The sequence below is a fragment of the Phacochoerus africanus genome, chromosome 2 (genome assembly GCF_016906955.1).
Source record: "Phacochoerus africanus isolate WHEZ1 chromosome 2, ROS_Pafr_v1, whole genome shotgun sequence".
Lineage (NCBI taxonomy): Eukaryota > Metazoa > Chordata > Mammalia > Artiodactyla > Suidae > Phacochoerus > Phacochoerus africanus.
Window position 1 is genome coordinate 196,694,330 of NC_062545.1, and position 271,749 is coordinate 196,966,078.

Genomic DNA, 271,749 nt, shown 5'->3' on the forward strand with positions numbered 1-271,749 from the left:
GCCTCAAAAACAATAATCCTTATAAATAGTGGCTTGGTTTAAAGAGAAAAGGAAGAATATTTATGAAAGTTCATGTAAAACTATATCTAGTACCTTCAATGATTAATAAACTCAGTTTCTTTTAGAGTAAGTCGAATTGAAATTTCTGACTACCACCCTAAATTTATCCAGATTTTCATTTTACCTTCTGCTATACAAACTTTCCTTATAATCTCAAATTTGAAATACTTTACTTCAAAGACCATTCTATTGCAGGAGAAAAAAAAATCCATAAATTAGTTCCATAATAATTATAAAAGTATAAAACAGCTGGAAAGAAAAAACAGCTCTTTTTTGCTATTAGAGCTTCAGACTCCAATAAAGAATGCCATCTGTTAAGGATTAAATAGAGGTGAGGAACGTTTTTCCAGGTCTAAAACATATCACTAACAAGAGGATAAACACTCCCCAACTGTTAACAATTAACTACCAGTTCAAACTATAAAAGGCTAATATGTATTATTATCAGACTGGAAATTAATCTTCGTTGCCAGAATTACACAGATCTTCGTCTCTACCATGTTCAAAAGAGAGCAAGAAGGTAATTTCTAATTTTTTTTTTTGTCTTTTTGCCTTTTCTTGGGCCACTCTTGCGGCATATGGAGGTTCCCAGGCCAGGGGTTGAATCGGAGCTGCAGCCACTGGCCTACACCAGAGCCACAGCAACACAGCATCCGAGCCTTGTCTGTGACCTACACCACAGGTCATGGCAACACCGGATCCTTAACCCAATGAGCAAGGCCAGGGATCAAACCCGCAACCTCATGGTTCCTTGTCGGATTCGTTAACCACATGCACCACAACAGGAACTCCGGTAATTTCTAATATTATATACCTACTAATGGAGCATTAGTAATATTGATCTTAACCTACATATTCCTTTTCAAGATTCTCAATATATTAATGTTTCAAATAAGGATTTGATACAAATTCTGGTGATATAGATTGGCATTTCTTAAAAGATTCTATTTCTGGGAGTTCCCATCGTGGCTCAGTTATTAACAAACCAGACTAGTATCCATGAGGACTCATGTTTGATCCCTGGCCTTGCTCAGTGGATTAAGGATCCCACGTTGCTGTAAGCTGTGGTGTAGGTTGCAGATGCGGCTCAGATCTGGTGTTGCTGTGTCTGTGATGTAGGCCGGCAGCTATAGGTCCGATTCAACACCTAGCCTGGGAACCTCCATACGCTGCGGGGTGTGGCCCTAAAAAGACAAAAGACAAAAAAAAAAAGATTCTATGTCTGTATGTAGTATTCCAAGAATAGTGTTTTCAACATTTTTATCTTATGAAGTGTGCCCCCCAGAATCAAAATTACATTTATATTTCAAAATTCAGTAATATGTATAACTGCAGAAGAACAGAACAGTAGTTTTTTGTTTTGTTTTTTCAGAAAAGGAACTTCTCTATTTCTTGTAGCTATTCAGAACAATCCACTGGAGTTTTGCAAAATCAGGAAGTAACATTAGCAACTTACTTTCGCTGTCTTTGATACAGAATTCCTAAAACTAATCAGCAGAAAGCTGTAAATTTTAATATTATCTATACTTTAAAGTGTATTTTTTTATAGCTAAATGTCAGCTAAACCAAAACTGACTCAAATGCTTTGAGATGAACTATTTAACTTTTTCAAAATTAGTTGGGTGTTAAAAAGAAAGCTCTTTTTGATGAAAATCTTTTAAAATTTACAAATAATTTCCATGACTTTGTGACTACAATTTAACTTTCTTTAAACAATGGAAAGCCTAATTCCACTTATGTAAACCTCTGGAAGAGCAAATTTTCATGTGCTATTGCAGTCTGTACAGAGATACTGTTCTTGGCGCTTAAAGGCTGCTTTTTTCTGAAAGGGAATTGCAGCAAAGATTTCTGATAGGTACATAACATTTTAGTGTAGCCATTTTATGTGGCCATTTTGGTATATTGATATTTTTAAAAGTTTATCACAAATGAATAAAACTTGTTCTTGTTACATAAACAATTAAAATACAACTGAGATATATAGGGAAAAATAAGTCTTCCTCCTAGTCGAATAATTTCATTCCTCAAAAGTAATCACTGTCGACCAGTTCTTCTGTAGACTTTTTAAAAATGTATACACAAGCATAAAAATCCCTTTAAAAAGTTTTTTTTTTTTTTGCTTTTTAGGGTCACACCCATGGCATATGGAAGTTCCCAAGCAAGGGGTTGAATCAGAGCTCCAGCTGCAATTGCAATGCATGATCCTTAACCCACTGAGTGAGGCCAGGGATCAGACCTTCATCCTCATGGATACTAGTCAGGTTCGTTTCTGCTGAGCTGCAATGGGATCTCCTAAAAGTTACTTTAAATAAAAAATCAGGAGTTCCCACTGTGGCTGTGGTGTAGGTCATGGATGCCACTCAGATCCTTTGTTGCTGTGGCTGTGGCATAGGCCAGCAGCTGTAGCTCTGATTTGACCCCTAGCCTGGGAACTTCTATATGCCTTGGGGCAGCCCTAAAAGGCAATAAATAAATAAATAAATAATTAAAATTAAAATGACATATATATGGTTCTGTACAGTTTCTTCATTTAAAAATATGTATTGGAGTTCCCATGTGGCTTAGTGGGTTAAATATCTGCAACGGCTTGGGTCACTGCTCTGGTGCAGGTTGGATTCCTGGCCTGGGAACATCCTCATGCTCTGTGCGTGGCCAAAAAAAATGTGTATAAGGGATATACCTTATTTTAATGGTTGCACATTATTGTATTCTTGTAGCATAGTTTAACAAGTGTTCTATCTATAAATTTAAGATATTTCTAGGTTTAACAAAATTACTGATATAGTGACTATCCTTGTATATAAATTTTAATGCATTTATGCAAAGTGTAATTTATGAGTCAAAATTTTTGTGGATTTTTTTATTGATATGTAATAAATTGCCCTCCAGATAGGTTATATCAATTTATAGCACCCTAATGGTATATTAAAATATCTGCTTCCCTACTCACTTTTTAATGTATATACTTTTGTGCTGTTTCAAGGTTTTAGAAATTCTAATTCAAGAAATAGAAATTGTTAAAAAATGAGACTTGTAAAATAATTTTTACTTATTAATGATTCTCAAATATTTTGCTGTCAGCAATAATAATTATTGTAGTTTCATTATTTTTGAAAATCTTGGTGTGACTTTTGGATATAAAGTTATTTGAAAGTCTGACTATAATTTAATTAATTTTACTCCTTTGTTTTAATTTCTATAACGGATGGAAAACATACCTCAAAAAAGTACCAAGATTCATTCCTGGGCCATAATAGACTAGGAAAATAGGTGGTCCAGAGACTTTTTGGCTACTGTTAATAAGGCCTAGTTCAGTAATAGCCATTGAGTTGCCTATAAGCGAAATCTTCGCCAGATCTAGGAATATTCATTCCTAGCGCCATGGGACAAATTGGTTAAGAAAGGCCTCTAAAAACTATGGTTGAATTTATGACCATGAGGAAACACTGTGAACTGAAGTTTGGCACTTGCCATCAGCCTCTATATGAAGTAAAACATGAGCCACTGCCACTGCTGACCTGCAGTGCGCCCTGAGCAGAGCTCAGCATGGAGACCAGGAGTGAGGCATTCTGCTCTGGGAAAACTGAAAGAACAGGCCTTTATAGTTAGATTTCAGGTAAGGACTTTTATACACCCAAATTCTTGCATCTTCTCATATCTAGAAAAACTGAAATCATTAACAGTGGCATCTGCATTGGCCAGTAGAGAAAAAGGGCAGAATAGAGTAGCTGTGGTTCAGACATCCAAGGTAATAATAGGAAATATTATGTGAGTAATTTTAGACAAGTCTTTGTATTGCTAAGAACTTTAAGGTTTATGTGCCTTGTCAAAATAGCTGGCAGCTGCAACCTTACATTTTCAAGGCATGCTCTTAAAAAAAAAAAAAAAGGTACCAAGATTCAAAGGGAAGTGGTGCAAAATCAGGATAGTCATTTTTTATCTACATCCTAACTATGGAAAGATTTTTGTCAAAATTCCACCATAAATATTCATCTCCCCTAATGTTAATCAAAGATGTGGCATATTTATATCTAACACATGGATTAAAAGTCTATTTTAACTGTTGGAGTTCCCTGCTGTGCAGTGGGTTAAGAATCTGACTGCAGGGGCTCAGGTTGCTGTGAAGGCGCAAATTGGATCCCCAACCTGGCACAGTGGGTTAAAGGATCTGATGTTGCTGCAGCTGTGGGAGAGGTCACAGCTGTGGTTTGGATTCAGTCCCTGGCCTGGGAACTTCCCTATGTCATGGGTGCAGCCATAAAAACAAACAAACAAAAAACTATTGTAATTCTTCATCTGGAAAATTTTCAGACAAATTTGACAAATCCATTTCCCAATTTCAGCATACTTAAATTTTCATAGGTGGAGTTCCCGCCGTGGCGCAGTAGTTCACGAACCCGACTGGGAACCATGAGGTTGCGGGTTCGGTCCCTGCCCTTGCTCAGTGGGTTAAAGATCCGGCGTTGCCGTGAGCTGTGGTGTAGGTCACAGACGCGGCTCGGATCCCGCGTTGCTGTGGCTCTGGCGTAGGCTGGTGGCTACAGCTCCGATTTGACCCCTAGCCTGGGAACCTCCATATGCCGTGAGAGCAGCCCAAGAAAATGGCAAAAAGACCAAAAAAAAAAAAAAATTTTTTTCATAGGTGACAAACATGGCATTCTCAGCAATAAAATCACAGAATGATAGAAACATTTCCAAACATATTTTCAAATTATACTTGTCTTTGATAAGCAGTTAATTTTCCATTCATTGTTTAAAGGTCCTGTTACCTTGAGGGAACAGATAAAGTGTTCCTTTTTTCTGTTCCCCCAAATATCTGCCAACATTGCATTTTACAGAGAGCCACTTGTCAGCAAAGGAAAGCACAGGAAATTTGAAACACTTTCCTTTTTTAAAAGGAAACTTTAAAAAAAAGTCCAACTTATTTTCACTTTGGCAGTTTTCTTAAGTACTTTGCCATAAAATATCACTGAATCTCTCTTTGTTGTATAAAAAAAAAGTTTATGCCTATTCTACAGATAATGAAAAAGTTTTTATAAAGTCTACGCTAAAATTTTAAAGTCCTATTTTTATTAAAATAGATGATGGTATCTCATAGTTTATACAGTGGCTCCAACTTTGCTGTCACCGTATCCTACCAATGAAGAATCCAGTGATTTGATTTCACGTGTTATTAGCACTGTAACTATATTTCAGAAAATTCATTTATTCTAGTGCTCTACTAAAAAAAACCAAAAAAACCCCATAGTTTTATTTTCCCATGTAAAACTGCTTTTATTAGCAAAGTCATTTATTATTGAATACATAACCTCTCTGGTTATTATTGAAAAAATAACCTATCTTTATTTTAATAGCTTAAGAAAAATAATTCTTGCTGTATTTCTTTTTTTGTCTTTTGTCTGTTTAGGGCCACACCCGTGGCATATGGAGATTCCCAGGCTAGGGGTCTAGTAGGTACTACAGCTGCCAGCTTATGCCACAGCCACAGGAACGCCAGATCCGAGGCACGTCTGCGACCTACAACATAGCTCATGGCAACGCCGAATCCTTAACCCACTGAGTGGGGCCAGGGATCGAAGACACAACCTCATGGTTCCTAGTCAGATTTGTTTCAACTGTGCCACGAAGGGAAATCCCTGTATTTCATTTCTGACTCAGAATTTAACAAATACCATAAGCTAAAACAGATAAACACTTATATTTCATCCAAATGAACAGGAACCTCCCACACTGCATAATTTAATGATTGTTTCTTTAACTTTGCACAATGTTTTCTACCATAGTCCCTTTAGTACTTGTTACCTAAGAATGCATTTTAGTTTGTCTCTTTTTAAAAATCCTTTTTAAAATTTTATTTTATTTTATATGGAATATAATTGATTACAATGTTGTATTAGGTTCAGGTATACAGCAAAGTAATTCCATTATACATATATATCTTGTACACATATATCCATTCTTTTTTAGATTATTTCCCATTATAGGTTATCACAGAATATTGACTAAAAATTCTCATTTTAGCTAATCTGTGGTAGGAAAGAAATATTTCCCTGGTGGTGTATGAGTTGATTTCTTCTTAGTTATTGCTATTTTTTGTTTTGTTTTGTCTTTCACTTTTAAGTAAGAAACCTTAGAATTCTAAATACCACTCAGTTTAGTGAAATTGTGTATAAAGTGTTGCATATTATATACTTTTAAATATTACTAAAAAGATTGTTGAGAGTTAGCTTCACATTCTGGCTGCATCAATTTTAAATATCTTGTTAATAGTGTTTTTATATTATCATTAGCCAACACCTCAATCCATTATAGTCACTAAGGCAAGATTCATTTGCTAGAAAAGTGGATAGAAATCCATATTTCAAATAGTCTTCTTTACAGTTTCTTTCTTTCTTTCTTTCTTTTTTTTTTTTTTTTTGCTTTTGCTTTTTAGGACCACACCCACGGCATATGGAGATTCCCAGGCTAGGGGTTTAATAGGAGCTGTAGCCGCCAGCCTAGGCCAGAGTCACAGCAACACCAGATCCAAGCCTTGTCTGCGACCTACACCATAGCCCACGGCAATGCCGGATCCTTAACCCACTGAGTGAGGCCAGGGATGGAACCCACAACCTCATGGTTCCTAGTTGGATTTGTTAACCACTGAGCCACGATGGGAACTCCTTCTTTACAGTTTCTAATTCTTTTAGCTGACTTGTTAGATCTCATTAAACTGTCATTTTTATTGCATATTTTGGTTTAAGAAGAGATTGTCCTGGATTGTCCTGCCATTTTGTTGTTGCTTTTGCTTTTACTTTTGATATAGTCACTTCTAGTCCTCTTTGAATGACTGTTTCAACAACATAAGTTTATTGGGCCAGTGGCTTTTTGAGAAAGTAAGTGATGTCAGATGAAGGCAGTGCAAGAAACAGAACAGGGAAAGAGAAGGGCTAGGCAAAGACATGGATTCAGCTATAGTTTATCCTCAGTATGATCCTCCAAGGAGCTCGGGAGTATCGATGTCAACATAGAGCTGTCTGTCTCACCTCCAAGGAGGCAAGACTTCTATACCCCTTCATTGTTCAGTCATTGGCTATAGGCCACCTGAGGTGGAGGTAGAAGGGTGGTGGTGGTAGTGTATAACCTCCTGATTAGGTAGATCCCATCATTTTTTTTTTTTTTTTTACAGCTACACCCATAGCATCTGGAAATTCCCAATCTAGGAGTTGAACTGGAGCTGCAGCTGCCAGCCTACATCACAGCCACAGCAACACTGTATCCGAACTGCATCTATGACCTACACCACAGCCCATGGCAAAACCAGATCCTTAACCTACTGAGTGAGGTCAGGGATCAAAACCACATCCTCAGAGACATCATGTCAGGTTCTTAACCCTCTGAGCCACAATGGGAACGCCAGATCTCATCATTTAAAAGCAATTTTCAGAGTTCTCATGTGGTACAGTGGGTTAAGGATCTGGCATTTTCACTGTAGCGGCTCAGGTCACTGCTGTATTGAGGGTTCTAATCCTGGCCCAGGAACTTCCACTTGCTGTGAGCACAACCAAAAAAAAAAAATAATAATAATTCAAAAAACGCAAATTCTAGGAGTTCCTGTTGTGGTACAGCAGAAATGAATCCATTTAGGAACCATGAAGTTGTGGGTTTGATCCCTGGCCTTGCTCAGTGGGTTAAGCATCCAGCATTGTCCTGAGCTGTGGTGTAGGTTGCAGACACAACTTGGATCTGGAGTTGCTGTGGCTGTGGTGTAAGCCAGCAGCTGTAGTTCCAATTAGACCCCTAGCCTGGGAACCTCCATATGCCATGGGTGTGGCCCTAAAAAGCAAAAAAAAAAAAAAAAAAAAAAACCCAAAACACAAGTTCTAATATTGTCTTACTGAACCTCTGTGAGTCACCTTGCAAACTATACCTTGGGGATCATGTACCATATACTAATGCCCAGAAAGCAAAGCCTATAAAACACAAGAAACAGAAAAAGCTGGTACTGTACATGCTTCACTTCACTTCACTTCTTTTTCAGTCTTTTTCCTTATGTGGATGCCCTGTCCCATATTTGCCTGGTGTCTTTATATTGTAAATCTTCAGGCTTGCCAGAAACCCCCATTTCCAGTACAATCTTTCTAAATAAAAAGTTTCTATAAATCAATAAAACCAATGATCAAGAGGGAAATGAACATGAAATAGCTCACTGAAATGTAAAAACACTTATAACAGAAATGCAAATCTAAACTATAATGGAATAACACTTTTTCATTTATTGAATTACAAAGCTAAAATAATTTCATAATACATTGTGTTGTATAGTAGTGGAGAAGTTATATTTTATGGAGATCAAGTTTGGTGAGACCCATCAATTCTGTTTCGAATAATTTATGCAAAAGATATACTTGTGTATGTGCAGAAAGATGCATAAACAAGGGTATTTATAGCACTATTTATAATAACAAAAATACAATTATACTATATAAACTATTAAAATAATGGGATTTTTTTAGGGTTTTTGTTTGTTTGCACCTGAGGCATGTGGAAGTTCCCAGGCCAGGAATCAAACCTGAGCCACAGCAATGACCCCAGCTACTGCAGTGACAATGCTGAATCCTTAACCTACTGTGGCAAAGAGAACCTATTTTTTGTGTGTGTGTCTTTTTTAGTGCCACACCTGGGGCATATGGAAGTTCCCAGGCTAGGGGTCAAATTGGAGCTGCAGCTAGAGGCCTATGTCACGGTCACAGTAACAACAGATCCAAGCCATGTCTGTGACCTACACTGAAGCTCAGTGTAAGACCAGATCCTTAACCCACTAAACGAGGCCGGGGATTAAACCTGCATCCTCATGGATACTACTTCATTTCTTTACTGCTGAGCCACCATGGGAACTCCAAGTGACAACCGATTTTTTAAAGGTTGCAGGGGGGTATTATTTTTAAAAATAACTTCCAGGGAATTCCCACAAATTTGTAGTGGGAGTTGCCATTATGGCTTAGCAGTAACAAACTCGACTAGTATCCATGAGGCCGCAGGTTCAATCCCTGACCTTGCTCAGTGGCTTAAGGATCTGATGTTGCTGTGGAATGTGGTGTAGGCCATCAGCTGCAGCTCTGATTTGACCCCTAACCTGGGAAGTTCCATATTCTGCACATGTGGCCCTAAAAAGGAAAAAAAAATTATTAAAATATAGTTGGTTTATAATGGTGTATCAATTTCTGTTTTACAGCAAAGTGACCCAGTCATTCATATATATATATATACACACACATACTCTTTTTTTCATATCATCTTCCATCATGTTCTACCAAAAGTGACTGGGTATAGTTCCCTTGCTATACAGCAGGATCTCATTGCTTATCCATTCTAAATGTAATAGTTTGCATCTACTAAACTCAAATTCCCCATCCATCCCACTCCCTCCCTCACCCCAGCAACCACAAGTCTGTTCTCTATGTCTGTGAGTTTGTTTCTGTTTTGTGGATAGGTTCATTTGTCCCCTATTTTAGATTCCACATATAACATATCATATGGTATTTGTCTTTCCCTTTTTGACTTACCTCACTTAGCATGAGAATAATATTTTAAAATTTTATTTTAATTTCAAATATGGTAAAAGTATCGACAGACAATGCACATAATTCTAAGAGAAAGTTCCTACATAATTGTTAAGCTTGTAGAGGAGTCCTGAAACCAAAAATTCTGAGGACCACTGTCTAGAATGTTCTCTTTTTCATCCACCTCTCTCTCCTCTTTTGCTCAGCATTATCATGGTCCTTCTTGTATGCAAAGATTTGAGTACCTGAGTTACTCCCTCTGTGTGGAGAGATGGGATTCTGTATTCATCACCACACTCAGCAGTGCTCTGCATGTAACAGAAGCTCAATAAGTATTTTCTCAATAAGTATCTGCTGATTTAAAAATTAAATGTTGCTCTCCCAGTTTTCTTCTAACTCTACTTTCCTTTTTGAATGTATCTATACTTGACTCTGCTGCTCTTTACAGGTAGCCATTGACTTATCTCTCTTTTTCCTTTCATTGCCTTGACTTCTCAGATGTAAGCTCTTCACTTAGCTTTATGCCAAGTGTAGTGACTCACAGGGTATGACAGAATGGGAGTTCAGTCTTGTCTCTTTGTAATTTACATACCAACCTTCCTGAGGTATTGGCATTGTCATATTTTTCTTGCTCAAGAGTCTACAGAGGAGTTCCCGTCGTGGCGCAGTGGTTAACAAATCCAACTAGGAACCATGAGGTTGCGGGTTTGGTCCCTGTCCCTGTTCAGTGGGTTAACGATCCGGCGTTGCCATGAGCTGTGGTGTAGGTTGCAGACGTGGCTCGGATCCCTCGTTGCTGTGGCTCTGGCGTAGGCCGGTGGCTACGGCTCCGATTGGACCCCGAGCCTGGGAATCTCCATATGCCGCCGGAGTGGCCCAAGAAATAGCAAAAAGACAAAAAAAAAAAAAAAAAAAAAGAGCCTACAGAGTCTCTGCTTACCCCATCAGGTGTAAGCACGTCTGTCTGTGTTTATATTCACAACATTATCCCACCTACCAGCCTTATCTGCCACTAACCCAGCACACACTCTGCAGACAGGCTGATTGCCTCGCTGGCTCTGACCCACTCTTTCCCAATGACAGACTTTTTGCCTTGGCTAATCCCATACCTGGCTGGCTGTTACCCATTTTTTAACCCCATGATCTCCATCAAATCTCAGAATACCTTTTCTTACTTCCTTTATCATTATAACAAGCATGTACCTGGCAAGCGTCAAGCTCTGGACTAGACTTTGTTGCCAAAAATCAAATCCAACACAGTCCCTGTCCTCAGGAATGTATCCAAAAGGGGAGACTGACACAATCATATTAAATACTACATTCTAAGCATAAAATGCATTATCTCATGTAATCCTCAAAACAAGCCTATTGCATCAGCTGTCTTTCTCATCAAAGAAATGAAGCAAGTGGATGTTAAACAGATATGTAGCTTGTTCTGTCACATACCTAGGAAGTGCTAGAGCCTTCTCAACTCCAGAGCTGGAATTTTTAGTGATTATCTTATTATGCTTCCTGAGTGAAACAGAATCAGAGCATATAGGGCAAAGTGACTGGGGAGCAAGGAAGAAAAAGCCTTTGTCTCTGGCAAGAGGGAGTGGGTAGGAACTGTAAGAGAAGTCTCATGTTATCCTTCTGTATGGTCACAATGAACCCGAACACACAAGCCAGCTCTACCACGGCACAAAACTCAGATTAGGGACAAATGTGGGCAACTCAGTGTTCTCTCTTTTGGATTCGCAGAGAACACAGGTCACTATCTGCACTTTCATTTATGAATCAAACTCAATGAAGTACGTTTATTTTTTATGCCTCTGTTTCTGCCATTAGACAATGCATTGCAGGGAGGGGAAGGTATCTTATTCATTTTTTTTTGCCTTTTTTTTAGGGTGGCAGGTGCAGCATATGGAAATTCCCAGGCTAGGGTCGAATTGGAGCTACGCTGCCAGTCTATACCACAGCCACAGCAATGCAGGATCTGAGCTGCATCTGTGACCTACCTATACCACAGCTCATGGCAACGCTGGATCCTTAACCCACTGAGTGAGGCCAGGGATCGAACCTACATCCTCATGGATACTAGTCGGGTTCTTAACCAGCTGAGCCAGAACAGGAACTCCTATTCATCTTTTTATACCCACTAGTTCACAGTAGGTGCTCAATACACATTCTTCAAGAAACGACTGGCTGGTGTGCAGCATGTGTAAGGCTGGGGAGAGAGGGCTCATAAATGACACCAGAAGGCGGTTGGAGGCCTGCTTTTAAAAAAGCATGTGTGCAGATTTAAGGCTTATTTGTAGGCAAAGGGGAGCAGAGAAACTAGAAATGATTTTTGTTAATAGTACTTGCATTTTTCCAAAGTAATACAAGTCTATAATTTTAAAAAGACACAGTACTGCCATAAAAAAGAATGAAATAATGCCATCTGCAGCAACATGGATGAACCTAGAGACTATCACACTAAGTGAAGTAAGTCGGACAGAGAAAAACAAATATATGCTGTCACTTATATGTGCAATCTAAAAAAATGATACAAATGAACTTATTTATAAAACAGTAATAGACCTATACACATAGAAAACAAACTTATGGTTACCAAAGGGAAAAGGGGGAAGGGATTAACTAGGAATTGGGGATTAACAGATACACACTACAATATATAAAACAGATAAATAACAGAACCTACTATTTAGCACAGGGAACTATATACAATATCTTGCAATAAACTATAATGGAACAGAACCTGAAAGAGAATGAATAAATAAATAAATGTATAGATAACTGAATCACTTTGCTGTACATCTGAAACGTAAATCAACTATACTTCAATTAAAAAACAAAAGACATAGTATTAAAAGGGCAGTTCCCTGTTCTACCCCCAGTCCTGTTCATCAGGCAACTGTCCTCAATTCTTCTGTATACTCAAATTTACAGCCATATTTCTAATCAATGTTCTTAAAGGATTATATTTACTAATTTTAGATACTGATTTCTCAGCATAGTGGACGAGGACTTCATTTTGCCATGGCCCACGTCCCTCATTATTCTGAATGCTATTCAGATCTTCTCTGTAGGCGTCGCAATAATGTACCTTAGTGTGGCAATAAGTGTGGTGGCATGCAAGGCCAGGGATCCATCCTGCCACACAGTAGTGATCTGAGCCATAGCAGTGAAATGTCAGATCCTAAACCACTAGACCATCAGGGAATTCATCTCATTCACTGTTACAGGGGTACAATGTCCTTCTGTTCTAAGGCACACTTTTTGGTTCTAAATTCCTCTCCTCCATTTTCTCTCTTCTCTTTCTGTACCTCATATTAATTGAACCTCTTGAACTCTTTATTTCAAATGTGTTTTCTTCTATTTTCCATCTCTTTGCTTTTTATTCTACTTTCTTTGAGTTTTTTTTTTTTTTTTTTCCTTTTTGTCTTTTTAGGGCTGCACCCTTGGCATATGGAAGTTCCCAGGCCAGGGGTCGAATTGGAGCTACAGCTGCCAGCCCAGACCACAACCACGGCAACTTGGGATCTGTGCCGAGTCTTTGACCTACACCACAGCCATAACAATGCCAGCTCTGAACAGTGTCTGCAACCTACACTACAGCTCAAGGTAACTCTGGATCCTTAACCCACTGAGCGAGGCCAGGGATCAAACCAGCATCCTCATGGATACTAGTCGGGTTCATTACCACTGAGCCACGACAGGAACTCCTACTTTCTGTGAGTGTTTTTAGATTTCAAGAGCTCTTTCTTGTTAACTAATACATATCAGTTAGATATATATAATGTATATAAAAATCTTTTTTGTTAACTCATATATAATTAGGTATTATACATAATCACATATATGATAAGTATATGTCAGTTAATAAGAAAGCTTGTTAAAATATTATGTACAATATGCATTATATAATATGTACACACACACATATCTGTTATTCTACTGTGGATGCAAATTCTTATCCTTATGAAAATGATAATAATTATTTTAAATTTATTTCCTACATTGATCCTGTTTTCTCCAGGTACTCTTTGTTTTAGGTTAGATCTTTGGTGCTCTGTTCATTTAAATTTTTTTCTTTTTTTCTGTCTGTTAACTTTTTGTTGTTGTTGTTGTTGTCTTTTTTTATTAGGGCCGCACCCGTGGCATACGGAGGTTCCCAGGCTAGGGATCAAATTGGAATTAAAGCCTATGCCACAGCCACAGCAACACAGGATCCTTAATCCACTGAGTGAGGCCAGGGATCAAACCCGTGTCCTCATGGACACTAGTTGGGTTTGCTAATCGCTAAGCCATGAAGAGCACGCCTGTTTGTTAACTTTTAGAAGTGAGGATCTGTGGGATGGGTAAGGGGGACTGGGATTCTAATAACAACAGACTTTTGGTCCTGGTCTCAAGCTGTTACATGGATTTGTATCTGTATGTACCAGCCTCTGAGGGGTTCTTCAGAGCTAATTATTTGGCTCTTCACTAATATTTCTGATTTTTGTTCTTTAAATTGTTATCTCCTCTACCTTGCTAAATCACTTACCATCTTCTATTCAATCTCCATCTTCTATAAATCTATTAAAGTCTCTCTTTTCTAGTAAAAAAAACCACATGATCATCTCAATAAAAAAGCCTCTCGTTTCTAGTAAAAAACCCACACAATCATCTCAACAGATGCAGAAAAAGCACTTGACAAAATTCAACATCCACTCATGGTAAAAACTCTTACCAAAATAGGTATAGAGGAAACATATCTCAATATAATAAAAGCCATTAATGACAAACCCACAGCAAATACAATACTCAATGGAGAAAAGCTGAAAGTCTTCCCACTAAAATCTGGAACAAGACAAAGATGCCCACTCTCACCACTTTTATTCATCATAGTTCTGGAAGGCCTGGGCACAGCAATCAGACAAGAAAAAGAAATAAAAGGTATCCAGTTTGGAAGAGAAGAGGTAAAACCATCACTCTACGCAGATGACATGATACTGTATATAAAAAACCCTAAGGACTCCACACAAAAACTACTTGAACTGATCAACGAATTTAGCAAAGTAGCAGGATACAAGATTAACATTCAGAGTTGCATTTCTATACACTAACAATGAAACGTCAGAAAGTGAATGTAAAAAAATACTTTTGAAGTTCCTGCTGTGGTGCAATAGGATTGATGGTGTCTCTGCAGTGGCAAGGACACAAGTTCAATCCCCAGCCCGGAGCAGGGGGTTAAGGACCTGGCATTGCTGCAGCTGTGACATAGGTCAAAGCTCCGGTTCAATGCTTAGCCTGGGAACTCCATATGCCACAGGGTGGCCAAATAACCCCTAGGAGTAAACTTGACCATGGAGGTAAAAGACTTATACACTGAGAACTATAAAACATTAATAAAGAAGATTAAAGAGGATTCAAAGAAATGGAAAGATATCCCATGCTCTTAGATTGGAAGAATTAAGACAAGAATTTTTTTGTCTTTTTAGGGCCACACCTATGGCATATGGAGGTTCCCAGGCCAGGGGTCAAATCAGAGCTGTAGCTGCCGGCCTACACACAGCCATGGCAATGCAGGATCTGAGCCATGTCTGCAACCTACACCACAGTTCACAGCAACGCCAGATCCTTAACCCACTGAGCGAGGCCAAGGATCGAACGCATGTCCTCATGGATACTAGTCGGGTTTGTTGACTTCTGAGCCACGACGGGAACTCCTGGAAGAATTAATATTGTTAAAATAGACACAGTACCCAAAGCAATCTACAGATTTAATATGATCCTTATCAAATTACCCATGACATTTTTCACAGAACTAAACAAATAATCCAAAAATTTATATGGAACCATAAAAAACCCAGAATTGACAAATAAATCCAGAAGAAAAACAGAAACCAAGCAGGAAGCATAACTCTCCCAGACTCCAGACTATACTACAAAGCTAAAGCAATCAAAACATTGTGATACTGGCACAAAAACAGACATATGGATCAATGGAACAGAACACAGAGCTCAGAAATAAACCCACATACTTACAAACAATTAATATTCAACAAACAAGGCAAGAACATAAAATGGGAAAAAGCTTCTTCAGCAAGTTTTGCCTAGGAAAACTGGATAGCTGCATGTAAATCAATGAATTTAAAACACACCCTTAAAAATAAACTCAAAATGGCTTAAAGACTTAAACATAAGGTATGACGCCATAAAACTCCTAGAAGATAACATAGGCAACACATCCTCTAACATAAATCATACAAATATTTTATTAGGTCTGTCTCCCAAAACAATACAAATAAAAACAAAAACACTAGTCACTTATTATGGAGCATGATAATGTGAGAAAAAGGGAAAAAAAGATTTCTAAACACTGATTATAAGTTTAATAAGCTTAAAGGTAATTAAAACAAAATTATTCTCTCTAAAAAAAAACAAAACACAAATGGGCCCTAATTAAAATTAGAAGATTTTGCACAGCAAAGGAAACCATAAACAAACAAACAAAAATATGAAAAGACAACCTACAGAATAGGAGAAAATATTTGCAAATGATGCAACTGACAAGGGCTTAATCTCCAAAACATACGAACAACTCAACAACAACAAAAAGAAAGAACCCAATCAAAAAATGGGCAGGAGTTCTCTTGTGGTTCAGTGGGTTAATTATAGATCCAGCATTGTTACTTTAGAAGCTTGGGTTACTGCTGTGGTGTGAGTTTAATCCCTGGTCCAGGAACTTCCTCGTGCTATAGATGTGGCCAAAAAAGAACAAAAAAGAAAAATGGGCAGAGGACCTAAATAGACATTTTTCCAAAGAAGACATACAGATGGCCAGTAGGTGCATGAAAATATGTTCAACATTACTAATTATTAAAGAAATGCAAATCAAAACTACAAAGAGGTACAATCTCACATCAGTTAGAATGGCCATCATTAATAAATCTACAAATAACAAATGCTTGAGAGGGTGAGAAAAGGGAATACTCCAACACCGCTGGTGGGAATGTTAAGTTGGTACAACCACTGTGGAAAACAGTACGGAGGTTTCTCAGAAAACTAAATATGGATTACCACGTGATTCAGCAATCTTACTCCTGGTATATACCTGGACAAAACAATAATTTAAGAAGATACATGTACACCTTGGAGTTCCCGTCGTGGCTCAGTGGTTAATGAATCTGACTAGGAACCATGAGGTTGTGGGTTCGATCCTGGCCTTGCTCAGGGGGTTAAGAATTCGGTGTTGCCATGAGAGGATCTGGCTTGGATCCTGCGTTGCTGTGGCTGTGGTGTAGGCCAGCGGCTACAGCTCCAATTAGACCCCTAGCCTGGGAACCTCCATATGCCCTGGAAGTGGCCCTAGCAAAGACAAAAAGACAAAAACAAAACAAAACATGTACGCCTATGTTCATGGCGGCACTATTCACAATAGCCGAGACAGGGAAACAACCTAAATGTCCACCAAGAGATGAATGGATTAAGATGTGGTACATATACACAATGGAATACTACTCAGCCATAAAAAAGAATGAAATAGGAATTCCTGTTGTGGCGAAGCAGAAATGAATCCAACTAGTATCCATGAGGATGCAAGTTCAACACCTGGCCTCACTCAGTGGGTTAAGGATCCTGTGTTGCTGTGGCCATGGCATAGGCTGGTAGCTGTGGCTCCAATGCAACTCCTTGCCTGGGAACTTCCATATGCCATGGGTGCAGCCCTAAAAAAAAGGAAAAAGATCAAAATAATGCCATTTGTAGCAACATGGATGCAACTAGAGATTCTCATATTAAGTAAAGTCAGAGACAAATACCATGTGATATCACTTATATATGTGAAATCTAAAATACAACATGCAACACAAATGAACCAATCAACAATACAGAAACAGAGTCACAGACAGAGAGAACAGACTTGTAGTTGCCAAGGGGTGGGGAGAAGTAGGACGGATGGGGATTTGGGGCTGGTAGATGCAAACTATTACATTTAGAAAGGATAAATGACAAGGTCCTACTGTATAGCACAAGGAATTATATCCAATCTCCTGGGACAGACCATGATGTAAAAGAATTATTTTAAAAAGTATACACACACACACACACACACACACATTCACACACAACACACACACATAACTGAGTCACACTGCTGAACAGCAGAAATTGGCACAACACTGTAAGTAAACAACATTTTTTTTTTAAAGGAGAAGTTTTTCTTTAAAAACCCTCTCTTTTCTTCCCTCTTATACGCTTGGTCCTTCTGGGTTATTAACTTTTTTCATTCCTTTATGATCATTTTAGAAAACAGGAGGAAATAGAAATTCTTGTTACTCCATCTTTTAAAACCAAAAGTCCACTCAAGGTTTAAGTAGAAAAGTTAAGGATTTGCTCTGTCTTTCTAAAACACTGGTGACTATATAGAAAAGAGAGTGAAGGAAGGGAGAAATGGAGGCAAAGTTGTTTAAAGCTATTACAAAGTCTAACCAAACCATAATGAGGGGCTGGGTTAGGCTAGTAGCACTGGGGAAAGCTAGGACATAAGAAATGCTTCTTCTTCTTCCAGACTCTATCTGTGTGTGACTAAATGAAGAGGGTTAAGTTAAGGGTCAAAATTATGTTAAGGCTTTAGTGTGTGTGGTTTACTAGGATAGGAAAGCCACTGAGAGACCACAGAAATTTTTTTTTTTTTTGGTGGACTTTGGCGACATGATCATTTAGGAGGAGACAAAAGGGACTGAAAGAGGACTTGGATAAAAGAAAACCAGAGGACAATGGTATTTCACAAGATGTGGGGTGGCAGGAGGAGGTGTCAACATCTTCAAATATAGTTAGGTCCTGTCAGACACAGCAGAGAAAGCTCTTGGATTTGGCAACTGAGTTCATTTGTGAACTGAGAGACGTTTTCATGGAAGCCTAGAGACTAAACCTATATTCTAGCAGAATGAAGAATGAAGGTGATGAAGTTCCCTTGTGGAGCAGTGGGTTAAAGATCTGGTGTTGTCACTGCAACAGCTCAGGTTGCTGCAATGGCACAGGCTCGATCCCTGGCCTGGGAACTTTTGGTTGTGGGTGTGGCCAAAAGAATGACAGTAAGATGATGACATAGAGGCAGCACATAAGATATAGAAAATGGAATAAATCAACATGATTTCACGGTCACAGGAAAGGTTTTTATAGAAGGAAAGAAATTTACATATGTGTATGAAGAAGGAAAAGGTAGAACTGAGGGAAAGTTTGAAAATAAAGTGAGGACACCATGATTCAAGGCCTCAGAGGACATGTGATTAAGTTCATGGGCAGAGATCAACCTCAGGAAGAAGGGCACCCCTGAGGTTCCCTAGGATCTCTTCTTGAAACCTCTGCTCCCCTTAAAACACACATAGAAAACAGCCACCTACAAGGTTTTTGTCTTGTACTAGGTTCTGTCTCTCTTTCTAGCATACCAGTTCTACCTATAGGAAACAGTAATTCATTGTAATATATATCCTAAAATATGAATCACTCAGTCTAAAACAACACAAAAGAGGCTTCATCAGAAGAGTCTGAGGCTGGCTTTGTCACCCCTAGTTCTTGTTTCCACTGAAGTCTCCTCATCAGTGTGCAATAAACAGATTTTCCATGCTCTCTGGTCAGACAAAGATAATCACTGTATAAAAGACCAACATCCATGTGTGTGCCTAGACCTAGACACACACACACACACACACACACAGAATACAGAGTTAATACATAGTTATCTTATAACTCTCCATACTTTTAGTCTGCTTTATTTTTTTTCATAAGAGCAGGGCTGGTTTTTCAGCTGATTTACTTTATCATAGCTACATCAATCACTGTAATATTGAAATCTCTACTTCTATGCTAGCAAGCAAATAGCTGCTGCCTCAGATCCTGAGTGCATCCTCCATTCTTGCTATCCTAATATCTCCCAGACCTTTCCATGTCCAGCAACTAGAGGCATTAACACCAGTCACAACAAGTCTAAGGCTGGCCCACGTTCTGAGGGGTTAGGGCAGAGGTAGGAAGGGGTATGTTGGAAAACATTTACAAGCTAAAGCTTATATATGAACACTTTATTGGAAAGTTCAATGTCAAGGAAGTTGGAGCGATCAGGAAAGACAAGTGAGGCAGGGAAGGAAGAGAGCAAATGCAGGGGCGTACATGGAGATGTGAAACCATATCAGTTATTACCAGCTGGCCATTGTGGTGTTAAATATTTGAATATTCCACCATGCATAGGACTTGTCATTAGATGAAATTACATTATACACTTTTAAATATAAATTATGGATATTATTTGTCTGCCCAGTAGAGAATAAACTTTGTGAAGGGAGGGACTTTGTTTTGCTTAACACTAACTCCAGGATGTAAAATATACTGCGTACATAATAAATGATCCATAGTATTTGTTGAAAGAATGAAACAACTAACATGAAGGAAAAACATTTTCTGGAGTTTCTTGGAAGGCTAGCAGTTAAGGATCTGGCATTGTAACTGCTGTAGCTTGGGTCATTCTTGTGCTGTGGGTTCAATTTCTGTACTGGGAACTTATGCATGCCATGGGCATGGCCAAAAAAAGAAAAAAAAGAAAAAAGAAACACTTCCTAAACAAAACACATTTATGTAAATTCCTGGCCATGAGAGATATAGTACTTTAGATTGTTTTGGGAACATGATTTTCATTTCTCATTTTTTTATTCTCCAGTTTCCTAATCATGCCCAGAGTCCTCCCTATACATAAGAAATGACCATAATGGTAACCACATCACGTGAATCATCTGCCTTTACCTCCCCCATCTCTCTACTCAAAGACCAAGCAAAACTCAGAAGTCCTTGCTTTTCCTTATCTTAGCTGATCAAATAGGCAGTCAAGGCATCTACAAGGGATGGAGGAGCACTGTTTTCTCCTGCACGACCATTCTCTTGGGTTGGGGGACAAAGCTTGTAATTTAGCCCACTTAGACTTACTTGGTATTTATGACTTTGCACTCTATTTTTGTCACATATATATGCTTTTTTCCCCCCATGCCCATGGCATGCAGAAGTTCTGGGGCCAGGGCCCGAACCCACACCACAGCAGCAACCTGAGCCACAGCAATGCCAATGCCAAATACTTAACCCACTGAACCACCAGAGAACTCATATATATATACATACATACACACATACACACATACATATTCATATATATATACATACACACACATATATTTCACTAAAGTATAGTTATTTACAATGTTATGTCAGTTTGGTATACAGCAAAGTGAATCAGTTATATATATATATATATTCTCTTTCACATTCTTTTTCATTATAGGTTATTACAAGATGCTGAATTTAGTTCCCTATGCTATACAGTAGGAATGACTTTGCTTTTTGAAAGAAACAGTTCTCTTCCCTTCACTGCTCATGCTGCTCTAAGTAGCAAATATATCTTTCAAAATACATTTTTTAATGTGGAAGATTTACAGGAAAAATTATTACTTGCTACAAGTTTAAGTGGGAAATGATTATCAAAAGTAGTCAATCAACAACTACTATATATAGATTTTCAATTTGGGAATTTAAGGGTGAGAAAAATGCTAATTAATTAGATTCACATATTCGTGACTGAGACTTAATCCACTTAATGTTCTTTTTCTCTTCCAAACTTTCTTCATCAGCCTTCAAACAATTATCTGTAATCATTTATAATTATCTGATTACAAACTTATTTAAGCAGCTGATTCCCACTGAAACTCTGTATTTTAACTCCATCATAACAAGGTATTTCTTTAAATGAAAAAAACACACATGGCTTTGTTGCAATGTGATATCATTATTGTTTAGATATGAAGATGCTGGCATTATGATCAGATCCATCTTTATAATGCTTGGTACAACTGGGATATTGTGTTATCTGGCAAGAAAATTTAATATAATGCTTAGAAAATTAAATCCAACCTCCTATTACATACTTCTTTAGAATAAAGGTAAGAGAGAATCAAACAAGAAAATGCAAAAAGATGCAGATGATGAGTATGGATACCAGTGGTATTTGATTCTGGGGGTTAAATGTTCCAGAAATCTACAAAAGAAAACAGAAGGCTTTCATATTTTTTTTTTAGCTCAGATGGTTTTGTACTGCACTGTCACAAAGGTCAGTTGGAGATCACATGGGAAAAAAAAAAAAAAAAAAACCCTAAGGATATGAGAAGAGTCAAAGAGTCTGTTTTTCACATAAGATCACACAACTGTCTTCTTCCCTGGGCTCTCCTCTACTTTACATATAACATTAATTTACATCATTTAAACTTCTTTGATTCCACTTCCTGGCTGTTGTATACTCCTAGTGCTATCACTAAATTTTTTTTCTCAAGGATAATTTCCAACAACTAAATGACTCAGCAAACATCCTTTTTGCCATCCTTTCTACAATCTCTCAAAGCAAGTGGACCAAATCTTGGAATTTGAACCATAGTTGCTGAATATCTGCATTGTTGCAAGCACTGTGCTGGGTACCTTATACTATGTTAATCTTTATAACCTCCCTAAAAGGGATACATTGTCATCTAGTGAGTAATTTGAAGTTTAGAGAGATTAAATAACTTGCTCAAAACTCACATACCGGAGTTGCCGTCTGTGGCGCAGTGGTTAACGAATCTGACTAGGAACCATGAGGTTGCAAGTTCGGTCCCTGCCCTTGCTCAGTGGGTTAAGGATCCGGCATTGCCGTGAGCTGTGGTGTAGGTTGCAGACGCGGCTCGGATCCTGCGTTGCTGTGGCTCTGGCGTAGGCTGGTGGCTACAGCTCTGATTCGACCCCTAGCCTGGGAACCTCCATATGCCACGGGAGCGGCCCAAAGAAATAGCAAAAAGACAAAAAGACAAAAAAAAAAACCTCACATACCTAGTTTTGAGTAATAGTCCTTATTAAAATATCTGCCTATTGTAGTTATGTCTGGGGGAAAAAAGTCCCTATCATTTAGAGATACGAAGATTACTATTTACAAAATGAAATGCCTGGGGTTTGCTGGTAACTAATCTGATAGGAGATGTGGTGGGAATGTGGGCAACAGCATAGACATAATGTTAGCAATCAGTTAAAGTTAAGTGGCAGGGTCATATACATAAGGGTTCATGATATCACTTTTTTTTCTTTTCCATATGATGGAACTTTTCCAGTTTTTAAAAGTAAGTAATCTGGAAACTAGTATTACGATTTGGAAAAAAAGGAAGAAAATCTAAGTGTGTAGTAGCATTCACCTTAGCAATTTGATAACTCTTGTCCTTTTAGAGCTGATCTTGAGGAACTGCCCTGGATCAATTCACATGCACAGGCAAACAGGCACTTTGATAACTTAATAAAGATGTGAATTTCTTTTCATAGCAATTATTAAGATCCTAAGCTGCTCCTTTTGGCCCTAACCATACTCCTCTGTTTAAAAGAAACCATGGTCCTAATTCCTAATTAAATAGAACACCCAGAAACCAGTTTGTCAAATACTTCTCTCTTCTTCTCTTAACTCCATTTAGTAAAATAGCTACTTCTTTCTTTTTAACTTCAAAGTGTCAGGAAGAAAACAGCTTAAACCAGTCAATTCACCACTTTTGAGCAGCTCTGGGGGGAGGTTTTTCTAGAGATAGGTGGTTTTGATTAACATAATTTATCAGTTTCAGTTCTAGTTCTGCCTCTTCCCCAACTGTCATCTGTCTAACCTAAAAGGGATAATAGCAAAGTCCATCTTAAAACTTAAAGAGTTAAAACACCTCCACTATCATGAGAAAAACTTGGGCACAGTGACTTGTATAAACCAGCTGGTACCTGTTACAGGATGTTGTAGGCAATACTCCACCCCCAGGACTCAGGAGCAGTGTTGTCGACACTTTCAAAAGCCCCAGAGCTAATAGCTTACAAGGAAGTACTCCTTATCTAGTAGAGGTATGCATGCCTACCAGTGGGCTTTATTTACTGGGAAACCTCTGGAATTCAAGATTTGGGCAAAACATGCATCCGTGGCATTGGCCACAGCTCTGGCTTCGATTCAATCCCTGGCCTGGGAACTTCCAAATGTCACAGGGGTGGACAAAACAAACAAATGAAAAAGGAGAATTGGGCAAAACATTCCTGGTGCTAAGGAAAAAAACCAGTCTTCAAATGTAAGCTGTCAGGCCAGCATCTTAAGGACTAGCCAGCCAAATGAGGCAGGAAGATAAACAGGCAGGCTGGAACTTAAGGTAGAGCTGATCCTTTTAGATGTATTTTACCAGAGAGTGGAAAATGGAATTGGTTTGTACATCCTGTATGCTCATATTTACCCAGTCCCAAAAGAGAAGAGACATACAATGTCAAACACAGCTCTCTGGAATGATTTCCAAGCTTGAAACCTGACTCTCAAACAAATGATCTGAAGTTCTTCATCTTTGGTGCTGATGTGAAGGTGTTTTGTGATGTGATTAATGCTCATAATCAGTAGACTTTATTTTTTTTTAATAGTAGACATTAAATAAAGAAGATTGTCCTAGATAATCTGTGTGGGCCTGATCCAATCAGTTGAAAGGCTTTAAGAGCATAACTGAGTTTCCCAGAAGAAATTCTGCCTTTGGACTGCAAATTCGGCTCATGCCTTTGAGTTCCAGCCTGTTTCTCCTGACACCCTGCTCTACAGATTTCAGACTTGTCCCCTAGCCAGCTCAACTGTGTAAGTCAATGCCTTGCAAAAAATACCTTAATGTATATCACCTACTGGTTCTATTTCTCTTGTTGGGCCCTGGTACAGTGATTGAGTCTGATTATTTGCAATAGTATTATGTATAATTTAGACTTCATATTTTAACGATAGCAAATACAAATATTTTTGTGTATATATAAGAGCGAGAGTATGTGTGGGGTGTACGTATGTGAGTGTGTTCTATTTTTTTTTTTTTTTGGCCATACTTTAGGCATGCGGAAATTCCCAGGCCATGGTTCAATTCCATGTCATGGCAGTGACAATCCTGGATCCGTTAACTGCTAGGCCACCAGGAAACTCTTGTGTGTTCTGTTTTGATGAGGTTCAACCTTCAGCTCCCATGTCCTTCCTTACAGTGCCCAAGAATCCTGCTAAGGCAGTTTAACCAGAATCACTTTCCCTCAATATCTGATTGAGTACCTCAGCCTTCATTATCTCCCACGTGATGTCTAATTACCCCAACTACTTTCAGTAACCATACTGTTGAGTGATGTAGCAATAATCCCCCATAACCCTGATGTTTCCTCCTAGTAATTTTCCATCCACTTACCACCTACCCTCTATTCCTTGGCTATAAATTTCCACTTTTCCTGTTGTATTCAGAGTCGAACCCGATCTCTCTCTCTTTTTACAAAACCCTACCATAGTAGTCCCTCTTGAACAAGGTCTGCCTTACCATCTTTAACAAGGGTCATGAATAATTTTTTCTTTAACACCTCCAGGCTTTTTTCGATTACATGTTTCTCAATAAACTTTTTTTACCATTCACTTTTATAAATATATGTATATACATACACATTTATACATTTCAAAAGTTTATACTGTTATATAATGTTAGCAATTTTTAAAATATATAAATATTAATGTTGATTTAAAAAGTAAACACAAACAGGGACAGTAATATTTTTTCCTATATTGCAAGAGTCGTCTTGCATTTAACTTACTTTGAGGCCATTCCTTGAACTATTTCCCAGTAGTGTACAAAGATGATTCAAGGGTTCACATCTTAGAAGGCAGTAATGGTGCCTGTTTCAATTTCTACTTTTAATAACTATTCAAGTTTTTTCTCTTTAAATTGGAACACTTTGAAAGCCTCCGAAACAGTGAGCACTTTGGGCAGTTATTACAGATCAGCCAAATGTGGCCAGGAGTCAATCACTCAGTTGAGTTATACTCTGCTGAACACTGTTAGCCATAGTAGCAGTCTTGATACATGCAGCTTTTTTGCCGGGGGTGGGGGAAACTGCAGCCACAGCACACGTAAGTTCCCAGGCCAGGGCTCAAATCTGAGCTGCAACTGTGATCTATGTCACCACTGCAGCAGGTGCTTGATTCTTAACCCACTGTGCTGGGATGGGGATGAAACCTGTGTCTCCACAGCAACCTGAGCCTCTGCAGTCGGATTCTCAACCCATTGAGCCATAGTGGGAACTCCAATACCTTCAGCTTTTAATGGTTTTTATTCTTAGTCATACAAATTTAATTAACATCCCAAGCAGATCACTTACCTGAAATAAGAGGCAAAATGAAAATACTTTCAAAATTCTAGTTAATGGAAAGCATTAAAACAAATAAACCTGTAATTTTGTCTCATGGTGATTTTCATATCATATTTCACTTAGTATATAATACGAAATATTTAAAAGAAAAATACAGTGGTGATTACTCCCAATTTGGCTCTTTTTTTTTTTTTTTGTCTTTTTAATGCCTCACCTGCGGCATATGGAGGTCCCCAGGCTAGGGGTCGAATCGGAGCTACAGCTGCCAGCCAAAGCCACAGGAACGCCAGATCCGAGCCATGTCTGCGACCTACACCACAACTCACGGCAACGCCAGATCCGAGCCATGTCTGCGACCTACACCACAACTCACGGCAACGCCAGATCCTTAACCCACTGAGCAAGGCCAGCGATCGAAACCGAAACCTCATGGTTCCTAGTCGGATTCTTTTCCGCTGCGCAGCTAAGGGAACTCCCCAATTTGGCTCTTTATTTATTCAGAATAAAAAAGGCTATCTTCTACTTTTCATTTACAAATAAAACCTGAAACATTCTGTGATCATTTACAAACAGCACACAAAAAATTTAAAAAAAAATTTTTTTTTTACACAAAAAAGCAACTATTCCAAGCATCATATAAACAGCTTATGCTTGGCTTGAATCCTCTAAAGTATACTTAATTTTTAGTCCAGCAACAATCCCTGCTTTTTCTTACAAAAATGGAAGTTTGTATTACATGATAAACAGAAAAAAAAAAAGTGTTGAAAGGAAAAGAGTCCACTCAGGAAGTTGTGGTATTTGCTAAACACAAAGTGACGAAATATTATTAAACATGCTCACAGAAGTGAAAGGAGTTCATGATTCAATAAAGGCAGGGTAACTGCCTCAAACCAACATGTTTCCATTACTACTGAAAAAACACTTCATAATGCAATCCTGAAGGATATACAACATATGCGCCTCCTGGAATCCTTCACGGTTGACGTTTTAACTACAGCACTGTTTTCCTGTCAAGACAGCAGTCAGTTCCGCATCGTGTCACATCAACACGATTTAAGTAAGCAGCGACAATAGTGATATACAGCTGTTAAATTCAGGGCACTCTTCAAATATTATAGGATGATCACTAATACGAAAATCAAGGCCATTTTGTTGTAAAGGAAAGAATTTCAAAAACGAAGACATTTACGATCCACTTAGTACACGAATTACGAACGTTTAGTAGAGAGGCGGGCACAGCAGTGAAACGTTTGAAACACTAATATTTATCTTTACGAACATACATTAAGTCTTTCCAGTTTTCCTAAGTGGTCTTTGGCTTTAACAGTGCTGATAAGGGAAAAGATAAGAGCACAATGGAACACTCCAAAACCACAGTAAACGTCTTGAAGCGCTGGACAAAGAACTCAGCACCAACAATCACATTTAAAGACTACAAGTCCCAGAGTTCCCTAGGGCCGCAGGTGGGTCTACCCTCAAATTGACAGCTGTTTCAGCCAACGATACGGCCAGACTAAAGAGCATCCAAAGAAATGATTCCTCCGCGTTCTAGCACTCAGGTCCTCGTTAAGTTCTCAGGGTAGGTGGGTCTGTCAAGACCTGATTCTACGACCAAGTATTTCTCACCTGAAGAAACTTTCTGGTCAAAATAGCAGTTCCCTACCCGTGTCTGGCTTGGTAGGAGTTTCTACCGTCTAAACACTGGAAGGAACTCACTTTGCCATGTGTCAACGGAAGGACTCAATCGCCCGAGGAAGAGGCGGAACTCGCTGTATTATTGTCCTTTATTGGCCACGCAGCCAGGAGACAAACTTCCGTCACAACCAATGAGTGCTTAAAACTTCCGCTAACGTAAGGTAGCGTAACGAAACGTAACGCAAAGGGCGGTGGTGGGCGGCTCTACGGAAGCTGGTTCTAAGCTGGCGTAAATGTCTGGTCTCGTCCAATCCGGAGGGAGAAAGCCCCGGCACTTCCTCGCCCTCCACATCCCAGCATCTTTGCATCACCTGGGCTATATCCCGCCCCTCGGATGCTGACCAATCCTCTGCAGCCTCCTGTTGCACATTTATCCAATCGGAGAGGTGGGGGACGGGCTTCCGGTCGTCGCTCCGCTAGGAGGCTGAGCCGTAGTTCCCGGAGCCACTTCGAGGCTTCCCGGTGAGGCGCGTTTCTCAGGGTTGGGTTGGGAGGGTCCCCGGAGAGGGTGCTCTCTTGATCTGCAGCTACGGTGCCGGTCGACCTGAGAAAGCTTGGAGACTGAGGAGCAGAGGGCAATTGGGAGGAGCCGGGAGAGGGAGCCACGTGTTGGGGTTTCTGGGGCCGTGGTCGTACCCCCGGGTCAGAAAGGTGCTGCCCTTGCCCCACGAGCATTTCGGGGCTTAGGTTGGTTTCGCCTGGGCTGCCCCCAGCACCTCTCTGGGTCATTCTTGGGTGACTGCAAAGCGCCGGCTCGTCAAGTGTTCAAGGAAGGGTAGCCAGGACCTATTTTCCCTATCTTCATTCCCTTTGTATTCTCTTCTACCCAACTTCCGAGTGTGTTCATTTTCGGGGTCAGAAAGGAGATTTTCCTTTGGGAAGAGACGTCCTGGAGTATGGAGTACTAACTGTGAGACTAGCTACTGTGATAAGTACTTTTAGTGTATTCTCGTTTAATCCACACAGTAGCATCTAAAGGGGTAGGTGCCATTCTCATTTTTGTGCAAAGAAACACTTAAATTATTCGTCCACTCGTTCTCTTCAGCTTTATCATTGACCACTGAGTGTGGCATTGTTTCCATGCACGTAAAATTAAAATACGGTATTGCTTGTAAAGTGTTGGCCTTGTTTTCTTTCCCAACTTGAAGTTATTTTGAAATTTACTACAATATACCTAGAAGTAAGTTGATTGATGTTATCCAAGTAAAATTGTCTAGTAGAAAGTCATCAGAGGAGTTCCCGTCGTGGCGCAGTGGTTAACGAATCCGACTAGGAACCATGAGGTTGCGGGTTCGGTCCCTGCCCTTTCTCAGTGGGTTAAGGATCCGGCGTTGCCGTGAGCTGTGGTGTAGGTTGCTAACGCGGCTCGGATCCTGCGTTGCTGTGGCTCTGGCGTAGGCCGGTGGCTACAGCTCCGATTTGACCCCTAGCCTGGGAACCTCCATATGCCGCAGGAGCGGCCCAAGAAATAGCAAAAAAGACAAAAAAAAAAAAAAGAAAGTCATCAGAGTGGGAGCTATTTACTACCCTGTGACTGGGCTGCAGCTTCTTCCACTGCAGAACTGAAATCAATACCAGATTTGTCTACTTACATAGAGTTGTGAGGATCAAAAGAGATAGTGAATATAAATTACTGACGTTAACCACATATGATTGTTGCTGCTTTTCAAATTCTTTACTCTGGAAACTAGACTATCATCAATATGTAATATGCAATATTATTAAAATATATGACATGAAATATATATGTGCACACACATTCTGTCTAGTACCACTTAGGTGTGAAGTACCCTTTAAGCCTATGTGGCTTCTTACCCAGGGTTCTGGATAGTATTCCTTGTGAATGCAGAAGTGGTACTTGTCTGGTTAGTATTCTTACCTTAGACTGCTGTATACAGCATAAAGCAAAAGTAGATGAGCTCTTTTAACTGATGTTCTGAGTTCTGATTACTTCTGGAGACTGAGGGAAAGACCCATTTCTTTTGACTTTTTCAGCTTTGTAGCTTCCTAGACTCCTTGGCTTGTGGCTCTTTCATTTTAAAAGCACATCGCATCAATCTCTGCTTCGTAATCCTAATATCTTCTCTTCTGTAGTTAAATCTCCCCCTGCTTTCCTCATCATGGGGCATTTGTGTTTACATTTAGGTTCCACCTAGATGATCCAGAGTAATCTCCATCTGAAGATCCTTAGTTTAGGGATTCCTGTTGTGGCTCAGCTGGTTAAGAACCTGACAGTGTCTGTGAGGATGCGGTTCGATCCCTGACCTCACTCAGTGGGTTAAGGATGTGGCGTTTCTGTGAGCTGTGGTATAGGTCACAGATGCAGCTTGGATCCCGTATTGCTGTGTCTGTGACGTAGGCCTCAGCTGCAGCTCTGATTCAGCCTCTAAACTGGGAACTTCCATATACTGCAGGTGTGATTGTAAAAGGGGAAAAAAAAAAAAGATCCTTAGCTTAATTACAAAATCCCTTTGATATATAAGGAAATATAGGTTCTAAGAATTAGAACCTGGATGTTTTTGGCGTGCGTTACTTAGCGTGCCACAAAAGTTATAAAGAAGAGTAAAACAGATCCTATTCTAATGCAACCTTAAGTCTAGTAGGATAACTATAAGAGAAAAAAAATTGGAGTTCCTGTCATGGCTCAGTGGTTAACAAATCCGACTAGGAACCACGAGGTTGTGGGTTCGATCCCTGGCCTTGCTCAATGGGTTAAGGATCTGGCGTTGCCATGAGCTGTGGTGTAGGTTGCAGAGGTGACTCAGATCCCACGTTGCTGTGGCGTAGGCCAGAGGCCACAGCTCCAATTTGACACCTAGCCTGGGAACCTCCATATGCCGCGGGAGCGGCCCAAGAAATTGCAAAAGAAAAAAAAAATTAAATAACTTCTAGATTGCTCTGGAAAGACCTTTCTAAGTTACTGTAGGTTGGTACTTCTTCGTCTTTTCTACTAGAAAACAAGAGGTAAATGAATATTCCTATGATAATGTGGATACAAAGCCTGAATTAAGCTGTGAGGAGTGAAATTTCTTTAAATTCTAATCTACCTTAAAAATTCATTTGGATTTGCATTCAATTTTGTAATATTTGTGATTGATAGTATTTTGAACTGTTGTCACATTATCTTATTGAAGTATGATCTCTGATGATGGAAGTTTATTATAAGGAAGCCATTTAGGCAACTAAGTAAAGACAACATCATTGCTCCTAAGGTTAGCGTATGCACTGGGCTTCATGGAGAACTAATTGCTAGTCCCTTGCCATTGATGTCCTCCAACACCCCAGCAAGAAGACAGCTCTGACACCTGCAGAAGAAGATAACGATCTGCTCTCCCGTCTGGCTGGAATTAATAATTCTTAGCAGGGGTTCCCTGGTGGACTAGTAGTTAAGGGTCCACTGTTGTCAATGCTGTGGTGCAGGTTTGATCCCTGGCCCAGGAACTTCTGCATACTACGGGTATGGCCAAAAAAAAAATCATAGGAGATAGAATCTGACAAGTTGCATTTGTTACCATCCACTAACTATGGACATGTAGGAGTAAGGTAATACATGAAAGAACCCACATCCAAGTATTTAGAAACTATTAAGTAATGACCTCTGTGGTTTTTGCTTGTAGATGGAAGAGGAAAGGGCAAGGAGACACACATGCGCCACATTTTTTCCATGGTCAGGCCCAGAAGTGACCTGTGTTACTTTGTCTCGTATTCTTTTGGCTAGAACTCTGTCACATAGCCACACCTAACTGCTTTAGTTGTGTGCCTACCTTAATGATCTGCTGATGAGTTAGCAGTCTCCTACAATGGGCAATACTTCTAGCCAACTTCTTTTTTTTTTTTTTTTCCCACTTTTTATGGCTGCACCTCCAGCATATATAAGTTCCCTGGCTAGGGGTCTAATTGGAGTTGTAGCTGCTGGCCTTCGCCTCAGCCACACAGCAACGCAGGATCTGAGTTGTGTCTGTGACCTACCCTCAGCTCATAGCGAGGCCAGGAATCAAAACCAGCAAATCCTTGTGGATACTAGTTGGGTTCGTTAACCACTGAACCACAATGGGAACTCCTTCCAAGTTCATTTTGGCTGAATTAACTAGTTCATCATTTCAGTTAGATAACTTGTACCTCATGCAATAATGAGATTTTTAACAAATCTCTTAACATATTAAAGACCATAAAACTTGACTATGTTTTCTACTGTATAGTTTCCAAATTTTCTTGTCTATGAAACAGCTTGAAAAGTATTAAGTTTTAGAAGTTTCCTGGTTAGGGATCTGGCATTATCACTGCTGTGGCATGGGTCAGAACTTCCACATAGTGTAGGTGTGGCCAAAAAAAGTATAAAGCTTGAAATTTTGGCAGCATGATGTGATAGAAGAAGGGCTTGGAGTCAGAAGATCTGTCTATGTCATGCAAAATATTTAATTTTTCTGAGTTTTAGTTTATAAAATAAGACTATTTGTCCTTCTTAACTCAGAGTTGTGAGAAACATGAAAAAACAGGCACTGTAGTCTTTTGAAAAATTAATTTTTTCATAAGCAAGATGTAAAGTTATATTAAGTATCTGTTGTACGTTAAAAGGGTTCAAATTTATCATTAATTCTTTTATGAACTTTGCTAGTTTGTGTGATTTTTTTTTGAATTTTTTTTGCCATTTCATAAGTTGACCAAAAAGTGATAAAAATCCTATCAATTCTTTTGTGTTAGTATTAGTGTTAGTTTTAGTCTCCAAATTTCATTGCTTTGCTCTGCTATCAATACAGTTCGATAGGAAAATTAGAAGAAACCTTTTCTTCCAAAGACTAGTAAGTTTGGTGTGCTACTGTAATTGAAACTCTTCCTGGTAGTGTAAATTAATTTATCGTATCAGTTAATATATTTCTTTTACACATTGCTTTGTATTAGTATGTATACTGAGGTAAGTGACGGCTTCATTCTCTTTGTGGACCTTTATCCTGGTCATTATTACTTTTTTATTGACTTAAAAAAAAAAAAGAATTTCATCATTCCTTGAATTGCGACAGTTAGTGGCTAAGAGCACAGATTCTTTTTTTTTTTTTTTTTTCTTCTGCATTTTAGGGCCACACTTGTAGCATACAGAAGTCCTCAGGCTAGGGGTTTAATCAATGCTGCAGCTGCCGGCCTGCACCACAGCCGTGCCAGATCTGAGCTAGGTCTGCGACCTACACCACAGCTGATGGCAGTGCTGGATCCTTAACCCACTGAGTGAGGCCAGGGGTCGAACTCGCAACCTCATGGATACTAGTTGGGTTCATTACCACTGAGACACAGTGGGCACTTTAAAAGCACAGATTCTTAAACCGAACTACCTGGGTTGAATAGTGGTTCCAATTTTAAGTACTTTGTAGGCTCTTATAAGAATTAAATAAGTAAATGTTTGTGAAGTGCTTAAAACAGTGCCTGACAAGCGGTATTAAATAAATTCTGTCCTCAATGATTTTATCCAATGTTATTAAGTGAACATTAATGTGAAATAATACTGGAAGACAAAGAGCTCTAGGTGATAGCTTATATTTTAAATTTGTTTAAATATGTAGCTGATATTAATTTAAATCTTTAACTCTATAAATACTTGGAAATTTGCACATCTAGGCAACTAAAATTTGCACTGGATTCACATCATTGACACTATGACTGGCTTATAAAATCTCCATTAGCATTAAGAGTTTAAATATTTTAACTCTGTATTGATTGATTGTAAGAATTATAAGAATTATATTCTTATATTCAAATAAGAATTATAATAACTTTATGTTTGAGTCGCCACTTAAAAATACCTTGTGAAATGTCTCATATCATTTGAGAGACAGTATAAGAAAGTATTTGAGTCTGGGCTGTCAAACCAGGTCTGAGTTCCAGTACGTGCTATGCATTTTGTGAGCCAGATGACCTTTGGTATATTACCCACCTTGCCTAAACCTCACTTCCTAATTACAGAGTGGGGGAAGTAAGTGAACTACTTCATTGGGTCATCTGGAAGGTTAAATGAGGTATAATACATGTAAAGCATTTAGAACAGTGCCTGAATTTTAGCAAGAGTGCAATATATCTTAGTTATTGGTAATGTCACTGATGCATACAAAAGAACCAGCAAATAGAACAAGGGGAGATGTGAAGAAACCAAGATTATGATTGGATCTGTGGTTTACCAAAGGTCACACTCAAAAAAAAAAAAAAAAAAAAAAAAAGCCCCTTGGGTGTAATGCAGATCTTAAAAACTGCCTCCTTTTCTACTGTTAATACCTTTCAGCTTGTTCATAGTGACTAGGTCCACCCCAGAGACACGTTTCTTCATTTTCAATGGGTTTCCAATTCTTGGCTGCTTGTTAAAATATTTTTATCATGGTTCTCATTCCATCAGACTGCTTCCCTTCATGAATCCTTCAAATCCTTCAGCACTGTACTACTCAGACCCAAAGCTGTTAGTATCCATGACAGGCATCTATTTTCCAGAAAGGAAGAAAGAAGGATCAATATTGAAGCCAAGTTTTTCATTTTTAACGTGTGTGATTTCATCAGCCTATCATTAACTTGTATTTAATGTAGCACTAAATTATTTTTGCAGAGCTATTTTATTTCTAGACTTCCCCCCGACTCCCCGCCCAAGATTGTAAAGTCAAATTGAAGTTATTTCTTAGGAACTAAGAAAGGAGTGTGGAAATCACTCAAATACCCTGAGCCATTCTAAAAGATAGGAAGAATACAATTTATGAGTCATTGGGTTATTTTTAAAAATATTGAAAAATTATAATGTGGATGTATCTTTTTGGCATCAGAAACATGTTTATTTCACAGAGGCAAGGTACATAGCATTTAGTGCATTACACTGGAATTTTAGTTTAATTCTATATTTTGTGAAAGAAGAATTGCATTTCATACATATTTCTCTGGAATCTAAGTGTATAGGACTAGTGATTAAATTAGATTCAAACCAGCAGGTGTCTGTTAAATACTTTCTGCATATAGGATACTGTGTAATGCAGTAAGGTGGTGTTCCCAAATCCTAGCCCTTTCCTTAGTTGCCTCAGTTATGCCTTCATAATGCTTTCTATGATACTAGGAGGTTAGTGAATCGACCTTAAGCTGTGGTTATGGGTATTTTATCAATACTGACAATGTTACCATTTGATTTATCCAGAAAAGAGAGAGCTGCTTCTAGGGTTGGGTCTGCATGTGTGTTTGTGTTCCCTGTCTTTGTTTTTGTTTTACATCTACATGTAGTTGATTATCCTTGCCTCGTCTGCCTCTTCCAGGTGTGTGTTGTGTGTGTTTGTATTTTTCACTTTCAAGGCAAATAGGAATTCCTGAGGTAGGCTGTGGAGTTAGTATCAGGAGGGTAGAGGATTGTTTTAGAGAATTGGAAAGCATGGTTCCTGTCCTTAAGAAGTTTATATTCTACACTGGGGAGAAAAAAATAGAAGTTATGTGAACCATGTAACTAGAGATAAATAACACTTTAATATATTTCATATATGATTGCTGTATGGTATACAGTTGATATTTTGGCATTCAGAGGAAATAGAAATGCACTTTAGGCTGTGTTAAGCAAGATTTCCTAGTAGTGGGAGGAGTTGAGCAGATCTTGAAGCATTTTTTAGATAACTCAAGAAAATGATGTAGGGTTCTTGGAGAGTTGTAATCCTTTTCGCAGTTGTACTGTGGGAAAAGTATTTTGCCTATTAAAAATTTTGATGAGCCTGAGGTTGCTGTGAAATACTATGTAATTCACATGTTCAAACATTTGTACCCAATGAAGAAACAACATAAGAATGTATGACTTTATAAAAATTAAGTATTTAGGTTTTCCTACTTAAAATGTTTGTGAAATCATGTATTTGCTTTTATTTCTGATATACTGAATGTCAGTATTTTTTACAAAATGAAATTGTTTCTAAGAATAAACTCTTAGATGATATTTCTCCTGTGGGAAGGGAAAAATTGTCCCATTCTTGCCATCTTGGTCCAGGAATCAGTTGAATATTAGGTCATGTTCTGTATCAGGCACATCGGACGATACTGCAGTTGCAGATGAGAGGGAATGGAAAACAGAAGGAGGATAGTGGCAGGACAGTGAGGAGTGGAAGGTGAAAGGCTATTTTCAAGGTTGTCTTTATTAGCTAGTTCAGTCTTGTACTTTGCCTCCCTTTTATAAAAGGTAATCCTGAGGTTTGGCACCTTGGTGACTGTGCAGAGGTGGAGAGCACATGTTTGGGTTACATTGTGAGTATATTTTATTTGAAATTTTGACAGCACATTCAGGAGTAGGGGTCTAGGCAGACATTAGAAATAGGAGATTGGAGTTTTGAAGAGAGCTCAGGGTTAAGGATAAAATCTCGGAGTTCACATAAAGGAAATAATTTATATTGCTGGGAAGGAGAGGGGAAAGAACAACTAAGAAAAATTCAGTCTCAGTTTTCCTGGGTAACAGTGGAAATTTATTCTTTTCAGAGACTTTGTAGTTAAGTCCTGATGGACTTTTTTGGTCCTCCTCTAATTTTCGCACCTGTTGTTCATTGGCAGTAGTAACCGGTGCCAAGAATTTGATTGCTTTAGTTCAAGCTAAATATGTTCATGTGTTCAGTAACAGTAAAATTGACAGTACATTATTTCTAGTCCTTTTTATCCTTCACATCAGATCTATACAGCAAGTGTGATTTTTTTTTTTCTCTTAGTATCCCGCATTTGCAGGATGGTTCAAAAATTATGCCTTTTGTTGGTTATTTCTCTGATTATTAGGATCTTTTACTGTGTTCAGAAGAAAGGAAATGAGTTTTGAACTTAACTAAATTTTTATTTTCCTGTGATAGGACACAAAGTGGTTAAGAGAGCTGGTTTGCCCTACTGAATCTTTCCACGAATATAAAGCTATAAATATTTAAGTGTTTTTACAGCTGTTTTTAATGTCTATTTCAACAGATCCCTTTTGGATAGTCACATAATTTGGAGCAATAAATAGTGAACTTATACATCAAAATGTAAAAATGTCTTTAACTGTCAGTTTATTTACTTATTTAGTAGGGCCGCACCTTCGGCATATGGAGGTTCTCAGGCTAGGGGTCGAATCAGAGCTGCAGCTGCCAGCCTACATCGGAGCCACAGCAACGCGGGATCTGAGCTGCATCTGCAACCTACACCCACAGCTCACAGCAGCTCTGGATCCTTAACCACTGAGTGAAGCCCGGGATTGAACCCACATATTCATGGATACTGGTCGGGTTCTTAACCCGCTGAGCCACTCCCTCAATTTGTAAATATTTATAAAATATTGCCTTTTGTATGAGAGATAGGTTGACATAATTATAAGCTCTCCAGTGTCAGGAAGCCTCATTCTGGCTTGATCTTATTTCAACTGCTGATTAACAGTGGAAATTTAAAGTTATTGGTATGCAAAAGCATATTCCTGTTCAGTGACTTTAGGGGGGGATGTTTTATACAGTGAATTCATCTTAGAAGTCTGCCTGTTCCCTGACCCCACCTCTGCCCCATATATATTCAATTAGATCTGTTATCATAGTTGACAGTGTGAGGGATATATATGTAAATATATATGCATGTGTCTTGAATCTAATAGGTTATTCTATAAGTTTATAGTTTGACACTGTTGCATTTCTTTGAAATTATCTGTGCTTATTTTATGCTTAATGACTTACTGGTCATTTTTGAGCCAGGCATCATTCTGAGTACTTAACATGTAGTAATTAATTTATTTCTTATAACAGTCCTGTTAGGCTGGAACTGTTAACCCCTGTTGAAAGAATAGAAAGCTGGGAGTTCCCTTGTGGTCCAGTGTTGTCACTACAGTGGCTTGGGCCCTGCTATGGGGTAGGTTCCATTGTGTGGCCAAAAAAAAAAAAAAGAAGAAAACTGAAACACAGAGCCAGTGAAGCCAGGATTTGAACCCTGACAGTCCGGTTACATACCCATACGTTTAACTATGGTGCAATACTTATTTCTTTAAGCCTCAATTTCCTCATCTAAAAAGCCGTAATACAAAGATTATCTTTCAGAGTTATTGGTAGGTTAAACAAAGCATTCATGTTAAGTTTCTGATATAGAAACCTAGACATTAATCATCAGTTAATATTAGCTGTTTGGCCACTTTGCTGGATTTCTTCTGGTTCTTTTTTTTTTTTTTATATATAATTTTCATTTTTCCTCTGCCTCTTTCTTAAACTGGTATTCCAGTGTTCCATTCTTGACCTACTGTTTTATATCATTCTGTATAATCCCCCTTCAGGAGCTTCATCCACTTTCCTGGTTTTTAAACTACAGCCTGCTTCCTGTAGTCTGATGACCCAATTTCACACTCTCCTCCTAAGCTGGAAACTGATGCACCCAAATGTCTGTTATACAGCCTCCGTTGGCTTGATACGGATAAAACTGGAAAAGGATTTTAATCTAAAATGGAACTGAAAGATATAAAATGGGGAATTTCACGCATGTGCTCTCAGTACAATGAAGCTTAAAGACTAAGAGACAACAATAACAACAACAAAAGACAAAAAAAAAAAAAGACTAAGAGGCTGTAAATGGCTGATTTATAAAAGATTGAACCTCTGACTCTCTCCCCAACTTTGAGCCAGTGAACTCTTCTGCATGGCCCCTAACTGGACTCTGTCTCCCTTTGTGCACTCCTTGCCCATAAATGCAGCCCAGCCTAAACCTTCAGAGGACTCAACTGTAGCTCACCAAAGCTTGCATATCCCAAATTGCAATATCTCTGCTACACCAAAATAAACTTGACTCTTAGTCATTTGAATTGGCCTCACTTTACCCTTTTTTTATTAAAGTGGACATTACATGGTATTGTAAGTGGGATCAGAGGTCGCCGACCACCAAGAAATCACAGCCTCTGGAATCAATGGAGGTTCCAGCACTTGAGTCCGTTGTGCTCTTTGCTTCTGTGAGTGGCTGTGACTTTGAGTTTGCTAAGTTCCTCTGAGGTCTCAAGCTCTCTCCTTTATCCTGGATCTAGAGGGACAGATTGTCCTTCTGGTAAGTACTTTTTTGTTTCTAATTGTTGTAGCCAGTCATCTGAGTGTTCTAAACTGCTCACCACCCCTTGAAGAATCCTAGCTGGTTTTTTGTTAAAAAATTATGGTCCTTCCTCTTGTGCATATATGACTAAATAGACCCATCTTAATAAGGAAGATGTAGAGAACTCCAGTGGCCATAATGCCTATGGAGTTTCTGCTATCCCCAAAGTTGTTTTCTAGAAACTAAGTTGGAAAATCATGGCTGCAGTATTAAGCGGGAGAATTATTTTAATTGTTGTCTAGAGGCTGCTAAATATTCAGGACTCTAAAACTGCCCTCTTAACTATTTCTAGATTAACCAAAGCAAATAACCAGCGGGGCTTGGTTGTGCTAATCAAGGTCCCTTCTGACCCCACTGTTCCACATCCTTTGTGTCCCTTCCTCTGTCTCCCCTCTATGTGAACTTACTTTCTTTTCTATTGTGATAATTATAGGATCCTCCTTGATTGTCTTTGTACCTTAGCCTGTTGAACAAGCCATCTTACCACCTATGAAATCCTCTTAGCGCCGCTCCTATCATTCTTGTTCTCTCTAACAGTCTCAACCCTGTTATCCTTCCCTCTTACACTGATGAAATTCCCCAGGACCGTTTGACTTTGATGGATCACCTCTTGACTGTTCACGGTGACTTACAAGAAATCCCCTTGGTCAGTGTTGATCTGATTTATTGATGGTTCTTTCCTAAAAAGTGAGAATGGCAAATTTTGTGCCAGGCATGCGATGTCAGCTCCTCCCAGGGTCATTGAGACTGCACCTTTGCCTTAAGAATAGTCCTGATGGGATGTTTCCTTGTGGCACAGTGGATCCGGCATTGCCACAGCTGTGGCACAGGTAAGGTCACAGGGTTCAATCCCTGGCCTAAGAACTTCCACATGCCATGGGTACAGCCAAAAAAAAAAAAAAAAAGAACAAAGAATAGCCCTTATGTCCAAATTTGTTGGATGTCATACTGCTGCCAGCAGCTCTAGTCATCATTATAGTCCCTGGAAGCCAAAGGATACCACCTTGCCAATATTCCTGCAGAAAACGCCACCCTTCTGAGATCTGTAAACCAAACCTATGTCATGGTCCAGAAGGCTATTCCTCCTGGCAGGGACTTAAGGGGACTAACCAGGAAAGCACAGAAGCTGGCCTCTGAAAGAGAAAAAAGCCGAATTGGAAATCTACAGACTCTTGGTACCATGAAGAAAAGGGACTCTAGTTTGGACCCAGAAATAAATTGGTCCTGCCCAAAAATCTAAAATTTCCCTTGTTATCCAGCATACATGAATTAAACCATTTGTCCACTGAGAAAATGGTAATATTTATGAATTGATATTGGTGGAGAATCTTTGGCAAGGGCACAGAAGGCACATGTCTTGCTTGTCCCACCTGTCCTGAATTCAACCCAGGAGAGGCTGTCTACACTGCCTGGGACATTTCATCAGAGGTGTGGCAGATGGATTTCATACAGTTGTACCCGTCTCAGGAAATAAAATATATTCATCTAGTAATGGTTTGCATGCTTTCATATTGGACTGAAGCATTTCCATGTAGAAAGGCAGCTGCCTCTTTTGTAGCTAAAGTCCTCTAGGATGATTTCTGTTTGAGGAACCCCCTGGAACTCCACAGTGACTGGAGAACCCACTTTACTGGACAAGTGCTCTGACAAACCTGTGCCATCTGGCCAGTTCTGTAATATTTTCACTGTGCTTATCATCCTCATGCTTCAGGACTGGTTGCACATACAAATGGATTATCAAGATCTGTTGGCTAAATTAGTTAAAAGCCTCCATACATCTCAGCTAAAACTCTTTCTATTGGTTCTTCCAAGTCTTAGACCTGTTCCATTTAGGATTCATAAGCTCTCACCCTTTGAAGCAATTATAGGACAGCCAATACTTTTGGCCCCTGCTTCCTTTGACCCACAAGTAATAAAAAAGGATCTATTTCAGTAGGCCTGTAGTAGATCTGTTTGCAGAGATCTAACTAAATGCACTGAGAATGATAATGCTTTGGAGTAATAACCTTTCCATGGCCTTCCCCAAGAGATGACAGTCTCCATACTTTGCAGCCCGGACACTTTGTCCTTTGGAAGAGGCATCTCTGTAAAGCCTCCTCCAGTCTGGTTGACCTAGGTGTGGCTGACTAATGCTGTGTCACCTGGATTCACATGTCTTTTCTATCAAAAGGCTCCCAAGCTAGAATGAATCTGCAGCCCAGCTATTGATTCAAATTTAAAAGTTCCTAAGGACTGAAGCAGATGGTATCCATAGATACTTTCCCAGGATATCCATACCAGGCTCTTGTTGTGTTGCTTAAAGTCATAATTTTCCTTTCTCTGACTTTCTTGCTGCCCTCTTGTTGAGCACATCCCTTGGTTTCCAGCTTACAAAACCCCTGATTCTGCCAATCTTAACTGGTGAGAAAAGAATTTGAAACCTCTCCATAATCATGGCAATATCCTTAATGCTTCTGTTAGAGCTTTTGAATATCAGCAAACCTAAACAGACAGCCTAGTAGAAGTCATCTTAACAAAACCACGAGCCCTAGACCCTCTCACTGCATAGTAGGGACTAGCCTGTTTGGGGAAGAAGAGTGGTTTATGTTAACAAATGGGGAAAATGATATAAAACTAAAGATGACAAAGGATAGTGTCTGTCTGTTAGCTGAAATGGGCCAAGCTGAGGGACTTTGGATGTTTTCAACCTTTAAAATGCAGGGAGCTGCAGAAATTGGGGGAGTTTGTTCTGGTCAGTAGCTATTATTGGACTTCTGACTCTGGGTATAATCTTGCTAGTGAAATCGTTACTGTCTTGTTTCAATAGGCAAATATAGAGATGTATGTGTGGAATAAAGTTCTTTTTTATCTGAGACTCAACTGACCATGGAAACCAAACTGACCACCTTAGAGGCGTATGACACAGATTCCCCATGTTGTTTAAGTGAGGCCAAAATCCACTTGCCACATACAACCAGCATCTCTGAACAAAATACCCAAGCAGCAACGTTGATCAGCCATACTTCCTGTGAAAGATCTTAAATAAGGAAAAAGGGAAAGGGTTTTAATCTAACTGGAACCAAAGGATATGAAATGGAACCTTATGCATGTGCCATCAGAACAGCAAAATTTAGAGACTGAGAGGCTGATTTTCTATGAACACCCCACATGAAGCATTATCACATTTACAGATTTATCCAAACCACCTGTGACTTCTCCTGTGGTGCAGCAGGTATCTGGTGTTATCACTGCAGTGGCTTAGGTCACTGGTGTGGTGTGGGCTCAGTCCCTAGCCCAGGAACTTTCACATGCCAAGAACTTGACCAAAAAGAAAGAAAAGAAAAAAAGCAAAAACCTGGAGTTCCTGTCGTGGCGCAGTGGTTAACGAATCCGACTAGGAACCATGAGGTTGCAGGTTCGGTCCCTGCCCTTGCTCAGTGGGTTAACGATCCGGCGTTGCCGTGAGCTGTGGTGAAGGTTGCAGACGCGGCTCGGATCCCGCGTTGCTGTGGCTCTGGCGTAGGCCGGTGGCTACGGCTCCGATTTGACCCCTAGCCTGGGAACCTCCATATGCCGCGGGAGCGGCCTAAGAAATAGCAACAACAACAACAATAACAACAACAACAACAAAAAAAAGCAAAAACCTGAGTTTCCGACGTGGTTCACCAGAAATGAATCTGACTACTATCCACGAGGACGCAGGTTCAATCCCTGGCCTCACTCAGTGGGTTAAAGATCTGGCATTCCCATGAGCTGTGGCAGATGTGGCTTGGTTCTGGTGTGGCTGTGGCTGTGGTGTAGGCTGGCGGCTACAGCTCCAATTCAACCCTTAGCCTGAAATCTCCATACGCTGCGGGTGTGGCCCTAAAAAGGAAAAAAAAAAAAAAAAAAATCCTGTGACTAATGAACATTTGCCAAGAATCTCTTCCCATCTTCAAGCCAGTGAATTCACTGCATCGTTCCTAACCAGACTTTCCCTTTTACACTCCTTGTCCATAAAAGCAACCCATGCTGAACCTTCAACAGACTTGCTTGTAATTGACTACAACTTGGGTGTCCCGAATTGTAAGTCCTCTGCTGTTCCTAAAGAAACATGACATTTGGTAACTTGAGCTTGCCTACCTCTTGTAAGCTTTTCTTTTTCTTTTTCTTTTTGGCTTTTCTAGAGCTGTACCCTCAGCATATGGAGGTTCCCAGGTTAGGGGTCTAATCGGAGCTACAGCTTCCGGCCTACACCACAGCCACAGCAACATCAGATCTGAGCCACTTCTGCAACCTATACCACAACTCATGGCAACACCAGATCCTTAACCCACTGAGCGAGGCCAGGGATCAAACCCGCAACCTCATGGTTCCTAGTTGGATTCATTAACCATTGAGCCACGATGGGAACTCCCAAACTTGTATTTTCTTAAAGGATTTTTCAAAAGCAGAAGTTTCAAATTTTAGTTAATTAATGGTTTTGTTTGCTAGTTTGTGCTTTTTGTACTCTGAGAAATCTTCACCGAATGCAGGGTCATAACTTCCCTCCTTTCCCAGGGTTTTGCAATTTTTTTTTTTTGGTCTTTCTAGGGCTGCACCCATGGCATATGGAGGTTCCCAGACTATGGGTCTAATTGGAGCTTTAGTCACCGGCCTTCACCACATCCACAGCAATGCCAGATCCGAGCTGTGTCTGTGACCTACACCACAGCTTAGGACAACGCCGGATCCTTAACCCACTGAGCAAGACCAGGGATTGAACCTGCAACCTCATGGATCCTAGTTGGACTCGCTTCAGCTGTACCACGACGAGAACTCTTTTTTTTTTTTTTTTTTTTTTTTGAGCAATTATCTGGGCCAGGCACATCCTTTGGGGCGGGAATTACTCTCCCCACAGAGGTTTTGTAGTTTTTGCTCTCACATTTAGGTCTATGATGATTTTGAGTCAGTTAATAGGCCTGGTTCTGAACTGTTCTTTGTCTGATATGAATGAGCCACTGGAGTGTTGGGCCCAGGATGCTGGGGAATTCTCCTCACTGTCCCTCTTCCGCCCTCAGCTTTGAGCAGGCACTGCTGGCTGGTGCCTGATAGAAGATTTCTCCCCATGCTGTTTCTCCTCCAACAGCTGCTGAAGCCTTGTACTCTGTGTGAGAGGCATGACAGAGGTGGGGGTCCTTCTCCTCTGTGATGGTTTGTTTTTTCAAATGTGTACATCTGTGCACAACTGCCACTCGCAAAGTTCTCTCACTGTCTTTCCCAGGCCATATCCCTCTAAAGATAGCCAGTATTCCCATTTCTAGCATTATGGATTTATCTTACCTACCCTTAAACTTTGTGTAAATGAAATTGTATAGCACCCTTTTATGTTGGTCTTCTGTCACTAAACAGTTTTGAGATTTCTCCAACCTTGTTGTCTGTACCAGTGGTATATGTTTTTTTTTAATTGCTGTGTTTGATTCTATTATATTAATATACTGCAGTTTATAAAGACTTTAAACAATTGGATAATTAACTATCTAATTAATCATCTTGTAATTATCCTAAAAGTAACAGGCCAACAATATATTCACCTTATTGCTGAGGCCAGAAACCTAAGAATCATCTTTGAAACCTCTTCTCAGACCCCCTGTTGGCAGTCTAATCAGAAAATTCTGGTTATTCCTCATTTATAGCTGTGGCCCAAATCCAGCCCTTCTCCCCACTCTCATATTTCTGGTCCAGAACTACACAACCTTCATCACTGTCTTCACTCTTGCCCTAAGGGCTGTTCTTCAGGTAGCAGCTGGAGAAATGGCTTCACAAATATTTCTCATCTGCTCTCTACCTGCAGTGGCTTGCTTTCTCATTTGAGAATAAAAGATCCTTACTGTGGCCTGCAAAGTTCTTACCTGACTCCAGCTACCTCTTTAACCTTATTTCCTTACACCACTGTCTTTCTGACTCAACTTTAGCTGCTCTGGTACACTTGTTGCTTTTCTCTGCCTAGGTAGCTCATGGCTCACATGGTCCAATCTTTTCCCTCCCTCATTTCAATCTGTTCTTGGCTCAAATGTCACCTCATGGGAGAGGCTTGCCTGGTTTTTCTTTTTTGGCTGTGCCTATGACGTGTGGAAGTTTCTGAGCTGTGCCTTTGGGCATGTGGAACTCAAGCCACAGAGGCTTGCCTTTAATGACCAAATTTAAAAGGCTTTTTCTACCTCATTTCTTGCCTCATCCAACATTATTTTCATTTTTTTCTTTTCTTTTCTTTTTAGGGCTTCACCTGTGGTATATGGAAGTTCGCAGGTTAGGGGTTGAATTGGAGCTGCAGCTGCGACCTACACCACAGCCACAGTGACCTGCATCACAGCTCATGGCAACACCAGATCCTTTAACCCACTGAGTGAGGCCAGGGATCAAACCCGAATCCTCATGGATAATAGTCAGGTTTGTTACCTCTGAGCCACAACAGGAACTCCCTTATTTTCATTCTTTTAAGTAGTTATTTGTCTGTGTATCAGTCTGTTCCTTGCTGCCCTGTATTGAGAGCAGAGATTTTCTCTGTGCTCTTTGCTAAATCCAGTGTGTTTTAGGTCTGTCATATGTCAGCCATTTGAGAATCATTTCTGAATTAATGATAGAGATTTAATGTTGATAATTGCTTATCAGTTTTTAACTATAGCACCTAACACTCAAGTGGCTGGTTCTCTGATGATGTGAACAGCATTCTGTTATAGGCTTTGATTCTTTTTTCTCTTTTTTTTGGCAGTTATTAAAGAGAGCATTTGCCTAATTTTTAAAGGCATCTATTCAGAAAAAGAAGTAGTAAACATAGAGTACCAATTGAAGAATTGGATTGTTCCACATTGCTACTGACTGTTCCAATTTAAGACATCTGGTGACTGGGGAAGTTTGGTTTCTCTGTTTGGCTAACCAGCTGGTGGTTCTGGAAAGGCAAAGGCAGTTCATTGTTCTTACTGAAAGAAGTATTCATGGACTTGCTTTAAACGGTGACTTTGGGTGGAAGATTTACTTGAAAAACTGGACATCTCAAGGTGTTATTGAGGAAAATGTCTTTGCTCTTTAAAAGATATTTGAATGTTGTATCTGGAACCTGCAGGATAATCTCATACTGTGTGAATATGTGTGTCATTCCTCCCCTTTTTCCTTCTTAACAAATTCCTGCACTTTAAGAACTGTGCTTTCCCTAAGAATTTTAGTGTACTTAGTGCATGACGTGCCATATGTCACTGCAACCAGTATTCACATTCGTGTGAATAAGAATAGCATATTCAGACTCACTAAGCAGGATTAATTTACAAAGACATTAAGTCTCAGTCATTAATGAATATATTTAAAATTACATTGAAATTGTAGCAGATGTCCGTTTAGCATACCTTCCACTAAGTATTCAGCACTTTTGCCCAGTTTAAAACAAATGGTTCTAGACTTGTGATTGCCAAGAGGAAGGGGAGGTGGGGAAGATGGACTTGGAGCTTGGGATGAGCAGGTGCAAACTGTTAAATACAGGATGGATAAACAAGGTCCTATGGTACAGCATAGTGAACTAGATTCAGTATCCTGATATAAGTCGTAATGGAAAAGAATATAAAAAACAACGCATATATACGTATAACTGAATCACTTTGCTCTATGACACAAATTAACATTATAAATCAATTATACGTCAATTTTAAAAAATGAAATAAAATGAAACAAGTGGTTCTTTGCTAAACCGCTTTAAAGCTATTTCCCTGATAGTTTAAAACATACACACAAATTTCTCTAAATTTTTTTTTTTTGTGTGTGTGTGTGCTTTTTATAACTGCACCCATGGCATATGGAAGTTCCTAGGCTAGGGGTTGAGTTGGAGCTACAGCTGCCAGCCTACACCACAGCCACAGCAATGCAGGATCCGAGTTGCATGTCTGCAGCCTAGACCATAGCTCATGGTAACACCAGATCTTTAACTCACTGAGCGAGGCCAGGGATTGAACCTGCAATCTCAGGGATCCTACTTGTGTTCGTTAACCACTAAGCCACAAAGGGAACTCCCTCTAAATTTTTGATATAAAAGTTTTCTGAGAAATATTCTGTTGGGAGTTCCCATTGTGGCTCAGTGGGTTAAGAACCCAACTGGTATCCATGAAGATGTGGGTTTGATCCTTGTTCAGTGAGTTAAGGATCTGGCATTGCTGTGAGCTGTGTATAGGTCACAGATGCAGCTCACCAGTGTGGCTGTGGCTGTGGCTGTGGTATAGGCTGGCAGCTATAGCTCTGATTCAACCCCTAGCCTGAAACTTTCACATGCCGCAGGTGCAATCCTGAGAAGAAAAGAAAAAAAAAAATGTTCTGTTGAAATTAAATGACTACGTGCTTTTTATCCCAAGATATTGTTTTCTCTGGGACATATTGGTAATGTATATGAGTGAACATTTCTCTTTCACTCTTCCTAGTTTTTCTGAAATATTAATAACCAGATACCTCAGTTATACCTGTGTAGTTTTCCTTCAAATAAGCTGGCATTACAAATGCTTGAGGCAGTTCCCTTTGTTGCTCATCAGTAACAAACCCAGCTAGTATCCATGAAGATGCAGGTTTGATACCTGGCCTCAATCAGTGGGTAAAGATCTGGCATTGCCATGAGCTGTGATGTAGGCTGCAGACATGGCTTGAATCTGGCTTTGGCGTAGGCTGGCAGCTGCAGCTCTGATTCCACCCCAGCCTGGGAACTTACATATGCTGCGAGTGTAGCCCTTAAAAAAAGAGAGAGAAGAGAAAGAAGTTGGAGTCGGTACGTTTGGGAGTTTCTTAAATTGTGTGTTTCAGATGTTTTTTCCTGGTCAAAGGAGAGCCTTTCATGTGGTGACTGGCAGAGTCAGGCTCCTTTCATTTTATGGCCCAAGCAACCTGTAGGGTCTTGGAGTCCTCTGCATCCAGCCAGCAGATGGGTGAAGATAAGGTGTACAAGGCGCTTCACTGCTGCAAAAGCTGGGCACCTACTAGGGCTGAGGCAGGTCCATGCTGAGTGCCTACACTCTTTTGTCTCGTCCGGGGTCCCAGGAAATGTCCTGTGCAAACCCAGGTGTATCCCACTCCTGTGGACTGCTCCTTGTGTCCTAAGCTTAGCACAGACACCTTAAGAATGGAGGAAGCAGCCCTCGTCATTTTTGCTGAGCTCCTACGGTACTGAGTGTGTTCATCTCTGAGAATCTGAGGTGCCTACCTACAGCTGCCTCAGTTTCTCTCCAAATGTGAGAATACAGCAAAAAATCCTGAGATTTTGTTTGTTACTTCCTCGTACTGCCTTGGGGAAGGAGCTGCTGTTAGCACAAGGAAGGAACTGTCTTGAGCTCAACAATGGGGTTGAAACATATGAAAATAGCTTGGGAGTTCCCATGATGGCTCAATGGTTAACGAACCCAACTACTATCCATGACACAGGTTTGATCACTGGCTTCACTCAGTGGGTTAAGGGTCTGGCATTGCCTTGAGTTGTGGTATAGGTTGCAGACATGGCTTGGATCCTGAGTTGCTGTGGCTCTGGCATAGGCTGGCAGCTGTAGCTGATTCGACGCCTAGCCTAGGAACCTCCATGTGCCATGAGTATGGTCCTAAAAAGGCAAAAAAAAAAAAAAAAAGAAAATAGATTGGAGGTGCGAGGGAAGAGTTGGGAGTGGTAGTCATGATTGCCCCATCAAGCCATCTCAGGCCTGGAAGTGAGCTTGACATTGGAGCTTTTTGGCATAGGAGCATGCCTGGTTGGTAAGTACCTTTTTTTTTTTTTCCCGTATCTAGAACCTCTAAACATCCATGATATGTATCAATGAGATTTTTTTAAAAAAACTTTCCATATTTCTGTATACCCTTTACCCAGCTTCCCAGATTTTCATATAACCATGATACATTTGTCAAAACCAAAATTAACCAGGAGTTCCCATAGTGGCACTATGGGATTGGTGGCATCTCTGCAGCACCAGGACGCAGGTCTGATCCCCAGCCTGGCACAGTGGGTTAAAAGATCTGGTGTTTCTGTAGCTGTGGCTTAGGTCGCAGCTGAAGCTCAGATCTGATCCCTGGCCCAGGAACTCCATATGCCATGGGGCAGCCGAAAAGAAAGAAAAACAAACAAACAAACAAACCCCACTGCATTTAGTCATCACATGTCTAGCCTCCTCTAATCTGTGACAATCTCTCAGACTTTTCTTGTTTTTCTTGACTTTAAAATTTGAAAGGTACTAGCTAGGTACCTATAATTGTCCCTTAATTTGGGTTTGACATTTTCTCAAGATTAGGCTGGAATTATTATTTTTGAGAAGACTGCCACTGAAGTAAACTTTCTCCTCACATCACGTTGGGGGCAAGTGATATCAACATGACTTACTTCCATTGATATTAACCTTGATCAGTTAGTTGAGTAAAGTGGTATCTTCTGGCTTTCTCTAGTTGAAGCTACTGTCTTTTATTCTTCTCCTACTTTCTGTTTTGTTTTGTTTGGGGTTTTTTTTGGCATGCAGAAGTTCCCAGGCCAGGGATTGATCCTGTGCTACAGCAATGATAATGCACAATCCTTGACTCACTAGGCCACCAGGGAGCTCCCTACTCTCTTCTTTGGAAGCAAGTAATAATACGTCCAGCCTGTGCTCAAGGGAAGTGGGCTTGAGCTCCACCTTCTGGACAGAGTCATATCTGCTTATGTTAACTGGAATTTTTCTGTAAGTAAATTCCGTCCCTTTTCCTCATTCGTTTACTTATTTAGTCATTTATTTTTTATCAGTATAGATTCATGGGTATTTATTTTATTTTTTGGGTTATAATCCAATGTTATGTAGTTGCTCAAATTAGTCTACAGTGACCAGTGGGAGATCTTGTGTCTTTTTTTTTTAAAGCACTTCTTTACATTTGAACACTGTTTGATGCTCTAGGCCTGTCTTATGTTTTCCCTGTCCCAAACCTGGATTCAGTCCATTTGTCCAAGGAAATCAAAGAGGTTTTTTTTCTCTTTTTATGGCTACACTGCAGCATATGGAAGTTCCCAGGCTGGGTGTCTAATCAGAACTGCAGCTGCCGGCCTACACCACAGCCATGGTAACACTGGATCTGAGCTGCGTCTGCAACCTATGATGCAGCTGGCAGTAACACAGGATACTTAACCCACTTAAGCAAGGCGAGGAATTGAACACAAATCCTCTCAGACACTATGTTAGTTTCTTAACCTGCTGAGTTACAGTGGGAACTACCAAAGAGGTGGGGGTTTTTTTGTTTCCTTTTTAGGGCTGCACCCTTGGTGTATGGAGTTTCCCAAGCAAGGGGTGGAATCGGAGCTGTAGCCACTGGCCTATTGTCACAGCCACAGCAGCACAGGATCCGAGCCGTGTCTGCCATCTACACTACAGCTCACAGCAATACCGGATCCTTAACCCATTGAGCAAAGCCAGGGATCGAACCTGCAACCTCATGGTTCCTAGTTGGATTCGTTTCTTCTGTGCCATGACAAGAACTCCCCAAAAGAGTATTTTTAATGGGGTAGATCTTAAGCCTTTCTGATTGGTACCTAACTGAAAGGTAAAAATCTTGAAGAATTCACTAAGAACTTAAGTTTGACTTAAGTGAAACTATGTCATCTTCTAAAACATGTTGAAGTTCATTTGCTCTTTAGAAATATATTTTTCATTATAAAATGATGATAGGACAGTGGTTTATTCAGAATTGAGAGTTATTGGTTTGATATTTGTGTTCATGAAATTTTGTATATTGATTCATTTTTTAAATACTTTTAATATAAAAGTAACTGCTTTCATTTTATAAAAAGCTGTAGAGTGATAGTTTTTAAAATGTGAATGAGAAATGAAATAAGACAAATTAATAAGGAAATTAATTAATAAGGAAATTAATATTTGTTGCTTTTTTCTTTATGCCAAGAATTGCACCCATACACATGTCTGCTCTGTGTTCCTGTGATTACCTCTGCCCTTGTACCATTACCCTATATTGTAATTGTTTACTGGTCTTTCTCCCAGCTTCTTGAAGATAGCAGATATGTTTCTCATCTGAATCTCCAGCATGTAGCATAGTATTTGACTATAAAGGCACTCAATATCACGTATGGCCATTTTTTTTTTTTTTTTCTTTTTAGGGCCATACCCATGGCATATGGAGGTTCCCAGGCTAGGTTTTGAATTGGAGCTGTAACTGCCGGCCTACCCCACAGCCACAGCAACTGCAAGGGACCCAGGCCACATCTGCAACTTACACCACAGCTCATAGCAGCACTGGATCCTTAACCCACTGAGTGAGGCCAGGGATCTAACCTGTGTCCTCAGGGTACTAGCCAGATTTGTTTCCTCTGAGCCACGATGGGAACTCCCAAATATGGCCATTTCTGTTCCCATTTTAAAGATGAGGAAGCTGAGGCTTAGAGAAGTTAGGTTAATTTGTACAAGAATTACTTAGCTAGTTTGTGGTAGAACAAGGATTTGAAATTAAGATGTTTGATTCTTAAACATACTGCTTTTTTCATTGTGCTACTCTGACAGTTTATCGATAAGATACAAATACTTCTCTGCATTATTTCCAGATTAACAACCTGTTAATTCATAAGGAACTGGTAACATTTGTTGCTTCCTGGGAGAGGCAAGAGTCTTGAGGACAGAAATGTTCTAAGACATTAGTTTTGGAAGCTGTTGAATTTTGAACCATGGAGCTATTTTATTTATTTATTTATTTATTTATTTATCTATTGTCTTTTTGCCTTTTCTAGGGCCGCTCCCATGGCATATGGAGATTCCCAGGCTAGGGGTCGAATCGGAGCTGTAGCCACCTGCTTATGCCAGAGCCACAGGAACACAGGATCCGCGCAGTGTCTGCGACCTACACCACAGCTCACAACAACACCAGATCCTTAACCCACTGAGTAAGGCCAGGGGTCGAACCTGGAACTTCATGGTTCCTAGTCAGATTCATTAACCACTGAGCCATGACGGGAATTCCTGGAACTACTTTACAGGAGTTCCCGTTGTGGCTCAACTGGTTAAGGACCTGACATTGTCTCTGCGAGGATGTGGATTTGATCCCTGTCCCTGCTCAGTGGATTAAGGATCCATTGCTTCAAGCTGCAGGGTAGGTTGCAGATGTGGGTCCAATCCAGTGTGGCTGTGGGTATGGCGTAGGACTAGTTGCAGTTCTGATTCAACCTCTGGCTGGGAACTTCCATATGCAGCAGGTGATGCAGTGAAAAGAAGGGGAAAAAAGATACATATAGATACATTTTAAAAATACACAGAGGAGGAGTTTCCATGGTGCCTCAGTGGTTAACAAATCTGACTAGGAACCGTGAGGTTGTGGGTTCGATCCCTGGCCTCACTCAGTGGGTCAAGGATCCAGCATTGCTGTGAGCTGTGGTGTAGGTCACAGATGAGGCTCGGATCCTGCATTGCTGTCGCTCTGGCGTAGGCCGGTGGCTACAGCTCTGATTAGACCCCTAGCCTGGGAACTTCCATATGCCACAGGAGCGGCCCAAGAAATGGCAAAAAAAAAAAAAATACACAGTGGAGTTCCCATCCTGGTGCAGCAGAAACAAATCCGACTAGGAACCATGAGGTTTTGGGTTTGATCCCTGGCCTGACATTTTTGTCAATCCATGCAAATATTCTCCTTCCAACTACTATCTGTTCACATGTGGAACACTAATTTTAAAGTGTACCCATTCCAACTGGCAGGATGTACTTTTATTCCATGTATGAGAGTCAACATTTTCTGACTGTTCAAGTGAGTTTGCAGTAGAGTTTTTGTTAAGGGAGCCAGAACTACCCTAATTAGTGATAATCAAATGAAGTCTTGAGCGTTCTTATCAAGTACTGACTTTATAGTTTTATTTTTATTTTTGCTTTTTAGGGCCACATCTGCGGCATATGTTAAGTTCCCAGACTAGGGATTGAATTGGAGCTACAGTTGCTGGCCTGCACCACAGCCACAGCAACACGGGATCTGAGCATGGCATATGGAGGTTCCCAGGCTAGGGGTCAAATTGGAGCCACAACTGCTGGCCTACACCACAGCCACAGCAGTGAAGGATCCGAGCCACGTCTGTGACCTACACCACAACTCACTGCAACGCCAGATCCTTAACCAACTGAGCAAGGCCAGGGATCGAACCAGCCACCTCATGGTTCCTAGTTGGATTTGTTTCTGCTGCTCCACAATGGGAACTCCCCACTAGAGTTTCTTAATTGCCCTTCAAATAGAGTATGATTTATAACTTAACCCTCTGCCCCAATAATAACTTGAGAAATGTAATTTTTTATGGGGTGTAATGGGTTGCATGAGAGTTTCCTTTACTATTCTCTATTCCATACAAATTCTTTAATAAAAAATGGGACACACAAAAAATAAAAAGTGATGGTTACTTATTGTAACCTTTTTCTAGGTTGATATGGAGTGTTTTGGGGTTTTTTGTTGTTGTTTTAGGGCCACACCTGCAGCACATGAAAATTCCCAGGTGAGGGGTGGAATCAGAGCTGTAGCTGCCAGCATACACCAAAGCCAGTGCCAGATCCAAGCCACGTCTGCAACCTACAACCACAGGTCATGGCAATGCCAGATCCTTAGCCCACTAAGCAAGGCCAGGGATCAAACCTGCATCCTCATGGATACTGTCAGATTCAGTTCTGCTGCACCACAATGGGATCTCCCACTAATCGGGTTCTTTTTTTGCTTTTTTTGATTGAACCGTAATACTCATGGATACTAGTCGGGTTCTTAACCCATTGAGCCACAACGGGAACTCTGATGTGTGTTTTTTAAGTTATCCTGCTCCCTTTCTTTCTCCTCTGCCTATAGTAGAATTAACATGTAATTCTTTCTCTCAAAGTCTTAGGCATATTCCTTAATTAAAGTTGACACTTGGAGTTCCCATCATGGTACAGTGGCAACGAATCCGACTAGGAACCATGGGGTTTCGGGTTCGGTTCCTGGCCTCACTCAGTGGGTTAAGGACCCGGCATTGCCGTGAGCTGTGGTGTAGGTCGCAGATGCAGCTCAGAGCTGGTGTTGCTATGGCTCTGGCGTAGGCCAGTGGCTACAGCTCTGATTAGACCAGTAGCCTGGGAACATCCATATGCCGCGAGTGCAGCCCTAGAAAGACAAAAGACAAAATAATAATAATAATAATAATAAAGTTGGCACTTATTTTAGTACTTACATAGAAAAGCATAAAATTGAAATAAACACATGTTCATTGGTTCTAAGGTTAAAATTCAGGTTTCAAAATCAAACTCTTCCTGTATCTTTCCATTTATTACCTATGAGCATTGGTAAGTTAGTTTCTCTGAGCTTCATTTTCTCTGTAAAATGGGGATAATACCTACCTCATAGGGTAAATGATTAGGATAAAAAACTAGATGTAAGTTTTTAGCACATAGCCTGGCATTTATTGAACTCCAATTGTAATTATTTTCTTCTCTGTGAGACTCAATCATCCTAGACCAGTTTGATAGATGTGGTAGCATATTGTAGTTGAATTATTAGTGTGGATTGTGAAGTTCTTAGAATGCATTCCTGAATGACTTTTCCTATTAAGCTTCTTCTTAAACTTGAGACATTAGTTGAATCTCTGCATTTTGCAGTCATCAGAGCTGGTTTCTTGTGGTCAATGGGCTTTATTAAGTTTCAACTGTGGAGAATTAGTTTTTCTGACCCAAATCTGACAGATTGTCTCAAAAGAAAACTATTCCTTTATCCAACATATAGTTCAAATACAAGTGTTACTCTTTTTTTTTTCTTTTTTTTTTTTCTTTTTTTGACTGCCCCATAGCATATGGAGTTGCTGGGCCAGGGATTTGATCTCAGCTGCAGTTGGGACCTATGCCCCAGGTGTGACAACACTGGATCCTTAATTTGGTGTTCTAGCCCAGGGATTGAAGCTGCATCTCAGTGCTCCAGAGATGCTGCCCGTCATGTTGTGCCACGGAGGAACTCCAGCGTTACTCTCTAATAGTAAAAATGTAATAGTATTTGTTGTTTATGCTGTCCGATCTTTCAAGCATGGTGAGCATTCATACCCAAAAGATGGAAATACATCTATCTCTAAGGATACATTTCTGACTTCATGCAAAGTAATATGCTAAGGACTTCTGGTACTGCCTTTTGTAATCAATAGTTTCTACATAGGTATAAAATGTATGTTTTCATCTTGTTTAAATGGGAAAGAAGCCTACTTCTTTTTCCATTATGGAATTATTTAAGCTAGCTAGGCTTTCAATCAGATTTTATCTTCAAACTTGGCCACTTCAGGAATAAGAGCAATACTTAGTTACAGCTAGATATGTTTAGGATGTGTGTTATATATAGAAATAAAATTTATTGGGTTTATTTTAATAGGAAGTACAATATTTTGATTGGTAAAGGTAACATATCTTGGAGTTCCCGTTGTGTTGCAGTGGTTAACAAATCTGACTAGGAACCATGAAGTTGTGGGTTCAGTCCCTGGCCTTGCTCAGTGGATTAAGGATCTGGTGTTGCCGTGAGCTGTGGTGTAGGTTGCAGACGAGGCTTGGATCTGGCGTTGCTGTGGCTCTGATTGGACCCCTAGCCTGGGAACCTCCATATACCACGGGAGGCGGCCCTAGAAAAGGCAAAAAGACAAATAAATAAATAAATAAATAAATAAAATAAAAGATAGTATATCTTACTAAGGCAAAAGCCACACAAGAAATACTTATGTTTAAAGATTTTGTTATTAAGTAATCAATTCCTAATTATCTAAGGATAGTTCTTCAGATAGATTAGTCAACATTTCCCATCTAAAGTGTTTCCAGATGGCAGTTCATCAGACATGTAATATTCTCACCTCCTGAAATCTTATTCTGAGGTGTTTGTTTTATGGTGTTTTGGGGTGTCTTTCTAAGTCTTCCAGCTACTGCATTATAGTTAGATGTGAGAATTCTTTACCCCAGTAAGGACCACAAAAACCGTGGTGGCTCAGTGCCAGGGCACTGCTGGGGTTCTGCTATTTCCTGATCTCCATTAAGTGGGTCAGTATGAGACATGAGCAATTTTTTTTAGAACCAATTAGGCCAATATTTAAATTGGTTATCGTTGCTTGCCATGACCTTGAACACAAGGACAAAAAATTTTTCCCTACTGAAGCCAATCACCACATCTTCAGACTCTACTAAACTTCATTTAGACCTCTCCTCTCTTGTTTCATCTATCTCAGTGTTGAGAAAATGAGAACTGCAATATGATTCAAGAGGTCATGGTGATAAATCCCCCTTTTCTTTTATCCATTCCTTTGCCCTTCTCTTTTGGCTATTCTTCGTTTCTCTTTTCACCTCCTTACTCTTGCTTTAGTATTCTTTTCTGTCCCTCTCTTTTTGTGCCCTTTTTCATGTGTGTGTTTGTTAGTAAAAGAAAGGCTCAGTCTGTGTCCTTGACTTTCACTGGCCTGTTGAAATCTAGGACGCTAACTAAGCTTCCTTTTATGCACCTAACAGAAACAAATGGAGAAAATATTAAAATTATGGTTATTCTTACTTGTTCTCTTTATATGTTTTTGTTAGGTTGAACTCTGGCGTTGTCAGTATTGTTTTGATCTACAGAAATGGATTGAACCTTATTTTTCTCTTAGCAGGCTGGAGCAAAAGCAGGATTTGGAAATAGAGTGGATGAGAGCCCTAAGCAGGAGCACTGGATATTCCCCAGAGGTTCTGGTATAGATAACTGGGTAGGTCAGAGTGTTGTCACAGTGCAGTACCATTGACCGAAATTGAGAAAACTGAGAAGCATGTGTTGTCTTTGTTTTTAAGGGGAAGGCTTGGCGGGGGGAGAGGGAAGCATACACAGTCAGTTGTGCTTTGGGGTGTAGTGGGACGTGTTCAAGTGGCTAGTAGACCCTTGGAAAGACGGACTTGTAAACAGACAGAGGAGAGTATTGCCATGTGGGTGGCACTTGAAGCATGAATGTGAATGAGGCTGCTCTGTGCACGTGTAGAGTAAGAAGAGAGCCTCTGGCTAATCTTGAGGACTGGAAAGTGGATCATTGCAAGGAAAACTCAGCTAAGGGCACACATAGAGAGTGTATTCATCATTTTAGAATGATTCATTATTATGTTAACATTAAGGATTAACTATGTTGCCTTGGAAGTTCTGTTTCACATCTGACTCACTTGCATATTAATGTGTTAAAGCACAAGCTAGAGGTTTTCCTGTTTTTCTCTAAGAAATTAAACCATTCTACTGTTTGTATCTGTGGATGAATGAATATAAACTCTATAGCTTGAGAGTGTTGTGGGACCTACCTACCCTCTAATATGTCTTTCTTTTTTTGAAGTAATACATTGCATTTAAACAGTGTGTCACATGGACAGCCATGACAGTTGTTACCATTGCTATTGCCTTAAAGTGTTAGTTTTCTGTGTTCTATCTGGACCACTCTGCCTGCCTCACTAGTCCCAGAATCCTTTGGATTAAAGCCTTGCCAGGGACTGTTCCACATGAAACAGACTCTGCAGGCAGCATGATGCCAGGAAGTACAGTAGTACTGTGTGCTTGAGGTAGCAATGCATGGTCATAGTCCTATAAATGATGACTTGAGCTTAAAAACCACATTCAACTTGGGAGTTCCTATTGTGGCTCAGCAGTAATGAATCTGACTAATATCCATGAGGACATGGGTTTAATCCCTGGCCTCGATCAGGGGTTAAGGATCTCGTGTTGTTCTGAACTGTGGTGTAGGTCGCAGAGGTTGCTCAAATCCCAGATGGCTATAGCTGTGGTATAGGCCGGCAGCTGTAGCTCCGATTCAACCCCTAGGTTGGGAACTTCCATACGCTGTAGGCATGGCCCTAAAAAGCCAAACAAATGAATAAACAAAATACACACAAAAAACTTTGACTATTTCAGCAATGGGCAGTTGTTTTGATCTGGAATTTAAAAGGATTTCTTCCTTGAAGTATAGGCAGCATACCCTTAAGTGACATATTTTAGGATATATTTGAAAAGCTTGTGGTAAATTTGTGTTGAATATTTTCTTACAAATATAAGTACTTTCTCTGTATTTCCTTTTTGTGCTTTATTTAAAGTACTGTTAAGGAATGCCATTATTTACTAATTCCCATAAGCAAGGCTCCCCCTGCAAACACACTGTCACAGGCAGTATCATTTTAGGTTTCCTCTGTTTCTCCTAAAATTCTTCAGCTCTTAATGCATGAAAGGTGAATCAATTATTCATTCTTTATTCAGCAACCATTTATTGATAACAAAAGAAGCAAGAAAGTCAGGTAATAAGTTCCATAGTAAAATGGGGTTTTTCAAAAATATTGAGTGAAAGAGCAAATTGCAGCAAAGATAATGTGATGCCATTAAATACATATACACATGGTTATATACATATAAATGTGATTTCTTAATCATAGGATTTCTTTAAATGAAAAACTGAAGCAAATATGACAAAATGTTCCTATCTGTTAAATATGGGTAATGTGTTTGAATGTATGTTTTCTTTTTTCTCTACTTCTTTGTACATATGAAGTATTTCATAATTAAGCATTTTTAATTTTTTCATTAGTAAAACAGGCAATATGATAGGGGGTGACAGGTTACCTAAGGTTGGTTGATCAGAGACTGTCTCTCTGGGGAGGTAACATATTGAGATCTGACTATCAGGGAGGAGTTACCCAGAAAAGGTGGAGAAAGTATCCCAGGCAAAGAAACCTGTGCTCTAGTCCTGGGACAGAAGCAAGCATACACATTTAAGGGAAGAGGCCTTTTTTGCTTACCTGGTTGTAAACCCACAGTTATGCTGTGGGGGTAAATGGCCATTTGGCCTCTGGATACTTGAAGGAAGCTCACCATTTTCAGATGTATCTTACTCCTATACAGAGTTATTCCGTGCAGGGCTTTCAGACTAATGGTAATAATGATATATCACATGCACACAGAAGCTGGCCTGAAGGGTCTCTCAGTGGTCTAGTCGGGGACAATTTGAGCCTTAACAAGAACTTAAGTGATCAAGAATTCCCATCGTAGCTCAGCAGAAATGAATCTGACTAGCATCCATGAGGACACAGCTTCGATCCATGCCTCGCTCACTGGGTTAAGGATCCAGTGTTGCTGTGAGCGGTGGTGTAGGTTGCAGATGCAGCTCAGATCCCACGTTGATGTGTCTGTGGCAGAGGCCGGGAGTTGCAGCTCTGAGTCAACCCCTAGCCTGGGAACCTCCATATGCTGTGGGTATGTATGACCCTAAAAAGACAAAAAACAAACAAAAAAATGATCAAACTTGCTGTTATGAGACTTCTTAATGTAATACTGTAAGAAGTACCCAGGATCACCTGAAATGTATCCCTGATAACAATGCTAAACTGGAATTTAATCATGAAACAACTAGAAAAACCTGGAATATGAGACATTTTATGAAACAACTGGCCTGAACTCTTCAAAAAATGTATATCCCCTTCCATGAGAGGCAACCTGGTGTGGTGGTGAAGGCACAAGTCCCTGAAGCCAAGGTGCTGAGGTGCACATTCCAGCTCCACAGCTTACACGCTACTGCTGCCTGAGAAGCACATCTCCAGAATTCCTACTGGGAACCTCTGTTAGTTTTCTATTGTTACTACAACAATTTCCTGCAAACTCTGTGGCTGGAGACAACACAAATTTATTATATGTCAGAAGTCCAAAATGGGTCTCAATGGACTAAAATCAAGATGTTAGCAGGGCTGTACTTCCATGTGAAGGCTCTAAAGGAGGCCTTTTTCCTGCCTTTTCTGCTTTCTAAAAGGCTTTTTGCCCCAAACAAACAGCAGTATGTCCAGAACCTTTCTTCCACAGTAATATCCCTCTGACTCTCATATCTGGGCCTCCTTCTATTTTTAAAGACACTGGTGATGACTCTGGGCCCACACAGATAATACAGACCAATTTCCTTATTTTATTTGTTTATTTGTTTATTTTGCTTTTTAGGGCCATGCTCGTGGCATATGGAAGTTCCCAGTCTAGGGGTCAAAGCGGAGCTACAGCTGCCGGCCTACACCACAGCTGCAGCAACTCCAGATCCTAGCTGCATCTGTGACCTACACCACAGCTCATGGCAACTCGGGATCCCTGACCCATGGAGTGAGGCCAGAGATCAACCTGCATCCTCATGGATACCAATTGGGTTCATTCTGCTGTACCACAATGGGAACTCCTGATTTCTTTATTTTGAGGTTAACTGATTAGCAGCCTTAATTCCATCTACAGTCTCAATTCCTCTTGGCCATGTAACCTAATACATTCATAGGTTCCTGGGATTAAGGCATGAACATCTTTGGGGGACCATTTTTCTGCCCACACATCTGTGTTTGTATTCTATAGGTGTGTAAGACAGCTGGGGCCAGGAAGAGATGATTCCAAAGTGTAGAGCCTAGCTCATGCTGAAGACTATGAGTAGGACTAGTGATTGGGTTTGAGCCAAAAGGAATCACTGAGCAGTGTATGTTCATGTTTTTTAAATTCTCTTACTGTCATAACCATATATGGTAGATTCAGTATTCAGAAAGTGGTTGAATTAGGAGGCAGCTGAGTTTTCATTACATCATGATTGAAATATTAGAATTTATTTCTTTTGTTTTATGCCAGCCCTCACAGGGAAATGTTCTTAATTTAATTACAATGTAGAGATGCTTTGGGTTTAATTTTAATGTTTGCTTTATTACAGATTTTTACCACCCTTGGATACACTCCTGATATGGAGAAGATGGAGGAACAATTTGCTAATTTGAACATTGTTAAACGTTCCTCAGAAACTAAAGAACCTACTTATCTGCTTGGCATAGACACGTCAAAGACCATATCAGCAGAAAAAGGAAGCTTGGTTGCTGTTTTATGTTCTAGTGGATCAATCCGAATATATGATAAAGAAAGGTTAAACATACTACGAGAATTTAGAGGGTATCCTGGACTTAATGGAGTCAAATTTGCCAGTTCCCATGACAGCGTGTATTCATCCTGTGCTGATGGCACTGTAAAATGTTGGGATGCTCGATTAGCCAGTAATAAACCTGTCCAGCTGTTCAAGGGTTACCCTTCCAATATTTTTATCAGTTTTGATATCAGCTGTAATGATCATATCATTTGTGCTGGTACAGAAAAGGTTGATGATGATGCATTGTTGGTATTTTGGGATGCAAGAATTAATTCTCAAGGCTTGTCTGCTCCTAAAGACCCATTAGGTGCATATTCAGAGACACACAGTGATGATATCACTCAAGTATGTTTCCATCCCAGAGACCCTAACATGGTTGTCTCAGGTTCAACTGATGGCTTGGTAAACGTATTTGACATCAGTGCTGATAATGAAGAAGATGCACTCGTTACAACCTGTAATTCCGTTTCATCAGTGAGCTCTATTGGTTGGTCTGGGAAAGAGTATAAACAGATTTACTGCATGACACATGATGAAGGATTTTGTTGGTGGGACCTTAATCATCTGGATACCGATGAACCAATTACACGTTTGAACATCCAGGATGTCAGACAAGTCATTAATGTGAAAGAAGGTGTTTTGGACTATTTGATTGGTGGCCTGTATCATGAAAAGACAGACAGATTGTTTGTTGTTGGAGGAACAAACCAAGGAATTATTCATGTAATGAGCTGTACTGCATCGGGATTGGTCCATGTTACCAGTCTGCAGGGAGGGCATGCTGCTACAGTCCGATCTTTCTGCTGGAATATGCAGGATGATTCTTTGCTAACTGGAGGAGAAGATGCACAGTTGTTACTTTGGAAACCTGGAGCAACGGAGAAGACATTTACAAAGAAAGACAGCATGAAAATAGCCTCCTCTGTGTACCAGCGAGTCCGAGTTCACAGTAATGATTCATATAAGAGAAGGAAAAAGCAGTGATGTTACCTTAGGAGTTGACCTCATAGGTTTTAGAGTTGCAAACAATTATTTCTGTGTACTATCTGTGCTTAAAGATCATCTTTAAAAACAAGCCAGTCCTGGAAAAATGTTGGGAATGGTTTAATTCAGATCTTCATGTATTCTAAAATTATTTTTTTTAAGCCACCAGTTGAGTGTATAATCAGTGACTTGAAAGTAAAATTACATTTCTCATTTTAAAAACCCATCTGTTGAATTAGTGAATGTTGGGTTTAAAGAAATAGCTTTGATAAGTGTTTTTTAGAAGTAAATGGCTGATGTGACTTTAAAAAGCAGGTGGTTTGGGCTATGTTTTTTTAAGCTCAGTTTTACATTTTAAATCGTCTTCATTATTTTTAAAGCCAAATCAGAGTATTTTCTTCATTTTGAGAAGCTCCTACTTGCTTAATACATATAGATTACACTAGTGTATTTAAATATAAATATTCTAATGAGTCTAAATAGAATTAAATGTTTTCAGAAATAAAGTGATTTGCATTTATTTGAGAAAAATACATTTAGTAAATATTTTCATCTATCCTTTAATATTGTTTGTTAAAGAGTAAACAGGTGTTTTGCTGATGATGCAGAAATTACCTTGCGAAATTCACTTTGAAATTCAAAGTGAATATATACAAATGAAAGTATTTATAATAGTAAAATAACTTTTTATTTTAAAATATTTCAATATTTTGTGATAAAATTTTCTTCTATAGTGTTTCATCCATCCATAATTTTAAACTTGAATTTTTGTTTACTGATAATTTTTCCATCCTTCCTTTTAATATTTCTCCAAAGAATCTTTATTAAAAAGTTGATCCCTCTAAAGGTTTGGTGTCTTTTTTAATGTTTAATTAAAAGTGAAAATATTTGTTTACTATTAATTTATTTTGCTTTTTAGGGCCACAGCCGTGGCATATGGAAGTTCCCAGGCTAGGGGTGGAATCGGAACTACAGCTGCTGGCCTGAACCACAGCTCAAAGCCATGCTGGATCCCCGACCCACTGACTGAGGCCAGGGATCATACCTGCATCCTCCTGGATACTAGTCGGATTCATTTCCACTGTGCCACAATGGGAACACCTCTCTTTATTTTTTAATGTTTTGATTTAATTTTTTTGGTCACACCCACAGCATGTGGAAGTTCCCAGGCCAGGGATCAAACCCTGGGCCACAGCAGCAACCCCACCACTCCATTGACAATACCAGATCCTTAATCCACTGCACCATAAGGGAATGCCTACATTTCTTTTTATTTTATTTTATTTTTGCTGTTTAGGGCCACACCCATGGCATATGGAGATTCGTAGATCAGGGGTCGAATTGGAGCTGTACCTGCCAGCCTATGCCACAGCCACAGCAATGCCAGATCTGAGCTGCATCTGCAACCTACACCACAGCTCACAGCAACGCTGGATCCTTAACCCACTGAGTGAGGCCAGGGATCAAACCTGTGTCCTCATGGATCCTAGTCAGATTCATTGCCGCTGCACTATGACAGGAATTCGTACATTTCTTTCATTCATTCTTTCTTTCTTTTCTTTTTTTTTTTTTTGGTCTTTTGTCTTTTTAGGGCTGCACCTGTGCCATATGGAAGTTCCCAGACTAGGAACCTACACCACAGCTCACGGCAATGCCAGATCCCTAACCCACTGAGTGAGGCCAAGGATCAAACCCTCAACCTCATGGTTCCTAGTTGGATTCGTTTCCACTGTGCCACAACAGGAACTCCTTTTTTTTTTTTTTTTTTAAACTCAATGAATTTTATTACATTTGTAGTTGTACAATGTTCATCACAACCCAATTTTATAGCATTTCCATCCCAAACCCCCAGCCCATCCTCCCACCCCCAACCAGTCTCCTTTGGAAAACACGTTTTTTAAAGTCTGTGAGTCGGTATCTGTTCTGCAAAGAAGTTCACTGTGTCCTTTTTTTAGATTCCACATGTAAGTGATAGCATATGACATTGGTGTCTCACTGTCTGACTAACTTCACTTAGCATGATAATTTCTAGGTCCATCCATGATGCTGCAAATGCCATTATTTCTTTCCTTTTAGTGGCTGAGTAATACTCCATTGCATATATGTACCACATCTTCTTTCGTTTTAGTGTATTTTTTATTTTTTGTCTTTTTAGGGATGCACCCATGGCATATGGAGTTTCCCAGGCTAGGGGGTCTAATTGGAGCTACAGCTGCTGCCCATATCCGAGCTTCATCTGCGACTTACACCATAGCTCATGGCAACGCCTGATCCTTAACCCTCTCAGTGAAGCCAGGGATCAAACCCACAACCTCATGGTTACTACTCAGGTTCATTAACCACTGAGCCACAATGGGAACTCCTGTGTGTACCACATCTTCTTTATCCACTCCTCTGTTGATAGGCATTTAGGTTGTTTCCATGTCTTGGCTATTATATATAGTCCTGCAATGAACATTGGGGAACTCTTACATTTCTTTTTAAATGTTAATTGTTTAACATTGACATTTAACATTTAACATGTAGTCTCTGAGACTGTAACACTGGGGGAAGCTTTTATTTTTCTAAAGAACATTTACAGCTTACACTTAGATATGGTTTATCTTAACTCCTATGAGGTAAGTGTTAAGCACGTTAAAAATATAAGATTCTTATTTGGAAAAATTCAGCTATTCTTGGTGTTGTCCAAACCATAAACCTGAGGATAACTGAGGATTTTTCTCTTCTCTTAACCAATCTTTCACCAAGCCCTATGCCATTCCGCTTCCCGCATCTGCCAGCCTGTTCTTTGGCCTTTCCCCCCAGCACTAAGGCCTTAGATCAGACTCTCATCATTTCTCTCCTAGGTTACAGACTCTGTCTAACCTCTCCACTTCATCCTCCCTACTACTTGTAGACCGAAAATCAAAAACAGGTTTTTTTTGTCTTTTTGCGTTTTCTAGGTCTGCTCTCAGGGCATAAGGAGATTCCCAGGCTAGGGGTCTAATCAGAGCTGTAGCCACCAGCCTACGCCAGAGCCACAGCAACGGAGGATCCAAGCCGCGTCTGCAACCTACACCACAGCTCACGGTAACGCCGGATCCTTAACCCACTGAGCGAGGCCAGGGATGGAACCCACAACCTCATGGTTCCTAGTCAGATTCGTTAACCACTGCGCCACGACAGGAACTCCAAAACACAGGTTTGATAATGTCTCATGCTGCTTAAAATCTTTGGTACATTTTGATCTTTTGATGAGGGGCTGTGTAAAAATGAAAAACAATGTTTTCAAGATATTTTAGAATATGAGACAATGCTGACCGTGTTAAGTGGAAAAAGTTGGTAAAACTTTCAGAGACATGGCATTTATAAAATAATAGGAAATGCAACAGGAGTTATCAAAAGTATAGAGCTTTTGGAGTTTCTGTTGTGATGCAGCAGAAATGAATCTGACTAGTATTGAGGACAGGGGTTTGATCCCTGGCTCTTCTCACTGGGTTAAGGATCTGGCATTGCCGTGAGCTGTGATGTAGATCACAGATGTGGCTCGGATCCCAAGTTGTGGTGGCTGTGGTGTAGGCTGGTGGCTGCAGTGCCAATTTGACCCCTAGCCTAGGAACTTCCATATTGCCATGGGTGTGGCCGTGAAAAGCAAACAAAAAGAACTTTGAAAAATACTTAAAATTCAAAATAATTATTACAGTTGTAAGATGCAAGTGAGGAAATACCTGTGAAAGAGACAGAAAATGGAGTTCCCGTCGTGGCGCAGTGGTTAACGAATCTGACTAGGAACGATGAGGTTGTGGGTTCCATCCCTGGCCTCGCTCAGTGGGTTAAGGATCCGGTGTTACCGTGAGCTGTGATGAGGGCTGAAGACTCGGATCTGATTTTGCATTGCTGTGGCTATGGCATAGGCTGGCAGCTACAGCTCCAATTGGACCCTTAGCCTGGGAACCTCCATATGCCGCAGGAAGCGGCCCTAGAAAAGGCAAAAAAGACAAAAAAAAAGAGAGAGAGAGAGAGAAAGTGAGAGAAAAAACAAAGGCCACAGAAGATAAATATAGGACTCTAGTATCAGATTGACAGTTTTGGGTTTTTTTGAACTTCCATATGGCATATGGAAGTTCCCAGGCTAGGGAACTATGCCACAGCCACAGCCACAGCAACGCCAGATCCAAGCTGCATCTGCCACCCACACCACAGCTCATGGCAATGCCAGATCCTTAACCCTCTGAACAAGGCCAGGGATCAAACCCACACCCTCATGGAGGATTAGTTGGATTTTTGCTACTGCCGACCCACAAGGGGAACTCCTGTTTTTTGTTTTTTAATAAGTGTTTATAAAAATGTGTTCCCTTTCCCCTAATATTGAAAATGAGGTTTTTTGTTTTGTTTTTATTGTATTTGATTTACAGTGTCATGCCAATTTCTGCTCACAGCAAAGCAACCCAATCATTCATATATATATATATATATATATATATATATATATGTATGAATATATATATACATATATATATATACATTCTTTTTCTCATATTGTCTTCCATCATGTTCTATCCCAAGAGATTGGATAGCGGTCCCTGTGATATACAATAGGGTCTTATTGTTTATCTATTCTAAATGTAATAGTTTTCACCTACTAACCCCAAACTCCCAGTCCATCCCACTTCCTCCTCCTCCCCCTTGGCAACCACAAGTCTGTTCTCCATGTCTGTGAGTCTGTTTCTGTTTTGTAGAAAGGTTCATGTATGCCATAATTTAGATTCCACATGTAAGTGATATCATATATTTTTCTTTCTCTTTCTGACTTAGTATGAGAGTCTCTAGTTCCATCCATGTTGCTACAAATGACATTATTTTGGGTTTTTTTTTAATTTTTTTTTTTTCATCATAGCTGCTTTACAGTATTTGACTTTTTTATGGCGGGGTAGTATTCCATTGTATACATGTACCACATCTTTTTAATCCATTTATTTGTCAATGGACATTTAGGTTGCTTCTATGTCTTGGCTATTGTAAGCAGTGCTGCTGTGAACATACGATGCATATATCTTTTTAAATTGTAGTTTTGTTCAGATAGATGCCCAGGAGTGAGATTGCTGGGTCATATGATAGTTCTATATTTAGTTTTATGAGGAACTTCCATACTGTTTTCTATAGTGGTTGTAGCAATTTACATTCCCACAAAAAGTGTAGGACAGTTCCCTTTTCTCCCCACACTCTTCAGCATTTGTTATTTGTATATTTATTATAATGATGTATGTTATTATAATGATAATGGTCTGAGGTGGTACCTCGTTGTAGCTTTCATTTGCCTTTCTCTAGTAATTAGTGATGTTGAGCATCTTTTCATGCGTCTGCTGGCCATCCATATGTCTTTGGAGAAATGTCTATTTGGGTCTTCAGACTGACAGTTTAATAAAGTGAAAAAAATTTTTAAGAGTGGGGAGGGATTATTAAAATGAAGCAACATAAGAGACTATCCCAGAACTTCAGTTCGGGTTGAAAGACCCAACAAGTGTGTCAAGTGTAATGAGTGAAAAAGACCCACACGAAGGAATACCACTGTGGAGTTTCAGAATTTTAGGAATAAAGAGAAAGTCTTTAAAAAGTTTCCAAAGAGAGCATAAAAAACAGCCACTTCGGAATGAGAATAACATCTGCATTATTAGATTCCTCATTAGGAAATGAGGAATGGATGACAAATGCCTTCGAAGTTCTGAGGACAAATTCCTGCTATCTGAACTTGTGCTCTCCATGTTCATGAGGAAACTTTACTTTCTATGTGGCCTTTTAAAAGTCTACTGGAGGATATACTTCACAAAAAATAAGCGGGTAAATCAAGGAAGACAGATACCAGAAATCAGGGCCACAATATAGTAAATATACTGACAGGATAACAGATTGTACAGGCCCACAGTATTCCATCCAGATTGGAACAAGAGAGGACATAGCAGCCAGCAGAGTTGGGGAGGAAAATGAACTGACAGGTTACCTAATGCATGCAACCATAAGGAAAATGGTATAAGTGGATTAAACTCACCAATTAAAGGAGATACCATATTGAAAAAAAATTTTTTTCCCTTTTTTATGGGCATACCTACAACATATGGAAGTTCCTGTGCCAAGGGTTGAATCGGAGCTGCAGCTACAGCAGCACCAATCCGAGTCACATCTGTAACCCACACCACAGCTTGTAGCAACCCCAGATCCTTAACCTGCTAAGCAAGGCCAGGGATCGAACTCACATCCTCACAGACTCTGTACAGGTTCTTAACCCTCTGAGCCATAGTGAGAACTCCTATATTGAAAATTTTAAAGTGGAAATTTTTAAAAATAAGATTTTTTAAAAGATTAAAAAATAAAAATGAACAAGACTCACTTAAAGACATAGGTGAAAAAGTAAAAGGATGAGTAAAGGTATACCAATGCACAGAATGGTAGAAAATATTTGCAAATAATAGATAAAAACTTGTATCCAGGACATACACTTAAAAAAAAAAACAAACCCAAAAACCTTTACTCAATAATAAAAAGGCCACCCAGTTTTTTACATGGTCAAGGATCTGAATAGACTTTTCTCCAAAGAAGATGAACAAATGGTCAATAAACACAAAGATATTTAACATCATTAGCCATTAGGGAATTGCAGTGACATACTGTTTTACACCCACTTGGATGGCTCTAGTCAAAAAAGTGTTGGCAAGGATGTAGAGAAATGAAAAGCTCCATACACTGCTGTTAAGAAGGTAAAATGAGGGAATTCACATTGTGGCTCAGTGGGTTAAGGATCTGGGGTTGCTGCAAGCTGTGATATCCATGAGGATTGGAGTTCATTCCCTGGCCTTGCTTAAGGATCTGGTGTTGCTGTGGCTGTGGTGTAGACCAGCAGCTCCAATTCTACCCCTAGCCTGGGAACTTCCAGATGTCACAGGTGCAGCCCAAAAAAGAAAAATATTAATAATAGTAATAATTTAAAAATTAAAGAGAAGGAAGCATGGGAGAATCTCTAACCTAGAGGTGACAACAAATGTGTAAAGTATAAGGCAAAAACAAGAAATTTGATTATGTTAAAATCAAGCATTTCTGGTCACAAAAGATCTAAAGATAAATGACAGAATGGGAGAAAAGATATTTGAAATCAATGAGTGAGTAAATACAGACTATAGAAGGAATTCTTCAGTAAGGGAAAACAATGCCAATGGAAAAATAAACAACGAATATGAAAAGGCAAACTTCAGAAGAAACTGAAAAAAAAATCAGACTACTTAGAAATTAGAAAAATGAAAAAAAAATCGCTTTTATTCAGAATTCCAAAAATAGGAAATTAAGTAGTTCCCGTCGTGGCGCATCGGAATGAACCTGACTAGGAACCATGAGGTTTCAAGTTCAATCCCTGGCCTTGCTCAGTGGGTTAAGGATCCGGTATTGCTGTGAACTGTGGTGTAGGTCAAAGATGCAGCCCAGATCCTGAGTTGCCATGGCTGTGGCAAAGGCCGGCAGCTATAGCTCCAATAGAACCCCTAACCTGGGAACCTGCACGTACTGCAGGTGCGGCCCTAAAAAAAAAAAAAAAATGGGAAATTAAATGATAGCCAGTGCTAGAGAATGTGGGCAGATAGGAACCTCTAAGTACAGCTGATAGGGTTGCAGACACAGATACAGCTATTCTGGAAGCAAAAGCATATATGTTCATGTGTCCTCTGGTAAGCAATGACAATGCTTGGTGTGATGTCCTAAACACATTATTTCCTAGAGTTGGAAACAGCCTGGATATCTGTCCTTGGAGAGACGGATAAGAATGTGGTGGATGCACTCAATGAAGCACTCTACAACACCTAGAAGCAATAGACTAGATCTATACTTTAGCCATATGGCTTGATCATAAAAATATAGTATCAAAGGAAAACACTAGGAAATTGAATGCATGTGTGGGGAAAACCATTCATATAATTTTAAAATATACAAAAAGCAATTCACATTTTGCAAGGACATATATAGACAATTATATTCATCACCATAGAGTAGCTGACTGGTATTATGGGAGAAGGGAATGGAAGTGGGTTTAGAAATTAAAGAGGTGTTATACAACTACAGATGTGATAAATTCATCTGAGTAATAAAAAAAAAAAAAGAAAAGAAATTAAAGAGGTGGAAGTTCCCTGTCGCTGTGGCTCAGGTCACTGCTGTGGTGTGGGTTTGATCCCCGGCCTGAGAACTTTTGCATGCCATGCGCACAGCCAAATAAGTATATATAAATAAAAGAAGAAGGGAAAATGAGAAAGGAGAGAGAAAAAATTTTAATTTTAATTTTAATTTTAATAGGAAAGAAATGAAAATCACTTTGAAGGGATGTGACAAGTCTGCTGCAGAGGTTGGGAACTTAATAGGCACATGGAAACATGCAAATGAAAAGAGGTGGCAGATCATTTTTAATTCCAATGGGTAAAAACTTATATGAGAAAAAAACAGAATTGTAGTATACTGCTTGACCTAATGGCGAATAACATTTATGTGGCCATAACATAAGCATAATATTGATCTAATCAGAAGTCGTGAGGGGGTTGGTTTCCCCAGCTGCAGCCACAGCACCTGGGAGTTCCAGGGCCAGGAATCTCATCTGAGCTGCACCTGTGACCATTTTTCTGCTCTGCCAGTTTTCTTTTTCTTTTTCATTTTCTTTTTTTTTTTTTCTTTTCCTTTTGTAGGGCCTCACCTGGGGCATATGGTGGTTCCCAGGCTAGGGGTCGAACCAGAGTTGTAGCTGCCAGCCTACGCTACAGCCACAACAATGCCAGATCTGAACTGCGTCTGCGACCTACACCACAGCTCTTGGCAATGCTGGTTCCTTAACCCACTGAGCATGGCCAGGGATCTAACCTGCGTCCTCATGGATCCTAGTCAGATTTGTTTCCACTGAGCCACAACGGAAACTCCTGCTCTGCCAGTTTTCATCTTGTCAGGTTCAAGTTCGCAAGATGACTGAAATCAGCCAATGACCACATCCACACTCAACAGTGCTTAATGGAAAAGGGGACTATTTCTTTGCTTGTGATTGTTTAAGTTTAGGTCCCATTTGTTTATTTTTGTTTTTATTTTCATTACTCTAGCAGGTGGATCTGAAAACATTGCTGTGGTTATGTCAGAGAGTGTTCTGCCTATGTTTTATCCTCTAAGAGTTTCATGATATCTGGTCTTATATTTAGGTCTTTAATCCATTTTGAGTTTATTTTGGTGTATGATGTTAGAAAGTGTACTAATCTCATTCTTTTACATGTAGCTGTCCAGTTTTCCCAGCACCACTCACTGAAGAGACTTTCTTTTTTCCATTGTATATTCTTGTCTCCTTTGTCATGGATTAGTTGACCATAGATGTATGGGTTTATTTCTGGGCTTTTTGTCCTATTCTGCTGATCTGGAGTTCTGTTTTCATGCCAGCAGCTTGTGATTGTTTTTATTAATGATTACACACACTTTCTGAAAGGGTTTGTAGCAAGTGTCATTGGCTGAAATTTCATTATGTGCCCAAGCCAGAAATAGTCACTATCAGGAAGAATGCAGTCTCCACCAAATGGCCCAATCATGATTCACTGCCTATGGGGCTGGATGGAAAATATGCTCCTTGGAAGCACGTGGGTTCAGAGAAGGGTACGGGAACAGTAGGTTCAGGTTGATGAACAGTTGTATTTCTATAGGTACTAACCACTTTAATTATTTGTATTGAAAATATTTTTATATTTTTGCCTTTTTGCTTTTTGATTTTTAGGGTACACCTGCAGCAGATGGTAGTTCCCAGGCTAGTGGCTGAATGGGAGCTGCAGCTGCTGGCCTACACCACAGCCACAGAAATGAGGGATCCAACCCGCCTCTGCCACCTCCACCACAGCTCACAGCAACCCTGGATCCTTAACCCACTGAGCGAGGACAGGGATTGAACCCATATCCTCAGGGGTATTAGTTGGGTTCTTAACCCGCTGAGCCATAATGGGAACTCTGAAAATATTTTTCACTTTAACATTGAATCAAATGAATAAATATATTTGTGTGGTAATGATTAACTTGCCCTGTTTAATCAATATGCATTAAATGCAAACTATTACGTCTTTATTGGACTATTGTTTAGAGGAAAGTTAGACATTAAAAAAATTAAAAAGGGAGTTTTTGGTGTGGCACAGTGGGTTAAAAATCTGACTGCAGTGGCTCAGATTGCTGTAGAAGTGCAGGTTCTATCCTTGCCTGGCACTGTGGGTTAAAGGATCCAGCATTGTCACAGCTGCAGTGTAGGTTGCAGCTGTGGCTCAGATTCAGTCCTTGGCTGAGGAACTTCCATATGCCGTGAGTGCATATGTAAAAAAATTTAAAAAATAAAAGGAAACTACTATATATACTATATATAAAATAGATGAACAACAAGCTCCAATTGTACAGCACAGGAAAGTATCAATATCCTGTAATAAACTATAATGGAAAAGAATATGAAAAAGAATATATACATAGATATATTCATATATATAATTGAATCACTTTGCTGTATACCAGAGGCCAACACAACATTGTAAATCAACTATATTCAATAAAAAAAAGGAGAAAGTGAAAAATATGTCGGATGATTTTTGTTTTTCTTTTGGCAAAATTTATGTAATCTACTGCTGGTGCAATCAGTAATATCTTATTGAATTAATTTATTATTCAATGACTGACTCATTAGTAAATCCATCTTGCAGAATCACAAACTACAAAGCCAGATCTCAATTATCTAGCTTTGAGATTACTCACACATTTTGTCTTCTGCACTTTAGTGCTGCCTGCATTGTATGCTTTTCACTGCTCATTATCTTTTTGATCATGTGAGGTGTCAGAATTAAAATCATATGACTTTGTAGCTCCATCACCCTCCATTCTTCCCACTTTTGCACCTGATGCATAAGCCAAAAGAAGCTACCTGAAATTCCTGAATGCACCATAAAAATTATGCAACCATATTTTGCATCAGTTTTGTTATCTGAAAAATGAAGATGGCATGTGACTGAAACTGCTGGTTATCTGTTCTCCCTTTCCATAGTTATAGAACCCCCCCCCCCAACATTTTAGGCTGGGATGTAATGCTCAAAATAAAGATTATATTCCAAAGTATTCTACAACTATTTGTGGATATAAGACTGTTGGCGTAATGAAATGTATGCGGAAACTTCATAAAATGACAGTTGAGTTTCCTGTGCTCCCTCCTGCCATCTGGAATGTGGATGTGATGGCTGGAGCTTGAATCAGGAGGCTGAAGGCCACAATTAGCTTCTGGAGTAGTTGGCTACCTGGTATTCTGAGATTTTTGTGGAGAAAGAAACTGTTAAACTATTGCTTAAGCCACTGTTATTAAGTGGTCTCTGTTACAAGCAGTGGAACCTAAGTGACAAGATTGTATAAACTTTTAAAGATTGTTCAAAACATTGCATGAACTGATACATAGCAAAACTCTTAGAGCAGTATCTGAGAGTAGAATGAGTGCAATTCTGATATTTACAATGTTATACTATTTCTGTGCTTTCATAAGGTTGTTTAGAATGGATAAGATACATCAGGTTCTTAAACCTGCTGAGCCACAATGGGAACTCCAATAACTGTCCCTAAATCTACTGCAATATTAATATGCCAATCCTGCCACCCTCCCTGCGCCACAAAATATCCTGATGCGGCACTCCTAGAGGAGCCCTCCCCCCACCCCCCAGCCCACTCAGTTGCCTAGTTGGGATAAACATCTATTGGCCTGGGTGCTGTGGTAGGTGATGCTAGAGAAAGAGGTTTGGTCTCTGTCCTCCCAGGACCTGCAATGTGCCAGGTGAGATAGCGTCTCAAACAATAATAATCCCATGGACAGAGTGCACGAATAGGAGGGAAAGAAGTATGATTCATCCTGTTCTCACGTTAAGAAAAAAGGATGCCTGAACTGTATTTTGAAAGAAAAAGAGTTTACCAGATAGACCGGAGAAAGGGGAGAAAAGAGCAACAGAAGGTAAAATGGACGGAAGGAACAACACGCAAAGGCTTAGAAGCACAATATATGTGGTTAACTTGAGTCACGAGCGTGGGACCCAGGCCTTCCTGAATTTCTCTGCAGACACAGTCACAAAACCTTTCTTAGGGTGAGTTACCTCTGCAGATGGCTCTTTACATCCCATTATGTCTTGATTTTTCACTCTTTGAATTCTGAGGACTGTGTTTCTGGATGCAGTACCACTAGCTATTCCCTGACGTTGTTGATATTACTATTCTGAAGAAATGTTCCTCACTGCCACTGACTTGTCCTGCACATGCACGTATCCAGAAGCTCTTCAATCTGAAGCTCAGGCTCTTCTCTGACATTCAGAGTATTTGCAAGATTGCTTTGTAAAAATATCCTGGTTAGCTTTTAGCTTTTTGTTTCTAGTTAACAGCCGTTTGTTGGTGTTCCACTCTCTGTCTTTAGTCCCTAGCCCAGGGGCCATGCTGCATTCATTTAGCTTGAGTCTTTTTAAACAAATTTTTTTTTAAACAAATTTTATTATTAAAAAAATTTTTTTTAGCTTGAGTCTTTTTGTTCGTTGGTTAATTGTTTCCAGCAGGCTCCTTGCTGATTAAACTAGATTTTCTCTCTGAAGTTGATCTCTGTCTTTATTTCTCTTCTCTGGGACAAAATAGAGGCTCCATGTTTCCTTAGGGGCTTTACAAATAACATGGTTTATAGAAGTCAGATGAAATGAGGCCCAGGGCCATTTTTGTTTGTTGGTTGGTTTGGCTTTTTAGAGCCATACCCGAGGCATGTGGAGGTTCCCAGGCTAGGGGTCTAATTGGAGCTACAGCTGGTGGCCTACACCACAGCCACAACAACACCAGATCCGAGCTGCATCTGTGACCTACACCACAGCTCATGGCAACACCGGATCCTTAACCCAGCACCCAGCGAGGCCAGTGATCCAACCCGAAACCTCATCGTTCCTAGTCGGATTTGTTTCGACTGCGCCATGACGGAAACTCCCCTAGGACCATTTTTACTTGCACAGTGTTTTCCAGTGTTCAAAGAACTTTCATATTCATTATGCTGCTTGATTCCATCACTGCAACACTCTATTGGCTGGTATGGGCAATTATGCCATCATCATTATATGGATTCGCTCAACACTACTTATGAAGCGTCTTACGTGCACACACTGCTGTGTTCTGAAAATTCAAAGATAGAAACTTATGGTTCCTGCCCTGAAGAGACACTAACAAGATCTTTGGGAGTGGGTTTTGAGAGGTCATTTTGTTTTCTACACTTTGTTTGAATTTAATGATAAAAATATATTAATTGATGGTCAGAAAACTAAAAAGTGTGGTGATGGGAGAGTGTAATTGGGGAATAGGCATGCAAATTACTAATCAGATTACAGTTACCACGTTGCAGCAGATTAAGGATCCAGCTTTGTCACTACAGCGGCTCGGGTCCCTGCTGTGGTGCGGGTTAGATTCCTGGCCTGAGAACTTCCACAGGCCGCAGGGGCAGCCAAGGAAAAAAAAAAAACCTAATTGCCTTAAGGTTGGTGGATGTCTAGGAGTTTCAGGAGGAAAGTAGTGGCCTTTAACCCTTAGACACATGCATGTTAGGAAGGTTGCCAAGTAAATGAAGAAAGGAAAGTGTTCAAGCAGAGGAACCATGAGTCTATGGCTGTGGCGTATTTTCAGGAAACTATGTTTTCAGTGTTGCCTGGCATGAAATGAGGGGCAAATGAACATGGGTTTTAAGTAGGAGGCAGATAATGAAGGCATATTCTAGATAGAGATGTCCAGAAAGTGCCTTGTAGGTGCTAGGAGCCCACAAAGAATGTAATGTTGGGGAATAACATAATCAGGTTTGTATCATTCTGTCGGCAGTGTAGATAAGGGGGATTGACCATTCTCTAAAAGGCTAAAGAGGTCAAATCAATAACAATATCAGAACTCAAGTCTTTTTGACCCAAGTTTAGCAGATATTCCATTAAACCATGCTGATCCCTCTATAGAGCAGTATATAAAACTCAGAGGGTTAAGGATCCAGTTGTCACTGCTGTGGCTTGGGTCTCTGCTGTAGTGCAGATTCGATACCTGGCTTCTGGAACTTCTGCATGCTGTGGGTATGGCCATAGATAAACAAACACATAAATAAAGTTAATTAAATGTCCCACTATATACTCTATTGATTTCCTAGTGTGAATTTAAATTCTTGACTAAGAGGCAACTATACTCAATACTTTGTAATAACCTATAAAGAAAAAGAATCTGAGGAGTTCCTGTCATGGCTCAACAGAAATGAATCTGACTAGCATCCAAGAGAATGAGGTTTTGATCCCTGGCCTCATCAGTGGGTTGGTGATCCGGCATTGCTGTGTGCTGTGGTGCAGGCCAGTGGCTACAGATCTGATTCTATCCCTGGCCTGGGAACTTCCATATGCCGAGGGCACAGGCCTAAAAATAAATAAATTAATTAATTAAATAAAAATAAATTCTTGACTGGGAAAAGCTTTCACATAATCACTAAACAAGTTAACCCCGTGTTTTCTCTCTTTGGTTCTCTCTCTAGGGGGCATGCCCATGAGAAGATGCTTTCTCTTGAATTCCTATCTCCTTTGAATGGAAGAGAGCTACAATTCATTCATTCTTCGGATGTGTGCAGAGCATAGATTCCACCAAGCAATTTGTTCTGGGGCCTATATCCTCTATAAATTCATGTGATTTTTAAGTCTAAATCTATCTTTTATTGATACAGTGTAATCCCATTTCCTAAGATTATATATTAAGTCCAAAGTTGTATGGAGAGCTGCCTTTAGCAGGAGAGCTTGCTACCCTCAGTGTGTTTAGTCCTCTTTTTGCTTCCACACCCCTGTCCCCATTAGAAGGCACCATTCACCTAAGGCACAGCAAGCTGGCCAGCAGGGACTCTTCCACTTGGGCTGACTATGCCTCTGCTTCTGATGCTCTCTACCCATAAGAGGAGGAAAGTACAGTCCTGCACTGTTAGCGCCCTCTCCTGGCTTTTTCTACCTAGAGTGCTGTCCCATCAATCTGGCAGGACCTTATTAGAATTCCAAGGGTTCCTGGAGCTCCCCAAATTCTCATGGTTACCATGACCCTATGTTACCAGAAAAGATTTAATCTGAATTCATCCTAGGGATGTTATCATCATTCTGGCAAAATTCATGTCATTGAATGTTTTTTTGCCATCTGTGTTGTACTTCCTGCTTGCAGGAACAAGAAGTGCTAAACTATTCTCCCTCATCAATGACAACACCCACTCCTGGGGTTAAGTTCAATGAAGCTATAGCCAGAAACATGTCTTTTATTCACAGACTCAGTTATTCACTTATCCATTTTTGGAGTGCTTATTCTATGCCAGCCCCCAGATTAGTTACTTGAAACACAGTATTGAACAAAACAGACAGGTCCTTCCATCATGAATCTCCTGAGCTAGTGACCCTGATATTCAGTAGGGGGGAGGGGGGGGCAGATATTAAAAGCGAAGAACAGCTTGTTAACTGAGAATGGGAGGAAATGGAAGCATCTATAGTTGCCAACATTGTAATTGATGCAGCTTAAGTAAGAAGTTTAAACGTATTTTAATGCTTATATATGAGCATGATTGCTATGTTCAATATAATTAGAGGGAAGGCAGTATGCTGCCTCTTAACATAGTGCAGGAGAGTCCATGAGAATGGGGCTATTTGTTTAAAAGATAACCGGTTCCTTAAAAAGCTAAATATGGAATTACCATGTGATCCAACAATTCCACTTCTGGGTATATATTCCATAAGAACTGGAAACAGGGTCTTGAAGAGATATTTGTGCCTGCATGTTCATCATAGCATTATACAATTACCAAGAGGTGGAAGCAGCCCAGATGTCTACGGATAAAGAAAATGTGGTATAAATACACAATGGAGTATTATTCAGCCTTTAAAAAGGAAAACCCATCATATGCTACAACATGAACAAACTTTGAGGACAATATATTGAGTGAAATAAGCCAGTCACAAAAGGACAAATACTGTATGATCCCTCTTATATGACATATCTAGAACAGTCAAAATCACGGAAATAGAAAGTAAAATGGTGGTTGCCAGGGGGTGAGGGGAGGGAGAAATGGGGAGTTGTTTAATGGCTAAAGAGTTTGAGTTTTGCAAAATGAAAGGATTCTAGAGATCTATTTCCAAGAAATGCAAATTTGGTTAAGACTATCGAACTGTACACTTAAAAATGGTTAAGAGGGAAAATTTTATATCACATGGGGATTTTTCACTGCAATTGAAAATTTAAAAAAATAATTTAAATAGTTAACATGGTTACCATGGAAGGCACCATGGATATGGTAGAGTGAGTGGGGAGTTGGAATCAACTGGCACTCCCAGTTCCTGGCTGTGTGACTGATCTTGGACTCTAATTTAACTTCTAAGCCTCAGAGTCCTCCCTGGTAAAAGAGAGATTAACTCACTACTTCAAAGAGCTTTGCAGGATTAAATGAGATGATGTGTGTGCAAGCTGGCATACCCTAATTCACTCTTTGGTGATGATGCTGATGGATCTCTCCATTACTGGCTTCCCCACTGCTGCATTGGACCATGGTGGAGTGTTGAGGCACCACGAGAGATTTTGAGCTTCTCTCTTCCATTTGTCCTGCTAGTTTCTCCACTTCCAGGTTACAGATGTTCAAAGAGTTTCTGCTATATTGCAGCCAGTTAAGGATCCAGCATTGCTGCAGCTATGGCTTCGGTTGAAGCTGTGGCGCAGATTCGATCTCTGGCCAGGGAACTTCCATGTGCTGCAAGTGTGGCCATAAAATGAAAAAAATAAAAAAAATTTTAAAGTATTAAAAAATAAAAAATACATCATGTTAAGTGAACAATTATGTTACAGAAGATAATGTGTAGTATAATACCAATTATAGGCAATCCTAAAATATGAAAAAAATTACTACACGCTCTTTAGGAATACATACTTATTTGGTAAGTATGACATTATGGGAATAAAAAGCACCAGATTCACGGTCATGGTGCTCTCTGAGAAAGAAGGGATGTGATGGGAAACCATTATATAAGAGATTTCCACCATGTTGGTATTTATTTCTAAAGCTGTGTGGTTATATTATTGTTATATTATTCATTATTGCTCTTTATAAATCTACAATGTTTTATGAAATAAAATTTAAGATGATACATATTCCTCATAAAAAATTAAAACAGGAGTTCCTGTTGTCACTCAGCAGGTTAAGAACCCAACATAGCGTGTGTGAGGACGCGGATTCAATCCCTGGCCTTGATCAGTGGCTTAAGCATCCGGTGTTGCTGCAAGCTTCAGTGTAGGTCACAGGTGCAGTTTAGATCTGGTGTTGCTGTGGCTGTGGTGCAGGCCAGCAGCTGCAGCTCTGATTCCACCCCTGACTTGGGAACTTCCATATCCCACAGATGTGGCTGTTAAAAAAATTTTAATTTAAAACAATATCTCAGTATATAACTTAATCTTTACCACCTGCCTCTAACCCATGTGTAAAAATATTCATTGCTGGAGTTCCCCTTGAGGTGCAGCTGAAACAAATCTGACTAGTATCCATGAGGATTCAGGTTCCACCCCCTGGCCTTGCTCAGTAGGTTAAGGATCCGGTGTTGTCATGAGCTGTGGTGTAGGTCTCAGCTACAGCTCTGATTCAGCCCCTAGCCTGGGAACCTCCATATGCTGCAGATGCGGCCCTTAAAAGCAAAAAAAAAAAAAAAAAAGAAAGAAAGAAAGTTTTTGTTTGTTTGTTTGTTTGTCTTTTTAAGGCCTGCATCTGTGGTATATGGAGGTTCTCAGGCTAGGGGTCCAACCTGAACTGTAGCCGCTGGCCTACGCCAGAGCCACAGCAACCCGGGATCTGAGCCACATCTTCCACCCACACCACAGCCCATGACAATGCTGGATCCTTAACCCACTGACCAAGGCCAGGGAGGCTAGTAGAGTTCGCTAACCACTGAGCCACGATGGGAACTCCATGATATTCACTGTTAATTGTTCCAAGTATGTCCTCCCAGTCCTTTTCTAGATGTTTACATTTTATAGATATCTGTATGTTATACATCAGGTTTTCTCCTAATATAAATAGGGTTCTGCTTTACCTATCATGTGGTAATTCTTGCTTTTTTCACTTAATGTTATAGATAACTTTCCATATGAATACATTAACATCCCACTTGTATTGAATTGCTGCATAGTATTCCATCTATGGGATGAATGGAATGTGCCATATGAATGTGCCGTAATTTATTTTACTATCCCTCAACAGATACATATTTAGGTTGTTTTTACTTGCTATTAAAATTCTGCAATAAATATTCCTGGTAACCCTCAGGAGTATTTTTGTTTGAAAAATTTCCAGGGTGATGAATTTGTATAGCAAAGTTTTCTAAGAATTTATGCTTAGCAATGGAAGAAATCCCAAGGGAAATCTTGTATACCCCTTTATGTAAGAACTTCATATAAATAAATTACAAAAGCACTAAAACTAATAGAAAAATAAGCTATGAACACTATTAGACAACTTGCAGGAAAAAAATATAAATGACTACTAAATAAGCGGAAAGTATTTTTACTATTCTAGCTCTGTGATTGAGATGAAAGTTATAATTAGTTTCAAATTTGGGGTCTATCAATTTAGACAAGATGAGAAAGGGAGTAATAGTGTTGACAATGTGGCAGAACTTCGTCAAGGACTTAAAAAATATTCTTATCCCTAGAACATTCATTCCACTATTACAAATTTAATTTGAGGGAAAAAATCAAAGATGTCATAAGTAGACAATCATTGCATGTGTTTGGGGGAAATGGTTCCTTTTCTTTTTCTTTCCCAACACACATGGAAGATGCATAGAGCCCCCATCACTCATTATGTGGCACATACCTGTGATGTCCTGACCACAGCTTATTGGACCCAGCATGGGCACCTGACCTAAGCAGGGACTCTAGGCTAACTTCTGGCTGCTCTCTGAAATGGTGGCAATGAAAATGTTGCCCCATGTAGCCTGGTCCACAGAGGAAGCCTCTCTTTTTTTTCTTGGCTGAGCTTGAGGCAGGTGGAATTTCCCTGGCCAGGGACTGAACTTGAGCCGCAGCAGCAACTGCAGCTGCTGCAATGACAACGCCGGATCCTTAACCTTCGGATTAGGAGAGCTTCAGGAAGCCCTTCTTTAATGAGAGAGAAAAATAGTGTACAATCATAGCAAGAGACAGAGACAAAAAAAGACCCCAGGGCTTTCCTGTCCTGCTGCTCGTGCCCGCTTGCTGAGGCTGTGTGTCCCTGTGCAGAATTCTAAAATAGTTCCTATCTTTGCTGACACCTGCCCTAGTAAATCCCTGGTCAGGCTCCTGCTGCTTGAACTCGGGAGACAGAAACTTAGATTCTGCCAAGTCCCTCAGTATCCCAGCACAGAGAGTGAGGGAAGTGAGGACCCCAATTTCCAATTCTGAGCGTGGACTAGGAAGGAATGGAAGGAAGAATTTAACACTGGTTGAGCATTTATTAATAAAATGAAGATAATTTATGTGACTCATTTGGATAGTTTCTGGCCTATAGTAAGGAATATTTTATTTTATTTTATTTTATTTTTTATTATTTTTTTGCTTTTTTTTTTTTTTTTTTTTTTTTTTTTGCTATTTCTTTGGGCCGCTTCCGAGGCATATGGAGGTTCCCAGGCTAGGGGTCGAATCGGAGCTGTAGCCACCGGCCTACGCCAGAGCCACAGCAACGCGGGATCCGAGCCGCGTCTGCGATCTACACCACAGCTCACGGCAACGCCGGATCGTTAACCCACTGAGCAAGGGCAGGGACCGAACACCGCAACCGCATGGTTCCTAGTCGGATTCGTTAACCACTGCGCCACGACGGGAACTCCCTATTTTTTTGCTTTTTAGGGCCACACCTGCAGCATATGGGAGTTCCCAGGCTAGGGGTCTAATTAGAGCTACGGCTGCTGGCCTACACCATAGCCAAAGCAACACCAGATCAAGCCGCGTCTGCAACCTACACCACAGCTCATGGCAATGCCTATCCTTAACCCACTGAGCGAGACCAGGGATCGAACCCGAAACCCCATGTTTCCTAGTTGGATTCATTTCCACTGTGCCATGACGGAAACTCCAGGTAAGGAATATTTTAAACAGGAGTTCTCTTTGTGGCTCAGTAGGTTATGAACCTGACTAGTATCTATGAGGACACAGGTTGGATCCCTGGCCTTGTTCAGCAAGTTAAGGATCCAGTGTTGCTGTGAGCTGGGGTGTAGGATCCAGCATTGCTGTGGCTGTGGTGTTGGCCAGCAGCTGCAGCTCCATTTTGACCCCTAGTCTGGGAACTTCCATATGCCGCAGGTGACAGCCCTAAAAAGAAAAAAAAGAATATTTAAAACAAAATTTAGCTTACAGGTCATGCCTTCTTTTCCCTTTAATTTTTTTTTTTTCCATTTCTCCTTCTTGGTCACAATGTATTACTCTGGGCTCCGGGCTCCCATAATAATAGTTCTTGATCATAACATCTTGTGATACCCTAGAGTAATAGTACTTATTATGTCCTATTCCTATTTGAATTTCCCTGGAGCACAGAGTAATTACTTAGATGTTTGGAATGAATGTATGAGGGAATGATTGAGTAAAATAAAGAAAATTTGGTTAGGAATGTTCCCCGATATTAAGAGTTTGGAAGGTTTATTGAAATGTACTGACCTTCATGATGATGAGGATTTCTCTTGAAGCCAAGAACTTGCTCCCATTTGCCTCTGAAGCAGCGACTTTTAATTAACTGTCACTTTTTTCTCCAAAAGGTCAAGACAGCTGGAATTTTATACTCTGTGGTTTTTGTGTTTTTTTTTTGCCATGGCATGCCACAACTTGTTGTGGGATCTCCTCGGTTTCCGAACCAGAGGTTGAACCCTGGCTGTAGGTGAAAGCGCTGAGTCCTAACAACCAGCCCATCAGCGATCTCCCGGAATTTCATACTTTAAAAAACCTTTTTTTTTCCTTGGCTACCACATGGCATATGGACTTCCCAGGCAGGGATCAGATCCGAGCTGTACTTGTGATCTATGCTGCAGCTGCAGCAATGCAGGATTTTTAACCCATTTTGCTGGGCCGAGGATCGAAGCAGTTGTCCCAGCGCTCCAGAGATGCCGCCGATCCTCTTGCTCCAGAATGGGGACTCCTGTAATTTTATACTTTGAATGACTCTCTTCCAAAATACTTTTTTTTGTGTGTGTCTTTTTACGGCCACACTTGCGGCATATGGAAGTTTCCAAGTTAGGGGTTGAATAGGAGTTCAGCTGCTGGCCTACGCTACAGCCACAGCAGTGCCAGATCTGAACTGCATCTGCAGCCTACACTGCAGCTTGCTGCAATGCCAGATCCTTATCCCACTGATTGAGGCCAGGGATTGAACCTGCATCCTCATGGATACTAGTGGGGTTCTTAACCCACTGAGCCATAATGGGAACTCCAAAAATCCTTCCTTTTTTTTTTTTTTTGGCTGCACCTGCCACCATGGGGCAGTTCCGGGCCCAGGGACTGAATCTGTGCCACAGCTGTAACCAGAGCCACAGCGGTGAAATTGTGGGATCCTTAACCCACTGAGTCACCAGAGAACTCTTTAAAAATACTTTTTTTTCAGTAATTTGTTCCAGTTGCTAACTGGTATGTTAACTAGGTCACTAACTGTCCAAATCAGAGGATATAAGTTTTATTGACTTTGAAACCCATCAAACAGAACATTTTCAAATACTAGAGGTGACTACTGCCATCTATCCTTGCTTCAAAGCTCTTTAAAACTAAGTTCTCTGAAACAAATCTTTTCAATAAGAAGAAGGTTGCTTTGGATCCTCACTGCAACCTAACTCCACTACCAAAGTGTGCTTCTCACTAAAGACAGAATGGGGCTTCTTTGTTATTTTTGAAAAAAGGCTTAAATATCAAGGGAAATGAGCTCAAAAGATTTCATGTTTTCTATATATTCTACACAGCACTATATACCAGATTGTACAGACGATCTCTCAGGAGGGACAGGCAGTAAAATCATTTAGAATTTCAGGTGTCTATCTTCTAGTCTTAACTGCCACCCAAATTTTGTCACTTACTAGCTGTATGATCTACAAGAAGAAACTAAAACTTTCTGCATCTTACTTTCTGCATCTGTAAAATGGGATAAAAGTATTACATTGGGATTTCCCCTTGTGGCACAGTGGGTTAAGGGTCCAGCATTGTCATTGTAGTGACTCAGTTCAAGGAAGGTTCAATCCCTGGCCCAAGAATTTCCACATGCTGAGGGCGCATTCAAAATAAAAAACAAGGAGTTCCTGTCATGGCTCAGTGGTTAATGAATTTGACTAAGAACCATGAGGTTTCGGCTTCGATCCCTGGCCTTGCTCAGTGGGTTAAGGATCCAGCATTGCCTTGAGGTCGAAGATGCAGCTCCCGGATCCTATGTTGCTGTGGCTCTGGCATAGGCCAGCAGCTACAGCTCTGATTAGATCCCTAGCCTGGGAATCTCCATATGCCGTGGGTTCAGCCCTAGAAAAGTCAAAAAGACAAAAACAAACAAACAAACAGAAAAAAACAAAATAAAATATGAAAAGTCCTTACACTAACAGGTTATTTTAATAATTAAACAGGAGGATACATGTAAAATGTCTGTGCAGTTCCCAGCTTAGAGCGTTCAAGGAATGGGGGTTTATGTTGATGATGGAAGACGATGCCCATTGTTTCTACTTTTTTTCTTATGACATCATCTAAGATATTTAACCTCAGTATTTTATTAGTCTTTCCTTCTGTAAGATGGAGGGAATAGCAGCCTTATATTCAATTACTTGGCCATATCATTGGCAAACAAAGATATGAAAATATGCATAACTTGGTACAGTGTGAAGAGACCTGATCCTTGGAAGACCTGGATACAAGTGATGATTGTACTAGTTACTAGCTGTGTGACACTGGCCAACATCTTTGGTCGTTACCTTTTTTTTTCTTTTTTGGCTGCACCTGCAGCATATGGAAATTCCTGGGCCAGGGATTGAATCCAAGCTGCAGCTATGACCTACACCACAACTGCAGCAATGCTGGATCCTTAACCCACTGAGCCAGGCCAGGGATTGAACTGGTGCCTCCACAGAGACAAGCTGGATCATTAACCCACCGTGCCACAGTGGGAAATCTCATTGTCCTTACTTTTGCGTCCTTATGTGTCTACAGATAACATATTAAGTAGTGCATAGGAAAGTGAGCTAAATTGCTATGGGCATGTTTGCAGTTATTATTACCAATACCATATAAGATTGGAAATGTTTTTTTTGTTTGTTTGTTTTTGTTTTAGTAACAGTGTAATCAGATTTAAGTTCTTACCCTCTTATATTGTCTTGCGCCTTAAAAATATTTTAGCAGTGATTTATCTTCTGTTCATAGGTTTTACCCAATTTTTTTTTTCTTTTGTTGTTGTTGTTGCTATTTCTTGGGCCGCTCCTGCGGCATATGGAGATTCCCAGGCTAGGGGTTGAATCAGAGCTGTAGCCACCGGCCCACGCCAGAGCCACAGCAACGCAGGATCTGAGCCGCGTCTGCAACCTATACCACAGCTCACGGCAACGCCGGATCATTAACCCACTGAGCAAGGGCAGGGACCGAACCCGAAACCTCACGGTTCCTAGTCAGATTCGTTAACCACTGCGCCATGACGGGAACTCCTCAATTTTATTTGATATCTTTTTTTTGTGTGTGTGTGTGCTTTTAGGGCCACACCCACAGCATATGGAAGTTCTCAGGGTAAGGGTCAAATTGGAGCTACAGTTGTTGGCTTACGCTACAGCCACAACAACACCAGATCCAAGCTTCATCTGCGAACTATAGCACAGCTCACAGCAATGCTGAATACTTAACCCACTGAGCAGGGCCAGGGATCGAATCTGAGTCCTCATGGATACTAGTTGGGTTCATTACTACTGAGCCACAATGGGTTCGCCTTATTTGATGTCTTAAAAGCAATGTTCCCGCTCTATAATAGATAAGAACCCCAGATGCAATATTCAATCATAGGCTGCACTTTCTAAAATATGGCCTTGATGTTTCAAGTGACACACAAAAATAACTTATTGAAAAGCAGCAGTTTGCTAAGAATAAAACTTATTTTCATGTTGGTAGGTCACTGCACTGTCTCTCCTCGTGTAGGTGTGTTCTGGGGAAATTTAACTCTGTAAGTATAATTCTTAAGAATATCTGCTTTGAGTCAAAATAAAACCCAACAAATAAATTTGGCTTGATAAATTACATTAGGGAAGAATTTCTTGCAGGGTCACTTTAAATGGTTTCCTTTCATACCTAAAATTAGATTTTCGGAGTTCTCATTGTGGCTCAGTGGTTTAAGAACCTGACATAGTGTCTGTGAGGACATGGGTTCAATCCCTGGTCTCATTCAGTGGGTTAAGAATCCAGCATTGCCAAAAGCTGTGGTGTAGGTTGCAGATGCAGTTCAGATCCTGCATTGCTGTAGCTGTGGCTGTGGCCAGCAGCTGTAGCTCTGATTAGACCCATAGCCTGGGAACCTCCATATGCCATGGGTGTGACCCTAAAAAAGCAAAAAAAAAAAAAAAGATTTCATTTCATTCAACCTATAGAAAGCCTCAGATTCAAGGCCTAAGAGTGAAGTGAGAGATTTCCTCTGTGGCACAGTGGGTTAAGGATCTGGTGTTGTCACTGTAGAGGCTCTGGTCACTTGCTCTGTGGTACGGGTTTGATCCCTGGCCTGGGAACTTCTACATGCAAGTTGTAGAAATTCAACTCCAAAGTAACTTGAACAAAAAAGGGAATTCACTGGGTCACATAACTGAAACTATCTTCAGACATAGCTGAATACAGCAGCTCCAAGCATGTTGTTAAAACTTGGCATTTGCCAATGTTTCTTCCACAGTATTGGCTTCCTCCAGGATGGAGAGGGATGGATCTGATATCTCCAACTTACATTATTTCTATGGTGCACAATCCAAAAAGAAGAGCAGCATCTCCCCCAGCTTTCACAGAGCAAATCTTGCAGAAGATCCTATTGATCCCATTGGGTCAGGAACCCACCTCTCGTGGCTAACAGTCACATCAGGATCACATGAAGTGAGGAGTGTGGTCCTCAGAGGAAAATGAGCATGGGTGGGAAACCAATGTCCACCACACTGAGGCCAGGCTATTGCTAAAGGCAGGGCTAGTACCTCTGTCCCAGTGCCATTCTGAAGGTTACAGTGAGAAAGAGAAATGGGTAAGCTTGGAGCAAAATAGTTTAAAGCTACTTTTTTTTTTTTTTTTTGTCTTTTTAGGGCCGCACCCAAGGTGTATGGAGGTTCCCAGGCTAGGGGTCAAATCGGAGCTGTAGCTGCCAGCCTATGCCACAGCCACAGCCATAGCCACAGCCACAGCCACAGTCACTCAGAATCTGAGCTGTGTCTGTGACTTGCGCCACAGCTCATGGTAATGCCAGACCCTTAACCCACCGAGTGAGGCCAGGGATCGAACCCACATCCTCATGGATGCTTGTCGGGTTTGTTAACTGCCAAGCCATGACAGGAACTCCTAGTTTAAAGCTCTTTTATTATTTATTTATCTATTTATTTCCATTTCTTGGGCTGCTCCCATGGCATGTGGAGGTTCCCCGGCTAGGGGTCAAATCAGAGCTGTAGCCGCCGGCCTACCCCAGAGCCACAGCAACTCGGGATCCAAGCCGAGTCTGTAAACTACACCACAGCTCACAGCAAAGCCGGATCCTTAACCAACTGAGCAAGGCCAGGGTTCGAACCCTCAACCTCATGGCTCCTAGTCAGATTTGTTAACCACTGAGCCACGATGGGAACTCCTAAAGCTCTTTTAGAGGAATATAAAGTACAAATGAAGATAAAGCTCTGAACCCATAAGTCAAATGACCTTTTTTTCCCTCTTTGTTGTATGGTGTTACTTTTAGAATGGATAGATAATGAGGTCCTGCTGTACAGCACAAGGAACTATATCCTATCATTTATGATGGAACATGATGGAGGATAATAAGAGGAAGAGAGTGTGTACAGATGTATAACTGGGTCACTTTGCTGTACGAAAGAAATTGACAGAATGTTGTAACTCAATTATAATATTTTTTAAAGTATATGGATATTGTAAAATGCAAATCCATGTTATTGCTAATGAATGCTCCCCTCACACTTGGTAATTTAGTTTGGAAATGGACTGAAAGTCCTGCCTCTCGTTTTTTTTTGCTTCTTGTTTTCTTCCTGTCACAGAGGGGCTGTTCTAGAATATAATTTTGAGGGTGGAAAGAAAGATAAAACTTACATAAAAATTTCTAAGCAGATAGAAAGTAGTAGACTATCCTAGGATATAGGCCTTATTTACAGGCCAGGAAACCCAGGCTGTGAGGAGTGAGAAATCTGTACTGGGATTCTACCTTGGGTATGTCTGATACCAGAATCTGGGTTCTCATCATTTTGCTGATAATTATACCTCTAGTTCATTTAATTGTGGAATTTGACCATTTTATCAGTTAAGATTTTTGGTTGTGGTACATTGCTTTATGTTGTATCCTATGTGAAATAAAGTACATTTGAATCTGGCATTCTCCTTCCATTTTTTTGTGGGGTTTTGGGGTCAATTTTCCTTTCCTGTTAGTTGTAATGAGTCCTTCTTCCTCCCTTGGTCCATTAGTGATCAAGAGCCTCTCACCATTAGGAATGAAACTGGAGCACCTAAACACTGAAAATTTTAAGCTGTAATTATACACATTAATCACACAGAAAGCCATGAATAACCTGTAAATTTTGAGGCACATCTGAAAAGTAATTTCACTATTCAGATTGGGACAAAAAGAAATGTCACTCCTGGGAGTGTTTCCTGTGTAGGTAGGTGTGACTCAAAGAAATAAGCACCACGGTCCCTTGTCTACACTAGCTGTGCATACACCCCTTTTACTGTTTTTCCTATGAGAGCCACTCTTGTCCTAGGCTTTTCACTGTTTTCTCCTTCAGCTCACAAGCATCTCCACTGCCCTCACATGCTGGGCCAGGACTGAGTCTTGTCAGCCTAGATCTTCTCCTCCTTTACTGGTTGATGCTTGCTTTGACGATACTTGTGCTTATTACCTTAGCCTGTCTTTAGTTCACCAACCAGTTACCGTTTGATAGTTTGCGTCTTACGGTCTCGTTACATGAACAGCCTGCTGGAAGATTCAGGGTAAACTCATTCTTGAAGTCCAGGAGGTGAACTCCTTCAACTGATAGTGATGGACTGTGTTTTGTTCTTGATAATGGCTTCCCAGATGGCTATAATGTACTTCTTTTTTTATTATCTAGAGTAGCAGTCTCCAAACCTTTTTGATCATTCATTCTGATCAGTATATTTTTTGGGAGCAATTGTAATTATTATTTTTTTGGTTGTCCCTGGGGGCATGCATAAGTTCTCAGGCCAGGTATGGAACCCGAGCCATGGTAGTGACCCAAGCCATAGCAGTGACGATGCCTGATCTTTAACCCACTGAACCATATAGGAATTCTTTCAAACAATCTTTAACCAGAAATATGCATATTTATTTATAAAGTATATCATATGCTACTATCATTAGCTTATAACTCAATTCTAATATATGATCAAGGTAAATTTCATTGTTAATACTCTGGATATAAATCCACAAACTTCTTGATCAATTTGATGTTTTTAAGCCAAAATTTAATTGGATTTTATTAAATTTTTATTAGATTGTTATGTTTAATTTTGAAATGTGGCTGTCAAAAACCTGAATGGAATAAGTGTTAGCTCTGCTATTTGCCTGTTTTTCAGTGATTTCCATTTTCTCTTTTACAGCTACATCTGCTTCATATGGAAGTTCCCTTCCTAGGCTAGAGGTTGAATGAGAACTGCTGCTGATGGCCTATGCCACAACCACAGCAACGCTGGATCCAAGCCCCATCTGTGATCTACACTACACTGCAACCTGTGGCAAAGCCATATCCTTAACACATTAAGTGAGACCAGGGATTGAACCAGCATCCTCCCTGGCACTATGTTGGGTTCTTAACCAGATGAGCTACAACAGTAGCTCCTCCAGTGATTTCTTTGCAAAGGATGCTGGTAAAGTTACCTGCCTGTTTTCTACAGGTTTAATTAAACCAAGATAATATAATTGGTAAGTTCACTTAACTGAAACTAGCAAACTGCAATAAGTTAGTCCATGTTGACAGGGACTGACTGGGTGGGACCACCACTGCCAACTCCTATAAATGGTAAATCCCACTGTTCCTAGAGGACACTTTTCCATCTCCTACACTGTCCTAGCCAGAGAGGGCATTCCATGGGCTGAGTGCAGGGCCATTCATTATGTATATGAAATATTACATAAAATGTTTTCTTTTTTCAATTATAACTAAGCACAAATAGATGTCCTCATGCTTTCTTCTTCTGTATCCCAAATGGACTGTCTTGCACTTTACCTGGAATATACATACTCCTAGAATGCATAGACCTCCTTAAGAAGCTATTGGTCCAAGGAACAATCTCTCACACAGGCAAAGATGTTTCCATTTAAAGAAGACCTACTCATTTCAGTTACTCAGCCATTTTACAGAAAGTGAGAGTTTTGAAATGAATGGTCTTTACAGAAATTCATAATTTGCAAGCAAAATCCCCACTCAACAGTGTGAAATGTTCTAAGCAACAGCTGTGAATGTTTCAAACATGTACTACTCTTTGACAGTTCAGTTGTTGCCAAGGGAAAATTGAGTTGGCTTTAAAATCTTCCTTGGTTTAAATTCTGCATTTACCCTTAATCAGAAATTGAGCAATAGGTTCTGCATGGTTGGGACACTGAACTTTTCACAAAGACTGGTATGGGAAATTGAGACATGGAGATGTAAGTTTCCTAAGTTCGGAAGAGGACTGCTGTTCTAGCCAGTTTTATCAGGCCTCAGGGAGGTGAAGTTTTCAGAGCAAACACCAGCTCTGTCTATACAGTGGCCAATTATCTGTGAAGTCAGTAGTGGAAGCCTGTTTCCGTCAAAGAGCACCATCTTTTTGTTTCCCATTGTAGTTCAACACAGAATTTGAAAATTTTTTCATGGTGCCAATAATTTTTTCCCTTCAAGATCCATTTCTGGGAGTATGCATAGAAATTTGTAACACCTGAGGGTTAAACAGCACAAACAAATACAACACATTTTTGTTGTTGTCACTCATTTATATGGTAGTTTTATTTATACATAGTTCTATTTCCTAACTGTACAGAGAACATGATATAATGCGAAGGGGAAAGACTAGTCTACAGAATGGCAAATACAATATTAAAAGAAAAAAATGCTGGAGGGAAGATACTAACAGTGCTTATCCCTGGGTTGTAGGATTACGCGCTAATTTTTTTTTTTCATTTACCAAGTTTTGAACATTTGGAACCCTGACACTTGCTTTTAGCATTAAGAATTTCTTTCTTCCTCCTTACCCCCCCCCCTCCAAAAGATGTACATTGCATACAGTTAAATACAGCTACAGCCCAAGAATAGTCTTTGTAAACGCACCATTTGGCCTTGGGCTCACCAAGGATGCAAACGCATTTCTAAATATTTTATCACCTGTTCTAGCTAGAGTTAAGTGAAGTCTTCTCCGTAAACTCTTTCGGATCCAACTTGCCAACTAGAAGCGGCCGAGCTCCTGCAGTTTGGAGCTGGAGTCCCTAAACTCTGTGCAGCTGTGGGCGAAGCGGCGGATCTCCATAAACGCCTGCAGGTCGTAGCATCAGCTTTCCCACCTGCATAAGCTGCACGTTGCTGGCCCCGAGCAAGGCTCGCAGGAGTTCCAAGGAGCTGGTACTCAAAGTAGAAGTTTAGGGAAAGGAGACCAGGCAAGAAGGAATTCGAAGCGACAACCCCAGAGTGCTGGGAGCTCGGATTTCGGTGCCAGGCCCGACGAGGTTCCTCGCAGAGCGACGGTGGGGGCATCAGGCCGGGCCGAGGGCCCAATGCACAAGCGGCAGCGCATGGGCGGGCGGAGCTTTCTTTTCCTCTGCGCGGCGCCGGTGCCCGTCCTGCGCGGTACTCGAGCCCAAAGGCTAGCCTCATTGCTGAAAGGGGCGAAATCATGGGCCAGGGCGTCCCCATCCTCAGCCGACTCTTGCCCCTGGATCCTCGGGTTGACGATCGTCGCCCGGAGGCTCCACGTTACGCGGAAACCCACCGAATGGATCTGCCCGCCGCACACGTCCGGGCTCAACAAGCTGATCCCGGGCCTGGAGGATCAGCTAACTCAGTCCTAACCGCCTGGCGGAAGCGGCAGCCGCACGGCCGCAGGGTCTCGGCTGCATCCGGGTCCCTCTCGCCTTGGCCAATCTTCGGCCTCTTCTCTTCCCACTCCCGTGTCTCCGCCCCCCAGCCGCCAATCCCTGCTCGCCTCTCAGCCCAACGTGCTGACGGGTGAGTGAAGGCGGGAGTCGACCAATGAGGCTTCGCTTCCTGTTTGAAGCATCCAGTGACCGGGCGCCGGGGGCGGGCTCTGCGGGCCAGAAGGTTCGGCTGCGCGTGTGCCATGGACTCGGCCGCCCGGTGATATTGACAATAGGAGAGAGAAAGGGGCATTGACTGGGACCCTCCGCGGGCGGCGAACGGTGGCTCTGGCAGCGGCGGCTGCAGCTCCAGCGGCTCCTCCTCCTTTTCCTTCCTCCTTCTCCTCCGGCCGCTGCGGATCCCGTCTTCCTCCCTCCCTGCCCCCTCCGCTTGTCGTCGCCGCCGCCAGGTCCGGGGCAACGAGCAGAGGCGCCGCCCGCCGGGAATGTGAACGCGGAGCCGCCGGCGGAGTCGAAACGGGGTCGGTGCCGATTTGATGGGACGGGTCCGCGGGGGAGGGTCGTGAGGCCGCCGCCGCCGCCGCCGCCGCCGGAGCGCAGAGGTTCAGGTCCGGCCGTGAGGCCTAGAGGCGCCGCCGCCGCCGCGGAACCGGAGGGACGCTGCCCCGGAGCCGTCGCCCGGGCTCCCCGCGCCGTCCGGACCGCCCCCCGCTGCTCCGGCCCCGCCGGCTGCCCCCGCTTCGGCCTCTTCCCCGTCTCCTGCCCCTCGGAAACCACAGGTCATCTTCGGATTCTTCTCCAGAAGCTTCAAGGTAACTTGGTCTCTCCTGCACCGCATCTCTCTGCTGCTTTCAGCTTCCCTTCCTCCTCCTGGTCCTCCGGGGACCTGCAGGCACCGGCCTCGGGAAGGCCTGGCCCGACCAGCGAGGGTGCGGTGTGTGAGGTGCGGGAGCGGGAGCGCCGGCCCCACTTACCTGCAGACGCTGCTGGTGATGCCTCTCTTGCCCCTGCCCCCTTTTCTCCACCTTCAGTCATTGGAGGCGCATTCCTGTCCCCTTCATCCATTGACGGGGGCGGGGGGAAAAGGGGGATTGTTGAAGTGAGAAGGATTCTTTAGCAGCTTATCTTCTCCAAGGTTTGTTTGGGATGACGGGGAGGTGGGAGCAAAGGGAGTGAGCCTCCCCACCGACCAGCCCTTTCGCTGTCTTTCTCCTTTACCCCAGTGGTCCCTTTGGATTATCCTGAGTCTTGGAAATGCCCCGTGTCCGCTGATTAGAGGATGATAAAGCTTCGGGGTCCAGAGCGAAACCTGTTTCCCCGGGCTTTGCGCGGACCCGCTGCTACTGAACGTTCAGTTCTGCAGAGCTGTAGGGTTGAGTCTGGGGCCTCGGTCATGAGGGGCAAATGGTTTAAAGATTTTTTTTTTTTTTTTTTGCTACTGGTAAATCATCTTTAGAGATGGGAGATGAATAAAGAAGAGACAAAAAGAGTGATGGAGGAACAGGATTTACAGAAATCTTGTGTTGTGAGGGTTAAATGAAATTTAAATAATCACATAACAGATTGGAAAAGCAGCCCCTAAATTTACAACATACAAATGTGATGTGGAGCTTCTTGATGATGCAGTTATTATGAAAATTTTAAAGTGATCTCACTTCTTTTATAGTCATTCATGGTTTGCAATTCCGTTTTATGTGTCACATTTTATTTAAGGCTAAATTAGGTAGATTGCTAAAAAAACTTTTTTTAAAAAAGAGAACCAAACAAGATTTCAGAATTCCAAACCTCAACATCACATGGTTTTGTTTGTTTTTTGTGTATGTTTTTGTTATTTTTACTTTGTCAGAATCCAGCTAATCCAGGTAACTTAATCTCATACATTCAGGAAGAAATCCCCTTATTTAGAGGTTAAAAAACACTTATCTTATGAATTGGAATGACAGGTGAGTAATTGCATTTTAGCATTTCCCCCCTATGCATTATTTCTATTAAAGTCTGCCATTAATCTTGCTGGGAGCCTCAATGCCATGGAAATGATGGCATCTGTTTAAATTGGTGAATGAAGCTGAGCTTAATGCTTGTTACTTTTAGGAAATAGCCTTCATGTTAATAATTTGAGAAGGTTAAAAAAAGTCCAGAAGAACTGTTCAGTTCCATTAGTTTGATGGAATGAAAATTAATATTTGATGATGAACTTCAAGGGAACTCAACTTGGTTGTCTAAGTAGACTGTGGATATATGTTTTTATTTCAACTTAGGTACATGATTTCATGAGTTTTGTTTATTAAGCTTTGTTAACTTCAGATGCCTTCATTCAAAAAGATGTTTGAAATTATTTTAATTATGCCTTTTATGTGTTCTGTTTAAGGTAATCTAGCTTGTCCTCTTGTGGTGTGGTGTAGTTATCGTAGCTAGCAGCACATGGCACTACAAATCATGCCTAGGTAATTCAGAAATTATAAATTTCACCTTGTTGTGATACATTGGTGTAGATTCCTGAAGTACCATAAGGGTTTCAATTCTAGAGCCCATTCATAACATTACATTTCTTGGGAAAATGTATTGACGGAAGTATTCCAGCTGCAGAATAGCATCAGAATTACCTTAGGAATCTCACAATGTAAAGAGCTTTGCAGTTAGAAAATGACTGTGGTTTGGAAGAGTTTTTTGAGTGTAATGTGGATCTTTAATGCATAGTGTAGTGAGGGCCCCACAGTGCATTAGTATTACCATTTTGCCTATATAGTATTTTTGTTCTATTTTCCACCTGGTTTTTATTTTCCCATTGAACATATGAGTGTTCTTAATTGATTTTATTTGCTTTCTTTTTCACATATTCTCATTCTCAAAAAAAGTATATAGGAATTTTAGAATTAGTGTAACTCACCTGTATGCTCGTAATGTGTTGATGACAACCTCTTTCTTTTCAGTAGGGATATGTCCTCAGCACCAACTACTCCTCCATCAGTGGATAAAGTAGACGGATTTTCTCGGAAGTCCGTCAGAAAAGCCAGACAGAAGAGGTCGCAAAGTTCCTCACAGTTTAGGTCTCAAGGCAAGCCTATTGAGTTAACACCTCTGCCACTGCTAAAAGGTAAGGCTCATGACCAGGTGATGGATTCCTTTTCAATTTATCTTTTTATATCTGTATATAATTTTCCTTTTGTAGAGTTCTATATTTGTTAAAATTCTCTATTGGGAATTGAAGAGATGGGATTTCAGACATGTTGAAGTTAATAGTTTGTAACCAGATACACCCACTCCCCTTTTTAAAGGGCTCATTTAATATAAATAGCCATGAACAAATGAAAAGAAACTTATTATCAGGAGACTGTCTCACACTAATAAGTAGAAAAACTCAATGCCACAGAAACTTTAAGATGTGTGGGTCTGTTTTTTTATCTTCTGTTGACATTTAGATGTATATACTATATGCAGTGACGACTACAAATTATACAATTTTAATCACAGGAACTAGCCCTCGTAGAGGATATACGGCAATTAACTTACATATAGAAAAAGATGTTAGAATGAATTCATTTATTAAAATCAAGAAAGAAAAAGGTCAGTAATTGATTACATGCATTCTTGTTTTCAGATAATACAAATAGAAAAAGGATTTGATGATCGAACTTGTTTATGCAATAAATTAAGGACAGGTGCTTAATGTGAGAATTGTTTTTCTGAATTTGACCTTTTACCTTTTGTTTGAGTATGTGGGTACTTTTTGTTCCTTTTAATTTTTATCTATTTGGTTTATGTTTATGAATAAGCTCTGTTTGAAATGTATTGGAACATAGCATTTATAGTATGGAACTATTAGAATCTACTTTGAAGGTAGGTTTTTGTCTGCTGAACACTTAAGAGTGAGGAGAAAGGAGACATGAACAACACAATGTACTTAAGTGGCTCAGAGGAAATCTAAAACTTGGTTTGCTGGTTAATGAACAATTCTATAACAATTTGTGAAATGAGAAGGCTCGAGTTTGACTAGAAAAGATCCTCGAAATGTAGCCTAGGATATTTCTGTTTTTCCCAAATGAAATTTTTTTTTTTTTTTTTTTAAGGGAGGAAGTTTCATAAATGAGATTCCAGGAGTTGCTGTTGTGGCTCAGTGGGTTAAGAACCCGACTAGTATCCATGAGGAAGATGCGGGTTTGATTCCTGGCCACACTTGGTGGGTTAAGGATCTAGCATTACCATGAGCTATGGTGTAGGTTGTAGACATGGCTTGGATCTGGTGGTGTTGTGGTGTAGGCCGGCAGCTATACTCTGATTTGACCTCTAGCCTGGGAACTTACATATGCTGCAGTTGTGGTCCCAAAAGGACAAAAAAAAAAAAAATGAGATTCCAGTGTTTATATTTGAAATTGGTAGACATGAAATGCATATTGATTACTGTAAAGATGATATATCTGCAGTTAATGAAGAGGAGGGGGGAGAAAAATCTTGGCTAAAGATTGTGCATTCAATGTGTTAGGTACACATTGCTTATCAGGCCATGACCACTCATCTCTAGGCCTTTTTCATCTTCCCAACTGAAACTGTTTCCATTAGATACCAACTCCCCATTACTCCCCTCCTAACCCTCCACTGTTCATCCTTCTGTTTTGGAATTTGATTGCTCTAGGTCTCTCATGTAAGTAGAATCATAAAATATTTGTCTTTCGTGACCGGCTTGTTCGCTTAGCATAATGGCCTCAAGGTTCATCCATATTGTATGTGTCAGGATTTCTTTTTGAGACTGAATAATATTCCATTGTATATATGCACCACATATTGTTTATCCACTTGTCATTGGATACATAGGTTGCTTTCATCTTTTGGTTATTGTGAATAATGCTGTATGAATATAGGTGCACAAATATATATTCGGGTCCCTGTTTTCATTTCTTTTGGGTATATACCTAGAAGTGAAATTGCTGGATCATATTTAATTTTTTGAGGAATTGCCATACGGTTTTCCACAGCAGCTGCACATTTTGTGTTCCCACCACCAATGCACAAGTCTTCCAGTTTCTCCACATCCTTACTGGTACTTGTTTTTTTTTTTTTCTTTCTCTCTTTTTCTGTCTCTCTCTCTCTTTCTTTCTTTCATAGCCATCATAATGTCTATGAAGTGGTATTTTGTTGTGATTTTTATTTGCATTTCCCTGATGATTAGTGATATTGAGCATCTTTCCATGTGCTATTGGCTATTTGTATATCCTTTTCTCATATTTTAAGTAGAGTCTGGTAGTATTGAAAATTTTCCAAGAACTCTGCTCTCCAAGAATATGATTTTTGTAAACGTATATATTTTGCCAGCATGGGAGAAGTGGAGAGCACCGTGATCACATAATACAGGATATATTTACAAGCTTAATTCCAGACAGAGTAAAAGTGATTCTTGTGTAATAAGCACGTTATGGGAAAATATTCTGAGAGGCAGTTCTTAAATTAGATTTCCATATCTGTAGAATAACAGAGAAGTAAAATCATATATCAACTTTAGAAATGTGTATTTGTTCTTGAGTTTTATACTGAATATAAAGAGTTTGTTGAATGACATTTGTTTTTCTTATAGTGGATTGACTTTTATTTGTATTCCTTCTCACCAACTTTAGGAAGTAATTTATGAAATACAAAGGAAATAGAGGAGAAATTTCTTTTTTCTGTCATTTCCTTGGGGAAAACCAGAATAAATTGTATGTGCATGCCAAAGGATAGTTATTGACTTAATTTTCTACACAATTGCTTTGACTGAATTGAAAGGTTTGGATTAATTTATTTGGGGGGTGAACTATAAATTGGAGTTGAATTTTGGGAGTTGCTTTAAAGAATAAAGTAAAAAACATGTCCTAATTCTTTAATTTTAGGGGAGTTTGAAAATGGATGTGGTGTAAACGTAGTAACTATGTAACATCTTTTTTTTTTTAAGGGGCCACACCTGAGGCATATGGAAGTTCTCAGGCTAGGATTGGAATCATTGCCACAGCCTCCAGCTTATGCCACAGCCATAGCAATGCCAGATCCAGGCTGCATCTGAGACCTGCACTGCAGCTCATGGCAATGCCGGATCCTTAACCCACTGAGTGAGGCCAGAGATTGAATCCGTGGATCCCTGAGTACCAGTCAGGTTCTTAATGCACTGAGTCACAATGGGAGCTCCTTTTTATTTATTTTTAAATTTATTTTTATCTTATTTTGGCTGCACCTGCAGCATGTGGAAGTTCCAAGACTAGGGATTGAACCCACGCCACAGCAGCAACCCAAGCTGCTACAGTGACGACGTGGGATCCTTAACCTGCTGTACCACAAGGCAACTCCTATAACTCATCTTTTTAATATATAATTTTTGAAAGCTCGAAAATTAGATATTCATTAATGGTCACTTATTTTGTGTGTTTGCCTTGTAAGAATGTGTATTATATGCGTCATAATGTTTGACTGACTTTTAAATAATACTGCCATCCATTGTTAGCATTTTAAAAGTCTCTTCACTTGGCCAACTATAATAAAGTGAAAGAAAAGGTTCTATTCTGCTCTTTTTCTAATAGGTAGGGTTTTGAAATTTGTATCAATGATGTTCTTTTCTGTAGAAAGCAATACCAGCATGTAGTTCTGTGTAAATATATCAGTGTGACCTGGCTTTTCCTGCATTTATGAAATTGCAGGATAGACCTTGACATGTAGACATTTGGATTTTCTCCATAAAGTACTTCTGAAAGTCCTAAAGTTTTTGAGCTTGAAGGACTTTTACTCATTTTCCGATAAGGGGAATTCAGTAGAGGTTTAGTGTCCTATGTGCTTGATAGGGAAGTAAAGATTTGGATGCTTTGTGTGTACCTGCATAGCAGGAAGTGAAGCAAGCTTTGACAGTTAACCTAGGTAAGTTGCTGAATAAGGACGAAATAAACAGGCAAATAGACATACATACTCATTAATCATAATAGCCATGGGAGTTCCTATCATGGCTCAGCACTAACGAACCCGAGGATTTGTTAGTATCCATGAGTATCCATGAGGATGTGGGTTTGATCCCTGGCCCTCACTCAGTGGGTTTTAAGTATCCAGTGTTGTCGTGATCTGTGGTGTAGCTTGCAGATGAGGCTTGGATCTGGCATTGCTGTGGCTGTGGCATAGTCTGGCAGCTGCAGCTCCAGTTTGACCCCTAGCCTGGGAACCTCCATATGCCTCGAGTGTGGTCCTAAAAAGAAAAAAAAAAACAATAATAATACTAACTGCTAGATGTAGTTGTATTTGGTTTGGTGGTTTATGTTCTCTACCCACGCTTATTTCCATCTCTCTGTAAGTTTAAAAGATTATATAAGTTTAGATTTGAGTGAAATGTTTTTGAAAACTACCACCTCTTTGGAAATGAAATTGAAATGAAAGTGGCATCATTGTTGCTAGCCTCACAATTATCATATGTTTCTGAGGCATTTTGCTTGTTTAGGCAGTCAGTATTAGACATTCCTAAAACTTTGATGACTGGAGATGCTGCTCAGTGGGAGGAAACTCTTTGCCTCTTGATGTTGAAACTTTTAGATTGGTAACATATTTCTATAATACTAATTTTTGGATTTTTTTCTTTTAACTAGACTTTTGATTCGGCTTACATTTTTATTTTCCAATTTAAAGCTAGTTTTTGTGCTTTTTAAATTATTAAATGGGATAAGTCCTCTCCCTATCTCTTTGTGTGGTGTAAAGGACCATGCAGATGTGGTTCTCAGTTTTTATAATGGACTGGTGCTCTACACTGTATTTATTATGAGTTTGATCCCCTAAGAAGTCACGTCTTCGTCCTGCTTGTAGGTCATGCTGCAGTGCCTCATGGAAAGAGTATGTAGGCTTTGTTGCCTACAGAGTCCTAGCTAGTGCATTAACTCTTTTGCCCAGGGCAAGTAAGTTAACTTCTGAAAGCTTGGTTTTCTTGTCTACAAATGGAGATGATAATAAAAATCGAGATGTGGCAGTACCATGTTCAGTACATACTAACTAGTGTCACTTAACTGCGATTTCAAAAATTAGAATATGAATGTGGAATTATTATTTGAATTTTTGTATTTTCCTAGCAAAAAGTTGAAATTGGAGATTTCTCTGAAAATTATGAAAGGAGCGTAGTTTTGCAGTCATGAACCCTTGTCAGCCTCCAAATTTGAAGAAACACTTTGCAAATGTATTGTATTTAGTAGACCAGTTATTATTATTGTTTTTGGCCACACCCACAGCATTTGGAAGTTCCTGGGCCAGGGATCGAACCTGTGCTACGGCAGTGACCTGAGCCACTGCAGTGACAATGCTAGATCCTTAACCTGTTGAGCCACTAGGGGATTCCCAGTAGACCAGTTATTTTAAACCTCTTTATCTGGAGGTTTTTACCTACTCCATTGGTATCCTGACACATTTTTTAGTTTTAACTTACTCATTTTTGACTAGATAATACAGTTATATGGTTCAGATTTAAAAAGTTACAGGAGTTCCCGTCATGGCTCTGTGGTTAATGAATCTGACTAGGAACCATGAGGTTGCGGGTTCGATCCCTGGCCTTGCTCAGTGGGTTAAGGATCCGGGGTTCTTGTGAGCTGTGGTGTAGGTTGCAGATGCTGCTTGGATCCCACATTGCTGTGGCTCTGGCATAGGCCAGCAGCTACAGCTCCAATTTGACCCCTAGCCTGGGAACCTTCAAATGCTACGGTAGCGGCTCAAGAAATGGCAGAAAGACAAAAAAAAAAAAAAAGTTACAAAAGGGATTGTAATGAAAAATCTTCCTTCCACCTTGGTTTTCCTTGTTAGTTCCCCTTTCCAGAAATAGTCATATTATATATACTTGTATAGTAGCTATAGACATTCTTAAACCTTTGATTGAATTTGAAATGCATTGAGCATCCTGAAATTACATGCACATTTTGGTTTTTTTTACATGCACATTTTGTATGCGTATGTCCAGTCTTTAAATGGGAGAATTCCATAGCATTTTTCAGATTCTTAGAGAGGTGTCTGAATCAAAAAAAGTTGAGAACCATCGATCTAGTTTGTACTCTAGATTAATAATGTATATTCTTTTTTTCTTTTCCAATATAGTTTATTTTAAGATATTTATTGTAGTTCCCTGTAGGACCTTGTTGTTTATTTTATGTGTAGTAGTTTATGTCTGCTAATCCCAAACTCCTAATTTATCCCTCCCCTCCTTTCCCCTTTGGTAACCATAAGTTTTCTATGTCTGTGAGTCTGTTTCTGTTTTGTCAATAAGTTCATTTATAACTGATGTGTATTCTTTAGACAACTAAGTTGTGAGTGTGTGTGTATGTGAGAATGGTTTTTAAAAAGTAATCATAAGTTTTGCTTTTGAACCAAAAGAACATCTGTAAGTTAATAGATGTTAACATTCAGTTTAGATGTTAACATTCAGTTTTGCAGCCTTTGAAGCAATGTGGTAATGTTTTTCTTTGGGGGGAGAAATTATGAAACCTTGCTCAAAACTGAGTGTCAAATTACACTGCTTTCATGTGAGTAAGATTATACTGATTGTAGTGAAGAGTTATTTCATTCACTTTTATGAGGGAATATTGTTTTTTATTAAATGCATATATATATTCTAATGGTTTGTTTCCATAGCATAGGGAAAATTCCCATACAGAGTTTTATGTGGGCCCAAAAAAATTGAGAGTAAGTGTTCCTGGTTTGTGAGTCATATAAAAAGTAGGGTAGCAGCTTGCATTCTTATGCATCCCATCTGAGTGTGATAATTACTGCTTAGTTCTTAACCTGGGGCACAGATTTCTGGTGGGGATGGGGTGTGTGCATTGTGGATAGGCTTCAAAGTTCTGAGAACCAGGATTTCCCATCATGGTGCAGTGGAAATGAATCTGAATGGGAACCATGAGGTTGTGGGTTCGATCCCTGGCCTTGCTCAGTGGGTTAAGAATCTGGCGTTGCCATGAGCTTTGGTGTAGCTCGCAGACACAGCTCGGATCCTGCACTGCTGTGGCTGTGGTGTAGGCCGATGGCTATAGCTCTGATTCGACCCCTAGCCTGGGAATCTCCTTATGCCTCGGGTGCGGCCCTAAAAAGACAAAAAAAAAAAAAATCATCATAAAGTGGGTCTCTTCAGACTCTGATCCAGCCAGGGCATAAAAATATTAAGGAGCCAAATGAAACCTCTCATAAGGTGAGGTGGTCCTTTTCTACTGAGAACTTTCTTTTAACTTTGTATCATTATTCAAGTTTCAGCTCAAAGGGGACCTTCTTAGAGACCTTTCCTCATCACTTTTAAGAAGAGTCTTCTTTGAACTTTCTATCACTTTATTTTCCTTTGCATCATGTTTATAATCTGAAATTATCCTTATTCACTTGTATGTCACCTGTTTCTCCTCTGCCATTAGAATATAATCTTTGGTTTAAAAACCTTGTTTCTTTTATCTCTAGGGCCTAGATCAATGCCTCATACATAGTTGGTATTCAATAAGTATCTTTTTTATTTAAAAAATTTTTTAGGGCTGCACCTGCAGCATATGGAAGTTCCCAGGCCAGGGGTGGAATCAGAGCTGCAGCTGCTGGCCTACACGACAGCCACAGCAATGCCAGATACTTAACTCACTGAGGAAGGGCAAGGATCGAACCCGCATCCTCATGGATACTAGTCAGGATTGTTATTGCTGAGCCACAACGGGAACTTCTCAGTAAGTATTTGTTAGTAAATGGATGAATATTGTTAGTTGACATCTAAGTTATTAGTAATAGTTGTATAGACATTTATTTTTCCTTCCTAAATTCTACACATTTTCTCACAAAACCCCACTTGCAAATTTTAACTAGAAATTTATGCAAGATTATAAACTCGTTTAATGAGGACTTTTTAAATGATCAAATTGCTGAGTGTTGACTTAAAATGCTGAGGGTGACTTTGCCCTCTGGTAATTCTGTGTGTTTCAGGTTAAAAAGTGATATCTTGTGGAGAGAGGATGGAGTGGATTTTGTGTGTGACAGACTAAGACTCATTCTTTTTACTTAGGGGATTCATCACTTTCATTTTGCAGGAAGTGAAGATGTTAAGTGCAGTGAAATGTCTCTTTTCTGCTAGTGTTTGGGGACTGGATCATGGATTGATCAGATCACCAGGTTTTCTTTCTTCGTATAGTTTAAGAGAGAATAGTATATTTACAATGGACTTTCAGATTAGGGTTTTATGGCCAAGTTTTCTCTTGTATTTAAAACTTTTATAATAATGTTTGCTCTTAATATTAACTAGATTTTGTAGTGCATAAAAAAACAGTAAAATTTCTAGATATTTCATAAAGGCTTAACTGAAATAGTTCTTTGGTTTGCCAATAATGACATTCTCTTTTACTACTTAAAAATATTTTTCTACCTTTTGTATTTGAATATTTTATAAAAACAAGTAGAGGGAGTTCCCGTCGTGGCTCAGTGGTTAACAAATCTGACTAGGAATGATAAGGTTGTGGGTTCAATCCCTGACCTCCCTCGGTGGGTTAAGGATCCCGCATAGATGTGAGCTGTGGTGTAGGTTGCAGATGTGGCTCAGATCACCCATTGCTACGGCTCTGGTGTAGGCCGGCAGCTGCAGCTCTGATTAGACCCCTAGCCTGGGAACCTCCATATGCTGCAAGTGCGGCCCTAGTAAAGACCAAAAAAAAAAAAACAAGTAGAAATCTTATTTTTTATGTTACAGTAGAATTATGCATAAAGGAACATATTAATTAAATGATATAATGTACTGTTACCTAATATATAACAGTGCATAGCTAATATGTACAGTGCATTAAAAGGAGGCTGGTAGCCTCCTGGAGGTAAGAATGGAGGCCCCGGGGTCACACACACCTAGGTTTGAATTCTAGGTCCGTCATAGCTCTGTGACTTCTAAGCACTGGTTTTTTATCTCCAAAATTAGGAGAGTATTAGAGCCCACCTCATGGAGTCAGAGTAAGTGCCATCAAACAGATAGAACATTTAGCTCAGTGCTGAGGACATTGTGGGAGTTGAAGGGTATTAACTAGTTATAGAGAAAACCATGTAATGGAAAATGCTTACCAGGGAGTTCCCATTGTGGCTTAGCAGAAACAATCTAACTAGCATCCATGAGGATGCAGGTTCGATCCCTGGCCTTGCTCAGTGGATTAAGGATCTGGCATTTTCATGAGTGGGGTGTAGGTCACAGACGTGGCTCGGATCCCATGTCACTGTGGCTGTGGTGTATGAAGGCCGGCAACTGTAGCTCCCATTGGACCCCTAGCCTGCCAACCTTCATATGCCAATGGTGCCACCTTAAAAAAAAAAAAATGCTTACCATTGTTTTTTCAGTTGATTTTTATTGCTTTAATGCATTATATAGATTATTTCCATTTAAGGAAGGAAAATATGGAGTATGTAGAGCTGTGAGAATTAGACTTTAAAAGCAGAAAGGAGAACTGTTTCTTACGAAACAATCTCAGCATTGCTGTTTAGTCAACATGCTTTTGGAACGGACTTCTCATTTCAGGAATAAGAATTTAGGCGGTTAATGTAATTATTTTCAAGGGAAATTCCATTTGTGGAGAGTTACCCAGGTGAAATTATTGTCAGATAAACTTGTTTTGGAAGGTATCTGTGAAGACAGGATCTGCAAACTTTTTTTTTGTAATTGCTTACTCCATCAGTAAAAATATGTATTTGTTTATACATTGTATACACGTACTTGTATACAAATATGTAATGCTCATACACAAACATGGAAAGTTAAAAAGGATGATTTTAAAAAATAAAATGTGTCGGAGTTCCCATCGTGGCTCAGTGGTTAATGAATCCTACTAGGAACCATGAGGTTGCCGGGTTTGATCCCTGGCCTTGCTCAGTGAGTTAAGGATCCGGTGTTGCCGTGAGCTGTGGTGTAGGTTGCAGTTGTGGTGCGGATCCCGCGTTGCTGGGCTCTGGCGTAGGCTGGTGGCTACAGCTCCAATTAGACCCCTAGCCTAGGAACCTCCATGTGCTGCAGGAGCAGCCCAAGAAATGGCAAAAAGACCAAAAAAAAAAGTGTACATGTTCTTTTTTTTTTTTTTTTTTGGGTGTGTCTTTTTAGGGCCAAATCCACGGCACATGGAGGTTTCCAGGCTATGGGTCTAGTTGGAACTACAGCTGCTAGCCTACAACACAGCCATAGCAACGCCAGATCTGAGCTGCGTCTACAACCTACACCACAGCTCATAGCAATGCTGGATCCTTAACCCACTGAGCGAGGCCAGGAATCGAACCCACAATCTCATGGTTCCTGGTCGGATTCGTTTCCCCTGCGTCACGACAGGAACTCCTAGCTTTTCTTAAAGCTTAATTTTTATGTCTCTTTTTTCCTTCCCCACCTCAGCACATGCACTAGCCCTGAGCACCTCTTTGTTTTGATATTTTCCTTCAAAGAGAGAATTTTCTCTTTGGGTTTGAAGCCTAATTAGCTTTGTAGAATTTTGTTTTGAGCCAGAGAGAGTTGACTTTTGAGCCAGATGTGAAGAGTTGAAGTTTGAGCCAGATGTGAAGAGTTGAATGAGAGAACTTCTTTATCCTCTTGAGGTTTTTGTCTAGGCTTTTGAATTTATTGTACCTTACAGAAAGAAAATCTGATTGGAGGAGTTCCCATTGTGGCTCAGTGGGTTAAGAACCTGACATAGTGTCCATGAGGATGCAGGTTCAATCCCTGGTCTTGCTCAGTGGGATAAGGATCCAGCGTTTGCCATGACCTGTATTGTAGGTTGTGGATGTGGCTGGGATCTGTTGTTGCTGTGGCTGTGGTATAGGCTGGCAGCTGTGGCTCGGATTCAACCCCTGGTCCGGAAACTTCCATATGCTGCAGGTGTGCCCCTAAAAAGAAAAAAAGAAATCCGAATTGAGGATTTTGCCAGTTTAAGGAGTATCATAGATAATCCTTTGTTGAGGACTCTTATTTGATGGTTGGTTTCAGAGGGCCCTTAGCCCTCATAGAATTCCAGGCAGTGTTTGGTATGTCTGTGCATATTAACTTTTTTCAGGGCAGAGGGTTTATAGCTTTCATCAGGTTCTCAAAGGAATTCTCCAAAGGCTAGCAGCCATTGCCTTGGGTGGTTTCCTCACTCATAACAGAGAGAGGATTTGTCATATGACCCCTTTGTGTAGAAGGGAGACCTCATGTCAGGGGTGTTCACCTATTCGTCTTCTGATTTTTAATTCTTTTTGATGCTAAACAGAATTGTAAAAGGTGTTTGAAGGTAGAAGCTACTTACTACATGACTCCAGTGGAGTTGTTTGGAAATTTGTGATCAGTATCATTTGAAAAATTAAGCTGGATGAATAGAACTACCATTGGTAAAATTGAGTATGTCTGTAAAATAGCGTTTTCGTAGATGGAAACTTTTGACTTTGGAATGGATAAGCAGTGAGATCCTACTGTATATATAGCACTGGGAACTGTATCTAGTCACTTATGATGGAGCCTGATAATGTGAGAAAAAGGATGTACATGTGTGTTTGTGACTGGGTCACCTTGCTCTATAGTAGAAAATCGACAGAACACTGTGAACCAGCTATAATGGAAAAAAATAAAAATCATTGAATATAAAAAAAAGGAAAAATAAAGAACTCTGTAAAAATGTATAAATAAATAAATAAATAAAAATAGTGTCTTCTCTGGAACAGCTGTGGTCCTGGAAGAAGTTAGGAGAAACGCAGGCTATTTTTGCTGGTGAAGAAATAATTTAGTGACTTGTGAAGGAGAAGAGAAGCAGTATCTCTTGGTTGTGCTATGTGGCAGCTGATGTACCACATGGTGTTCCACTGAAGCTTCCCACCAACACCAAGAGCAAGGGATGTTTGCTGTTGACTGAGGGACCCCGGACCCGTGTGGTTGCAAAGCCAAGCCTTCTCCACTATGTGTATCAGTGGTAGATGAACACAGGTGAGCACTGGAGTGAACAGCTTCTTGCTTATGCTGTGCTGGGACGATTCACTAAATGAATCATTTTACTAGCTCTTTGAGGAGCACCCTGAACATTGCAAAGAGACTGAGAAATGGGGAGAAGACAGGCTGGTGGCAGTTCTGGGGTGGAGGATGATGATGGGCGGTGCATGGAGGAGCAGCAAACCTCACAGACTCGGGTCCTTGGAAAGGCCAGGCAGTGTCACCAAGAGGAGACTGGAGTAGGAGCTTGTACCTCGTGATGGTAGGGGGAAGGTGCCGTAGACCCCAGAGGGATTCACATGTCACCACAGAGTAAACAGGTAGCATTCCGGCAGTGGTATATATATATATATTTTTCCATTCATTTTCCCGTCTTTGGGAACCAGTGTGTTGTAGGAGAGGGTTTGGGTCCAACCTGGGTGATCATCCTAGCTGTGTGAATTGAGGCTGGTCACTTAACCCCTATGGAGCTTCAGTTTCCACTTTTGTAAAATTGGACTCATACTTCTCAAGTGGTTATGAGGAATGAGGTCATGTGAGTAAAGTGCAAATGTGTGGTTGGTGGTTTAATAAATATTCCTTCCTTATCTTTCTGTTTGCCATTGATCTTTCTTTGAGTCACTCCTGCGGACCTGGATCGTGTTTCAGAATACAGTTGTAGGGAGGAGGTCTGGCAGAAGTTCATCTGTTTATGTAGGTACCATGGCAGACTTTCATCTGAAAGTGATGTTGCATTTTAATGTAATTAATCCAGGCTGCTAGTGCCCATGAACACTGTTCAAAGTAAAATCTTACAACATTAAAAAGGGAGTTCCCTTTGTGGCTCAGCGGTAATGAACTGGACTGGTATCCATGAGGATGCAGGTTTGATCCCTTCCCTCTCTTAGTGGGTTAAGGATTGCCTAAGTGTTGCTGTGCGCTGTGGTGTAGGCCGGCAGCTGCAGCTCTGATTCAACCCTTAGCCTCAGAACTTCCTTATACTGTGGGTGGGGCCATAAAAAATAGACAAGAAACAAACATCAAAATGACTTGAAAGCAGATTGATACAAGGGACTTTGTAAAAGTAAAAGGAAGTTTCATTCTCTTTTCCCCCTTGTCTTCCTTGCATCATTCTGTGTTTGCCTCTTCAACTCTGTGTACAAATGATTTCACTAACTGGTGCTCTTAATGATAACTGTTCATGAAGGATTAAGTTCTTTTCATTTTAAGAAAGCATAAAGCTGTTTTAATCAAGAGCAATTAAGATGAAGTTCTAAAACTCAGTAGCCTCAATTGGGGATGTGGCCGGATCTGTCTATAAATTTTTAGATATGAGGAACCTTGATACAACATTCAACTGCTAAGAAAACTTTGGGCTTTACTACCTAGAGTTAGTTATTTCCTAAAGATTTTGGCTAGAGCTTTATTTTATTGTGTTTAGATGTCTTAACATTGTAAAAGGCATTTCAGCTAACAGTGGAACTTATTTAGGCATGTCTGGTTTAGTGGTATGTTCTGGATATGGTGTGTATATATATATATATATATTTTTTTTTTTTTGTCTTTTTGTCTTTTAGGGCCGCACCAGCGGCATAGGGAGGTTCCCAGGTGAGGGATCGAATCAGAGCCTACGTCACAGCCACAGCAATGTGGGATCTGAGCTGTGTCTGTGACCTACACCATAGCTCACAGCAATCCCAGATCCTTAACCCACTGAGCTAGGCCAGGGATTGAACCTGCATCCTCATCAATGCTAGTCGGGTTTGTTAACCACTGAGCCACGACTGGAACTCCTAGAAATGGTATATTCTTAAAATAGCCTTAGGCTTAACTGTGGTAGACCCTGTACTCTACTCCTGAGTTACGTTGAGACTCGAATGAAATAAATTGTGTGCAAGTGTTTTTCAGAGTATGTATGAAGCAGATAGCTATGAAAGGAGTCTGTATTAGGGCCTGGCTAAATCAGCCTTGTCCAAGGGCCTTAAATTCTCATTTTTGAAATTGTTTCGTGGGCTCTGTAATTCATTCATTCATTCACTTATTCATCAGATTTCTGCTTGGTAATGTAATGCAACCAGGCACTGTCCTGGGAGCACAGTTATGAGCAAAACAGGAAGAATGGCTCTTCTTCTCAAAAGGCCATTGTAGCTGGAGGTCAGAGACTGATGGACCTATTAGGCCAGATCATCCCTACAGGCTAGGTTCAGGTTTGTCCTTGAGCCTAAGGGTATTTGTATACAGCCACAGCCTTATAGTGACAGAATATATAAACCTCCTACTCAGTCATGATGAATATTTTTTCCTAATGTTTATATATTCTTGTGTTATGCTGTGAAAGTTTTTGTTATGTGATGATTGATAGCATTATAATTGAGAGAGTCATTATTGGAGTTGGAATTTTAAGAAAAATTCTTTTTTCTTTTCGTGGTAATTGCTTGTTCCTATGATACGAAGGGTTCTTTGACAGCAAATCACTTAGTCATTACTTGCTTTTTAAAAATTATTACCAGTTTACCTTCAGACCATAAACATGAAGTGTACAAAATGTAAAAAGGGATATCAAGTCCCTTTAAAACTTAAATAAAATCCATTGTGGTCCAGCTACATGCTCTGTAGATGGCACTGTGTTGTTAAAGTGCATGACCTTAAGTTTTCATGTGTTTTAGTCCCCGGTTTTATGAACTGCTGCTTAGAATAGTGGGGGACATAATACAATAGATTTAATTCATTAATAGAAAGTAGGTTTAGAAGATTAGAGTTAGAATTACCATCAGCACCAATTGAAGTTTATTACCTGAGGATGTGAGCAGTGGTCAAACCACAGATAGGCAATGCAGTTAACCCTGGTGGTTGTATGGTTGCAATAAAGATGGGGAAAAATAAATAATTGAAAGTGTTTTAAATTTGACAGATTTAATGAAGTTAAAAATTGAATCCACCTCCTTATCATTTGCTAATTTTAAAATTTCCCGAGCTATTATGATTTAAACTATTGAGCATTATCTGTGCTGCATTCCGTGGGTGGTGAAAATTGAGTGGAGTGAGTGCTTTTCAGTACCAGTGCTGGAAGCAGAACTGGGTTTGCCAAGGTTCATGTAAGAAAGAAGCATCTTCTGTAAGTATCTCAGACTCTGACTTTTGGGAGAGTTCAACAGAATAAACAGAAGGACTGTAGTGTTTAGAGTTCTTGACAGAGCTTAAAGGACCACTCTTGTACCCCAGTGGTTAACGAATTTCAAAATGATTTTAGAATCAATGTGCACTCCTCTAAGTGCACATCTATATTTAATACTAACATACTCTTGGTGAAATTATATTCATTATAGTTTTACTTAATGGAATATTTTCTTTTATATGTTAAAGTATTAGGACACTTTACACTTTTCCTGGCTGGAAAGATACCCCTTTTTATTCTGTGCTGTCTCTTAAGAGAATAATTTGTTCCTGTCTGGATATCATAGTTAGTGATTGATACTCATTTCCCCATAAATGCAAGGATGACTGAGTAGTTATTTGCATCTTTCTTGGTGAGATAGTTGTGATGTTTTGCTCAACTTATTTGGAAAATACAGGAGATCAAGAACTTTTCCACAGGGTGGTTTTTGAGGATTGAATGAGTTCATATAGCTCATGCTCAGAGCAGAGCCCAGATCATGGCAAGTATTATATAAATGTTAGCTATCTTTCTCGTTGTTGTTATCATCATTTATTTATAAATACTGCTTATTGTCTCTATCTTAAGTGTTTCAGGTGGATCCTATAAAAATGATGTTTTTGGGAGTTCCTGTCATGGCGAAGCAGAAACCAATCCGACTAGGAACCATGAGGCTTCGGGTTCAATTCTTGGCCTCTCTCAGTGGGTTAAGGATCCGGTGTTGTTGTGAGCTGTGGTGTAGGTCCCAGACGTGGCTCATATCTGGCATTGCTGTAGCTGTGGCGTAGGCTGGCAGCTGTAGCTTTGATTGGACCCCTAGCCTGGGAACCTCCGTATGCTGTGGTTGCAGCTCTAAAGAGACAAAAGAAAAAAAAAAAGATCTATTTTTTGTACTGTGATTGGGAAGTGGGTGTTTTGTTTTTAAAATCTATTTAGTTGAAAGTAAAACAATATGTTACTATATATTCCATTTGCTAATGAACTTTAAAGAACATTTTAAATGGATTTTTAGAGTTCCTGTTGTGGTGCGGTGGAAACAAATCCCACTACGAACCACGAGGTTGCAGGTTCGAACCTGGCCTCTCTCAGTGGGTTCAGCATCCAGTGTTGCCGTGAGCTGTGGTGTGGGTCGCAAACTCGGCTTGGATCCCACGTTGATGTGGCTGTGGCTGTGGCTGCGGCGTAGGCTTGTAGCTGTAGGCCTGATTTGAGCCCTAGCCTGGGAACCTCTATATGCTGTGGGGGTGGCCCTAAAAAGCAAAATAAATAAATAAAATAAATGGATTTTTGAGTGAAGTAACACTCGGAAGCTGTCAAAAAAATTACAGAAGCCAAGGACTAGTCTAGCCAAGTCTGAGCTGCATTGCATTATGATGGATGCTGAAGCATTGTGTTCACCTGTCTTCCCCATCTGGTGTTTGGTACTGTTGGGGTGGGGGTGGGTTGGGGCATTGCATGTGTGTGATGACATTGAATGTTGTCACTGTGAAACATCAGAAGGGATCCTGGACAGACAGGAGAAAGCTATCACCATAACTTCTCTTGTTTAGTTGGAACACTGAAAAATCTTTAAAAAAAAAAACTAAAACAAAAACAGCAAAACCGCACAAACCCCAAATCTAAAGAGTTTGCTAGGAGTTTTGCAAAGCATCTTAGGAGCAGGTAGGTGGCTTTTAATATGAATTTCATGTGTATTAGAAATTTTTCTTCGTCTGTGAGTTTTTACCTAAAGCTGTTTTTATGGACTGAGATTATGGATTTGTTGTGCATATGTAATTTTGATTAGCAGTGAAACCTGTATTTAGTCTTTATTCAGACCTAGAAACTTTTTTTCCCCTGTGGGAAGTTACAGTTATTACATGTCCAAACCACTCTTTTCTCGTGCTTATCTCAAGATAATGAGTATCATCATTGATATGTCTTCAGTTTCTGTTCAGAAATAATGAATTCAAATAAAATAAGTGACTGTGAATTGAAAATATTCATAAAAATATCATGTATATATATTCGAAGTTGGTTATAGGGAGGGAAACCAAGGCTCCAAGAAATCATGGGCAGTTCAGAGTTCAGTAGGTATGACTGAATTGCTGTGTCTATCAGAAAAGAACATATCTTCCAAGTTAGCTGTCTGCTTCACTTGGTCAATGCTGATGTTTCTGTTCTACCTTGATTTTTACTTTTACTTTTTTACTTTTTTTTTTTTTTGTCTTTTTAGGGCTGTGCCTGCAGCATATGGAGGTTCCCAGGCTAGGGGTCGAATTGGAGCTCTAGCCACTGGCCTAGGCCACAGCTATGACAGATCTGAGCCATGTCTGTGACCTGTACCACAATTTATGGCAATGCCAGATCCTTAACCCACTGAGCGAGGCCAGGGATCGAACCTGTGTCCTCTTGGTTACTAGTCAGATTCATTTCCTCTGAGCCCTGATGGGAACTCCTTGATTCTTACTTTTATCTTTTTTTTTTTTGTCTTGTCTTTTTAAGGCCGCACCCACGGCATATGGAGGTTCCCAGGCTGGGGGTCGAATTGGAGCTGGCTTATACCACAGTCATAGCAACTTGGGATCCAAGATGCGTCTGTGACCTACACCACGGCTCATGACAACGCTGGAGCCTTAACCCACTGAGTGAAGCCAAGGATTGAACCTGCATCCTTATGGTTACTAGTCAGATTTGTTTCCACAGAGCCACAACAGGAACTCCAACTTTTATCTTAAGGGTTTAAAATAAAGGCTTGAAGACTGAAAAGTGAAAGCTTCAGTCAAGGCAAGGCACTTTAGATCTGTACTATACTGTTTGGCTTCAGCTTTACTGAAGCTTGAGATAATTCTCATACTTTTTTTCTTCTGTTTAGAAAATTGTTTTAAAGCTAAGTTTTGACATTTGCTTTTCCTTCTTTGTTTCTTCCCACTTAGTTTTCTTGTGGGTGGGTTTACCTGAGGCCATGTCGAGCTATGGCCAGGTCAGAAGTACAGAGGTAACATGGGCACTAGGGCAGCTGATGATGGAGACACAGAGGTGTTACAGGTCCAGCCAGACAGAGTTATGGAAAGAGCCAGCCAGCCAAAGTCTTGGCATTCCAGCAGTCTTCCTGGAAATCTGGGTGGACTTCAAACAGATGACCTTCTCCGATCCTTGGTTTACTCATCTGTAAAGTGATGATAGTATCTGCCGTACAGGATGCGTTTGGGAGGCCCTGTGTTGTGTGATATGCTTAGATCAGTGCCTCACATGTGGCAGACACTTGTCATAATGTTTCCATCCTTGGGGTCGGAGACCGTGTCTGTTCATGATTGTATTCCTGTTGTCTAGGACAGTGTCCCTCACATCTTCACTGCTCACTGAGTACCTGTAGAGTACCTGTTTCCATCTTCAGATAGGAAAGGAACTCTTTGTGTGTGTAATGTACTGACTCATAATACTGCTTTTCACTCATTCCTTTTTCTTTTCTGATTTGTATCTTAAATATCTTTTAACAAATATATGTGTGTTTTTTATTTTTTATTATTTATATATTTATATATTTTTGCCACACCCATGGCATACGGAAGTTCTCAGGCCAGGGATCAAACCTGCACCACAGCTGCAGCCTAAGCCACAGCAGTGACAACACTGGATCCTTAACCTAGTGGGTCACCAGAGAACTTGAATATATATTTTAAAATGAAGAAGCTTTTGTGTAATGTAGTTGTCTAATAATTATACCAAGCATAGCTTTAAAGACAAATATTTACAGTTGTAGCCTGCTCTGGTTAGCTGGAAATTTGGTGCTGTTTGGACAGAGCACAGTCTCTGAAAGGGTTTTTAAGGTTGACAAGTGCTTTGAAAGCCTTCCTCTTCTGGCTTTATCATCAGTCTCCTGTACTGTGATTAAAAGCTGGCTATGTCTGATGTGTAGGAGACATGGAAGGAATGTTTATAGGATGCATGAATATGGTGATCTTTCAGATAGTGGAGTTTAGTGGGGCCTTCACTGTGTACTATTTGATCAGTTTTGAAGAGGAAAAGTAGTATACAAACATGAAATGAATTTTAGTACAGACTTGACAATAAAACTGTTTCCTGTTACATCTTGGGTTTAGACCAAAGAGAGATTTGCTGGTTCACAAGAATTGCTGCTGGTCTTAACCTGCGGGAGATACACCACAGGGAAGTTTCCACTGAGCTGGAGCCTGGGACCTGAAAAGCATCATGTTTGTGTAGTCTCTTCTGGGTGGATGTGTGGGAATGGATGAGTGAGCGTTGGGAGAGAGTGTGGATGTTCTAGTCTTTTCTCTCGCTCTGGCCCCTCTTGCCTTGTAGGGATTCGTGTCAGCTCAGATGCACCGGTTCTGGCTCATCATGATTAATGAGAGAGAAGTGCTATAAAAGTTACTACCCTTGTCCTCTGTAGTTTCTCTCTACTCTTGGATGGACTTTTATCTTCATCCAGTCTCTCTCTACTTTTGTTTGGTGTGTGTTCAGGAAATCCAAAAAGCTTATTTTAATTCTAGCCTTAAGCAAACATAATTAAAAAGGAAAAGTTTCTGTTTGCTGCTACAGGAAGCCCTCCCCGCTTCTCCCCTCCGTCTCCCACCCCCTGTAATTGGTGTATTTTTTAATACCCAGAAAGAAGTGAATTTTAGGTTATGTATGTTTCTGTGCCTTCATTAGTGAGTATAATTAAGAGGTGCAAAGGTTTGATGTGGTTTGCTAAATTTTTAAGTAACATAAGAAGCCCACTTGATTCATATTTTAAAAATCTTTACAGTATTTGGGAAGATTTTCTTTTACTAGAAACTTCCTTTTCTGTTCTCTTCATTTGGCTCTGTATAATTTGATAAGACTCAGTCTGTCTGTCCTTGTCCTTTGTACTTGAAAGGAGATGCAGTCTGTGTTCTGAATAGACTAGGCTGTGACCCTGGGGGTGCTTTCTTTGGTGAGCATAGCTTGAGAAACAGAGGTGATCAGAATCTGTCTCCAGGAATTTCCATTCTTCCCAAAGACCCATTTCCAAATGTCAAATATAAACTAAGCCCATAGACTCTGGCAAGTGCTTCCATTTAACCATCCAAACAGTTTCAGTTTCAGTTCCAAAAAAGGTAATTTTCCTCCAGCCATTAAATACTTAGGTTTCAGATTAATTTTTTTCTTTTTAAGGAGAGAGAGTGGAGTCATTCACTGCTCTTGTGTTCTTTTTGGTGATAATAGATGAGCTGTTTCAGAAATCAAGCCATTCAGCATATAATAAATACTAATGTTAGGTTTTTATGGCATTTGGGAAGCTCTGATAGAACACACATATAGGGAGAATTCTACTTGATTCGTAATGGTAGCTTGAAAGAATTATAAATGTTTTAATTTTAAAAATGCAATATCAGACATAAGTCTTTTTTTTCCATGACTGCACCTGAGACATATGGAAGTTCCCAGGCCAGGGACTGAATCTGAGCCACAGCTATGACCTACGCAGCAACTGCAGCAGGGCTGGATCCTTTAATAGACTATGCTGGGTTGGGGATTAGACCCATGCCTCTGAAGCAACCTGAGCTGCTGAAGTCAGGCTCTTTTTTTTTTTTTTGCTATTTCTTTGGGCCGCTTCTGCGGCATATGGAGGTTCCCAGGCTAGGGGTCGAATCGGAGCTGTAGCCGCCGGCCTACGCCAGAGCCACAGCAACGCGGGATCCGAGCCACGTCTGCAACCTACACCACAGCTCACGGCAATGCCGGATCGTTAACCCACTGAGCAAGGGCAGGGACCGAACCTGCAACTTCATGGTTCCTAGTCGGATTCGTTAACCACTGTGCCACGACGGGAACTCCTGAAGTCAGGTTCTTAACCCACTGTGCTACAGTAAGAACTCCAGACATAAAAAAAAAAAGAAATTATCTAGGAGGAAATACAAAAGAAACTGTTAACTGATTATCTTTGGGGAATAGGAATGGAGGGATTCACTTTCTACCTTGACACTTAAAAAAAAAATTAATTGTAGTTCCTGCTGTGACGCAAGGGGATTGGAGGTGTCTCTGGAGCACTGGGACGCAGGTTCGATTCCCCTGGCCTGGCACAGTGAGTGAAGGATCAAGCATTACTGCAGCAGTGCAGGTCGTGACTGCAGCTGTGATCTGATCCCTGGCCCATGGAGCAGCCAAAAAAACAAGAAAGAAAGAAAAAAATTAATTAAAAAAACAAAAGGGTAGGCGTTCTTGGTGTGTCACTGTGGGTTAAGAATCTGACTGTAAGCGGCTCGCATCTGTTCAGAGGTGCAGGTTTGATCCCTGGCCCGGGAATTTCAATATGCTATGGGTGCAGCCATAAAACAAACAAACAGCACACACTTGAACACCAAAAGACCCGGAAGGATAAGTCCAGCATCTGTTTTCTAAACTCATGAAAGTAAGCAAACTAGTGGGGATAAAATGACCCATTTAACTTTGGTGGTCATTAGATTAAGGGTTTATATAATCAGATGTAACATGAGGAAATATATATAGAAATTTTTCCATACAGCATAAATGCTTATATTGAAAGTAATCAATAAAGTGTTACTTGATGTATATATTTGTCGTGTCCTTCCATCCTCCATCATCCATCTGCCCATCTGTCTGCATCAGTCTAGGAGGAGTGATCTCAACCTGTGATCTCTTTTATTATCATTGGTTTCTTTTCTATAAAGAAAGAGCTTTAGTTGCTCATCTGTCTAGATAACTTTGAAAAAGCATAATTTTTGATGTTTAGCATGGGTATAAAATACTTCATGATTTTCAGAAATGGTGTGTAGGACAATTAAAAGATAAATTCTGTTGGTGTGAAATCTTTTATTCTGTTTTCTGAGATTCTTATCTTGATCTTATTTCACAAATAACTCAGCTCTCTGGCTGCATACACCATGCTTTAATGAGCTGCATGGTCATTTGTGACTCGTGACCCCTCCTTTTCTAATTTGCTCATCAACTCCTCAACTTCATACCCATTCTCTGTCAATTTACTTTAGAATTGAAATTTTGTTTTTGTGTAATGTCATTAGAAAAACCAAGAGAGCTTAGTGGCTTGCTTTCGATTTAGGGGATAAAAAGCTATTGAATTAGCTTTTACTATTGAGCAAATCATTTCAAGACTTGGTGGCTTAAAACACAACATTTATTTCGCTCACCATTCTGTGGTTTGGCAGCTTGGGCTGGGTTCAGCTGTATGATGACCCTGGCCTCTGCTGGACTCAGGCACCTGCAGTCAGCTGGTGCAAAATGATCTTGTTCACGTATCTGATGGTTGGCTAACTGTTGATTGGCTGTGACTGTAGGGGTGTCTGGGCTGTGTGAGTCTCAACACTTAGCAGGTTAGCCTGGGCTTCTTTTCATGGTAGGTGGTGGGATGTTCCATGAAGCAGTGAGAGAGAGAGCAAGCATACATGCTTCAGTACTTTTTAGATCTTTTGCATTATGTTTGCTACTGACTCATTGGCCAAGCAAGTTACAAGTGAGCTGAAATCCCAAGGGTGGAGAAAGACTCCACCTCTTTGTGGGAGGAGCTCTAAAATTATCCTGCAATGGCATGAATACAAAGAGGAAAAGAATTTGTGCCGCAGATATTTTGAGGAGTTCAAATCTTGATTCAATGGATGTCGTCTCTCTTTTGAAATACATGTAGAGTCTAACCACTTCTCACTGCCTCCTGTGCTACCTCTGAGTCCAGACCACTGTCACCTTTTGCTTCCTACCAGGTTCCCTGCTTCTACCCTCACACCTGTGCTCTACACAGCAGCCAGAGCAAACTTTTGGAAATAGAAGTCAATTCATGTTCAGGACTTTCCACTGGCTTCCCATCTCATTCAGAGTAAAAATTAAATTCCCCATTGAGGCTGCAAAACTACACCATACAGCCTTCCTCTGACCACCTCCTCGCCTCACTCATCCTATTTGGCCACCTTCCCACCTTGCTGTGTTCCTCACATGCTCCAAATGTGCTCCTGCCTCAGGGCTTTGCATTTGCTGTCTTCTCTGCCAGATGGTCTGCACAGCTCCCTCCTTCACTTCTTCTAGGTCTGTTTTTATGGCACCTTCTCAGAGAGGTCTTCACTGTCCCTACATAAAGTAGCATTCTTTCCTACCACTCTCTGGGCTGGCTTGATTGGACTCCCTAGCACTTGTCACCACCTGACTTTTAATCTCTCTCTCCTCTAATTAGAACATAAGTTCCTTGAAGGCTGCGATTGAGTGTTTATCCCAGTGACCTGAACAGCACCTGGTACAGAGTACATGTACCTTGAGCCTCAGTGGAATAACTGTCAAGTGAAAGTCATCACTGGTCTTAGTGGTGGCTTCTCTTGGCTGGTGAGGCCCGTGTTCCATCATTGCTGGGCTAGAGGCAGCCTCTGTGCTCCCTTGCCCAGTGTTCAGCAGACGGCTGGAATAATATGCAATGAAGTCATCATCCTAGTTTGCTTAAAAAGTTAAATGATTTAAATTTCAAATTTTTGGATCATTTTTCTTTATCAATGTCCACTTTCATGGACTTAGAAATATAATTATTCTGTTTTTTCCTGATGACTTAGGTAAATACATTAATGTTCAATGATGTTTTTTGCAGAGGTTGGCACACAGCAAACTCTCTAAGCTAGAAGCGGAGGTACAGTTTTGGTGTTAACACCTTGTTCTTGTACTCTGAAAATTCCTTCAGTCCCCAAGCCTCTTTTTCTTATGCTTGTGCACCAAATTTAGGTCCTGCCGGGCCAGGCATCCCCTGACTTTTGCTCTCCTAGGGAGAGTTACCGTATTCAGTTGTGACTTGGCTCTCACATGGCTTTCCTGGAGCTGCCTCTCAGTCTTTGAATCTGAGTTCTGTTTGTCCACAGGAGTTTGCCATCTGCAGGTATGTGTTTATTAACCTAGAGTCAAAACTCTGCTTTGGAACAATGAGATGGGACAGGAACAAGTAGGAGGAAGAGCAGTCTGGTTTAGTGCAATCTCTGAATCACAGAATATTTAAAAATAAAGACAATTATGTGATGTTTAAATTATAGGGCATATGATAGACTAATATATAACTGGGACATAATGAGCCATCTAAGCAGTGGTAATGGAAATATTTACAGTTCACAACAGGACTACAGAATAAGCTAAGAATGGTAAGCAGCAGACATCTTTGTGAGGGTCATTTGACTCAGAATTTGAAGGCTAATCCAAAGAACCAGAGGAATCATTCATTTCGGGAAAGCTGTGATTTGAAAATGGTATTGATTTTTATGTAGAATGTTCCCAGTTGGTGAAGCCCTGAAAATGTGCAGGTTCAGGTTGATTTGTATTTGATCGTAATAACATTTTTCAAGTTTAAAATGGAAATATGGAGGAGGAGGAGCTGAGATGGGAGGTTGTATGGCTCTGCCTTACTTCCTCCTGACCCTTGAGTGACCCTCTGTGCAAACATGTCCCATCCCAAAAAGAGGATGGGTGTGTATTCATTTCTGTTGTCCCAAAGCTGGTTGAGTTAGGATGCTGGGAACCAAAACAAGGGGTGGGGGTTCAATAATTTGGTGGGAAGACAGTGCTCATAAGTGGCAGCTGGGATCGAGGGACTGTTCTGAACTCAGGTTTATAGGATGGTGTGGGCAGGGTTAAGAACATGCACTGTGGTGGCAGGCAGGCTGGGGTTTTAGTCCAGTTTTTTGCCATTTACTTTGAGTGATCTTAAGTTATTGAACCTCTCTGTGTCTCAGTTTCCTTTGTGCTAAAAAGGCAGTGCTGATAGAAGCTGTCTGGTAGATTTGCTGTAAGGAATAAATGACGTTATGTCTGCAGAAGGCTTAGTACTAGAAAGGGCATATAATATAGCTTCAGGAAATGTGGGCTAACCTATAGAGAAGGCATACTTAAGAATCTAGAACACTGATGGCCCCAGAAGGACTTAAATGGGCCCCAGGCAGTCTTTTGTGTTGTTTTGGTCTCTATGAAAATGTTGGATCTGTGCAGTTAGTTTGTGAGAGGGACAGCATGAGAGGTGACAGGAGACTGCAGGGAGTGGTCTTAGCACTTACATGGCCTGCAGCTAGGGTGCTAGTCGGTGGTGTCCAACGGGGTAGGGCCTGTGACGTGTGCAAGGCAGCTCTACAGAGAGGAGAGTGAGGTGTGTGAGGAGAGAAAAAACGCATGCGTGGTGGTGGGGGCGTGTGCTAGGGGAGGGGTGGGAGCTGAGGAGTAGAGTGAGGATGTGCAGGCTTCAGCCTGCCAGTTGCGTTGGATTCCAGAGGCATTAAGAGCCACTCAAGTGAGGCCTCTTCAAGGGGGAGTAGCAGGACCTAAGGCTCTTCTGTTGGTGTCAGACAGACCTTAGGGTAGCGCTCGCAGCATCCACTCGGGTACCTCTAGCCTAAGAGACAACATGCAGGTATCTCCTGCAACAAGCCTTCGGTTTCTTTTAAGTCTTGTTTTTTACTTTACAAATTCAGAGATGTTTGAATTCCATAATATGTTGACTTCTTTTTATTCTAAAAATTGGTGTTTTTAGTAAAGTTTATGGCTCCAGGGACCTGTGCTGCGTTTATCCTGTGGCTTTGCGCTGCCTCCTTGGATCAGTCTGAAGAAGCTTGGTAATTAGCAAGCTGGGTATTTGGAATGCTTGCTATGCAGCAGCCTGCAGGCAGGTCTGGGTGGTGGTGGTGGTGGTGGGGGGCTCCCCTCATTACTTTCCTTGTAGGCCCCAGGTTTTTCTGTAAGGGAGTTTTTGAAAGCCACTTGACAGTGCTCTAGTGCTCACTGCTTCCCCATATTTTTTTCTCTTCCCATGGCCTGAAATACCTAACCTCTTTCCTAAAATTCCTTGCTTTTTTCAAGGAATTTTATTGAGATATAATTTACACACCATACCTTTCTCTCATTTGAAGTGTTCAGTTCAGTGTTTAGTACATTTGTCTAGTTGTGTAACCATTATCACCGTCTAATTGTAGAAGTTTTTGTTCCTCCTGTACCCATTAGAAATTATTCCTCATTCCCACCCCCCCCCCCAAGTCCTAGGCTGTTATAATCTACTTTCTGTGTATAGATTTTCCTTTTCTAGACATTTCGTGTAGGTGGAATTAACCTTATATGGTTCTTTGTGACTGACTTCATTTACTTAGCCTGTTTCAAGTTCATAATTTTGTGGTATGTACCAGTGCTTCATTCCTTTTTATAGTTGGATAATACTCCATTGTAACATTTTGTTTATTCATTTGTCAATTGATGAACATTTTTTGGCTCTTATGAATAAAGCTATGTTTTTGTGTGGACATGTTCTCAGTTTTCTTGGGTAAATACTTTAGGAATAGAATTGCTGGGTCATATTGTAATTCTGTGTTTACCTTTCTGAGGAGTTGCCAGTGGTGTACCTTTTGCATTTCCATTAGTAATGTATAAGGGATCTGATTTTTCTACATCTTTGCCAACACTTGTTATTCTTTTGCCTTTTTGGTTATAGCTGTCCAGTTGAATGTGATTTGAAGGCTCAAGATGTTGAGCATCTTTTCATGTGCTTATTGGAGAAATTTCTGTTCAAATCATTTGCCCATATTTGGTTTGTCTTTTTGTTATTGGGTTGCAAGAGTTCTTTTACTATTCTGACCACAAGTTTCTTATCAGATATGTGATTTGTAAATATTTTCTCACATATTATGGGCTGTCTTTAATCTCTTTGATAGTGTCCTTTGAAATAGACAAGTTTTTGATCTTGATGAAGTCTCATTTATCTCTTTTTCCTTTTATTGCTGGTGCTTTTCTTCTTGCTTTATAATCCTAGGCTATTCTGTAAAACGTTGGGATAGGAACAAGAGAACCTGGCCTTTAGTCACTTGTACCACCAATGAACTGGTGGTCAGTGAGCAAGTCACTGTCTGTTTGCCCTGTTTACAGCAGTCTGTCCTCTACAAAAGAGATCTTTTTCTAAAAACTCCGCACTGGTCATGTCACTTTCCTCTTCACAAATGTCCATTGGGAGTTTCTGTCATGGTGCAGCGGAAGTGAATCCGACTAGGAACCATGAGGTTTCGGGTTCCATCCCTGGCCTCGCTCAGTGGGTTAAAGATCCGGCGTTGCTGTGCTCTGGTGTAGGTTGGCGGCTGCAGCTCCGATTCGACCCCTAGCCTGGGAACCTCCATATGCTGTGACTGTGGCTCTGAAAAGATAAAAAGACAAAAAAAAAAAAAAGTCCATTGTTCTCTTATTGTCCATAAAGGATAAAATCTAGATACTTGAGTTTGGCATTTATAACTGGCCCTCCTTATTTCTTTAGTACAACCTCTATAGACATGCAGGATATTTTACCAATGTCCCAATCTGTTATACCCGTTTCCTATTTCATGACTCTGTGTGCTTTTTTCTTCTTTAGGCCTCGCTCATTGCATATGGAAGTTCCTGGGCCAGGGATTGAATCCAAGCTGCAGCTGTGACTTATACCACAGCTGTGGCAATGCCAGATCCTTAACCCACTGCATCAGGATAGAGACTGCCACAGAGACAATGCTGGGTCTTTAGCCCACTGCACCACAGTGGGAATTCCTGTGCTTTTTTCCTTGACTAAAAAATCCTTCCCTATCCTTTGTTGCTCTTTATGTAGTAAACTGCCTGCTTAGTCTTTCAGGATCTAGGGCAGCTATTTATTGTTGTGCCCATGTGGTGCCTGGCACATAGTATATGCTTCATAAATAATTGTTGAATGAATGAATGAAACAGTATCTTTTCTTGAAAACCTCGCAAGGCCTTTTATATAAAATTGTTATTTCCTCTCTTAGCTTTCTAGAGTGTATACTTTTTTATGTCTGTTACAATACTCCCACACAGTTTTGTAATTTATTCATAGTCTTTTTCTCTATCACCCAGTGATACCTTGAGAAGCTGGTGCCATGTCCACTAAGTTCCCTGCTGAGTTTCTGGCTCATGCCGCAGGATAGTGTAAGGTGGTCAGTAGATGCTGCCTGCGAATGGACGAGTTTCTCTGGGGAACTCTGCAAAGTGAAAGAGGGAATATTGGTTGTTGATTTTCAGCTTTCATGAACCAGGTCAGGCAAAGATTTTAAAGCGGGTGTAAAAGGATGTGAGGAGCTAAATCCTCAGCAAAAGATATTCCTCCTAACTTTCACAGAGACTGTTTGGAAACAGGTAGGCTCCATGAACACAGCCTCCTGTGCCTGGTGTTTTGAGTATGGGGACGGAGAAGGGGGAGAGTGAACAGGAAGAGTGTGTGCGTGGGTAGTTGTTATTACAGTTTCGTAATCCCCACCATTTATGTGATTTCCTCAGGTTTGTTTTTTTTTTTTTTTTGTCTTTTTGCCATTTCTAGGGCCACTCCCGCGGCATGTGGAGGTTCCCAGGCTAGTGGTCGAATCGGAGCTGTAGCCTCCAGCCTTCGCCAGAGCCACGCGGATCTGAGCCGCGTCTGAGACCTACACCACAGCTCACGGCAACGCCGGATCATTAACCCACTGAGCAAGGGCAGGGACCAAACCCACAACCGCATGGTTCCTAGTCGGATTCGTTAACCACTGCGCCACGACGGGAACTCCGATTTCCTCAGTTTTAAACTAGTTACTACTCAGTTTAATTGTCTGAGGTGTGTAAAGCTGCTCTTGGCGTCTTTGTAAACTTCCCTGGGAGTAACCAAATTACACGATCCTGCTAATAACTCTGAGATTTCTTCCAGCTCTTTAGATTTCATGGTTCAAGACTTTGTCCTCCCCATGAAATGGTCTAGATTACTCTAGTCTTCATTTATCTCTTTTCTTATCCTAAGTCATGCAAGAGGTATGTATGTGTACTGCACCTTATTATCCACTCATTCAGCAGGTGTACTGGGCGTGTGCTGGATACTGGAGTGACCAAGATGACTTAAAACAGCATCTAATTACCAGTGTTTGTTGAACATATATTTTATGCTATGTCCTGAAGGTAAAATGTGAATAAGACAGGCAAGGCTCTTGCATTGTACAGCTTGTTGCTTTTCATGGGTGTTAATTTACTCTCCCTAAGTAGACTATAAGTTGTGTGTTTGCATTTCATTCCCCAGCCATCTTAATACACTGAATAAATAGTTCTCAAGAATTACCTGATTGACTTCTTGGATAGGATATTTGATTGCCAAGAAAAACTCTGCTTGCCAAGAAGACACAAGGGCCCTTTGGAGAAATCAGAACTTTTAAGTTTACAGTCTACACAATGTGTCCAGGTCTCACAAATGGCTACTCAGGCAGTATGATAGGAATAATCTATACCTATCGCTGGCAGATTTGGAGGAAAAATTTGGAAGTAGCTCATACTCCCTGGCTCTTCACACAGATTTCACTTCCAAGTAATAAACTCATATATTCAAATTTTGGATTCAGGATCCTGGTGTGTGATTTTGGTACTGCATGCTAAATTAGAACTTCAGTTGTTCTGTTCTGTTTTGTTTTGCTTTTAAAAACAGGGCAGTGCCCTTCTTAGTAAAGCAGAGTTTTTGTTTGTGTGAGTTGATTGGGGTTTTTCCAAATGTTTTTCCTCGCATTCTGCTATTTAATAAGGGCTTTTAAAGCCCTTGCACAATTCTCATAGATTGATTATACCTAAGAGGAGATAAACTACTTATGATTGTCATAGCATATGCAAATATTTTCCCTCATTCCATAAGTTGTCTTTTCAATTTGTTGATGGTTTCCTTTGCTTTGCAAAATCTTTTAAGTTCACTTTGGTCCTATTTGTTTATTTTTGCTTTTGTTTCCTTTGCCTTAGGAGACTGATCCAAAAAAATACTGCTATGATTTATGTTAGAGAATGTTTTGCTTATGTCTTCTTCTAGGAGGTTTATGAATTCCAGTCTTATATTTAGGTGTTTAGTCGATTTTTGAGTTTATTTTTGTATATGGTATGGGAAAATGTTCTAATTTTTAAAAATATATATATAGCTGTCCAGTTTTCCCAGCACTACTTATACTGAAGATAGTGTCTTTTCCCCGTTGTATATTCTTGCCTCCCTTGTCGTAGATGGATCATAAATATGTGGGTTTCTTTCTTTCTGTCTTTCTTTCTTTTTTTTTGTTTGTGGGTTTATTTCTGGGCTGTCTTTTCTGGTCCCTTGATATATGTGTCTGTTTTTGTGACAGTACCACACTGCTTTGATGACCATAGCTTTGTAGTATAGTCGCAAGCCAGGGAGCAGGATACCTTCAGTTCTGTTCTTTCGTAAGATTGTTTTGGCTATTTGGGCTCTTTTTTGTTTCTCTAATACTTTTGTATTTTAACCTTCCTACTAGTTTTGTATATGTTTTATTTACTACATTTGCTGTGTCTTAAGCTTTACCAGTGAGCTTTTTTCCCTTGGTTTCTAGTTATGTCCTTTTCTTTTTCTCTTAGAGAAATCCATTTAATACTTGTAAAACTGGTTTGGTGGTGCTGAACTCTTTCAGCTTTTGCTTGTCTGTAAAACTTTTGATTTCTTCATCAAACCTGAATATAAGCTTTGCTGGGTAGAGTATTCTTGGTTATAAAATTTTCCCTTTCATCACTTTACACATATGCCACCCCTTTTTGGCATGCAGAGTTTCTGCTGAAAAGTTAGCTGATAGTCTTATGGGAGTTCCAATGTATATAACTTGTTGCTTTTTTTTTTTTTTTAAATTGTCTTTTCTAGGCATAACCCGTGGCATGTGGAGGTTCCCAGGCTCGGGGTCTAATTGGAGCTGTAGCCGCTAGCCTACACCAGAGCCACAGCAACAGGGGATTTGAGCTGCATCTGTGACCTAATTGGAGCTGTAGCTGCTAGCCTACACCAGAGCCACAGCAACAGGGGATTTGAGCTGCATCTGTGACCTACACCACAGCTCACAGCAATGCCGGAGCCTTAATCCAGGCAAGGCCGGGGATTGAACCCACAACCTCATGGTTCCTAGTCAGATTCATTAACCACTGAGCCATGATGGGAACTCCCCCTTGCTGCTTTAAATGTTTTCTTTATATTTAACGTTTGTCATTTTAATTGCATCTTGGTGTGTTCCTCTTTGGATTGATCCTGTTTGGGACTCTCTCTGTTTCCTGGGCCTGAATGTCTTTCATTTCCCAGATTAGGGAAGTTTTCAGCTATTATGTCTTTAAATATGTACTTTGCCCCTTTCTCTCTCTCTTCTTCTGGGATCCTTGTAATGTGAGTGTTACTGTGCTTGATGGTCCCTCAGAGATCTCTTAAACTGTCCTCATTTCTTACTCTTTTTTCTTTTTTCTGTTCAGCTTCAGTGATTTCCATTACTCTCTCTGATTTGTTCTTCTGTCTCATTTAATGTACTCTTTTTTTTTTTTTTTGGTCTTTTTGCTATTTCTTGGGTCGCTCCCACGGCATATGGAGGTTCCCAGGCTAGGGGTCGAATTGGAGCTATAGCCACCAGCCTATGCCAGAGCCACAGCAACGCAGGATCCGAGCCGTGTCTGCAACCTACACTGCAGCTCACGGCAACGCCGGATCGTTAACCCACTGAGCAAGGGCAGGGACTGAACCCGCAACCTCATGGTTCCTAGTCGGATTCGTTAACCACTGCACCACGACAGGATGTACTCTTGATTCCTTCTAGTTTTTTTTTGTTGTTGTTGTCTTTTGTCTTTTTAGGGCTGCACCCATGGCACATGGAGGTTCCCAGGGTAGGGGTTGAATCGGAGCTACAGCTGCTGGTCCATGCTGCAGCCACAGCCACAGCAATGCCAGATCTGAGCCACGTCTGTGACCTACGTCACAGCTCATGGCAACGCTGAGGCCAGGGATTGAATCCACAACCTCATGGTTCCTAGTCAGATTCATTTCTGCTGTATGTGACGGGAACTCTGATTCCTTCTAGTTTTTAAAATTTTGTTACTGTGTCCTTCATCTCTGGTACCTCTTTGTATTTTCTAACTCTTTGTTAAATCTTCTTACTTCTTACTCTGTCCATCCATTCTTTCCTCGAGTTGATTATCTTTACCTTCATTACTTTAAACTTTTTTGGGTAGATTGCCTATCTCCATCTCACTTAGTTCTTCTCTTGGGGTTTTATCTTATTCCTTCATTTGCGACACATTCCTCTGTCACCTCATTTTGCCTTATTTCTGTGTGTCTGGTAGGTTGATTACATTTCTTGGCCTTGGAGAAGGGGCCTTTTGTAGGAGACCTGGAAGTGCCTTAGCCCACTTCTTTCTGGTCACTGGGGCCATATGCTCTTGGAGTGCACAGGTCCTGCTGTGGTTCTGTGTCTGTTGGGGCCATCTGGGAGGCATGGCTGGCCCTCCTCGGTTGCTTGCCAGGCTTTGCCTTGTGCAGAGGCTACTGGTTGGCAGGGCCAGGTCACGAGGTGGCCGTGGACCCCCAGGGGATCAGTATTTAGTGCTGGTTCACTGGTGGGCAGAGCTGGGTGCTGGGGTGGGTGGTTACAGGACCAGGGTTCCTAGATCTAGTGTTGGCCTGCTGGTGGGTGGGGCCTGTATTCAGAGCTGGCTGCAGGTTCTTAGTGTTCCAGTCTATTGATCGTTGTTCAGTAGTTGGTTGTGGGTTTCATGAGAGGAGGTGAACTTGAGTCCTTGTACTCCCCCATCTTGTCTGGAATCTTCTTGGGTGTTCCAAAGCTGGTGCTGGCCTGCTGATGAGTGGGGCTGGATCCTGGGGTGATTGGCTGAGGAGTTCAAGGTGTTTAAGAGCTGGAGTTCGCCTGCTAGTGGGTGGAGCCAGGCCCCAGGGTCTGGACTTGATCTGGGGCCTGCTGGCTGATGGGCCCACGGTGTCCCAAAGCTGGTGTTGGCTTGCTGCTGGGCAGGACCAGGGCCTGGGGCTCCCAGGGCTCCCATGTCAGCCTGCTGGCATGTTGGATAGGTCCTGATAAGGCAGGCTGCAGGGCTTTTGTGGTCCTGGGGCTGGTGCCTGCCTGCTGGTGTATGTGGTTGGTCCCTGGGCCAATGCTGGCCCTCTGGTAGGCAGAGCTGGGTCCCAGGGTCTCTGGCTATAAGGCTTGGGGGTCCTGGAATTGGTGTGTTGCCAGTGGGTGGGGCTGGGTCCTGGGTTCTCTGACTCCAGGGCCCTAGGGGGGCAGGCTAGTGCCTGTATGCTGGTGGGTGGGGCTGGGTCCTGCGCCCCCTGGTTGAAAAAGCTGTGTCCTGGTGTGCTTGTGGATTCAGGGGTTTGAAGGCAGCCTGCTGGTGGGCGGGGCTGGGTCCTGGGTACTCTGGCTGCAGGGCTGTAGGGGGACAGACTAGTGCCTGTGTCCTGGTGGGTAGAGCTGGGTCCTGGGTCCCCTGGTGGACAAGGTTGTATCCTGGGGTGGCTGTGGGCTCAGAGATTTGCAGGCAGCCTGCTGGTAGGTGGGGCTAGGTCCCGGCCCATCTAGTTGCTTGGCCTGAGACTCCCCACTACTGGTGTTGACAGCCTTCTGGGTAGGGCCGGGTGCTGGAATAAACTCCAGTAACAACTGCCACCAGTGTCTGTGTGCCCATGGGGAGCTCCAGTTCCCTTCTATCTCCCAGGAGACTCTCCAAGATCAGCAAGTGGGTTTGACCCAGGCTCTTTTCAGATGACTTATGCCCGGGTCTCAGAACGTTTGCTTTTGATGAGTGGAGTCTCTGTTTGCCACAGCCCTCTGGGTCACCTGAACTTTTGCCCTGCTGGTATTCAAATCAGATGATCTGAGGGCTCGTCTTACTGGCACAGGATCCCAGGGCTGGGGAGTCCGGTGCGGGGCTGAGATCATGGTTCCCTGTGGAGACCCTCTGCAGGTGTGTTATTCTCCCACTGGTGGGCTGCCCACTGGGGATTTACTGCATTTCCACCCTCCTGCCTTTCTTTTGCTTCCTTCTTTATATCTTCAGTTGTGGAGGATCTTTTCTTCTTAAATTTTTTTTCTTATTTTAAAATTTTTTATTACAGTATAGTTAAATTATAGAAGATCTTTTTTGGTTAGATTCCAGTCTTTCTCATCAATAGTTGCTCTGTAAATAGTTGTAATTTTGGTGTGTCTGTGAGAGGAACTAAGCTCAGGGTCTTCCCGCTCTGCCGTCTTGCCCAAGCACCTTGAGTATGGAATTCTTGATTGATGGTGTGTATTGCCTCTTGGACTATTCCTGTATATTGGCCTGCCATGCTAGCGTACTTTCAGGGCTCCCATATACAGCTTCAGACTACGCACTGCATAACCTTCTAATGTAAAAATAGTTCATTTTGCTCATGATTTTTCAGTTCTTTCAAAGTAGGAATAATCTTAGATTTTTGTGTTCTCCATAGCACCCAAATAACTGTTTATATTCAACTTATTTTTTCTAATGTTTTTATCAATTTCATGTAAGAAAAATATGGTGGTGCTGTTTTATCTTTTATTTAGGAAAGAACTGTACTAACAGAAATAATGTAAGGTTAGTAATAGGGTCTTAAATTTGATCAATTTTTTTAAAAAATTTTTAGAATTCTTTTTCCACCAGTGTTTCATTTCCATTATAATTTATTAAGTATGTGACAAGTAATGATTTAATGATGATTAAAATTAAAGTGCTATTGATTGAATATTGTCTTATGGAATATACAGGTACTAAAGGAGATTTTGACGTAAGGATTCCAATTAGAAACTTTGAGCTAAGTTTTTCTGAATCCGCCCCCCCACAATGTACAGATAGTTCATATGTGAAGAGTTGAAAATGTTTTTTGATTTTCTTTCTTTCTTTCTTTCTTTCTTTCTTTCTTTCTTTCTTTCTTTCTTTCAATTACTCAAATGAATTTATCACACCTGTAGTTGTATAATGATCATAACAATCTGATTTCACAGGATTTCCATCCCACAACCCAAGCACATCCCCCCACCCCCCAAACTGTCTCCTCCGGAGACCATAGTTTTTCAATGTGTGTGAGTCAGCATCTGTTCTGCAAAGAAGTTTAGTCCATCCTTTTTTCAGATTCCACATGTCAGTGAAAGCATTTGATGTTGGTGTCTCATTGTATGGATGACTTCACTTAGCATGATAATTTCTAGGTCCATCCATGTTGCTAAAAATGCTGGTATTTCGTTCTTTTTAATGGCTGAGTAATACTCCATTGTGTATATGTACCACATCTTCTTGATCCACTCCTCTGTCGATGGACATTTAGATTGTTTCCATGTTTTGGCTATTGTAAATAGTGCTGCAGTGAACATTGGAGTACATGTGTCTTTGCGAGTCGTGGTTTTCTCTGGATAGATGCCCAGGAGTGGGATTGCTGGATCAAATGGTAGTTCTATTTTTAGTTTTCTGAGGAATCTCCATACTGCTTTCCACAGTGGTTGCACAATCCCACCAACAGTGTACTCTAGTGTTCCTTTTTCTCCGCACCCTATCCAGCACTTATTGTTCGTAGACTTTTGGATGATGGCCATTCTGGTTTGTGTAAGGTGGCATTTGTGTGAGATTTTGATGTAAAGATTCCAATTAGAAGCTTTGAGCTAAGTTTTTCTGAATCCGCCCCCCCCACAATGTACAGATAGTTCATATGTGAAGAGTTGAGTATGTTTTTTGATTTTTTCTAAAAGAAAAAAAGAGAAACTTTTTCAAAGTTAGAAAAGTCGTATGTACATCATTAATAGAAAATACAGATGAACATTATAGAAGGACTTGAAAGTCACTCCAGCTCTCAGCTCCAGAGATGATTACCATTTCAAACATTTTATTGTATATTCTTCAGGTTTTGTGAACGGGAGAGGGTGACTCTATTAGTATGGCTCATGGTCTTGAAAATTATTCTGAGCTTATTTTTAAACTAAGTTTTCTTGGAAGGGCTCATTCTTTCCTATCTGTGACCATGTGTAATTTATATTAATTTACCTTTTTCTCATGTCATATGAAGTAATTGACTTAGCCATTTAGTAGTATGTCTCCTTGTTAGATAAGTGTTTGTTGAGCAACAAGACCGAAATATAACGAATATAAAGCAGTGCTACTACAATATTAGTTAGTATGTCTTCTGCTTCAGTAGTCTATGTATCCATCTTAAGAACCACCGACTTTTTTTTTTTTTTTTTTAGTATTGAAGACTGAGCTAGAGTATTTTTCCTTGTAGTTTGAAGGAGGAGAGTGCTCATACTCAGCTTCTCTGTACTTTGGAGAGTGATGGTTTATGACATAACGTGTGCATTTCTTCATTTCTCTTCTGAACCCTGCCATCTTCCTGGCAGAAGGAATCCAGATAACTGCTTACTGGGGCCAATACAAAGATGTCTTGTGTTCCTAGAAAGAGTGGAGGGTAGCGGGAGAGAATAGGGCCCGGAGAATTGCTGCTTTTTCTGCCTATTTGTGATTCTTAGTGAGAACGTAACTCTGTGAAGCCTCCTTTGCCTGGCAAAGCAATTAAAGCTATTTTTTCTCCTTCACCCCAAACTTTCTCTCCATGTTTCTATTCAGCACCAGTGGACAGTGGCCGAGTTTTGGCAGCATTTAGAGTCACAGTTAATTCATCTGTATGATGGAATAAACAAACAGGAGAGGTTAATTTGATGGATAAATGAGATAACCTCTTTCTCTTCACATCTCTAGCCCCACTGTTTGTTTCATCCCCACTTCCTGTCCTTACCTCACCACGAACGTGTCTACTCTATGTTAACAATAGGCATTCTGCCCATCTCTCGTCCTCTCTACATCCATATATGTTTTCCCTTTTATTTTGGTTGGGAAAGTAGTCTTTCTCCTATCCAGTAAATTCATTCTTCTGTCTGTGCCCTGGATTTATCTTTGCTGCCTCTGTTCTTACTCCATTGGTCATCTCTGCTCTTTTTCCTGGCTCTCTTTTTTTCTCACATCATGTTTCATTTGGTCTTCTTGGCAAGTGAGGGAATGAGAATGAGTGTTATCATCCACACTGTTTAGATAAGGGACATTACAGGTGGTAGGAGGTAGGCCTCTCACTCTGATACTCTACTTTATGCTGCATTGACGGTTCCATTAAAAAAAAAAAAAAACCTGGAAATAAGTTTAGATTTAAAGTTGTAAAATTAGAGAATTCAAACTGCTCCCCTTAATGCCAGCAATTTATATAACCATCATCTCCTTTTTCTTTTCTGCTGAGTGTGGTTCAGTTTTGAATGTATTTCGCTACCATCTATTCTTTATTCAAACAGCTTTATTGAGACAAACAGTCAGTCCTCCTTACCCTCCAGTTCCAAATCCTTGGATTCAACCAACCGAGGATTGAAGATATTCAGGGGAAAAAAAAAAATTCCAGAAAGCTCCAAAAAGCAAAACTTGAATTTACTTCCAGTTTGCAACTATTTACATAACATTTACATTGTATTTACAACTATTTACATTGTGTTAGGTATTACAAATAGTCCATAGATGATTTAAAGTATAAGAGAGGATGTGCATAGGTTATATACAAATACCATACCATTTTATATAAGGGACCTGAACATCCTAGGATTTTGGTGTGCAGGTGGCATATGTGTCCTAAAACCAATTCCCTGAGGATACGAAGGGATGACTAGAATATGCATACCATACAGTTTACCCATTTAAAGTTCATTAGTGTTTAGTATATTCACAGATGTGTGTAACCATCACCACCATCTAATTTAAAAGCATTTTTACCACCTCAGAAAATAATCCTATATCCATTAACAGTAACTCCCATTCCTCTCTCTGCCCCTTCCCCCCAAGCCAGGCAACCACTAATCTGTTTTCTGTCTCTAGATTTGCCTATTCTGGGCATTTCATGTACATTTTCCTCCATCTTTTTATTTTGTTAGCATTTTCTATTCTGACTCTAGAGCTACACTTCCTGAGTTTAAACCTGGCTTGCTCCTTTACTAGAGTCTGACTATGAACTTGTCATTTAATTTGTCTCTGCCCAAGTTTTTTAGTTTGTAGAAGTAGAGGATAATAATCTTACTTACATATAGGGTTTTAAAATTAAACGAGTTAACACGTAGAAAGCACTTAAAATTTTGTCTGTCCCTAATAAGTACTGTATAAGTTTTAGCTGTTATTATTATGCTTCAATATGTCGTATTTCCAGTTAATTCATTTTGGTAGTTTTCCATATTGTATTTATTTTTTCTGTGTTGTTAACGGCTACCTTAAAGGGTATTAAATTTATTCAGGTCAGTTTTAGTATTGTATCCTAAATCTAGAGTTTAAAATTTAGTCGTGAACTAAAGACTTAGTTGATAAAAAGAAAACTTCAGCATGTGGCACTTGTTATTATGCATCATTTGGCACCTTGGTGTGTTTATTTGAATGAGAGATGAGGCACCCTCTGATTTAGTTAAAGTAAATCTAGGGGATTGATTTCTGAAAACCAAATTGGACTTCATTAAAGTAAGTTTATTTTTTTTAAAGTTGCATTTGAAACTGATTTTTTGGAAACATTTTTCATAGACTTCCAAAATCAAAGAGGAGATAATGTTCCTATTAGAAAAGTTCACAGTGCCTCAAAGCCTTAAGAATATACCCCTTGGAGTTCCCATTGTGGCTCAGGGAGTTGAATCTGACTAGGAACCATGAGGTTGTGAGTTCGATCCCTGGCCTCGCTCAGTGGGTTAAGGATCCCATGTTCCCATGAGCTGTGGTGTAGGTCGTAGATGTGGCTTGGATCTGGCGTTGCTGTGGCTGTGGTGAAGGCTGGCAGCTGTAGCTCCAATTAGACCCCTAGCCTGGGACCCTCCATGTGCCTCAAGTGTGGCCTAAAAAGCGGAAAAAAAAAAAAAAAAAAAAAAAGAACATACCCCTCATCACCATCTCTGTAGGTGGGAAAGCTCTGAGGCTCAATTTGAAGGATATGCAGGATAGTAAAATGAAGTGTGGGAAATGTCTGTTTAAAGTAGTTATTATTGTCAAAATAATTTTCAACATAAATGTGAATTGGATCTAGATGAGGACATGGGAGAGGTGTGTGAAATACCAGACAAGACATCAGGGACTCTAGGCTTGGAACGAGGAGGTCTGAGACAACGACTTGCTTTCAGTTGGCTCTGCAACCTGGATGTGCCATTTACAGTTTTCTCATCTGTAAAATGAGACAATGGGATGAGAATAGATGGTCTCCTGGGGTGTATCCAGAGCAAAAATTCTTTGGTTTATTTCTCCTTGGCTACAAACAAGAACTGATCAACTACCAAATACTGATCAATTCTTTGTGCATTAATATAAAGGAAGGATAGGGCAGGGAAATAACTAAATCTGTGTTTTTCCTTCTCTATTCCCCATTCTTATCATTACTGCCACAGCTCTTCAGTGAGGTGGCGATTTCATTTCTTGTCGTTTTTCATTTCTGCCATGTGTATTTGTCTCTTTTATAGGCAGCTCTGAGTTGTGATACCTTCCAAATCTTATTAAGTTTTAGTTACAAATGGTCTGGCTGGGCAGTAGCTCAGGAATAAAATCATCCTTCTCGAGGTGGTGGTGGAAATGGAAGCTGACATGTCCTGTATTCCAGGGTGTCCTGAGGCTTTTTATGAGTAAATTGCATTTCCTTTTTTTTTGTCTTTTAGGGTCATACCCCTGGCACATGGAAGTTCCCAAGCTAGGGGTCGAATCCGAACTACAGCTGCTGGTCTATGCCACAGCAACATGGGATCTGAGCCACGTCTGCGACATACACCACAGCTCACGGCAACGCTGGATCCCTGACCCACTGAGCTAGGCCAGAGGTTGAACCCACATCCTCATGGATCATAGTTGGGTTCGTTAACTGCTGAGCCACGAAAAGAACTCCTGTAAATTGCATTTCTTAAAAATTGCCTGTGAAGTAAATGCTCAGATGTACATGATTTTTGTGACTACTTTTGATTTTAAATTTGCAGTTGTAGTTTTATAGGAGGAAGATACACCTGACACAATAAGTTGTCACTTAAGCTTCCAAATACTTAAAGAGCTCTTCTGTTTGTAACTAGGCACTTTTGTATTTCATATTCTCTGCTTGTAGTTCCCACCTATGGGCTTCAAAAATGTGGGTTATTGTAAGGGGCTCAGTCATCTATATGAATTCCTAAGCAGCAGGCTAAATACATAGACCTTGGGCGTAAATGAACTAGTAGGGTTTTTGATTTTGTTTTTTTGTTCTGTTTTATGATTGCACCTGTGGCATGTGGAAGTTCCCATGCTAGGGGTTGAATTGGAGCAGCAGATGCAAGCCTACACCACAGCCATGGCAGCACCTGATCTGAGCCACATATGCACTCTGTACAGCAGGTCATGGCAATGCTGGATCCTTAACCCACTGAACGAGGCCGGGGATCAAACCCACGTCCTCCTGGATACTAGTTGGGTATACCTTACTGCTGAGCCACAGTGGGAACTCCTCATTAAGTATTTGTTAATAAATGAGTGAACATTGTTAGTTGACATCTAGGCTACTAGTAATAGTTGCCAAAGGTTCACCAAATGTATTATCTTCTCATAAGTGACTAAGGAAATGAGATTTATTGTTATTTGTGACAAAGGAGATAATTAAGCAATAGATGTGAGATACTAGGTGATGCCACTAACGTGAGAATGTTTCTGACCATGAAAGTAGCAGTGTTGTAGGACAGGTTGTAGGAATCATCCCATTACCTTTCCAGTTTCTGGGTAGACTTTGGGCTGGCCCATGATTATATCCAGTTGGCTACCCTGTTAGTTACCTCCGGAGGGTGAGGGGTGTGGTTTATCCAGAGATAAAGCCTGTCTAGAGGGAAAAGTGGTGTGGCCTTTAAAATTTTTTTTTGCATGAGCTTCCCATGTCCTGTATTTAAAAAAAATTTTTTTATTATAGTTGAGTTACAATGTTCTGTCAATTTCTGTTGTACAGCAAAGTGACCCCGTCATACACACACACACACACACACACACACACACACACACACACACTATTGGCTGTGGTTTTGTCATAAGTGGCTTTTATTATGTTAAGGTATGTTTCCTTTATACCCACTTTGGTAAGAGTTTTTATTATGAATTGATATTGGATTTTGTCAAATGCTTTTCTGCATCTTTTGAGATGATCATGTGGTTTTCGACTTATCTTTCGTTAATGTAGTATGATGTTGATTGATTTGCGAATGTTGAACTATCTTTGTGAACTTGGGATGAATCCCACTTGGTCATGGTATATGATCTTTTTATATGTTGCTGGGTTTGGTTGGGTAAAATTTTGCTGAGAATTTTTGTGTCTATATTCATTAAAGATATTGGCCTATAATTGTCTTTTTTATAGTATCTTTGTCTGGTTTTGGAACTAGGGTGATGGTGGCTTCATAGAATATCTTTGGGAGTGCTACTTCTTCAACCTTTTGGAAAAGTTTAAGAAGGATGGGTATAAGTTCTTCTTTGTATATTTGGTAGAATTCACCTGTGAAGCCATCTACTCCTGGACTTTTGTTTATAGGGAGTGTTTTTGTTACATATTTAATTTTATTTCTAGTGATCAGTCTGTTCAATTTGATCTGTTTCTTCTTGATTCAGTTTTGGTGGGCTTTATGTCTCTAGAAAGTTGTCCATTTCGTCTGTGTTGTCAAATTTGTTGGCATATAATTGTTCGTAGTATTCTCTTATGGGTGTGACCTTTTAATGTGGACCCAAGTCTATGAAATCCCATGGAGGCAGTTTTCAGATTCAGGGTTCTAATTGAATAAAGACCTTCAAGATTCTTTTGTCATATGGTTCTTTCAATAGAAAGGAAATAGTATCACACTCACATTTATGCATCTCTATAAAAAATATTTAGAAATGGTATCATATGGGCACTGTATATTTGTGCTAAATGACTGAATAAAGGTTAAAATGTCTTGGAAAAATGAGAAAACTTAAGCAGGAAGAAATGCAGTTTATTTTTACAATTAGAATGTTCCATTTAAAAGCAGTTAAACTGGTTAGAGCTGTGGGTAGGGGGAGGGATGCTAGGATGGTTTAAACGCCATAGCTGTTATGGTGAGTTCCTGGCATTTTGTTTTGAAGTGTTTATTTTAGAACCAGACATTTTTTGGAAAATTACCTTTTCTACTGTGCAAGATAAAATAATTTCTTATTCTAAATCTTGAATTGAGGTTTTTTTTTTTTTTCACTTTTTAGGGCCACACCCGGGGACACATGAAAGTTCCCAGGCTAGGGGTCAAATCACAGCTGCTGCTGGTGGCCTACGCCATACCCACAGCAACACCAGATCTGAGCTGCATCTGCGACCTACACCATAGCTCATGGCAATGCTGGATCCTTAACCCACTGAGGGAGGCCAGGAATCCAACCCAAATCCTTGTGTATACTAGTTGGATTCATTTCTGCAGTGCCACAACAGTAATGCCCTATAATTGAGATTTTAATTTTAATAATCATCAGGTCTGTCAGTCCTTTAGGCGTTTTAACTTTGGTTATTCATTGATGATTTAAGTACGAGAGGAAGAGCTGCATCAGTAAGTATTGATCATTTAAATCAGTAAATTGAAAAGGAAATTTAAAATCATTTAAATTTGACCACTTAAGATCAGAGTCTGCTAAATGAAACAATAAAACACTTATTAGGCATTTAATAAGGATTTATGAAAAATAACATTAAGTTAAACTACTTCGCTCTGGATAAGTTCTTAGTTGTTCACTGGTTATGGTTCTCAAGAGTGCAGCATGGTGAGGTCTCTTACCTCTTTGAAGTTGGTTTGGCAAATTGAATGAAGCCTTGTGTGACTTGCTTTGAAGGCTGAGCAAATCACCATAATGTTGGTGGAAAGACAGTGGACACCATTAAATCCCAATATATAATATAGAATTATCCACAAATCTTGATTTATCAAAGAACTGATACTCACAGAAGACTTTCTTTTAGGGTTGCACCTGCAGCATATGGAAATTCCCAGACTAGTGGTCAAATCAGAACTGAAGCTGCAGGCCTATACCACAGCCATAGCAATGAGGGATTTGAGCTGAGTCTACAAGCTGCACTGTAGCTCATGGCAACGCTGGATCCTTAACTCACTGAGTGAGGCCAGGGATTGAACCTGCATCTTCATGGACAATAGTCAGCTGAGCCACAACAGAAACTCCCACAAAAGACAGTTTTTAAACCTTAAAATTGAAAAATGTAGATAGTCTAAGTCTAATTTTAAGTCTGTGTCTTAAAAGTTATTGTTAATGGCTTAGGAATGCATAGTTGTTGAAAAATGAAAACAAATTGGTATATATTCTTTCGGACTTTTTTCTGATTCTTCATCTACATATGTATATATACATGTTTATTTTTACAAAAATGAGACCATGGAGTTTCTGTTGTGGCTCAGCAGTAACCAATCTGACTAGTATCCATGAGGATGTGGGTTCAAACCCTGGCCTCTCTTAGTGGGTTAAGTATCTGGCGTTGCTGTGAGCTGTGGTGTAGGCCAGCAGCTACAGCTCTGATTCGACCCCTAGCCTGGGACCTTCCATGTGTCATGGGTGCAGCCCTGAAAAGATTGAAAAAAAAAAACAGAGGCAGAGTCCATATGTTTTCTCTTATATGTATTTCTTTGTACATTTATTTCCAACTTTAAAGTCTGTCTTATTGTTGCTTTTTTAAAGTAATGGCCATGCAGTCTTCCAAGATGTAAATACACAGTAATTTATTTACCACCATTTCCTTATTGACATTTGAGGTATTTCCAGTTTGTTGCTGCTGTCAGTAGTGCCATGGGCACTGCTTAATGCATGTATCTCCTTGTGCATAGGTAAGTACATCTGTGGGGTAGATTTCTGGAAGTGGAATTTTGAGTAAAAAATAAAGTTTCGTAGCTGTTGCCAAATTGCTTTACAAGGAGCAGCTTACATTCCTAGAGTGTATCTGAGAATGATTGTTTTCCTACAGCCCCGGAATGTTCTCAGTTAATTTTTGCTAATTATATGGGTCAGAAAGTATCTTATTTTTATTTACAACTATATGAAAAGAAAAATAATCTGAGTTTGGGAGTTGGAACATCATGTCTTCTGAATAGTTGACCATCACTGTTGGTTAATCTAATAAAGAAGAATATTTACAAGCTAAATTAGTTACTGAGGCCGGAAGCTTCACTCCCACTGTGGTTGAAGAGCTTTGTGTCGTGGGGCCATCTGCTGGTTCCTGTCCTTAGAGTACTTGATGAAATTGTTATCTCTTAATGTTTGGTAGGATTTAGAAACCTTGTCAGAAGTATTTCTTAACAACGTGTGCAAATCAACTCTGTGAATACAGCTCGCACCCTGAATACTGAGAATTCAGAGAATGCTGCCTTGGTGCTTTTGGTGGCTACTGCAGCTTTTTTTCAGGTGTGTTTGTTCTCTAACATTGATTCTCAACCAGGGGTATTTTTTCTCTCAAGGGGCATTTGACAATATCTGAAGATCTCTGTGGTTGTCACAACTCATGGCAGAAGGAGGAATTGTGTGGGAAGGAGATTACGACTGGTATCTAGTGGATAGAGAGGCCACACATGCGGCTCAGTATCCTACAGTTCACAGAACGTCATCCACAATAAAGATTCTGGCCCCAAATACCCATAGTGTGAGGTTGAGAAACCCAGCTGTCCACAAAGAAGTTCGGGTGTGCTCCCTTCCAGCTACTTAATTCCTTTTCTTAAATTGCACTCCCATTTCTTGAAGCTTCTTGCCAGGTCTGTCTTTAATATATCAGGAATCCTTACCTAGAGTGACTGGCAGGTAACCATGTGGTTACACTTTGCTGCCTTTGGGGACTTTGTGCTTAGAATTTTTAGCTTTTTCATGTTTTGCTCAGAGGTAGAGATAGACAGAGTTAGGCAGAGCTTGGCAAAGTAAAGCCTGGTATAAAGAGTCAACTTCTGCGTTCTGCTACGAACTCTGGTAATTCCTGCCTTGGAATTGGCTGTTACTGTTTTTGGGTCACGCCTGCAGCATGCAGAAGTTCCCAGGCCAGGGATCAAACCCATACCATAGCAGTGACAACCCTGGATCCTTAACCCACTGAACCATGAGGGAACTCCTGTTTTGCTATTATTTTCCATTCAAATGGAGAAATAAAACAAACATCCATCCCCACAAAAACACAAAAACCCAACCTGTCCCCTTCCCCCCGAAGAAACAAAAAAGAAGTACCTGGTGAACAAGGAGAGCCTAAAGTAGTTATCCTTATTTCACATTTCAAGTTTGCACTTGACTTGGGCTAGTATAAAAGAAAACTAACTGGTATGACTGTCATGAGTGCATTTCCAGTGAAGAGGCTGGGAGAGTCCAAAAGAATGTTTTGAGTCATCAGATCCTTTTAAAATGCCAGATTCTTTCTGTGGGGTTAATTTAAACCTGTTGTGACCCTGTAAAAATCTTCCAAGAGGCCTCAGAGTCACAATAACATTGAATACTGCTTGTTTAGTGGAAGTCCTTCTAAAGGGCACCTTTTACATTATTAACCATCGGATAAGAGAAAAACAGATAGAAATTCGGGAGCTTAATAGGAAAGAACAGCTGCTTCTGGTAGAGATTCTCATGAAGTGAGCTTCCTTTTGTGAATAAGCAGGAAGATGTCCCATTGGAAAATAAGGTATATTCTCTTTCTTCCTTTACCTTGACAGTTTAGGTTTAGGCTAAGCATTTCAAGGTGTAAAAATTTAGCATGTTGTTTATTTAAGGTGTGATTGCAGTTCTGGTTCAGAGGTAGTGAGGTGCAAGTCAGGTTACTGAAGAACAGAGAATAATTGGGTTTCTTTTCTGATATCAGGTAGAAGGTTCTGGGGTAGTCCAGGTCCATGGGAATGGGGTGTTTCCCCTTTGTTTTTTGTTGTCTTAATTTGTCACCTTTGTTTCTTTTGTTAGTTGAGTGCTTCCCAGTAAAAATAGGATGCAAACCACAATGTGAGCCACATGGGTAATTTGAAATTTTCTAGTAGCCAGATTTTAAAGAAAGTAAAAAGAAACAGATGAAATTAATTTTAATAATGTTTTCTTTAACTCAAGGTTAAAAATAAGTTTAATATGTAGCTAATATAAAAAGAAATTTTTTCTCATACTCAGCTTTTGAAATCTCATATGTATTTTATATTTATAGTGCATCTCAGGACTTGTCATATTTCAGATGCTCAGTAGCCACATGTGGGCTTGTGGCCACCATATTCAAAAGCACAGGCTTTTTAAAAAATTGAGGTATGAATGACAAAAATTATGTATATTTTAAGTGTACAATGTGCTGTTTTGATACGCATATGCATTGTGAAATCAACCCAAGCAGACTAATTGATGCAGCCATTATCTCACATAGTTACAGTTTGTGTGTGTATGTTAATGGTAACACTTAAGATCTAGTCTCTTACAAAAAAAAATATTCAACATACAATAACTCTTATTAACTGTAGTCTTTAGGTATCCAGAACTTACTCATTTTATAGCTTGAAGTTTGTTCTCTTTGACCAACATTTCCCCATCCCCCCAACCCCAGGGCAGCAGTCTTAATTGGTCTAATTCAACTTTGTAAGAATTTTCAATACTTACTAGTTATAGAATATTCAGACAAAGGCGCTCATATACTAATACATATAATTTGAGAAAAAGTTTTTTATGGTGCTCTAAATATGTCATGTTTCAGCATTGTAGTTGATGACCTATATTAGCCTGGACTTCATTGTGTTTGTGGCTGTGCATATACCAATTTTCTGGTGACGTGTATTCTTTAAAAACAGGTGTAGAGCTGAGAGAAGCATCATCCAAGGAAAAGGAAAATGACTTTTATTTGAATTAATTTTAACATATTCTGATGGAAACATTCTAAACGTCAATGTTGTAAGGAACTTGTTGATAAGAATTTTGTTATTTGGTGACCAACATTGAGTGTGATGTTGTAGTAGAAACCCAAGAAGAACATGGATTCTGCCTTTATTCAGACTCCACTGATTTTAAACGTATACTTCTGTAAGTGAAACTATGAGTTTTGAGATAGTTTGTCTTGGTTAAAGGTATATGAGAGGCAATGGCACCTTAAAAATGAATCATCAATATTTTATGCTTCTATTTTACTTTCCAAATGTTCTACAATGAGCTGTACTGTTTTTATAATTAGAAATATCCCTCCTGGGAGTTCCCTTCGTGGCTCAGCGGTTAATGAACCCGACTAGAATCCATGAGGATGCAGGTTCTATCCCTTGCCTCCCTTGGTGGGTTAAGGATCCAGCATTGCCGTGAGCTCTGGTGTAGGTCGCAGATTGCCTGGATCCCGTGTTGCTGTGGCTGTGGTGTAGGCCGATAGCTGTAGCTCCTATTTGACACCTAGCTGTGGGTGTGACCCTAAAAAAGAAAGAAAAGAAATAACCCTCCTCTCTCCCCCCAAAAAAATGAAAGGGGGGAAGAAAAACTAGAAAAAAGAAGCACAAAAAGCAAAAAACCAAAACCACCAGAAGGACACAGAAGTGAAGAAGTTTGAAGACCTGGTTCTAATCCTGGTTTTGTTGTTAATCATCTGTATGATTTGGGCAAATCACTTAACGTCTTTGAATCTCCATTTCTTCACCTATAAAACCAGAAATTAAGTTGATTAGGTTCTTTGGGGCTTTGGTTATACAGTAATAGAATTCCATGATAGTTTTCATCTGAGATTTTTGGGGAAATTTTTAGAAGGACATATGTAGCCTGAAGACATTCTTGGAAGCTTCTCCAGAAGTCATACACTGAGTGAATATTTACCGAGTGCCTCTTGAGTGCCGCAGCGTCCTTTAGCTCTAAAGAATTTGGAAGTTGTCCTGAGTAGTAGGGGTAGAGATTGAGACATGGGAGTAGAAGAGATGAGAATGAATAGTGAAAATGTACATGGTATTGTATAAATTGAAAGGTACTTTTTTGTTTAGTATCTCATTTAACACCATGTATTATTTTGGAAACATGGGGAAATGTAAAGATGAAATAGTTGGGGCCATGTGAAAGGCAAATAAGAGGACATTGTTAACAAAACCGTGGAAGTACAGTAAGAAAGCAGTACTTGGAATAATCTGAGAAAAGAATATTTGGACTGAATTTGAAAGAATTAAGAAAAAGTGATTGTATTGAGCTGAGCAGTGTGAGGATGGAACCCTGAAATTAGGTGCTGTGTTTGAGAAGTGACAGGAATGATTCTTTGGAATAGTAAATATATAGAAGGTAACAGTTGAGTTTATTACTGGGTTTGTTTAAAGATGTTTTGAAAGCTGAATGACCAATTTGGAAGTAGAAAGGATTAAGATTACAAATTTGTTAGGACCCTCAAAACATATTCCTCCCAGATTTATATAGTAGTCTCTGAAATGCTTTTCAGAAACCATTGGATTAGGAATTCCCATTGTGGCACAGCGGAAATGATTCTGACTAGTATCCTTGAGGATGCCGGTTCGATCCCTAGCCTTGCTCAGTGGTTCAGGGATCCAGTGTTGCCATGAGCTATGGTGTAGGTCGCAGTTGCAGCTTGGATTCAGAGTTGCTGTGGCTGTGGTAGAGGGCAGTAGCTGCAACTCTGATTGGACACCTAGCCTGGGAACTTCCATATGCCGTGGATGCGGCCCTAAAAAAAAAAAAAAAAAGAAACCATGGGGTTGATTTCCAGATGTCCACTTCCTGGGTACCAACCCTGTCCTCTTACCCATGCTTAAACCACTCTGCTTCCCTTCTGCTTTTTCTTTTTCTACCTTTTTAGGGCCTCACTCACAGTCTATGGAAGTTCCCAGGCTAGGGTTTGAATTAGCTACAGCTGCTGGCCTACCCCACAGCCACAGCAGCATGGGATCCAAGCTGCATCTGCGACATACACCACAGCTCACGGCAAAGCCAGATCCCCGACCCACTGAGCAAGGCCAGGGATTGAACCAACACCCTTATGGATACTAGTCAGACTTGTTAATCACTGAGCCATGTTGGGAACTCCCTGGATAAATTGTTTTAATTATTTAAATTCCAATTCTTATTTCCTGGTGGAATATGGTACTTTTCTCTTATTTTAAAATATCTTTTATAACTTGAACTAATATTTATTTTTACATTCAAGTAATGTATTTAGTTGTTGGCATAATGGAAACTGAGGCAATGTGTTAAAATACTATGCTACTTGCTTTATATTGCTTTTCTGGATGAATAACTTGCCTCTCAAAGGGCCTGGGTACAGGTGCAACTTTATGGTAGCCATGTTTAAAATCAAGTATTTGCTACAGAAACGTGGATTTGAGACAGCTCAGCTCTATTCAGTTTTATGTTGGTCTCATGGTGCTATAGGGTACAAATACAACTAAATGTCATTCCAAGAGGGCAGGTATCACTGTGTCCTGTAATGTAGTTAAGTGCAGTAAGAGAAGTATAAGCTGGGGCCCTGCAGTCAGAGGAAAGGAAAGGTCACATCAGGTTGAGGAATCACCAACCTGAAAGAACATCATGAACCTGATGTTTGAGAGGGATCCCCAGGGATAGGTGGACATAGAGCCTGGAGCAGACCAGAATGAGGAGAGTGAAGACTTGCTTTCAATTGAAAGACTGGTAACAATTTGGATGGTGCTTAGTTTATATGGGATGATGGGGAAGGCAGAGCTAGGATAGGAAGGGAAACGGGAGGGGGTGGAAATGGTGGAGCACAGTGGATCTCCTGATTTTTCCAGTTTTACATTCTGATATCTCTCTCTCTCTCTTTTTTTTTTTTTTAACATTCTGATATATCTCAAACGATGGTGGTAGTAAACAGTTTGTGATAAGAATTTGCATTGTGTAATTTAATATATGTCTCAAAATAAGAATATTGGCATATATATGTAATAGGTCTTTATCGGGGAACTTACTGTGGAAAAGTGTTTCTTTGCGGCTTTGTTAGAGAAGCTGTCATTTGTGCAAATGTTTCCACTTATAAGCATCATGGAATAAAAATTGCTTCCTGATGAAAATGTTTAGAGTTTGTGTGTGTGAGAGAGAGAGAGAAAGACAGAAAGACAAGGGGGTGAAGGGTGAGGAGAAGAGGAGAAAAATGACAGTGGGGCTTGGGGAGAATAGCTAGTATTAAATTTATTGAGGACACTTTAGTTATTTATTTATTTTTTAAGAGGAAATGCCTTTGGGTGGTTTCTCTGCCGCCTAAGTTCGTCAGTGTATGTACAACCACACAGACCCCAAAGTAATTACAAGTTATATATTACTAAAAATGGGAAACATCTGTAGATTTTTGTTTTTTTGTTCCTACCTTAAAAAAGGTAAACATTTGGAAGAGAAGTTCCCTGGTGGCACAGTGGGTTAAGGATCTGGCATTGTCACTGCAGTGGCTTGGGTCACTTTTGTGGTGAAGGTTCAGTCCCTGCCCTGGGAACTTTTGCATGCCGAGGGTACAGCCATTTTAAAAAAACAAAAACAAAAGCAAAAAAACAACACCAAACACATGAAAGACAGCATACACAGTCTATGTTTCCTGGCTAGAATTTTCTCTAATCCAGATCTGCATTTCTAGTTTTTCTGTGATCCCTTTCACAGGTACCTCACATTTAGCATGCATCACATCTCTCTAGGATGTCTCTCTCTCTCTTTCTTTCTTTCTTTTTTTTTTTTTTTTTGCTTTTTTTAGAGCCACACTTGCGGCTTATGGAAGTTCCCAGGCTAGGGGTTGAGTTGGAGCTGTAGCTGCTGGCCACAGCCACAGCACCACGGGATCCAAGCTGCTTCTTTGACCTACACCGTAGCTCACGGCAATGCCGGATCCTTAACCCACTGAGTGAGGCCAGGGATTGAACCTTGTCCTCATGGATGCTAGTCGGGTTTTCAACCGCTGAGCCACAGTGGGAACTCCTAGGATCTCTTTTTCGTGTCCCAGTGTTAAGGAGTGGCCTCGTCTCTCTATTGTGGCCCTTACTGCATCTCTTTGGGCTCTGAGTCCTTCTGCTTCTAGCTAATCAGTAGATTTTTGCATCTGTCCTGTCCCTTTCTTTCCCATCATTGCCTCTGCTCTTTCATTTCTTGCCTGGCCCCTTGGGAAGCTTCCTCCCAGAGCTGCCTGTGTGAGCTTTCTGGGTCACAGCTCAGTGGTAGGAAGCTCCATTAGCTCCCCCCAGAGATGGACCATCCCCCCGCCCCTGCTGCCTCTCTGGGGCCTCTCCTCTCTCGTGCTCTAGGCCTGGGCCCTGGGAGGCTCTTGCTCCTCATCCCATGCTTTCAGGTGCCCTTGTCCTCTCCTGCTTCTGGCCAGCTTCTCTTGCTCAAAAATTGACTCAAATGTTCCTTCCTCTGAATTAAGTGTCTCCCCTCCCCCTTCCCACTGAGCCTCCATCAGATCTCATGTATACGATCCCATTCATGTCATAATCAGGTACATGTCTGTCTTTCCACAGGTCTGTGAGATCCCCTAATTTAAACCTGTAACCATCTACCCTTGCCATTGTTGCTTCCATGCTTTCTTTTTCTTTTCCCTACTGCATACTAGCTAATGTTCCTATTTAAAATAGGATCTGTGCCCCGGTGCTAGAATAAATCCCATCAGGCCAGGAGTCTTCATTTCTTTTGTTTATTACTGTACCATCAGTGCCCAGAACAGTGTCTGATACACAGAAAATACTCAAGAAATGTGTGTTGAAGGAAATGTGCCAGGACTCAGCTCACAGCAGGCATTGGATAAATTCACCTGGTGATGAACAGTTTATTCTGGTAGATTCCCTGGAGATGTATGCCTATGTCCTTGTCTGGTACATAGAAGAAAATATAATTAAATACTTTTCAGGATTTTTATGCATTCAGTTAAATTTGTTCTTTTATAAAAGGCTGGTTTACTCTTTGTTTCATATGTCCTAGTCAGTGAGATGTTTCATGCCCACTTATATTTACCCCCATTTCTTATATAAGCCAAAACTCAGCAACTCACAACTAAGAAAATATTTCTCCAAAGCCCACGCTTTCAGAATATCATCTGTATAGAGTCCAAAATCATAATGCCCATGGCAGCAGTTTTCAGACTGTTTTGGTCATATAAACCTGACAGAATTTTGTACAGCATTGAATTTTTTAATTGATTCTGACAGGTTTATCATTGTATGTTTAAATAATTGCACAGTGTGTAATTTTCAAGATATTATAAATATTGACGTTTAGAGAATGTCAAAGAGAATTTGGATGATAGGTACGCAGGGGTTTATTATACTGTTTTTCTTTTTGAATATATTTTGATACAAAACCAAAAGTAAAACAAAACAAAACAAAGCGAAAATTCTCTGTGGGAAGTATTCCCATATGTGTATTCTGGTTTGAGACCATTATCCTTTGGTGCTACTCATACTATTAGTCTAAGTGCTGTTAACAAAGTGAGGCATTCTCCTAGGTTGAACCAAATGAAATTGCCTATATTTCATATAGGCCTTTGACCACTTTTGGCCTATAGAAATGACACTTTTATGTAATTCAGCCTAGCAGTATTTGATCATATGTTTTGGATTTCTCTCCACAATTGAAACAGAGCTTGGTGGCTCGGAGAGAATCTTTTTCAAGCTCCTTAATCCTCATAGACAACTTTTTTCATTAAGATTTGTCAAAAAGATTTTAATTTGCTATCAGTATAGTGCTGGGTGCTATATAGAGTTAAACACATAGCCATATCTTATTTTGTTGTACCAAAGATGTAAGTTATGTTTTGTTCAGGTCTTTATTCCTAAGTGTGGGCAAAGTGGTCAGTTCATTTAACGAGGTGTTGAGTGAACAGAAGAGAGTGTTCTGGGGCCAGACTGATGGAGCTGTCACCTGACTAATACCGACAAGTTGACTTTAGGGAGAAATTAATCTTCTAAAGAGCTCAGAGTGTGTGTCTCTGTGCATTTGTTGTGAAGTATGGGAATAACGGACTGGGACAGTTACTGTTCTTAATATTTTCTTTAGCCAGAAGGAGCCTGGGATCCAGAGAAGTTGAGTGATTCCATCTGTTGTATTCATAGTTGGGGGGTAGGTTAGGTTCTCATGGATTCTCAGTGCACATGCTCCTTACCCTAGAGTCAGTTGTTCTCAAAGTGAGCTGCCTTAGTCGGCTTGGCTGTTGTCACCAATAGTTTCCTGGGCCTCCAGTTACATGTGTTAGGTTCATATTTTTAACTTAACAGAGGATAAATATTAAGCATTTAATGCCTTATTTTTCTTTCTTCTTTCTTTCTTTCTTTCTTTCTTTCTTTCTTTCTTTCTTTCTTTCTTTCTTTCTTTCTTTCTTTCCTTCCTTCCTTCCTTCCTTCCTTCCTTCCTCCCTCCCTCCCTTCCTTTCCTTTCCTTTCCTTTCCTTTCCTTTCCTTTCCTTTCCTTTCCTTTCCTTTCCTTTCCTTTCCTTTCCTTTCCTTTTTCTCTTTCTCTTTCTCTTTCTCTTTCTCTTTCTCTTCTTCTTTTTCTTTTTCTTTCTTTCGCCCACTGAGGTATCATATGCCATACATTACAAGAAAACCCTGCCTTTTGTTATATATAGACCTAGCCTCTGAGTTTTCTTTTTGGAGAGCTCAGTAGAGGTGCCTTCCTCACAATGCAATTTGCTTATTTATTGTAGCCTCACTAAGAGAATCTCAGCCATATCATCTGATTATTTCATGGTATATCACAAAAGAATAATAATGCTCAGAAATTACCTTTAGTACACAATAAAGTAATTTTTGTTTTTGGATGGGACAAAAATCTGCTCTGATTTAGAACTAAGCCATATGATTTCAGTGTCACCTGACTGCTTCTTTGGTATAATTCTGGATGAATATTTCAAGTTCTAGATTTCATGTAGGTACTATGTTTGTATTTCCCAAACCACTATATTGGATCTGGCAAAGATTTAATTTTTCTTCATGGTTTTGAATTACACCTATGTATAAAATTCAGCTCCTATGTAGTTACTATACCTCATTTCACCTTTATTGAAAAATAACAAGGTCACATAAAACTGGAACTATCCTAGAAAATGTAAGATGGTGTTCTTCTGATTTTTTTGCTACTTTCAGTGAAGAATTTATTTTACATTCTGACTGCAGTAGATGCACCCCCCACATCTACTCCATTAAGGCAGTGGTGTGCATCTAATAATGTAAAAGTTAATGAAGTAAAACTTATACTTACTATGTTAGATACACTTGTTTCTAGTATGTTGTTTCTGTTTTACTTCATTTAAAAATATATGGTGTTTCAGTTCCCTAAACTGAGTTTGAAAAAACAATGAAATAGTGCATACTGTTACTGTACATATGGCATAGGTGCCTTGAGATGGGATTTTGAAGAACTGTGTTCTTCTGTTAATCAGTTATGTAATCTATCTTTTTTTACTCCCTGTTTTCAGTATTTAAGGGCTATTCTATGCCAGGCCCTGTACCAGCTGTCTAAGGCAGATATGGTCTGTCCTTATGTCCTAGAAGGTTGGATTCATAATAATAACAATGATAACTGTCACCTACCAAGCCAGCTGCAAAGAAATGGGAACAACATTAAAACTAATAGCTACCACTTACTGAGCACCTGTTGCTTGCTAAATATATATTTTCTTTTCTTTATTTCTGATCACAGCTTGCTGGGAGAGTGGTGCAATTCTCCCATTGGATGAGGAAAGTGAGGCAGCATTAGTCAGTGAGAGAACCAGAATTCTACTCCAAGTATGTCTTATCCCAGTATGCACTTGCTTTCCACTAGGCCCTTCTGCTTTTGTTGTTGTTCTTGTTAGACCTAACCTCTCTGGGTTTCAATTTCCTTTTTCTTTTAAAAGTAAAAGAAGAAAGGTTGGAGCTAGGATTTTAGGTTTGCTGAGGACCAGAAGTTGTCATTTGATGTTTAGCAGGTTGAAAACAATAGTCTCAGTGTTCAGTTCTGCAGGAAGATGTCTACATCATAAAAATCTTTATTCAATTTTCCCTTCTTTGGTTTCCTTAGTAGTAGTTTCAACAGATGACCAAGTATTAAATGAACCAAATATTAAGTGAAATTTGAGCTATGTCTTTTTGTTGTTGTTATTTCTATACTTGAGGCAGGAAAGCAGCCTGAAGTTAATATTGGAAGGATCTCAAAGCTAAATCATATTGATTTATTTGCCCATGTTTTGCATTAGAGCAATCCCAGTTGGAAATCATTGTTTCTCTTATGATGATTTTTGGGTTTTTAACTCAGTATACAGGTTAAGTGCTTTTTCTGTAGGACCCAGTAGTGGATAGACTGGAGATTTAACCTTATGGGTACCTTATACTTAGATTTGCTTTAAAAGGGCCTGCCTTAAATTAGGCTTTGCATTTATTTGGCAGTTAATTTTTTACAGATAATGTATTTAATTTCTCTTTCCCTCATTTTCTTTATTCCTTCTTCTCTCCTTCGTATATCCTTTTTTCTACACTGCATTTTTTTGAACATAAATGAATCAGTAGATGAATGATGGAAAGGATTTTTTTTTTTTTAACAAAGAGCTAAACAAACCTTTGAACAATGATCATTTAACTTGGCCATTCTTTCTGAAAGCTTTGACTTGTTTCTTCTGGAGGTGTGGTCTGTAGATCTGTTTCCTTCTCTCAGTTTTCTTTTGGTTTCCCTGTTTTTTCTTCAACTGTTTTTATTTTTACTTGATTGTTCACCTCCCCCCCGCCCCCGCCCCCAGCTTCATTGTTATGACGATTGAGTAATACTGGTAACAATTACTAGCATTTATGTAGTGTTTATCATGTGCCAGATATTGTTCTGAGCACTTTACTTAAATTAGCCCATTTCATCTGCTCACAATGAAGAAAGCAGAGGCTCTGGTGCTCTATCTCCCTCCCTGCCAGGATGACCTTGGGCAGAAACCTCTTTAGTGGCTGTGAATCTTAGTTTATCCGTTTGCTAAGTGTGGTGCTGGGAGATAATTTTTGTAACCATACAGAACAGTGCTGGGCTCACTTTAAAGGCTTAGCAAATGTTAGCTACTGTGATTTTTGTTTTGTTACCGTTAAAACAGATTGACAGTTCCTGGAATGTATCAAGTGCTCAGTAAATGGTAGTTATTCATATTATTTAATATTATTTCATTTCATATTTGCTTTTAGATAATATTTCAAGTTTGGCTGAGGCAGGTGTGAAATAGTAGCTTTATATGCTGTCTTAATTTCTGAATGAGATTTTTTTTTTCTTTATGAAATGATGCAGATGCTGACACTTGGCTATGATCCAGATATTTAGTCCATATTGTGGACTTCATAAAGGGTACTCCTGAGGACAGTACATTAAATTAAGTGGGAAGTGAGGAGATTTGATACTAGTCAAGTGGCATTTCAGGTTGCAGATCCAGGGCTGTTTGAATCACAGCTTATCTCCATGCCCTGTTCGCTCTTGTTTTCCAAGAGCAATGGTATGAACAGGAAAACACTGGAGCCCTGAGAGGGAAAGCAGGAAGTTGTCTCAGTGGAGAAAGGAGGAGCATTAAGGACATAGTTCTGGCACTTTCTCATTTTGCCTAGGGCCTTCCCGAATCCTTTAGATACGCTCTGTTGTGATAGCCACTGGATGAGTGGTACTGTTGAGCACTTGAAGTGCGGCTAATACAGATGGAGACATGCTGGAAGTGTGACATGCACACTGAACTTTAAAGACTTAATATGAAAACAAGAATGCAAAATATCTCATTAATGTTTTTATGTTGATTATAGGGTCAGTGATAATATTTAGATACATTAGGTTAAATAAAAATGTCCTGTTAAAATAAAAAGATTTGGTACTTGTAAATAAGCATTTTAAAATGGAGATGTATTAGGTTTCTTTTTTTTTTTTTGGTATGTGTGTATAAAGTTACAAACAGATTCTCTAATACTTTATAGTCTAAATAATTCACCGTGTTCTTTAATTTTCAGCTATTAGTAGAATCTTAGTTGTGTTAAATATTTGATCTTATTTATAAAGGTCATGATTGAGTAATTTATAGATTACTTTATGACTACTAACTGTTAATAGGTTTTGAAATCTGTGGGACTTCTTAGAAAGGATGGAAACAGTGATCACCAGCCGTCTTATAATGAGTTCTGTGTACTCATTACAGTAACATAATGAATGAACTGTCAAAATGGGCTTTCTAGTAAAACACCAGTATAGTAGAGTGTTTAGTGCCCAGAACTGATATCAAACCCTGGTTAATATTATTACTTGGGTGAATAATTGAGTGTGTTTAAAAAGTCACAGTATTCGATGTAATAGTTGAACCAGTTCCAGGAGAGATTTGAAACTCCTTTATTAAAGCTATATTAATAAAACTTTAGTGGAAGGAGTCATGAACCTCTTAAAGCCTACAGGTTGTAGCTTTGAATGTGGCACCTGTTACCTCCTGTGTGTATAATTTTGAGCAGATTATACATCTTTGGTGCAACTCAAGTTCCTCAGTTCCAAGATGAGTATCAAACCTACCCAGCCTATCTCATGGGCTTGTTAGGAACGTCAAGTGAAACAATATACTTTGAGGATGCCTTGAAAAACTTTTGAGTACTATACAAATGAAAATTAGCGTCAGCTCTACTTTCAGATACAAAGGCATTGTTTGAGGAGTGTTCTGGTTCCAGCTTGTGTTTATGGTTTTAATTTTTTGTTTAGGTTCATCAGTGGTAAGTATAAGCTTTAAGTATCATGATCCTCTATTTTTTTGACCACTAATTGAAATGAAGGATGTATGCATTTGTGTCTGGCTATATAGACATAAGTACATGATAGCAGGGCTGGTCCTGACACTATAGTTAAGCATTTGTCAGAGTTTCCACTGTAAACTTCCCTTTAGTTTTTTTTTTTTTTTTTTTTTCCTTCATTTTAGCTTGGCTTTCCTGTGGGATGAAATTATAGGGCTTGAAGGTTTTGGGATGGAATTTTTTTTTTTTTTCTTTTCTAAATAGGGAATGAATGCATTCTGTTAAAAACTTTATTTGCACTTTATGACGTTTCATTGTAAAAGTTTTTAAAAACTTTTACTTTTTCTTTCTTTAATGATTGAAAAATGTATTAGATTTGTCACTCCATACTCATAAACAGTTTTTCTTTGCTGTTGTAGTTTTTCCACTTAATCACTGTCTTCAGTGTATTATCCAAGTTAAAATAATGGAAATAGTTTTTATAAACTAATGGTAAGATAGAAGAACAATGATGTCTTGAACACCTGGATACTTATCCTAGGTTAAGAAAAAATAAACTTTATAATTTATAAGATTTCTTGGATCTTTTATGAAGATCTAAGTAAATATATTCATTGAAAAGTAAAGTAAAAATATTCTAAGGAAAGTAAAAATATTCATTGACTTTTGTTTTAGACTTGAGTAAAGTGTATTAGAGACAGGCTAAGACTTAGAATGAATACTCCTCATATCCACAGACAGCCCCCCCTTGTAATGGATGTCATGTAGAACCTTGTGGTCTAGTCTCAAATGACTAGATTGAGCGGCCACCAGACCCAAGACCATCCAGTTGGTAATAAGCAGGCCTTTGACCCGGGTAGTAATCTGACCCAGAGGCTCCTGCTAACTGAGATCAGTGTGATATGTGTACCAACCAAAACCCCTACTTTTTGAACTTGTTACAGAGCAGTAACAGAAGCTGAAAACACAAGAAAAAGAGTCATGTTAATGATGGGGCCATAGGGTAGGATTCTGTAACTTCTTGCTGTTGCATGGTTCTGCCTTTACCATTGCTTTATTGAAATTGTTCTTATCCAGGCCACCTCCAAATCTTGATGGATACATGTCTGTCAGCAACATCTGCTACTTGTCCACGTTCTCCATGGGGAGACACACTCAGCTTTGACTTCTGCGACACTCCTCACAGTTTGTTCCTTTCTCTGTCTGTTTATTCTTATTTGCTTTGCTGGTTCTTTCTCCTCTACTCCTTTGTATGTGTTACTCCTTATACTTCACTTCCTCCACTCTCACCATAGTAATCTCATCTATCCCATTGGATTTAAGACCATGTATATACTGTTGGCTCCCACATTTCTATCTCCATCTCTCTGACCTTACTTCAAACTTTGGTCTTGTATGTGCAGTTACTGACTAGACATCTTTAGGTATATGTCTCCCAAACATCTTTAACTTAGCACATTCTCAGTGCAACACTTGATTCCCCCCCCCCCCCCAGGCTATTTCTTCTCTTTTCTGCTTAATACCTCCTCTCTTTACCTAGCAGGTGACCAGTAGTCATCTTTGATTCCTCTCTGTTTCTCACTTTTATGTCGCCTTCCTACACTCCACCCAAAATGGTTACTGTCAGCAAGTACTTTTGATGCCACCTGTAATGTGTATCTCTAAATTCTCCACTTTCTCCAGTAGACCAAGAAAAAAAAAATCCCAGCTCCATACCAGTAACCTCTTACATAGCAGTAGTCTAACTGGTTTCCTACTTCTTCCCTTGCCCCATTTCCACTCATTTGACTCAGAGTGACCAGAGTAATCTTTTTATTTATTTGTTTACTTACTTATTTAATTTTATTTTTTTTTAGGGCTACACTCATGGCATATGGACATGGCTAGGGTTCCAATCGGAGCTATAGCTGCCCACTTAGGCCACAGCCACAGGATCTGAGCCACATCTGTGACCTACACCACAGCTCATGGTAGCTCAAAGCAACGCCAGATCCTTAACCCACTGAACAAGGCCAGGGATTGAACCTGCAACCTTATGGTTCCCAGTCAGATTTGTTTCTGCTACACCATGATGAGAACTCCCAGAGTAATCTATTTAAAAGTACAAATCATATACATATAAAGTCTCTTCCTCAGGCTTTGACATTGCCTTGGGTTTTTACTGCGTCTGGAATTAAAACCAAACTCTTTACCTTTGCCTTTTGCTCTTTATTCTCTCATCACCTTGGCTTTTTTCATATGATTTTTTTTCTGACACTACTAATTAAAATTTAATATTAAAATCAAAAGCATGTAGGTTAAAACTCCTGAGTTTCTGAGAGCTTGAATGGACTTGATTCCCCCCCTCCCCCTTTCATCTTATCCCTTTTCCCTCTTATTTCTTCTCTGAATTTAATAAAAGTCACATTGAAACCAGATCCCAGCCAACCCTGCCCTGGCCCATTCCCCCAAGTCATTGATTTCATTAGGTATCTCTGTCTTCACTGAGAACTTGTTTTGTTTGTTTCATTAGCATCAGGGGAATTTCTTTAATACCACAGAGGAAGTTTTTCCACTTGTATGTCTGTTATACACTGTTAGCATTGATGAAGCTTAGAAGCTTTACTCAGTGTTTTTGGGGACACTTGAACCAAGAATCTGCTTGGTTCTCTGTTGCACCCCACACTGAGCTTTCTGCCTCTTGTTCAGTTTTCTTATCTTGCCTCTAGCCGCCTTATGGTTCTGTTTTTAACCCTTTGTTCTTAGTTCTCCATTTGCTCTGTCATTGAGCTTATATATTTCTTTGACTTTCTCATCTTTATGGGCAAACTCCGGCATCTCTGTTCTGTAGTTTAGCCCCATGTTTCCAGTGCTGTCATGAATTTCTGTTCCCTTGGATGGCCTGGAGTTTACCCTATATGCCATTGTCCCCAGCACAAAAATGCACACGGTTCCTTTATAAACTAACTTCTTTGGTGATTCCATTTTTTATTAGCAGTGTCGTCCTTCTCTCAACCTGGGAACATTAGTAATCTCTGACTTTCTTTCCATTACATCTAGTATGGCCAAAAATCCCTTCGTTCCCATCTTCTAAAGGTATCTCAGACTTGCTTTTCTCTCAACCCTCTGTTGCAGTATCAGTGAAGTATTTGTCCTCATAACTCTTTGTGTTTGGTTTTGGTGACAGTATTTTGGCTAACTTAATTGCCTCCCTCCAAACCTCTCTAAAACACTTATTGCTCCCGCCCAACATATTTCTGTTGTCAGCTGAGTGAAACCCAGATTCCCATGTATTTTTTAAGATCTTTCATGGCCAGGTTTGTTCAAACTCTTCAGTTCCGTGGTTTCCTCGTCCTCCTAGTCGGCTGTCTCCTCTGTCTAGTCATGTATATCTTTTAATATTTCCCATGTTGTGCTCTCTCTCAACCTCCTTGCTCTTCTGCCTGAAACATCTTCTTACCTTTCCTTTGTTTATTCCTTGTCCTATTCATGCTCCACTTAAGTCCCTTTGCTATCAACCCGCCCATTAAGCAGTCTTCTTGACCTTAGGCCCTGCTAGTGATAACAAAAGCTTGAACACTCATTTGACACATCTCATCAAAACATAGGAAGGATCAACAAATGTCAGGTGTTCCAGAACAAAATAAAACAGCTAAACCTCTGTGTTATTACATTTCCCTGAAAGGCAAGTTAAATCCAAACAGAAAAAATGTTGAAGTCTTCAAGGTACAGCAGCTTATGTGCAAAGGAGAATGTTGAAAGGCCAGAGAAGACTTGGAATCATCATTTGAGAGACTTAATACCAACATAAAGGGATCCTTTAATTATGAATGGAAATAACAAGCCAGCTAGAGAATCTCTATAACCCCTGGTACATGCATTTTGTTTGGTCAAAGTGGTGATAGATGACTGAACTCAAACCTGTCTCAGTCTATATTAAAAAAATCTATTAGTAAGATTAACCTTTCCAGGTAGTCGCTCTAGTAAAAAAAAAATAAAAGATTATTGCCAAGCCAATTCATGGTACTCTCTAGCAGAGGTGATGTGGTGTACAGGTACCAGATTACATGGGTCTGCGGCTCAGCCAGCATGCTTTCCAGCTGTGTGACCAAGAGCAAGTTAGGAATATCTCTGGGACTCAATTTTCTGTATGTAAAATAAAGAAAATAATGCCTCCTGCATGGTATTGTGAAGAGGATTAAATGGGTTAATACTTGTAGACTGTGTAGAAATAGTGACTGTCTCAGAGTAAGGGCTTACTAAGTTTTTACTATTATTATGCATAAATGATATGGCAGGGAAATGGTGACTCATTCAAGATTTTCAGAAAGAACTATTTGTTGTGAAACAGGAAATGGCCCTTCAGAATGTGTATCTTTTTTTTTTTTCGTACCTAATCTGTCCTTGGTGACTCTAGTTTATTTTGGTTTATTCATTCATGAACAAATGTATTTGACATCATTTATAGTGTTGTAGATCCTAAAAGGGCAGATTGTCTGTTGGAGATCATGGTATTTTCCATAGAGGATGGATTCTGAAAAATACTCTAATGAGGGTTGTGTAAATGATTTTCTCCTGGTCCATCTGGATCTGTGAACAGTCTATATAGATAAAGCATCTGGTTTCATCGGAAGTTGGAAACATACACGTTGTAGCCTGTGCTTTTCATTCCCACAGAGAATGCGGTGCATATTTTTCCAGATTTACGTAATATGAGAATTTCCAAGCTCTAGATGAATGTCATTCAAAACTGCTGAGCTTGCTAGACTTGGCCCTTTCAGAGAGACATTCTCATTTGCATGCAGTGTTTGGTAACTCTCAAGATTTTGGACTTGAGGGAGGGGCAGTGTTCAGAAGCTATTGCTTGGTCAGCTTTGTGAACTCAGGGTGCACCAATGGTATGAATGGACAGTGTAAATATCAGAATAGATATTACCCTTCTTTATAAGGCAGAGGTGTGGGTGAGAGAAGAGGTAATTGGGTAAAGGCAATCAGAAGGTTCAAACTATCAGTTATAAGGTAAATAAGTCCTGGGGATGTAATGTACGACACAATAAATGTATTAGTTAATGCTGATGTGTGTTATATACGAAAGTTGTTCTCATCACAAGAAAAGACACTTTAATTTCTTTATCTTTGTACCCATATGAGATGATAGATAAACCTATTGTAATAATGATTTTCTAATGTATATAAATCAAATAATTATGTTGTATGCCTTAAACTTCAGTGCTGCTGTATGTCAGTTGTATCTCAATAAAATTGAAAGAAAATTGTTTTCTCTTATCAAGATGTGCTCTCCCCCCCACCAGGATCTTTTGATAAGGCTTCCCCTGTGATGCTGTGAAAGTAGAATAGTTGTAGCTGGAGGCACTCCAGATAATTTGCACATTTTGTGTGTGAAATTTCCATTGTGAAAATTGGACCATTGGGTGAAGCCATTTTTGTTACTGTTTATGAAATCTTTGCAATAGTATAAATGTTTCCTTTTTTTTTTTCCCATTTTTAAAAGTTTTATTCAAGTATAGTTGATTTACAACCATTAGCCCTTTAGCATTCAGAGTGATCAACCAGGACCTTTTCAGAGGACAAGGCAGATTTTTGTAGGTATGGAAAACTCATGAGCACCGGGTGTGATTGTGGCAAAAATACCCTGTGCCTTGGAGAGTTGGGGGTGAGCTGTAAAAAGGCAGGTAGGGAGAGGATGAGGAGAACAGATTTACTGCTCTGGTCTCCACAGTCCTGCTGCCTTATGTATCCCCCCAAATTAATGTCAAAGAAGGTTGCCATTTTGATATGATTATCATACTTTCTGGTTCTGTATAATGAAGCTGCTTCTACACCAGAGTTGCTGACACATACTAATAAAGCTGAACATCTTTTAGCTTCAGTTTTCTTGTCTTTAAAATGGGAATGTTAATGCCTACCTTGCAGGGTTTTTATAAGGCTTCTATGAAAGAAGGCTTCAATGGAAGGACCCTGGTGGGAATATTGTAGGTCCTTTGCTGAGTGCTTTTTCCTTTCCTGTCTCAACTTGGCTCATGAAATTTAGGTACTTAATTGTACTGTTCTTAAATTTTTTGCTTTTATTTACATATGTTAATCTTGCTTCCACTAGACTGAATTTTTTTGAGAACAAGTACCAATTCTTTTTATTCTCTGCACTATAGGCTGTTACATACAGTACCTTGTACCTTTCCTTCATGGTGCAACCTGTTTTATATTTATTTACATGACCAGTTAATTAGATTTTTTCTTTTTTTTTAGTTTGTAAGCTTCATGAAGGTTAGGATCTTGTTTGATTTTGCTCAGAAGTGTGTACTTAAGGCCTAAACTAATGCCTGGCATGTAAAAAGTGTTCTGTAAATATTTGTGAAATGAATGAATGAATGATTGATTGCTAAGTTAAACATAGTAGAGTCTAAGTGAATTCTTGTTCTGGGAAGGGCTATCACTTTCCTTCCAGACTAGCCTGAAGTGGTGTAAGAGCCTATAAAAGGTTTGCAGAATTTTAGTTAGTACCTTAGATCTTTAAATAAGAGTGTGTGGAAAAGAAAAAAGGTTTCTAAAATACTCTGAAGTGATTCAGTACTTATGTTATTTTCGTGGGATGTCAACAGTGTTTGTTACAAAATAGGTTATTGTAAAGAACTCCTTAGGTATAAATTAGTGTTATTACTTTTAGCTAGTATTTATAAGTATTAAATCTGTGAATACTAATATTATTTTAAAATTCAGGCTCAAAGGACAAAGCTGTCAAACATTGTTTTTCTTTCCTTTGCAAACTTTGTATAAACCTGAGTGTACAGGCAGGGAACTTTGGGGGGGATGTGTGAGTACTGGTGTGACCTGGCCTTGGCGGTGCTCCTCCAGATTGTTGTGCTCTTCATAAACTTGCTCTTCTGTCCCAAATGCTCTGTCAGTCCATCATTCATTCATCTAAATGCTGACTCCCTTTACTTACCCTCCAGGATTTTTGACACATTGATGATGCATGTCCTGACAGCTGAATCATTTCACATATTGAATTGAGTCAGCATCATCAGCATTCCGCTAATCAAATTACAGTTTTATTTTGAAGTAATCTCACTGGATATTAGTGGGTAAAGCTAAATATTATTTTTCTCAAATATGGCTTACACAGTTGGACACACTCACACAAAAGGAAGGGAAGAAACCCTTCATGTGTCAGCAACTTACGTTGCTCTTTTGTTAGGTGATTTTCTAAAAGCTGACATTTATGGAACATTTTCCATATACCAGGCATTGTGTGAAACATTTTATCTATTTTCTCATGAAATTCTTGAGCTGTCACTGTGACAGAGCTACTATTTCTTAGATTCATTTTGCAAAGGATTTTTCAGGTTCAGCAATGCTTTTTAACAACAACAATACACAGCTAAAGTTTATTGAGCACCTAAAGTGTTCCAGGACATTGCTCTCTTTGCTGTGTGTATGTGGCTGTGCCCGTGGCTTACAGAAGTTCCTGGGCCAAAGATTGAACCCATGCCACAGCAGTTATGATACTGAATCTTTAACCTGCTGAGCTACCAGGGAACTCACCAGGGAACTTCTCTGTGTTTTTACTTTTCTTCACTCACTTAATCCTTAAGCCAGTTTTAAGAGGTAGTTACTGCTTGTGTGCTTTAACTCCCATGAGGAGACTGAAGCCCTGAGACTTACCCTTGCTTTCCCAGCTAGGAAATGGCAGAGCCAGGCTCGGAGTCTGGGCCATAGCCTGTTGTCCTAACTGCCACCCACATTGCCTGGATTGCCAGGCTGTAGATGGTGGAGCCTGATTAGAACCCAGGCCCTGACCTGAGATTCTGTGGCCCAAAGAACAATCTCAGCCATCTGGAAGAATGCAGCAGGAGTTCACAATTTTTCAAGTTCCCAATTGGACTGAAAGAAATCAACTTAATTTGGCATTGTAAGCATTTCGGTGATGTTCCTCTAGAATTACAACTGACAAACCTTTGAGATAGTAGAACTTGGGTACCCAGCTTAGCTTTAATTTTATTAGTCCTATTAATGCCAGGCCTTATTTCTTATATGTGGTCTGGCTCCGTAAGTGAAAGATACAGATATAGAATGTGTTTTGTGGAAATCATTTTTAGTGTAAACGAAGAGAAAATGTTTGTCCTACCTAGTAGCATGTTTAGCTCAGCCCTAGGGTACCACACTGGGTTGGGTGCTGAATTACATCTAGATTCAGTTTAAAAAAAACCCCAAAAACAAAACTTGTGCTTAGAATTGCATCATTAGCCTACATGGCTTTAGGTTTCAGTGACTCTTCCTCTGCCTGTGGTGGGAGATGTTTGTGGTCAGGAAGTCAGTAGCAAAGACTTCTGTTGTGAATATACTGACTTGAACCGGTATCACACCTCACTGTTCAGTGCTTTAAAATGCTTCTCTTCTCTGAAGGTGTTAAGCTTTCCAGACACAGCCTTTGTCTTTTACAAAGTCTGTGTATTACTCTTTTCTAAGTTTTCATTTTGGAGTCATGTACTCACAATGATACATTATATATATATACATAACATATGGATACAGACATGTAAGTTTCTGTATCCATGTTATTTTTACACATAATAGGAAATAAGATTTCAGAATAGATTTCATTTTTTCTCAGGATAGTATTTCAGACTTACTTTTGGATTTCCTCAAACCTTATGTATAGGCTGTACATTTGTATTTAATTTATATTAATGAATACCCTTTATTTTAAGTATCGGCAAGTTCCACAATTAGTGGCGGGTACCACATGTCATCACTGGATTTTATTGCCCAGGTTATGATTTTAATTATAAAGGTATACTCTTTATTACTTTTGGGATTAGAGGCTATTCCACTGTACTCACTCAGTTCTACGTTGGACTCAGGAGCTTAAGGTCTCATATTTAACTCCCAGCTGAGGTTCAAAAATAGCATCTCTAAGCTGGAATTGCAACATTGGATTGACCCTTTTTTGTATTTTAAATCTTTTTTTTTTTTTTTTAAGTGTAATAATGTCTTTGGTGTCAACCAGGAGCTGTAAAATAGCAGGCATGGGCTTAATTGATATCTATCCACTTAATTTGTTTTAAAACCTCATATCACACTGTTAAAATACCTGAGGTTCATCCCATTCCGAACTGATTCCCATTGATGTTAATCCTCAAAATGGAAAGTGGATAGGCCATTTTTATCCCTTGTAGAAGTAATCCCCGGCGAAGGGGTGGTGGGAGTGAGGGCATTCAGTTAACTGAATACTTGAAAAAAATGTGTTCTTTTATTGCAGTTTTTTTTTTTGGGGGGGAGGGAGAGGGTTAACTGAAGGGTAAGTGCTTGCTGAAAAATCTGTAATCCCACTGATATATTCCTTTATCTTAAAATCATGGCATAAGTGAAAATAGTCTTTTTAAAGATTTCTGTTGCTCATACTTTTAAACCTGGTAGAAAATTGTGTTTCAACTGTGGTGATTCTTGGGCACATCTAGAAGTTTGTTCTACTCATTACTTTTTATCCAATTATGATTTTATGATTTTGCTCTTTGCCTTAAAAGCCAAATGTAAAAGAGAAGACAAATTATGGTTATCTGAGGGTTTTAAATAGATGGCCTTTGTTCAGTTGAAGTTTGATATTCTTAGAATAAAACTTCAAAAGTTAATGTTTCTCGAAATATGTTGTAATTTATTTTGGAAATGATTTTAAAATAATTTTGAGGATGAGCCAAAAAAGTAAAGGTAGGTATTTCTGTACAGAAAATAATTTTAGTAGGAGTTATAAAACAGGGAATTGACTCTATACTGTAGATACTTGATAGATGTTTGTCAAATACATGATAAATTTTTTTTCCTTTTTTGTTTCTTTTTACAGCTGCACCTATGGCATATGGAAATTTCTGGGTTAGGGGTTGAATTGGAGTTGCAGCTGCGGTCTGTCTACACCACAGCCATAGCAACTTGGGATCCAAGCTGCATCTGTGACCTACACCACAGTTTGCAGCAACACCTGAGGAAGCTAGGGACCGAACCCATATCCTCAGGGACACTATATTGGGTTCTTAACCCACTAAGCCACAATGGGAACTCCATATATATGGTAACTTTTTGAAAGTGCTTTGGAAAGCATTTTATAGCCTACAGAACACTTTTTCATTTAATCCTCACTCAACTCTGTGCAGTACATTTTCTCAGTTTTACAGATCAGGAGACTAATGCTCAGAGAAGTAAGGGCTTTTTCCCTGTCTCCTAGTAATCCATGAGACGCAGTTCCAGTTCAGAGATAGAGTCAAGACCAGAGGCCCTACCGCATGTCACAGGCTCAAGATTATCTCCTGCAGCTCCTTGTCCCTTACTCTTCTGACCCATCTCCCCACTTTCCATTCTTTGCTGATCCTCAGATTCACCTGCACACTTCTGCTGCCAGAGTACCATTGCATTTACTACCCCTCTGCTCTGGTGCTTTTCCTCTTCGCTGCCTGCCTCACCTCCTTCATGTATTTGCTCAAATGTCATCTTCCAGGTGAATACTCCATTTAAAATCATGCCCTTCAACTCAGTATGCCTTGTCCCCTTACCCTGCATATTTTCTCCTGGAGCATATACTGTACAGTGCAGTTATTTGTCTCCTCCTACTAGAATGGAAGGCTCTGTGAGGGAAGGCATTTTTATCTCTTTTCTATATTGTGATATTCCAGCAGTGCTTGGATCTCAGTGGGTGTTCACTGAATATTTGGTGAATGCATGAGTAAGTGAATATAAAGCCCTTTGCACCAAATCTCCCACTTTTCATTCATTAACGACACACTTGACAAAATTATTAGCTTGTTTTTTGCTCTGAGGACATTCCAAATAATACTCCTTAATTAGTTTGTGCATTCATCTGCATTTTGAACATTTTTTTTCTGTTGTATTTTTCTCTCATCCTTGAATATAAACTGTTCTGTTTTTAAAAGAGTGTTTTTCTTTTCTTTTTTTGTTAGAAAGTAAGGCATTTATCTTTTTGGATATTAGTAGGGGCAGATAGATCAAGGAACTAAGGAACCATGCATATGCTGAAGGTACGGCCCTGAAAAGACAAAAAGAATCTAATCTTTTAGCAACTTTCAAGTATATATGGCAAAGCATTGTTAACTGTGATTACCATGCTGTACATCAGATCCACAAAATTTACTCATCTTTTAACTGGGAAGTTAATGCTCTTAGACCACCATCTCTCCCTTCCTACACCCCCTCAGTCCCTGTTACCACCTTTCTAAACTCTGTCTGAGTTTGGCTTTTTTAGATTTCATATACAGGTGATAGCTTAAATATCTGTCTTTCTCTGACTTACTTTACTTAGTTCATCTTATTTTTATATTTACATTTCATAACCTGATATTATTAAAATGTTAGGAAATAATTTATTCTATTAAAAATGTTGTACTTAATCCTTTTCTGTATTCTTCAGTATAATTTTATTTCCAGAGGAATAAAATTCTAACTTACAGGTGAAAATATGGGGAAATAGGTTCAGTATGTAGAATATACTGACTCAACCTGCATTTATTATGTACCTACCATATTCTAGAAACTTCTTTTAGGGGCTGGGTATTAAAAGAGGAACAAGACACATGGTTCATTGTCTTTTAAACAGAATGTGTCCATGTAATGTAACAAGTCTTTGAGGAGTATTACAGGATTTTTATATTACAGGATTTCTTAAGGCCTTCATGGCTGCTATAAAGTGAGTTATTGCTACACTGTTGAGGTGTGTGTGCTTATCTTCTGAGCTTCTACGGTCATCTGAATACAATTGAAATTAGTACTGTCATTACAGCTAGAACTCTGATATCTGAGCTGCTGGAGTAATATGGGAACAAAGAAGTGATGTGTCCAGAGATTCCCAAGTACAAACCAGTGGAGAAGTTGTTATTGGTCCTGGGCAAAGTGAAAAATAAGTAGAAGTAACAGAAGATTGAGAGAGAATTTATGATTCTGTGTGTATGTGCTTGAATGTGTACAGGTGCACGTGTGTGCTTGAATGTATACAGGTGAACATGTGTGAACACCTGTATACGTTCACATGCGTGTGCTCGCCTGTGTACAGGCGCACATATGTATACATGTGTGTATGTGCTTGCATGTATGTGCTTGAATGGGTACAGGCCTGCACCTACACGTACATGTGTGTATGTGCTCACTTGTGTTTATATTTGTGTGTAAATGCTTGCATGTGTATAGGCACATATGTGCTATACATGTGTGTATGTGCTCCCATATATGTACATATGTGTGTAGGATTGCCACCCTCTTCTTTAAGGAAGGATGAGTTTATTCTGTTTCCCCTTTCTGTTCTTTTATCATCCTTAAGTTCCTTTCCTTTTATGAAATACAGTGGAAATAAATGGTGGCTAGTTATTATTTTAATTTCCTGAAATTAAAAAATTATCAGCTTGCTCTTTTTACTAATTTTACTGGTGAAATCATCATCAACTGACAGAAGTTTGTTTATACACCTTTTTTTTTTTGGCTTATTAGGGCTGTACCTGTGGCATATGGAAGTTCCCAGGCTAGGGGTCGAATTGGAGGTACAATTGCTGGCCTACACCACAGCCTTAGCAATGTGGGATCTGAGCCAAGTCTGTGACCTACACCACAGCTCACAGCAACGCCAGGTCCTTAACGTACTGAGTAAGGCTAGGGATCGAACCCATGTCCTCATGGATACTAGTTGGGTTTGTTACTGCTAAGCCATGATGGGAACTCCTGCAGTTGCATTCTTAATGCACTGCATCACAGCAGGAACTCTTGTCTGTTACTTTCAGATTACAACTTTTCTTAAACAAATAACCAGCCATGACAATTTATCCACTGCTCCAGTGGTGGTGGTGGCTGTTGCTGTTGTCACAATTATCATCATCATCATCATCATGGTTATTTTTATCGTGTGGGCATTGGAGTAAAATGACCTGGATGCGGACACTAGCTGCAGCCCTTAGGTAGTGGGTGCTGTTGAACAGGCAAGTGACTTAGCTGTCTGAGCCCTATTTTTTTTCATCTGAAAAACTGGCATGGTAATAGTGGTTGCTCCGGCCTACGCCAGAGCAACAGCAACACGTGATCCGAGCTGCGTCTGCAACCTACACCACAGCTCACGGCAACGCCGGATCGTTAACCCACTGAGCAAGGGCAGGGACCGAACTCGCAACCTCATGGTTCCTAGTTGGATTTGTTAACCACTGCGCCACGACGGGAACTCTGGCAAAATGTTTTTTGATATTCCTAACAGATTGTGAAAATTTCTAAATGCAACTAACTCTACATTCGCTTATTTATGGCCAAGGCCAAGAAGGAGCACTTTCACTTGTGTCAGGGACCTTTCTTTGCTTGAAAACCAAGTTTTCACTGTTAGCTTTGAATAAACTGACAGAGAAAGAATTTCAAGGGTGAGGAATTTCGCATGGTTGTACCAGTTGACATTCCCACTAAACTAAAGGGGTTCCCTTTTCTCCACACCCTCTCCAGCATTTATTGTTTGTAGACTTTTTGATGATGGCCATTCTGGTTTGTGTAAGGTGGCACTTCATAGTGATTTTGATTTGCATTTTTCCTTTTTTTTTTTTGTCTTTTTGCCATTTTTCTTGGGCCGCTCCCGCGGCATATGGAGGTTCCCAGGCTAGGGGTCGAATCGGAGCTGTAGCCACTGGCCTACGCCAGAGCCACAGCAATGCTGGATCCGAGCCGCGTCTGCAACCTACACCACAGCTCACGGCAACGCCGGATCATTAACCCACTGAGCGAGGGCAGGGACCGAACCCGCAACCTCATGGTTCCTAGTCGGATTCGTTAACCACTGTGCCACGACGGGAACTCCCTGCATTTTTCTAATAATGAGTGATGTTGAACATCTTTTCATGTGTTTTTTGGCCATCCTTATGTCTTCTTTGGAGAATTGTCTGTTTAGATCTTCTGCCCATTTTTTGATGGGGTTGTTTTTTTTTTTTGGTATTGAGCTGCAGAAGGTATTTATAAATTTTGGAGATTAATCCCTTGTGAGTCACTTCATTTGCAAATATTTTCTCCCATTCATTTTATTTAGGGTTTCCTTTGCTGTGCAAACACTTTTGAGATTAATTAGGTCCCAGTTATTTATTTTTGTTTTCATAGGCATTGCTCTAGGAGGTAGATCTGAGAAGATATTGCTGTGGTTTATGTTTGGCCTGTTTTCCTCTAAGAGTTTTATAGTATCTGATCTTACATTTAAGTCTTTAATCCATTTTGACTTTATTTTTGTGTATGGTGTTAGGAAGTGTTCTGATTTCATTCTTTTACATGTGGCTGTTCAGTTTTCCCAGCACCACTTATTGATGGGACTGTTTTTTCTCCATTGTATGTTCTTGCCTCCTTTAGATGAGTTGACCTTAGGTGTGTGGGTTTAATTCTCGGCTTTCTTTCCTGTTCCACTGATCTATATTTCTGTGTTTGTGCCAGTACCATATGGTTTTGATGACTGTAGCTTTGTATATAGTCTGAAGTCAGGGAGGCTTATTCCTCCAGCTTCATTTTTCTTTCTCAGGATGGCTTTGGCTATTTTGGTTTTTCTTTTTGTGCTTCCAAACAAACTTTTTAATAATTACCATTTGATCTAGCAATCCCACTTCTGGGCATCTATTCAGAGAAAACCATGACTCAGAAAGATACTTGTACTCCAGTGTTCATTGCAGCACTATACACAATAGCTAAGACATAGAAATAACCTAAATGTCCATTGACAGAGGAATAGATAAGGAAGATGTGGTACATTTACACAATAGAATATTACTCAGCCATTAAAAGGAAAGAAGTAATGGAATTTGCAGCAACATGAACGGACCTAGAAATTATCATGCTACGTGAACTTAGACAGTGAGACACCAACATCAATATGCTATCACTTACATGTGGAATCTAAAAAAAGGACACAATGAACTTCTTTGCAGAACAGATACTGACTCACACACTTTGAAAACCTTAGGGTTTCCAAATGAGCCAGGCTGGGGGTTGGGGAGATGTGCTGGGAGTTAAGGATGGAAGTGCTATAAAATTGGGTTGTGATGGTTGTTGTACAACTTTAAATGTAATAAAATTCATTGGGAAATTAAAAAAAAAAGAATTTGAAAGATGAAGGAGAGGAGAGAAGGATTTTAAAGTTATTACTTTAAAAACAGTGTTTTTTTTCAGCTGTGGTCACACATTGAAATCACTGAGGCACTTGTATAAAATACACCACCATTAAAGGTTTTTTGAATCCCTCCTTTGAATATGGTAACAGAGTAATTGGAATGGTCAGATATTTAATACTTATGTTAGCTACCACAATTTTTTTTTTAAACACCAGTTTTCCTTCTTCCATTTATATTGGGGATAATGAATAATGACATGGGCCTTCTTTATTTACTTGGTTGGTATATTTGCAAGTATGAATTTAACATTCTGATTTTCAACAATTTCATTTCACCAAAGTCCCAGAGCACCAAACCCAAAGGACAGTGGCCTCATATTTTATTTCTTCTTTTGCTACTTTCTGCTTTCAAAGTCCTGACTGAATCAGGCCCTAAGGGAAGATGGGCTGATACTGGATCCATGATTCTGTGCCCCAAACTTTCGATGGGATGGGATAGTAGAAATTGTTGACTAGAGAGGAACGAGGTTCTGCCAATTATGAACAAACTAATAAACAGCCTTGAAATCATAATGAGGGTAAGATGTGTGTCTGTAGGGGGGTGTGTATGTGTAACTAAATGTATTTAACAATGTATTTGACACCTGTTGACTATTCTTTAGACACAAGGAGAAACTTTGTCTCTTAATCTGAACTTGCATCCTCCCTCTCTTGAATTCTGTGCAGTTTCTCCATTGCTTGTTGCACCTATAAGTTTTAGTATGATTTGGGGATGAACACCTTAGCGGGGGGCCATAGTCATCCCCAGTTTATTGGTGAACAGTGAGAGGAGCATGTGGGAGATGGTAAAAGAAAAGATGTGTGAGAAAATGACTCACACTTAAAAGCGAAGGACAGTATAGTGAGAAATACTATCTCCAGGAGGATCAACCAGCTGGTCACTGCATCGTTTTTTTGGGTGAGAAACATATTCTGGAGATGTCTTAATTCTAAGAGTTGTTCCAGAGCAATGGAATCTGACCATATGGAATCTTATCTAGCAATGCTAATGAGATCAGTTATTCTCCGCTTTAAACAAACACTGATGTTGGATGGATGGGTTTTTTTGTTAATGACCTTCATGGTCTTATATAAGCACTGACTGATTCCTCATTATTTATGGCTGTGATTCTGTGGGATCCCTCCCCCGGGGGTAGAGACAGCCTGTGCAGGACAGAGGTTTCCATTGGAAGAGACATGACACAACCATCTGCTGCCTGGTTTGCTTTGCGATTCTGTGATGACCTTAATTTTTCTAGTTTATGTTTATTTTGAAATGTCTATTATTTGCCTTTATTTTTTCCTTCAATCTAAGTTACTAAATGTTTAGATTTTCAAGTGGCTTGGATTTGGGAGGTGGGTAGCTTTCAATTTTTAAAATCTGGTGTTATTGCATGTGGGCACACTGTACTGCTTGTGTGATTTCTTCTTTTTGTCATTTATGAGATTTTCTTTATGGCCTCTGGTACCTGAAAGAGAATATTGGTATCTGTTTCTGGAACTGGTTCCATAGACATTTAACTTCAGTCACTGGGACCTTCTTCACTACTCAGAGAGTGTTCTTCTCTGATACTGTCCCGTCCTACCTTTAAATATTCTACCCTTTCACATCCTACTTGACTAAGGAGCTGAGGGCAGGAAAGGTAGGGGCAGGACAGCTCTGTGGGGCTGTCTGAGGCCAGATGTTACAGGAAGAGCCCTGTGCTTGGTCCATTGCTAGTTAGAGCATCCTTAAGCACCATTGAAAACACAGTTTTTAAAAGCAGTTGCTCTGTGGAATTGGCTCTTTGAGGATACCTGTCCACTTTTTTCTTTTGATCGGTCTTGTTTTCTTAAGTTCTTTAATTGAGGGTGTGGAAGTTGTCTTAGAGGAATGTAGTCCATGACAGAAAATAAAGCATAGTTTGTTGCTGTATGTGTTAATTAATCTTCAGGCACTGGGCAATAGGGGCTCAGGGTGATGCTGATGAGTGAGGGCGTGATGAAATTTTTTTTGGTTGATTTCTTTCTATGTTCTTCATCTTTTCTCTTCGCACATACAGGTATTGGGGAATATGGGTTTTCTCTTGTATTGCACTGAGTTAGATGGTTGCACAGTGGTGAAGAGTTCAGAGCTGGATTGCGAGTTTAAATTCTGTCTCCACTGCTGATTAGCTCTGAGACTCCACCAAGTCACCAGATCTTCCTGTGTCTTTTTTTTCTCACCTGTTAAATTGGAAATAGTACTTACTGCATAGGGTTGTTGTCAAGACTAAAAAGATACAAAATATGTAAAGTTCTTAGGATAGTACCCAAAAAAAGTGTACCCAGAAGTGCTCAATAAATTAGCTATTATCATTATTCTATTGGGCAGGTGGATGTCCTGCTTCTCATTTGTGTATCAGTTGGGATAAATAAAGAATAAATTTCAACTTTCTAACATTAAAAAAAGGATGAAATATTAACTGCCTGAATTTTTAAAAAATAGCCAATGTGAATCTCTTGAGTGTTATTGCACCGACCACAGAGATTAAACATTGTTGTCACTGTTTAAATGATGGTTTGCTTTTTGGAGGAAAAGCTATCATTAGTAGACGCTTTTATAAATTGTATGTGCAGAGTTAAGGAGTTCTCCATGTACCTGGTCTGGTTGTTAAGCTTTATTAAAGTTACTTTATCAAAAATAGGATTAATTAAAATTTGGCCTGAGGACTTTAATGTTACATTAATAAGCCTTTTGTTGTAACCTGTGCAGCTTCAAACTGCTTTTCAGCTTTGAGGTATAGGATCTGATTTAGATCTTAGAAGACTTGAATGGTTAGCCATGATGGTCTTGTACATGGAATAAGCTATTGGTTAAGGATATATAGTCATATATATGTTGATAAGCAGCCCTGTTTAGTTTTTGTTGGTTTATGTGGTTATTTAAACATATGAAGCAGATGGCAATTAAAGCTTGGTCTGTGTAAATTTAGTACTTATAAAGCTAGATGTTTTGAAAGTGACTAAGTCTAGGGACAGAGAATAAGACATATCTCATGGCTTAAACCCCAAAATCTTTGACTCTAAGACACATTAGGCCTTTGGGGATTTATTCCTCCTTGGGTGGGAGGGGAAACTCATTGGTTGAAAAAAATTTCTAAATTTACAACTTGTTTTTGCTGAGAGTAGCAGCAGTGCTACCTACCTTCAAAAATATCGCTGCTTCTTGTTCCCTTATATCTGATAGGGAAGTCCTGTACTTTCACCTGCCCTTTGCACTTCATCTAGGCTTACCCAAAGTCAATGTCAGTAGGCAGCATTTTGGGGGAATTATCCATGAAGTCTTAGGTACTTTTTGGGTTGTGGGATGTGAAGAGGGGAAGGGGGATCTGGAGAGAAATTATGTGGATCCTATGACTAGGAAGCTATCCTTCACCCCCTCTGCTGGGGCTGTAAGACAGGTGCTGTTAGCCATCTTACTTACCTCCAGGGAGCAGGTGGCCCAAGCTGTGAGGTCATTGTAAAGCATTTACTAGGAGGCTGGCAACTGAAGATGGTTGCATGTGACTGCCCAAATGTTGTTCACGTCTGTCTTGAGTAAGTAGTACAGAAGGAACGTGGGAGTGTGGTTAGAGGCCTGGGTGCTGTGCCCAGCTTCGTAACTCCTTCACTGTGGGACCTCAGTGATTACTCTCACTTTCTCTTAGAAAAATGGAGAGCAATAATGCAGTCTACTCGCTCACCTCAGAAAGTATTCGGAAGATTAATGAGGCATTCGCTTTGGATGAGGGTAGCAGAGGTTTTCTTGTCATAATTGTGTTGCCTTTCTAGAGAAGCTCCAGTTTGGTGGAATAAAATAGTGGAAAGAAGATAGGAGTGGAGTGAGCTATCTACAACCTGGATAGTGTCTTTCATGTCCAACCCTAGGTCAGATTTCCATTCTAGCTGGGGAATTTTAACCTATAATTTCTACATATTTTTTCAAAATGATACCAAACCAAATGTTTGCCCTGCTGTTAGTAGGAAAAGAACAGATGTTTATTCTGAGAGCATATTAATAAAAATGTTAGTAGTTTTCTCCCACCATAAAGGAAGAAGATGGTCAAAAGAGAGAGCATAGCTTTAAGTAGAGTTTGCTCTCACTGTCCCCTTACTAATGTGCTCTCTTTGAGAGAGTTGGCATTGCTTCATTTTGTTGATTTTTCAAGTTTCTTTTACAAAGAAACTTCATAGATATGAATGAAACCAAACCAAAACAAAAAATATAAACACACACACACAACAGTTGCGTTAAATACCAAGGGTGTCAGCATGAAATTAAAATGAATCAACTGACATTTCTTCTTTGAAATTTTTTACTAAGACTAATTTAAGCCAACAGTGAAAACTTCTGTCTCTACCTCATAATGGAAAGTTTGACCTTTTTCAGTGTTTTTGGCATAAGGGTGTTGACATTGGGATGTTTGTGGTTAAAATTTGCCTCAGTTCTCTAAAGGCTCTTGGGAATTTGGTCAGTCTTTGGTGGAATAGCAAATCCTGTCAATTGTGTTGGTACCATGCAGTTTCCAGGGACAAGGTCTCTGAAGTAGTGATGTGGTACCCTCTCCTGCCTGTGTGTGACGGTTAAAAAGAACACTGTTGTCATGTGAATTCTGATTTTTTTTTTTTTGAGCTTGCTTTTGAAGTAAACTTTCACAGAGAATTCCTGTTACCTAGAAATTGATGACAGACTTACACCATTTCCTTTTTTTTTCTTAGACGTTCCATCCTCAGAGCAGCCTGAACTGTTCCTAAAGAAACTTCAGCAGTGCTGTGTCATTTTTGACTTCATGGACACGCTATCTGATCTTAAAATGAAAGAATACAAGCGCTCCACTCTTAATGAACTGGTGGACTACATTACAATAAGCAGAGGCTGTTTGACAGAGCAGACTTACCCTGAAGTAGTTAGAATGGTGAGTTTCTTTTTTTCGCCGCGGACACCGTAAGCACCTTCAGAGGGACTCACAGGTGTATTTATTGCAGCGTCAGGTCACTGGTGGTCAGTCACCTCCACAAATGAGAGCCAACCTTCTGAGAGCTAAGCTAAAGTAGTTGGCACAATACTAGAATTTGAAGACCATGGTTTCATAATAATGAAATGCAGAACTTTTCACCAACAACAGTATTGGAGGAATCAGTGACTTCAAAATATGGAGCCAAGATTGCCAGGATATTTGATACTGGAATTCTGGCATTGGGGAAAGAAAAGACACAGGAGAATCAACAAAAGTTTTAGATCTCTGTTTGAAAAATATTCAAGCTTGTTGGATGTCTTGACTTTTTTTTTTTTTCTTCCTATTCGTAGTGGTATATTAGAAATGGCTTTAAGCTGAATACAACTATGATGTGTAGAATCTAGATAAAGCCTCTCTTGGCTCTATAAACTAATTATTCTCTTTATACTCTTAAAATCAGGAGTAATATCTTTCATTATTTTTGAACAGTGTCTTGTACTTTGTCTTCGTTAAAGAGTTATGAGAGGAAACATTACTAGCATAATACAAGTAATTATGTTCTTATTTTGTCAATAATTATATTAGTTTTTAAAGCTGAGCCAAAATATGGTTTTCTGTTAGGTTTCTGTGGGAGGGTTGCCTTCCTTGGCATCCTAGCAGGTCTTGGATCTGGAAAGCATGTTATTTGGAAGAGGTGGCCCTGGTCTCCTAACTCATGAAATTATGCTGAAGATATCCAAGGGGGTCGGTGCTTCATTGGGAAGCCCATTGCTGAAAATCAACTTAGCTTTTCTGTTTAACTTTTATCACTTGTATTTAACAAATGCAGAAAACAGACCTCTCTGAGGGAGGAGATACGGTCAAAAAATGAATGGTTCAGATTTGGAAAGGGACCTGAATTGTCATGACCTGAAAAACTATGGCAGACATAAGAAGGTAACTGCAAAACAACATCCAGTGCATCCTTCAGATCCATATTGGAGTGTATATTGCATTTGTTAATTCACAGGAATGTAAAACAGTGTTTTGTACATTAACTGTTAACATTGTGGCTCTTGAGCACAGCCAGGGACCATTTCCCTCCCAGGGCACCTTGGCATTGTGTGGAGACAGTTTGGGGAGTCACAGCCGAGGGTGGGAGGAGGGTGCTACCAGCATCTATGGATGGAGGCCAGGAATACTGTTGGCCATCTTTCAGTGTATAGGACAACCCTACCACAAAGAATTACCTGACTTCAAAGGTCTGTTGAGAAGCCATGCTCTCAAGTTTGCTGCTCTCCAAAGTTTTCACCCTGATAGTTAGGATATTCTCTAGTCCCCCTGCCTTCTGCAGAGCACAGGCTCTTGGTTTTAACCTACTTGTGTCCTCAGTCAGCAGAGGTATCCACCATTTATAACTTTTTTCTATATCTTTCCATGGATAGTCCATGAATACTGAAGCATATATGTATAAACATTGTTTTTTTGCAAACACACAAATGGTAGCATACTCTCTACACACTCTGTACCTTGCTCTGTACCTTAGCAATACATAATGTACGTCAGTATATATAAAGCTGCCTCCTTCCTTTTTTTTTTTTTTTGCTATTTCTTGGGCCGCTCCCGCGGCATGTGGAGATTCCCAGGCTAGGGGTCTAATAGGAGCCGTAGCCACCAGCCTCCACCAGAGCCACAGCAACGCGTCTGCAACCTCCACCACAGCTCACGGCAACGCCGGATCGTTAACCCACTGAGCAAGGGCAGGGACCGAACCTGCAACCTCATGGTTCCTAGTCGGATTTGTTAACCACTGCGCCATGACGGGAACTCCCCTCCTTCCTTTTTATAGCTTCATTTCATTGTGTTGATGTGCCATCATTAATTTAGCCACAGCCCATGAATATCCCAGTACGTAACATCCATTTGCCCTTGTGTGAGGACATCCGTGTGTTTGTGGATTTGTTTTGTAATGGTCTGCCTTTCCCCCTGTTCCTGGACCCTCCTGTATTCCCTGCCCTTCTGCCTCTAATTCTGATTTTCCCCTTCCTTTAAGATCTTGCTTAAAAAGCCTACCACTGTTTCCTGAAAAGCCCAGAGTTTTCTCCTTCCTTCAGTTCCTCCACTTCTTGACAACCCATCCTTTTGGAATTTGTTCCTTTTCTGATATTTAATCCTTTTGTAGATTTGACTTTTCCATTTAGAAGTACTTTTAAGCAGGAACTGTTTCATGCACATCTCTGTGGCCTCTAGCATGCTTCCTAGTTCAGGCCCATCTGGAGATCGTTGAATGAATGAATAAATTCCCTCTTAAAATGTGGGCATTTCAGATTTCTTTTGTGGTGCAGCAGGTTAAGGATCTGGCATTGCCACTGTGGTGGCTCACGTTGTTGCAATGGCTCGGGCCCAGAACTTCCATATGTTGTGGATGTGGCCAAAATAATGGGTATTTCAGGCTCTCAGTTTACGATGAAGATAATTGGATGTCATTGGATTATATTTAGTTTTAAAACCCAATATTTGGCCTAATCCAAAAATTCTTTTATTCCTGTGAACCAGCTTGGTCCTAAAACTGCTTCAGTCTCACAAATGAGAGAGACCGTTTCTCTTCTCTCTTACCATCTGCCCCTCCCCCCAGCCCCTCTACGCCCATCAAAATTTTTTTTTAAAAGAAGACTCCTGTCATTTGTGTGTGAGTACGTGTTTTAAAATGTACTTGAGCCCTATTTTAGGAAGTATTGAATCTGTGTTGTGCATGCTATTCTATAGCATTAGATATTTGACTTTCTAGATGAGAGTGTAACATTCTCAGAGGTATAATTTATTTTTTATATCTTGTGAAATTGCTAACTGCTAACTTTACACCATTCTTAGTCTGGCGTGTGCACAGATAGAAGTAGTATGGTAGAATAGGAAGAGAAAGGGCTTTGGAACCACACACGCTTGGGCTCAAACGCCAGCTCTGGCCACACATATCCCCTTGGGCAATGCCCTCCTTCTCTGGGCCCAGTTTTCAGGAGATGCTAAAACAAGTATGTAGGATTGGGGGAAGGGTGGCCACAGTCCCTCCCACCTTGCTACACAGGTAGTCTACCTAAGGAATGTTGCTGTGCTTTGTTTTTCAGTACCTCAAATACACACACTACCTAATAAACACAGATTTACTCTCTAATAGGGACTGGAGCCAAGTCCCTACTTGCCCTCCACTCCCTTCTGTTTTTACAGAAGGGAGCCCCTATGAGCCCCTGATGTATAGCAGTCCTGGTGCTATACATATCATACCTACCTTGGGGTATTTTGTGAGGATTGGCCACGATGTATGTAAAGCTCTTAGAACATTCTCTAACACGTGGCAAGCATTTAACTAGTAATGTCATTTTTAGGTTTTGATGATTTCATTATTAGATACTTGACTTTATAATCATTGGAAGAACTCAAAGAGTTCCTGTTTGTGTACTGAAAATGCTCTGTTGGCTGGCAGCGTTATTTTGCGATGCCTCAGTGGACCTTAGGCCCTTTCATTCCAGTGCTGCCTGTTGGAGAGTCACTGTCCTCACCTATTTCTCTTATTACTGTGAAATGAAACTGCTTCACTGGGGTTGGTGAGAGAAATGCTAGTGCTTTTAGTGAAATGTCCATGAAGCAATAGCCAGGTTTTACAAACCAGAGAGAGCGATGACTTGAGGTGGTATGTCGTGATGTCAGCATTATCACCAAAGACTGATGGGACTGTCCTTTGAGAGTTGTTATTCTTGTTAGAGTAAGAAAAGAGTGGCAGATGAAAGTCATCTGTGAGCTGTGGTAGCATTTAAATGAAGTTTGGATACCACCTACAGATTGTTACAGTTAAGAAAGAAAAATAACTCTTTATGTATAAACAAAGTAAAACAAAACAATATAGCGCTTACCTCACCTGCAGAAGGAACGCATGGGGTAGTGGAAAGATCCCCGCATAGAGAAAGTTGAAGCCACTGTCCTTGTTTCTCATCTTCCGCTTAACTCATGGTGAGCCTTGGGTTAGCCAGTTGCTAAGTCCCGTTTCTCTTCATGCATGTGGAGGGAGTTGGTGGTGATCTCTCACAAACTTGACCAATTCAGTGGTTGACACAGTTAAAGAAATTTAGAATGGCAGAAGTTCCCGTCGTGGCTCAGTGGTTAACGAATCCGACTAGGAACCATGAGGTTGTGGGTTTGATCCCTGTCCTTGCTCAGTGGGTTAAGAATCCGGCGCTGCCGTGAGCTGTGGTGTAGGTCGCAGATGTGGCTCAGATCCCACATTGCTGTGGCTCTGGCGTAGGCTGGCGGTTACAGCTCCGATTAGACCCCTGGACTGGGAACCTCCATATGCCGTGGGAATGGCAAAAAGACAAAAAAAAAAAAAGAATTTAGAATGGGTTCTGCCATTCTTAAAGTTTACAACATTGTTCATAGTAGTTCCCTCTATTTTGTAAGTGATTTCTTCTATGTGTTTCTTTCTCATGGGGTCATATCTGATGGAAAAAGGGAGAACCAGGACTGTTAGTTCCTCAGGCGTTGGCACATTTTGCCTTGTATCATCTCAAGTGGCCTTGAGGCAGTATTTTTACCACATTATGCTCATGTTTTTCTGGTTCTGTTGCTATGCATCTACTTGAAAGATTTCTTAAGAGTTTCTGGCTCTCCAAGTAATCTTGGGTTAATTTTTTTCTTTTTAACTCAACTCAAACTCTGTATTTTATTCTTTTAATTTTTATGGCTGCACCTGTGGAATATGGAAGTTCCCAGGCCAGAGTTAGAATCCGAGCCACAGTTGTGACCTATGCTGTAGCTGCAACAATTCCACATCTTTAACCCACTGTGCCGGGTGGGGGGGCAGCAAACTCTCTCCTTGATGGTGATCTGAGCCACTGTAGTCAGATCCTTAATCCACTGTGCCACAGTGGAACTCCAGTATTTTATACTCTATATTCACACATATTCTTTTTCAGAAAACATCTCTTTGGGGGATAATTCAAATGTGAGATGAAATCTTGTGTGTGAAGACATCATTTGAATTAATTACAGGTAATGTTTACTGAGTGATTTAGAGCCACACCTTTACATTTTGATGATTTTAAAAAGACAGGGTCCTGCTCTGTCAACAAACTCACAGTCAGGTAGATAGAACACTTATGTGAACAATTAGATAATGTCATATGTGCATTTGTAGAAGGCAAGGAAGAAGGAGAGAGGAAGGGAAGTAATCCGAGGATGATAGGGGTGGTCAAGGAAGGCTTTACAAAGTGAAGAAAGCCTAAATAGAATATTAAAAGGTGACTACATGTTTTCCAGTAGCTGGAATAGTGTTGAAATCAAAGTGAGAATTACATGATGCAAAGGAATTCCCAAACCACATGATATATTCAGAGGAACACAGGTAGTGCTGTGTTGTTACAGCAGTAAGTGTGTGTGTGTCTGTGTGTCAAGGGGCAATAGGAGGAGGTGAGTGATGGCAGTCGAAGATGAAGATGTGGACCAAAAGATCCTGAAAGAAGCTCACAGACAGTGGATAACCATTGAAAAGTTGTAATCAGGGAGTGGCATAGTCAAGTTTGTATCATCGTGGCAGTGGGTCAGATAGGTTGGAGAGGGCTGAAGCTGACAGTAGAGAGGAATCGATTCCAGACTGTTGTATTAGAGACACTTTAGATCAAGCACGGGGCTGAAGCAGAGAAGGTGAGCAAAGGACGGCATTTAAGACTCACTAGGAGGTATAATTGAACCCAGTTAGTGTTTGAGTTTATTTAGAGAGAGAGAGGGGAAGGAATCTAGGATGGCTTGGAAACTAGGTAGCTCTTATGCTGCTGTTTGAGGAAAGTACAGCAGGAGGAGGAGCAGGTTTTGGGTGGAAGCTGAGTTGATGTTTTTTTTTTTTTTTTTCTGCCTCACCCTCAGCATATGGAGATTCTGGGCCAGGGTCTGAATCTCTACCACAGCAGTGACCCTAGCATTGCAGGAGTTCTGTGTTGATTTTTGATGTGTTATCTTTGAGGTTATAGGAGTCTTAGATGGGAAGGCTGGAGATGGAAATTGATAATTATCAGCATGGGAGTAGAGCAGGGGGGAAAAGGAGTAAAGACCGGTGACGCCAGGGCATCATTGCGCTTCAGTGCAGTGGCTCAGGGGAGCTAGTGGGTTGTGCATGAAATACGAGGAAGTTGAAATGATGGCTCTAGTGATTGCACGTACAGTGGTGGGATCTTGGGTGTGCTATCCTCATTAGAGTAAAATCCTTTTCTCTCCTGCACAAAGTTTATTTTGTTGCATTGGTCATTCGCTGTTATTATTTTCATATATTCTCTTTCTATCTTGGCTTTTCCTGGTTTCAAAGTCTGCCTCACTCCTACCTCATCTGTGGTTAAATCTGTATATGTCTTAAATTGTAGAATATATGATTTTCCAAAGCTAATGTAGTTTTATGATGAAATATGTTGAACAATTTTCTCTTCTTTTGAAATCTTTCCTTGAGTTTTTTGTATTGTTTCTTGGCCACACATTCGCTTTATATTTTCCCACTCTCAAATTACACCCTGTCACTTGGTTATCTAAGCACTTTATCTTTTATACGTTTTGTGATTTAACTGGAAATCGCATTTCTCTTAATAGAATAATATGGTTTTGTAGAAAAATGCTAAGTCGCACTTAAAGGTCTCAGAGTCTGCCTACACACTCTTAGGAGTGCTTTGTTAACTTCACTGCATCCAGTAGGCTGAAGGATGGAGGATTTCTTTTCATAAAATAACAGCTGTCTAACAGTAGCCTTGAGGATGATAACTGCCAGGGAGAAGTATGGAATTTCCACTTTTCAGCTTCCTGCTATCTGATGAGGAGCATCCTGGCCAGAATCTGCCTTGGAGGTGGCCTTTCAGACTGAAAGGAGATCAGATCTGTAGGTGTGAACCTTTGGGGGTGGGGTCAGGGAAAAGGGGCTGCTTCCAAGCCTGGAAGTAGAAATAAAGTGAGTGACATCTGGGAAATACATTGAAGAAGTAAACTCTGGGGAAATTTTTAAGGATAGAATAGAGTAAGTCTAAAAGATAGGACCTAAGAACTGAATTCCAAGGTGAAGAACTCCTTGGTGCTTTGAGAAGAATTTAAGCTTATGATGATGAAAATTACCTAAAGGTATTTTTATAATGAGCTCAGGAAGAATTCACTGCTCAGGGTTATGAACAGATTGTTGCCATTTGTACTTTATCAGAGGTAGAGAAACTAGCAGGCACTTGTCATTTCTGTAAACTATAATAACTCTGTGCTACTTCAGTTAATGCTTATTTAACAGTATTTGTTTAGCATCTTTGGGTGTCTATAGATTGGTTTTGTGGGGGTTAGAGGACCTCCTGATGTTGACTGCAAAATTTTGTGTTTTGCTTATTTTTGTGGGAGAGGATGTGTAGCTTTTGATTAAATTTTCAAAGACAGATAAGTTTTTGATTTTATGTGTGCAGTGCTCTGCTTGATGCTGCTCTCCTGGAAAATATAAGTTTGGAAAGGAGCAGGGTCTTCCCATTTATGGCCGTAACTAAAGATGAAAGATGAAGTTGTTAGAATCATTTCACCAATGAAACCATCTGGGCCTGGAGTTTTTTCCATGGGAAGGTTTCTGGAAGTGAATTCAGTTTCTTTCTTTTTTTAAAAATATATTTTATTAAAGTATAGTTGATTTACAATGTTGTGTTAATTTCTTTTGTACTGCAAAGTGATTGATTTATGCATCTATATGTGTGTATGTGTGTGTGTGTATATATATGTATACACGCAATCTTTTCATATTCTTTTCTCTTATGGTTTATCACAGGCTATTGACTATAATTCCCTGTGCTATACAGTAGGACCTTGTTGTTTATCAGTTCTATATGCTAACAATCCCAAACTTCCAAATCCTCCCCTCCCCACCACCTTAATTTTTAAAATACATATCTAACTATTCAGAGTTTTGGTTTATCTTGTGTCAGTTTTTGTAGGTTATTATAATGGTTACATTATTTAGATTGTGGTTGGATAGTTAGTTACTCCTTAGAGGTTCCTAATAAAGGTCCATACTAATGAAAGGGGTCACCAGCACCTGTATACTTTCCATTGTTAGCATAATAATCTGCAACAACTACCATGTAAGTGAATTCAGTCTTCACAGCAGCCCTCTTGTATATTATGAAATATCATATAATTATTGTGTGTTACATATTGTTATATATTATTATGTATCATTTTATAGGTGATGTAAAGGAAGTAGAGAGTGGTTAAGAAAGTTGCTGAAGGTGCTCACCTGGGTACCTGGCAGAACTGAGATTTGAACCCAGTCTGTCTGGTTACACAGACCATCGTCCTTCTTGCTGTGCCCATCACTCTCCCGGGATCAGTCTTTCTAAATGGGATGATGACCAAAATCTCTAGTTTTAAATTCTTGCCTCTGTACTATGTTCTTTTCCTTGAGCTCCTCTGAATAGGTAATAAGGGCTTTGATGAGGCTTTCCTTTTGCTTGCTTATTATTTTACCAAATAATAGACTCTAGGGTTAAATGTTTGTTTTTGCTGAAGAAACGGCTTCCCTCCCCCACCACCTCACTATGTGTAATAACTACATTGCCTGTGTTGTTTTTGAATCAATGTTTTTTCCTGCCCTACCACACTCCCTCTTAGTAGGTTGGAGTATGTGGTGATTGAGGGTGAGGAGGAGCTCAGGAGGTAAGCGGTGTGGTTCACAACTCTCCTCTCTTCCACCCAGACTATGGTCGTATTGAGATGGTTGTATCCCTGAGTTCACACTCACTCCCTCCCCCACCCCCCCACCCCCGCCCCCACCCCGCCCCTTTGCTCTCTGCCCCATCATTAGAGGCAGGTGATCTATGTCAGCAGCCAAGGGAGACTTCAGTGGCTTTGTTAGCTTGGATTTGGAGCAAGGGCTTTAGATGATTAAATGCCCCTCCACTGCCCTGGTGGCCTCTAATCCTTGGAAGCACTTAAATTGGTACAGCCTGCTTTTCTGTTCTGTGGTCCTTCCCCAAGTCAATGGTATAGACAGAATAACCTGGGCCATTTGCTGTGATCTTGGACCAGTCTTAATCCCCTAAGCTTATTACCCACTGTAACTTTATAAGGTTATTGATATTATTATCATTATTCATAGCACTATCTTTGCCACCTCTACTAGACTTAATTTTTTCTTTGGATGAATTAATCAGTTTTTCTGGTTACAGTGAAGTCTTGCTAACCTGAAAGCTTTTTTGTCTTTTTAAGGTGACTTTCCCTCTTTGACTGTTGGATTTTAAACTTTAGTTCTTTCTGGGAAATTTTATTTTCAGGCCTTTTTTTTGGAGGGCCTTGTAAATCTTCAAGTGCCCATTTGTGTATTATTATATATACATGTGTATATGTATGGTATGTATGTGTACTGCTCTTAGTTCACCTACATAAAATGTTTCCTGATATTTCTTACTTATTAATATCCACACTGTATTAATAATTTACTACTTCTCTCCTGCAAACATTCTCTCTTAAAGAATCTGACAGGGAGTTTGTGTTTAGTTTTAATTTAAACAATCTAAGGAGCAGGTTTTTACTCAGGAAGCAAAGAGCTACTCATGATTGCCATTTGCTTCATTTACAAGCTGTAGTCCCTCTGGCTTAACTGCTTTACAGATTGTTCAGAATTTTCGATATACATAAAATGGCTTGACAGCTGTGACTTGTCTAGCACCGATCTATCCAGTTCTATCATTTCACTGTGAGAATAGTCTCCCTTTTCCCTCCTCCCCCATACTCCCAAACTGACAGCAGAGTTTTGCAGGCTAAGGTACTGTTCTGCATTTATTCTTGGTTTCTCTTTTCTCCTACCTTTTAATTTAACCTTGAAACTGAAAACAGGGTTAGTGGTGTAAGCAATACTAATGGAAAAATCTGCTAAGAGAATGGATAATAAAATGATTGGGAAATATTGCCTGTGATATATATAAGTGGGTCTTAACTCTAGTGAAGCACTTGATGTTAGTTGTGTTCAGTCTTCTCTCTACTGCGGAGAGAGAAATGAAAAAGAGGAATTTATTGATTGATTCTCTAAGGAGAATGCCAGTTACACCACAGTGGTGCATTATTAATAGGAAAAAATGGAGAAAATGAATGCTTTCCATGTGGAATTCTCAGAGACAGTAATGCTTGAGGCAAGAATTTGGCAAAAAAGTACGAGCAGGTCATTTCCAGGAGGTAGTTGGCTTCTGACCAGTATTAAAAGCCAAATTAGATCTGTAGATGAAAACAAGGAGCATGCTATCTAATGACTTCTGCAGAGGAAGTTGCCTCTGGAAATCGAGGATAAGATAAAGGACTTTAGAGTAAAAAATGTAGTTTCAGTGAAGAACTGAGAAAGGTGGAGATGAGTCTGATGGTGGAGGAGAGAGAACAGGAAAGTCCAGGCCTAAGGCAGTGCAGGGCTGATGGGAGGAGCAGTGCTAGGAGGCTGGCGGGTGAGACACATGGAAGAGAGGGTGTTTCTGAGTAAAACCGGAACTAGTTGTAACTATTTGGTAAGTTGGAGAGTGAGTTTATTTATTAATAAAGGTATTTTGGAGAGGATGATGGTTCCTGATCCTACAGAAATTTAGGTTGCAGACAGAGAGTCGGGGCTGGACAAGTGGTGTTAGATGCTACATTGGCTGTTTTAAACTACTTTGGGATTTCTCTTCCTGAAGAAGTTAAGGCTTTTATGAGAATAGGGTAGAACATGCTGGAATAATGGAGGCCTCTTCCTTTTGTGGGACTTTTGGCTCTTTCTCTTAGATGTTAGAAAAACTTGTTAAGCTGAGATGTATATAAGGTGCTAGAGAACTGATTTTTGTATTTGTGCTGCCATAGGGTACAAAGTGGAGAGTCTGTTACGCCCTATTCTGGAAAGTAGAAGTAGTTATGTGAAGGGTAAAATAATTGGAAGGCAATGGTCTTTTAAAACACTTTCAAAATGGAAGCTAACAGGGTTTTGGTGGGCAGTTCCTGCCCCTAGAACCCTTTCTTGGTTTCTTTCCGAGGAACTTGGACACATACTCCCCCAGTCCCTTGCAAGATGAGGCTGGCGGGGCTGGACTGTCTCACTCCTTTCATTGTGAAGCAGTAGTGTCTGGTAAGGAGTGAGGTCAACCTCTGGTCAGACGGAGGTCAGGTGTGTTGTTGTTTTCACTGCTCACCATCTAGCTCAGGGCCTTATTTTGCTAATGAAGGGTTACAGAGACAGAGACTTACAGACACAGTAAGGGACAGCGACAGTTTTGGCAGTTTCCCCTTTATTTTCAGTGATGTCATATAAACACACGTATTCAGTAGCCAGCATGCTCAGTGCTACTACATCAGGAGCCTCAAGAGTTTTTTAAATTCAGAACTCAAGAGGTTTAATTTTTTTAGCATTAGCTGATTTTGAACCGTAAAGCATTCAAAGCAGATGTTAGACTATATGCATTCTCAAAAAAAGCCCTGCATTATTGTTTCATCACCTTGTACACTTTGGTTCTTACTGAAATTGCTTAATTTACCAGTTTTAATACTTTTTCTGGGATGTAGGACCTGCAGTCCTTGGGTAATGAAATGGAGCAAAAACCCTAGTATCACAGGGCCTGTGTGTGGGGCATGAGTGCTTGGCTGCAAGCGCAGCAGCATGGCGGCCTGCCCCATATTTATACACAGTAAGCACTGTGACTCTTGAAGTGTTGACTCCTCTATTTTTGGATTCCAAGATTTAGTATCAACAGTCTTCACTTTTGGATTCACTGCTGCATTTCCAGTTCTGGAGACAGTGCACTGTAGTTGTCTCTCTGTGTGAAATTTCCTTGTGATGGTTTGTGCGGGGATAATCGGCTCCAGAGAGAATTAATTGAACTTTCTTTCTTTCTTTCTTTTTTTTTTTTTTGTCTTTTTGCCATTTCTTAGGCCGCTCCCACGGCATATGGAAGTTCCCAGGCTAGGGGTCGAATCGAAGCTATGGCCACCGGCCTACGCCAGAGCCACAGCAATGCAGGATCCGAGCCGTGTCTGCGACCTACGCCACAACTCACGGCAACTCCGGATCCTTAACCCACTGAGCAAGGCCAGGGATCAAACCTGCAACCTCATGGTTCCTAGTCGGATTCGTTAACCACTGAGCCACAATGGGAACTCCTAATTGAACTTTCCTGTCACTATTTTAGCAGGTAAAAGGTTGCCTTTTACTGTGAGCAAAGTTTAATCTTGAAATAGAAGCCTAATGGGAGTGGGGGTTCATAGTTGGAATTTGTGGGCCCTCTGGGTCTAGATTACAGGGGTCTTGGTGGGTTCACTAGAGGAGGTTAAAGTTAATCTTTAGACAGCAAGCAGAGAGTGGCTAAGATGTTTGAATAGGAGGTGAAATGTAAATGATGTTCTTATGTTTCTTTTATCTGCCCCACAAAAAAAGCTTTCTGCCAGGTCCTTTATGGAGATTTTAGGCTGGCAGATTTAACCCAGGATGGCCAAAGCTTAGGGTGGTTGTCCTCATCTTGTCAGCTGGTGATGCAGGAAGAAGAAACAAAGAATGTGTAAAGGAGTTCCCCATCTTCTCTTCTTTTCCCTGAATCATCAAAGAAAGTTTGGAAACCATGGAGTTCCCGTTGTGGCACAGTGGCTTAAAGAATCTGACTAGGAACCATGAGGTTGCTGGGTTTGATCCCTGACCTTGCTCAATAGGTTAAGGATCCGGCATTGCCATGAGCTGTGGTGTAGGTCGCAGACGCAGCTCAGATCTGGCGTTGCTGTTGCTGTGGCTGTGGTGTAGGCCGGCAGCTATAGCTCCAATTAGGCCCCCTAGCCTGGGAACCTCCATATGCTGTGGGTGTGGCCCTAGAAAAGACAAAAAGACAAAAAAAAAAGAAAGTTTGGAAACCAGAGGGAACAAATTATCTGTAGATTCATTATTTAAATGTGGTCATTGTCCACATTTTGGCCAGTTTTCTCTTAGTCAGTTTTTAAAATGAGGTTTTTCCCTTAAATTGAAAAAAAAAGTAGATATTCATACATGGAATACAATTTTTTTTTTTAATTTTTAAAATTTTTTGCTCTTCAGGGCCACATCTGTGGCATATGGAGGTTCCCAGGATGGGGGTTAATTTGGAGCTGTAGCCACTGGCCTACACCACAGCCACAGCAGCATGAGATCTGAGCTGTGTCTGTAACCTACACCACAACTCATGGAAATGCCAGATCCTTAATCTAAAGAGCGAGGCCAGGGATTGAACCCACACCTCATGGTTACTAGTTGGATTCATTTCCGCTGTGCCACAACAGGAACTCCTGCCTGGAACACAATTTAAGAACAGGTGTAAGGCAGTAAATGTTCAATGGATTTAACAATTCTATACATTCATGTAACTATAACTCCAGACCTAGAGCATTGCCACTACTTAAGAAAATTTCCTTGTGCCCCTTTCCTGTTTTCCCTTGTTAAATTTTTTCCTTCTGATCTTAATATATATTTAATTTTGGATTAAAAAATTTCTTTAGCATTATAATATAAACATACTTTCATGTAATTAAATGTCTTTTTAAAAAAAATCATTCCATTGTCTGCCTAATACTCCATTATGTAGATATACTATTGTTTACCTAACTATTTTCCTATTTTGGGGACCTTTAACTGTTCCTTAATTTCCACTCTTAAAAGTAACGTCGCATGAACACCAAAGAGACATTGTGAATGAAAAAATAAAATGACTTGATAGGTTGTGTAAAGCAGATAACAGAGAGGAAGAGGTAGAGAAAATCTCAATGGGTTAACTAGAATGAGGAACGTGAGAGGAGAACTCTCCTTTAGGGAGAAGTGGAGGTCAGTGAGGGTGCCATTGGTTCTGACTGGTTTGAATGTGAGATCCAGTGAGATGTCAGAACTGCCCTGTACGTAACTGGAAATAATGGAATTAAGGAAAGAAACAATAGTTGCCCTGGAAAGAAGCCATAGTTGCAAAGACAACAGAGAACTGAGTATTGCATGAGCCTCAGGACAAGGTCTCAGCTTTGCTTGACCCTGAGTTGTGGTACTGATTTTTCCTTTTGCGATTTGTATACTTTTTCATTGGGTGAAACCGGTGACTTTGAGGCATTCATTTGACTTCTGTATTCAGTATTCCCGGATCCGGAATGTGCTTTGCTTCCTATTTTGCTTCACACTAAGACCTTCTACTGTGGTTGGTACTAATTCTGAGAAAGAAAACTGATGTGGAGATCTCTCACTTTACCTTGGCTGCGGTTACAGTAGCTGCTGTTTGGTTTTCTCACCATTCTACTGGATTTGTTTCCACTAACTAGGGATTGATGCATTTGCATAAGAAAATTAAATTCGTTGAATTAGCAGAAGTTACTGAAGAATGGAAGAAATAATTTAATAGGAAATAATTCCTAACTCTTCAGTAAATAGTGGGAATTGAACACATGCATGCCTATGTTTACTTCCTTTGTCTCCAAAACCTCACAAAAATTACTGGGAGAAAAGGAAACCCATAAGAACAAGGCCAAATGAAAAGGAGATCTCAGAGTCAACATTTTGGAAACCAGAAAGCAAATGAACTTGGTGGTCACCACCTTGGCTGATTAGAGAAAGCAGAGCCCCGAGCAGCGGCAAGGACCACTTACCACATTAACTCCCAGAAGTCGCAGAAAGGAACTTGGCCAAGTAAGGATGCATGGGGGCAAAAGCAGGAGACTTGAAGAGTCTGTGTAAGCTGTAGTTGGAACTGCTGGTCCTGCCCACTGCCCCAAACCAGGCAGCCAGGTGGCTACTCCTCCAACTGCAGACAAAGTACTGAAGGGTTACTCTCTGGAGTGGCTATGCTGAGGGGTCTGGACCAGGGCCATGAGTTCAAGCACTGATACCTCTCCAAAGGCAGGGAGGCATGTTGAGTGGAAAGATCCTTAACCCTCTTCCCCACTTTGCTCCAAGACCCCTCTAATCTGAAGATAGATGATTCTTCTCTGCAGAATCAGACAAGCCCAGGAGAAAAGACCCAAAGGCACCAGTTACAGGGAGGTCCTTGGGGATGAAAGGGCTGTTGTGGTAGCAGAACAGCCCAGCCAGTGTCTCTGCAGGCAGCCTGCTCTTCAGTGCCACCCTCTCCTGCAGACCTCCCATTTTAATAAGACTGGAGGTGGCGCGGTAAGAGCACAGTGTGTGGTTTGAATCCTCTCTCTTTACACTGTCCTGACATTAATACTATCAGTTTTGTGGGATTTGGGACTTTATATAAAAGTGCGAGGGGCTCTGCTCAGATGTCTTCCTCTTACCCTTGAACCCCTGCCCTTCCAGTCTCTCTCCTGCCTTTAGGTGTTGCTGTCCTCTGGTTGGCATGTGACAGGTCAAAGAGAGTGGAAAAAAAAGACAGTCCTTTCTTTCACATGCTTTCTCCCTTGTCTCCTTATAACTAAATACTGAGGTTTTCCTCAAAACTGTACCTGTGTTTTCAGTTGACCTCTGTTCAAATTCCATTGATTCTCTGTTCTCAATTTCTCTTGGATCTTTCTTCCTATACAGTTGTCAGTGCTCTGATCCTTCTAGAAACTGATCATCTAAAGGGATCAAATTATTTTCAGAAAAATCTAGTTACGCCAATTGATCATATCCATTGTGAACCAAATACTGTTACCAACAGCCACGGCATAATAACAGCAGTGAAAACAGGGTTTTTTTCTGGTCTATATAAATCTAAACAGTGTGTATACCTAGCAGATTTTGAAAGAAATACTTGATGAAGGACATGTAACTAAAAATGATGGTTAGGAAAATAGCCCATGTCCCAGGTTTCTATTACTTTAATCATGTCCTTTGAATTTGGCTACATATTTAAAAGTTCTAATTGGGCAACATACAATTAGAATCTTGCTGTTTGTTATTTCCTTTAACTGATTATCAAACTTCTTTTTATCATTTTAAGATTTTTTTTCCCTGCCTCATTTCTGTGGTCAGGTTTAATAGAATACTTGCTATGTCCTAGAAAGCCCAGTTGATACAGATTTAAAGTATGACAATGAATAGGTAACAATAAGGTTGTAATCACTGCCTTTAGAAATCTTTTAAGTTCCTCTTCTAGACTTATGGATGTCATAAAATAAACCTCACAACTGTCACAAATGCATGTTTCTTAGTCATCTGTAAACAGTGCTCTCTGTCTTTGGTTCTGGTTCAGTGAATATTTTCTCAAAGGTATAGAGCTTTGACCACAAAGGTGGTTTTAAGATAAAAATGTGAGCAACCTTGCTAGAGTAGCTGACCACACCTCTGTATCACTATTTTAGTTCCTATTGTATACTTATGGCAAACCCTGGCATTGCAGAGGTGGTTTTGGTTCAGGAATCCTATTTAACTCAAGTGAACATGTTTGGAATAATAACTTGTGGAAATGCTTGTCTGAAGACTTAATTGTAGTGATAATATTCTGTATTAGTGACACATATATTCAGTGTGTTAGAAAATAAAGTGACACCTGCAGTGGATGGCTCATAATCTAGGAAGTTATACTGATTTAATTACTTCTACTCTTTAGAGTTAGTGCTCAGGACGTTACGTTAGACTAAGGGATTTTCATGGTTTGACAAGTCCAGATAACTTTTAGACAGCCTTCTCCATTCACATAGTAAGGTTTAAAAAGAGAATTTACACTTTAGTCTGAAGTGGAGACTACAGTAGATTTATTGCTATAATTAAAAGACATATTTTGGCTTTAGAAACAAATCATTGATTGAACAAATTGCCAGTGAATTAAGTGCTAATTGAAAGTTTAAAAATGTTGCTGTTTGTTCCCTAATCAGAGCATCAGTTTAAAAGATATTTATCTGCTCTGATTCTAAATCCCTTGAGCATAATTACAAATGCTTTGGGATTTCCCCCCTGTTCTTATTTATCAATAATTATTTATATACAATTATTTTAAATGGAACTTGAGAGTCCAGTTTGAAAAGTTCTTTGTCTTTGGGATGATTAAGAATTCTTTAATCCCTTAAATTTGGTGTTACCAAAAGTAACTTGACTTTACATGTATGTTTTTTATTATTTATTACTTTTATGTTATAAAACATACATAGCAAGAGCAGGATATCTAAGAAAATTTTGTTGGAATTTTAGTTATTCTTTAGTGTTTGAATATTTAATACAAATCCTGGTATACTTGGAAATTGTGTTCTTGTTCAAGTGTCTGTTTTAGAGATTTAAGATAAGTTTGGTTTACATTCACAATTTCCCTTTTGAATGTAATTGTTTTTAAAAATTGCATCCATGGTAAATATTGATGAACTGCTGTGAGGTTTTCCTATTTTCTTTCAAGATTTAGTTTTACCATATCTAATTAGATGCTTTTTGGGGGCTAACACAAAATACTATGAGAATAACGCATGATGACCTAGCTTCAACAATATATTTACTGGGTTCTCTCTCTGCTTATAAATCCTTGATTAAATCATTTGTTTCTTTTTCAATACATTATGGATTATGGAATGAATGAAGGAAGGTTGAAAAAACTCAGGGGTATCATTGAAATTGTTACTTGCATGAGGCCTTAATAAAATAGTTCTAGAGGAATAATAGCATGCTGAATTTTGTTCGAATGTCCTCTGTTTAACACCATTCATGTAGTCCTTTTTTTGTTAGAAAATCTCCTTCTTAAGAAATTAAGAAATCAAGAAAAATTATTTTATAGCTATGATAGCATTTTTGTATTTGGGATTCGTGCAAATTCCATAAGTATGTGAAATTATAGTTTTACAGATAAAAGAGGGAAATATTTTTGATGTTAACTAGTTCACCTGCTTTTATCCAAGGAAGATGACACGTAATCATCTAGAAAGAATTATTTTAAAGTACACAGAAGATGATTTGAGTTGCCTTGTTATACTATAGTGTAATGCAGTAACCACATTGCATGCCTGGTTTACCCAAGCCTTAAATATTAATAATACTGTAGGTTAAAGCATCCTATCACTGCAGTGGCTTGGATCACTGCTGTGGTGGGGGTTCAATCCCTGGCCCAGGAACTTGCACCATATGCTGCAGTTGTGGCCAAAAGGAAATATTAATAATGCTAACAGATATATAACTAATGGAAATAAAAAGTTTTTCTTTAATACCTTTAAAATACTAATAAAGTTATAATATTCCTTTAACATTTTTTTTAAAGTAACACTCTTTAGTCCTTTCTGTTTTGTTCATTGTTCCCCCCCACCCACATTTATGCCGATTTTATTTCATTTTGTGCATTTGAAGAAATGCAGAATAAAAATTCAAAGGTTGATTAGTGGAATGGGTGGACAGTCCTGAAAATTGACCTCAAACATTGGCTGGTATCTAAATACATACTTTTTCCAATCTAGGTATTTAGTTCTGGGGATAATTTTCATATTATTAGTAAAATATATTAGCTGTATTTACAGGTTGATTCTTCCAAAATTCTTGGTATATTTTTAAAATTTTTATTTAATTTTTATTTTTTAAAAATGATTTTTATTTTTTCCCTCATAGTTCTGTCAGTTGCTATTGTATTCGTCTTTCTCTTTCTGATTTACTTGACTCAGTATGAGAGTCTCCAGTTCCATCCATGTTGCTGCAAATGGCATTATTTTGTTCTTTTTATGGCAGTCATCAGGATGTTTGAGGGTGGGGTCTGAACCAGACAGCAGGGATGCAGAGCTTGCTTTATTTCTCTTTTAGTGCTGGGCAAGGTCATTTCATATAATGGCACGGTGTTACCTTGAAAAACTTGCCAGCCCTCTGGAACTTGCTTGTCTTTGTAAAATAGAGCTGGATTAGATAGTCCCTAACATGATCTGATTCTAGAAGCAATATAGTATACTTCCTAATCCTAGGTTTTCTTAGAGGAGGGATTTCAGTATCCAGATTTTAATTCCCATCCTTCCCATTCTCCCAGCTTTGCTTTCTGTTCTTATAGCCATTTTCTGGGTGCCAGGCCTGTGCCTTCAAGTCATTGTTTTGATTCCAACATTCAGTGTTTATTGTAATGTCGTTGAAGTGAAAATGAATTAGACTCCCTCAAAGAAACGTATTTCTTATTTTTTTTTCTTTGCATTGACGCCAGTGTAGATTAAAATGGTTGAAAAATAAATCCTTCTATCATTAAAAATGTCTTTTGTTCATTTTTGATAATTTGTTTTTGAATGAATAGAAGGGTTAGGGCTAGAACCTCATTATTAATCGAGCGTTTGTAACTTTATAAATACCTGGATGCATTTTAATCTGTCTACATAGACTCTTTACAAAACTGCTGTGTGGTGAGGAGTAATGCTGGTGGCTACTTGTGGTTATGATACATTTGCGTAAGCATATAACTGCTTTACCTCTTTAATCATGTTACCTACTTAGTCATCTATTTACCTGGGCTGTACATCAGAAGTGGCAGCTGTGATAAGATTTAATGGAAGCAAATTTATTATTTCGAACACTGGTTTTAAACTGTTTTTAGATCTTGGAAGTCTTGAAAATCTGACGTAGGCAACTGGATCTTTTCACAAATTGGACTCACACATAAAAAAATGTTGCAGAAAACTCAGGGTTTAGAGGCCCCCCTTCCCCACCCCTTTCCACAATCTCATCCATTAACAGTTCAGTTATAAATGAATGATTTTGGAGCTCAGCTGGATAGTTAAGCTGGTCCATTCATTCAGTCCTTCCTTCAGCCGTTCATCTGTGAACTGGACTGTGCATTGAGAGAGCGGCTCTGATTTTTAACCCTCTCCTAATAGTAATAATCTTGTTCAAACAAATTCAAGAGCCCATTTTCATCTTGAAATTAAAGGCATAATTCACATACTGAGTGTCTAATTTATGCTTTTTATGGATTTCTGACCTATTTGGTGTGTCCCAAGAGGATAATCAGCAACTACTGTATTTCATTCATATTCCTCTTGCTTCAGTACAGCTTTTCTTTTTTTTTTTTTAAATTTTAAAAATTGAAATGTAGTTGATTTATAATGTTATGTCCTTTCAGTTTCTGGTGTACAGTAAAGTGATTCCTTTATACACACACACTTTTTATATTCTTTTCCATAGTTTATTACAGAATATTGAATATAGTTTCCTGTGCTATATACAGTAGGACCTTGTTGTTTATCCATTCTCTATATAATAGTTTGCATTTGCTAACCCCAAAGTCCCACTCCAGCTCTCCCCTGCTGCTCTTCCCCCACAAGTCTGTTCACTATGCCTTTGAGTCTATTTCTCTTTCATAGAAAAGTTCATTTGTGTAATACTTTATTTTATTTTATTTATTTATTTTTTGTCTTTTGTCCTTTTAGGGCTGCACTTGCAGCATGTGGAGGTTCCCAGTCTAGGGGTCCAGTCAGGAGCTGTAGCTGCCAGCCTACACCAGAGTCACAGCAACACCAGATCTGAGCCACATCTGTGACCTACACCACAGCTCACGGCAATGCCAGATCTTTAACCCACTGAGCAAGGCCAGGGACTGAACCTGCAACCTCACGGTTCCTAGTCGGATTTGTTTCCACTGTGCCACTACGGGAACTCCTCATTTGTGTAATATTTCAGGTTCCGCACATAAATGATATTATATGGTATTTATCTTTTTCTGACTTACTTCACTTAGTATGACAATATCTAGGTCCATCCGTGTATCTGCAAATGGCATTATTTCATATATTTTAATGGCTGAGTAGTATTCCATTGTGTATATGTACAAAATCATCTTTATCCAGTCATCTGTCATTGGACATTTAGATTGTTTCCATGTCTTGGCTATTGTGAATACTGCTGCTGTGAACATAGGGGTGCATGTATCATTTCAAATTAGTGTTTTGTCCAGATAGATGCCCAGGAATGGGATTGCTGGGTAACATGGAGGCTCTGTTTTTAGTTTTTTGAGCAACCTCCAGACAGTTCTCCCTAGTGGCTGTACCAGTTTATATTCCCCACAGACACTGTAGAAAGGTTCCCTTTTCTTCACACTTTCTCCTGCGTTTGTTATTTGTAATATAGCTTTTCTTAATTTCCCTTTAGTTATCCATTTTCATTCTTATCTTTATGGTTATAGTCACATCATATAGTCACATCATCTTTCCCCCTAAATCTTTATGGCATTTATCTGTGTTTCATCTGTAATGCTGCACAATACTTTCCTAAGTTGATTTACTCCTCCAATGTTATTAGACATAAGGTTATTTCCAGTTTTACACTTTGGAGAATACTCAGATGACTGCTTTTAGTAGTTTTTTCAGTCTTGTCTTAAACTGGTTTCTTAGGATAGAGTCTCAAGGTTGGGAGCAATGGTTCATTCATTTATGACATTTTTACTAAGCACCTACTATGGGCCAGGCAGGCTCAAAGACTTGGCCTTTTCCATGGCACTTGATTCACTTTGCTGTTCTTTCCATTTGTGTTAGAGAACTGCTTAACCAGTTGAGTTGGCTATTAATCGTCCAGTGGAATAGATCTGTGCTTCCTCATTACTCAAGGTGAATGTTTAGAAGTAAACTAAATAAAGCATTATAAGGAAGGCGAAGAAATGGCTGTGTGTGGCTAAGTGAGATGTGCATGCCTTTAGAACTACTTGATGTTTGGATTATTTACACAATTTGAAACCTTTTGAAGTGATGATAATTGAGAGATGAATCTTTTTTTTTTTTTGTCTTTTGTCTTTTTAGGACCACACCCGTTGGCATATGGAGGTTCCCAGGCCAGGGGTTGAATCAGAGCTGTAGCTGCTGGCCTACACCACAGCTCTTGGCAATGCCGGGTCCTTAACCCACTGAGCAGTGCCAGGGATTGAACCCACATCCTCATGAATATTAGTCGGGTTTGTTAACCATTGAGCCATGATGGGAACTCCGAGAGATGAATCTTTGATCAAAAGAGAATTTAGAACACTGTGTATAGTTAAACATCTTAGATTAAATAACCTAGATTTATTTAAATCACTCAGAAACATTTAAATTTGGTTAAAGCAAAGCCAAAACGCAGTTATATATCTAAACCTTTATTTGTGGACATTTATTGGATGCCACATATACTAAGAAAACAAATGTGAATATGACATTGCATATTCTCGATAGTGAGAATAGACAAATATACAAACAGATATTTGCTGCAGCACATGATGGACACTATAAGAAAGTTTATATGGCCAAGTGTACAGAGAAACAGAAGTTTCTCAATCCTTTTACCCAGATTTTTTTTTTTTTTTTTACTACAAAGAAGCAATTTTTTCTCTTTTCATTTCATTTTGTTCACTTTTTCCTTTCCTTTCCTTCCCTTCCCCTTTCCTCTCCCCTCTCCCTCCCTTCCCCTCCCCTCTTTCCCTTTCCCTGCTCCTTCACTCTTCCCCTTCCCCCTCACCCCTTTCCCCTTTTCCTTTCCTTTTTTCTCTTTCTTCCTTTCTCTCTTTCTTCATGGTTTACTTTTACATCCTAGAAGAGGGAAAAAACTTGTTACAGAGTGCAATAAATATAAATGACATAGTTGGGAAGAAAACCCAACTCTTTCTGAAATACACGTAGTTTAATGAAAATTCAAAAGCAAGTAATTAAAAATTTTTTGCTCTTTTGATTACAGTGTGGCTGGCTGGTTGAAGAGCAGTCACTGGCTAATGGTTATTTGAAAAATCATTGGTTTCTTTGTAAGCATAATTTCTAATAATCTTTGGAAGGGACAAAAGTAAAATAATATAACTGTATGCTGTAATGAGCCATAGCAAAAATAGTCTAATATGGTATTTTTTTTTTCAGTCGTCTAAGCTAAAGGAGAGTAAAAGAGGTAGTCTGCCCACTTTTCTAGAATGCTGTGGTGGAGCCTAACAGCCTGGGTGCAGTTGTAACTGCTGGTTACTGACTGTAACCTCGGATCTCAGCATCCCTTGTGCTTCTGTTGCCTTACTTGATAGGGCTGCTAAATCCAGTGATGCTGCTCTGTGCTCATCTTAGCGTCAGAGTGGCATTTACTACTGGTGACCTCTTTTTCCTGCCTTAGTTTTTTTTTCTTTCTTTCTTCTTCTTTCCTTCCTTTCTTCTTTGGCCACCCCATGACATATGGAGTTATTGGACCAGGGATCAGATCTGAGCCGTAATTTCGACATATACCACAATTGGGGAAACACTGCATCCTTAACCCAATGTGTAGGGCCTGGGATTGAACCTGTGTCCCAGTGTTCCTAAGACACCACTAATCCCATCACACCACAGTGGGAATGCCCTTTTTTCCTTCTTAAGACACTCTTCTCTCCTAGCTCCTAACCCCCCCCCCCCGCCACCAAAACTACTTTTTTCTCCTCTTGCTCCTTTTCATTTGGCTTTCTTAGATTTGTTTTCCTGTCTGTTTTCTAAATGTTGGGTACCTCAGGGTCTTTTCCCTTCTATTTATTCCTTTCCAAGGAGAGCTCTCGGTCCTGTGCTTTAAGCATCATCAACTTGCTGATGGGTTCTTCTTTGTCTCCAGTCCTGACCTGTCAACTTTGAGGCACAGGTTCAGATGTGTGACTGGCTCCTAGATATTGCTCCCTTAACACATTTCCAACTGTATCCCTGGGTCTCTCCACCAAAACTTTCCCCTTTCCCAGTCATCTCCATCTTGGGTAAATGGCCTTATATCTGTGACTCATCTTCGATTCTTTCCTTTAATTCACCCCTTACATCCAAGCAGCAGCAAATACTATATCTAGAATATATTTTGAACCAGTCTATTTCTGTCTTTGCTTCTTCCTAGTCCAAGCCATCCATCATCATCCCTTGCCACTTTCACGGGCTTCTAACTTGTCCCCTTCTTGTTGTTCTATACATAGCTACTAGAGTGAATTTTTTAAAAAAGCAAAAATCAAACCATGTCATTTCTCTGTTTAAGATCTACTTGTGGCTTCCCAGTGGACGTAAATAAAATCAAATCTTTCCATAGCTTACACAGATGGGCTCAGTTTCTATGTACTAGGAAATAGGGATAATTATGACTCTAAACCAGAATATAAACTCCTGGAGGGCACAGATTCTTATCTGCTTTGTTCATTGCTGTTTTCCTGGTGCCTAGAGGCAAGTGTACACATAATGGGCACTTAATAATTATTTGTTGATTGAGTAAATACACTTAGATTACATGGGACCTCCAGAAGACTTTCTTACTCCTTCTTTCAGAGCAGCACATTGTAGCTTAGTTATTTTCTGCATTACATAGAAAGTCCAGGAGTTCCTGTCGTGGCGCAGCAGAAACAAATCCGACTAGGAACCGTGAGGTTGTGGGTTCGATCCCTGGCCTCGCTCAGTGGGTTAAGGATCCGGTGTTGCCGTGAGCTGTGGTGTGTAGGCTGCAGACGCGTCTTGGATCCCACATTGCTGTGGCTCTGGCGTAGGCTGGCAGCTACAGCGCCAATTCGACCCCTCGCCTGGGAACCTCCATATGCCGTGGATGCAGCCCTAAAAAGGACAAAAAAAAAAAAAAAAGAAAAGAAAGTTCAGGAGTTGCCGTCATGGCTCAGCAGTAATAAACACAACTATTATCCGTGAGGACTCTGGTTTAGATCCCTGGCCTCACACAGTGGATTAAGGATCTGGTGTTGCCATGAGCTGTGGTGTAGGTTGCAGACTTGCTTTGGATCCTGCATTGCTGTGGCTGTGGTGAAGGCTGGCAGCTACAACTTTGGATCAACCACTAGCCTGGAAACTTCCATATGCCGCAAGTATGACCATAAAAAGGAAAAGGAAAAAAAAAAAAAGTCCAGCAAAGGCTTCTGATGTAATCCCCTCACCCTTTTTTTTCGTTTTAGATCTGAGGATATATTTGGGTCATTAGGAAAAGATAGATAAGTAAATAGAACAAGAAATAGAATTTAGAAGGAAACTTGAGTAGGTTACTTCAAAATAATAGCAATAATATTTTTAAAATAAGCATTTTACTATAGAAATCTTGGAATATATGCAGAAATAGTAGAATAGTAGAGTGAATCCTCATCTCTTCATGGCCCAGTTTCACAGTTGTTAACTCAATGCCATTCTTTGAGCATCCAGAATTTATTGGAAATTTCATATGGTAAAGGAATACTTTATAGAGGTTTGTGTCACAGATGTATTTTACTCTGGGCATTATTACTATTTTGTAAATCAACTGAAAACAGATTATGTATGATTTTAAGGATCTTAGGTTCTGAAATATCTTTTCTGTTTTGCTTTTTGTAACTACCTGAAATTTCACCATTAGTCTAACTGTAAACTTCCAAATTGTGAATAAGCCTGAGAAGGGAAATACATGCAGCCCATTAGCAGTCTAAATTGATAATTAGAAGCATACTTGATGGGTAAGTAACCATGCAAAGCTTTGATGGAAGGTGTAAAGTCCCAAGGACCTGGGGTGGGACGGTCTCATGGGATGGATAGAAAATACTTCTCTGCTGTTTTCCAGCTTCCCTGGAGGTAGTCCTGGCCTCAGAGTCTATAGAAAGAGGTCCCTTTCCAGTTTGGTGGTGTTCCTGTCACCTGGGCTTGCTTCGGCTGGCCACAGAAACCTTGTGTAAGGCTGCTATCCATCCCAGCTAATCCTACTGCTTGTTTATTTTTAGGTATCTTGCAATATATTCAGAACCCTCCCTCCTAGTGACAGCAGTGAATTTGATCCAGAAGAAGATGAACCTACCCTTGAGGCATCGTGGCCACACTTACAGGTACTTTAACTGCCAATTGTTAAAAAAGATCCATTAACTAATTAGCTGATTATCATGGGGATTCCTGGAAGCCCTTCATTCACCAAGAAATCAAATTAGAGTACATTAATGGAATGCTCGACCATGGCTTTTATATTTCTTACTCTTGATGATCAGGATGCCAGAAGAATAAAATAATAAATGTTGAGATGCTTTAGGGTGGGCCTCCTGGCTTGCAGCCCAGCCAGTAGTTCTTTCATTAGAGCATCTTTCTGATTGTGCCCGCTGGAGCCTCAAACAAGAACAGGACTGTTTTCACATTAATACTGGTTAGATGTGATTAGGTCACAGAGTGCATATCTCATTTTCAGCAGTTAGGTGCCCTGGGGACTTTGAATGCCTGTCTTCATGATAACCACAAATGTGTTTCTTTAGCCTGGAAGGGCAAAAGCAAATTACAGTAGCCCTTTCACAGTGTCGTAAGGAAGAGCAGTAGATGAGAAGAAGCTGATAGGAAGGTCAGTTTTGTTCCATGCACTGAGAAGGCTGTGTTTTCCAATCCTCCTCGTGTGCCGGGACCGACTAGGACCATCCCTGAGTCTCAGTTTCCCAGCACCAGGCCTATTTGTGGTGTGTCTATGTACCCACACCAGCCCCTTTCCATCCCCATCCCTGGCTGCCTTCTTTCAAGGCCATTATTTCTCAAATGAATAGAACAAGGAAATGTGAGTGTAATGAACCTCAGAGCCATTTTCCCATTCAATTAGAATGTCCCCAGAGGCTAGGTGACACCTAGTGAGGAGGGAAGGGTGGTAGAGAATAAATACAACCTTGTATGTCTTCACCCCGAGGCAGAAGCCACTGCACCTTTGTAGAATGTGCATTACTGGTTGACTAAAAAGTTTTTTTTTTTGTCTTATTAGGCTGTACCTGAGGCATATAGAGGTTTCCAGGCTAGGGGTCGAATCAGAGCTGTAGCCGCCAGCCTCTACCACAGCCAAAGCAACACCAGATCTGAGCTGCATCTGTGACCTATGCCACAGCTCACGGCAATGCCATATCATTAACCCACTGAATGAGGCCAGGGATTGAACCTGTGTCCTCATGTACTCTAGTCAGATGCGTTTCCACTGAGCCATGATGGGAACTCTTACTGATTGACTTTCTGAAGGGCAGAAAACTGGGCAGCAGGGAGACAAGGCCCAGAGATACTCTAAGGATTTATTTTTTCATTACTTCAGGATTTTGGACATAAATTTGCAACTTTCCCTGTCCTGCTTTGGCAGCTCAAGGTGCTTCAGATAGACACATGTGCTGTTTGCCCTAGTTATCTAGAGAGCTTTCAAGGGCTCTGTTTTCTCAGCTCTTTCCTAGACATGTTGTACAGATACATTCCTGCTACCAATGCCAAGAGTTGATTTACTATCTTAGATGATTGCTTGTTTTTTTAAGCTTTTAGGTATACTATTTGCAGTCTAAAAAATTCACAAAAGTATTTTTGCTTTTCATGGTATATCCAAGAGTGTGATAAAAATCCTGAAAGAATTACTCTTTTGAATGGGTGGACTTCTCGTCATGTCTCTTTTTGGGGAAGGCATAACTGTGGCATGCAGAAGTTTCTGGGCCAGGGCTCAAATCTGAATGACAGCAGTGACAACACCAGACCCTTAACTGCTAAGCCACCAGGGAACTCCATTTTCATATCTTATTCTTTTTTTAATTACTCAATGAATTTATCACATCTGTAGTTGTGTAATGATCATCATAATCCAATTTCACAGGATTTCCATCCCACAACCCAAGCACATCCCCCCACCCCCCAAACTGTCTCCTCCAGAGACCATAAGTTTTTCAGTCTGTGAGTCAGCATCTGTTCTGCAAAATTCATTCTGTCCTTTTTTCAGATTTCACATGTTAGTGAAAGCATTTGATGCTGATGTCTCATTGTATGGCTGACTTCACTTAGCATGATAATTTCTAGGTCCATCCATGTTGCTAAAAATGCTGGTGTCGTTCCTTTTAATGGCCGAGTAATATTCCATTGTGTATATGTACCACATCTTCTTGATCCACTCCTCTGTTGATGGACATTTAGGTTGTTTCCATGTTTTGGCTATTGTAAATAGTGCTGCAGTGAACATTGCAGTACATGTGTCTTTGCGAGTCATGGTTAGATGCCCAGGAGTGGGATTGCTGGATCAAATGGGAGTTCTATTTTTAGTTTTCTGAGGAATCTCCATACTGTTTTCCACAGTGGTTGCACCAATTTACAATCCCACCAATGGTGTAATAGGGTTCCTTTTTCTCCGCACCCTATCCAGCACTTATTGTTTGTAGACTTTTTGATGAGGGCCATTCTGGCTGGTGTAAGGTGGTACCTCATAGTGGTTTTGATTTGCATTTCTCTACTAATGAGTGATGTTGAACATCTTTTCATGTGTTTTTTGGCCATCTGTATGTCATATCTTATTCTTAATGCTTGGCACTAGATCATAGAAATACAGCATAGTCTGAAAGAAATTTAAAAAATAAACACTAAAAGGTAATTTCCTCAAGAAAACCATACATTTTGTGGTGGAAAAGAAAGGGAAATGCCTTTGAGGGTCAATTTGCTGTCTCTCTATACCTCAAGAAGAGACCATAAACTGCTGCCATCTACAGGATCTTCTTCTTTTTTTTTTTTTTTTTAATTGAAACATTTTTTTTTATGGCCGCATCCTTGACATATGGAAGTTCCTGGGCAAGGGATTGAATCCAAGCCCACGGCTGCGACCCACACTGCAATTGTGGCATCACCAGATTTTTTAACCCACTACACCGGGCCTGGGATTGAACCCACGCCTCCCACAGCAACCTAAGCCACTGCAGTCAGATTCTTAACCCACTGTGCCACAGTGGGAACTCGTGTAAGAGCTTTTTGAATACTCTCAACCATGATTGCCATAGATACAAATTTCCCCTAAAGAATGATAACGTTTAACTCCATTTTCGTAAGCTTAATGAATATAAAATATGGGACCAAATTAATTTCTAAAGCCATTAAGCTGAATTCTGCCACCAAATATGTCTGGCATACACTGTGTCATTACTACAGAAACATTAACCATTAGTTCATCTGAAACTCCTAACAAAGCGATAGTGAAGAGTGATGCTGAGCCCTTTTGGATATAAAGTCACAGATTGTATTCCAGAACAGACTGGTTTCATTTGTTTTGACATCTCATTTGAGCCTGTAGTCCTCTCTCCTCTTCTTTAGCTTGAGGGGAAATATGACTTATGCTAGGTCAAGTAAGGAAACCTACTCCTGGAGTTGACAAGTCAACTTCATTTATAGCCAAGGTCACGTCATCTGGTGTGCTCTTACCTTCACCACCTTCTGCTTTGTGGAAGTATCATCACAGGAATGGTTTCCTTTGTGCGTATTGACTGCACAAATCAGTCCCTGTCCATTTTCACTGATAGGTAGTTTTAGTACTCATGAGAGCCTTGTTTGAATGTTAAATCTCCTTTTCTGTTCGTGATAGGTCATTCATGTCACAGTGACCCATCACCGCATTCGGCATTTTACCTTACGATTGATCCAACAATGTATTTTTTCTGACTAAAATATAGCACTTCGACCTTTTCACTTTTTCTTAACTCCAGCGTTAGCAGTGTGCTTCTCCTGGACCACATTTTACAGAGAAACAGTGTTTATTACCAAATCTTTGACAGTAGTAGAAAACAGCAAAATCACATTGTGGTTGTTGGGTGCTTGGCTAGGCTCATTGCCTCACTAATTGACTGCTTGTGCACACTTTGGTTTAAATTTGTGGCTCATACAAAATTACTCATGATAAATTACGAGTCTTTGAGGATATTTAAAAATAAGAAAAAGTATTAAATTCACAAATTTTTAGTTCATCTATGTCAAAAGGTCTACTGTATGTTTATTATGTGATCTTTTCTATTTTCTGTATTGGTATCTTTTAAACTGGTATCCCATGGTTACTATGGTTATTCTTTGAATATTTTCTGAAATTGTTTCTATATTTCTAGTAGAATACAATTTTGTAGGAATTCCACTAACAATTTAGGGATTGTTTTTAATGCTGTACACTTGAGACTGGAAAACCAGAATACTGAAGTCTTTTTACTCATGTTCCTTGGAGAATTTACTTACAGGGCCTTGAAAAGTAACCTCCTTCCTAATCCTTAGTCTTTCTCTTAGAAACTCAAGGGAGAGTTTTGATTCTGAGCTAAAATCTGTCTCAAAATAGAGAACGTTTGTGCTTATTAACATATGTGTCTGCAGAGTATCCATCAAACTGTTTTAAACCAAAACTGTTTTAAACCACAACCAGCCCCTCTGGAAAGCCCTGCCAGCCCACTCATCAGCTGGAAGATGAGAATTCCTGTACTCTCTGGGAATCAAGAGAGGTGAACCTCCCCACCCCCTTTTACCTGGTGTTTGAATAAGGCTGACATTCTATTTGTCAAACTAAGAGCTGAAAGATTAGTGTATTGAAAAAAAGAACAATTCTTCTAGGGGGTATTTGAACTCAGGCATTATAATGATTAAAGTACAACTTCAATGATCAGATCACTGGGAAAGAAGTTTTTCTGAATTCACGGTTTAAAAAGAAAAATACAGGTTTTTTTTTTTTTTTTTTTAAAAGGACTGCAGCCTCGACATACGGAGGTTCCAAGGCTAGAGTCGAATCAGAGCTACAGCTGCTGGTCTATGGCCACAGCAACTCAGGGTCTGAACCTCGTCTGCGACCTACACTGTAGCTCATGACAAGACCAGATCCTTAAACCCCACTGAGCAAGGCCAGGGATCAAATTGGCATCCTCATGGATACTAGTCAGGTTTGTTACCACTGAGCCACAACAAGAACTCCAAAACATAGTTTTATAAAGAAATAAAATCCTAATGTGCATGCCTAATGTAGGTGTTAAGTTAGGCTTTGAAGTCACAAGAGCATTATGTGACGTCTTTAGGTTAGTGGTATCTGCAGACCCTCAGGGAGGCCTTGAGATCTGATTTTACATGGCCTTCAAAGTCAGAACTGTTTTATGACAGTACTGCCTCATTTGCTCTTTTCACTGTGTTGACATTTGCACTGCTATTTGTAAAAGCAATGATGGTTGAAATTGCTGTTGCCTTAGCACAAATCTAGTGCCAAACTGGCCTGGTTGTCACATTTTTCACTGCCATGCGCTTACAATTAAAACAAAGAAACAAAAGCCAATTTCAATTAGGATAGTCTCGAAGATGCAGCAGAAGTTACTAATTTTATTAAATCTTGACATTCAAGTACACTTTTAAAAAAATATTCTTTGTGATGAAATGGGAAGTATGCATAAAGCACATCTGCTGTTGACTGAAGTACAGTGGTTGTCTTGTGCTAAAGCATTTGTGTGATTTTTTTTTTTTTTTGAGCTGCAGGCTAAACTAGCTGATAAAATCAGAGCATTGAGGCAAAAATTTAGAATTAGAATTTTTTTTTTTTTTAAATATTATTAGGGCCGCACCTGTGGCATATGGAAGTGCCCAGGCTAGGTGCTGAATCAGTTACAGTTGCTGTCCTGAACCACAGCAACAGTAACTCTGGAGCCAATCTGCATCTGTGACCTACATCATAGCTCATGGGATTGCTGGTTAACCCACTGAGCAAGGCCAGGGATTGAACCCACATCCTCATGGACACTAGTCGGGTTTGTTCCCCCTGAGCCACAATGGGAGCACCTAGAATTAGAATTTTTGAAAACTTGTACCTGTCTTTTGTCACCTTGAGCTTTACAGCTCCCCAAAGCTTAAAGTTTTTTTTGAGAAAATTTGAGACATTAAGGAATATGACCTTGATTGACACTGTATAATAAAATGTGTCAGCATTTGAAAAGTCTCCATAACTTGGTGAACAGTATTTTCCAGTTGGCCAAAGAATAATGTTAGGAAACCATGCATGGATAAAGATCACCCAGAATGTGAGGTAGAGGATTAGATTTTAGTGTAACAGAATGAAAAATTCATTGATGAAGTTTCAGATTCTACATTGCAACTTATCTTTAAGAATTGACTGTCGAATTTTGGCGTAGTATCAAAGAAGAGTATCCACAGTTAAATGAAAAGGTGATATGTATGAAAATATTCACCTTTTTTTCATACTAGTAAATGTGTGTGAGGCTTGATTTTCTTTATATACTTCAACCAAAACCATACATTACAACAGACTGAAAAAAAGAATCTTTTTTTAAATATACCATTAAAGAGATTTATGAAAGTAAAAAACAATACTTCTCTTTTTAATAATTTTTTGGAAAGTAAAGTTGTTTTTCACAAAAATATATTATTATTAATGTATGGTGTATTTTATTCTAAAAATATATTAAATTTTCTGTTTTTATTTCTTTCATGTATATATCTTATGTAAACAAAAGCTTTTTGGAGTCTTCAGTAATTTTTGGTGTAAAGGAGTGAGACTAAAAAGTTTAAGAATGCTGTTTTAGGCAATAATGCCAGTGGTAATATGTATTAGTCACTGTGCAGAGAGCTTTATATATAAATTATCACATTTAATGTTAGAGAAGGGGATGGGGGGACGGGGAGGGATGGACTGGGAATTTGGGGTTAGTAAGTGCAAACTATTACATTTAGAATGAATAAGCACTGAGGTCGTACTGTATAGCACAGGGTACTATATCCAATCTCTTGAGGTAGAACATGATGGAAGATAATATAAGAAAGGGAGTGTGTGTGTGTGTAAGAAAGGGAGTGTGTGTGTGTGTGTGTATGTATATATATATATATATATATATATCACTTTGCTCCACAGCAGAAATTGGCACACCACAGTCTAAATCAATTATACTTTAATAAAAAAGAAAAAAGAAAAAAAAAATCCTAGAGATTATCATCCCCATTATACAGTTGAAGCAACAGACTTTTAGAAAAATTAACTTGTCTAGGGTTAGTTAGGGAAAGAGCTAGGCTTTCAACCCAATGCCTATCTGTTTCTTTAAAGTACTGGTTTTGATATGCTGTTGTATACTACACCAGTATCTAATGCATACTTTAGCATAGATTTATTTTGCAAAGAGTACAAATAGTGATTCCCCACTGTTGATCAGAACAGTTATTTGAAGTTGACTCTGCAGATGAGAATATTCTTACTCTTTGCAGATGAGAATATTCTGACACACTCATATAGTGCTTAGAGGAGTGTAAATTGCTACAGACTTTCTGAAAGTAAATCGGTAATGAGTGTTGAAAATCCTGATGTGTTGGATATCTTTCGATCTAACAGTTCAACTTTTAGGAATATTTCTCCGTGAAATAATTGAGCAAGTGCACACTGATGTATGTTGTTTACATAATGTACATTGTGGCATAATTTAATAGAGAAATAATTCAGAAACTACTTAAATGTCTAATCATAGGATATTGGTTAAATTAATCATGAATAATGGAATTATTCTTTATAGATTATGTGCAATGAACTGCTTATAGCTTCTAATAATGGTGGCTTAGGTATTGTTGGTATAAATTATCCATATTGTTTGGATGATAAAAGTAGTTTGAAAAGGATATAAAAATATATGTTTATTGTACATGGTATGTTGTAGAAGTATGGAGAAAAATCAGGAGGTTTACACATTAAAATGTTAACAGTGGTTAACTGAATGGTGAGATTATAGGAGGTTTTTATTTGCTTTTTTGGCTGTGTTTTCAGATTTTAAATTTAAAAAGTCAAAAATCATAATAGCAACTGTGAGCTATAAGAATGGCCAGCATTGCCAGTTGATATTAAAACCCACTAAGCCCTCCATCAATTTTAGTATTAGAGCTTTTTATGGTTTTTGATACTGTTTTGAGTGGATTACAATTTGAAATTAACTATAATCTATTTATTGCAGCTTGTATATGAATTTTTCATACGATTTTTGGAAAGCCAAGAATTCCAACCCAGTATTGCCAAAAAATACATAGATCAGAAGTTTGTATTACAGGTAAGTGTATTCTTGTGGTTGCATGTATTTATTTTTCAGTATGTCATTTTCTCTTGATGTTTGTTAAAAAAATCTTGCAGTGACAGTTATATCACCCTGTAAACAAATACATATATGTAAGTTAGTTTCCATTATTGCCTATTAAAAGTAATAGATACCTCTTTATTATGCTGGAAATTACTCCATTTTAAACAAGGAATGCTAGTGCCTAAATCCCTGCAGTTTTCTTTCTTAAAATTTAACTATAAAAGAATTTCATATACCTGTAACACTATTTTGAGTGAATCTTTTTTTAACTCAATGAATTTTATTATATTTATAGTTGTGCAACAATCATCACAACCCAGCTTTACAGTATTTTCATCCCAAACCCTCATCCCATCCCTCCTCCCCCAACCTGTCTCCTTTGGTAACAGTAAGTTTCTCAGAGTCTCTGAGTCAGTATCTGTTCTGAAAAGTTCATTGTTTCCTTTTTTTAGATTCCACATATAAGCGATAGCAGTGACGTTTGTGTCCCACTGTCTGACTAATTTCACTAAGCATGATAATTTCTAGGTTCATCCATGTTGTTGCAAATGCCATTATTTCATTCCTTTGTGTGGCTGAGTAATATTCCACTGTGAGTATATACACTATCTACTCCTCTGTTGATGGACATTTAGGTTGCTTCCATGTCTTGGCTATTGTATATGGTGCTGCAGTGAACATTGGAGTACGTGTATCTTTTTGAGTCATGGTTTTCTCTGGATAGATGCCCAGGAGTGGGATTGTTAGATCAAATGGTTATTCTGTTTTTAGTTTTCTGAGGAATCCTCATATTGTGTTTCGTAGGAGTTGCACCAATTTACATTCCCACCAACAGTGTAATAGGGTTCCCTTTTCTTCATACCCTCTCTAACATTTATTGTTTGTGGACTTTTTGATGATAGTCCTCTGGCTGGTGTAAGGTGGTACCTCATAGTAGTTTTGATTTGCATTTCTCTAATAAAGAGTGATGTTGAACATCTTTTCATGTGTTTTTTGGCCATCTGGATGTCTTCTTTGGAGAATTGTCTGTTTGGATCTTCTTCCTATTTTTAATGAAGTTGTTTCTTTTTTTTTTTTTTTTTGTATTGAGCTGCAGCAGGTGTTTATAAATTTTGGAGATTTTTTTTGCTTTTTAGGGCCGCACTCACGGCATGTGGAGGTTCCCAGGCTAGGGGTCTAATCAGAGCTACAGCTGCCAGCCTACACCACAACCACAGCAACTGTGGATCCTTAACCCACTGAGCAAGGCCAGGATTGAACCCGCAACTTCATAGTTCCTAGTTGATTCATTTCCACTGCACCATGACAAATTTTGGAGATTAATCCCTTGTCATTCGCTTCATTTGCAAATATTTTCTCCCATTCTGTGGGTTGTCCTTTCGTTTTGTTTAGAGTTTCCTTTGCTATGTAAAAACTTTTGAGTTTAATTACGTCCCAGTAGTTTGTTTTTGTTTTCATTGTCTTTATTCTAGGAGGTGGATCTGAGAAGATATTGCTGTGGTTTGTGTCAGAGAGTGTTTGGCCTATGATTTCCTCTAAGAGTTTTATTTTTATAGTGTCTAGTATTATGTTTAGGTCTTTAATCCATTTTGAGTTTATTTTTGTGTATGTTAGGCAGTGTTCTAATTTCATGCTTTTACATGTTTTCCCAACACTACTTATTGAAGGGACTGTCTTTTCTCCATTGTATATTCTTGCCTCCTTTGTCATTGATTAGTTGACCTTAGGCGTGTAGGTTTAATTCTGGGCTTTCTATCCTGTTCCACTGATCTATATTTTTGTTTTTGTGCTGGTATCATACTATTTTGATGACTGTAGCTTTGTGGTATAGTCTGAAGTCAGGGAGCCTTATTCCTCCAGCTCCATTTTCCTTTCTCAGGATGGCTTTGGAATTTTGGGTCTTTTGTGCTTCTAAACAAACTTTAAAATATTTTGCTCTAGTTCTATAAAAAATGCCATTGGTAATTTTATGTAGCTTGAAAACTTCTATCTACATAAGAATTTAAAACTGTTTCATACGTCTGTTAAAATTGAGTAGCTGTGGTCTAGAGCATAAGTAACCTTTGATAAATAATCAAAGTCAGGGTACTGGTGAGCTTTCATAGCTTAGGAACTAACACAGCTTAATTACTTTAAGATTCCCTTAAAGTAAGTAACTTTCACCTATCTATTTGGAACTTCTTTGTGTTTTTATTGATTTGTCATGTTACATTTTATAACTGTAGATCATGTATTTTTATCCTGTACTTGGGTATTTCCATGGGTCCCTGAGTTTTTAGGTAATATCTTCTTGTTCTTGATGACATTCTTCTATAAAAGTGGGTACTTGAGCCAACTAATGCATGGATTGTCATAGCTCCTTTCTAACTGATTAATGAGATGCCATTTGTAGGAAAGAATAAGTATTTCTTAGTGAGCCAATATGCAGAACTTGAATTTAAAACATTACTTTGGAGAGTTCCCACTATGGCTTAGTGGTAAAAAACCTGACTAGGATCTCTGAAGACAAGGATTTGATCCCTGACCCTATTCAGTGGGTTAAGGATCCCGAGTTGCTGTGGCTGTGGTGTAGGTTGGCAGCTGCAGGTGCAGCCTTAAAACAAACAAACAAGCAAACAAAAAAACCTCATTACATTGGCAGGAAGTTGATCTTCTGTGCCCTACCTAGATAAAGATTGATAACCTTGGTGATGACCTTATTCCCCTCACTTAATTAAATTAATACAGTAGAATTTTGGGTATATTAGGTTGAGAAGTCTTGGAATAGTGAGGTTCAAGAAGTAGATAGGTCAGTAAATCACTGGATTCATGGATCACAGGAAAATAGGCAGATGGATCCAGATCCTTACCAGGGAGGCAAAATGCATTTCAAGCAAAACAAAAGCAAGACATAACAGGTCTGTGACCACAAGTTAGCAGTAGCTCCTGCTTCTCAGCACTGATGAAATAACAACGTTCTCTTATATTTATGGTAAATTAAAGTGCCCACAAGGATCAGATAATGATTCTGTAGTAGAGTCCTTGTTTAGTTGCCATGGAAACAGTAAACCCTGTGATCTTACATGAAAAGCATGCATGCGGAGTCAGTGCGCTCTCCGTGGTAGATGAGTTCTGACAGTAATAAACCTCCTGAGATTAAAACAGAGAAACCCACACATGGAAGGTACATTTGGGGTTGTCTCCTCTAGTTCTCTACCCAGTGGATCAGTTTGCTTTGAAACCCTGATAAGGGGTAACCTCTGCCTGCCCTTTTTCAGTGAGAAAGAACCACATGCCAGTTGTTCATTTTTGTTACAAAGTGCTTTTTTATGTTGAACCTTCCTATATACCTTGTACCATTTGGCCTTATTTCCTCAGAGTAATCCCTTATAGTCCCTTAGTATATCACTGGCCCAGGCACAATCTTTTATATTTACCTCTTGCCTCCTTTTCTTCTGGATGGCATTTATGGCTCAGGTGCTTTGAGGCCTGTTTATAATAGCCAGATATCCAGATGTCAGACAAGAGGAGGAAGAACAGCTTCCACTGAAGGGAGCTTTGACTCTGCCTCTTTCTTCAGTTATGGCCAAACGTTTTTTTTAATTCCAGTAGAAAAATTTTTTTCTCCCCAATTCAGATTTTTTTGTGAAATTTTTTGTTCTAAAATCCTGTTCAGGATGAACTAAACCCATCTGCCTTCTGGATCTAGCCTGCCATCTGCCAGTATGCTATCCTCTGCTTTAGCCCTGTCTCATTTGTCAGTTTTTGAAGTTTTTGACATGTCTCCATTTGTCTTCCAGGATTCCATCTATGTCTGAGCACAGTGTCCTGAGCCTGGGCAGTCCAGTGCAGCTTAGCAGTGGGGTTTCCATTCCCTTGTCTGGATGCTGGGTTTCTTCAAGGGGAAGTCTCATTAGCTCATGCTCTTCTATGACACTGCTAACTTAGGTTCAGTAGGCTTGTGGTCTTAACCGACTTCTAATTTGGTTTTGTGCATGTTGTTGTAAACCCATTTTTCGTTGTTGCTGTCCATTTTGCAGTTTGCTTTTTTATCTGACTTACATCCCTATGGAATATGTTATCTCCCTAGCTTTTTGAAGTCTTTCTGGATCTTGATTCTGTCATTTCACCTATTCACTGTGCTTTTCATCTTTATCACATCTGTGACTTTCTTAAATACGCCAGCAATTGGCCTCATCTAAGCCACTGAATGAAATTCTTACACTAGCTAGGACTGGGTCAAGGCCTGTAGCAATGCCTTTAGAACGTCCCTCTATTTTAGCACAGATTCAGCAGTCAGTAGCCTTTGAATTCCCTCCTTGAACCAGTTAGAAATTTACCCTAGAAGGTCTGCATCCTTGCTTTTGAAATTTTGGTTTATAAGGAGAGTTGTAGATACTTTGTCAGGTGCAGTGTTTTTATCATATTTTACCTGGTTTTTACTTGGCTTTTAGTTAGGACTCTATGTTTGCAGCATTTCCCTCATCTGCAGGCCTTGGCACTTTATCATAAAAAGGAACGCCATTCATCCTCCAAGGGCCATATGTGAAACTTTTGGGGCTATACTGTTTACTGGTAATGTTGTCCTAAATACTTGAAAATCATGGTATTGCGTCTCCTGCATTTTGCCAGAGACAAGTAATACAATATAAATAGTGAAGCTTATCCACTTATACTTTATGTTTTCAGTTCCTGCCTCATTTTTTCAACTTTTTTACTTTCTTTATCTTCCCTCTGCTGGATCTGTTGATGAACTCAGCCTTTAGATCAGGGCTCACCCCATTGCCTGGAACATCAGGAAAAGGTCAGGCAGGGTAATGGTGGAATCAGCCACTGAGTGGAACTTGAATGTATCATATGACTAACCAGTACATTGACGGTCCTGTTGGGGATGATCTTTGGTTGCCTGTCAGCTGCCATCTTCCAGATTGCCCTGTTCATACATGTTGGTAACCTGTAATGTTGGCCTCCTAATCCTTTTCCTTCCCTAGATTTGCTGATGACTCACCCCTGGACCTCAGTGCCTTCTACCAGGGGGGCCTCCCTCCCCCGCCTGCTTCTCCTAGGCTTCCTTCCTCTGAGCTTTGGTCCTGACTTGGGACCTGCTGTCTATGGGTGGGCCTTTTGAGACTGAAGTATTATTACTGAGATTCTACCCTCTTCTCCACCATCCCACCCTACCCTCCTCTTCCTCTGACCAACGTTCCTTAATTGGCCTTGAGCTGGCAGATCCTTTGTATGCCTGTATCCCGTGGTCAGCTGATTCATTTTGCACATCCTCACTTTTCCCTCTTTTTTTCTCTCCCGTACGGACTCCCCTGGTGCTACCTGGTCTTAGTCTGGTTCTCTTGTGACATGGGACCCTTATACATTTCCCTTTTGCAAATCAGGACGACGTTTACCTTGTTCCCTTTCTTATTCTCTGTGGATTCTGGGAGATCTTCAAAAAGAGTTTTGGTGATCTTAACTCAGTCAGTTAGACAAGTTTATTCTGGCTGTAATATTTACACTTCCTTTCTGTGGCAGCTAGCTGTATTCTTTACGATCTATTCTGACTCTCCTTCTAACATCCACAAGAGCAAAATAAGAATTGAGCTATTTTAATATGATGTAGTGGAGGAAAAGCTGAAAAGCTGTGGATTTGAATCCTGATTCTCCTGTGTACTCTTTTTTATTTTATTTTTTGTCTTTTCTAGGGCCGCACCCGCGGCATATGGGGGTTCCCAGGCTAGAGGTCTAATTGGAGCTCTAGTCTCTGACCCGTGCCACACCACAGCAATACCAGATCCAAGCTGTGTCTGCAGTGTAGACCAAAGCTCATGGCAATGCTGGATCCTTAACCCACAGAGTGAGGCCAGGCTTTGAACCTTCATCCTCATGGCTTGCAGTCGGATTTGTTTCCACTGTGCCATGATGGGAACTCCCCCTCTGTGTACTCTTTAGTATATTTTGGGAGCTGAGAATATGAGCTGTGGATAAGAAGAAACTGCATTCAAACCCTGGCTTTTCTACCAACTTGTAGTGTGACTTTTAGCAAGTAAATGCCCTTGCTACCTGAACGTGAGTTTCCTCATTCGTGACATGAGGATAGCAGAATAAATGAGATACTGTTAAGTAAAATTTACTATTAAATTTGCCTGATGGAGGTGGCACTATGGATGCAAGCATGGTTTCCTACTTTCAGTCTCAAACAGATAACTGGAAGCTGGGGCAGATTATTGACCATTTGAGCTTCAGTGTTTTCTTCTGTTAAGCTGTCTCTCTTACATCAAGTTACAGTAACAGTTGCCTCTCTTACAAGTTACAAAGTAGGCTGTTAGGATGATAAAATAATATGACTTGTAAAAATGTCTGCTGGTGTCATATGTGGGGCATAGTAGTTGGTCATTAAAGATTAATTCCTCTTTTCACAACTTACCATATTGTATTACCTGGCCACATTGGTAGGATATCTTATTTTTCTTGATCCCAAGGTTAGTTTTAAAACCTCCAGCTTTTGAAACAAAACTTTAGAATTTATATGAAACTTACAATACATCTTGCAAAAAAGGCTTGAATAAATACAGAAATGTATATTTCTAGATGGAAAGACTTGCCATCATAAAAATGTCCATAGAATCTCCAAATTAATCTATAAATTCAGTTGCAATTCTAATTAAAATTTCAGTGGTTTCTTTCTGTGAAATTTCAGAGTTCATGAAATAAAAACTTTTTTGTCTTTTTAGGGCCTTACCTGGGTATGTGGAGGTTCCCAGGCTAGAGGTTTTATCAGTTATAGCCGTTGGCCTATGCCCCAGCAACATCAGATCTGAGCTGTGTCTGTGACCTACACCATAGCTCACAGCAACACTGGATCCTTAACCCACTGAGCGAGGTCAGGATTCGAACCTGTGTCCTCATGGATACTAGTAAGATTTGTTTCCACTGAGCCATGATGGGAACTCTTGAAATAAAAATTTTTTGAAAAAGAAAACTAATGACATTTCATTATATATTAAAATGTACTCCAAAGGTACATTAAGTAAATCAATATGGTATGGGGACAGGGGACTAGAACATAATAGAGACTTGAGTGGAAAAGACCCTTCTTAGTATGCCATAAAACTCATAAAAATGTACAAATAGATACCTACATACATACATATATATTAAATTGGTATAACGCTCTGAAGAGGAGACTTGATAGTATTCTGCTGACTCCATTTGTGACTAAGGAATTCCAAGACAAATAGATATGTACACAGAGCATGTACAAGGATATTGAATGCATCATTATTAATGATAATTAGAAAATTGGAAACAGTTTAAAGGTTTCCCAGTAGGGGGTTGGTTGAATAAACTGTAGACATTCATGTCCTAAAATATTCATCAGTCTATAAAAAGAATGAGGTACAGCTACACAAAACATGAATATTATGGAACAATATGGTATTTTGAACCTGAGTCTGTTATTTTAGGGAAAATGCATCAAAATTTTTAGATAGAGATGTATCAAATTTTTGTGAGTTGTCTGGTAGGGTATAAGATTATATGTGATGATCTTCACTTCCTAATTTTTATATTTCTCTATTTTTTGCATTAAAAATAGTGAACCTTTATAAGACCATACCATTCTTTTATAAAAGAATAGAATTTTTTTCATTTTTTATGTATTTTAATATCTGAAGCTTGATGGAAAGCTTTTTCTGTTGCATCAAGAGCCTCCTTCAATAACATCTTATTTTCCTTCCTTCCAAACGTATAGACTGGTTTGGATTCAGACTCTCATTTCTTAGTGCATGACCTTGAGCAAGTCATATAACTACTCTACACCTCAGTTTCTTCATCTGGAAAGTAGATACAAAATATCTATAATATGATAGTATGTTATAAGGTTTGTTGTGCAGATTTAATAAGTGAATACCTACGTAAACACTTAGAACAATTCCTGACAATAGTAAGTGTTTAGTAAATGTCCTGTAGTTGCTGTCACTACTGTTTTTATTAGAATCAGTTACTGTTTTGAAAATTGTTCTTTCACCATTATTTTCTAGAACAACCTCAATCTAGAAGTTATATGGTGTTAGTCTATCGTGTCTTACCTAGCATGTTATCAGTATTTTTTGGCAGGGGTGTAGGGGGCACACCTTCAGCATAAGGAAATTCCTGGGCCAGGGATTGAATCTGTGCCTCAGTAGCTACCTGAGCCACAGCAGTGATAATGTTGGATCCATAACCCACTGAGCTGCCAGGGAACTCCACAATTTTTTAAAACCCACTTTTACCATTCTAAAATATCAAAAAGCCCTTTGGTTCTTCTTTGGTGTGGGGATCTTTTTTTTTTTTTTTTTTTTTTTATTTTATGGCTGCCTCTGTGGTGTATGGAAGTTTTTAGGCCAGGGATCAAATCCAAGCAACAGCCGTGACCTCTGCTGCAGCTGTGGCAATGCCAGCTCCATTAACCCAATGCATTGGGCCAGGGATTGAACCCAAACATCTGCAGCAACCTGAGCCACTGCAGTTGTATTCTTAATCCACTGCGGCCATGGCAGGAAATCTAGGATTTTTTAAGATGTTAAATATGGTCTTCTGTAAATGGATTCTCATCAGTTCTACTTCACCAACTGATTTCTTCCAGTCAGTGTCAAAAGTAAATGTTCACTTAGTGGCAGGAGCATATACTTTTTAGCATGTGAGAACCAGGGGAAGCGTAGATACATAATGAAGTAGTCTGGGTGTGATAGAAAGGAGTTGATGGAAACATTGGTGCCCAGAGAATTTGGACCCTGCTGCCAATCTGCTCTTCTTAACTGTTGGCTGATTGCTGAGTGAACCAAGTGTTGCTAGATTCTTTTGATTTTTTTTTTTTTTAAGAGAACCTGGAAATCTAGATTTTTGTGTGAGCCAGTCAAGACTGTTTGTGACTTGTACCTCTGAAAGGTTTGCTCTCTTTTAAGAATGGACTGGCTTGCTTAAATTTCATAGTAATTTTTGCTAACTCTAAATTTGCATAACCTTTAGCATTTCTTATTTCCTTAATCTAAGTTTTTACGACAAAAAAATCTGTCAGAGACTTATCAAAGGTAGTCGATTGATTACATAGTATACTGTGTCCTTGTAATGTTAATTTTAGACTTAGGTAACTTAGCTGTAAGTGTGTAGGCTTGCCTAGACTTATGAAACAACTTTGTCTATTCCCAATGTAGATAATTTTCATTTGTGTTAGGACGGTTGGGAAAATGGTTTCTTTCTGACACCTCCCTCTCCTAAGATCAAAAATGAATTGTCAAACCTTGAATTATTTCATCGGATAGATTATTGTAACAAGAATTTAGTAGCATATTTCTAAAGACTGCTTCCCTCTGCAAGTCTGAAAAGTAGTCAGTGGTTGCTAAGAAACATACTATTCAAATATCTCCATAAACATATGTACTGCTGGAGATGGCTGTTTAGTAATTTGTACTTCACATTTGCAGTTATATTTAGCTGGAAGGTGCCATAATTATCATGCAAATTATGCAAATAATCCAGCCTGTCCTTAAACAGTGACCTTTTGTTATTATGTTTTAAAAACTCAAGAAAAATTGAACAGGACACAAAACCAAGCCATTAAAGAATTTTAGGTTCTAAACTAAATTTCATGAGGCCTTGAATCTCAGCTCTGATACAAAGAACTATTTTCCAAATAAATTCCTCGAATATGTCAAAATGTTTACATTTCTCTAAGAGTCTATAGCAAATGCAACTTTATTTCTACCAGGAATTTTATCAGATAGCCATTACCGATTAACAATAAATCACTTCATTCCATCCTAACCTGTAACTTAAAAACCTTAAAAAGGGCTTTGCTGCTCTGCCTGCTGCATCCTAAGCTGGCTTGGTGGGCACGCAGCTTGTGCAGGGGGAGAAGGCCCCTAGCCTAGAAGGACCTTGCTCATGGTTTCATGCTTTGCTCTTGCTGTCTTGAAATTCTTAATAATGTTTGATCAAGGAGCACTACATTTTCATTTTGCCAGGGCCTCAAATTAATGTAGCTACTTAGTGCATCATTATGCAACATAACAGCTCTTTCTTGAAATGCTGGCCACTTTGGTTGTCTTACAAAATTTAAATCTCGGTTTTCTTGAATCAGTTAGAATGAACGCTTATGGGAGAAAAGAATGGACTTCTCTACTTTGTAGAAAAGGCTGAAATTAGGAAGAAAATAAAAGCATGTGACTTGGCAGAGTTGTTTGTGTTTGGGTGACTTATGAAATTTTTATACACCTCTGAAATTTTTATCCTGAGTTGGAGGGGTCCTGAAGTCAGAATTACTAGAAACTTATAATGTGCAACCTCTGATCCCTTGTCCCCACTGTGCTTTCTCAGTGGATTCCCATAGGTCAGTTCATGTCATAGTCGGTATTCTTGAGTTGCTGTAATTTTGATACGGTCACAGTTTCCTCAGTCTGTCTCGCTGTAGCAAAGCATTAGAATAGAGCGTGTTTTACGGTAAACGAATTTGTAGTGAAAGTATGTTTTCAGGGAAGGGAAGCGAGGACTCACCTGTGCACAGGTTAAAAAAGAGGGCCTGACTCACTCTGAAATAGTCTTTATACCCCACATTGCGGACCTGAGTGGAGACCCAGTTTGATCTTCTGATTGGTCTTTGTCAGGATGCCTTATTTGCATGGGAACCAGATTATAGAGTTGGGGTGAGGAGTGGGTGACATTCCTTCCCCAGCATGGAGTGAGCAACCCAGGTTGGTCAAGGTGGGGAAGGGGCATTACAGCTTTGGCCTTTGGGGACTTAAAGCCTATAACAATTCACTGGAGCCAGGCTGCTTTTTCCAGGTGCATTATTATCCCATCAAGGTTAAGGTATTAGGAAGATAGTATTTTTTCAGGTAGCAGAATAGCTGAAGTTAAAAAGCAAAGCTGGAAATGTAGAGATTAGATTTAGTTTGGATATCATTTAGAATACCAATTTCATTGATTTACTCTTTGTTTACATGAAATAGAGCCAGGCAGTTACTTCTTTATTGTAGAAGAGGATAATGGGTTTTTTGTTTCAAGTCTTTTGTTCACATGGTTTATAAAGAAAGATAGCAACCCCTGGCCCAGAGTCTCATTCCCTAGAGGAAACCACCTTTGAGTCTTATAGCTGTTTCCTTGTAAGCATCTCCATTCTTCTAAAGAGCATTCTTACTGCTGTTTCTTGATGTTTTTTTCATCTATTTCTGCTATAAGCCATTACATGTCCTTTCTAGATCTCCCTCCTCTATATCTTTCCAGTGCAGTTGTGTCACAAAATTTAATTAAGTCTAACTGCAGTGTTTGCTTAGTGTGACTGTGTACATGTTGTTCAGAGCCAAGGCATACATTATGCTATAATTACATTTCTTGTAGGACTTCTTTTTTTAAAATTCCTAGAATGAGTCGTTGCCTTATCTTTCACTTACTTGCTTTCTTATGTAGTGGTCCCTAGCTCACCCACTAGTCCTCTGAGTGCACCATGCAGCTCTTCTCTGCTCTTCTCTCTGTTCCTTTCCTTCCCTTGGACGCCTTCTTCCTGGAGTATCTGGCATCCGGCTCTTCTTGGCCCTGGTTACTTTCTCTAGGCTGTGTCCACAGGGCTCATCCTGGGACTTCTTTTGTCACTCTTTTGGATTATGTCTTTACTTGTTTTGTTTCCTCTGTTTTGGTGGAATACATCCTCTAGATTCTTCCTAAGAAAGTGTGAATTGGATGTAAATTTTTTGAGACCTCCTTCTTTGAAAATGTCTTTGATTTGTTCTACCAACATACTTGATTGACATTTTGGCTGGGTTTGGATTTATTGGTTGAACCCATCCTCCCTCAGAAGTTGAAAGGAATTGCTCTGTTGTCTTCTAGCTTTCCGTGTTGGTGTGGAAAAGGCCTGTGCCAGCTGAATTCCTTATCCTTATCCTTTATAGTGACCTATTTTCTCTGTATGCTTTTAAGATCCAGTGTCCCAAAACTTCAAAGTGTTGTGCTTTGGTGTGTGTCTTTTGTTCATTTACTGTGCATAGGACATAATGGCCTTCATCTGTGTTGAAACTTAGGTCCTTTTTCCCTAGAAAATGACATTATTTCTCAGATGACTTACTTCTCTTAAATTTCTCTGTTTTTCCATCTCTTTACCTATTTAGAATGCCTGTTAGTCATGGTATTGGACCTTTTGGATTGATCCTCTAGTTTTCTTATCTTCTTTCTATTGTATACTGTCTTCATCACTTGGTTATACGTTTTAAGGTAGATTTGCTCATTTTATTTTATTTTTAAATTTTATGACTATACCCATGGCATATGGAAGATCTTGGGCCAGGAATTGAATCCGAGCCTCAGCTGTGACCTGTGCAGCAGCTGCAGCAATGCTGGATCCTTTAATCCCCTGCCATGGGGCAGGGATTGAATCTGCACCTCTGCAGGGACCCAGGCTGCTTCAGTTGGATTCTTAACCCACTGCACCATAGCAGGAACTTCTAGGTTTGCTCATTTTAACTCTCCTGTCCTTCTGAAATTTTTTTATTTCTGTTAAATCTTGAATTTCCAAAAGCTCTATTTTATTTTCCGAATATTCATCTGTATTGCATCCACACTTTGCCTCAAGGATCCAATAGATTCGTTTATTTCTGAAGATGTTACAGGTTCTTTTTTTGCAGTTTTTTTCTGTTCCTTGCATTATGGCTATTTCCTCTGAGTACTGTATGATTGTTTTGGTCTCTGTCTTTTATGTTAGATTGTAACATAGTTACATGTTAGTTTTTAAAAAGCCTCTTAGAACCTGTGTGTGTGTGTCTGCCTGCATGTGAACGTGCACATACAAGTGGGAGACACTTGGCACATTGGGCAGAAGTCTTGCCATTTCATTGAGAAACCTTCAGATATCAGTGTATCTATAGATGTTTCCTCTTGAGGCTGTCATTTCCCCCCGAAAGACACCTTAGAGAAGGGGCTGCCAAAGGTCTCTCTCTTCAGCATGCAGAGTTTTATTATATCCTGTTATTTTCAGTAAGTGTGTTACTTAGCTGTATCCCATGCCTCCAAGACTAGACTTGCTCCTTTATTCCCTCCAGGTTATGGTTGTAAATCTCTGGTACATGGCATGGGACAGAGGGTGAGACAGAGAAGGGGACATGAACCAGAGAGAGGATGGGGACATGGATGAAACAGAGGATGGGACATGGATGGGGACAGAGGATCAAGGACAGAGGACTTGGTCAGGGGATGAGGACAAAGGAGACAGAGGATGGGGACAGGATCGGGAACAGAGAATGGGACAGAGGACATGGATGGGGACAGAGGGTCATGAGGTCTTGTTACTCTTTCTCCAAACTCTGAATCAGTTCTATTTCTAGCTCTGCACACCCTTGCCATCAAATGTATCTAGTGCCTTCCATTCTTAAGCCTTTTAAGGATTGTCTGGTGTGAATTGGCTTGCTTCTGTTGGCTTCTCTTCCTGCTGGCAGAATGGAAACACACTTAGAATGGAGAAAGAGGAAACCTAAGACAGTGACCTCTTGGCATCCACTTTCCATCCTTGAGAGATGTGCAAATTTGTGTAATCTGCTCTCTGACTCTCTCTGCCCTATAGCCTTCTTCCATGTTTATTCCTTTCCTCTCATTTTAGGGAGTCTTTGAGAGGAGAGAGGTTCTTTCCTCCATGTCTAATTGGAAGACCCTAACTACTTTGTTCATTTTGCCCTTTTCATTTCACTGTACATTTATTATGAGGTTCAAAGGAGATTCTTTGGCTCAATAACTAGACAGATCCTCTCTGTTAGCTTCAGGAAGGCTGGCTTTGTAAACTGGGAGGCAGTATGTTGACAGGTCTGTCTTTGCTCTATAATCACCTTGGAAACTCTCCAGCTTCTTGTCTTTGACAACAGGCTGCCTGTTATTTTGGATGGAGTCCACCTAGACATTTACAGATACTGGATTGTATTTTCATTGCTTTTTTTCTGGGGGGTGTTTGGAGTGTATACATGACTAAGCACACAAATATTACTTTGTTTTGGAAATTAGAGCTTATCTTGCTCCCTTCATTTGAGGCCTGTGTATTGTTTTATTCTACCTTTTCTTTTGTCTCATATATCATAAAATCATCAAGAATATATTCTATAAAGTAGCAGTAATTTATATACTGCAATTCATCTTTCTCATGGAATGTAGTGTATGTGCCTTTAAAACTGACTCAAGTTAGGTGCCTGGTAATACATTTTTCTTTGAGGGCCTAATGAAAACACTAGTTAAATAATTTGTTTAATTATCATGTCTTCATGAAACTCTTAAGATTAGTAAGAGTAGATTCAAGCATAGTTGATTCAAGATTTGGTAACAGTACACCCCCTCAATCCCTCTCTTATGTTAGTTGCAGATTACTCATTAAGCCCTTTTACAAGCATTTAAAAATAGAAACCAAATAAAAACAGAACCCAAAGGTTAGTTATTTCCATTGACAAGGAATGCAGTGGGTAGGTTAGAAATCTTATGTCATTTTGTGTAGGTACTAGGGTAAGAGATTCTGGGCCCACACGGCCATTTTTGCCTACAGAGTTCACATCTTTCTTTCTTAGACCATTTCTTGTGGAAATGTGTAGTTTACTTTTTATTGCTTTGCTCTGGGCTCCAAGTGTGTGTGTGTGTGTGTGTGTGTGTACATTCAGCAATGAGGATGATCCCTGGCATGTGCAAAGATTGATTGATTGGCTAATTGACTGACTGCATGACTAAGTGGGCAGAGGGATGGCAGGTATTTTAGTAGCACCTTTTATTTGATAGGCTGCTGGCGAAGGTATGTGTTACTGAATCTGCCAATAAACACTTCCCTCACCTCCTGGTTCTTCATGGCTGCCATTCCACTTGTCCCAAATAGAGATGTGTCTGTAGATTTGTATTTCTGTGGTATGCTGTTCATTTCCCTGCATCCCTGTCACACAAGGCTCTGTAAAAGCAGCATCTGTGTTACACATCATTGTTTCCCTGACACCTTGCCCAGTGGATGGCTCTTTTTAGGCAGGTATATTCACTTGAAATATTCATTTTTTTGAATGGATGGAAGGATGAATGACATTGGATAGTCAAACATTTTGTCTGTCTCACTGCCCAGTTTTGAAAACCACCCTTCAGTTTGTGCCTCCTGCCATTATTCAGAGGGCCTTATTTTTGCCTTATATCTCTGTCTTTTGTTCAAAGAAAAGCACCAAACAAAAGTAGATAATTTATTTGATTGCTACCCACAAATATTCTTCTGCTGTCAGTTTCATGTCTTAATTACCTGAAATCATGCTTAAGTATGCCCTGATAGCTTTTCTTTTTTGGTGATGAGGGTAGTCTGCATTGAGTTGTATGCTGTTTTTATGTTCTTGAAATGTTTTGCTATAAAGTCAACATTAGAACTTTGAGTTTTGTTCTATTGCAATGATAATGAATGCACGAAGAACTCAGTAAAATTCAAACCAGTCTCCAAGTTTGTTCCTCAACTAGAGGAACCTGAGCACTGTCATTTAAAAAAAAAAAAATAGCAGTTTTATTGAGATGTAATTCATAGTCTATAAAATTCAGCCTTTTGAAGTTTACAATTTAATGTTTTTAAATATGTTCCACAGAGTTGTGTAACCATCATGATTATATAATTGCAGAAAGCTTTTTATCATTTCCCAAAGAAATGTCACAGTCATTAGCAATCACCCTTCATTCCGTTTTCTGTCTCAGTGGATTTGCCCATTCCGGATATTTATATCAGTGGAATCACACCATATGTGGCCTTTTTGTGTCTAGCTTCTTTCACTTAGCATGATGTTTGATAGGTTCCTCCATGTGGTAACATATTTCAGTACTTCACTCCTTTTTACAGCTGAATAATACTCCACTGCAGCATGGTTTGCATCAGCTGATGAGTATTTGGATCATTTCCACCTTTTTGCTGTTATGAATCATGATGCAACAAACATTTCATGCACAAGGTTTTGTTTTGACATATGTTTTAAATTCCAGTAAGATGTGATCTTACTAGGATTCAGTTATTGACTTTATAAATTACAAATGATTGGGAACTTTAAAAAATGTTTCCTGTGTAACATACATATGGAAATCATAAATGTTCACCTCAGTGAATATTTACACAACACATGCATGTGATAAGAACGATAATCTTGAAAGAGAACATTGCCAGTATCACTGAGCAGTCTTTGATGTTTGCTTTGGGTTAGGTTGTCTGAATGTACTTGTATGCTCTGGGAGAGCTGAAGGCATGCTGTAAACTTGGAGCATAAGCCCAGGAGATGATTTATGTTTAGAGTAGTGTGGTGGTTGAAATTGTGGACTCACAGGCTGGACTGCTTGGGTTCAAATCTCATCTCTACCACTTGAGACCATGTGCATTCCTGGGCCCCAATCTCCTCTTCTGTTAAATGGGGATAAAACCTTATAGAGAGCAGTAATATCAGTAAATTCTTTAGAAAAGTACCTGCTGATCATGCTAGGTGCTGTATATGATGTGTATGTGTTACCTTTTATGATTATTATTATTACTGTGTATCTATGTGTTACCTGTTGTGATTGTTGTTATTACTGGGTATCTCTTCACCAGAGTATGAGCCCCGTCTGTCTTATTTATCCCTGTACTCCAGAGACTAGCATTATGCCTGGCGTGTAATAGGTACTCAATGATTTTGAAGGAAGGGACTTTAAACTACTCAGTGGCAGAATTCCTCAATCCTTCCCTGAACCCCTTTGACCTCCGCACTGTCTTTTATTCACCACAGCTTTTGGAGCTGTTTGACAGCGAAGACCCTCGGGAACGGGACTACCTAAAGACGGTCTTACACAGAATTTACGGCAAGTTTCTGGGTCTTAGAGCATTTATCCGAAAACAGATTAACAATATTTTTCTAAGGTAAGTGGAGGGTGGGGGGAGAAGGAGAAGCACAGTTGGTGGTTTTATAAAAGTATTAAGTAATCCTCAAATATTTGAACATGGTGAACCGACCTGACCTGTCTACCTCTCCCCTCCCTCCCTTCCTCTCCCCTTCCCTCCTCTTTGTCTCTGTCTCGCCTCTCCACTCCTCTGTCTCTGTCTCTGTCTCTCTTTTTAGGTTTGTTTATGAAACAGAACATTTCAATGGTGTTGCTGAACTGCTGGAAATACTAGGAAGGTAAGCACATCTCTATCTCATTGTTCATCTCGGATGAATGTAGTTCTGAAAATTCAATGGCATAGGGACACACTGCTCTGGACCGCTTGCTTTATGCATGTCGGGTCTCTCATTTGTGCTTAGAGCATGTTTCCCAACTGACTCTGTGAGAGACATTTTTGTGTTCCTCTTGGTCCATAATTATACATTGCTAATTCTTCTAGAATGACTGAAAGAGCTAACAGTTTATTCATTTCTATAGAGACAGGTCATCTCATCGTAGTCAGGCCACTTTCTCCAAAACAGCTTATTCTCGTCAGTTTCTGGGCTACCTGTCCTCTGCCATGTCTTTTGAAAACAAGTTTATACTGAATTGGAAAGGTTGCCATTTCAAAGGAACCATGTACTCAGGCATGGTCCTGAAACAGCTGCTACCTGGAGTAGTAGATGAGTTGGAAAGAGACAGCTGTTGTGTGGGTTTCTACACACGAGGGAGGCTGATATAACGGACAGTGTGATGACTTGGTCTCTCCTCCTAATGTGAGACGGGAGGGAAGGTGGCGTCACCTGGTTCTCTCTGAGACGCTCTGGCTGGGTTCTTATCCTAGGGTTTCTTGGCCTGATTAGAGGTTTCAGAGAGGGGAGCAATGATGTGTGGAAATGGAAAGGATTGTCGGTGAGGAGGGCAGGTGAGTATTTGGAGAAGGAAAAGAGGGAAGGAAAAGTAGAAGTTGTTAATACAAAAGCTTTGGAGAACCATCCAGCTGCAGGTAAGAGCTCAGGAGCCTTTGCTGGGAGGTCAGAAACATATTGCCTTCTTTTAAATTTCCTACTGAAATATATTCTTTAAAGCAACTAAACCATCTTGAATGCCAGTATGGTGGGTTTTGGGTTGTTCTGAATCGTACATAAACTGATTGAAATTTAACCCAATCTCACAAGAACAATGTCTCAGTGTAGCTTGTGTTAACATTGCTAATTTGTCTCTCTTTTCTTTTTCTAGTATTATCAATGGCTTTGCTTTACCTCTTAAGGCAGAACACAAACAATTCCTGGTGAAAGTGTTGATCCCTTTACACACTGTCAGGAGCTTATCACTCTTCCATGCCCAGGTAGAATTTTGTACAACTACTTCTGGAAGCAAAATAAAGTTCGTAAAGCCGGTGTTTCATCGATATTGTTATTTATTTAATTTAAACAAATTTGTTTAAAAGGCTTATGAAAGTTTAAACTATCCCTCAAGATAACTAAAAATAGTATGTATTTTTCTGTGTATAGGAGAATCATGGGAATTTTTCGAGTGGGGGGAGCATATGTTTAATCATCTCACTGTGCAGAGAACTTGGATCCTTGCCCAAGTTCACACACTTATGTATAGAACAGGTGGCATGTAATAAAATGTATATGGGTTTTTTAGATCTAGACCTTTGGACATGTGTAATCATTTTGGAATGTTCTTGAATCTTATCCTCATTTTGCAGTAGTCTATCTTTACCCTTTGCCCCCTCTTCTAGTTCATTCATCATTTCTTTCTCACTTTCTTCATATAAACACTCTCACAATTAAACAAATCAATCAATATTTTCACTTATTTTATAATACTTTAGAAAGCATACCCTGTCTTGTCCCCCTCTGATTTCCCTTCTTACACTCCCTTGCATGATGAGCATGTCACTAGTGGGTAGATAAATGATCTAGTGGAATTTTAATTTTAGTCTTTCAAAACCTCTGACCTCCCCCCTCCAACAGTGGGAGTGTTTTGAGTTTGCATAAAAATGTGACACATTTTTCCTATGGTATTCCTCTTTAAATGTGAGATTCTGTGTTTGGAGGAAAAATTAGTCCATATGCTTCTAATTTAGAACACCATCAAAATCTTGTTTCATAAGAGTGGATTTCTTGTCCAAGAGTCTTTACGAGCCCTTTTGCAGATCTTGTTTCTAGTTTTTGAAATAGGATATCACACTTCATGATCATTGAAAAAATTCTTACTTCAGTGTGTTAGCATCAGATGTAGAATGCTTCATGTTTGTCCAGGTTCTAACCATGGCAGGTACAACAGCAGTGTTTTGAGTAAATGCTTGCTTTTATTTAGGACCCTCTGGAACCACGGTAAAACCCAGTACTGTTGATGTTTTAGCAAAGAGAAAAGAAACCCATGCAGTGTAGCTCAGACTACATGAAGATGAGGTACTTTCAGGATATACTGGATAGCATATTTCACCTCTGCTTATCATTAGCTGGATAATTCATGTCCCAGTATTCTTAAAAAAAAAAAAAAAAAAAAATCCCCGGATCCCTGTTAGTGACAGTCTTTGGCTTGAAAAAGTAGCTTCGTATTTTGCTTTATATGTATTTTATTTTTTAAATAAATTGAATGTGAAGTTATTAAAACCAGCGTCTGGAAACTTTTTAGGGAGTTTTAGTACTATATCTTTTAGATTTTAGTGTATAGAATTTCCAATTTTGTCTTTTGTTTCTTTGTTTCTCCAGCTGGCATATTGCATAGTACAATTTCTGGAGAAAGATCCTTCTCTCACAGAGCCAGTAAGTATTTTTTCCATAATTTCAAATGTTCAGAAAGACCACTCTTCATGGCATGTAGAAAAAGAATTAATTGCAGTTTGTTTTCTCCTTTTCATTTTAGGTTATTAGGGGGTTAATGAAGTTTTGGCCCAAAACATGTAGTCAAAAAGAGGTGAGTGTTCAGTGTCAGCATCAATGCGCTTACGATAGCACTGAGATAATCAGCATGTGTAAAAATGCATCATTTCACCTAATCCTCATTGTAACTCTCTTAGGCAGGACTGTAAATATTCTCTTTTTACTAATTATGACGTTGATATTTAGAGAGGTTAAGTAGCCTGCCCGGCTAACTAAGTATAGGTGATTAGGCCAGAACCTGCCTCCCTGATTCCTATACCCTGGGCTTTTATCCTGTGCTGCTCAGGCCTAGGTCAGCCCAAGGCAGACCCCAGTCGTGTGACCACCTTTGTAATGTGGAGGTTTTGCTGTCACTGTTGATAGATGATACAGCAGCCTGCCCAAATACTCACTTTCAAGCGTCATGATCTTACTATGTATAGTCTTAAAATGTATTACAGACCTTTAGTTTCAGTTGTTCCCAGTGGCCCTGGAAATCTCTGCTCTACAGTCATTTGTACTTTTGCCAAGACCTAACTGGCACCTGCTCCTTGAGGTGTTGGAGTGGATGTGAGTCTCTTAGCCTCACTGTACCCCAGATCTGCAGCCACTTTTCTGAGAGGTTAGAACCCATGGGGAAGATGGCCCAGAAAAAAGGTCAGCTATTAGTTTTACATTTGGGGAGTATTTTAGAAGCACTTCAGTATATTTCTTAGCAAATGGCAGTATTTCTTTACTGTATTTTGCTTTTAACAGAAATACCCTCCTCAACTCAGCTTCAGTTCTCCAAAACCTCCTTTATAAAATTTCAGAAAATCATTTAATTTCTTAATACCTGTTAGATAAGATTAAACTATGTATTGCTACCCAAATGCATCTCAAGATATGAAAACATTGTCATTTTTGAATATTTTAATTGCATGCTAAATTTTTTTCTAGGTGATTATTTCTTCATGTCTAAATAGGAAAATGGTTTTTATTTCTGTCAGTTTTCCATTATGTTTAAAACAAATGACTGTACTATTGATTTGGCCACATTTTGTAATCAAAAAGCTCTGTTTTTTGAGACACATGGTACTGAGATCACGAGATTCATTCTGCTCTGTAGTGAGCAAGTATGTACAGATGTACGCGTGTGTAAGTGTGGAGGTTGAGTACGGTGTGCTGAAGTTAGAGTGGTGCCAGTGTGTGGATGAATCTGCTCGCTTGTGTCTCTCCGACTTCGCATGTATTGTTAACTCGTGTCTCCTAGAGGAGTGCCTAGCAGAGGCTGCAGATGTTTGGCAGGTATCTGCACTTGCCTCTGTGTACTTGTACATCATGTAGGAAGGCCTCCTGCCCGTTGTTTTAGAAGTGTGATGGGGGTGGAGAGCCCCACAGGGACCCTGCTACAGCATGTAAGTGCCCCTTGTTCTGGTGTAATAGATGTGGCACATAGGATATTTTTTCTAAAGTAAATAGAATGACATTTTCAATACTGTAGGGAATTTGTTCTTAACAAGTGCCCTCTGGTGAATTCCTCGCAAAATGAACATTAACAAAAGTTAAATTCTGATCTCTTCATGTTTGGTTTTATGTATAAAGTTTCATTATGTTAAAATAGCTCAAAACTCTCATTAACCCTTATTGTGCATATGGATTTTTCAATCTAGTACCTGACGGTTGGTCTTTTGCATGTGCTTCCAGGTCATGTTCCTTGGGGAGCTGGAGGAGATACTGGATGTGATTGAACCATCGCAATTTGTTAAAATCCAAGAACCTTTGTTTAAACAAATTGCCAAGTGTGTTTCTAGCCCCCATTTTCAGGTTAGTAATTAAGAGGACGTGAGCTAGAGTGACTTTTACCACATATATGAATTACTTTGGTAAAGTTTTATTTGTGTTGGAGTTCCCCTCGTGGCTCAGTGGTTAACGAATCCGACTAGGAACCATGAGGTTGTGGGTCCAATCCCTGGCCTTGCTCAGTAGGTCGAGGATCCAGCATTGCTGTGAGCTGTGGTGTAGGTTGCAGATGCGGCTCGGATCCTGCGTGGCTGTGGCTGTGGCCAGCCGCTATAGCTCCGATTAGACCCCTATCCTGGGAACCTCCATATGCTTCAGGAGCAGCCCCGGAAAAGACAAAAAAAAGAAGTTTTATTTGTGTTGAAAGAAATGTGGACACTAGCTACCTGGTTTTGTTTGCTGTTTTTTCACATGATCACAATACTTTTGATAATAACCACCTTCCTCATGAATACCTGCTACATGACAGCCCTATCCATTAACTTGAATTCCCTTGAGCACTTGGAAAGGAGGCATTATGATGTTTATAGGTGTGAACCCTGATGCTCACAGTGGTAACATAACTTGTCTTAAGTAAAATAGCTGAATGAGAGGTGGACTGGTAGGGCCCCTCTAATGTGTAAGAGATGCTAACTAAGCTTAAGTGGAAAAAGAGAACATAATATTCTATACTGTGCTGGATGCTTTACATGATTTACTCCTAAACTTGTAATTATCCTCCTACCTGCCTCTCTAGAGAGAATTATGTGCTCAAGTTCCCAGTCAGCAGGAAGTGGGGAGTTAGTAGGTGCAGCTTCTTTTGAAAGCAGGTGACCTTCCTGTGGCACCACACTGCCTCCCTGTGGCCACTCTGGGGGAACAAACCTGAGCAACTCTTTTTGCAGTTGGGGCTGTTTTACCAGGGCTGAGGGACCCACACTGGGGGGAAGAGGGTGCCCTGGGGTCCACACATTAGGTTTTATACTTTGTCCACCAAAGGTCCAAATCTCAGACCTGGACAATTGCCTCTTTATGTACAGCCTGTGGATTTGAAGAGATTGCTCAGATTGGAGTTGGCAGCACAGAACCCCATTGCTAACATGGTGGACTTTTTCCTGAGCTGTCATTATCTTGCATAGAGACACTGGCTGTAGTCATTGTTTTAATTTTTAACCTGAAGACATCTTTGTGTGTCAAGTCAGTGATCTTAAGACAACCTTGCAATTGTATCACAAAGCCAAAAAAAAGAGTAGAAACTGTTACATGACCATTACATTCAGATGATACGCTTTAGGCATGGGTCTTAAAAAATGCAGGACACTGTGTAGATGTTTTACATATTCCACATGGCCTGTGGTGCTCAAATAGCTGGGTTGTTCACCTAATTCTTCAGTCTTTATTAGGATGTTTAGTGTCATGGAGGGCAAAGAACAGGAATCTTTTTTAAAATGAGAATTGCCAGGGAGCCTTAAATGATGCTCAGAAGCTTAGAAAGGAGATGAAATGTCTGACATAGCTGGGGCTGTGTCTTAAGGCTACTCTAACAAAATACCACAGATGAGGCAGCTTACAAACAACAGCAGTTTTTTCCCCAGTTCTGGAGGCTGGTGGTCCATTTGGAAACGGTGGTGGTATGGTGGCAGCACGGCTGGCTGAGGGCTCTCTTCTGGGCCCCAGACTTCTGTTATGTCCTTACATGGTGGGAGAGGCTGGGGACACTCAGGAGCCTCTATTCAAAGGTACTTTTTCGGCCCTGGAGATTAGGATCCAACATAGGAGTTTTAAGGAGACACAAACATTTAGACCACATCAGGCTTCCACAAGGAAACCCTGAGTGGCTTCAACACTGCTTAATTTCTCATAGTTCTCTAGGCTGGGAGCCTGCAGTGCAAGTTTCAGTGCTCTCCGCCTCTGTGAGGGCACTTTTCTGGCTTGCACACCTTCTCCCTGGGTCCTTCCCCCTGGGTCCTCACGTGGCCTCTTCATTCCTCGCTGCTGGAGGAGAGAGAAGGGCGTCTCTCTCTTCTCTTCATAGAGGGCCACCAAACCTGCCAGTCAGGTTAGGACCCTCTTCTATGACCAAATTTAACCTAATGACCTCCTGTCTCCAGGTGCACTCACACAGGGGTTAGGGTGTCAACACATGGATTATGCAGGGGGTGGGGTGGGAGTGGGGACAGAGGGTGAAGATGAAGTTTAGTCCATACAAGGAGGAAAAAGAATTTTAAAATTATTTGACAGAAGTAAAACTGAGAACAAAAGAAGGAAGGGGAGCGAAGAGTTTCTTTATTCATTCCATGACGTGTTCTTTGGTTCATCCAGCAAATGTGACCCTGTTGTAGCCACCTGCTTGTGCAGGTGTGGCCCTGCGGTTGCAAGGCTCTGAGCTAGAGACACTGCCACTGTGTGTAAAGGACAGCGGGTCCTACAGTCAGAAGTGCCAGTTCTCACTTCGCATAAACAATGGCTTTCCTCTTTAAGGGGCTTTGCTGGATACTGACTTTCGTTCTGTACATGACCTTACATATTGATAAGTAGATAATACATGGTCTTCCCCAGGCCCTTTTCTTGCCTTTGCTCCTCCAGCTTCAGCCACACCAAATGCTTCTTCTTTCTTCCATGTTTCTTTGTGGTTTCTAGACACAAAGTCCATGTTGCCGCTCCTGCCCTCCTTTCCGGTAACTCCCTGAGCCTGGAATGCCTTTCCTTCATCCTTCAAAGCTCTTTCCTTCATCCTTCAAAGCCCAGCTTAGGTGCTACTGCCTGTGGTACATTTCTGCCGTTCATCCTTTCCTCAGATCATCTGGATTGTTCTTTCTGCTCTTTCCTCTGGTGTACTGTTTCTCTCTCTGGTACAGCATCTATCACAGTTTGCACTGAACTAGGGATCCTTTTTCTGTACCAGTACATGAGTTTTGTAGGGATAACAGAATGCAGAGGTTATGAGCAGGGAGTGGGTCTTGCCACTTGGTAATCAAGTGACTAATTTCCTGAGCCTCAGTCTCCCCATTTGCAAAATAGAAATAATGGGACCTGTACTCTGTGTGTTGGTTGTGAGGACTGAATGAGGTAATATGTATGTGAAATACTTAGCACAGTTCCTGGCTTATAGTAAACATTTCTTTGTACTCTCAGTGTCTAGTGCTTTTCAGAATATTTTTTTGAACCAAACTGAATAATGTAAATGGAAAAGTTCTAATTTTTCAGAGTCTGTTGGTGGGTACAGCTTGTACCATTTTATTAAATTATTACATGTAAGTTAAATTTAAATTTATTTAATTATGGAAGTTCCCAGGTGGTACAGTGTGTTAAGGATCTGGCATGGCCACAGCTGTGGCACAGGTTGCAATTGTGGCACAGGTTCGCTCCCTGGCCTGGGAACTTCCACATTCTGCAGGTATGATGGCCAAATTTTTTTTTTATTTAATTAAAACATAATTTCTTAATCTGTATGAATGAAAGAAGCCACTCTTTTCCCTCCTTTTCCCATATAACTACTCTTTTTAGAGATTTTAGATTTTTTTTGAGATTTTGGTTTATTTGAATTATTACTATTTTAGATTACTTTTTAGATTTTTTTTTTTAGGTTTTTTTTTTTTTTTTGAGGCCTTTGAATTCAGAGTTGTAAATGTTGTAGTCAGAAAAAAAAAAAGGGTCTGAGACAGCAGGCAGATGCTTGTACAGCCAGTATCCCTGAGTCCAAAACTGAGTGGCCACTTCCTGGCTTAGCTAGCTCAAGGAGGAGACCATAAAGGAACTCTGGAAGGGGTCTGGGCACTAGGCTTGAGTCCGGCAGTTATCATTCATTGGCAGCATGGCTTTGGCCAGGTTACCCATCCGGAGCATCTCAGTGCCTGCATCTGTACAATGGTGTGTGCTTGGTGGATAGTGGTAAGGATGACACACTCTGCCTGTAGGATCAGTGGGGTGCTGGCTATAGGAGGGTAGGAGGTAGTACTGGCCATCAGAGGCAGTGCTCAGCCATAAGAGGTGCTGCTTGGCCATAGGAGGTTGTGCCGGCTGTGGGAGGTTAGGAGGTAGTGCCAGCTGTAGGAGGTGCTGCCAGGCTATAGGAGGTAGTACCTAGCCAAAACAGGTAGTGCCCAGCTATGGGAGGTAGTGCCGGCCATAGGAGGGTAGGAGGTAGTGCCAGCCATAGGAGGCAGTGCGCAGCCGTAGGAGGTGGTACCTAACAGCAGAAGGTGCTTAGCAAGTATGACAGCTCTGCAGGGCTGGGCAGCTGGGTTTCTTCAGCAGCTGTTGACTGAGCACATGCCATGTGCTGGGCCCTGGAAGGGCCTTAAAGTGATGGGGAAACAGTGTGGCATATACAAGTGTAGGGTAAATGTGTTTGGGGCTTGGGGGCTGGGTTGGGAAAGTGTAGAATCATGAAATGGTAGTGTTAAAAGAGAATATAAATAAGTAGGCAGGAAAACTTTTTCTTCCCCAAATTGGTGAACCACTTTGGAAAGTTCTGAAAGATTTTAAACCTGCAAAAATGTAAAGTGTAATTAATATTTAATTTTACATTTCATTCAATGATATTAAAATAGTCTTAAAAATACTTTTGTTTGAAGAAATTATAATTTTGCCTTATCTTTGTATTTTTCTCTCTTAACATTTTATTTTTCTTTTCTCAAAGGTGGCAGAAAGGGCACTCTATTATTGGAATAATGAATATATCATGAGCTTGATAGAAGAAAACTCTAATGTCATCCTTCCCATCATGTTTTCCAGTCTTTATAGGATTTCAAAAGAACATTGGAATCCGTAGGTTTCCACAGTTTCTTCCCTCTTTCCCTCACCCCTTCCTCTCTCCCCCTCTCTTCTTCCCTTCCTCCCTTCCCCCCACTCCCTCCCTTCCTCCCTTCTTCCATCTCTCCTTCTTCCCTCCCTCCCTCCTTTCCTCCTCCCCCTCCCCCCTTATCTCTTTCCCTCTCCTTTGGCCTCTCTTCCTCCCTCCTTGTCCTTTGCTTAATAAAATGTCTTGAATGTGTGCTGTGTGTCAGATGTTGTGCTTGTTGCTGAAGATAGATATTTGAAAAGATAAAATCTCTGTATTTTAGAAATTCACTCACTGGTTGGGAGAGACCCACATGTGAACAGATATTTTATAAAGCAGTGTTTTAAGTGTTGGTTATGTTCACTTGTCTCTTTGCTTGTGGGCTTCCTGGCCTGTCTGTGAATGTAGCTGAGATATCTGGAAATGCTCTATATCAAGTGGAGAAGTTTATTGTTACTTATGTGGGTGTTGATGTGCAAAGTGAATCTTGAAAGAATTTGGCAGGTGGCTGGGATGGAGAAGCCCATTTAGGTAGTGGGTCTATCACGTAAAAAGGCACAAAGAGGTAAAAAGCACCTGCCATGTTCTCAGACCTGTGAATTTGGGAGGGCTAAAACACGGTTATTTGGGTAGGTAGCTAGAAAGTAGATTGAGAAAGTGGAGTCTTCACCAAGTGGATGATGAGGAAACTAAAGAGTTATAAGGAGGGAAGTGGTCTGAATTGATTTGTGTTTTGGCAAGATCCATTTCTTACAAACCAACTCAGTCATTATAATGTGTTCTTTAGTGGGGGAAAAAACAGTTTAAAATGTTCAAAGAGGAGTTCTGGTTGTGGTGCAATGGGATTGGCAGCGTCTCTGGACCGCTGGCCCGGGAACTCCATACACCGCAGGGCAGCCCCCCCCAAAAAAAGGTTCAAAGAGAAGTTTATCGTGTAGTCCTATGAAAGTTAAAGCATATTTCTCACATTTCAAATTTGTCTAATTCTATTACTAAAGCTTATAAGAATAAAGAGCTGGCAAACAAATAAGTCTCATGTTGAGAGTCTCTTGAGAACCTACAGCGTGGTTCAGGCAAAAGCATCTGGAACCTCTCAGTACACCTCTTGGCTCCTCTCCATCACTGCCATTGTATTTGAGGTTGTCGCCCTCAACAGAAGGGAGCTTAAGTTTCCCTTCTACTGGGCACAGGACAGAAACAACACAGCAACTACACTTTTTCGTAAATATTTTGGAAACATCAAACCCACAGCTTATTATATGGCCTTTTACCAGTGCCTTGTGGAAATATGCAAAATTAAAGTAACGTCATATGGTTTTGCAAAGGAAAATGTATTTAGAGTCTAGTCTGAAGATACCAAGCCCATGATGGCAGAGTCCTCACATGGCCAGGAGCTTGTTTTTCCTCTTGATAAGCACAGGCTGCTGTTGGACTCTTGAAGCTGTTTAGTGCCCATGGCTCATAGCAGCTGTCGCCAGCTTTCCAGTTCCAGTTAACTTGCCATTACAGCCTGTGTAATGGGTTAAGCCAGAGGATGAAGCAGGAGTGCATGGACGGATGCAAATCACAACTAGAAACATAACTCATCAAACTGCCTGAATTACGCAGACTTAGTATCATCTTTGAATATAAATTATATATATATAATTTGTTACCATGGAAACAGCCTTTGATGTTGATGAATTATGTATATTATCACTTTAAAAATAAAATTCTATGCAAATTCAGGTTTCAAAGGTTGGTCCTACCACAGGTGCTCAGTTTTAGGGTGAAGTGGCTTTATTTTTACACTTGCCTTTTTATTCAATGAAGTTAACAAGTGCCCACAAGCAAGTCTATTCTGGGTACCAATAATTAGAAGGGCAAAATTAGATTTTCTTTTTTCTAATCCTGACAACCCCTCAGAAAGATACCTTGCCTGAAAGATACAGCTCTTGCTGTGGAAATGAATTGTAGGTCATTTCTTGTTCCAATTAAAGGGGTGAATTCTGCAGTATGAGGAGCTCATTCTGAAAAAGGTTGCGTGTCTGCTTTCTTCATGTAGCATCTCGTTGTGCAGAACTAACCAGCATGCTCCTTTCTCTCTGTGTCCCCAGGGCCATTGTGGCGTTAGTGTACAATGTGTTGAAGGCGTTTATGGAAATGAACAGCACCATGTTTGATGAGCTGACAGCCACATACAAGTCAGATCGTCAGCGGTAACTTTTTAAAGCTTCTTTGTCAGCTGTGCATAAAACTATTTCATTCTTTCCTTATATTCTTTTCTTGTTGAAGTTGCCTAATTGTAGCTTCTAGCTTAATAAGCCTTTTTTTTTTTCCTCTCTCTCTTTTTTTTTTTTTTTGGTCCTTTTAGGGCTGTACCCAAGGCATAGGGAAGTTCCCAGGCTAAGGGTCAGATCAGAGCTGCAGCTGCCGGCCTCCACCACTGCAGTGTCAGATCCGAGCCTTGTCTGCAAAATGCACTATAGCTCATGGCAGTGCCGGATCCTTAACCCACCGAGCAAGGCCAGGGATTGAACCCATAGCCTCGTGCATACTAGTCGGGTCGCTTACCACTGAGCCACAATGAGAGCTCCCAATAAGCCTTTCTTCATTTCATTTACATGATGCTTCACCTGTTATTTCTTTGTCGGTATGTTCAGCTTTCCAAAAGATGTTGCCTTAGTCCATTTGGGCTGCTGTAACAAAATAACACATTATGGGTATTTTATGGGTAGCTGATAAACAACAAAAACGTACCGCTCATAGTTCTGGAGTCCAGAAGTCACAATAATGTGGCACCAGCATGGGTTATAGCCAGTACCTTGTCACTGTGTCTTCACATGGTGGAAGGGCTGGGGAATCTCTGTGAGGTCTCTTTTATAAGATCACAGTCCCATTCATGACTTAATTATCTCCCAAAGGTCCTACCTACGAATACCATCACCTTTGGGGGTTAGGACTTCAATATGAATTTGGGGAGCACATGCATATTCAGACTCTGGCATGATGTACTTGAAGAGACTCAGGAAAGTCTAGAGAGTTCGTTAGTAGTTGAACCTCTGAGTTGGCTTTTTTCATCCAGAAGAAAATGTTGGCTTTTATGTATATTATAAAACTGTAGACTTTGGAAGATCTCAGAGTGTCATACTCAGAACTTTGCTGAACCTCTTGAGCAAAACTGTCCGTGGTTTCCATCCATCTTTACCTGATCTTTAATGTATTACTGGCATTCAGATGAAAAGAACAATGAAGGGAAGTTTGGTGGTAGGAGGCAAAGGACCAAAAGCAGCTTAATTATAGAATATTGCAGGTGTTTAACAGTAGACAGAAGAGACTGAGAATTTTATTATACCACATTGAAATAAATATCAGTTATTGCATGTTATACCACACTTGCAATGTAAAGAACTTTTAACTTACTCTATTTATAGCTGTTGCAAATCATTAAATTTATAATAACACTGCATGTTCCAAACAAATTAAAATCTTTTAAAAATGTTATTTAAGTAAAGGAGATATAAGGGCACATTTTCAGACTGTGATATACCATTAAAGAGTGCATTGTACGTAATGTCCTTTCTTTTATAGCAACTAAAACCCCATTTTTATTATCCTAGTTGAATAAAGATTAAGTCTGTAGAATTCCATTAAGGCTATTAAAGACCTTATTTCTAAAATATTTGAATTGATTGAAATAAATTAATTCATTTTTATTGTTTTTTTTTTTTTCTTTCTTTCTTTATGGCCAAACCTGTGGCATATGGAAGTTCCCTGGGAGGGGTCGAATTGGCGCTGCATCTGAGGCCTACACCACAGCCATGGCAACACCAGATCCTTTACCTACTGAGGGAAGCCAGGGCCAAACCTGCATCCTCACAGAGACAACATCGGGTACTTAACCCACTGAGCCCCAACAGGAACTCCAATCTTTATTGAATTTCAGAACTGTTTTCTGATCATGATGTTTAGTTTATCATTTAACTAAATAGGCCAAACTTATCCTTCCTTCCTCCCTCCCTCCCTCCCTCTCTCTCTTTCTCTTTTCCCCCCTCCTTCCCTTCTTCCTTTTGCTGTGCCTACGGCGTATGAAGTTCCCGGGCCAGCAATCAAACATCACAGCAGTGACCCGAGTCATTGCAGAGACAACATGGGATCCTTAATCCGGTGACCACAAGAGAACTCCTAAATAAGCCATATTTTTGAAAAAGATAAGAATTAACCAAGGGAACCAGCAAAAGACACTATGAATCTGATTCTGATAATCTGGTATATTAAAGTGACTTATATTGTAAGTGGACCTTCTTGGTTACAGAAGGATTTTTTTTTTAAGCCAAGTCAGTCTTCTGTCAAATGAGCAATAGAAGGTTGTACTGAATAGATGAAAATACTGTTTTTTCTTGAATGTGGAACTAGAAAAAGAGAATAAAGAGATCTTTGGTACTGTCAGAAAAGAAGTGAAAAGAGGATTTCTCTTCTGGAAGGCAAGAAGTAAGAAACTGTTGTAGTTCAGATCAAATTTTTTTAAGTCTTACAAATCTGAAAATGGTAGGTGGAATAAGTAACCAACACTGTTAGATACCTATGCCAACATTAGTGCTCTGTGAAATGGAAGTGGAAGAGAGTTTGACATTATCCTTAGTATGACAACGTGGTGAAGTTTTAAATTGCCACCTACAGGGAGAAAGAAAAGTGGGGAAGGATGGGGGTGACAGTAGCTAGATCAGAAATATTTACGATTTTTGAAGATAAAGTTGTCAGTATAAAGGATGTATGATAACTTGCAAAAAAAGTTCAGCTGGAAGAAAAGCCCCACAGGATAGACTGCATGAATTGTCATACAGCTCTTGATCAAAGATTGCAGTGAAGTGCTTCAGTAACAAGAGGAGGAGTGTGTTAATCATGTCAGCACCTCATTTAAGCTGCAAAGTAGGGCAGTTAGAACCTAATGTATGTTTAAGCTGTTTTTAGTTGAATAAAGTCTCTAAGCCCTTACTTACTAATCTTCTTCCTCTTCCAAATAAAAAGGTCAGTATGCATTGAAACTCAGCAGGATCTATAGAATTTCCTTAAATGTACTCAAATCGGTGTTCTAAGACAACATTTAATTAGACCTGGTATTATCCCCAAACTGTCAGAGAAACCAAAGTGATAATTTACAGAGCAGCTCTCTATAGGTAGGAGTCTTGAATCTATAATGGTTGGAGAATTTCTAACCTTGCCCCTGCCCTATAGAGACCATATTTCAGGATCAAAATTACCAAATAGGCAATTATTTGAAACACTGTTATGCACCACTGAAATTCATATTGTTGCTGATTGTATTTGAGCTAGCTAAAATTAGTTGTAGTAAATAAGGCTTAAATTACCAAAATAATAATTATAAAATAATATTAATTATCATATTATACAATTAAGTATTCCATCTACTCTAGTGGAATGAGAATATAATATTCCTTAGATATTTCTAGAGCTTTTTGGGTTTGGGGGGAAATGAAGATTAATTTGTGTTGCTTTGTATATCAATATAAAAAATCAGTGATGACATAAACAAAAAAGAGGCAGTGGAATTTTTTTGTCATGCCCACGGCATGTGGCAGAACCCATGCAATAGCAGTGACCCATGTCACAGCAGTGACAATGCTGTATCCTCAACCTGCTGTGCCACAGGAGAATGAACTCTTGTTTACCCTATTTTGAACAACTAGGTTTTTGATAAATTTTACCAGACAGTGAAACCTGAAAAGCCTGGAAGTCACTAGTCAAATTGATACTTAGCCATATTTGAAGCTTGGAACATAAAAATTTAATACCTGGTAATATCAACAAAGTTCTGTCCAGAATTAAAACTGAAATCACAGATGAAAGATTATTTAGTTTCTGTGTATATATATATATATATATATATATATATATATATATATATATGAATGAAATAAGGTAATAATTTGGATTTTGTGGTTTAATACTTACAAGAACAAGATTCTGCTTAAGAGTTTACATATACATAAATGTAGGAAAAAATGTGTAATAATAAAGAAGATTTTTTTTTTTTGAACTGTTTCATTCTCTGTATCAGTGTCATCTCTAGCATCCCTTTTGAGAAACTATTTGGAGACAAAGAGAAAATCAGATTTGAACTAGACCTAACTAAAAATGACTAATACATCATTGGTTTTAGGATAACAGATACATATAAATAATTCTCATTTTTTCCAGTAACTTTAATTTTCTTTGTCAAGCTAAGTATAAAGGAATATTAATATGAAACTTTAAAATATTTTTGTCATCTCCTGCTCTGTCCCATGTCTGTATAAGTGTCAAGGAAAAAAAAAAGCAAGAGAGAGAAAAACCAAAAAAAAAAAAAAACCCCAAAAAAACAAAACAAACCCCACAGGCTTAATGTTAAACTTTTCAAAGACCTTTTAAAAACATACATGGGATAAAGTATGTCAAAGGGTAGTTATTGTATGATGACCTCTTTGAACTTTTCTCAGTTGTTTACCTTGTCTTCTATTTTTTTCCCCAGTGAGAAAAAGAAAGAAAAGGAGCGTGAAGAATTGTGGAAAAAACTGGAGGATCTGGAGTTAAAGAGAGGTCTTAGACGTGATGGGATAATTCCAACTTAACAAAAATAATGACAACAACATTACTAACCTGTGGAGTCACACATTTATGTAGTAGAAGATGGAGCAACAGTTTTCTGTATTGTGCAACTTTACAGTAGATTTCACATTTGTTTCATTATTACAACAGCACTGTATATACCTGTCTCTAAGTAAAGGAAAAAAAAATAAGGACTTCAATCCAAAGTTTGGACAGTAGATTGACTTCTCAGAACTTGGCAAACATAATCATTGTTCTAACCCTCTTAAAAAGAAAAAAAAAAAGCAGTCTTCAAAGATCTGTCAATGAAATTGCTTTGTTAAAATTCCATTATCGGGAGTTCCTTATTTATCATTAGCAGAGAGTACGAAACAATTTTCAAATGTGAACAATCTTAAATTTAGCTTGTCTTTCTGCTAAGCTGTTAAATGTATTTATAGTAAAGGAAGAAAAAAAACAGACTGTCATTTCCTTATAAGTTTGTATAACACCCTCCTCTGGATAACTTGACTGTAATTGGACATCTTTTCCTTTTGCACATCTTCATGAGTTGAATGTCCATGTGGAATGGGGCCATGAATTATAAAGGTCCCTGATCAAAGTATTTACTGGAGTGAACAACTTTCCAGTAACCAGGTAGTCCTGGTACTCCTTTAGTGTTAAAATTAGGAGTAAAAGAGAACAGGTGATAAACATAGTAGGGAAGGGAGTTTGGGATTCATTCATCAGTTTATGGAGAATCCAAATCAGTGTCTTGAATCCTCAGAGAACAGGCAGTGGGACGTCGTAGGGTCATTACTTGACCAGTATTAGTAACACACATGCCAGAGATGTTTTAGAAATGTCAGAAGACATCCTTTTGGACCATTGTGAAATAAGAAAGACAAACACTAAACAGGACAACCATGAAATTGATCACCAGGATTGCGAATCTAATTGGGAATAGAGTTGAGCAAACAGCTTGGCCTGTTTGGAGTTGTTGCCTTACTTTTTAATATGTATTTATAAAGTATTCCAGCAAAAGAGGATGTAGCCTCTGGGAAAAAACAAACATATTACAGTGTTTTTTGTAGATTCTCGTTCTATATCCCATCACAGCTCCAGCCCTGTTTTTAGCCAGAAAGGATTCAGGATAAACATTATTATGCATTCTAAATTGGATGCATATTCCTAACTACTGTATTTGTTACCAAAAATGGTTCTACAAATGCTACTGAAAAAAAAAAAATCTGGAAATTCCTAATGTCCTGAGTATTAATAATAAAGTTTAAAAATGCTTTTATATCAAAGGTGCATTGTGACCAAATTGTTTAAGAAAAATGAAAACAAAAAACAAAACAAAATCTAGGGCTGTATTATAGATATATCTTATTGGCTCTCTGCTTTGTATTTAAAAGAGGAATCTTACATCTTGGGGAGTTAAAATGCTGATAAACTTGTGTACATTATGTACTTACCCAATGCAGTTGCATTACTATGTATTGAAAGATATGTGTTTGGGGATTTATTTCCAGGATGCTTTTGCTTGTTATGGACATGGCAGCAGTGAGTTGATAATCCTAAACCATCACTTCCAGCAGTATTTGTGGTATAGAGCTGATTCTGCGTTCATGTGTTGAATTGTGATAGTAGCAAACAGGAACATATGAACTGTTGTTGCTCTTAATAGACATATGGTTATCAATACGGGATTGTATATTTTCTTCCTTCCATTTAAGATATAAGGTAGAATATGCAGTTTTATTCTTTTCAAGAGAAAAGGAATAAAAGAAGCCACTGACCTTTCTCCCCTATTAAGTGTTTGAGGGTTTTTGGGCCACAGTTTGTGCGTAAAAGTAAGCTGATTATGGATTTTGTCATCTCAATAACTTTGTAAAACAAAAACAAAACTTGGCATTGTTAACTCTGGAAAAGAAACAGCAGTAAAAAAAGTCATTTGCAATACCAAGTACAACATGGTTTAATGGAATTAATAGATTTAAAAAAAAAGCAAAACATTGATGGGGATTCAGTGTGAAGTTGGCAGAGGCTGCCAAAGTTGAAACAATTTAAAAGTGCTGGAGCAAAGGTGCAAGTTCAAATGCTAAAGATAAAAATAAATTTGTAACAAATCATCTCCTTTAGCCCTTTTGATTTTAGCCCGTTAGTTTTGACTCTGCTTTACATTTAATCTTGACAGTATAAACTTTTGTTTGCCATTAATTCATCTTTTTATATAGAGGACATTACAATCACAGGTTGATAAAATATCTCTGCCCATTAGAATGAAATGCAGTCATTTGAAATGAGAAGGACAAGGACCCTGTTTTGTACCTCACCCTGTTTGCAGAGTGAAGGTGAGGGCTACACGGATATCCTTGATGCCAATTTTGTATGTTGATCATTCCAAACTGAGAAGAATAATGCCAAATTTTAGACATATTTAAAGAAGCTATTTAGAGGTATGTGTCTAAAATTCATAGGGCAACTTCTGAGAAGAAACACTGTCTTTTTTTAACTGAAAGTGACAATGTGACACTTGTCATGTTGTGTCCAGTGACGCAGAGTAACTGAGGTAATCTGACTGTTGCACTATGTGACATATTTAAGGACGTACTTGCTGCATTTGCAGCAGCCCTCTGTCCTTTCCCACATTTCTGCTGTTGCTGCAACTTGAGTTAATTGTGACAAATGCATCTTTGTGTTATATTTTGTTTGCTTCATAATTTCCAGAACTATATATAAATATATTTTTTAAATAGCAAATATCGTAGTTAGTGATGATCACTCCAACCTTATCCCTACCATATTGGTTTCAGGGGTAGGATTAAGAGTGTCTTTGGAAGAAAAAAGAAAAAACCCTGTGGTTTAGAAGGAGGCTGAAGCCTTAGGCTATGGGCCTAAAACAACCATGTGAGTGAATTGACCCATCTCATACCTTGAATCAAGCATGCATTCCTTTTCTCATTGTGCAAGTGTCCCCAGTTGTTTTCCTTCAGTGTTCTTGTCCTTTTAAATTTTATTATATTTTGCTCTCCCTAACATCTGTTTTTTATAAAATAAAATAAAAAAATAAAAAAGTAAGAAATAAACTATACCCTGATTGCCTCTGGATACTCACAAGCAGGGTTATGTTCCTTCATCTTGGGCTTGCTTGCCTAAATGGAAGGATTGACTTTATTTTGTACCTCCTTCTGTGCGTGGGACAGTCCAGGGTGCAGAGCCAGGAATTGCTTGTAATTGCACCTGCTATACTTAAATGTATAGTCCTAGGCTCAATCACACTATGGAAAGAAAAAAAAAAAGTATATTTAGAGCTTTAAAAGCTTTTTTATTTTTTTGTGGGGATCGGGGGGTGGGAAAGGGAAGATGTATGGATGTTATTGGCATTTTTCAATGTTTGGAGGTTTTCCCCCCCACCCCCTTCTGTTTGGCTTTTTTTTTTTTTTTTTCCCCCCTTTAATTGGATGCACTGACCCGGCCCAAGAAATGAAGAAATTCTCTCTTTTGATACTATTACCAATGTTATCACAAAATGACAGTTACCTATAGCAAAAAAGTGGCACCAGATGTGATGAGTGATATTTTATTTGCACATCAATGTTTTTATTTTTATATTCTGGCTCAGCTGCTTCTCCGAGGGGAGTGAAGGAATGAGCCACAAAGGATTTTTGTAGTAGCTATATTGGCAATGCATTTTATATTTTTCAGTATTTAATTTTGAAAATCTTAAAAGATTGTGCATCTTGAGAGAAAGTTTGAGCAAATTTTAATCTAGTGGAATGTTCATTTATGCTGCTTCCTGTGCACGACAGCAGCTGTAGTATCTCTTTTGGAAGTAAACATCCCATATTTCGATGTCTATGAATGTAGGTTTCCTTTTCTACCCTTCCTCCTCCCCTCTCTTTTTTCTTTCATTCCTTCTTTCCCTTTCTTTACGTTTTTGGAAATCACCTAATTGTATATAAGTTGTAATCCAGACCTCATATATCAATGGGGAACCTTCAAATATAAATATTACCAATACATTTTCTGGTTGTTGTCTGATTTTTGATTGAGGTGTAATGAGAATGACATGTCCATTGCTTTCGGTTTGAGGATTTTGCTTCAGCTTCATAAATCTTTTGGTATTTTAGTATTTCATTGTTTTAGCAGAAGAGGGCAGCAAAAGTTCATTTTCCCTGTTAGAAATGCTGTAGTTCATGATTGGTTTTAAATTTAGTTGCGTGTGTGAGTGTGTGTATATGTGTGGTTTTAAACAGCATCTGTTTGTGGGTAGAGGTAAAAATGAAACATTTTTTGATATGAAAAGTTGCATATGAAAATTATAGACTGGTTCAACCAGACAGTGAAGATTTCCAATCCACATCAAAGTTAAAATGCCACAAAACAATCTTCCAGTGCTGGCTAAAACATGCTACTTCCTTTTCAAACACAACAAAAATGAAAGCTGAGTCTTAAATACTTGGAATTTAAAATGTCTTTCTTTGAAAATGATTTAGCTTCTTCAAAGTGGTAACAGAAACAAAAATGAAGGTGCTCCCAAAGGGAAATGTAACCTTCTGCTTTCACAGATGTTGAGAGATTGTGTACTGTGGGTACATCCTAATAAAGAAGCAGTGAAGAGTTCTCAGGTGCCTGGCTGTGTGTATTTGTTTTTTCCTGGCCTTTCTGAATCATGCGACTAGTAGCTTTGACCAACATAGCTGTGAGGTAGTGGGGTTGGTACCTTCAGGCTTTCGTCTTGATTTCTTAGTTTATGACCCGAGAGTGGTCCATGTCTGTTGCTAGGTAACAAACTACTCCTAACACTCAGTGGTGAAACCTGAAAGTTCCTTATTTTGTTCACAGATGTACAGTGTGGGCAGGACTTGGCAAGACCAAGATCTTGTCTCTGCTGCTCCAGCATCCTCTTGGGTTTATCAAGTGAGGCAGGAGAATTCACCTCCACGTGATTTGCTTGCATGCATGGCTGGCGTATCAGTGCTCGTCTTAGCTTGGGTTCAGCCAGAGACGTCAGTTTTTTTGCCATGGACCTCCTTATGGGGCTGCCTTCTTGGGCTTTCTTACAGCATGACAATTAGGAATGAGCGTTTTAAGAGACAGGAAGTGGCCACTGCTAATTCTTTAAGACCCGGGCCCAGAAACTGCATCACTTCTGTTGTATTTTGTTGGTCAACCAGTGACAAGTTGGCTCAGATTCAAGTGGAGGGGTTGTGGCCTCATCATGATGTGATGAAAAGAGAAGAGGGTCACCTGTAATCAACCATAGGATACTTTCTTTGGGAAGCATTGATTAGGTGTAATTTATTCTCTTGGCTGATTAAGTCAGATATGGAACCATGTAGAGTTAACCAGTTAATATTTCATGTTCAGGAAAACTGAGTTGGGGTTGGAAAAAATACCTGTAAATTCAGCAGTTTTGTATTTATAAGCATGACCATTTTAACAACTGAAGATCACCGTCTTGGTAAGTTACATAAAAGAAACTTGTAACAAAGAATTTTAGGGTTCAAAGAAATCTAGGAGTTGATTTCTGTGGAATATTTAATCCTTTCTGTAACATTGCCTCCTCCCTGTAAATGCTATAATATAAAAGAGGCAAAGTAGGAGTTCCCATTGTGGCTCAGCAGTAATGAACCCAGCTGGTATCCATGAGGATGCATGTTCGATTCCTGGCCTTGCTCAGTGAGTTAAGGATCCAGTGTTGCTGTGAGCGGTGGTGTAGGTCACAGACACAGTTTGGATCTGGCATTGCTGTGGCTGGTAGACCACCAGCTATAGCTTGGATTTGACCCCTAGCCTGGGAACTTCCATAAGCTGTGGGTGTGGTCCTAAAAAGCCCCCCCACCAAAAGGCAAAGTAAATGTACAGTCTGATTGCTATTTCTGAGATTTTTATATAATAGTGGTTTGTTTTAGATCAAATTCACATTGGTCCTTTTTTAATCGAGGCTAATTGTGGGGTAGCTAAGGGAAATTAAAATTTGATTTTTTTATTATGATAATGTTCATTGTGTAATTAATTTTGAAAAGGAAGCTTTTAAAAAATAAGTTGAATAGCTGCATGATGTGCCCCATACTTCAAAATCCACTGTAAGTCATGTGCCTTCATTGATTGATTGGACTAGTATTTATTGATTACCTCTGTCCAGAGTCTTGCCCATTCTCTTATGTTCAGATTTTCTCCTTCTTTAATGTCTCATTTAATTTAGTTTACCTCTTTTGCAGTCATGGTCTGAATTAATCATACAGTTTGAGTCGAAGTTTGCTGCCACCAGATGGTATGAGGCCTCAGACTCAGGATAGATGTCAGCCATGCCTTCCTTTCCTCCCCAGAGCTCTTAAGGTGAGGTGTCTCTGGCCACAGTCACCCACGATGATGGCCATGGACTTGGAAATCAGACCGTTGGGACCATTTGGCTTCTGCCATTTAGCTGTGTGACTTTGGGAAATTTTCTTTAAGCAGGTAAAAAGTTATTTTATAATGTTATATTCCATTAGGTAATACATGTAAAGTAGTTAGCATAAAGCTTGGCACTTGGTAACCTGAACAAATAGTATTACCTTTAATAAATGCTTATTTTATTAAACTCAAAGTTAGCAGAGGATAGATGTAATAAAGATTAGAGCTGAGATAAAATAGAGAATAGAAAAGTAAACAATAGGGACAATCAAACCAAAAGTTGGTACTTTGAAAAGATCGGCAAAATTAACAAGTTTTCAGTTAAATGGACTGAATAAAAGAGAAGACTCAAGTTACTAAATTCAGAAATGAAAATGAGGTTATCACTATGGATTCTACAGAAAATGGATGAGAAGAGAGTACTATGAACAATTGTACGCCGAAAAAAACATTGGATAGACTAGATGAAATGGTTAAATCACGGAGAAATAGAAACCTGAATAAACCTATATAACTAGTAAGGGAATTTAATCAGTAATCAAAAATTTCCCAAAGACAAGTCCTGGTCCTGATGGCTTCAATGGTGAATTTTGTCAAACATTATTTTTTTTATTTTTATTTTTTATTTTTTGTCTTTTTGCTATTTCTTGGGCTGCTCGCTCGGCGTATGGAGGTTCCCAGGCTAGGGGTTGAATTGGAGCTGTAGCCACCGGCCTACGCCAGAACCACAGCAACGCTAGATCCGAGCCGCGTCTGCAACCTACACCACAGCTCACGGCAACACCAGATCGTTAACCCACTGAGCAAGGCCAGGGACTGAACCCGCAACCTCATGGTTCCTAGTCAGATTCGTTAACCACTGCACCATGAACAGAACTCCGAATTTTGTCAAACATTTAAAGAAGAGTTAATACCAATCCCTCTCAAATGTTACCAAAAAATTGAAGAGGAGGGAATCCTTCCTAACTCTTATTCAGTCAGGTCAGCATAACCCTGATAACCAAAACAGGCAAAGATACTACCAGAAAAGAAAACTAAAAATCAATATCTCTTATAAACCGGTACAAAAATCTTCAGCAAACTACTGGCAAATAGAATTCAGCATCATATTAAAAGAATTATACACTATGACCAAGTGGGATGTATTCCTGGAATGCCAGGGTGGTTCAACACACAATTCAACACACAAAAATCAATCAATGTAATGCACCTCATCAATAAAGTGAATAGAAAAAACCCCTCACAGTCGTCTCAACCCATGCAGAAAAAAGCATTTAAGAAAATTCAATGCCCTTTCATGATAAAAACACTCCACTAAATAGGAATAGAAGGAAAGTGCTTTAACATACTTTTCATACTTTTTCATTTATGAAAAATCCACAGCAAACAAGAAGGAGAGGATGCCTGCTTTCACTACTTATATTCACCATAGTGCTGGAAGTTCTATCCTGATCAGTTAGGCAAGGAAAAGAAAGACAAAGCATCCAAACTGGAAAGCAAGAAGTAAAATTATTTGTTTACAGGTAATATTATATGTAGGAAACCTTAAAAGAGGCCACGAAAAGTTCTTAGAACTAATAAATGAATCCAGCAAAGTAGCAGAATAGTAAGTCCACATGCAAAAATCAATTTCATCTCTATGCACAGTGAACAATCTGGAAAGGAAATTACAAAAATAATTCCATATACCATTAGCATCAAAAAGAATAAAATCCTTAGGAACTAGCCAAAATGAAAGACTTGTACAATGAAAACTATAAAACATTGCTGAAAAAATTTACATAAATAAATGGGAACACATTAATGGATTGGAATATTTATTATTGCTAAAATAATACCACCCAAGTGATCTACAGATAGAATGGAATCACTAGCAAAGTCCCAATGAAGTTTTTTTTTTTTTTTTTGGCAGAAATAAAAAAATCCATTCTAAAATTCATATGGAATCTCAAGGGGGCCCAAATTGCCAAAACATCTTGGAAAGGAACAAAACTGGAAGATACACACTTCTTGATTTCAAAACTTACTATAAAGCCACAGTAATGAAAACAGTGTAGCAGTTTTGACATAAAGAGAGGTATATTACATAGACCAATGAATAGAATAGAGAGCCCAGAAAGAAACTCATACACATGGTCAGAAGATTTTTGGCAAGGTTGGCAAGGCCATTTGATGGGGAAAAGACAATGTTTTCAAAAAACAGTGCTGTGAAAACTGTCCACATGCCAAAAATGAAGTTGAATCCTTATCTAACATCATATACAAAATCTAACTCAAAATGAATCAAGGACCTAAATGTAAGACCCAAAAGAGTAAAACTCTTAGAAACATAGGACAAAAGCTTCACAACATTGTATTTGGCACTTCTTAGATACAACATCAAAGGCACAGCAAACAAAAGGAAACAATAGACAAATCAGGCCTTATAGAAATATTTTAAATTTGTGCATTCTAAGACACTATCCACACAGTAAAAAGGCAACTTACAGAAGGGGAAAAAATACTTGCATATCTGATAAAGTTTTAATATAAAAACATATAGAGAATTTTCAAAAACTCAATGGCAAAACCCCTAACCCAATTCAAAAATAGGCAAAAGACTTTAAATAGGTATTCCTCCAAAGAAGATAAATGAAAGGCCAATAAGCGTGTGAAAAGATGCTCAACATCACTACTCATTAGGAAAATGCAAACCAAAACTTTAATGAGATACCTCATACTCATTAGGATGGCTACTATTGAAAAAAAAGAAAAAGAAAACAAGTGTTGGTGAAAATGTGGAAAAACTGGAACCTTTGTTCACTGTTGGTAGGAATGTAAAATGATACAGTTGTGGTGGAAAACAGTATGGCAATTCCTCAAAAAATTAAAAATAGAATTACCATATGATCTGGCAATTGCACCTCCAGGTATACGTCCAAAATAAGCGAAAGCAGGGTCTCCCAGAGGCATTTGTGCACCCATGTCCAACAGCTAAAATGTGGAAGCAGCCCAGGTGTCTATCAGCACATGAATGGATGAGAAAAATGTGGCATATACATAGAATGAAATATCATTCAGTCTCAAAAAGGAAGGAAATTCTGAATCTTTAGGACATCCTGAATGAAATATACCACTTATATGAGGTATTTAGACTATTCAAAATCATAAAAAAAAAGTGTAATAGTGGTTGCCAGGGGCTGAGAGGAGGAGAGGATAGAGAGTTATTTTTTAATAGGTAGAGTTTCAGGATTATAAGATGAAAAGAGTTATGAAGCAGGATGGTGGTGATGGTTGTACAGAAATGTGAATGTACGTAATACAAATGACGTATACTTTAAAATGGTCAAAATAGTAAATTTAATTTTGTTTGTGTTTTACCTCAATAATTAAAAAAAATACTACCAACCTGTTTTGTACATTTCACACACTCACCAATGTGAATGAAAATTCCAGTTGTTCCATATTCTTGCCAGTATTTGATGCTAACTTTTTATAATTTTAGCCATTCTGGTGAATGTACTTTGCAATTTCTTATTATGGTTCTAATTTGTATTCTCCTGATGACTACGTATATTGAACACCCTTTTCATGTGCCATGACGGGAACTCCTGATTTTTTTTAGGACTTCACCCTTGGCATGCGGAAGTTCCCAGCCTAGGGTGGACTACACTACAGCCACAGCAACCAGGATCCAAGCCATGTCTGTGACCTACACCACAGCTCATGGCAATGCTAGATCACCAACCCACTGAATGAATCCAGGGATCAAAACTGCATCCTCATGGATACCAGTTGGGTTCATTTCTGCTGTGCCATAACTGGAACTCCCTGATGAGCAAAAATTTTTAATTTTGATCAGATCTAATTTAGCAAATTTTTTAAAATGATTATTGTTTTTTGTGACCTGTGAGAACTTTCTCTCCCTCTGCTTCCTTTCCTCCCTCCCTGCCAGGCCAAATTATACTCTTATGTTTTCCCTTTAAGAGCTTTATAGTTTTTAATTTTATGTTTAGTTTCATGATTCACCTTTAATTATTTTTATATGTGTGTGAATAGGTTTTAAGACAGGAATCTAGATTCTTTTTTTTTTTTCAGTATAGACATCATTTTTACAGCACCAATTTTTTTTATTACTCAATGAATTTATTACATTTACAGTTGTACAATGATCACCACAATCCAATTTTATAGGATTTCCATCCCACAACCCCAGAGCATCCCCCAACCCCTGAATTGTCTACTTTGGAAACCATAAGTTTTTCAAAGTCTGTGAGTCAGCATCTGTTCTACAAAGAAGTTCATTGTGTCCTTTTTTCAGATTCCACGTCAGTGAAAGCATTTGATGTTGGTGTCTCATTGTATGACCGACTTCACTTAGCATGATAATTTCTAGGTCCATCCATGTTGCTAAAAATGCCGGTATTTCATTCTTTTTAATGGCTGAGTAATATTCCATTGTGTATATGTACCACCTCTTCTTGATCCACTCCTCTGTCAATGGACATTTGGGTTGTTTCCATGTATTGGCTATTGAAAATAGTGCTGCAATGAACACTGGAGTGCACATGTCTTTGCGACTCATGGTTTTCTCTGGATAGATGCCCAGGAGTGGGATTGCTGAATCAAATGGTAGTTCTATTTTTACTTTACTGAGGACTCTCCATACTGTTTTCCACAGTGGTTGCACCAATTTACAATCCCACCAACAGTGTAATAGGTTTCCTTTTTCTTCACACTCTCTCTAGCACTTATTGTTTGTAGACTTTTTGATAATGGCCATTCTGGCTGGTGTAAGGTGGTACCTCATAGTGGTTTTGATTTGCATCTCTCTAATAATGAGTGATGTTGAACATCTTTTCATGCGTTTTTTTGGCCATCCGTATGTCTTCTTTGGAGAATTATCTGTTTAGATCTTCTGCCCATTTTTTGATTTTTTTTTGATTGAGCTGCAGAAGATGTTTATAAATTTTGGAGATTAATCCCTTGTCAGTCAATTATTTGCAAAGATTTTCTCCCATTCTGTGGTCTCCCTAAATAATTGCTTTGGTGCCTTTGTGAAAAATTAAGGCTTACATAAAAGTGTAGGTTTGACTTTGGTTTTGCTATTCTATTTCAATGGTTAATATGTTGATTCTTATGCCAGAACCACAGTCATGATAACTCTATGTTTAAAGTGGTCTTGAATCAAGTTGTCTAAACACTTTAGTTTTTAAATTCCTTTTTAAATAGTCCTCTGCATTGTATAGATCCTTTGTATTTTCACATAAAATTTAGAAGAAGCATGCCAATTTCTACAAAATGAAAAAAAAAAAAACACCCAAGTGGGATTATGATAGAAGTTGTATTATATCTATAGATATTTTGGGGAAGAATTGACATCTTCATAATTTTGAGCATTATAATCCATGAGCATGGTATTGTTCTTCACTTATTCAGTCTTTAATTTCTTTAAGCACTATTTTATTATTTTCAGCATAGATGTCTGCACATATTTTGTTAAATTTATTACTATTTTATGTTTTTTGAATCTATGATAAACAGAATTGCTTTTTAATTGTTTGCTGTTACTATATAAAAACACAATTGGTTTTTATAAGTTAACTGGCACTATTAAACCTTACTAAAAGCACTTTTTAGTTCATTTAGTTTTTATAGATTCTTTAGAATTCTCTATGTAAACATATTATCTATAAATAGAAAATTTTACTTCTTTATTAATGACCACTAAATTTCTATTGTTTTATTTATTTTTTTCTTGTCTTATTGAAATGGTTGAGACATCTAGTATAATATTGAATAGGAGTTGTGAGAGTGGAATCCTTGCCTGATCTTGGAAAGTATTCGTTAATTCTCCATTAAATACGTTCACTGTAGGTTTTTTATTTTTTTATTTAAAAAAAAATTTTTTTGTCTTTTTTTTTTTTTTTTTTTTTTGCTATTTCTTTGGGCTGCTCCCACGGCATATGGAGGTTCCCAGGCTAGGGGTCGAATTGGAGCTGTAGCCACCGGCCTACGCCAGAGCCACAGCAACGCAGGATCCGAGCCATGTCTGCAACCCACACCACAGCTCACGGCAACGCCGGATCGTTAACCCACTGAGCAAGGGCAGGGACCGAACCCGCAACATCATGGTTCCTAGTCGGATTCGTTAACCACTGCGCCACGAAGGGAACTCCCCCACTGTAGGTTTTTTGGATACTCTTTATCAGATTGAGAAATTTATCTTCTATTTTCTACTATATTGAGAGTTTTTATCACGAATAAGTGCTGAAATTTGTCACGTTTTTCCTGCATCTATTTAAATGACATATTTTTCCTTTATTCTATTAATTTGGTGAATTGCATTTAATTTCTTGGATTAACTATACATATGTATATATATATGTGTACACACACACACACACACACATATATATATATATATATATATATTTTTTTACCCTTTCATGACTTGGGTTTGAACAGTGTAGGGATATTTATAAGAAGATTTTTTTTCAGTAAATAATACAGTACTGGGTGTTCCCTTTGTGGCTCAGCATTTAACAAACCCAACTAGGATCCATGAGGATGCAGGTTCAATCCCTGGCCTCGCTCAGTGGGTTAAGGATCTGGTGTTGCCATAAGCTCTGGTGTAGGTCACAGATGTGGCTCAGATCCCACGTGTTGTGGCTCTGGGTGTAGGCCAGCAACTGTATCTCCGATTCAACCCCTAGCCTAGGAACTTCTCTATGCCATGGGTGCAGCCCTAAAAAAAAAGAAAAGAAAAAAAAAACACAGTACCAAGTGATCCATAGATATGGAGGGCAGACAATAGGACTTGGGCATCTGCATATCTGGGTATCCACAGTGGGTCCTGAACCAATCCCCTGGCAGATACTGAGGGATATATATGTATGTGTTAGTTTCTGATGACAATGTGGTATTTATTCAATTTGATATTCCTCTGAATATAATGTATCACTTCCTCTGGCTATTTTCAAGATTTTGTCTTCTGTGTTTTCTGTTGGCTTCTGATGTATCTAATGGTTCATTTCATATTTATCACACTTGGAGATAACTGAGCTGCTAAACTCTCTACATTTATATCTATTACCAGCTTTGGTAAATATTTTGGTAGCTGTTTTTCAGATATTTTTTTCTGTCCTATTCTCTCTATTGTTTTCTTCTGTGACACTATTTACCTGTACTTAAATCTTTGTTATTGTATTATAGGTCATAGAGTAACTGTTCATTTTCCTAAAAATGTTTTATTATAGCTGATTTACAATGTTCTGTGAATGTCTGGAACTCTTCATGCTTTATCTTTTTATTGAGAAAGAATTCACATAAAATTAACCATTTAAAAGTATACCATTCTCTGAAATTTTTTTTTTTTTTTAATGAAGCAAGGACGAGGGGGAGAGGGCTTCGGGACTGAAGTTGATGGTGGTTGTAATTTTAACTAAGATAGGAGAGGCCTCTTTATTTATTTATTTATTTATTTTAATTTTTGTCATTTCTTGGGCAGCTGTCGCTGTACATGGAGGTTCCCAGGCTAGGGGTCGAATCGGAGTTGTAGCTGCCAGCCTATGCCAGAGCCACAGCAACGCAGCATCTGAGCCGTGTCTGTGACCCACACCACAGCTCACAGCAATGCTGGATCCTCAACCCACTGAGCAAGGCCAGGGATTGAACCCGCAACCTCATGGTTCCTAGTCGGATTTGCTAACCACTGAGCCATGACGGGAACTCCTGAAATTTTTTACATAAACAAAATTGTACAACCTTAATTTCTACCTAGTTCAAATATTTTCACACCCCCCCACAGGAAACCCTGTTTATACTTATTAAGCAAAAACCTCCCATCCCTCTCTCCCACTCTCTGGAAACCATAATTTAGCTTTCTATCTATGAATTTACCTATTCTGGATTTTTCATGTAAATAGAATCAAAATATGTAAACCTCTATGTCTAGCTTCTTTCATTTAGCATATTTTTTCAAGTTTATGTTGTATGTATCAATACTCCATTACTCTTTATTGCTGAATAGTATTTCACTATATGACGTACCACATTTTGGTTTATCCATCATTAGTTGATAGGCATTTAGGTTGTTTCTACCTTATGGCTGTTGTGAATGGTGCTGCGACGTACATTCATTATGTGTTTTTTTTTTGTTATTTTGTTTTTTTTTTAAACACTACTCTTTAGGAGTGGAATTGCTGGATCATACAGTAATGCTATGTTTAACTTTTTGAGGAACCATCAAACTATTTTCCACAGCAGCTTCACTATTTTATATTCCTGCCAGCAATGTATGGGGGTTCTGACTTCTTCACATCCTTGCTAATGCTAGTTATTTTCTGTTATTATTTTTTTATTATACTCATCCTAGTGGGTGTTCTATTTATTTTTTTAAAAATGTTCTTTAAATTGAATAACTTATCGATCTACTTGCAGCTTCACATTTTCCTGTTTTTTTGTGGTCTTGTAAATTTGAATTTTTGTCCTGAATATTTTGAATATTAGGTTATGGGGCCTGCAGATTATGTAATACTTCTCTGAAGAGTATTAATTAATTTGTTTGAGCAAAATGAAATTAGGAGGGACTCAAATTACAAACTCCATCTCTTGGGCAGTTTCCCCAAACTCAGTTAAGTTCTTTTATCCTTTGCTGGAATTTGTTCCCTGTGTGTGAGCATCAGACATCAGCCATAGATTTAGGTTGAATTATATACAAGATTGGGGTTCCTGCTGCCTAGTGCTCTTTCTGGGATATTGCTATCACTTTCCAGTGGCTGTGGTTGCCCTAAACTCTGTTCTTTGGTTCTTCGAACCGTAAAATTTTTTTCTATCTGTATTCTTCTGCTTCACATAGTATTGACCCTCAGGCTAAAATTCATAAAAATGGCAGACTTACCCAATGTCATCCTTTTCTCTCAAGTGTGGGCTTTCCTCCAGAATATGCCTTTCAGTGCTTTCCAGTTGTTTTCCTCTCTCTCTCTCTCTTTCTCTCTCTGTATTTTGGCTGCATTTTTTTCATTTTTATCTGCATGAGGAGGTCTAGAAGAATTTTAATCAGATATTCTTTTTTTTTGTCTTTTGTTGTTGTTGTTGCTATTTCTTGGGCCGCTCCTGCGGCGTATGGAGGTTCCCAGGCTAGGGGTCGAATCGGAGCTGTAGCCACCGGCCTACACCAGAGCCACAGCAACGCGGGATCCGAGCCGCGTCTGCAACCTACACCACAGCTCACGGCAACGCCAGATCGTTAACCCACTGAGCAAGGGCAGGGACCGAACCCCCAACCTCATGGTTCCTAGTCGGATTCGTTAACCACTGCACCACGACGGGAACTCCTAATCAGATATTCTTAAAGCAGGTCTTCCCTTAAGGGCTGTCATATGGAGATGATGATTTCCTCCCTCCCCCACCCCAACGTATTTTACATGTCAGGGATTGTGCTAAGTCAAGATTAGTATTTCTCACACATCAGTCATTTATATTTCCTTTTTTTTTCTTTTCTTTTTAAGGCCAACATCTGTGGCATATGGAAGTTCCCAGGCTAGAGGTCAAATCAGAGCTATGGCTGCCAGCCTATGCCATAGCTACAGAATTGGAGCCATATCTGTGACCTCTGCTGCACTTTGTGGCAACACCAGATCCTTAACCCACTGAGCAAGGCCAGGAATTGAACCTGCATCTTCACAGAGACTACACTGGGTTTGTATCCTGCTGAATCACAAGAACTCCAATCAGTCATTTATATATCACCACCATAAATTCTCCCACTCATAATATTATGCTTCTAATTTTTAGCTTACTTTTTAAAACAAATATTTTCATTCAATTTATTTATTTTCTTTTTAAACTTTTTATTTTGAAAAATGGTCCCATGAATTCCTGAATACTCTTTTCCCAGTTTTCTCTTATGTTAACATCTTCTATAACTGGAAAACATTTATCCTTGGTGCAAGTAACCTAGATATAACACTATCAACTAAAATACAGAATTTATTCAGATTTCAGCAGTTTTTCCATTAATGTCCCTTTTCTCTTCCAGCATCCAATCCAGGACTCCATATTGTGTTTAGTTGTAATGTCTCCTTAGTCTCTTGGCTCTGTGATGCTTCTCCAGTCTTTCCTGATCTTTCATTAGTGACACTTTAGAACAGCACTGGCAAGTTTTTTTTTTTTTTTGAGTGTCCCTCAGTTTGGGTTTTATGATGCTTTCTTGTGATAAGATTGATATTTTATGCCTTATTTCAGGATATTAATAGGATGCTTCAGAGATGATACTTCACCCTCAGTGCAGGATTTCAGGGAGGACATGATGTAACTGCTCATTGTTAGATTCCAGAGAATATTTACATTATCATATAAATTCAACCCTTGATTATTGATTTAATGAAAATAGTGATATAATTATATTGGTAGGTGCAAAAGTGAGACATAAATTGTGTGAAGTTAAGATAAATCTTTGAAAATGTCTTTAGGATTGTCAGATTAAGAAATAGCAGCACAAGAGCCCAGCAACCAGGCACTGGATACTAGCCCTGCCCATTTCCTCCATCTCTCTGGAAGCATGTGTAGAACTCTAAAAATAAAAAGTGAGCCCTAACAAGGTACCTGGGCCCTTGTGCATATAAATAATCCTTCAAGACTACAGTAGTTGTTTTCCCTAAACTCACAGAATAAGAAAAATGTAAGCAAAACAAAGCAGTTTAGGAAATATTCCCAGTTAAAAGAATAGGAGAATTCACCTGAAGGAGTAAATAATGAAACAGACCTCTTCAGTCTAACAGATATTGAGCTCAAAAAGGAAAAAGTGAAAATTCTGAAGGAATTAAGAGAATATGAAAGAACTAAGAGCAGATATGAACAGTGACACAGATTACTTTAGACAGGAACTAGAAAATATAAAGAAGAGTCAAGAAAAATTAGAAAATTCATTTTCAGAGAAGCAAACTGAGTTAAAAGCATTGAAGAGCAGAATGAATAATGCAGAGGAAACAATTAGTGACTTGAAAGATAGAATAATGGAAATCACCTAGTCAGGACAGCAGAAACCAAATGAAAAACATGAAAGCAATAGAAGAAATCTATGGGATAATCTAAAGTGGGCCAATGGAGTTCCCTTCGTGGTGCAGTGGTTAATGAATCCAACTAGGAACCACGAGGTTGCAGGTTCTATCCCTGGCCTTGCTCAGTTAGTTAAGGATCCAGTGTTGCCATGAGCTGTGGTGTAGGTTGCAGACACGGCTCGGATCCTGTATTGCTGTGGCTGTTGCGTAGGCCAGCAGCTACAGCTCTGATTAGACCCCTAGCCTGGGAACCTCCATATGCCACAGGAAGCAGCCCTAGAAAAGGCAAAAAGACCAAAAAAAAAAAAAGTGGGCCAATCTATGTGTAATAGGGATTCTAGAGGGAGAGGAAAAAGAAAGGGGATTGAAAATATAATTGAAGAAATCATGTCTGAAAACTTTCCAAATCTAAGGAAACAGATATCAAGATACAGGAATCACAGAGGGCCCCAAGAAAGTTGAAGCTACACAGGCCAATGCCAAGACATATTATAATAAAAATGGCAAAAGTTAAAGAGAGGATTCTAAAGGTAGCAAGAGAAAAACAAAACTTAATTGTAAGGGAACCCTCATAAGGTTATCTATCTGTCAGCTGATTTCTCTATAGAAACACTACAGGCCAGAAGAGTGTGGTAAGATATATTCAAAGTTCTAAAAGGGAAAAAATTTTAGCCTAGAATACTCTACCCAGCAAGAATATCATTTAAAATAGCAGGAGAAATAAAGAACTTCTCCAACAAATAAAAACTAAAAGAGTACAGAAATACTAAAACCATTCTAAAAAAATACTGAAAGGTCTCTTCTAAAAAGGAAAGAAGTAAGAAGATATAGGATGGAGGAAATCACAGTTGGAAAGCAATCACTTAAATAAGCCAGTATACAGATCTACAAAGGAAAAAAAAAAGCTATTGTAAAAGCGATGATAAATACAAGGAACATCAAAAGGACAAACATGAAGATGTTAAAGGATTTCAAAAATCACAGAATGTGGGGAAGGAAAGTAAGAAAATCTATATATATATATTTTAAATTTTAGAATGTGTTTGAGCCTATATGACTATAAGGCTAAAGCAAGCAGATATAGGAAGGAGTTAACATACTTGAAACCACAAATCAATACCAAATATTACATTCACAAAAACCAAAAAAAGCCCAGAATTAAACCCATGTATCTAGAGATGATTAATCTATGACAAAGGAGGCAAGAATATAAAATGGAGAAAAGATAGTACCTTTAATAAGTGGTGCTGGGAAAAGGGACAGCTACATGTAAAAGAATGAAACACTTCCTAACACCATACACAAAAATAAAGTCAAAGTGGATTAAAGACCTAAATGTAAGATCAGATACTATAAAACTCTTAGAGGAAAACATGGGCCAAACATAAACCACAGCAATATCTTCTCAGATCTACCTCCTAGAGTAATGACTATGAAAACAAAAATAAACAACTGGGACCTAATTAAGCTCAAAAGTGTTTGCACAGCAAAGGAAACCCTAAATAAAATGAAAAGACAACCCACAGAATGGGAGAAAATATTTGCAAATGAAGTGACTCACAAGGGATTTATCTCCAAAATTTATGAACACCTTCTACAGCTCAATACAAAAAAAAATAAAAATAAAAAATAGGAAGAAGACCTAAACAGACAATTTGCCAAAGAAGACATATGGATGGCCAAAAAACACATGAAAAGATATTCAACATCACTAATTATTAGAGAAATGCAAATCAAAATCTCTATAAGGTATCACCTTACACCAGCCAGAATGGCCATCATCAAAAAGTCCACAAACAATAAATGTTAGAGAGGGTGTGGAGAAAAGGGAACACTTCTACACTGTTAGTGGGAATGTAAATTGGTGCAAGCACTATGGAAAACAGTATGGGCATTCTTCAAAAAACTGAAAATAGAATTACCATTTGATCCAGCAATCCTACTTCTGGGTATCTAGCCATAGAAAACCATGACTCAAAAAGATACATGTACTCCTATGTTCATTCGGCACTATATACAATAGCCAAGACATGGAAACAACCTAAATGTCCATCAACAGAGGAGTGGATCAAGAAGATGTGGTACATATACACAATGGAATATTACTCAGCCATTAAAAGGAAAGAAGTAAGGGCATTTGCACCAACATGGATGGACCTAGAAATTATCATGCTAAGTGAAGTTAGTCAATGAGACACCAACATCTGATGATATCACTTACATGTGGAATCTAAAAAAAGCACACAGTGAACTACTTTGCAGAACAGATACTGACTCACAGACTTTGAAAAATGTATGGTTTCCAAAGGAGAGTATTGGTGGTATGTGAGGGGATGGGCTGGATGTTTGGGATGATATACTATAAAACTGAGTTGTGATGATCATTATACAACTATAAATGTAATAAAATTCATTGAGTTAAAAAAAAACTAAAAAGGATACAAGCATAAAATAAAAGGAAATCATCCAACCAAAAAAAAAAAAAAAGAAAAAGGAACAAAGGAGAAAAATAGAGTCAACTGGAAAACAAGGTTTAAAATGGCAATAAATACATATTTATCAATAATTAACTTAAATGTCATTGTACTGAATGCTCCAATCGAAAGACATAGTGTGGGAGATTGGATTAAAAAAAAAAAAAGAGAGCCTACAATATGCTGTCTGCAAGAGATTCACCGTAAGGCAAAGGAAAAATATAAATTGAAAGTCAGGGGATGGAAAAAGATATTTTGTGTGAGTGGAAAAGACAGGAAAGCAGGAGTTGCAATACTCATATTAGACAAAATAGACTTTAAAAGACCATAAAGAAAGACAAAGAAGGACACTATTTAATGATAAAAGGGTCTGTTCAAGAAGAGGATATAACACTCGTCAATATAGATGCCCCTAATGTAAGAGCCCGGAGATATAAACAACAAATACTAACATACATAAAAGGAGAAACTGATGGGAATACAGTAATAATAGGAGATTTAACACCCCACTCACATCAACGGACAGATCCTCTAGACAGAAAATCAGTAAAGCAACAGAGATCCTAAATGACACAACAGAAAAGTTAGACGTAATTGACATTTTCAGGACATTACATCCAAAAAAATCAGAATTACATTCTTCCCAAGTGCACATGGAACATTCTCAAGAATGGATCACATACTGGGGCACAAAGCTAACCTCAACAAATTTAAGAGTATAGAAGTTATTTCAGGGAGTTCCCATCATGGCTCAGTAGTTAACAATTCCGACTAGGAACCATGAGGTTGTGGGTTTGATCCCTGGCTTTGCTCAGTGGGTTAAGGATCTGACATTGCTGCAAGCTGTGGCGTAGGTCACAGACGTGGCTTGGATCCCATGTTGCTGTGTCTCTGGAGTACGCTGGTGGCTACAGCTCCAATTAGACCCCTATCCGGGGAACCTCCATATGCTGCAGGTGCGGCCCTAAAAGGACAAGAAGACAAAAAAAAAAATTATTTCAAGTATCCTCTTTGACCACAATGGCATAAAAATAGAAATCAACCGCAGGAAAGAAATGAGAAAAAACTCACTATATGGAGACTAGACAACATGCTACTAAAAAACCAATGGGTCAATGAGGTAATCAAAAGGGAAATTAAAAAATACCTTGAGACAAATGGTAATGAAACACAACCACTCAAAATCTATGGCATGCCACAAAAGCAGTGCTTAGAGGGAAGTTCATAGCAATACAGGCCTTCCTTAGAAAAGAAGAAAAATCTCAAATCAACAACTTGACTTACCACCTAAAAGAATTAGAAAGAGAAGAACAAACAAAATCTAAAGTCAGCAGAAGGAAGGAAATCATAGAGATCAGATAGGAAATCAATAAAATAGAGATTCAAAAAACAATAGAAAAAAATCACTAAAACCAAGAGCTTGTTCTTTGAAAGGGTAAAAAAAATTGACAAACCTCTGGCCAGACTCACCAAAAAGGGGAGAGAGAAAAACCCAAATAAACAAAATAAGAAATGGAAAAGGAGAAATCTCAATGGATACTGCAGAAATACAAAAAACACAAAGAATACTATGAACAATTACATACCAACAAATTTGACAACCTAGAAAAAATGGACATCATTCTAGAGACTAACAGCCCACCAAAACTGAATCAAGAAAAAATAGATCAACTGAACAGACTGATCACTAGAAATGAAATTAAATATGTAACAAAAACACTCCCTACTAACAAAAGTCCAGGACCAGATGGCTTCACAGGCAAATTTTACCAAATTTACAAAGAGGAACTTATACCCATCCTTCTTGAACGTTTCCAAAAGGTTGAAGAAGGAACACTCCCAAAGAGGTTCGAGGAGGCCACCATCACCCTAATACAAAAATCAGACAAAGATACTGGAAAAAAAAAAGAAAATTATAGGCCAATTTCTTTGATGACTATAGACACAAAAAATCTCAACAAAATTTTAGCCAGCCAAATCCAACAACATATAAAAAAGGTCCTACACCACAACCAAGTGGGATGCATCTCAGGTTCACACAGATGGTTCAACATATGCAAATCAATCAACATCATACACCACATTAACAAAAGTCAAAAACTACATGATCATTTCAATAGATGCAAAAAAAAAAACACATTTGACAAAGTCCAACATCCATTCATAATAAAAAAAAAAACTCTTAGCAAAGTGGGAATAGAGGGAACATACCTTAACATAATAAAAGCCATTTTTGACAAACCTACAGCCAATATAATACTCAATGGAGAAAAGCTGAAAGCCTTCCCACTAAAATCTGGAACAAGACAAGGATGCCTGTTCTCACTACTTTTATTCAACATAGTATTGGAAGTCCTAGCCACAGCAATCTGAGAAACAAAAGAAATAAGAGATATTCAAATTGGAAGAGACGAGGTAAAATTGTCACTCTATGCAGATGACATGAAAACCCAAAGGACTCCACACAAAAACTACTCGAACTCTCGGACTGATCAATGAATTCAGCAACATAGCAGGATACAAGATTAACATTCAGAATTTGGTTCCATTTCTGTATACTAACAATGAAATATTAGAAAAGGTATACAAAAATACAGTGCCTTTTAAAATCACACCCCCAAAAACTGAATACCTAGGAATAAACCTGACCAAGGAAGTGACTTCTATGTGAGAACTATAAAACATTAATCAAGGAAATCAAAGTGAATTCAAATGGAAAGATACTCCATGCTCCAGGATTGGCAGAATTAATAATGTTAAAATGACCATACTACCCAAAGCAATCTACAGATTCAATGCAATCCCTATCAAATTACCCATGACATTTTTTACAGAACTAGAACAAGCAATCCAAAAATTTATGTGGAACCACAAAAGACCCAGAAATTGCCAAAGCAATCCTGAGGAACAAAAACCAATTAGGAGGCATAACTCTCCCAGGCTTCATAATATACAAAGCTACAGTAATCAAGACAGTGTGGTACTGGTACCAAAACAGACATACAGACCAATGGAAAAGAATATAGAATCCATAAATAAACCCAGATTCATATGGTCAATTAATCTTTGGCAGAGGAGACAGGATATAACATGGGAAAAAGACATTTTTTTCAACAAGTGGTGCTAGGAAAACTGGACAGCTGCATGTAAGTCAGTGAATCTAGAACACACCTTCACATCATGCACAAAAATAAATTCAAAATGGCTTAAAGACTTAAACATAAGACAAGACACCGCCAGACTCCTAGAAGAGAACATGGCAAAACATTCTCTGACGTCAACCTTACAAATGTTTTCTTAGGTCAGTCTCCCAAGGCAAAAGAAATAAAAACAAAAATAAATCGATGAGACCTAATCAAATTTAAAAGCTTTTGCACAGCAAAAGAAACCATAAAAAACCAAACCAAACCAAAACAAAAAGACAACCAATGGTATGGGAGAAAATAGTTTCAAATGATGCAACGGACAAGGGCTTAATCTCTAAAATATGCAAATAAGTTATACAACTCAACAGCAAAATCCCAAGAACCCAGTTGAAAAATGGGCAGAAGACCTGAACAGACATTTCTCCAAAGAAGACATACAGATGGCCAATAGGCACATGAAAAAATGCTCAACATCACTGATTATTAGAGAAATGCAAATCAAAACTACTATAAGATACCACCTTACACCAGTCAGAATGGCCGTCATTAACAAGTCAATAAATAACAAATGCTGGAGAGAGTATGGAGAAAAGGGAACCCTCCTACACTGTTGGTGGGAATGTAAATTGATACAGCCTCTATGAATAACAGTATGGAGGTACCTTAGAAAAAACTAAATATGGAACTACCATATGACCCAGCAATCCCACTCCTGGGCATATATCTGGACAAAACTTGCCTTAAAAAAGACACATGCACCTGTATGTTCATTGCTTCACCTCACAATAGCCAAGACATGGAAACACCCTAAATGTCCATAGGCAGATGAATGGATTAAGAAGATGTGGTATATCTATGCAATGGAATACTACTCAGCCATAAAAAGAACAAAATAATGCCGTTTACAGCAACATGGATAGAACTAGAGACTCTCACACCAAGTACAGTAAATCAGAAAGAGAAAGACAAAATACCCTATAATATCATTTATATCTTGAATCTAATATATGGTGCAAATAGACCTATCTACAGAAAAAAAAACAAACCCATGGACTTGGAGAACAGACTTGTGGTTGCTGAAGGGGAAAGGGAGGGATTGGGGTGGACTGGGAGTCTGGGGTTAGTAGATGCAAACTCTTGCATTTGGAGTGGATAAGCAATGAGATACTGCTATAGCACAGGGAACTATATCTAGTCACTTGTGATGGCCATGATGGAGGGTAATGTGAGAAAAAGAATATATATGTATGACTGGGTCATTTTGCTCTATAGCAGAAACCAATGGAACAATGTAAATCAAGTATAATAGAGAAAATAAAAACCTAGAAAAAAAATAAATTGCAGCATAGAGTTCCTGTTGTGGCTTGGTGGCTTAAGAACCTGATGTTTTCTCTGTGACAATGTTGGTTCAATCCGTGGCCTTGTTCAGTGGGTTAAGGATCCGATGTTGCCATGAGCTGTGGTATAGGTTGAAGACACAGCTTGTATCCTGCAGAGCTGTAGCTGAGGTTTAGGCCAGGAGCTGCAGCTCTGATTGGCCCCGTAGCCTGGGAACTTCCATATGCTTCGGTTATGGCTGTAAAAAGAAAAGAAAAAGAAAAAAGAAATAGCAGCATAAGCAACTGGAAATGTGGAAGCAATGATTGATTGCTTATGGTGGTAAATTTAGCTAAAGTTAGTCCAGAGGAGAGAGAAGAGAGGGATCATGAAAAAGAGGTATAACTTTCTTTAACCAAAGTCTCAATGCCTGAGAAATAGGTCAAATAAATAGTGTGCATTCTTTTTTCAAAAGTGCAGTGGAACAGACCTTAGACAACCTCAACAGCAGATTGAGACATGCCTGTTAGTATAAAAGGGGCTTTCTTCAGGCTAGTGTGACTACATATGTATGGATAAAGCAAATCCAGGCAAGCATTAGGAATTAACAGGTCTGGCCCAATTTCCTTTCAGTTGCAAAATTATTTTTTTAGTTTTGAGAATACTGGGGTCAGGAATTGACCTCTGCCACTGTTTACTCTACCCCAGATTAGAAAAACAAAACAAAAACAAAAAGCAAAACCTGGCACAGATAGCCTTCTAGTTTGCTTGAATGAGAAAATGTGAACATCAGATGGTGCTAATTAGCTAGGCGTTTACAGGCTATTTCACTGACACAAAAAGGATATTATTGCCATTTCCCCTTGCACTCCAGCCCCTGGCGTGTCTTAGACAATAGCGAATTCATGTAGTGAGCAAGCTGAAGTGTCAAGTCATTGTGACTGAACACACTGGGCTTGTGGCATCTAAAGGCAGCCCACTTCCTTGTGTCTCTTTAGGAAGCCTGCTGCTGGTTCCAGGAGCTCCAGTGATCCAGGAGGCGGTCATGGGGTGGGGGTGAGGGGTGGCTGCAAGGAGGCAGTTGGGAGAGGGAAAGAGATTTCCTATTGCTTCTGCAGACTTTGAAAATCTGAGAGCCCAGAGGTCACAAGACATCGTGGTGAGGTGCTGTCCCATCCTTTTCTCTTTGGTAATTTGATGAGGAATCATCACAGGGAGAAACTTCTGAAGATCCATAAACTGCCTCGTGAAGAGTTGAGCTAAATTACAGCTGTGGGAGAGAGAAGGGAAGTGCTGGGGAGAGTCATTTTAAAAGCTCAGGAATAAAAAGCATATCCATTTTGCAGGCTTTATTTTCATTATGAAATGATATGTACTCTTTCATTTTTACTGTTTACTGAAGTATAATACCCTTGCAGAAAAGTGTACATGTCACACAGGAACAACTCACTGTATTTGTGCTGATTTCTTTTTAAAGATAAAAACAAGAAACCAAAGCAAGAAGTAGAAGGCAGGTGGGAAGAGACTATCTTCTGCTGTCACCATCTAGTGACAAGTGGCTCGATGATTGGGTGTACACCTGATGGCCAGATGTGGCTGCAGCTCCCTGGAATTGTCTCCACTCCTCTAAGGACCAGTTTGGCTTGCCTCAGGTATGACCCTCTGAGGATGCCCGCAGCGACCGCAGTCTTGCCAACTTTGTGGCTGCACCCAGCAGGACCTGGGAAGATAGGAGGTCTTCAGGTACAGGCTACAAAAGAAAGAAGACTATGAACAATTAAGGGAATAAATACAAAGATGCAAAGTCCCTGCTATGATTTCTCCAGGAAACTCATGGTTTGTTTCCATCCCATGACACATTACTTATTCAGATAAATGAAAAAGAGCCTGAAGGAAAGGCAGTGGATTGCCCTGCTGAATATCAGATCATGTCACTCCCCTTCCAAAAAACATTTCCGTGACTATCTGATATACTAGGAATAAAAAGTAAACTCCCAAGCGTGGTTTACAAGGTGCCAAGTTATCTGGCACTGCCAAAATAACTCTTTGACCTTCTTGCCTGCTCTTCCCCGCCTTTACTCACTGATCCTAACTCCACTGGCTGACCCTCTGAGCTGTGTCTCAGGACCTTTGCACTTGCTCTTACCGCTGCCTTTTTTTACCTTGCATTGTTGACTGCTTCTCATTTTTTAGTTCTCTGCTTAGATATTGGCTCATCAGTGGATACCCCCTGACTGGTCTACCTAAGTAAGAGGCTCTTCTTCCAAATCAACCCCTCTCATTATTCTCTTTATGTAATGAGTAGCTTACCTTGGCATGAAATGACCTTTTATTTATTTGTTTATATTTTCCCTTCCTTCTTATTTTTTACCTCCCCTTTCTAGAATGTCAGTTGTATAGGGCAGACTTGATCTGCCTCTCTGCTGGCTATAAACTAGCCCATAGAGTAGGAGTGCCTGGCACATAGTCAGTGTTCAGTAAGTCTGTATTGAATGAATGAGTAAATGAATAGTGAATAATATGCATAATAAACGTATCCATTAGGCCAGGGTTTGCAGCGCTTGAGCCCAGGCTCTTCTTTGCAAGTTCCCTAGGGGTCTTGAGCACAGGGTGCTCTGCATGTAGTCTTCTGGAAAGCCCAGGCTGGGTTAATTAAAATCTGTATTAATTATCTGTTGCTGCATAACATTTTACCAGAAACTTAGAAACTTGAAACCAAGCACACTTATTAGCTCAAAGTTTCTGGGGGTGAGGAGTCTGGGCACAGCTTAGCTGGGTCTGCTGCTTGAGATTTGTCACCAGGCTGCAGTTGGGGTGTAGGTCAGGGTGGTCTGTAGGCCAAGGGTGGTCTGTTCTCAAGCGCTGACTTGAGAAGGAACTCATGTGGTTGGTTGCTGGCAGAATTCAATTCCTTACAGGTGTGAGACTGAGGACCTTGGTTTCTGGTTGGCCACTAGCTGGGTGCTATCCTCAGTTTCTATTTTTTTTTCTCCTTCTTTTTAGGGCTGCACTTGTGGCATATGGAAGTTGCCAGGCTAGGGGTTGAATGGGACTGCAGCTCAGGCCTAGGCCACAGCCACGGTAACACCGAGATCATTAACCCACTGAGTGAGGCCTGGGATGGAGCCTGAATCTTCACAGAGAGGATGTTAGGTCCTTAACCTGCTGAGCCGCAACAGGAATGCCTGCCCTCAGTTTCTAGTTGGTTATTGGCCAGAGACTACCCTCAATTCCTTGCTCGGAGGGTCTCCCCAACATGACTGCTCACTACAATGACAGCAGAGAGGGGGCGAGCCTACTAGTGAGATAGAGTCTCATGTAAGGTAATCATAGATGTGACATCTCTCTTCTGTTGCTGTATTATAGTCTAAAGTGGGTCATGGGTCCAGGCTGCACTTTGGGGAGGAGATCACACAGAACACGAGTGCCAGGAAGCAGGGATCTCTGGGTCCTCTTGGGTCTGCTTGTCACTGTCCACCTCTGGCTCCCAATGCTTCACCCCCCTGTTGCATGTCCCCTCCCGCCCAAATACATTCAATTCCTTCCAAGAATACATCCCCTTACAGCCTCTGTTCAAAGTGCAGAATCTCAGTACCCAAATCAGAAACTGCACTCTGGGTAAGATTCCTCTATATTTATCAGTTTTAGAACTACAGAGACAACTTACCCACCCCTTGCCCCTGTCACCTACAACTGTGGAAAATAGGCATAGAATAAAAACTGTAGATATTTCTGACAAAAGGAGGAAATAGGAGGTACAAAGGACTGGTAGGAACAATTCTCATTGGCCCTATCCTTTGGGTTCTGGTTTCATCCTCTGAATGATCCTTCTTCTTTCCTCCCTCCCTACTTTTTGTTCCCTCAGGTTAGATGGTGTTCATTAGACAACAACAGAATGAATGCTTTTGAAGAGGCAACGGAAACCTCCATATCCCAAAAATGTGGTCAAGTATTTAGGACCAAGTAAAGGACATTCTGCTATATCTTACAGAACACAGCAGAATCACTGCTAGTGAACTTTGGAAGCATAGAGGGCAGCACTAGAGCCAGTAAATCGACAGACATCACCTAAAATAACTAAAGGTGAGTTAGGAAATGGGAGACAGGTAAGATGACAGGTATACTAGCACTTGAGAAGCAGTACTTGTGGGTGATCATCATCAGCCCACGAAACAGTCGTGTCAGGCTGGAAAAACAATTTCTGAGAAATCTGCAAAGCCATTATGTAAGTAGGATATAGAGCATATTGATTTCAGAAAAATGCCTAAAATGTCTATTTTACTTTTTTTGGCAAGATGGACGAGGAGGCCCAGCACTGGTGGTGGTCACGTTCAATTCCAGAGGTTCTGCTCGTGGCTCCCTCTGTTTCCCCTCTTCTCCTGAACCTCCTCCGGAAGATGAGACTACTGATTGATATTTTTAAAAAGATTTGGATGGAAGGGAAAATATTCCACTTGGGTTCAAAAGAGGTGTCACATTAATACACATTTGCCCTGTCATTCTTCTGTCCTTGACCTTTTGGGTATGATGAGGAAAGCTTATGAAAACTTTTAAATCTTTTCTTTATTTAAAAATATGTAAATTTTGGAGTTCCACAGTGGCACAGTGGAAATGAATCCAACAGGAACTGTGAGGTTGAAGGTTAGATCCCTGGCCCGCTCAGTGGGTTAGGGATCCGCATTGCCAGGAGCTGTGGTATAGGTCGCAAGATGCAGCTCGGATCCCTTGTTGCTGTGGCTGTGGTGTAGGCCAGCAGCTGTAGCTCCAATTAGACCTCAGCCTGGGAACCTCCATATGCTGCAATTGTGGCCCAAAAAGACAAAAGACAAAAAAATATGTAAATTTTTAGCAAAGAAATACATTATATGGTTAAAAATTCAAATACACTGTCAAGAGCTGTAAGAAAAATGACGTTTTCTTGCTAGTTCCCAGCCCACTCAAGTTCAGTTGTCTTAGAGTGGAAATTCAACCTTTTCAACTGTTTGTAGTTTATGTCTCCATTTCTTTTTTATTGAAGTATTGTAGATTTACAATGTGTTAATTTCTGCTGTGTAGCAAAGTGATTCAGTTAACATATGTATACACTCTTTTTTTTAAAAAAATTCTTCCATATGGTTTATCATAGGATTTGAATATAGTTCTCTGTGATATAAGAGTAGGATCTGGTTGGTTATTTCCTCCATGTATTATAGTTTATATCTTCTAACCCCACCTCTCACTCTGTCTGTTTCCCCCCCCCACCCCCGCAACCACAAGCGTTCTCCATGTCGTGAGTCTGTTTCTGTTATGTAGATAGGTACATTTGTGTCATATTAGATTCCACATGTAAGTGATTTCATATGATATTTGTCTTTCTCTTTCTGACTTTACGTCTTCACTTCTAAGCAATAAGCCCATATACTTCAATTTATACACCTTACAGATTTTAGGCACTATTTGCTGGCTTCATATTTTGAAGAAGAGAAAGTGGGATAAGCCAGGGCATGGTGGTATAATAGGGCACACGTGTCACCAGCCCCCGCTTCGCCTTTCCCCATCTTAAAATTCAGTTACGGTACACCTTTCTGCTCCAGTTTGGGTTTGTCGGTCTCTGGGCCTTCAGTGCAGCTATTATTTCTGGACTTCTCTTCGACTCTATCTTATCAATCCAATTCCTGGATTTGGTGTCTTCTCCTACCTTTATTACTTCCTCATTACATCTTTGGTAGCTTCCTGAGAAAGGGTACGTGGGGGGGATACTTTTTGAGATTGCATGTCTGAACATTTCTTTATTCTACTTTTATGCTTGATTGAAAATTGTCTGGGTGGAGAATTTCCTAAGATGAAATACTTTTCATTAGAATTTTGAGGGCATTTTCCATATTGCCATGAAGAAGCACTGGTGAAAACAATATTATGTGTTCACCAAATTGATTTCTTCTTATTCTTGGCCTGCAGGACAGACTCTCCTTAGCCTTATTTGCAGTTAGGTCGGGACAGAGATTGAGGTATGGCCAGTTGGATGTGGGTGGAGGTGATGTGCCCATTCAGGATTATAGTGTCCTCCAGGCTCTCTCTTCCCCTCCATGGTGGTCTTCTAAGCCATACCTTGAAGATGCTGTATCAGAAGATGGACCCTCTGTCCTTAACGATGGCAGAGCCCTGTGCCCTGCTTCTGCTGACTGTGAGTGATTTTATGTCTTAAGCCATTGAGAGCTGGGGACTTTGGTCAGTTGATCCTGATTAATAAGTAAATCCTATGCCATTCTGATTCAGTTCCTTCTTATGTGACTTGTTTTCCATGTAATCATTTTTCTCTTTGGAAGATGGGTGGGAAGAACACAGGAGAAGGATATGATATCTGGATATATTCTGGAAGATGAGAAGGAGTTTCCTGGCAGATGGAGCTGTGCAATAGGGCAGCATGGTGGTATAGGAAAGTACATCTGAAGAACAGTGGGAAGTCTGCAAGGAAGTCATTCATTCCTGCACTTTAAAGGGTTTATTGAGTGTCTATAAGCTGTCAGGTACAACACGAGGGGATGAAATACAAGGCCCTAGGTAGGAGCAGAGATAAACAAAGATTTAAAAAATATAATTAATCAGAAAAACAAATGTAATGGTTAAGGCTCTGTACACAGACTGCCTAAATTAAAATTCTGATTCCATTACCTTTATCTCTATGACCTTGGACAAGTTTCTTTCTTTCTTTTTTTAAAAATTGAAGTATAGTTGATTTGCAATGTTGGTTAGTTTCAGATGTACAGCAAAGCATATATATATGTGTATATAGATATATATATATATATATATTCATTTCAGATTCTTTTCCCTATAAGTTATTACAAATATTGAATAGAGTTTCCATTCCCTGTGCTATATAGTAGGTCCTTGTTGCTTATATATTTTAAATATAGTAGTGTTTAATTTAATCCAAAATCCTAATTTATCCCTCCATCCTTTCTCCTTTGGTGACCATAAGTTTGTTTTCTATGTCTGTTGATCTGTTTCTATTTGTATCTTCTCTCTTCTCTCTTTTTTTTTTTAGATTCCATGGGCAGATTAACTCCAGTTTTTTCATATGTAAAATGGAGATAATATTATAACAATATTCTTGCTTCGAGGGTTAAAGACAATAACAGGTAAAGTGCTTCATATGTCTGAGCACAGAGAAAACTAAAAACATTAAGTGTTTATTATGTGTGAAAAGAGGCTTGTGCTAGGCTAGGAAGGACCTTTGATAAACTATGTGAAGGTGTTTGGGCAGCACCCGGTAGACAGCAGAGATTATATTAGTGCAGAAAGGAGAGTCCATTTTTACGGCCTTGTCATTCGCTTCTTACAAAACTCAACTTCACTGGAATTTCCTAAACTCTTATAAGCCTCATGGCTATTCTGAACAACCGGCTTGGGGCATATTCACAAGTTCCTGTTTTTATTAAACTGACACTGACTTCAAAGTTCATTATTAACTAAAATCCTATTTTGATTCCTTAAGGCCAATGTAAGTCAACGTGAGTCAAATTTTTTCCTTTCATAACTTCTTAGGCTACTTGTGATTTGATTTACTGCTTGGAGACATTTGAATGCATGGTCAAGAACCAGAGAACGTCAGGGCTGGAAGGGGGCTTTGGAAGTGCTCTCATCCAGACCTCTTGCTTTGCAAGAGAAAGAAACTGAGGGTGGTGGTTTATTTTCCATGGTCAGCAGTGCTAGCAGTAACTGTTAGGTGTTGAGGGTACTAAGTATCAGGACTCTCCCCTTGCTCTGACTGGGAACTAAAAGAAAGCTGAGACAGAACTCTGACGGAGGAGGTAAAAGTAAAGGCTTTCTGCTGAAGGAGGTTAGATCTGAGAGCACAACTGGACTTGGCTTTTGCTCGGACTGAACAACACAGGTGACAGGCACTTTGGTTGTCTCCAGATGCCAGTGGGCACCTTCCTTTGCCAGTAAGAGCTGATCCTACACTGTTGAGACTGGAAATGCAGGGACCCCTGTTCCTAGCCCTCCTCACAGCAGGACATAAGTGTGGCCGATTGGCCACCAGGTTAAAGAGCAAATTGTAGGAATTTCAGCAAGAACTTTCCTCTCTAAAAGAAGAATGCTGTGACAAGGCACTTTCCTCTCCTTCCTCTTCTTCCTTGAACCCCTCCTCCTCGTTCTTTCTTTCTTTTCTTTCCTTTCTCTTTCTTTCTTTCTCTTTCTTTCTTTCTGTCTTTCTTTCTTTCGTTCTTCTTTTCTTTCTTCTTTCTTTCTTCCTTCCGTCCTTCCGTCCTTCTTCCTTCCTTCCTTCCCTTCCTTTCTTTCTTTCTTTCTAGGGCTGTACCCACTGTGTATGTAGGTTCCCAGGCTAAGGGTCAAATCAGAGCTGTAGCTACCAGCCTACACCACAGCCACAGCAATGTCAAATCCAGGTAGCATCTGTGATCTACACCACAGCTCACGGCAATGCTGTGAACCCTAAGCCACTGAGTGAGGATCCTTAACCCACTGAGTGAGGCCAGGGGCCGAACCTGCATCCTCATGGATACTAGTCAGATTTGTTTCCATGCATCATGATGGGTACTCTTTCTCTCTCTCTTTCTTTCTTTCTTTCTTTCTTCTTTCTTTCTTTCTTTCTTTCTTTCTTTCTTTCTTCTTCTTTCTTTCTCTCTCTCCTCTCTCTCTCTCCTCTCTCTCTCTCTCTCTCTCTC

At 39.6% G+C, this 271,749-nt stretch overlaps 2 protein-coding genes across 15 annotated transcripts; both read left to right on the forward strand.

Annotated features, from left to right (window-relative positions):
* The first annotated feature begins 27,733 nt into the window (after positions 1-27,733).
* WDR89 (WD repeat domain 89) lies at positions 27,734-61,456 on the forward strand. 7 transcript variants are annotated; one of them, XM_047767523.1, is made up of 3 exons: positions 27,734-27,941; positions 37,732-38,489; positions 60,169-61,456. In XM_047767523.1, the coding sequence occupies exon 3, from the start codon at positions 60,199-60,201 to the stop codon at positions 61,357-61,359; it is 1,161 nt and encodes a 386-aa protein (XP_047623479.1). In that variant the 5' UTR covers positions 27,734-27,941; positions 37,732-38,489; positions 60,169-60,198; the 3' UTR covers positions 61,360-61,456. The 7 variants fall into 7 exon arrangements, with proteins under 7 accessions (XP_047623479.1, XP_047623476.1, XP_047623477.1 ...); XM_047767520.1 differs by lacking the exon at positions 37,732-38,489 and adding an exon at positions 56,098-56,193 and having other exon boundaries at positions 27,735-27,941; XM_047767521.1 differs by lacking the exon at positions 37,732-38,489 and adding an exon at positions 56,101-56,193 and having other exon boundaries at positions 27,735-27,941.
* A 30,891-nt stretch (positions 61,457-92,347) lies between these two features.
* On the forward strand, positions 92,348-243,322 carry PPP2R5E (protein phosphatase 2 regulatory subunit B'epsilon). 8 transcript variants are annotated; one of them, XM_047767529.1, is made up of 14 exons: positions 92,348-92,481; positions 94,600-94,763; positions 171,982-172,178; positions 197,747-197,848; positions 205,727-205,819; positions 222,574-222,704; positions 222,904-222,963; positions 223,946-224,054; positions 225,436-225,489; positions 225,590-225,640; positions 227,272-227,391; positions 231,989-232,116; positions 234,226-234,327; positions 238,638-243,322. In XM_047767529.1, the coding sequence occupies exons 2-14, from the start codon at positions 94,607-94,609 to the stop codon at positions 238,735-238,737; spliced, it is 1,404 nt and encodes a 467-aa protein (XP_047623485.1). In that variant the 5' UTR covers positions 92,348-92,481; positions 94,600-94,606; the 3' UTR covers positions 238,738-243,322. The 8 variants fall into 8 exon arrangements, with proteins under 8 accessions (XP_047623485.1, XP_047623487.1, XP_047623486.1 ...); XM_047767531.1 differs by having other exon boundaries at positions 234,226-234,312; XM_047767530.1 differs by having other exon boundaries at positions 94,603-94,763.
* Positions 243,323-271,749: the final 28,427 nt, after the last annotated feature.

Excerpts from the sequence above, each read along its gene's own strand:
- PPP2R5E (XM_047767525.1), top strand. The coding sequence starts at position 94,091 with ATGGCACTACAAATCATGCCTAG. Across the intron at positions 232,117-234,225 it reads TCAAAAGAACATTGGAATCC|GGCCATTGTGGCGTTAGTGT; the intron begins GTAGGTTTCCAC and ends CTGTGTCCCCAG. Across the intron at positions 234,328-238,637 it reads TACAAGTCAGATCGTCAGCG|TGAGAAAAAGAAAGAAAAGG; the intron begins GTAACTTTTTAA and ends TTTTTTCCCCAG.